The sequence below is a fragment of the Orcinus orca genome, chromosome 7 (genome assembly GCF_937001465.1).
Source record: "Orcinus orca chromosome 7, mOrcOrc1.1, whole genome shotgun sequence".
Lineage (NCBI taxonomy): Eukaryota > Metazoa > Chordata > Mammalia > Artiodactyla > Delphinidae > Orcinus > Orcinus orca.
This window is the reverse complement of record NC_064565.1, coordinates 91,106,879-91,395,236: the sequence shown is the minus strand read 5'-3', so window position 1 is coordinate 91,395,236 and position 288,358 is coordinate 91,106,879. Positions and strand designations below refer to the sequence as shown.

General features: G+C 39.4%; 4 protein-coding genes, 1 non-coding gene and 1 pseudogene across 8 annotated transcripts in view; 3 read left to right on the top strand and 3 right to left on the bottom strand.

Moving 5' to 3' along the window:
- The window catches only part of MDH1B (malate dehydrogenase 1B), a 30,357-nt gene extending 3,882 nt beyond the window's left edge, over positions 1 to 26,475 (top strand). The window contains exons 2-11 of one of the 2 annotated variants that reach the window (XM_049711924.1): positions 567 to 679; positions 4,269 to 4,403; positions 4,595 to 4,737; positions 6,864 to 7,360; positions 10,565 to 10,706; positions 12,051 to 12,214; positions 15,501 to 15,640; positions 15,945 to 15,996; positions 20,872 to 20,952; positions 25,506 to 26,475. In XM_049711924.1, coding sequence (XP_049567881.1) covers positions 567 to 679; positions 4,269 to 4,403; positions 4,595 to 4,737; positions 6,864 to 7,360; positions 10,565 to 10,706; positions 12,051 to 12,214; positions 15,501 to 15,640; positions 15,945 to 15,996; positions 20,872 to 20,952; positions 25,506 to 25,516 — 1,478 coding nt within the window. In that variant the 3' untranslated portion in view covers positions 25,517 to 26,475. Of the gene's footprint in view, positions 1 to 566; positions 680 to 4,268; positions 4,404 to 4,594; positions 4,738 to 6,863; positions 7,361 to 10,564; positions 10,707 to 12,050; positions 12,215 to 15,500; positions 15,641 to 15,944; positions 15,997 to 20,871; positions 20,953 to 23,095; positions 24,310 to 25,505 lie in introns of those variants that run through there. The other variant, XM_033429193.2, reaches the window with a different exon arrangement.
- TRNAG-UCC (transfer RNA glycine (anticodon UCC)) lies at positions 5,709 to 5,781 on the bottom strand. The gene has a single exon. It is a non-coding gene; the product is annotated as a tRNA-Gly (tRNA).
- A 10,539-nt stretch (positions 26,476 to 37,014) lies between the features above and the next one.
- On the top strand, positions 37,015 to 87,860 carry DYTN (dystrotelin). The gene is made up of 12 exons (XM_004262803.3): positions 37,015 to 37,033; positions 45,804 to 45,878; positions 48,621 to 48,822; positions 50,655 to 50,740; positions 51,251 to 51,351; positions 55,667 to 55,738; positions 56,018 to 56,181; positions 60,364 to 60,475; positions 61,928 to 62,076; positions 78,135 to 78,294; positions 80,803 to 81,310; positions 87,661 to 87,860. The coding sequence occupies exons 1-12, from the start codon at positions 37,015 to 37,017 to the stop codon at positions 87,762 to 87,764; spliced, it is 1,752 nt and encodes a 583-aa protein (XP_004262851.1). The 3' UTR covers positions 87,765 to 87,860.
- Positions 87,861 to 90,712: 2,852 nt separating this feature from the next.
- Positions 90,713 to 95,045, bottom strand: FAM237A (family with sequence similarity 237 member A). Its single transcript, XM_004262804.3, has 2 exons — positions 94,634 to 95,045; positions 90,713 to 90,852 (listed from the first exon to the last, which is right to left on the bottom strand). The coding sequence occupies exons 1-2, from the start codon at positions 95,043 to 95,045 to the stop codon at positions 90,713 to 90,715; spliced, it is 552 nt and encodes a 183-aa protein (XP_004262852.1).
- A 22,116-nt stretch (positions 95,046 to 117,161) lies between these two features.
- Positions 117,162 to 280,951, bottom strand: ADAM23 (ADAM metallopeptidase domain 23). 3 transcript variants are annotated; one of them, XM_004262805.3, is made up of 26 exons: positions 280,356 to 280,945; positions 279,015 to 279,232; positions 234,573 to 234,649; positions 194,306 to 194,369; positions 183,073 to 183,155; positions 181,973 to 182,036; positions 177,767 to 177,839; positions 176,908 to 176,984; positions 175,158 to 175,223; positions 168,099 to 168,170; positions 165,799 to 165,962; positions 164,695 to 164,779; positions 163,844 to 163,934; positions 161,465 to 161,513; positions 159,059 to 159,158; positions 155,680 to 155,751; positions 154,996 to 155,085; positions 153,612 to 153,692; positions 148,632 to 148,682; positions 147,879 to 147,942; positions 146,498 to 146,603; positions 143,702 to 143,821; positions 141,762 to 141,930; positions 139,656 to 139,767; positions 127,820 to 127,910; positions 117,162 to 120,648 (listed from the first exon to the last, which is right to left on the bottom strand). In XM_004262805.3, exons 1-26 carry the CDS (start codon positions 280,567 to 280,569, stop codon positions 120,600 to 120,602), a joined length of 2,502 nt encoding a protein of 833 aa, XP_004262853.1. In that variant the 5' UTR covers positions 280,570 to 280,945; the 3' UTR covers positions 117,162 to 120,599. The 3 variants fall into 3 exon arrangements, with proteins under 3 accessions (XP_004262853.1, XP_033285101.1, XP_049567880.1); XM_033429210.2 differs by lacking the exon at positions 127,820 to 127,910 and having other exon boundaries at positions 280,356 to 280,946; XM_049711923.1 differs by lacking the exons at positions 117,162 to 120,648; positions 127,820 to 127,910; positions 139,656 to 139,767; positions 141,762 to 141,930; positions 143,702 to 143,821 and adding an exon at positions 143,838 to 145,787 and having other exon boundaries at positions 280,356 to 280,951.
- On the top strand, positions 261,661 to 262,330 carry LOC101289998 (60S ribosomal protein L15-like; annotated as a pseudogene).
- Positions 280,952 to 288,358: the final 7,407 nt, after the last annotated feature.

The window sequence follows — 288,358 nt, the reverse complement described above, 5'->3', positions numbered from 1 at the left end:
CTTAGATATACTACAGATACTTCCAGCTGCGCTTTATAATTTAAACTTCTCACCCATGATTTCTCTCTAGTAAGGTCAGGATCACCTAGCCACGCCAGAAAAAATAAGTTAAGCCAGACTCTTCTCTCTCCCGCCACTTCTCCTTCCCCCAGTACTCTCTGCACACATAGCAAGTCCACATGTGATTCTACCACCACTCCTCACTTCACACTTTGCCTTTTAGTAGCTACTAATGAGTAGTTCATTATGAGTAGTTCATGCTTAATTAGTAGCCTGGCAGCCTCTTAGAGGAAGTGAGGTCTAATACAGCACTGGAGGAGAATAAATATTCAAGTCTTTTTTCCTTTCCACATTTTATTACTAATGATGCTGATCTCCTATGAAAGTCATTTTATTTTGCCAATATAATAAAAATCAAAAGTTTATGTTATGGCAGTTTACGCTATAGCTCTATATAAATTATATTGTAACTGTGTGATTAATTCTGTAATTATATGACAAATACTTGTAACTACATGATAATTTCCATGTGATGAAAGAAAATACTGCTAATTTGAATTTTTTAGGTAGAGCAGATTGCCCATATTATGCTAAAGCAGAACTTCTGGCAGATCTTTTACAAAAGAATCTTCCTGATTTTCGGATACATAAAATTACACAGCATCCTGATGTTTGGGAGGTAAGAGGCCTTTACAGTTTGTTAAACTCACACACACAGAAAAATGTGTTCTGATTTAATTAAATATTAGCTAGTGTATCAGATAGCTTTCCAGGAATGTTCATGTACTATTGATATTTTAATATTAGTAAAATCAGTCCTGACTTATCAGCCTCAAAACATTATTTATATTTTTTTCCTAGTACCTAATAGAACAAATGAGGCCCTAACCAGTAAGTAGAATCAATTTGGCTGGTATTTTCCCCCCAAGAATCCACATAGCTTATATTGCACTTTTTTTTTTTTTTTTTTTTTTTTTTGTGGTACGCGGGCCTCTCACTGTTGTGGCCTCTCCCGTTGTGGAGCACAGGCTCCAGACGCGCAGGCTCAGCGGCCATGGCTCACGGGCCCAGCCGCTCCGCTGCATGTGGGATCCTCCCGGACCGGGGCACGAGCCCGTGTCCCCTGCATCCGCAGGTGGACTCTCAACCACTGCACCACCAGGGAAGCCCGTATATTGCACTTTTTAACTTTCAATTCTCCTTCATATTGATTTCTAATGACATGAGGGACTTGTTTATTTGACACACCCTTCTTTGGGACTTAGATGGAAATTTGGGGGAAGGAGTTTCCTTTACTGGGGAGTGTTCTTGGGAACAACATCCTTAGAAGGAATGAGGGCAGCAGGACTGGGCAATGGGGGAAGTTGAACTGCCATACAGCTCTAACAAAGGGCTCAGCCAGCCCTGCAGGGAACTCTGAAGCTGGGATGGCCCTTCAAAGATACCCCCCCAAACAGGCAAGGAGGCCAGGCTTTTGTTCTCCTGCAGCTAACAGTCAGAGGATGTGGGCTGCCCTGGGGAAGAGACTTAACCTTAGGCAAGGGAACATCCTTTGGCTGAGGTCAGTTTCCAGAGAGAGACTCAGCACTGAGCCATCAACAGCCAATACGCCTCGTGGCAGGGGGAATGAGTGCCTTGGTCACGAAGGAGGAATAGGGACTACACGTGACAGGATCTGCTAGTTCACCAGTTGTGCCTTTTGGATCCACATGCTGCATATAATACGTTCACACCATCTGGGAACAGCTCTTCCAGATTCTGGTTGGCATCTCTCCCCGGGGAAACTTTATAAGAGGAAGTTAAGTGAATAATAGTCTCCGCTGCACATCATTTCAGCGCTACACATCGTTCAGCACCATAACTGACTCATCACCTTTCTTCTCTTCTATCCATTGTAGATTCCCCTCACCCTCTGCTGATTCAGGTGACTTATTAGGTGTGGTGGTGACTTACACCTGTATCCTTAGGGGCCTGGGCCCTTGTCTCTATTCCCTTTTCAGGATATGACTGTTGCACCTGTCCATGTGCTGTCAAAATTAAACAAGGCACTACCAAGGATGCCCCAATGGGTTACCTAGATGCCAACCATTCTTTCCTGCCAACATTGGGTAATAGCTGCCCTACGTGCTCCTGATCAACGGGGCAATTACCCCTTCCATGATGGTAACTCCTCTCCTTACTGGCTGATCTCTTGGCACAGGAGCTCTAAGTGACCATGTGGCAGCCATAGATTAAAGTTTAATGGGACTCTTCCTGATAGAAGCACCCCTCACCCTGGGTGGGTCACTGGGAGTGATGGTAAGCAGGGTCACTCTTAATTCCATCCTTGGTTCCTGGATTCATGTATTCGACCTATTGGGGCAAAACTCTATTGATTTGTGGTATATATTGCATCCTGAAAGATGGTACCCCATCCTTGCAAGGTATCAGTCTCTAAGCTGGTGCATGCATCTTCAGTGTGTTGTTCCATCCCTCTATCATGCTGCTGGATGTTGCCATATATGATAGGGCCAGTGGGTCCCTGGTTTCATGCCCAATGTCATACATCGTTTACTTTAAAATGGGTTTCTTGGTTCAAAGTGATGTTATGCAGGATCCCATGTTGGTAGGTTAAATATTTTGAAAAGTCTTGAACAGGGTGCTGGCCAAAATCCTACAAGCAATAAAGGCAATTCTTTATCTAGAATATATGTTGATTAAAATCAAGGTGAATCACTGCTCTTTCCAGGGTAGAAGGGGTCCAATGTGATCAGATTGCCACCAAGAGGCTGGTTGTTGTCTTTGAGGGATAGTGCCATTAACAGGAGGTCTGCGTTGATCTCTGTTAATGGCAGCAGCAATGGCTAGGTCAGCTTTGATGAGTGATAGCTTGTTTTCTCAGACCATTGCATAAGCTCTAACTTTTTTCATGTCCCCATTGTGCCTTCAGCTGTCTAAGTTATCTTACTGCTGGGTTGCTTAGTGCTTCTGTCATAATAGACGTTCTCTGGTGGGCACTGCCCCCCGTCCTCTTTTATTTCAGAATTCTATCATCCCAATTGCCATGGCGCCCAGCTCTATAACAGCATGTCGTTTAACAGCCATGGCCCAGAATTGACAGCCACACCAGGCTTCTCAGTGATGCTGAGACCCCTCTCATCAGTGCATTCCTTGTCACTTTGGTGAATGTAGTGTCCTCCAGGCCCTTCCAGAGAACATAGGTGACCAATAGTTTTCCAGCCTTCCGTCATAGCATATCCACTCTAGCGAGCCCATTTTTTCTAAGCTTTTTCATCCCTTCTTCCATGGTCTTCCATGACAGTTCTGGCATTTCCACTTTATTTCATCCCTTGCTCCGAGCTCTGAAGAGCCATCCTAGCAACATGTTGGACTCTCTTCTGAGGTCTTTGTCAGGGTGCATACTCTTGAATAGTAGAAGAGTGATTCATTTTGAGAAATTCTCTCTTGTCCAGCTTTATGTTCCACTCTTGCTTCAGCACCCTCAGGGTCCAGTCCTGTACATATTCTCCCAGCTCCTGCCAGGACATCACCATGCCCTGCTCGCTGCTGAAGGTCCTTTGAGGTAGAGCCTCTTTCTTCTAGATTCCCAGTATTTCACTGGTCAGGCTACGTTGTGACTAGAGAGGCCATGGGGGAAACATCAACGAGGGAAATTCATTTGTAAGGTAGCTTCATGATACATTCCTCCAAAGACAAGAATGTTGCCATGTACTTTACCCATAGAAATGTTGCATTCTGTCTCTATGCAGATATTGTCATTGGAAGGCCTGGTGTACACAGACCAGATAATGATGATTTAAACTTTTTCTAGTAAATATTATCAGAAGTCCCCAGATAATTTTTAGCTCATTAATTCAATCTAAAAAATATAAACTATACTCACATATTTGGAAAGCAATATCAAATTTATATGGCCCTAAGACCAGAGACATCTCATACAGAAGACCATTTGAGTTGGAAAACTCGGCTCCTTTTTTAAGCCAAAACCTTGCACTTCAGGTCTACTCAGGAAAGAGAGCAACATTCAGTACCTTTATTTGGTCGATGAATTCGAAGAATATTCTTTCTTACTTGATTAATTTGTTACTCAACTCATCACTATTTCTATATTTATATTTTACAGTTTAAAGATATCTAAATTTTATTATGTATACACAGAGGTAGTAAAAAAAAAAAACTAGTATTTTAACGTTTGAACTCTAAAGCATTGAATTGAATTCCAAGGCAGATTCAATGTGCGACTTCTCATGGACTCTATCATTCAATAGGAGTGGCTGAAAGAGTTGTGTAAAAAGAATAAGTGGAGTCACAAAAATTCCCCCATCATCTGGAGAGAGCTGTTGGATCGTGGAGGAAAGGGTTTGCTTTTGGGAGGATATAACGAGTTCCTAGAACATGCCCAGGTATACAAATTCAGTTGATTTATCTGTCTAAAACATTATTGTTCTCTCCTATTATTATATTTTTCCAATGTCTTGCTTTCTAAGGTATTCTCTCAGCTCTCTTTTTACTCTATTTGGGCTTTAAACAAGAACTTTCCATTATAGCCATTGTCAGCTATTCTGGTGTTGATTTTTTCTTTCCCAATATTTAGCTTTACTATGGTGTCACCTCTAGCATGACAACTGAGCTGATGAAGACAGTTGCTCAAGAGAACCTGGGGGCACACATAGAAAAAGAGCTGGAGAAAGAAGCCCTGAAAGGTCTCATCAACCCCTTGCAGGTCTGGATCACCAGGTGGGACCGTCAAATCCCAGGATTCGTGAGGTTGACGTTTTATGTTTAGAAGGACAGTGATGTAGGATTAATTACATGATGGAAGAATATCTGGGTGTCAAGTGTGAGATTTGTGTGTATGTATACAAATATTATAGATATGTAATATATGTATATGCCTATATATCCCCTAGTGAAGCCCCATGTATGAGTTTTAGACTATATATAGATTCAATGTGTATGTAATATGCATATAATACACATACATACTAAATCTAAGAGTAACTTTATAGCAAAGGTGTTTACTTTTCATAACCGTCTCCAGCTCTCCTGCCCTCATTCTGTGTGTCTCATGCTGTCTGCTGCTCATACGATCCTGCTCGTCGCCTCACTGTCCTTCCTTCCCTCTCCCTTGTTTCCTTCCTTCCCTCCCCCATCTTCCTGACTGTTGCCCTCTTCCTCTTTCCCACTTGCTAGAGTTGTCCTCATCCTTAGCTCTTCCATGTTGCACTCATTCTCTCTAACCTCACCCCCGTCACTCTTACCCCTTCTCACTTTTTCTCATCACTCTCGCTCTCAGTGGTGGGTGGACACATTCGATGTTTGTCATTGCTTTTTCTCTCTATCTCTGTGCTCTGTCTCTCTCTTTGTCCTTTTGCTGTCCATCTTGCTCTATCTCTCCCTCCCCCTTTCCTTTCCCCACCTCTCAATCTGTCTCTCACACTGCCCTTCTTACTATCTATGTGTGTATCCTAATATACAGGCTCATCTGAAAAATTATTTGTTATTATGAAAGATTTCAAGTGCAGAAAAGAACTGAGAATGATGTAATAACCGTACATGAACTTTACACTCAGATTTAATAATATTACATCTGCTTTAGAATTTCTTTAATATTTATTTATTTATTTGGCGGCGCTGGGTCTTAGCTGCAGCACACGGGATCTTTATTTGCGGCATGCGGGCTCCTCCTTGTGGCCTGCGGGACCCAGCTCCCCGACCGGGGATCGAACCCAGGCCCCCTGCATTGGAAGCACAGAGTCCTAACCGCTGGACCACCAGGGAAGCCCCTAGATATTTTTAAAGGATTAAAATGGTACAGATGCTCTTGAAAACACCACTGCGCCTCTCTCCAAACCCACTGTGAAAAAATGCCCAGATGCATTTCTAAACTCCCCCTCAGGGGTCATTAGGGCTCTCAGTTATCAGCCAAGCTATAGTGTACTCAAATAGTAGCTGAATTGTGGGTGCAGATACATGATACCTCGCCTGTGTTGATCCTAGGCTTCTTTATAAGGATTTGGAAAAATAGACCTTTCTAAAAGATGTCATTACTTTGCAGATAAGGGTACAAAATAGAAAAGAGTTATGGTTAAATGAAACTGATTTCCTTATCTTTTTTTAAAAAGAATATAAACACGTAATTACAGTAACACGTAATTACAGTAATATACAGTAATATGACACAGTTCTTTTAAATTTTGCTTTCTGCCTATTCTATTTAATTTGAAAAGCCTTATAAACAAGTACATTTCTTACTCTGGTATTGTTTTCAGATGGCCAAAGCAAGAAGTTAGCAGTGAGAATTATTTTTTTCTACTTTTGATTTCTAGCCTTAAAAATGTCTGTGCAGCTGTGTATGCCAATTTAATATTTTAAATCACCCTATTAATGCACGTGCAGAAGAATATCTATTAAGAATAAAGCCTGGGGACTTCCCTGGTGGCGCAGTGGTTAAGAATCCACTTGCCAATGCAGAGGACACAGGTTCAAGCCCTGGTCCGGGGAGATCCCACATGCCGCGGGGCAACTAAGCCCGTGGGCCACAAGTACTGAGCCTGCGCTCTAGAGCCCGTGAGCCACAACTTCTGAAGCCCGGTCGCCTAGAGCCCGTGCTCTGCAACAAGAGAAGCCACTGCAATGAGAAGCCCGCACACCACAACAAAGAGGAGCGCCCGCTCGCCGCAACTAGAGAAAGCCCATGCACAGCAATGAAGACCCAACACAGCCAAAAATAAATAAATCTATTTTTTTTTAAAAAAAAAGACTTCTATACATGGTTGGTACTTTAAAAAAAAAAAAAAGAATAAAGCCTGAAAAGGAGCAAAAGATTTAACCACTCGTAATCGGCTTTGCATTTTTATTAGTGCATCGGCTCCTGCCTGCTACAACCTAATTCCCATCTTGACAAGTGGTGAAGTGTTTGGACCGCATATGGAAATTTGCATAAACCTATTTGACAACAAGCAGGCAGAAGAGAAACTCACAAGCCTTGTGAAGGAGGCTCAGGACCTGGCGTCGCCCTTCCTGCGGAGTGTGTCCCTCTGCACCCAAGCGGAGGAGGCCTTCCGCCAGGCCCACGTGATCATCTTCCTCGACGACCACGTGGACAAGGAGGTGTACAGTTTGGAAGACTGCATCCGAAGGAGGGCTACTCTGTGCCACCTCTACGGATCCCTGATTGAGAAAAATGCTCATGATTCCGTCAGAATTATTGTGGGAGGAAAAACCTTTGTGAATCTCAAAACGTCTTTGCTTATGAGATACGCCCCAAACTTCGCCCACAATATTATCGCTGTGGCCTTGGGCGTAGAAGGCAAAGCGAAGGCGGAGCTGGCCAGAAAACTGAAAACGACTCCGTCATGTGAGTGAGCTCCCGTTTCCGTGTCTGGTTTTAAACAGCGTGATTTCATAGCAGCTAGGAAGAACACTGTCCCCTCTAAAATCAGTCGGGATATCTGGACTAGAAAGTATGGAGCAGAGGCCAAGAACTTCTGATTGTGTGATTTCGCTACTGTGCATTTTCTTTCTACTAGCTTTTATGACTAGCTGATCTTTTCCCATCATTCTAAAAATTAAGAAACAAATATTTAAATAATAAGATTTCTATTTTTCAAGTAGTAATTTGAAACTTAATATTCCTTCCCCCCCCCCTCCGGCCCCCGTCAACCAATGTAATCGGTGTTTTTTAAAAAAATACTCAGGGCTCTGTTAAAGTGACCTCACCCCACTTCCCACCTGTGTGACTTGGGGCAAATCACTTAACCTTGCTGTGCCTCGCTTCCTCACCTGTAAAATGAGGATGTAAATAGCACCTACATCCCAGAATTGATGCAAGGATTTAAAGAGATAATGTTTCTAAAGTGCTTGGAGGAGTGCCCGACACAAGGTAAACATTTGCAAGGGTAGTAAACTTGTTAAGGTGATTGTGCTATCTGATCAGTTTCTGCTTCTAATAATCCTTGTACTTATAGAGGTCAAAATTATAGGAGGATGAGGCAGAATCAGAAAATGGATTTTTGTATCTAAAAGGGGAGTGCTGTATCTAAAAATATTTGTCATGTTTGACAGACTTTAGCTATTTGTGCCCTTAGATGGAGCAGGTGCAACGAAGTCCATTTAGAATGCCAGGAAGTGCAAGACATGACATCAAGCAAAATTGGGAAGACAGTGAAATGAGAGCCTAGAATGCTCTCAGTCAGAGCTATAAGGGACTTCGGTGAGCCCCTAACACATTAGGGCAAAGCCCTAGGACCATAACTTCTGGTATTCTTGCATACAAATCATTAGTGTCTTACCCCCAGGGTCACTGCATACCTCAGCCAAATGGATACTAAAATTATTCAGTAGGAAAACATTTCCTAATCATTTTATCTCTGTTATCAACCTTATATGTATATGTGTAGATACTGATTTCTCACAAAAGATCTATGATACACTGATGAAAGGGTCAAGAAGAGGCAGTGTTACTAAATTTAAAACAGGGCAGGCACTTTCAACCAGAAAGCTGCTCTCTTGTAGGTCTGGTGGTACCATAACTTCTAAACCCTGCTGTATTCAAAGCCAATAAGCACAGGAGCAGCAGAAAAAAGAAAAGTGGAGACAAGTTGGGACAAAAAAAGGGAAATGTTAGAGGGACGGCTGTTAAAGTGGAATTGTCAGTGGAGTAGTAAGGAGGAAGTTGGCAACGACAAAGACAGAGTTAAACAAAGTAACATCAACTAGAAAAACCATCAGGGAGAAATATTCCAGGAGAATTCCAGATGCCAAGAGGGGAGCAGACCTTTTCAGGATATCCCTTGAGTTCAGTTCACACATAAACCTGTTTCTCAGACTATGTACATTGGCTTAGTTGGAACTCTTTCTGTACAAGTGACAGAAAGTCCACTCAAAGCGACCAGAGTCAGAGCTTTTTTTCCACGTAACTGAAGAGTACAGGAGTAGTTCTTATTTGGGGCATAGCCGGATGCTGGGGTTCAAGTGATGAGGTCAAGCCTGGTTTGTGCTCTCGCCTGGCTCATCACTCAGCTCTGTTTTCCTCAGCTTTGATCTGATTCTCGGATAGGCTTTCTCTAAAAAGTGGCAAAACGGCTACCGGCATCATAGCTTAACTACCCCAGTAGAAAAAGAGCGTTCTCTCTCGATTCTTTGCATAAAAGTAGCAGAATAATATCTCATTGAGTGGGCTTGGACCACATGCCCTTCTCCAAGTCAATCAGTGTGGCCAGAAATCTGGAATCTAGGTCGGATGCCTATCGATAGACCTGAGGGGTAAGGACAGCTTCACCCAAACCGAATGGACTGAAATTGGGGAAGCGTACCTATTTAAAGAAAAGCCAGTATGCTGTTAAAGAAAAAAAGGAGGAAGAGATGTTAGGACAAAAAAAAAAAAAAAAAAGCAGATGTCCGCTATAATTTTCTCTAGCTTGATTTAAGGCATTTAGAGCTATAAAGGGCCTTAAAGCTTTAAGAAAAATTCTTTTCCCTCCTGCCTGCCTTTGAACACAACTCTGTAAGGGTGTGATACTTGGAGCTGCTGCAGTCATTTTAGGACCATGAGGGGAAGGCCAAGAGAGTAACATCTTTGAGCTGCTTAACAAGCCCCAGTGTCACTGCCTACCTCGACTTGTTATCTGAGAAAAGTAAACTCCTTCTAGTTAAGCCAGGTCAGAAGGATATTCTGTTACTTGAAGACAACAGCAATCTTATCTCATACAGAACAGGAAAGAATTTAATCTCCGTAATAGAAAGTGGTATGACCTTTTAAGAGAATTAAGTTTTTAAACAAATAAATAAGTTTATAAATAAATCAATAAAATCCCCTATTTTCACTTCAGATACATTCCCAGAAAATCCACAATTATTAGAGAGAATTATTAGAGAGAATTCCATATATTAGAATCATATGAAATACCAATTCCTATTTCTCTCTACCCCCATCCTCTTCTTTTTCTTGGTAGTATGTATCACGTTGTATAGTAGTTGTTTTCTCACCCACTCCCCTCTACCCCCAGAATATTGCAAGGATTTGGGCTGATTTGTTTTCTTCTGAGCCTCCCACCTAAAAGTGCCTCACACATACAAGCTAATTCAATATCTCTTCTTTGATTAAGATGTTCCTCGGGGTCCTCTTATTCCAGCACCTCCATTCTGCAGGAAACGAAATCCACCCAGGGAGTCAAGTGACTTGCCCGAATTTCTATTCCAGTCTAAAATCAGGGACTCTCTGTCAGAATCAAAGCAGATAAAAAATCCTCTTCATGGCAAGCAGAGTGGTGAAGTTAGGACCAGAGCGGGGGTATAATTTTCAGTGGCGCTTTCTTTCAGGGAGCATTTCAGTGTTCCCTGAAGTCAGTCCTATGCTCACACCATCCACGTGCGTTATTAGGAATGTCCAGACTCTGATGATTAAGGAGATGATCCACAGTGTTTGCACATTTTTAGGCAGCATAAACTTAAGTCTGTCTTACAGCAAAAGGACCAATTGTAAAACAAACACACAAACAGAAAGTAGACTACAGTCAATTTTTTATATTACGTTATTTTTTAAAATTTCTTTTCTTCACAGGCATCAAAGATGTGATAATTTGGGGTAATATTAGTGGAAATAACTACGTCGATCTGAGAAAAGCCAAGGTTTACAGATATGAGAGTGCTGTTTGGGGACCTCCTCACTATTCACGCCCTGTTTTAAGCCTGATTTTTGATAGGTACAGTATCTTTTTAAGTGAAGTAGTCTAACAATATGGAATAAACGTGTAATGTTATTATAATCATTTAAAAATCATCTTAGAAATCAGTGTGCAGAAGTAACTGTTCACACTCATCCTCATTTATGCTTTCTATTGAAGAAATGTAGAGAATTCCACAGAATTTCAACTAGTCTGTCCCCACACCCAATTTATTTGATTTTGGAATTTTGAATTTTTATATTTCAGTTTATCCTTAAAGTGGCTCACAGATTCCATTAATGTTATCACTAAAGCAAACATATGTAAAGTGAATCTTATTTAATGTAAAGACCTCTGTCCAAGTTGAAATTAGTTGAAAAAGCTTCGAGAGTAAGGAATTATAATGGTGAGCAGGCCCAGGCCATGCTGGGTGTTGGGTTCCAGGAAAGGCAGAATTGAGACGTGGTAAGGGGCACCATCTCTGGAGCCAAGCCACCTGGGTTGGAATTCTCATTCAGCCACTCATTAGCTGTGTGACTTTAGAGAAGTTACTTAACGTCTCTGTGCCTCGGTTTTTCCATCTGCCAAGTGGAAATGGTAACGGAGTGCAGGTCTTATAGGGTCATTGGGAAGATGAAATGGGTTAAGACAGGCAAAGCACTTAGAAACTGTGCCTGTCACAGTCAACACCACCATTACGAAAAGGGCATGGAAGCAGGAAGGGGGAGGAACGCCTTTGTAACAAGTTTCGAAACTTTGCAGCACTTTCCCAGTGGTAGCATGTCCTTTCCATCACCCCTTTCTTCCCTTCCCTTCCTTTACCCACACCTAGAAATTGTGTCCCTGGACTCATTGTCTTGCATTGCTGCGTGGGTGTGGGCAGCATCTCCTGGAGCTGTATCGTGCCGGCTTAGCAAGGGCAGCTGTTTTGTGCTTTTTCTAGTCCAGCTGGACTGTCCCCCGAGTTTAAACTTCAGATTAGAAAACTTAATTATTTCCTTAGTTCTCAATGTGACTAATTCAACATTCATGATACTATTTTATTTAAAATGAAGGATACCACTGGTTCCAAGATAGCCTCTATGGAGAATAAATTCTTTGTGATGAAATTAATTGTTCTTGCAGCCTTTGGCCACTTTTCTGTGTTCCATAGTTACAGTATCAAGTTTTTAGTTTGAAACTTTAGGACTCCTTTCTGCTCTGTTTCATTACTTTTCAGTTGACTCTTTATGGGATTAAAGAAGCTTGAAGAAGGGGCACAGGAAGTCATATTTCTGTTTTGTGGAGGTGATTTCTTGTACTCAGATCCATTGACCCAGGGAACATTCTTATTCATTCCTATTCCCTCCTCCATTGTAAAATTGTTTCTTTCTCTCCTTACAGTGAGTGGGTAAACAGAGAATTTGTGGAAAGTCTTAAAAAGTTCACCGCCACAGGAAGACAATTTGGGGGCATCTTAGCTGCACACAGTATAGCCACTACGTTGAAATACTGGTACCATGGCTCACCCCCTGGGGAGATTGTGTCTTTAGGGGTACTGAGTGAAGGTAAATCATATCTTCAAATTCATATCTTACGATATTTTAAAACCTCCATGTATGCCTTGTGCTCCTACTTCTGTGTCCTTACCTTAGACAGGCTCCTACCTCTTTTTTTTTTTTTTTTAATGGTACAGTTACTTTTTAATTTTATTTATTTATTTATTTACTTTTGGCTGTGTTGGGTCTTCGTTTCTGTGCGAGGGCTTTCTCTAGTTGTGGCAAACGGGGGCCACTCTTCATCGCGGTGCGTGGGCCTCTCACCATCGCGGCCTCTCTTGTTGTGGAGCACAGGCTCCAGACGCGCAGGCTTAGTAGTTGTGGCTCACGGGCCTAGTTGCTCCGCGGCATGTGGGATCTTCCCAGACCGGGGCACGAACCCGTGTCCCCTGCATTAGCAGGCAGATTCTCAACCACTGCGCCACCAGGGAAGCCCGCTCCTACCTCTTTAAAGGCTCTGTAAGCTCTCCGGATTTTCACAATTCCATAATCATTCATTCATGCCTGCATTCCTTCAGTTATCCATTCAACAGTGCAACAGTATTTTGTGTGCATGCACTGGGAACACACATAGGGAGTAGGCCCGGCTTTTGCCTTTCAGGAAGCTCACAGCACAATAAAGGAGAGCCACATACATAAATGAAATAATTCTGTTAAGTTTTTCTCACTGTATCCCTACTGAGGAAGGGAAAGCAAGGTCAGTTTTCAGCAGGCAGCAGGAAGAATCAGGACCTGCATCATAAAGGAGGTGACACTTCAGGAAGTCTCACCTGCAAGCTTGAGTAGTTGTTTACCTGACAGACAAGTATGGGAAGAACATCTGGGCACAGGAGCTGCAGGAGCAAAGACACAGACCCACGATACAAAGGGCACAGCAAGACCCAGATCTCAGAGTACCAGGCAGCAGCCGGAATGTGGAAAGCTTGCTCTCCATCCACAAATACTGTGGATATATTTTTATATCCTTAGTATTTTAATCTGCTAAAAGCTATTCAGAGCACTTCTACTATTTATTGAAAAATAGGAAAGAGAGAATAGCTGGTGCTCTGTGCACTGAAGACCTAAAGCATGTCTTCCCTTTGTGCTTTACATTCTCCCTGAACAAGCCCATCCATTCCCATCTCAGCCTTGCTGCTGAGCCCTACCTTGTCAGACATTGCCACCTGGATGTCATGCTGTCACTTCAAACCAACACACACCAAACTGAACCTGTTGTCATCCTCCCCAGTCTGATCCACCTCTTGTATCCTTTATGTTATTAATGGAACCACGATCCTTCCCATTGTTTCAGTGACTATGGTGCAGCTCACGGAAATCTCCCTAAGCCCCCCAAGTCAGAATTAATCTCTGTCTCTCCTCTGTACTCACATAGCATTTGTTCCTCTATCAGAGAGCGTATCACAGCCTGCCTTTATGGATGGGGTGGTTAGTTGCATATGCCCTCTGCATTAGAGTTCACCCACCCTGAGGGCAGGGCTTTGGCTGGGTCTACTTGTTGCTCCTTCATGGGTAGACTCTCAGTGTGTCTCGTTCAATTAAAGTTAATGTGCACGAACATCCGCAAGTGTGAGTTCAAATCACTGTGTTACCTTTTTAATGAAATAGACACCTAAAACCTCCTCTTTATCTGTAAAAGTTTAATTAGGGAATTCCCTGGCTGTCCAGTGGTTAGTATTCCCCGCTTCTACTGTTCGATTCCTGGTCAGGGAACTAAGATCCTGCAAGCCACGCAGTGCAGCCAAAAAAAAGTTGAATTAATCTCTGTAGGAATTCATCAATAAGCAGTTCAGTGTTGGGGGCAAGTGAGGTGAAGAGCAAGTGATCATTGTGTCCCTGAAATGGTAACACATATGTAGACCCTCATCCGTTGTTCACTCGTAAGGCTGGCTCTCAAATAGAGAGTGAACAGAGGGCGTGGGACATCCTCTACGGAAAAGTCTTTTAGATCCTGGTTTCTTGACTCTCCTCAATATTTTGCCCTAGTGACAACATTTTTTTTTTAATTGAAATGTAGTTGATTGACAATGTCATGTTAGTTTCAGGTGTACAGTTCAGTGATTCAGTTATATATACATATTCTTTTTCAGATTCTTTTCCCTTATAGGTTATTAAAAAATATTAAGTATAGTTCCCTGTGTTATACAGTAGGTCCTTGTTGGTTATTTATTTTACGTATTTTAGAGTATATATGTTAATCCCGTCCTCCTAATTTAGCCCCCCCTTTCCCTTTGGTAACCGTGAGTTTTCTATGTGCGTCTATTTCTGTTTCATAAATAAGTTCATCTGTATCTTTTTTTTTCAGATTCCACATATAAGTGATATCATATGGTATTTGTCTTTGTCTTATTTCACTTAGTATGATAATCTCTAGGTCCATCTATGTTGCTGCAAGTGGCATTATTTCATTCTTTTTTATGGCTGAGTAATATTCCATTGTATAAAAGTAACACGTTCTTTATCCGTTCATCTGTCGATGGACATTTAGGTTGCTTCCACGTCTTGGTTATTGTAAATAGTGCTACAGTGAATATTGGGGTGCATATATCTTTTCAAATTAGAATTTTCTTCAGCTATATGCCCAGGAGTGGGATTGCAGGATCATATGGTAACTGTTTTTTGTCTTTTAAGGAACCTCCATACTGACAACATTTTTGATGACTAGAATGGCAAGAATAATTTTCTTATTTGATTGAGACACAAAAAACGGGAGACATTTTATCTGAAGGTTCCTCAGTTAGTAATAAGCATTATCCATTTTTTTTATTTGGAGCACATTTCAACTGGGAACTAGGAACTGTGAGATCACCGACTTTCCTTTCCCACTGCCTGCCCCTTGGCTCTGTGACTGCAGCAGTAGGCTGGAAGAGCAAAGGCAAGATTGGACACGTGCTCGGGCTCAGGGGCTACCTAGGGGGACAAGGAAAAGCCAAGGAAGCAGACAAAAGGAATCCAGACAAGGTGGAAGAGAAGGACTGCATTAGTTCCCAAGGCAGAGGCAGGGCATCTGTCCCCCAGCAGGGACAAAAGGGATAAAGACGGAACAATGGTTCTTCCTTCTGAGAGAAACACAGAAGGGCAAGTTGTCAGAACTTGGAGAGGTGCTCAATAAATACTTCTCTAGTAAGTGTTTCAATCTTCCCTGGGGAGGAATTTGCAGGAATTCCTCCATTATCATTAAATCCACCATTATCATTAAAAAGCATGTACCATGTCTGTCCTTATCTACAGTGTTACCAGGAAGGTTTATTTATCTGAGTGCTTTCGTTTTGCTTTGCTTTGTGTTTGCTCCCTGCAGGCCAGTTTGGTATTCCTGAAGGGATTGTCTTTTCTATGCCTGTGAAATTTGAGAATGGAACTTGGGTGGTTCTTACAGATCTCGAAGATACTGAAATAAGTGAAAAAATAATGACCAGAATGACAAGTGATCTAATTCAGGTAATGTCAGAATAGCTCCGAGGGAACTGACTTCAATAATAGCCTGAAACCGATTGCCCTAGATCAAGGCATACACTGATTTTCTGTGGGTTCGATTTGCCTCTTATTCCTAAGAACAATAAGGAGGCAATAAAGGTTTAAAGAAATCAGCAGAAGAACACTCCTCATTTGGTTATGTAATTTCTAGTATGTTAAAAACAGTTGTTGGTTCCTTAAACATCAAGAATCAAAGTGTTTTTCTATTAAAGAATGATCGTTAATAATTGTGGTCATTTAATTCTCTGATTACAAACTTTTTCCACAGGAGAAACTTGTTGCACTTGGAGAGTTGATAAATTTTCAGCCGTATCAATCAGGTAATCTTTTAGATACGATGTTTTACTGGGCTGCTATTAAAAGAGTATTAAAATATATGTTAAAATGGAATCACTATTTAATATAAATAAGTATAATTCATATTTCATCACTTTTAAGGTAACTTATTGACAAAATAAACTACCAGGTTTAGTGTGTCCTTTGAAATAAAGTTTCTTAAAAGAATGCTAAAGAAATCACATCCTAAAGACAGTGTTGCCTTATAAAGTTTATGTATACCCTATGTATTAGTTTCCTAGGGCTGCCATAACAAATTACCACAAACTGGGTGGGTTAAAACAACAGAAATTTATTGTCTCCTAGTCCTGGAGACCAGAAGACCTAAATCAATGTGTCAGCAAGGCCATGTTCCCTCTGAAGGCTCTAGGGAAGAATCCCTTCCGTGCCTCTTCTAGCTTCTGGTGGCAGTGATTGGCATTCTTGCCTTGTAGCTGCTTCATTCCAGTCTCAGCCACGGTCCTCACAAGTCTGTCTTCCCTCTGGGTGTGTCTATGTTGCCAAATCTCTCTCTCTTTACAAGAACACCAGTAATTGCATTGGGGGCCCACCTTAATCCAGTCTGACCCCATCCTAACTTGATTATATCTGCTAAAACTAATTTCAAGTAAGGTCACATTTACTGAGACCAGGGAGCAGGACTTCAACATTTTTGCGGGGGACACAATACAACCCACAACACTACAGTTACTTCTAGGTAACTTTAAAAAAATAAATTTCAATAAGCTTGTTTTTCCTACTGGTATTTTCTCTAATCGTAAACTTACAAGGAAGTGGTCTCATCTTTCTTTCTTTTGTCTTAAAGAAAATCTCATCTGAAATATGAAAATACAAACATAAATAAATTAATTCACTTACAGAAAGGCACTCAAGTGCCTTTTGAGAGCCCAACATCCCTTCCATGTACCGGTGTTTATGGAGTGTCAACTGTAAGCCAGTGCTAAGAGCTAGAAATATGGGGGTGGTGAAGATAGACCTGTTCTTGCCTTTTGAAACCTACAGTCCATCAGGGGATCGTAATTTACACAAATGTCTGCAGCTGTGGTGAGTCTTAGGCACGAGAAGTACAGGGTGCTGTGCTATGAGAACTTATACCTGGGGATGTGAGCAAAGACCTTGAGGCAGGAAATCATGTCACCTTGTTTGAAAAACCACCAAAAATAGTTTGTGTGGCCAAAGCCTAATGAGATGAAGCTGAGAGAGACATGAAGGGTAGATGAGAGTTTCAGAGGCTTCTGGATGGAGAATGACCCAATCGGGTTGTGATTAGTTTGGAAAATAAATTGGAACAAGGCTAGGCTGTTTGCAGGGAGACCAGTATCAGGAGGGTAGCAGAGTGACACAAGGAAGCGGTGATTACAGCTGAGGCTGGAGGCTATAGAATTTTGAGAGATATTTAGGAGGTGGAATTATCAAAGACTTGATGACGGACTGGCTCTGGGGAATGTCAGAGGACTCAGACTTCGTTTGCTTGAGCAATGGGGTGGGTTTACCAACATGGGAAATAATAGTAGAGGAAATTATCTGAGAAAGACAGAGAGAGCGAGAGAGTATGTGTGTGTTTGCCTATGCGTGTGTCTGTTGGGTGGCAGAGGACGGGTGCACTGCCATAGTAGAGGAAGGATTAGTTTAGTTTCTTACATTTTGATTCTGAAATACCTACAGGATATCTCAAATGGATACATTACATAGAGAACTGCATACTTTCTGGAGCTCAGCAAGATCCGGACTGCAGTTAATCAAATTGGGAGTTGTTGCCTATAAATAGGAATGAGGCCATGAGCATGATGGAGATTGGAGAGAGCAGGGGTACCTGGAGGAACTTAGCCTTTAATGGTTAAGTAGAACAGGAACAGCTGACAGAGGACTGTGAAAAAGGGGTGATCAGTCAGGACAGCCCCTGAAATCGGACACCATGGAAGACCTAAAGGCGGAGAGTGTTTCAGGAATGAGGGCTGGTCTACACTGTCAGATGCTACGAGGAGGTCAAATAAAATGAGGCCTGAAAAGTACCCAATGGATGTAGGACACAGAGGTCATTTGTGACTTTGATTAGAGCAATTTTGTGGAATGAGGAAGGCAGAAGTGAGACCAGAGTGGGAGGGGCGGACCCCAGCTCCCTGTGGAGCTGGGGTGCTTAGTGCTGCGGGCCTGAGGAACATGCCGGGTGCTGAGAACAGGGAGAAGGGCCCCATCAGGATTTTCACACAATAGAAGGGCTTTCTGAAGGAGGCGACATCTAAACCAAGTCATGAGAGGAAAGGAGACATTAGCTAAGGTGGGGATAAATGGGAGGGTTGGTTCATTCAGAGGGAGCAACCAGGTGTACAAAGGTAAAGACATAAGGCAGAACTTTCTGTGAACCGCCGATTCATTTTATCTGGAAAATAAAATTTGAAGTGAGAAATGTCAGGAGGTGGAGAGGTTACTTATCTTGTTAGAACCAGTGAAGGATTTTAGGCAGGGGAGGGACAGGAGCAAGTTCAAATTTTGAAATGATCATTCTGTTCTTAATGAGAAGAATGAATTGGATGGGAGAGACCAAAAGTAGTAAGACCAATCTTTTTGCAGGTAGAGAAATGATGAGGGCCCTAACCAAGAAGTGGCCATGAAGATGTAGAGAAGGGGCTAGATTTGAAGATAGAAAGTTGACAGAACTTGACCAATCTGAGACAGAGGCTAAGAGAGAGCTCCGGAGGGTCAAGTATGTCCCAATGTTTTTGGCATCTCGACATATGGTGGTGTCATGCCCTAAGACAGCAGTTCCCAAACCATCAGCCACAGATGGGTTGGGGGTGTGGAGCTAATGGTCCCCTTAGCTCCACAGACTGAGTATGGGGCAGCTGGAGTCTCCAGGCTGGTTACCTCTACTGTCCTTGACATTTGCTGTGTGTGCTAAGTCATGAAAATGATTGGGAAGCTGTGGGCAAGGTAAGGAGTATAGAAGGAGCAGATTTTCAAGAGGAATTTATGTCCAGTGGGTGAGGGACACATATCTCTGGAAGCCAGCAGAGAGATTTGGGCTGGAGATGAGGCTACGCAGTCATCAGCAACTAGGTGGTAGTTTTTTAGAAGCTGATAACCATGGTGATCCTGTGGGGAAGGGCCTGAGTGGCTGGGGAAGGAAGACTTCTTCACTGCATGGTCTCCCGTGGCTTTTGAATTTCATTCCAGGTGCATGTTTGACACATTCAAAAATATAAATAAGTGGAGAGATAGATATCTGGATGGATGGGTGTTAACGTTTAACTACCATTGGAGAGTGAGAGGGTGAAGATGGAGGGGCGGGAAGAGAAAGATCATCAAGACAGCAGTAGAAAACAAGCTTCAGAGCACAGGGTCAGCTTCACACAGGTAGCGTCTCTGCTGCTGAGACCTAAGAGAAGGGAAGAGGTGATGGATGGGATGCAGGGAATTATGTCGGATGGGGGGATTCAGAACAAAATGGGCAGCAAGGCCAGGTCCCAAAGATTAAAATCTAGGGGAAGGGCTAGGGTTATAAGGGAAGAGGTGAAGATTTGAAATAATTTGTTAAGAGGAAAGGAAAGAAGAAAAATGGAAAAAGCCAGATTTTTTTTTTTCAGAGCTGAAGGCTCAGTGGAATTTAGAGACCGTGAAATTTGTAGTAACTCCAATGTACAGTTGCGTGATTCCCTGCAACGGTGCTCGGCTGCCTGGATGCAGGAGAGGAAACCTAGATGTATGATCTGTAGTGAGCCCTGAAATATTAGAGAGTACTGCCACCCCTGCAATTAGAATAAATGCAATTAGAATAAAACTAACACTGTACAGTATTCCAACAAAATTCTGAGTATTTCCATGATGACTTCATTTGGAATATCAAATTTTTTTCCCAAAGTTTTTATTGTTCTCATATTTTTTTGTGTCCTTGTTTTACTGGTGCCCTAAATGAGTGCTGAGGTGATTTGCTCATTGGCTTTGAATATGGGAATGGAAAATGAGTACAGTTTTGTTACTTTACTTAGCATTTGGGAAGGAAGCAGGTGAGGCAGTGAAGATGAGGACAATTGCAAGGAAGCCGATGAAGTGATGGACTACAGGGGTCTCCACTGGACAAGGAAGGACGTAATAAATAGAAATAAAATTTAAAAGCCCCAGGCAGGGGTGATGTTGAAAATATTTAACAATCAGTATGGCGCGGATGACAACCAATCAGAGCAGTTGCTGCCTCTCAGAATGGATTCACTGAAAAGAAGCCGGCAGGGGACAGAGGACCGCCCTTGGTCAGACCCAAGAGGCTTTAGTGAGGTCACAGCACCAGCACTGGGAGGAAGGGCAGAGCGTGGGGTTTGGGAATTGAGAGCCGGTTGTGGCTGGTGGTCAAGTCACCAGGCGTGGGCCAAACCAAACAAAGCCCCAAGGCAGCATGGAGGTGGAGCGGGTGGGCAGAGAAGTCCAATGACCAGTTGTTTTTACCTCGAATTATTCTCAGAATTTAAGGCCCTCTCCTCCTGCCTAGCAGACTAGAGTTGCAAACTCCTCTTACGATAATGAGCTGTAAGGCAGTCACTCTAAATTTGACTCCATTGACTGGTAGGTAGTCCTAAATTTCCCATAACACTTGCACTGTAGATGGTTTTGTGAAAGAAAATGACCTGATTTTATGCTGTGTTTTATTAACAAAAGTCAAGGCATATATATATATATATATATATTCATTCATTGATCTTAACTCTGTCACCATTAAAACACTGTTCCAGAGGTTCCAAGCTCAGAGCATTGAAAATAATCAGAACTTTGTAGAGTTTGGAGATCTCTGCTTATTACCATATCAATGAGATGATTCATGTATGAGGTTTGTTTAATCTTTTCAATTAATTTAATTTCCTGACTTTCAGAAACCGACTTAGCCAAAGAAGATGAAAAGACCACCTTACCTACCACAAATGACAACCGGGAACATTGGAAAGTCTCAGATGGTAGGTATATAACTTGAAAAAAAAAAGTACCCTTTGTATCCAAGGCTTAATACTAAACTTCAAAGAAAGGAGTTTGATCATTTATTAGCCATAAAAAATGAGAGTTAAGTCTTTCATCACCTTCATCCTATATTCAAAAAAGAAAAATCATTGTTAAAAATCTATTGAAATCTTTGAAGGAAGGTACCAGACATTCACTGAGCACCTTCTAGATGCTGGTCACTGTGAGAGACACCGGGGCCCACAGTAAGGGAGTTGTGGCCACACAATCACATCTGGGGGAAAGGAGCCATGAGAATATGAGAAAGTAAATGCGAAGACACACAATAAATTAAAAAGCTTGATGAAACAGGGCAAGGTAGTACACAAGGAAAGAAAGTATATAATCTAGAAACTCACAAGGAAAGAAAAGATCCTTGTGATGTATGAAGGGAAAACTTTAATAATATCTAGAAATCTAGTTGAGACTTAAGATGGCTAAAAATAATCCAATAGCATGTATTTATTCAGAAGCTGTGCTGGTTCAGTCACACAAGATGAAAAAATTCTAGAGATCTGCTGTACAATGATGTGCGTGTGGTTAACAGTTCTGTACTGTAGATGTAAAATTTTGTGAAGAAGGTGGATTTCATGTTATATGTTTTTACCACCATTGAAAGAAGAAACTGTGAGAGGTGCTAGGGACATAAACATACATTGAACGTTGTCCTTGCCCTCAAAGTGCTCACCATCTAGCGTGGGTGACTGCAAAGCAAAGCGAAAACTACCTTATGGAGAGGTAAGTGTTATGATAGAGGGTATAGTGGGACCACATAGGGGGTCGCCTGACATAGAGAGTGTTAGGAAAGGCTTTCGGGAAGAGATGAAATGGAAGCTGAGTCTAGGAGGAGTAGGAATTACTCATGTAATTTGGTGAAGAGGAGGTGTGCAAGTAGAGGGGCAGGTAGGGAAGAGGTTGTGAAAGGTGTCCCACCAGAAGGAAAAACAGGGGCAAAGCAGGCATTTCAGGGGATCAAGCCATGGCCAGAAGTGTGAACCAGAGGCAGCGTCAAATTGTATTCAGAAGATGATAAGTAGGGCAGCTGGGCTAGAGTAGGGGATCCAAAAAGGATGAAGAAAGCCGGAAAAGGTAGGTAGAGGCCATCCGTTGTTTGGCTGAATAGTTGGTGGAGGGCTCAGCAACATAGCTGGTGGCTGGACAGAACATGAAATCGATGGGGGCACACTTAGAGAACTAACCTAGCTTCATCACTGACCCTCCGGAAGATGCTCAAGCAGCCCAAGTCACTGTCCAGAGGAGCGTGGCGAATTCAGTTCCAGCCAGAATACATATCGTTAAGAGGCCCAGTCAGACAGTGTATCTGGGTACCTGGGCGGCAGCACCACTATTCTAGTCGGCCCAGCTGGTGATAAGCAACACTCATGGGAAGGAGGGAGGGCACTATGGCCCCCGTGAGAGAACTGAGAAAAAGCTATGCGGTCTCTCATGAAGGGGATGACCACCAGCTTCCCAGGATGGAGGAAGAAAAGCCAGATTGTCGAGTACGTATTCCCAAGTCTTTGCAACAGAGCGATTTAAGTTGGTCATTCAAATTTTAAGGCTCTTAGGCTTAACTAATTCATAATCTTAAAGAACTTTAGTGGTAATTAAGTGAAGAAAATGGGGTTGATTTCAGGTTGTTGTGAGGGCTGTTTATTCAATGAGCATTGGAATCAAATATAACGAGATACAGTGCTTTCCATATTGTGGGTTTGGTGAGTTGTGAAAAAAATTTAGTGGGTCATGAAATGGATTTAATAACTGGCGTTTTTCTTTGAACGAGAATAAAATTGATGCTAAAAGGGTAAGTAAGGAGAGCAGATTTTTTTTCCAATGAATGAGAATAGGGTAGAAAGAAAAAGATAAGTATTAGAAAAGATAAGAGAAGGATAAGAATAGATTAGAAAAGGGTGAGTATTTCGTTCATTTAACTTTTTGTTTCATTATATGCACACAAGTGAAGGTACTGGACTGGAACGTAAAATGTTTTTTTTTTTTACACTGGGTTTTGGTCAACAAAGTTGGAAAAGCACTCACAAAGAACATCTCATGGGCTGTTAGTTATATTCTAAACCACCATGTTTTATCTAATATTAATTTCAGAATATAAAGATTTGTTTTCTGATCTAATGCCAGATGATGAAAAAGATCTAATTTTGTCAGATGGTAAGTCTGTCAAGTGATGAGCAATCTGCGTGGTGCTAATGGTCATGACACACATTGTCCAGTCTTAGAGAATGACCCTGTGGTCAGAGAACACAGTCCAGCAACCGAAGTAATTTTGAAATAACTCTGTTTCTTTTATTCATAAACACTTTGAAGGAGGGATAAAAGATAGAAGCAAATTTTTTTTTAATGCTGAAATTGCTTCCATGTCATACTCACCTCAAACTCTCCCCAATAAGTTCAGCTCCAGCCTCTATGTCTCATCCTTCTCACCTTTTCTTCTCATTCCTTCATTACAAAGCTCAAAATAGCTGACATGGCAAGTCAGGATCCTCCTCAGAATGTGGGTGAAAGGAAGACCCTGACAAGTCCAAGTTAGAATTCTCTTTAACAGGGAAAACCTGGGAATTTTTATACATGCATACATATATGTATCTTGTATATATTTGTATATAGGCTTATGTATTTTCTAAATCTGCCTATACGACCTGTATATCTAGAAGATAATAATAATCTAGTCTGTTTCCATCTTTACTACTTCTTTACTTAAAACTCTGTGTACAGGAGGGAGCTGGCAAACACTGAAACATTGCCAGTGATTTATCTTGTGGGGACCAAGGTTTCACAGGGAAGTTGGTAGAAAGATGCTACACTGAGCCGTTTGGCTTGACACCCGTTTGCCCCTGACAGTGGCTTATCCATGATGCCATATAGAAGTGATCTGGCATCTTGCAACTTTCAAAGAGGACAAGGCATTCAGAGAAACTTGGAGTGGAAGGAAAAAGGAAAAAATGAAAATAACTGCAAAACTCAATGTCCTTTAAATACTAAAAAAACTCAGTTCTTTTAATTCTCTATATACTGCAGTAGATTTTTTAGATCTGATTCCTCAAACCAGCTCTGAAAAGTCACAAAGTCAAGGACACACACATGGTAGCTGGTAGACAAACATTAGTGTTAAAAGGTGGTCTTTCGGGCTTCCCTGGTGGCACAGTGGTTGAGACTCCGCCTGCCGATGCAGGGGACATTGGTTCGTGCCCCGGTCCGGGAAGATCCCACATGCCATGGAGTGCCTGGGCCCGTGAGCCATGGCCACTGAGCCTGCGCATCCAGAGCCTGTGCTCCGCGACGGGAGAGGCCACAACAGTGAGAGGCCCGCGTACCCCCCCCCAAAAAAAAAAAGGTGGACTTCCCTTTTATAAATGGAACTGGGTAGAAGAGGTCAAGTGTCCCTGTGATATGATTCTTCTCAAACCCTCTGCGTTCCCACATCCCCAGAAATTCAGCCATGTTTGCTGATTGTCTAGAGCTTAGCTTCCTACTTTTATATTTGACAGTGACAACCGAATCCTCCCCTCAGAATGAGTAAGTGAGGAAATGGACACAAATATATCTGCAGGTCCAGATTTTCAAAGATCGTAATTGAGTTGTCATGATATTTTATGCAAACAAGGCAGATGTAGGTTTCTTTGTGGTTGACCAGTCATGATATTCACCCATGGCTCCACACTTTCATTTAAATATCCAATAAGATTAATAGATCCATTGCACCTTCCAGTCTGAAAATGTGCAGTGTGATGGGCTTTGGCGTGGGGCTAGCTATGGGGAATTAGAATTGGTGCATGGAGGAAAAGTAGGGCCAAAAGAGGAAACGGAACTGACAATATAGCTGCTAAAAAATTTCAAAATGAGAAGCAAAGGAGCCCAGAGAGATGGCACATAGACATAGATTAAGGTCAGGAAAGTGGCCAGAATTTTGTTTTGATACGAAACTGTCTAATGATGATCATGTGGTTTGATTCCCCTCATAGGATCCTTCTCACACATGCACTCCCTCAGCTATTGAATCAGATTGAATACAGGAATCCAGTAAACAGAAGGAAAAGGGTAGCCAAAGAAAAGCTAATAAAAACATGTTACTAACATATTTTTAAAATAGTTACATCGTTTCATTTCCTTCCTTTTACAGATTCTGGAGGCAAAACTATGGAAGAGTAGCAGATCAAATTAGATCAACTATAAAATTATTTGGTAGTGTAATAAATAGGGAAAGACCCATGAATGTCTGTATTTAGAGAAGAATAATTTGAAAGGTTTACTTCAGTCTTGGATAACATTATGTGAGACAATTAAATAACAGTGACAGCACACACACAAAAAGTCAGAGTTCAGTCATTTTCTGTTACTTGTATCCATTTATATGTTTGCTTATTATTGCACTCTCTCTAAATAGTTTGGTGTTAACTGCTGCTTTTAAAACTACACTAAAATAAAATTGAAAAAAAAAATTGTCAGTCATTGCATCCTTGCCCACACATCCTTCTGAGAGAACCTGTTTCTCCCGCAGGCCATACCTAAGACATGGGCCTAGGTGGCCATGTTTGCTCAGATGTCCTTACCACCTTGACCTCAGCTGATTGGGCCAGAATGGATACACCTGACTCAAGGAGAACCAATCAGAGTTTTCTCTTGCTCTCTCAAAAGATCTGAACTGAGAAAAAATGAGTAAGTTGGTGTCTGAGTGATGGTAATTGTAGCGAACAAGAGAAGGCCACCAAGTTCTGCCTGTGAGGTCTTCAGAGCCCGTCAGGTTTACCGCCTTCATAAGAACCGGCTGTGTATTGCTTTTCCTTGGATTTGCTTTTAGTTTAGTCTATATTGAGTAGATTTCTGTTTCTTGACACCATATGTAGCCTGAGTAAATGGAATTTTAAAAGAAAAGCATAATATTTTACCTTATAATTGCATGGTTTAAGAAGAAAATTACAGTATTTTATTAAAGTAGTAGGAGTCATACCCATCTGCTCATATATTTCGAGCTAATAAGACCGTTTACAAAGGCCAGTTAGGAACTTTTGAAAGACCAGGAGTGATGTTAAAAATTGCTGATACCTGTGTTTCTCTGTAGTTTTTTTTTTTTTTTTAATAATTCTTTATTTTATTTATTTATTTTTGGCTGTGTTGGGTCTTCGTTTCTGTGTGAGGGCTTTCTCCAGTTGCGGCAAGCGGGGGCCACACTTCATCGCGGTGTGCGGGCCTCTCACTATCGCGGCCTCTCTTGTTGCAGAGCACAGGCTCCAGACACACAGGCTCAGTAATTGTGGCTCACGGGCCTAGTTGCTCCATGGCATGTGGGATCTTCCCGGACCAGAGCTTGAACCCTTGTCCCCTGCATTGGCAGGTGGATTCTCAACCACTGCGCCATCAGGGGAGTCCCTCTCTGTAGTTTTAAATGGTGTTTCAGGTACAAGTTACTTTCTGAAAATTCAGGGAGCTTTCAGATGCTTCTGCATTGCTTCTATACCATCATAATAAAATGGATGATTTTAAAACCATGACTAACTTTGGCTTATTTCCGAAGTCATCACCTCATTTATTATGAAGAAAACTTAAGGACTTCAGGTGAGGTTTTGTGCCCTAATCCTACCACTTCCTCTGCCCCTTCTTGTGGGTTTCTCAACCAAAGGGGTGAGACCACAAAGAACAGTAACTGGAGGGGAAATCCCCTGGTGCTCTACAACACACAGTGGGGCATGTGGCAGTTGCCCGTCAGCACACAGGGCTTCTTCACGGTAAAATTGAACTCGATTAGAACGTGTGACTCAGACTAAGAAACTCGAGCAAAGCTTCCGGTTCCATTCCCCTGGAGTCAGCTATGCCCATCAGTTATCATCCAGAACCAAGAGGAAAAGTCTGAACAGAGAATACAACCATGAACACAATCACCTTTCAATCCAGTAGCCCTGCCCTTTAGTGAGACTCTTCCCAGTGGGTGTCAAGCCCTGACCAATCAGATAATCGCTGCTTCTCCAATAGCTGGACATCTAGGAAGGGGTTAGAGAGAGACGTGGGCAGAGTTTCTCCTCTCTAGGGACACTGTAGGAAATATTCAGCCCCATCCCCAGCAGGCTGTACTTCCCAGTATGAATCTGAACAATCGCTTGTTTGAACCACTATGGGATGACCAGGATGGTCCAGGATAGACTCCCATAGGAGAAGAGAACAAAGTGATTTTAACCACTATGCCTACTACCATACATTTGTCCAAAATTAATACAAGATATGGAATTATATGTGCTTGCTATTTGTTGAAAAATAATGAGGGTGCCATTTCAAAAATAATATCTTTCAGATGATTACTATTTTGTTTTTGCTTGTTTGTTCATTTTTCAGCTGATGCACTAGCTCTCACACTAGCTTATTATTTGTAATGACCCAACTTGGGAAATCTCAAGTCTGGTCTTCCCATTAGGAGTAACTTTAATGTGAGATTATTAAAAAATAATTTCTCCATGTTATTAAAACTGTCATGATAAAGGCATGAGGGAAGAATATTCAGTAGAACTTTTAGAATATGACTCAGAGAAAGGCATTATATGAATAAAGTAATTACTTTATTGGTCACTGAAATATAGGTTAAGTGTACATATCCTGTAACTGTAGCAGGCACTCTTAGTTGCCCTCCCTACAGCCCTGCTCCCATTCTCTTGACTAACAGAACTCTGATTTTGTTGGGATGGGCAATGGGCCCAACTCTAGGCCATGAATCTTGATAGATCTTAGCTAGTCCCATTTGCCAGTGATTGGTCTAGGGGCAGGCATGTGACCCAGTTTTGTGCAGTGATACATAAGGAGGAATCGTCTTCCAGTGGGGATGTGTGTATGTGTGAGAGAGAGAGGGTGTGGAAGGCAGAGAGAAAGAGGGAATGAATGAATGAATGAATGAATGAATGGTATGCAAGGAGAAATCACTTTGACTTCCACCTACTTCCTTCCTGCTTAAAATGCTGCTCTACCAGGACCTAATGCTTGCAGCTTGGGCAGCCATTTTGTGGCCATGAGGTGAGACATCACCAGCAGGGTGCCACCAGGAGAGTGGCAGTGTAGAAGGATAGAAAAAGCCTGGTGCCTGAGCCCAAGGCCTCAATGACTTCAAAGAGCCTCTGAGCCAACCCTGGACCACCTTCAGAATTCCTGTCCAATAAACAACAAATAACTTTATGGTTTAAGCCCCCGTGAGTTGTGGTTTCTGTTACTTACATCCAACAAATACATACTTATATATATGCCTATATATACTTACAGCCAAAAGCTACATAACTTGATCGAGAAATATCTTTCACTTTGTTATTGTCATTTGTTCTAGGGGAATGAATCAGAAATATATTTAGATAATTTAGACAATTCTCCCACTCAGTCAGGTTCAAAACCTGTATTGACTTTCATATTTTTTTATATTTTAATTTCTTTTTTATTTTATTTTTTTTATTGAAGTAAGTAGAGTTGATTTACAATGTGTTAGTTTCAGGTGTACAGCAAAGTGATTCAGTTATACATATATGCATATATATATATATATTCTTTTTCAGAGTCTTTTCCCTTAGCGGTTACTACAAAATATTGAGTATAGTTCCCTGTGCTACACAGTAAGTCCTTGTTGGTTATCTATTTTATGTATTATGGTGTGTATATGCTTTCATGTTTTTAATAGTCAAGTCCAGTGAGTAAATGTCATCAGCCTAGCTCAATGGACAAGTGGTTTTCAGCATTAGCATGAATCGGAATCACCTGTTAAAAACAGATTGCTGTGCCCCATCTCCAGAGTTTCTGATTCAGCAGGTCTTATGTGGGGCCTGAGAACTTGCATTCTTCACAAGTTCCCAGGGGACACTGATGCGATCTGAGGACCACACTTTCACAACCACTGCTCCAGCCAATGGGCGGTCACCTCCTCAGTCAGCTGCCTCCCCAGTTCCCTTTATCCACATCTACAGTCTTGGTACTTTAGTCTGAATTTCACTTTCTGACTGCAGGATTCCTCTCCACACTTACCAGCATGTGGTTCACCACAATCCTGTGAGCCTTAGGTTTGCTGCCCCCCCACATTTGCATAGACCATTTGCCCCGCCTAGAATCTTATCTCACTACTTTAGGTCTGACACAGTGGGGTGACCTTCCCTCTGTTGGCCAGATCATTTCTTTTTATATCAGAGAGATGAAATTTATGGGATTCCAACAGACAGAAATAGGTTAAAGAACCTTTTCCTCCCTCTACTCCTACCAGGTGGGAAATGTCGTATATAACCTTCATTTGCTCCTTTCTTGGCCTTAACATGAGCATCTTTACGCCTAAAAATGGTCCTGGCCCAGAGCTGCACGCTTACTCATTCTGCAGAGGACACAGAAAGGTTACCCAAGCTTACAGCTGAGCTGCTGGAAGCAAAACCCGTAACCCTCCCAAGCCTGAGCAGCTGCTCTGCGCCTTAGATTAATTTCTTCTGGGCAGAAATTATAAGCCCTCAGGAATCTCTAATCACAAGTTTCTCATTTGGTCCAAGGAAGCATGGTTTCTATACAAAGGGGCCGTAAGTAAGGGTTTTGCAGAGCCACGGTTTCCTCCTTCCGTGTAGGTACACTACCTACACTACCTATCTCAATCTCAGGGAAAGTGGCCCCAGGCCCGAGTGTCTCTTGCCCAGGAACAGCATGCAGTAGTCACACTCAGTAATGCCATCAAGTCAAGTTTACACCCACAGCCCCCAGAAGTTACTGCGATGACTGAAGAATCCCAGGATGTGTCTGTAGTTCTCATACAGACCTCACCTATCAGCAGTGTTTGACATGGTGGATCATTTCCTTCTCTCGGTTACACTTACCTTCCAGCGCACAGCACTCTCTTGGTTTTCTTCCTAATTCATCCCCATGAGGTGTCCCACTTTTTCTGTTTCCTTTGCTGGTTCCTCCTCTTGTCCTCTCGTAAGGTTGGAGTGCCCCAAGGGTCTATCCTTGGTTATCTCCTCTATCTACACTCATCTGTTAATAATTCCATCTAGTTGCATGGCTTTACATACCATCTGTGTGTAGGTAACTCCCAAATTTATATCTCCAAGCTGTCCTCTCTTCCAAACTTGATACTCCTCTATTCTACTTGAGATTCCTAGTTAAATTGCAAATAGGCAAATAAGTTAACAAGCCCCAAATTTCCCTTTTATTCCAACATCTCACACCTCAAACTTGTTCCTCCCTCAAAATCTCAGTGAAGGGGAACTTCATCCTCCCAACTGCTCAAACCAAAACCCTTGGAGTCGCCCTTTACTTTTCTTTCCCTCGCATTCTACACCCAATCTCTTAGGAAGTCCTGTTGGCGCTAACTTCAAAATATTCTCCTGTAAATCAGGTAGTATCTCATCTATGTTTAAAAGCCTGTAGAGGCTCTCAGTTTACTACTGAGAGTAAAGATCAAGGTCAAGGGGTAAAGGTCAAGTCCTTACATTGGCCTGTTCCCACCCCACCTTTGCATCCCTCTGATCTTTCCTGCTCCTCTCCTCCCTGCTCATTCCACTCTGCTCTGGCCACACTGGCCTCTTAGCTACAATTTACATCTGCCAGGCAGACCCCCACCCCAGAGCCTCTACCTGGAACACTCTTTCTCTAAATGGTACTTAGCGAACACCTTCACTTCCTTCACATCTTTGCTCAAATTTCACTTTCTTAATGGAGTCTACACATGCCACACTGTGAAAGACTGTAATATTCAGCAATATCTAAACCCCCTTATCCTGCTCTACTTTTCATTTTATTCCATAGCACTTACAATAATCAATATTATTGTTTGTTCATATGTTATTATCATATTGTCCATCTCCCATACTAAAATGGCAGGATCATCATCCATTCTCTGTTTTCTAAGCACCTGGAATAATGCCTGACACAGAATTGCGATCAATCAATGTATGTTTTTGTCCCCCTCTTCTACATTCTGACAGTACTCATTATTATTTTTTGAAGTATCTATAAAAAAGGAAAACCAGTAAGTCTCCAAGGAGGTGAGTAGGTCATCTCCTAGGGTGATATTGCCTTGGTAGAATCCACCACCAAAGCCTATTCTTCATCCTTGCACAATCAGAAGTATAGTGTGTGGGCACTATTGATGATCTTCACAACACCAACCAAGACTAATGATGGAACAAGAATGCCAATTTATTAGTCTTAGATTTAAAATAGAACCTATCCAGGAGAGCAGATGTCCACAGCCCTGAGAGTGACTTCACTTCCTGTGCAAGCTACTTGGAGACACAGATTATAATCAGAAGGTTTGGAGTCAGAACAAGGAGGAGTATTTAAATAATTTGGAAATCTGAGAGCCTCAGACTATAATTAACTTTCATCTCCACAGGAAAGCAATATGCAACATAGATCATAGGCGGGGCACTCGCTCCATGCGCAATGCTAACGAGTCTCTCCTGATTGATTTTATTCAACACATTTCTTGGAGGCTTACAATGATTCATACAGTATGGGAAGCAAACACTGAGGATGCAGAGTATAATTCTGCTCCCAATTCTGAAGTGTAGGGGTCTTTCCCACCACTAAACAATTGTCTGACATCAGCTGCATGTCCTGCAGTCGAACTCAATTTTAACACAGTCTACCTGGAGATAGGGTCAGATCCCACAGGCTAAGAGCTCAGTCCTATAAGACTGCCCCCCAGTACACACACACACACACACACACACACACACACACACACATACACATACTATTTCAGACACCAATCAAAAGGCCAGGTTGTCACCTGTGCTTCTGACCAATGGCTATAGATCAGATCCCCTCCTTGGGTTAGATTAATTTCCTAGGGCAACTCACAGAACTCAGGGAAGCATTTTACTTAACAAATTAACAATTTGTTTTAAAAAGGATATAACTCAAGAGCCAGATGGAAGAGAAGCACAGGGCAATATATGGGGAAATGTTGCAAAGCTTCCATGCCCTCCCCAGCATGCCACCCTTCCCAAATCTCCATGTGTTCACCAGTGTTCACCAACCTGGAAGCTCTCTGAACCCCACCCTTTTGGGGTTTTATGGAAACTTCATTGTAGGAATGATGGATTAAATCATTGGTCATTGGCAATTGCTGCAACCTCCAGCCCCTCTCCCCTCCCCAGAGGTCAAAGGGGTGAGACTTAAAGTTCTAACCCGCTAAGCAGGTGGTTGGTTCCTCTGGTAACCAGCCCCCTATCCTTAAGTGCTTCCAAAAGTCACCTCATTAACATAATAAAAGGCAATTTATCACTTTCATCCCTTAGGAAATTCCAAGGGTTTTAGGAGCTCAGTGCCAGAAAGGGGACAAAGGGACAAAATCCAAATATATATTCCTTTTTTTTTTTTTTTTTCTGCTACGCGGGCCTCTCACTGTTGTGGCCTCTCCCGTTGCAGAGCACAGGCTCCAGACGCGCAGCCTCAGCGACCATGGCTCCCGGGCCCAGCCGCTCCGTGGCATGTGGGATCTTCCCGGACCGGGGCACGAACCCGTGTCCCCTGCATTGGCAGGCAGACTCTCAACCACTGCGCCACCTGGGAAGACCCCAAATATATTTTTCTTATTACGAGTCACGGTATCACACATGAACAAACAAGACAAAAGAGCTCTTATTCCTGCCCCTGAGGAGCTTGCTTTCTAGTAGAGAAAACAATGATAAATCAGTAAACAAATAAAGAACCAAGATGACCACAGGTTGTGCTAATAGTTATGAATAAAATGGAGTTATATGTTGAAGCTACTTCAGATAGGGTGGTCCTGGAAGACCTCAGGGAAGCCCGAAGAATGAGTTTGTACCATTAGATCAATGTCTACCCGCTTCCCTGCATGTCCTTCACCCTCTTCTGCCTCTGGTAACGGGGAACGACCATGCTACTCTCTGTTGCTTTGAGGTAGACTTTTTCTTTTCTTTTTGAATTCCATGTGTAAGTGAGATCATGTGCTATCTGTCTTTCTGTGTCTGGCTTATTTCAAATTAGTATAATATCCTCCAGGCTCATCCATATTGTCCCAAATGGCAGGATTTCCTCCTTTTGTAAGGCTAAGTAATATTCCGTTATATATATACGTCACATTTTCTTTATCCATTCATCCACTGTCAGACATTTAGGTTGCTTCCATATCTTGACTACTGTGAAGAATGTTGGAATGAACATAGGAGTGCAGATATAGCTTTGAGATACTGATTTTATTTCCTTTGGCTATATAGCCAGCAGTAGGATTGCTGGATGACATGATAGTTCTATTTTTAAATTTTTGATCAATTCCATATTGTTTTCCATAATGGCAGTACAAATTGACATTCCCACCAACAGTTCACAAAGGTTCTCTTTTCTCTATTTCTTCTTGAGTCAATTTTAGTAACTTGATTTGTTAAAATTGTTCATCATGTATGTAAATATGTATATAAAATTATCCTGTAATTTATGTAAGGGACTACCTAGACATTTTAGGGTATGATGTGTCAAGGCTCTTCTTTCTCTCTTGGAAGTTAGAGTCTTCAGATGCATGTGTAAAGAGCTATCAGATATTGAAGAGAAAACGGCTGCCTCACAAAACAGTATCCATGCACGATAAGGAAGAGTCACCCAGTTTCTGGTTGGTGTGGAGTCTGTCTAAACCAGAGCAAGGTGCGATTGTATAGGGAGATTGAACCCTCTTCTTACCTGCTTCCTCAGGGTAGACCTACTCCATTTCAGAAGGTAAAGACAGTGTCAATTACAAAATTTTGATTTACAGAAATTACTGCCATACTAGTAAAAAATGTCCCCTTGTCAGTTACCTATAATATTGTAAAATTGTAATAACTTGCTTTGATTTATAACCCAAAACATACTACGAAAAAGAAAAGAAAGTCTTAATGAGATTAAGTCTATCTGAGCTTGAACCAGGAGGTGCAACAGTAATTAAAATTTTCCAGTTAAGAGAAGTAAGTGAAACCAAAACTGTCCTCGATCTTTCATCTCAGCTGTCCAAAATCAGCCAGGCTGAGAGCTCAGGACTATCAATTGCCCATTTGCTTAAATTACTTTCCAACAACCCCTAGTTCATTCTCATGTACTTAAACACTTGTCTACTTAATTATATCATTTTGCCTGGAACTTCAGACACTTTTTTTTTTTAATGTGAAGTTTTTGACCCATGTATAATCAATGCCAGAGATATGCTCAAATCTCAACATGACAGCATTCAGGAAAACATTCCAACCTCCCTCTATTGCCAATACCTCAGATATTATGTTATGTCTTGATGCAGATATAATGAAATACAAAACTTCTAAATATGTTCTCAACTTTGAGTCTGAGGCACTCAAACAGATACAGATTTCCTATGAGAAGGACTTTCTCTCTTCCTACATTGTCTTATCTCCTCCCAGAATATCAACAAAATTCATATAGAGAAAAACAAATGATACATTTTCCTCCCTCCACTTGATCCCATTTTTGCCCCGTTACTAATCAACTTTCATTTTTAAAAATGTCCCAAGTTTCTGTTTTTAAGAAACCAGTAGTGTGATACTAATACTTTTCAAAAAGAAAGGGATAAATTGGTTGTCGTTGGAGATCATACTGATTTCTCTCATGGCACATTCTGGAGCGGATTAGTGACCACTTATCATAATTGTTTTAGGAGCATCAATTGGGAGCATGGACCCAGATATTCTGGCTCTCCAGGTACTGCTCAGGGAGTAATATACCTATGCTTTGGGTTCCAGCCCTTTTGAATGACCTGTCTCCAGCCACCTGAAGGCATTGATGGTAAAGTTCTAATGGTTGATATGACTTTATTTTTTAAAAATAAAAACCTGGAAAAAAATAAAATAAAATAAAAGCCTGGGACTTCCCTGGTGATGCAGTGGTTAAGAATCTGCCTGCCAATGCAGGGGACACAGGTTCGAGCCCTGGTCCAGGAAGATCCCACATGCCGCGGAAAACTAAGCCTGTGCGCCACAACTACTGAGCCTGCGCTCTAGAGCCGGTGAGCCACAACTACTGAAGCCCGCGTGCCTAGAGCCCATGCTCTGCAACAAGAGAAGCCACTGCAATGAAAAGCCCGCGCACCGCAATGAAGAGTAGCCCCTGCTCGCCGCAACTAGAGAAAGCCTGCACGCAGCAACGAAGACCCAACACAGCCAGAAATAAATAAATTTTAAAATAAAAGATGGTAACTAGAAAAAAAAATAAAAGTTTGTTAGGATAACATCAGGTTTATTTTTAATTTGAACTTTAAAAAATACATTTTCAGATTATACTTAGAACTTAAGAGGAAATGTGCATTCATAACAAATTATTATCCTTTTGAAGACTTGTATTATATTTGGTGTCTTTAAAAAATCTGTAATCGTACCTCTGTATTTCTAAAAGAATTAATAATCAAGTGAATTAGATTCCATCCCTAGGTACTCTTACCTGGGATGGTTAGTAAGGTAGCTGTTCCCTGGGATGTGGAGTTCTTCATACTGTTTCTTAATCTCTATGGTAACCCTTGTTCTCAACAGCACCCAGAAGTTTTACTTGTCTCTCCCACACACGAAATCAATACTGAAATAGCCCTTTGAAACAGAGATGTAGGAGTAGTCTTAAATTATGCAGCATCTCTATTACTAATGAATGTACTTCTGTGAGCCCTTAAAAACAGTGCAGCTGCGATATCAGTTTTGTGTGTAGTTGCTGGACAGTCAGAACAAGACATCCACTCTCTATAGGAATGCCACATCTGGAAATCTGTTAGTACTCAACTTTTCCTTCTTCCAAACTGCTGAGTAACCTCTACAGAATGTTTGACTAAACTGCTTCCCCAAGGAAACTAAGAAAGGTAAGTACCTGGAGTGGAGGCAGATAGATTGTATCTCTGGGTGCACTGTTGACAGGATGGGAGACTGGACCCTTCTGCACCTACCTGGGGACTTCAGGAAGGGCTCGGGGAAGCGTTTCTACACCAGGAAGAATTCTAAGCTGATTGCCCTTGCTACAGCTTTTCAAAACAAATCTTACTTGAATATATTTGGAACCTTCCTGGTTTGGGGCAAGTCTGGTATTTTCACTATTGCTATCATATTTTTAAAGAACTAATATAATCAATTTTGTTTTAGTTTCTCTCTTTGTAAAATGTTGCTTATGTGCCCAACAATTTGTGCCTTAATTAATATACTCATTAGAAGATGAGGAAAAGTCCTACCTAAACTTAATTACCATGTAATTTTTAAAAGCAGTTTTCAACTATCCATATTAAGAAATGTCATTCTTAGAAATGTGTTAAGGTTTTATTATAGCATAACCCATTCTTTTTGTTGAAAGCAAACTGGATTGTATACACACACAGACACACAGAAATACACAGATGTATGTGATAAGGTGTTCAAATGGATAGTATTTTTCAGATACTTAGTATGTAGAATGATTCACTGTAGTGCTATTAGAAATTCAAGCACTGAGAGCTTCAAATTTTGTCCTTCAAAATTCAAGTAAGGGCTTCCCTGGTGGCACAGTGGTTGAGAGTCCGCCTGCCGATGCAGGGGACGCGGGTTCATGCCCCGGTCCTGGAGGATCTCGCATGTCACGGAGCGGCTGGGCCCGTGGGCCATGGCCGCTGAGCCTGCGTGTCCGGAGCCTGTGGTCCGCGTACCACACACACAAAAAAAAATTCAAGTAAATTTCCATTTTCTTGAAATGAGAGTTCAGTCCACTCTTAAAATTATAATGCCTCAAAAGTTCTAAGTATTCACCGTATTAGTTTCAGGAGTTTGTTTCCAGCTTCCCTAGAGAAGTGACCAGTATAAGAAGCTTCTCCCTGCTTTCCTTATTTTATACCCTCCCAGGAGTTTTTAGTCTCTCTGAACACCTTGTAGTCATCGTCCCACGGGTGAAATGACTTTGCTTAGTTGCCTTTTTGCTCCCCACCCAGCAGTTAGGACCACTGGCCTAAAATATCTCTGATACATCTGTCAATTCCACTGCAAAAGCTCCTGCTTAAAATATTGGTTCATTTTCAGTTACAAGGACCTTCTTGCCATCTGTTATTCCAAGAAATTCCTAAAATGGACTCAGATAAACAAGGTAAGTATTACTGTTAAGTTTTTGAGCACAGTTTGCAAACAAAAAACTCAGGCACAGACGTTGTATTTTCAGACTTCTGAGTTGCAGAGGAGTGACATTTGGCAAATGGCTGGCTGAAAAAGAAACTAATGGATGATTGAAAAGACTTTCTACGTTTTCTAAACAGAAATTCATAACATATTGACGAGTATTTGGTCTGTTGTCCCCAAAGCACCAAAAAATAATTTAACAAAAGACTTGATCTCAATATAATTGCACTTTAAATTGCTATTCAAAGACACAAAAAGTGGCTTACCTTATTTACGTATATCTTCATAGTTTACTATTAAAATGACATCACTGTAGATATTTTAATGTCAGGGGTAAGTTCACTGTACTATTTGAGGCCAAAGTTGAGAGAAAAGTCTCACAGCTGTTATTATATGACTATTTGATAAATGGATAGAGGGAAACTAATTTCCTTTTCTTCCAGCATCTCTGAATGCTAGGGTAGGCCCAGGACTGGCTTGTGATATTTTTATTGTTGGACCTAGTGGCAGCTTTATTCCCCTAGCTGAGATCTAGATTGTTAACTTGGCTTGTTTTATATAAAATTCTGTACTATCTCAAGTTATTTATCTAAAACAACATTCGGAATGATTCCAATTATCTTCGGGTTTCCCAGTATTGGGCCTTCATATTAGTAAGCTTAACACAAAGCAGTAGATAATCCATTCAAAGCCCCCTTTTTTCCCTAAGGAGTGTTTCTTAAATGTAGTGTGTGTGCATCAGAATCATTTAGAGGGTTTGTTAAAATGCTGGGCTCCACCTCCAGGGTTTGTGACTCAGTAGGTCCAGGGTGGGGACCAAGGACATGAATTTCTAACAAGTTCCCAGGCCATGCTGATGCTGCCCACTTAGGATGACTGGCCTAAAATATCTCTTTCTGGATCATCGAACTAGATGATGGGCTGTTGAAAGAAATTTTATTACGTTCTTAGTATCTGTAGAAAATGACACATATTGATTTGGCTAAGTAAAAATATGAATCGTTTAAAGCAAAACAAGGTTCCCAGTTAAATTGCTTCCATGAACAAGACCATATGTAGCTTTGAAGCTTATATTATTGTTTTTTTGAACATCTCAAATTACTTTGTTTATAGCTTTGGGTCTGATACATCCAGCAGTTGCTTCCTTTCTTGAGTCTTCTCTTACCAGCAGGAGAAAAAAAAAAAGCCTTCAGGAAGCAGGGCTGCTGGTGAATCACCTGGGATACCCATTCGTTTTCCCCAAGTACTGTATCACAGCTTGCTATGTTATGCTGCATAACTTCATCAGATGACACTGCAAAACATAACTTGACAGGAGTGTGATGGGCCAGATGGTAGAGCAGCCACAGAATCCCTCTTCCACCAACAGCAGCATCTGGGAACCTGCAGACTCCCTAGCTTGCTGATTCCGTGTTCATTTGGTGCATCTGAGCGGAACCAGGGCAACAAATTGGCCAGTTTCCAGAAGGAAAAACAATGCCGGGCATTACATTTTTGTAAATCATTTCCACACTATTGTGGCTACTCTCCACGTGTTCTCCTTCTCCAGACTTAGGGCAGAGGTATGACTTTTCCCCTACTCTAACATTGGACTCTTATCTGAAAACTAAGCATTTTTAAAACATAAGGAAATAGTAAACAACAAAAGAGAGTAAATTGTAGGTCTCTGATATGGTTATACCTGTTCAAAAAAGAATAACAAAATATAGAGGGTTTTTAAAAAAGTTTTCTTGTTTAATGACGCTTTCAGGCACAGCCCACATTCCCCTCAGGTAGGTGTCTTTGACTCATGATCATATATTGATCATTGAATCAAGGTATATTTAGGGAGAGGCCAGGGCTATGCTCTGAGGTCTCAAGGGTGGGTCTGACTTAGTTCAGCGCCGTAACGCCCTGAGTGGCTTAGCACAGTGCCTGGCACTCAATGTCCGTATGTGGAACAGCCACGACTTCACGCCACAACACTCAAGGGCAAGAAACAGCCTTTTCCAAACAAAAAGCTAGTCACTGTCACTTGGTATGAAATTTAGACTAAGTTAAGTTTGGGAAGCAGCCGTCCTGAGACAGACAGAAACCATTTCAGGTTTTTCCTGAACATCTGGTCTGAAGTGTTCAGAATATCTGGTCTGAAGTACCATCGTGGCTGCCACTCACTCTGCTCTTTGCCTTTGGCTTTGGGGTCCACTTGAAGACAGGGCACTCTTTGTCAAGACTGGACACAGAAATCCTTGCCAAGCCTAGTGTCTGGTCTCCCTAGTTACACAACGCAGCCATTCCCTCCACCCGCGGAACTGCGAGTAAGGGAAGCCCCGGAATCAGCCCTCAAACTTGAAGCCCAGTTAGGCATCTCCCACTTTCCTGTCCAGGTATCAGCGTCTCTCCCGCTCTAGGGAAAAGAGAGTCAGAGCTAGAACAACACTAAAATCAAGATTGGTTTTCAAAGGCAACTGAGAATCCAGAACGTCTGTATGTATATGAGTCAGGGAGGAGGGGCCGGGACAGAGGATGAAGTTGAGGTTCAGGCAGTGAGGGGTCCAGGTGATATTTGCCACAGCAGAGCCCCTCTCAGAGGGAACCTGCTCTTCTGGCCATCCAGCATCTGGTCACATTTCTTCTGCTGAACCAGTTCACCTGCTTTGGAAGAACAACTTCTCCCTGATTTTAGTCCATGAAATTCTAGTAGTGTTGATCCTAACTCTCCCATTTCCATGGATGGCATTGATTCTTTGATGGGCCTTTCATACTAAAGAATTCAGGGTGGCCCCTGAAACACTGACCCCTTAAAAGGTGGTAAGTCTCCCAAAGGAGTAAAAAGAGCTTAGACCTTGGAACATACACAGAAATGGACATGGAAACATTGCCTTTTCATTCTTTAAATTCTCCCACTGCTGCAAGAACAAGTTAAGAAATTAATATCACCATAAATTATCCTGCCACATATGTTTGAATCAATGAAATCCCCCCATCAATCCCTTGTTTTGTTTTGTTCAGGGCCTGCTTAGCAAAGGCTAAAGAGCCTGCTGTGTTTCTAGTCACAAGCACTTCTCCAGCACACAAACCATTTACTCCCAGTTGCCTGAGTTTTATGGTAATCAGCTGACAATAAATTTGAAAATAGCTTTATTTTCCTCAAGGCATCTTCCCTTCAGCATAATAAATACAAGTAAGTCCTGGGCTCAAAGCTTGTTTGCGTGTGAAACCTTGCTTCCAAGTGAGCATTATGGGTATAAAGTCTATTTAATTGAAATTTGTTATCACAAGAAATATTAGAGATGCAACGTTGCTTGGCAGTTCTTTCCAAAGTGTGTGACTGGTTTCCTCTCTCACTGCCTGCTGTAACAATACCATATCTTTACCATTCCTCAAGTTTTCTGCTCTACCATCTCTTCCTAATTCTGAGTGAACTTGTCCCCAACTTCATAAAGAAAACAGAAACCCTCAGACATGCCTTCTTTCCCACACCCACCATCATATCCTTTTATTCTTCCTCTCAGGGAATGAGGGGATGTCCTCTCAGGGGCTTCTTGCCAAAGCTAATTCCTTCACTTGTACATCTTCCCCCATCCATTGCCTCTACCTCAGAGATTGTATCAGTTAGCTACATTTCAGTTACTTGTAAGAGAGAACTTAGCTCAAAGAGGCTTTATTACCTTATATAATTAATTACCTTAGGGAGGACTAGCTTGCTCTGAGCCCAGACAATGTCAGTAGGACATGGTTTCTCTCCATCTCCAAGTTCATCTCTACTCTCCTCCGTGTGTTGGTTTCATGCTCAAGCTACGCATCCCAACAGGAGAGTAACTGCTGCTCCCAGCTATGATTCCAATTTCAAGTCCAACAGGAAAAAATAAGTCTTCTTCCCTGATAACTTGAACAAAGAGTCCTTGATCCAAATTTCATTGGTATATTCTTTGCCTGACTTTGGTTATGAGTCCACATCTGGGGAGGGCAATGATGCTCTCATTGATCGTGTAGGCCTGGGCCACATGTCCTCCATGGAAATAGGAGAATTCGAATGAACCCAGCTAGAATTTCACGGACTAAGTTCAGGGGAAGGTGGTTCACCAGAAGAAATGTGAATGGATGTTGGGTGGCTATGGGAACATGTTGTCCTCTGAGACAGACTTTGCTATATCAAGTACCTCCTGGAACCCTACTTCCTGGACCCTCAACCTCATCCTCTCTCCTGACCCCTCCTCCATGACCCATACATACATTTTAGAATCTCTCCTGCCTTTGAAAGTTAGTTTTGATTTTGTGTGCTTTTCTAGCGATGGCCCTCTTTTCTTCCCTTCAGATTAAGGATCTTGAAAGAGTTGTCTGCTTTTGTGTTTTTTTATTTACCTTACATTCATTGATCAATCCTGTGTAATTTGATTAGGGCCCCCATATCCCCATAAAAGTGCTCTTATGAAGGCTTTAATAGTCAAGTTAATCAAAAACAGAGACTAATTTTTAGCACATAGTTGATCTCCTTGTGGCTTCCGCATACTGAATTATTGGCTTGTCTCTACTTTCTGAAACTCACCTTCCTTGGCCTTTGTACCATTGCTGTCTCCTGGTTTCTTTGGCTTTCCCTTCTTCTTCTTCTTCTTCTTAGGTTTCTCTTTCTCCTCTGGTACTTAAATGATTATGTTTCTCAGGCGTACTGTTACTTAGCCTAATTTTCTCTTCACTTAAAGCACTCTTCTTAGGCAACCTAGTAGATGGACATGGTTTTGCCCACAGTCAACACTAATGACTCCTAAATATCTAGCCCATCCTAAATAGCAACCCTGACCCCCAGATACAGAATCAAAAATTGAGTCCTGTTCAACACCCCGACCAGCTCCCCCTCCCAGCCAGTATTCTCTAAAACTGAGCTCTCAGTCTGGTAGCCACTAGCCACATGTGGTGATGGAGCACTTGAAATATGGCTAGTCCAAATTGAGATGTGCTGCAAGTGTAAAAAGGATACTGAATTTTGAAGACAATAAGAACAGAAAATGTTTTATTAATAATTTTTATGTTGGTTACATATTAAATAATCTGATAGATTAAATGAAATAAATCATTAAAATTAATTTCACCTGTTTCTTCTTACTTTTTAAAATGTAGCTGCTAGAAATTTAAGGTGACATATTTGAATCATACTGTATTTCTCCTATTGGACAGCAATACTCTAAAAATTTCTCATGGCTACTCCCTCCATGCTGGGAAATCTCTTTAAACTTCTCCTTTTCATCACCATGTGGAACTCTCTGGCTCTAGTCCAGCATTCCCAGTTTCTGACCTGTTGCCTTTCACCTGGACTCTGCTTGATCCACAAGCCTTCTCAGAAAGATACCTTGACCAATATGTCTGCCTATTCTCTCAGGTCACCTTAGCTCCAGGATTTGCAGTCCAAGGACCATGCCCTCCAACTCCCTGTACTCCAAGCCCAAGTTTCTGGGGACAAGTCCCAGTTCCAGAATCCTGAACTCCCAAGTGTCTGGGAGGTAGTTTCAACTGCCTACTGGACATCTCCATTCAGTTGTCTTACAGAAACCTCAAACTCAGATGTTGAAAATGAATTCCCATTCCACCTCTATGCACAAACTTTATCCTCCCCCATTATTTCCTACACTTGGTCTCCCTCCCACATCCAATCAGCCACCGATCCCTGTCAATTTCCCTAGAAAATTGTGCCTCATATCTCCCCTCAATTTTCTCTCCCCAGTACCATTCAGATCACTATCATGTTATAGAAAGTAAAAAATTAAACCCCTCCCATGACGTACTCCTGTACCCAGATAAACAGAAGTTTGATATATAACCTTTCCTACTGTGTTTATTGTGTTCTTTCTTGCTATTAGTTTTTATCATTTACAAAAATAGGACCATACTAAGTTATAGACACATTGCTGTGGATTTGGGCTTATAATCATGCTTTAAAACATCTTTCAACCTCAAGATTGACAAAAATTTCTTCTTTTAATTGTCTTAGAGTTTTAAGAATTCATGTTTAACTCTGTAATACATCCTGGTGTTATTTTTGTTTATGATCTGAACTAAAGTACCTATATTATATTTTTCTAAATAGTTATTCATCCAATGGCCCCAACACTATTTATTAAATAATCTATAATTTCCTCATTGATATAAACCACCGATATAAAGGGAAGTTGTTGATTCTCACTGAGTTAAAACATCACCTTTATCATATGCTAAAACCCTACGTATACATAGGTCAGTTTCTGATTTTGTCCTGTTCCATTACTCTACCTGTTCCTGAAATAAGCACACATTGCATTTATTCTTACAGATTAATTTTATATTATTTTGTCAAGTTCAAAATGGTAGTTGGAATTTGGGTTGGAATTGCTTTAAATTTATAGGGGAGAATTCATATCCTTATGCTATTGAACATTCCTAATCCAGGAATATCCAGTAATGGAGGAAATAGATCTCTCCATTTATTCATATTATCTTTAATATAGCTTTCAATAAAGCTTTATAAGGTCTTACACATTGTTTTGTTTACTTTAGGCATTTTTTAGATGTTAAAAATTACCTGTTCTAACTGATTATTCTTGGTATAAAGCGGTGGTAGTCAAAGTATAGTTCCTGGACCAAAAGCATGAGCATCGCCTGGGATTAGAAATGAAATACCCAGGCCCCCCCACCCAGACTCTGGGGGTAAGCTCTGCAATCTGATGCAAGATAAAGCTTGAAAACCACTGATATAAAGGAAAGTTATTGATTCTCATACAATTGTCCTAAATCCAGCCAACTTGCAGATGATCCTCATGAATTATCTGGATAGAGAGGCAATCAGAACATCTGTACATCTCTTCCTTCCTAAAATTTATAACTCTTACTTTTATTTGTTTTTGTAGATTAGAATTCCAAAACAGGGACAGCAAATAAGTCCCAATTCTATTATTATATGCCAGCTCCAATGGACTCATACTGACATCCTGGAGGGCTATCCTTCAAGGTCTATCAAGGAGATTCCGCCCTATCTGGCACAGTGTGGAGGGGACAGGGGTGGTCCTGATGCCCTGTATTTTATTTCTCTGCTTCAGACTAGAGTTGGATCACAGTGGTGAAAAGGGGGATGGGGGTGATTTTTTCCTGACTTTAACAGGGATGTCTTTTGTCTATCTCACTTTTATATGAAATTTGCCTTTTATTTCTGACATTTTAAGGATGTTTCCTCTCTTCCTAGATCATGTACCAGTTTTTAAAAAATCAGAATGGCTGATGAATTTTACCAATGCATTTTGAGAATCCACTGGTTCAGTAACTTTTTTCCTTCCTTTAATATATCAATTAACTGTTGAACAAATTTTAAATTCCTGAAATAAATCTTTCCATATCATGGAACATAATTCTTTAATATGTTCTTGAAATTGTTTGTTAATATATTATGTTTTATCTTTGATTTCATCTTAAATAAGATTTGTTTATATTTATATATCTGATTTAGATGGTATTTAGATGAGACTTCAAACTTTAGACTTTTGAGTTGATGCTGAAACCGTCCCATATTGGACAATTTTCCTTGGCCAATTAGACCAATTTCCTTCAAAGTCTGAAATCAGAATTTAACTAGTTTCTCTCAACAATAACAATATTTTCAATAAAACTTTATCAAATGTTGGTATTACAGTTATGTTAGCCTCCTAAACTAAACTGGGAAGTTTTCTGAGTTTTTCCAGTTTTTAGAAGAGTTGAGTAACAGGGATTCCCCTATCCCTTGAAAGTTTAAAGGAATTTGCCTGCAAAACTATCTCTGCTTATGGTTGTTTATCTTTGATGACTGTTTTTCCTCGTCAAAAAGTCTTCTATAGTAATTAGTCTTTCAACTTTTTTTTCATATGTTTTGATCATTTCTATTTTCTATTACATATACATTTTCTATTACATATACAAATGTACAGGGCATTTGTATATTACATATACATTTTCTATTACCTAGATATGGCTCCAGAGCTTTCTCTTCTCTTCTCCTCTTCTCTTCTCCACACTGTGAAAGGGGTGAATACATACTCAGTGCCTAGTAAGTGCTCAGAAATGCTAGCCACTGATGTAGTGATGTTGGTGGTGGGTAAAAGAAGGTATATTAATAATTTTTTTCTGATTATAAAAATAACATGTGCTCTTTATAGAAAATTTAGGTAATATTGACAAGTAGGAAGAAAATAACTAAGAATTCGAGCACTCAAAGATATCCACTGTTAACAATCTGATGAATGACACTAGAAATTAAGCTCCACGTGGCAAGAATTTTTATCTGTTTTGTTAGTTGCTATATTTCAAGAGCCTGGAATCATGCCAGGGCCATATAGTAAGAGCTCAATAAAAATCTGCTGAATGAATGGATGGATAGTCATTTTCATAGACGCATAAGTATGTGTGTACATATGACTAGAATATATTAACAAACTGAATTTATATTCTACAGATAGTTTTTTGTCTTATTGTTTCATAGGCTATTTCATTTTTATATAAAAAGTGGACAGCTTCATGGAGGAGTCTTCTCACTGGGGGATTCCTTAGTCTGGTGGGCTCAGAGGAGGCTCTCTATGGTCACCTGCAGCCTAGGATAGCGTAGTCCATTATTATTTGTTCCCAGGTAGGAAAGAGAGCTCTAGAACTTGATTTCCTCACCTGCAAAATAAAGTAGGGCTACATGCTCTCTAGGATTTCCTTCTAGGATACGGGATTTATCTAATGAGACAGTCCTTTATCTATGATATTTCATGTTTTCTTTACAGATGCTCTTAATAGTATTGAGAATTCCATTTATAGAACAGCCTTCAAATTACGATCAGTGCAAACCTTGTGCCAATGTAAGTACAGGTTCTCTTGAAATACTTGAAATAATCTGACCCTGATGTGTAATGTAAAATTCATAGAAAACCAAAAACTCCGCCCATGTGAGTGACTGTTGGATCTGGAAGGTTGGACCTGTGCATCTACCCTACTTGTAACAGAGAAGATGGAGTGTGGAAGATACACCTGTGTTCCACCCACATGTAGCTTCGCTGACTGACAATAGACAATAATTCATGGATGAGGATTTTAATTCTTTAAAAAAAAGTTCCTACTTGGTTTCTGCAAATTTTTTGTTTGTTTAGTTCCTTTTCAGGATACCAATATTGATGCAAAATAAAATCACAAAATAAGTTAGTTTAATATAACTTGTAGATTCAAATATAAACATTTCTAAATTCCTTCTACTACTTAAGACTTGCATTTTTAAGTTGTAACCCCATCTCTTTCTGAACCTGCAAAAGTAAGTTCAGATGAGTAATCCTCAGGCCATAAAGTTTAAAAATCGCTTGAGAATTTCATGAGAACTACTCTTTTGCATTAAATTTTATCTGATTGAATGCCATGGTTTCTTTTCCTATACCATTATCTAGGTAAAATACAGTAAAAATTTTTATCCTGTAAAAATTCTCCAAAATGAACTTGGGTCCTGGCTGTGAAAAATGACAGGCATTCAGCATATCTGAAGTTACTGATTTCTAATAAGTTCTGTATTGCATTTTTAAAAAATCACTTTGTGTAATTTATGACATTTATTACAGCAGACCTAAAAAAATTGTGTTTTATATATATATATAAATTGTATTATACACACACACACACACACACACACACACATACATATGTCATTTTTCCTAAAGGTTGAATTTTTTTTAATATTTTGCCTCTGCCTAATAAGTTAGATAGACCAGTGGTTTTCAAACTGTGTTTCACAGAGTGGACATGGGTGTGAAGTAGGGTAAGAAAGGGCCAGCGAGGTGGGAAAAGGAAGTAGAGGCAAGTCGAGAAAACCCAAAGGGCCAGCAAGGTGGGAAAAGGAAGAATAGGCAAGTAGAAAAACCCAAAAGGCTATCTCCTCTACCAGAACAACTCTGTTTTGCTCTGTCTTCCATATTGCATTTCTGTGAAAGTATCCTTTGAAGAAGGGATTCTTGGCTTTAAAAAAATTTTTTTTAAAATCACTGATATAGACAAATTACTTATATTATTCCAGAAATCAGCAAAAGGCAGAAGATGCTCACTAAAAATTTACCCTCAATCATGTTATTTTCCTGGAGAATGTCTCCTATTAAAGAAAGTTAGTAGCCAATGCTCACATGAGCCTTCATCATTGTTCATATGAGCCTGGGTGTGTACAGTGTAATTCGAGGGTGTACCTTTCTGAATTTTTTATTACGCCTGCATCAGAAACAGTGAATATAAATAATATGCATGGGAAATAGTAACAGTACACGAAATCAGAAGTTGAAAAGTTCTACCTATAACAGATAACCAAACAAAAATTGGAAAACAAAAGTCCCTAACACCGAGATAAACATATCTTGAGCTCCAGGCAGCAGGATCTGGAGAGCCGGAAAGCGTTCCTGCACAAATCTGGTGGTGAGATTAATGGACACCACTATTATCTGTTTTGCTGTAATACAGAAGTCTCGGCAGAAGACGCAGCATCCTGTGTACAGCACGCCAGGCCGAGGTGATAGGTTTTGTGATTGAATAACGATAAAAGAGTTTGCAGTCTCTACCACATGCAGCCACGTTTTTTTCACAGTCACATCCCAAAACATACCCCTCACTTTCTTAGACTCTCCCTTTAAAAGCCGTATCAGAGAACAAATAAAAAATTTTATTATACGTGCTAGATTTGTGGATGTGAGGTTGATTTACAAAGTAGACAGAAGTGCAGGGTTTTATCACTTCACAGTCTGAAGCATTTTAAATGCCAGCAGCTCTTGGTGCCACTGACATCCCCATCTCAGATGGCACAAGTGGGTGTTTATTCATTTTGTCTGTCATCCTCCATCTGCAAGAAACCATAGGGTTTCTTCTATCTCATTCTTCCTTATATTTATTGCCTTGTAACATTTTTAGGAGAAGGTGATAAAAAATATGTAAGAAATAAACCATTATTTTTTGTAAGCAACTTTGGTTTTATTAAGTGCCTTTCTGGATAATAATACTGATGAGACCAAGATCAAAAAAATAAACATTACTAAAGCAAGGGTGAGACCTGAGGAGTCTAATTCAGCAACTGCTCTTTTATAAAGATCACTGAGTTTTTTAAGTGATTCATTTGCATTTTTATACACAATATTCCTTCTCGAGCTAGGCTGTAGACAAGAAAAAATGATATTTGAACATGAAAGATGAATTTTCTCAATCCACTTAATAAACAGTATAAAAATGTTTTTCCCAACTTTTCACCAGTGTCCTAACTTCCTCGGAAAGCTATTTTCAAGTTTCTCACTTCTTTCCCTTTTAATTTCCTTTTATAAAGCCACATCCTAGAGGTTATACGGGGAATAATGTTCTAACTATGCTTTACAAACAGATGCACTTTTCCAAAATCAAATCAACTGTTAGAATAGGAGCACTTGAATTATATACAAGAGAGATGTATCCAAATAGTGACCATATGTAATTCCCTTAAAAAAAACAGCTGCCGTAAAAAACAGTCTTCATTAAAGACTAGATGATGTTTACTTTTTTGAAGCCTTTTGTTCAGATCAGAGGTGATGCAGTGTTTCCTTTGCTTCCTGCAGTGGACTTGATTGACAGTTCTCTGATTCAGCATGTCCTACTACGTCAGAGTCTCTGGGAGGCAAGAGAAAGTGCTGTCTCTGTGCAGCAGCTTTTTCAGGCTCTGCAGGAGCTGTTTCAGAGAGTCAGGGTGGAAAAACCAGGACAGGTGCACCCCAGAGCTCCGGAACTCACTCTGAGCCTTCTCACAACAATGTATGACAGGTGAGGCTGAGGGGACCATGCTGTGACCTCACAGGGGGTGTTTAGTTGCCTCTGGTCATTGACCAGTTGGGGTTGTCTAATATTTATTCAAGGTTTGATATCTAAGAAGGCTTCTTTGTTTGTTTGTTTTCCTCATATGTATTATTCAGGAGGGGAACAAAGAAGTACATGCTTATCAACCTCACTAATATGAATGATTCATGGACAGCAAGAAGGGGGAAAATCCACATTTTCATACAGACTCATTTCCACTCTAGAGAAGCACACACACCTTTTGCTAGGGCAGTTATGCATCTATGTATATATATAAATTACACTTTTCTCTTGAGTCCCCGGTAGTATATGTCTTTGCTTATTCCTTTATAACCAGTTGTCAGTTTCTGTTTGTGAATAACGTGTGCATAAATGGCTAACCTATTGTCTTAGTCTGGGCTGCTATACCAAACTACCGTAGACTGGGTGACTTAAACATTTATTTCTCACAGTTCTGGAGGCTGGGAAGTCTAAGGTCAGGGCACCGGCAGACAGGTGGGTCTGGTGAGAACCCACTTCCTGGTACATAGAGGGCCATCTTTTGGCTGTGTCCTCACATGGTGAAAGGGGCGAGGGAGCTCTCTGGGGTCTCTTTTTTAGTAATAGCAATCCAATTCATAAGAGTTCCACCCTTGTGACCTAATCATCTTCCCAAGCCCCATCGCTAAATACCATCACATTGGGGGTTAGGATTTCAACATATGACTTGGAGAGGCACACGTAAAACAGCTTACACCCTGTCAAAGGCTTGATTATGCATGCTCTAAGTCAGTGGTGTTGGGGGTGTGTGTTTGTGAGTGTGTTTACCACTTTTTTGCCCCACTTCAGTTGTGTTTATCTTACGTGGTCTTGACCCAGTAGCCTTCATCCTGTAGAATGGAGTTTTAAAAGCTCACAGTAAATATAAAACATTTGGAAAGTGCAGAAAAGAGTGAAGAAGAAGAAATACCACCCCAAAGCCTGCCTCCCAAAGGCAAGCACAGTTTAACCACTAGGCAAATTCCTTACTAGTTTATTATTTATTTATTTTTGTTGTTGTACAAATAGTATATAAGCATGTTCTCAAGTTATTTTTTCATGATTTCAGTCTCCTTAAGCATTATGATTTTGGCTGTCCTTTCTTGTATCAATGCCTGCCTGTAACAATCCGCCGGCATTTGATACATTGTATTTTGTAGGTTTGGAAACTGCACAACCAAGGGGCACAGGGTGATGAGGCTCTAAGTGAGGGCCTGAGAACGGGTGGATTTTTTTAATATAAATGTTTGCTCCTTCTGCCTGCCTTTTGGTCCTTGTCTCTGTTGTTTGGTTTCCCAGCTTGTGAGCCCTAAAGGAAGTGAGACTGCCTGGTCCAGGAGGACCCAGGAAGACCCAGGAAGATGCCTGTGTCTCCAGTGCCTAGGACAGTGCTTAGTACAGAGAAAGCACCCAATAAACATTTGTTGAACACATGAATGAATGAATAAATGAAGGATGAAATATTTTCATTCAATTCTTAGTTCTGTCAAATTCTAGATATAGGAAAACTGACCATGAAAAGAGTGAACTTGTAACACAGTGTCAGAAATGTCCATTCAGGGACTTCCCTGGCGGTCCAGTGGTTAAGACCCTGAGCTACTGCTGCAGGGGGCGCAGGTTCCATCCCTTGTTGGGGAGCTAAGATCCCACATGCTGCACTGTGCAGCCAAAAAAAAAAAAGAAAGAAAGAAATGTCCATTCACAGTCATGGTTTTTATAAACCACTTCACCAAGAATAACCCTGCCTTCCCCATTCATATCTCTGTTTTGTTGCCATGCAGCTCGGGAACGGGTTTTCTCAAGCTTGGACCTGCAGCCGCCGCCCTGATTGCCCTCTCAGGGGATAGTCCTCTTACAAAATACAGAGGTAACATATGTAGGAGTTTTGAATGTCTGAAGTGCGGTGACCACCAAATCTCTCCAACACGTTATCTGCTTCACTCACTCCTGTGCCCCCGCCACACTGCTCTGGTTCGACAAGTACTCAGCAACACTTAGAATTTTTCAAGATGTTGATCTATGCTTTCTAACTATTCATAATTTGGTTATCCTTGATATTTATTTGTATAGGGATTATTCAGACACCAGTAGTTATTATTCCCTTAAAGACAGACTCTGCTCACATCGCCATTTACCAACCTTGTGGTCTTTGTCATTGATGTGCTAGATTATCAAAAAGTTGAAATGTGAATGTGTCTTCATTAATTATCAAATTATTTAGTTTGAGAAGCCTTCAAAACAGCAAGCAAATAACCAAGAATTATAACTTTCGCCTTTATAGCCACAAATAAACTGTTTAGAATTCAAAGCACATATTCTTCGAAGATATATAGCAAGTATTCAGTTTAAAGATTTCTTTCCCCCCTTATGTGTCTAGCTCTTTTTCAGCTCTATGCAGAAAATAACAGGGGAGGTTATAATTCTGGGGGACGCATGACTCGAAGGATTTTGAGAAACCTACTAACAGATCTACAACAGGTAAATCTCTAATACTTAAGAATTCTAAATTTGTTCCAGTTATATTAGTCACATTTATTATTAAAGGATCTGATTTTTACAGTGTCAGTTCTACCTTAATATAGCTCTCCATGCAACCTCTCCCCTCTTTACCTGGTATTATCTGAATATAGGCTGATCTATTGCAATTGCTCCCTAACTGGTTTGCCCAACTCAATCCTCTCCTCTCTGCAACTCTTCCTCCACACAGCAGCCAATGACTCTTCCAAAATGTAAATGTAAATGCCTAAAATTCTTCGTTGGCCATATTCTGTCATAGAATAAAACCTGAACTCAGCATTACAGGCAAAGCTTTCATGATTTGACTCAATCCTTCTCTTTTCAGAAAGAGGTAAATCATGATACTTATACAAATATAAAATGAACATGTATTCAAAATTTTATTTAATTTGTTAATTAGAAGAGGGCTCCAGTAAGTTACAACTAGTTGAAAGAAATAATCAAAGAACAGACAAGCTGATAGATTAAGAATGTTACAATGAATTTGCAGGTGGACCCAAGACTGACTTTGGGCTGAAGGGGAGGGTTGTCCCTCAACCAGGACAGAATTTATTTGCATGTCTATAGATCAGAATTATTTGCATTGTGATCAGTTGTCTACAAGTTAATATTAATGTCTACAAAATTATAAAATAGCTTAGTCAAAGACAGTGATGCATATCTCTATAGGTTCAGATAATCCCCATTGAAACAATATCCAGTGGTTTCTTTTGCGTATTTCACAGTGTTTAAGTTTTCCTTCCATCATTGTCACTCTTGCGTATCAAAATTGTTACTGTACCTGAATGCACCAAGTTCTCCATGCCTGACTTGTGCAGGTGCAATCTGTCTGCAACACCACTGCCTCTCCTTTCGCTTGACAAATACTGTTTGTCTTTCAAGATCATTCAAATATCAGTCACCTCCTCACTGAAAGCTCCTTTAACTCTTGTACATAATTTTGTTATAGCACTTGTCAAATGTTGTTGCAATTATGTCCTAGGTATATGCTTTTCCCACTAGGCTGCTTCTCAAGGGCAAGAATTTTATCTCATTTATCTTCATGGCTTGAAAAGTTCTTGATACTAAAGCCTTCAACGGTGCTTAATGGGAACATAGATGAAATGCAACCCCGAATACTCAAATAGTTGCTTTCCATCATTTCCTATTCTTTAAGAATGTACAAATGTAGTGTTGTTTTTATCCATACTAGGCAAGGGAATTTAACCCCCTTAAAGTAAATATGTTTCTTAAATATTAAAATGATGTAAAATCATGTAACCAAGCAAGATCTTCTGCAAATGGGTTAAGCAGGCTCTGGATTATCTTGTGTACAGTGGTCACTGTCCTTCTGTATCTTTTACCCCTATTTCAAGGATGTGTCTATTCTTCTTCAAGCCCCTGTAAAATCCCCAAACTAGGTTTTCCTCACCATGAAGCCATAGTAATTTTCTGTCATTTTCCCCCCGGGTCTGGACTGTAAGGGAGAAAAAAATTTCTTTTTCCTTGACCCATCTTAAGTTCTGTGACTGGGGCCCTATAAATTGGACTGGCAAAAGACAGAATTAACAAGAGAAAAACAAACCAAAGTTTAAATGTGTATGGTGCATACACATGGGAACACCGAGTGATGAGTAACTCAAAGAGGTGGATGGAACTCAGGCTTGTAAATTATTTTACATTAAACAAAGGGAAGGGGGCTCTGGGCTTCTGGGTGGGGGGAGGCAAGTTATGAGAAAGTGACCGGGAAATAGATGGTGAACAAGGGTTGTTTAGTAAGGTTTGTTATACAGATTTAAGTCTGTGAGTTTTCCATTAATAAGTGTTGTTAAGAGTCCTCCTCTTCCTGATAGGGAGAGGGAGACACTATTGGTAAAAAGAAATTTCCTTTATAAATGTAAATTTCCTTTACAAAAGGAAAACCTGTGCCCTGTTTTTATAGCTTTTTCTGCATCTACTGGTTCTCAGTGGCCTTTAGTTCAAAACAATACGTATGCCAAGGGCTCGTATTTGGGGGTGACCTATTCTGGTACCCTTCAGAACCGAGGATTCTGAACTGAGGATAATTATGATACAGGTGGGAGTGGGTAAGGAAAGAGATTATCAGACAGGGAATATGATTTAGAAAAACCTACCCAAAATTACCTTTGCTTTGATTTGGCCTTAATAGTAATAGTTTACATTCATATTGATTGTAATAATTAGTATTTAATGTATTCTGTAAATTCCAAAGAATATGTAAGATGTTCATATTTTTTAAGTGGAGCAATGATTTTTTTTTTTTTTAATTCCTAAGGTTCAAACATCATATGTAGTTATTTAAGAGCCGCTCTGGTGGTTGCAGCAGCACATGGGCCCTGTTTTCTGCTGACTCCAGGCATGTTAAGGAGCTACTTCCCCATCAATCCCAACATCTTAGGACTCAAGCTGCGGGGAGCCAGGGAAACTGGGAAAATCTGTCCATCCATTTGTGCAACCAGGCTTGTTACACTAAGGTGTTGAGGTGGATGTAATGAAAGAAGATGGACGGAGGGGCACTTTCCTCCTCCTGAAATCCTGTACTGCTTCTTCACTACTACAGCCGGCACCAGGCTCGCTCCCCATCCAAGAGGCCCTAAAAATCTGCCCTTGTTTCAGGCTCAACTGAGGTCAATGAGCTGCCGCATGGCAGCTCCTGCAGCGCTGTCTCCCCCCCAATGCATTAGTAGGCTTCTGAGAAAGCTGTTAGGAAGGTGGAGATTTGCACGGCAAATTATCATCCCATTTACTGCCATTAAGAACACTGAGATGGGTTCCCACAGAAAACTCCAGGCCCTACCGTGTAATCCCAACCCCTCGCGCAAGAATCGTCATTATCATTTCAAGTGGTGTTCTGCCTGTGCTGGCATGCTATCCAGCCACACTGCATCCTTCCGTAGAACACCTGCAAGAAATTAGTCAAATGGGCAATTCATCCACAAAATCTTTGTGCACACACTTAAAAGCCAAAAGTGTATGTTAGAACCCATTACAGAAGTGAATTTTCTTTTGACTGGTGTCAGAATCACAGAGCTGGCAAGTGGGTCCTATCTGATCCACATTCCTTATTTTACAAATGAGGCTAAACCCCTTTCTCAGAGCTCAAGGACGCCGTCCAAATAAGTGCTCCAGTTAGCTCATCAGCACTCTCAGGCCAAAGTATGGTTAGTGAGTTATTTTTTCAGACAAAAGCCAAATAACGCATAGTACTTATTCAGCTGGTGATGGGGTTATTATCAATTTAAAGTACAAGCCATCTTGTCAGGATTACGCAAATGTTTGTTGACTTCTGTCTGGCTAATTGTCAGCAAAGTGGCTCTAAGTGCCACTTTCCTGATTAGAAGAATGTTTATTCGAGTTGATGGACTCAGCAGGGGGGGTCTCTGAAATTACTTCTGAGCTTGGGAGCAACGCCTGCTGACAGACTGTGCTGTAGAAGACATCAGATGTGAAACTGGGACCCACAACCAAATGGGCATAAATGGAGGTGACAGGTACATGTATCTGTGCATATAGATAATGTCAGGGCCAAGTCCCTGGCCATCTCGGCAGTCACAAGGGGTTCTCAGTCCCTTCGTTAAACTCCTTAATGGGACTGATTGAAAGATGGAAACCATTGAGTGAGGTAGTATAAATCAAGCCATTGGAATACACATCAGGACTGGGTGCGACAAAGCTTTGGGAGAACCCCTCAACAGAGTAAGGAGTCTTAGAGTGAGATCTCAATTCTGCAGCTAACTTGCATTTGTTTGTTTGTTTTCTTGCTTGTTTGTTGTACCTTGGACAAAATTCCAGGTCTCAATTACTCCTTGCTTTAAACAAAGATAATGACTGCCCTACCTCAGAAATTGGGATTTGTGAAAATGAGACGACGTGAAAGTGTTTGAAAAGGTTTCCTTAAAACTGCCCTGAACTTTGATACAGTATTGTCGTTACTTGTAATTCATAGGTGCACAAGGGCAAAGAAAGATTAAATATTTGACTGGGGTCAAAAGAAGAGAAACAATGCAAGCCCTCCCTGTATTTCCCCCACTGCCAGACTTTCTTCTCACTCCTCCTCCCAGCTCCACTTCTTCCCACTTGTTCATTCATTATCTCTATTCATACACCGCACAAAACCCACACATGTCCTGTTTGCCTAGACTGAGACAGCTCATCCAGCCTCGGACACCAGATACTTGTGACGCTGTGGCCGTAAGCGCCACCGCTCAGGCATGACTGGTGGCCACCTATTTCTCCATTTCTTGATCGCTGACGTGGGGTTTCTTGCCTCTTGTAGATCCCGACTGTCATGGGGGAAAGTCGAGCTCTGTGCTCTGTGGAGAGTGCTACACGCAGCTGTTTCCAAGGGGTGAGTGCCATTCACATGTCCCTTGGATCTGGGGGGCAGACACCACTGCTGAGGGGCAGACACCACAGCTGACCCATTTAAATCACAGACCTACTACTCTACACCGCCTCCTAGACAACCTAATTTAGAGGTAGACTTGCCCCGACTTTGCATGTGATAAACTTCTTAAGCAGAGCCTACAGAAACAGAGCCAGAAGAGAAGATGAAAATACATTTTCATCTCTACAAGAGACCAAAGTTCTGCCTAGAAACACATCTGAGTGTGCCATGGTTTTTCAGGTGTTGAGCTCAGCAATTAAAGAAGAGAAATTCCTATCTTGGTTACAATCTGAACCTCCCATCCTCCTGTGGCTCCCGACCTGCTACCGACTGTCAGCCACTGAAATGGTCACTCACCCTGTTCGATGTCGAATCTGCAGGAACTTCCCCATCACAGGACTGAGGTAGAGTCATTCATCACTATTACCTGGACCATCACTCTCCAAATGGGTCTGGAGTTGGAGCTGCATCTCTCCAGATTGTTTTTTGTGGTCCTTCTCACACATCTAGAACTCAGTTGATTTTGGGGGATCAATAATTTCCTGTATGAGTGATCCTGCTTATAATACATTTTATTTTACCTTCTATAATTAATGGAATATTAAGTTCTATTGACACATACTCTGACCGCTAGATGTTTTTGTTCCTTAAGGGGAAATTTTTTTGTCTTTTGTTACCAAAAAATGCTGTTAAATACTTTGGAACCATCCATAATAATAACAATAGTTTACATTCTTTGCTTTTTTAAAAGTTTTATTGAAGTATAGTTGATTTACAATGTTGTGTTAATTTCTGCTGTGCAGCAAAGTGGTTCAGTTAAACGTATATATATTCTTTTTCATGTTCTTTTCCGTTACGGTTTATCACAGGATATTGACTATAGTTCTTTGTGCTATATAGTAGGACCTTGTTACATTTGTTAAATGTTGAACAAGTGTTAGGTTGTGTTGTTCACATGGATCATTTCATGTAAAGCCTGTTACAACTCTGTATAAATGTGGTATTATTATGCCTAATTTGCAGAGACACTAAATAACTTAAACTTAAGCTCACATGGTTAGCAAGTGGCAGAGGCTACCGACCGAATCCAGGGTGCCTGCTTTGCAACCGTGATGCTCTGCTGCCGCCTTGTGCAGACAACTGAGAACATTCCTTGAACCCAAAGGAATGATGAGGCTTTGTGGGAGCAGCTCACGCCAGAGCTTCTCTGGCCTCGAGGAAAAGGCAGATTTGAAAGCTAGGTTTGGACATTGGAGATTCAGACCTTTCCACAGCTTTGAGGATGACAGTCAAAATCCCATATTAGGGAAAGGGTGTTGTAGTTCTCTTGTCAATACACCAATAAAGGGCTTCCCTGGTGGTGCAGTGGTTGAGAGTCCACCTGCCAATGCAGGGGACACGGGTTCGTGCCCCGGTCCGGGAAGATCCCACATGCCGCGGAGCGGCTGGGCCCGTGAGCCATGGCCACTGAGCCTGCGCGTCCGGAGCCTGTGCTCCACAACGGGAGAGGCCACAACAGTAAGAGGCCCACGTACCGCAAAAAAAACCCCAAAAAACAAAAACAAAAACAAAAATGCCGCTGTGTGACTTTTCCTTTCTCCTAGAAATCTGAGGCAATGTACAGTTTTCACATATGCAGACAGCTGCGTGATCTGGGCATGGCCTTTAACCTTTCTAGACCTTGGTTTCTTCGTAAGCAAGAGGAGAGGTGGGTCAAATGATGACTTAGACTTCTTTTAGCTGTAAACTTCTGAGTCTATTAGAAATTGCTTGAATGTATTACAGTTCTAACCTTAAACCTGTGTTTTTGGCTCTCAGAAAACTCCAGCAATAGCCTCAAGGCTTTTAGTTTCAGTGAGATTCATAAAGACATTTTAGAGCAGAAGTGTTTGCAGATCTGGAAGCATAGCAGGAAGAGGCAAAGACTTGACCTCCTAAAGTAAGAGAAGCTACAAAGCCCAGAGCTTGTTCCTAAGACAAGTGTTCGATTTTAGCAGAATGTGTCACATTTATGCTCTGTAATAGCCATGTAAGTTTGAAATGAAATTAGGGGGAAAAAAGTTGGTTCTCTATGAGTAAAGCCATCAACAACAGACCAATCTCATTATCCACACTGCACCCTTTCTCACACACCTGTCGGTAGTTTCAGAGCATGGAGGAAATAAGCCAAGATTAGGGTCAGTGTATTGTCCTAACAAGTCAACTGTAACCATACAGTAATGCTAAATAAAGCAGCCAGGACAGGTGGCTCATCAAATCATCTTTATAAAAAATGCTTTATGTTATAGACTTCATGTCTCCCCAGTTACGCATGCTGAATAATTTTCAAAGCTTTGTAAAAACTTTGGAAGGCCGAGAGGGCAGGGTTTACTAGCCCCATTTTCTTCATTGAAGAAACTGTCATTCATTTAATTTCCTTCAACTAATGTTCTTTGAAAACCTGCGTTGTTCCAGGTATCTTCAAAACAATGAGCTTAAGTTTCCATTTCAAGGTCACCTAGTAACAGTGGCATGTGACTCAAACTCAAGTCTCCTGCCTTGGTGGTCTATTAACAGGGGTTAAAATAGCTGGCTCTCCATTTAGATGGTATCCCTGGGCTCAAAACCTAATGCTACCACTTACTACGTAGTTGTGTAACTTTGTGCAATTGCTTAAACTCTCTTTGAATCAGTTTCTTCAAATGAGGATAATAATAAGAATGCCTTGCCTTAAAGAACTTTCATGGGGATTAACTATGTCAATGCATGTCCACTGCCTGCTACACAGTAAGGGCTCAAAAATGTTTGCTACTGTGATAGCCCTTCAACACTCTGTATTAATATCCTACCCTGGGACTAGATGTCAGGGACGGCAGTGAACAAGGACTGTGAGAGTTGGTCTCATGGCATTAGCACCCTCCTGCTCTGCCTTCCAAAGACTTTGGTCAGAAGCCCTTCTGCCATCTGGCCTCAGGAACATTGCAAGTGGTTTTTTTTGTTTTATTTTTGGTTTTTTTGCGGTACACGGGCCTCTCCCTGTTGTGGCCTCTCCCATTGTGGAGCACAGGCTCCAGACGCGCAGGCTCAGCGGCCATGGCTCACGGGCCCAGCCGCTCCGCGGCATGTGGGATCTTCCCGGACCGGGGCACGAACCCATGTCCCCCGCATCAGCAGGCGGACTCTCAACCACTGCGCCACCAGGGAAGCCCCATTGCAAGTTTTTATTCCTCCGTTCTCCACAGTTACCTGTAGGTCTGATAGGTCTGAAAAGTGCTAACCCTTCTTCTTCACCCCAGTCTGCATTACTTTACTCCTCATCTTTCTTCCTGGGATTTCCTCTACTTTAATCTCCCACCCAGCATTCTATGCCTAGCATGAGTCTCAGCTCTTTCAGAAAAATTTATCAGACCATACCAGCTCCCAGGGATGTCCCCCATCTCTCCTACAGCATGTATTTTCCATGCCTCTTGCTCGGCACTTCATCACACAGTATCTAATTTTGCTAGTTAGTACCTCAAGCTTCCATATCATGTCTTTGCAGCCAGATATGAAATTTGAAGAGCATAGGAATCTTGACATAGTTTAATTTTTATAACTTTGAAGACCGGGGTTGAAAACTCAAATGCTGTTGGGGGCAAGGCAAGGAGTATAAATGAGGGCAGTAGTCTGGGGAGGGACTGTCTTAAAGGTGTAGCTGTCCCCTTGTCCTCGCCCATTGCTGCCGTTGATGAGGAAGACCCTACTTTATGCCGCATCCTCTGTAGATGAAGCAGGAAAAAAAGTATAGATCCCTGATATTTTGCAGACAAACAATATGATCCCACTCATCCTTAAAAGTTACTAATTCATGGCTATGAGGTCTCACCAGCCCTCCCCAATATCACAACATGTTCCCTGAGTGCCCAGAGACACGCTTCCCTACCAGAGTGTCTCAAGATTTCCGCCTGTCTTTCTGATCACAGGAGATTTAAGATTGTAACTGTCCATAACAGAAAGCCTGCAACACTGATGTGTTAAGAAACCTGGGTGTGGTGGTCACTCAGTCCTGGCTGGTGAGGAACTCCCTCTCTTCCACATTATTCTTTCCTACATACAGATTTCTGATAAATGACACATTTATTTTAGATTTTTATCTATGGTTTTATTTTCCCCAACACCACACAAGAATGCAGGTCCAATATCATCATATCTCACACATTTCCAGAGAAGCTAGAATTCAAACTTTTTGGAAATCTCCCAGTTTCCTTTAAGTTGGCAGTTAAATTCAAATTACCTGAATGAATTATGCAGCTACAGAAATGTGGCTGCAGCCTTAAGGGTCTATCCTAAAGGTTGTAGCACATAATACCCTGCATGTAAAAGACACTTGGTATTTGGGGGGCGGGGTGGAGAGGATGAATCCGGCCTCTATATGATAGTTTGTTGACAAAACTATATTAATTTAATGTCATGTTATAAAAATGCCAACAGAAGAAGACAACTTTATACTCACTCGATAGCTCAGACACCTCCTGTATATTTTAGGGTGCTTATTCTCCACCTGAATAATACTTTCTTTGCTCACCTCCTAGTAGTGATGTAAGTCACACTTCCATTTTAATTGGCAGATACCGCTGTCTGAAGTGTCTCAACTTTGACATCTGTCAGGTGTGTTTCTTATCTGGTCTTCAGAGCAAGTCCCACCAGAAGTCTCATCCTGTGATTGAGAACTGCATCCAGGTAACATCTAATGCCGTGTACCAAACTCTTCATGAATCTTATCAGTGAAAGCTACAGCAATTAAAAAACTTTTCCTCCTGGAAAACCACAGGTTCTGCTCCTTTCATACATATAATATTTAAGACTAAGGAAGTGGCAAGCTCAACCTTAACTATCTCTCAATATACATATACTTTCTTTACACTGTAGATTTTAATAAACCTTTTGGGGATAAGAAAAGGCCAGAGTATAATCTGAAACCATTGACTCCTACTGTGCACTAGAAAATATCTGAGCGGTAAGAGGGGAGAGGCATTGGAAATGGACACAGATTAAAAAGAAAAAGCCCTGGTTTGGTAAAATGACGCATCAAGGTCTCTAGTTGCTAGTACATTTCGGGAATTTTCTTTTTTAACATGTCTTTTCCTGAGCACTAAAATTCAAGTAAGTTTTTCCTTAGGAAAAACAAAAGAGAAAGATTTCTATCTCAGTTTTGACTGGAAAAGTGTAAAACTGAGACTTCATAGCTGACTTTCAAAATTTTTTAAAGAAAATGATAATACTCAGCAAGAGAATTCAGCTCTTGCTAAGAAGAAAGAGAAATAGGATAATTTTAAAGCAGAGAGCATTTCAATTTTTCCAGAAAGGACACTCTCTTTTCATCACTGAGTATGAATCCGTTTCTCCATGCAGATGGCCTCATCCCCAAATTTCACAATAGTGAAAAATATTGATTAATTACCTTTACTGAGGACAGTTCTCCCCTCATTCTCTCTTTACCATGAATGGTCCACAAAAGTCATGTGCCTCAATCTTGCCAAATAATTTTCAATGGATATTGCTTTACTAAATTTTATTAACCCAGATCCTCAGATCATTGGCCTATGAGCCTCTTGTTTCTAAAAGTCTGGGGAGAAATAGGGCTTATCGATATTAGACTGACACCATGTGGTCATTTTGTTATTACACTTTAGATTTCAAGGGTTGAATATTTTTAATTAAAGGTCTCGCTGCTTTGTTTCCTTTTGCCTTACCTGTGGGGGGGACTTCAGGTGGTCTGAGAATCCACTGATATTTTATACAAGACTAAATGTATGAGGATTTTTCTGGAAATAAAATCTCAGAGGAACCCTCCAAATTAGTAACCACAGGCTTAGTCCTCTTTCATACCTTCTTCTAGCTTTCATACCTTCTTCTAGCTTTAACCTTCCCCATTCCTGGGTTGCTCTAAGGAACAGGAGTTTTTGTAGAAGTTGCGGGGTATTTAATTCGGAAACGTATACTATATGTATGTGTATAGAGAGAGGATGTGAAGAAATTCAGGTAGTAAGGAAGTAAGATGATTTTTCTGTGGACATCACGGTAAGTGAAATAATTTCAGAAACTTCCATGGCGGCCAATCCACCCACGTAAGGAAAGAAGACCACTTTAAGACTGATCTGATGCCCCTTGTTCTGTTGGCCATTCCAGCAGGTGTCAACAAAAGACAATACAAAACTCTTCCTCAGGACCCTCAGAAACAACCTGCTCCAAGGGCGCTGTAGGAGGAAAGAAGCTGCGAGAAGGCAGTGGCTGCTGGACCAGGTGAATCCAAGGGATGTGGCTAACCAGGCACAGGCCAGGTGAGTGTCTCCGAGTGACAGTCGTGCAGGTTAGCAACCCAGAGCCTGGGTACTAGGTTATGAAGCCAGCAAGCAGGGGAGGGGTAAAGATGCTGTTCCCCTCTAGAAGCGACCTTTAATTTTAAAGTAGACCGCGAGACAAAAATACCTTTAAGTGGCCCATCCAATCATTTAGAGTTATCCCAACTAAAGACCTCAGGCAGACACAGAAGATTTTTAGTATTAGAGTATTTGAATAACTTTCTCCAACATCTTTCTTTTTTGTTGGGTTACTTTTGAAAGCCTAATTCAGAATTAATACTTATTTTTAAAAAAAGGAAAAGAAAGACACATTCCATCACTCACAGGTGAGTGCTATTCACATTTCAGCATTACCAGATCAGGAATTATGCTACAGATACAACTTTTCAACCTTTTCTCCATTTACATTAAACAGAGAGCATTTTCCCTGTCATTAGCTTCCAAAATATCATTTCAATGACCTCACTCTTATCCTTATAAGGAAGTGCCGTAATTCACAAGCAATCCCTTAACATTTTGGTTATTTTCAAATTTTGCCCCCCACCAAAATTCTGTAGTCAGCATCCCTACACACGCATTTTCTTATATTTTATTAAGATAAATTCTCTCAGGTAAAACCATTGCATCAAAAGTTGTGAATTTTGTTAATCCTCAAAATTCAGAATGCCAAACTATGCTTCAGAGGGTGATCTCAAAGGATGTCCCAGCACCACTGGTATCTGAGATCGCCCATCACATACCTGAGCACCAGCCTAAGGATGACTTTTTAAAAGTCTTCATGGGGCTTCCCTGGTGGCGCAGTGGTTGAGAGTCCGCCTGCCAATGCAGGGGACACGGGTTCGTGCCCCGGTCCGGGAAGATCCCACATGCTGCGCAGCGGCTGGGCCCGTGAGCCATGGCTGCTGAGCCTGCGTGTCTGGAGCCTGTGCTCCGCAACAGGAGAGGCCACAACAGTGAGAGGCCCGCGTACCGCAAAAAAAAAAAAAAAAAAAAATCTTCATGACCTTAACTACTGAAGTAACTCCTTCTTTATAATTTAAAATTTCAGAAGATAAAGGAAAGAGGTACTGTTTCCATGGGATTATGATCATCAGACTTTTGGGAGAAGAAAACCCAGAATAATTCATTCACTCTTATTTTATCTACCAGAAGTATAAGAATAGATCACTTTAATCAAATTGGTATTCATTTATTAATTTCTTTTGTAATTCTCTAAACTTTTCTCAGACATCTACCAGCATATTTCCTTCTCGATCCCAGACCCTATTTCTGTGGTCATTTTGTCACTTTTTACAGTTTGGTATAATTTAATGTATTTTTACAGCTCTTTAAAGGGAAAAAAAATGCATGCTGACTTCGCATTAGATGCCATGCCTTATACCTGTACCACATTTTCCTAGCAGGTGGTTATCAATGTAGTCTTTTTTTTTTTTTAATTTTTGGCTGCATCGGGTCTTTGTTGCTGCGCGTGGGCTTTTCTCTAGTTGTGGCAAGTGGGGGCTACTCTTCAGTGCGCGGGCTTCTCATCGCAGTGGCTTCTCTTGTTGCAGAGCACAGGCTCTAGGCGCGCCGGCTTCAGTAGTTGTAGCAAGTGGGCTCAGTAGTTGTGGCTCGTGGGCTCCAGAGCGCAGGCTCAGTAGTTGTGGCACACAGGCTTAGTTGCTCCGCGGCATGTGGGATCTTCCCGGACCAGGGCTCGAACCCGTATCCCCTGCACTGACAGGCAGATTCTTAACCACTGTGCCAGCAGGGAAGCCCCAATGTATTCTTAAAGTTAGAGAATTTGGATATCATCTTGATGTATAGCTTTAATAGAGTACAGATAATTTAAATTTTAAAATAGAAACAAAGATATCAGATGCCAATTCATCTGTCTTCTTCAGGCCATTTATTTCACCTTTCCCTGACAGAGTGACAGTAAATTAGGACAATTAATCAGCTGGATTTATTGAATACTTGAGATCTTGTCTAAATTCCTCCATTCTCATAGTTAGAACACAAAGATCCATGCTCTTATGTGCATTTCTTTTGGCCACAGAAGCCTGCCTGATCTTTTACAAATTCAAAATATGATGGCATTCCTCACGCACTCATTTTGCCCAAACTTCTGTGCCTTAAACCCCTCCATTAGCTTCCCATTGTTTTTAAGCTAAAACCTAAAAGTTGTAAGATGACTTAGAAAACTCCTGCATGTTTGAGCTACCCTGGGAACCTCTCCAGTGTCATCTCCCCACCAATCTCTGTGCTCCAGCCCTGATTCCTCCCTCCTCCCCATAAGACTAAGCCAGATCCCCCCACTCTTAAGACGTAAACCTTTACTTTAAAGAATTCATATTCCTAGGGCTTCTCTGGTGGCGCAGTGGTTGAGAGTTCGCCTGCCGATGCAGGGGACGCGGGTTCGTGCCCCGGTCCGGGAAGATCCCACATGCCGCGGAGCGGCTGGGCCCGTGAGCCATGGCCGCTGAGCCTGCGCATCCGGAGCCTGTGCTTCGCAACGGGAGAGGCCACAACAGTGAGAGGCCCGCGTACCGCAAAAAAAAAAAAAAAAAAAAAAAAAAAGAATTCATATTCCTAGACCACTTCTCTGTATGACTTGACGCCTACCTCCTAAATACTTGCAAAAGTTCTGCTCAAATGTCATCTCATCCTTAAGGCCTTTCCTGACCACCCATTTATCATTTTAGCCCCTGTCCCCACTCTGGCACTCGCAATCCTCCTCCCTTGCTTTATTTTTCTTCAAAGCACTTCATCAGCATCTGACGTTATACAAATTTCACTTTTAGTTAAAAATTTTTTTTCGATAATGTAAGCTCCATTGGGGGAAGAAACTTTTATTGTTTCCAGTTGTATTTCCAGAATCTGTACAAATGTCTGAATATGATAAATGCTCAATAAGTGTTTGTTGAATGACTGACAGACCGAGTAATAAAATGGATGGATGCATGATGGAGGGATTAACGGATTGATTGATAAAGTGGGTCTTTTAGAATGGGGTATGAAAGTGTCTCAAGGAGTAATTACCCAGTGTTGGAAGACATTAGTGAAGTTTGAACCTGGGACAGAGAGACACAGAAGTCTTGTTCTCAGCCAACTCTGTGTGTGGCCTTGGGGACTGTTTCTAAGACTTGGTTTCTTCACCTGAGAATAGGGACAACCTGTCCTTCCTATTCCCAGAGTAATATTTGTGGAGACAAGATGAGGAAAGGGAATTGCAAGTCCTACGCAAAGCTAAACGTTCTTTAAATGTTGGTGTGTTATATTCTGTTCACCAGAGTACAATTGAGTTGTTCACCAAAATAAAATTCTAATGGAATAATTTGCACTTTAGCCTAGATACTGATGAATTCAAAAATTCTGATTAGTGATTGGTCAAGGGGAAATTAATGTGGAATATTACTATTTTACATTGTGATAATAGGCAAAATCATATCCTTGCTATCTATTAAGTTGGCACATTGGTACTGACCATCTTCTGAGAGATTCATGGTTATTGCCAAATGGTAATATTGAATTCATTCATTGATTCAGCAAACATTCTTCATCCTAATAAGCCTCCTTCCTTTTAATGTGGATTCCATGCAATAGCTTACACTGATACTATTTTCACTTACAAAAACATAACTGAAATCCAGGTACCAAATATTACCACTATTATTATATATTTTGGGACATTCTTATAAATATACTAAAAAATGAATATAAAAACTGTGAAAAAGAACACACAAAATTACTTCCATTTACAGTTAATATGATTGTGAATCCCCAAGAAACCACAAGTAACTCTAGCTAAAACTGTAGAATTAATTGGTTTTGAGTGGTGGAAAATAAAATATGTATGCGCAAATAGCTCTTCACTATATCAGCAATAGCTAGCTAGAAATTTTATAAAAATCCCATTTACAATACCTGTAAAATTATTTTTAAAAGAAACTAGAAAAAATTTAACAAAAAAGATACAAAACCCATATAAGGAAAGCTGTAATATTTGATTGAATATACAGAAAACAAGACCTGAGCAAAAGGGAGAAACATAGCAAATTCCTAAAAGAGAAGACACTAACATAACAATATACACGATTCAAAAATTAACCTTAAAATCAGTACTCGCGATGCTTCTTTGGTCATTTGCAGCCATGCAGAGTGGGAAAAAAATGTGAGTTGCCTGATGCACAGCTGAGGTAGAACTGAGTGTCACCCTGCCTTCTGATTTCTGCCCTTAGAGTATAAACACGTGTCCTTTACACAGTCTATCTTGTGCCATGTTTTTCACATTTTTGTGCTTTTTCTTGGTGACTTCACTGTTGCAAATACCCTCCAAACATGGTGCTGAAGTGCTGGCTAGCGTTCCTAGGCGCGAAAAGGCTATGATATGTCTTAACAAAAAATACGTGTATGAAATAAGCTTCGTTCAGACACGAGTTACATGGGTTCAATGTTACTGAATCAACAGTAAACATTAAACAGTATACATATATCTTTAAATAGAAACACATGGGGGTGGGGGATGGGATGAACTAGGAGATTGGGATTGACATATATACACTAATATGTATAAAATAGATAACTAATAAAAAATAGAGAAAAGAAACACATGAAAAACAAGATTATATATTGATAGGTTGATGAAAATATTCTGACCAGAGACTTCCAAGATCCTAACCCTGTGTTTCCCCCAGGAGCCATCGTTCAGTTTCCACTGATTCATTGTTCATGTGACTGCAAAGAGCATAGCTACCATGGATAATAAGAATGAACTGCATTTAAATTAAATGCATTTCCAAATAGAATCATGATGTTTTTTAAATAAGATAAAATAAATTTGAAGACATGTTGAAAGAATAAAGGTACAAGGATATTTAAAATTGTGGAAATAAAAAATAGTGAGAGGGGCAGGACAGGAATAAAGACGCAGACGTAGAGGATGGACTTGAGAACACGGGGAGGGGGAAGGGTAAGCTGGGACGAAGTGAGAGAGTGGCATGGACATATATACACTACCAAATGTAAATTAGATAGCTAGTGGGAAGCAGCCGCATAACACAGGGAGATCAGCTTGGTGTTTTGTGACCACCTAGAGGGGTGGGATAGGGAGGGTGGGAGGGAGGGGATATGGGGATATATGTATACATATAGTTGATTCATTTTGTTATACAGCAGAAACTAACACAACATTGTAAAGCAATTATACTCCAATAAAGATGTTAAAAAAAATTGTGAGAAGAGTTGTTCTTCAACAGGCGTTAAAACTTACTCTAGAGCCACCATGACCAAATAATATAGTATAAATCATAAATGGGTATATTGATCTGAGGATAAGAATACAAAATTTGATTAATGATCCAAGCATAAATGAGAGCCTAACATATGAGAAAGGTGGTATTTCAGTTCAGTGGAAAAAGATGCCTAACTGGCTATCCATCAGGTATCCATTGTTTTGCCCCATAAATGAAAATAAATTCCAAATTGATTGAAGTTTAAATGTAAACATGGTTTAAAATAAAAATATTAGAAAAATTTAGGAAACCTGGGGTTGGAGGAAACCTTTCGAAGCAAGACAACAAAATAAGGAATCATGAAGTAATAGAAAAACACATATATATGATGACATGCGAATGTAGACATTTTCTCATGGTAAATGATATTATAAACAAAATCAAAACTAAGTCTCAGACTTGGAAAAATATTTTCACTAAGAGGATAAACTGTGCTATGGAAAGGTCCCTACAAATTGATAGGAAAAACTGAAAAAGAAGAAGGAGAAGATGAAGAAGAGGAAGAGGAAAAGAAGGAAGAGGAGAAGGAAACGGAAATAAGGAAGAAGAAAATGAGGAAGAGGAGAGCGACGGCGAGGAGGAAAAGACTCCAAGTATATAAATAGGCAAAATCACAGAAGAGGAATTCCAAATGGCCATGAAACACACAAAGATATGCTCATCTTAACTAGCGGTTAGACAAACGCCAATTAAAGGAACAATGAGCTATTGTCACTTTCTTTAACAGAATGGCAAAGAGTAAATGAATAACGTCCAGTGCTGGTGAACATGGAAGAAATTAGGTGCGCTGGACATTTGGTTGAAGTACAAATGGCTATAGACTTTTCAGAAAATAATCTGAAAAATAATTCATCCAATAAATCTTTAGTGAACACTCTTCTAGGCACTCGGGATATATCAGGGAACAAAAGAAATGAAGATCTCACGGAGTTTTCATTCTACTGGGGAAACTAGACAATTAAAAATAGGCATATACATGAATTATAATAATATATTAGGAGCTAAAAGTACTAAAGTAAAAGAAAGAAAGAAGAGCCAGGTAAGAGAGAGCAAGACTTAGAGGGAGTGTTGGTAGCAAATTTAAACTGAGTGGTCTTAGTGGTCCTCAGTGAGAGGTGACATTGGAACAAAGCCTTGAAGGAGGTGAGGGAGTGAATCTTACAGGTACCTGCAAAAGCATACCGCTAACTGAGACTGCCAACTGAAACACACACAGGAGTGTGCCCGGCAGCTCCAAAGAACAGCAAGGAGGCTAGTGTGGCTGAATGGAACGAAGGAGGAAATATTGACAATAGCCTAAAGGGGGCAGCGTAGAAGCAAGGCTATATAAATATTTTCCTAAATTTTTTCCTAATGTTTCTATTTTGAATTTTAATTTAAATGTTCAACCCATTTGAAATTTATTTTAGCAAAGGTCTAGCTTGCTTTCTTTCAGATGGATAGCCAATCTATCTTTTCCCACTTCAATGAGATACCAACTTTGTCACATATTAGGGTTCCTTATATACTTGAATCAATTCATAAAATTTATATTCTCTTCCTCAGATCTAGAGGTCACTTCTTGTGCATATACTAGATGTATGGTCATGGTGGTGCTATATTAAGTAGAAGGATAAAGTTGCTGCCATCTGAAATGGGGGAGGCTATCGGTGGAACAGGGGAAGATCAGGAGTTCAGTTTGGAACATGTTAAGATTGACGTGTCTCTCAGACATCCACATGGAGATGTTGAGTAGGCAGTTTTCCATTCGTGTCCGGAATTTGGGAGAAAGTCTATTGGAGATCAAATTTGTGAATTTTTGACATACATGTTTTCTTTTGTTTTTGTTTTTTTTGTTGCGATACGCGGGCCTCTCACTGTTGCGGTCTCTCCCGTTGCGGAGCACAGGCTCCGGATGCGCAGGCTCAGCGGCCATGACTCCCGGGCCCAGCCGCTCCGCGGCATGTAGGATCCTCCGGGACCGGGGCATGAACCCGTGTCCCCTGCATCGGCAGGCGGACTCTCAACCACTGCGCCACCAGGGAAGCCCGACGTACATGGTTTTAAAAGCCATGGGATTGTATGAGATCACCAAATAGACAGTGTAGATGGAGAAGAGAGGAAAACTGAGAACTGAACCATGGGACACTCCACATGACACAGTTGGAGAGAAGGTGAAAAACCAGCAAGGGAGGCTGAGAAAGAGTGATGGATGAGGCAAGAGGAAAACCAAGAATGAGGAATCCTGGAAGACAGGTAAAGAGAGTGTTTCAGGGAGGAGGGCATGGTCTGCAGTGTCAAATGCTGCTGCTGGGTCAAGTAAGAATTGACCTTTGGATTTAACACTGAGGAACTCATTGATGACCTCAAAAAGAGTATTGTAGGACAGTGGTTGTAGAAAAAAATCAGACCAGAGGCAGTTTAAGAGAGAATGGGAGTTGAGGAATTCAAGATACCAAACAAGAAAATTCTTTCCAGGATTTTTCTTTACTATAGAGGGAACAAAGAGCTAGTGTAGGTAGTAGAGTATCTGAAGTTAAGAGAAATGTTTGGTTATGACGGGGACAATAACGGCATGTTAGTATACTGAAGGGGATGAGTTTGTAGTGGGAAAATTTGATGATCTGGTGCAAGAGAGGGGAATTGTTGGAGCAATGTCATTCGGCAGCCAAGGTGGGATGGAATCTATGCACATGTGGAGAGATTGGCTTTAGAAGAATGGTACCTACTAAACATAAAAATGTACACAAGATTTGGCCCTTGATCCATTTTTGGAACTCTGTCCTATACGAATAAGAGCATTACTACATAGAAAATAAGATAAATGTTGTAGCATTGGGGGGGGGCACTAAACAAACAAACTGAAGATACACTGGTAGAAAAATGGTCGATTATATACGATACAACATGCAAGAGAACATAGTGAATCTACTTAAGGACAAATTTTAGTACCTATCTACTATACTAGAGGGCATTCATCATCATACATTAAGAGAAAAAGGCAAGTGGCAGAATTATGTGTATGGAATGATGCCATTTTTGTTTCAAAAACAAATTCAATATGTACTTTGCTGTTTGTAAGCATCTGTATGAATGCAGAAAATGGTGTTGAACAACCCCAAGGTGTTAAAATGATTTGAGACAGGGTAGGAATAGAGTGTGTTACTCAGAAGCTGTGTGACAAAGAAGTCATGGGTTATGCTTTTTTCTACCCCAAAGTGCCCACTCCTTAAACACATAATTAAAGTGTACCAGAGTAATCGCTTCTTTCCCTATACTCTCATTGCATTCTGTAGAAATAATCGCACTATGTCAGAAATGATTGTGTATTTGTCTGTTCATTACATGTAAAGTCTCTGTGAGCAGGGAGTTCTCTGCTTTTTTTAAAAGAAGTCTTTTTATCTGCAATAACTCAAGATGGTAAGATGCTTCAAATAGTTTTTGAATAAGGGAACGAAATTAAATGGAATTGTATAAAATGGAATATGCCTGACCTTAAACTAGTCTACTCTATTCTATGCTCTTTTAGATATGCCATAATAAACACACATCTGCACTTAGAACCCCTAGTATCTGACCTGGACAAGATGACCTGGGGGATTTTCTGTAGTCATCCCTGAACTTCTCTGCATTCTCATTTTTAGATTATCAAGAAGGAGGGAAATGGAATTTTTGTTCCTATTATTGGCTATTTAGCTCTGTATCAACTAAGTAGTTGGAAAAGAGCACAGAGGAAAAAGTTGAACTACTTTATTGCTATTTTTGGATATTAAATTGACTAGCTGATTTGACATTTTTTCTAAAAAGACTCTCCTCAATGTCATACCTGATCATTAAAAATTATTACAACCTCTCATAAAATTCTATTTTTGTAACAGGCTCTCCATTCAGTACAATAGATCTGAAACACCGAGGTATGTAAGTCCAACTAGACCAGTAGAAACAGCAGCCACAGAGGCCTTCAAACAAATACCTCAAAGAGTATCTCTGGCTCAACAAACCAACGGCAGTAGCACACATCATCAGGTGAGTCCGAAGGGGAAAAGAACAATTAAGGCACAATTAACGGATAAAGTTTAGCTTTGAGGGGACTCTTCCCAAGTCTACATCCTAAAGGGAAGCTGTATTCAACTTTGATATTTTTAAATTACTCCAGTGTCCGTAGATACTAAGTCTCTGCCCGAAACTTTTAAATATAGCTTACTTACAGACAAGGCTTTCTTCTGCCCACAATACCTTAACTTGACTCTTCACTATCTAAGATTCGATGTAATTAAAAAGTAGGGAAAAAGAGAAAATTAGTTCATCCGTACATAAAGAAAACGTTCAGGAATTTTCAAAGGGAAGAGATGAGAGAGGAAAGTGAAAGAAACATAAGAGGGAAGAAACTTTTTTTAAAAATCCCAGTGAAATTTTTTTCATCAAAGGAATTAGAAATGCTTCTTTTTTGTTGTTTTTTTAAGCATACAGTCTGCAACTCCTTTATCGTGTTTTCAATCAGTTGTTGACTTGCCCTCCCATGTGCAACTCCACTTGTAGGTGTCCCTTCATCATTGTAATCAGTACAGTCAGATCCTAAGGGAGGTCTTCAAAATATGATCATCTGTGATGTTTTTCAATCATCAAAGAGAAATTAGAGTTCTCATACTGCAATTGTTCCTGGTAGAAGTGTGAAGAGGAGAGTAAGTCTTGTGACCACCCAGGAATGAGCAGCCTATGCGCTGCCTCTGGGTGAGGTTTTTCAGGTCTGTGTGCGTTTTCATCAGCAGCTCATGCAGCTGCACCACTCAGACACCCCTCATTGCACATCCAAGAACGCCTCTGGCTGGAGTGCCGGGCAGAGAGCAGGAGTTACATGTGCGGGGACAAATGAAGAGCTGCTCCATTTCCTGCTTCGAATAAAAGAAAAAAAGCCATTTTCCCAATGCGACAGTTTGTTTCACTTTAACATTGCTTTGTTCTGAGGCAAGAAATTTAAAAGAGGTTTTGCTTTCCCTCCTTTATTTCACTTTCTTTTTACTCCCTGTCACCTCTTTCTCATTTTTAAAGTTGCTACAGCCTATCTTTTGTATGTAATACATTTCTTTCTTTGATTAAAAAGAAAAACATTTTTAATTATACAAATAAGACCTGAATCTGTTTGCCTTAAAGAAAGTTAAAATATTACAGATAAGGGTAAAGTCCTTTTTAGCCATAATTCCCAGCCCACATCTGGTCCCGAGTTTTCCAGAGGTAATCTCTTTGGGGTATATCTTTGCAGACCTTATACTATGCATCCAAATATTCAAATATTCGTACGTGTGTGTGCCCAAAGAGGGCAAATTGTTAGTATCTATTAAACTTGAAACCTGGGAACCTTGCACATGTATGCACAAGGAGGCATGTACCACTTTGTTCATTGCAACATTGCTTATAATTCTGAAAAGTTGAAAATAGCTTAGTGTCCTTCCATTGCAAATGACTAAATAAACCATGGTATCTATTCTCTGGGTATACCATGGTAGGTCCATATGTGCTAACCTGAAATGCTTCTCAGTTGCATAACGACATGTACCATATGATAACATTGATATTAATGATGTAAAGCTCACTGATTCAAAGTGATCTATGCTAGGCATGTAGACACTGTTTGAATATTTGAATGAAGAAGCAGGCAGGCACTGGTCACTCAGAAGGGCCGCAAGGAGCATGTAACAACCAGAGAATGTGACTTCAAGTCTGTAGCTCACTTTTTCTCCCTTCCCTACTCTCTTCCTCTTGTAGGCTGTCCCTATGGAAGAATGTTCTCAAGGTGGCCAGTCCCTCTTCAGATCATTTGTAGGGAGGAGAAAAGGCCACAGAGTAAAGCCACAGCTGCTTATAAATGTAGAGTAATGAAATCCAACCTCCCATTCAGATGAGTGGGTGCCACGGGCTGGTACATGGTACCCCAGGAGCCTGGGCCAGGCTGGGTCAGGTCAGGACTTGCTCTTGGGGTGCAATTCAGGAACCAGACTGTGATTTGAGAGATAAGGTTTGGTGAGAAAATCCTAAATGAGAACTGAGATGATCATTGTTAACTCAAAGAGACCTGGTGAATGCAAAGAGTAGTGATGAGTCCCAGTACACAAGCAATGGAAAGATAAGAAACTCTCAGTAGAAGGTGGAAGGTAGAAGTGAAAGATTTCTTGAACCAAGAGAAATAAAATAACCCAACTGCTTTTTGCAGATGCCTTTAGAGAAGGAGATGTTCTGAGCAGCAGCCTAACTCGGGCAAAAGACTACTGTGACTTTTTATTGTTTTTTTTGTGTGTGTGGTACGCGGGCCTCTCACCGTTGTGGCCTCTCCCGTTGTGGAGCACAGGCTCCGGATGCGCAGGCTCAGCGGCCATTGCTCACGGGCCCAGCCGCTCCGCGGCAGGTGGGATCTTCCTGGACCGGGGCACGAACCCGTGTCCCCTGCATCGGCAGGCGGACTCTCAACCACTGTGCCACCAGGGAAGCCCACCAGTCATTTTGTGAAAAAGAAATTTTTTTGAAATATCATTATCATGTTATTATGAATTTTTAGGAATATGGGTTAAATTCAACCCAAAGACTTATTTTCTCTATTTCTCGCTTCTCTAGACCATAGTCAGCATTAGGAATGAACTGTGGAGGACTCACGAATCCATTAATGCTCTCCATAGGGACAGAAGGTAGGAACCACGTGTGGACAAATACTAACAGCAGAGACACATCAATAGCATTTTGCTTCGCTTTTAGAGGAAGAAATTCTACAAAGTTTTTACAGTGCTCTTTTTTTCTCTTTAATTGGAAGACATTCCTTAAACAGAGAAATGCTATGATTCCAGTATGAAGGTAAAAGGGGGCTTTGACTCTATTTGAGTAGTTAAGTATAACTAAAACCACCCAGATAATTACATTAAATTTGGGGTTTTGATTGAGTGATTTTATTCCTTGAAATTTGGTTAAGCATTTTCAGTGAAGTATTGTGTGTGTCTTGTGTGTGTCTTATGGCTTCTAAAATAAATCAGTACATTTCTCCAACAGTATCTAACTTTCTTAAAGATTTACTAGGCTGGCTGGAAACTGTCTACCATCTTATTGTGTCTCAAAGGACTAATTATTCCTTTAAAAAATTATTTATTTATTTGGCTGTGCTGGGTCTTAGTTGCAGCAAGCGGGATCTTTAGTTGTGGTATGCAGGATCTTTTAGTTGCGACATGCAGGATCTAGTTCCCTGACCAGGGATGGAACCCAGGCCCCCTGCATTGGGAGCGCAGAGCCTTAACCACTGGACCACCAGGGAAGTCCCAGGACTGATCATCCCTTGAGTTCCTGTATCATGTTGTCATTCCTTTAGAAGACAAAATTCCTGGCTCCTCAATAAGAAGGTCCCCCTGAGGGAAGACCTTTGTTTGCAGGCACAATGCTTGGTATCTAGTAGATGCTCAATAAATTAATGAGTAAATATATACTAATAAATATGTATTAAAATAAAAATAGGTCATCAATAAATTTACCGAGCATCTAATATATATGTGTATGTATGTGTGTATATATATATATATATATATATATATATATATATATATATGATGAGATGTGCTTCATAATGCAAAGGTATGAAAGGTAACGAACATTTTAAAATTCTGTGATAACTCATGAAAAGAAGCTTAATAACACTTTTAAAGTAATTTAATAATAATGTAAATGTTAAAAACAATTTTGATCTTTTTCATGGTATAAGAAAAATAAATTAGAAATAAAATTAAGGAAAATAGTATAGGAATAAAAAGGCAATTTTGAAACTTAAAATGTAGAAATAAAAAGGAAATTTTGAAATTTAATTCTTTAAAACTTAATTCTTAAAATAATTACTTCAAACAATTATTTTAAACTAGATGATTCCCTTTTATATAATTCATACCCACTACATACACCATTGGTCTCCTAGTAAGATATTTATCAACACAAAGAATACCAGTGTGAGCCTGATTAGTGAGTAAAATCCATGTGAAGGCTTTATCCTTGTTCCTGTCTGCCCCATTATTTTTATCAATGATTTGGTTAAAATAGTAGAGAGCATGCTTCTCAAATGTATATGACATGATACCAAAAGGCATAGATAATAAGCTAAATGACAGTCTTGAATCACTAAGATATCATAGTCTGGAATAGTGGGACAATTAATAAAGACCAAATTTTAAAAGATTAAATGCAAATCCTACAATTATAGGCCCAGGTTCACAACAAATAGCGTGGAAAGACCTGAGATATATAGTCAACCGTAAGTTCAATTACAGCCCACAATTTGTCACTGATGATTTAAAAAGCAATGCAGTCTCAGACTACATTACAAGAAAGAGTATCATTCAATTATTAGTTATCTATTTATTACTCTATGCTAGGTGCTGATCAAGAAAAGTAATGTTCCACTGCTCTGTGTGCGATTAACTCGCCTGGTGAACTAACTTGCCTTTGTGTTTATTTGAAGACCTGGTACATGGGAGATTCAAGCTCCTTAGCTCCAAGAAGCAGAACTGCATATAAAGATGTAAAAGTTTGGAAAGACAGATTTCAGGTCATTTGAAAGGAATTATTTCTCAAATAATCTAAACTGTTTTGTTAACAGTGGATATTTACCTTGAAAGTATGGGGCTCCCAGTTGCTGGAAATATTGGCATTGGGTAAATCATGTTCACTGGAGACTCTCCAAGGATTTCTCCATTAAAACAAACAAACAAACAAAAAATAGAGTAGAAAAGAGCTGCACTTCTCATAGGGCTTTCCCTACTTTCACCTGGATTGTGGAAGGATGGGAACGCATGTCTTCTAGATGTTCAAACATGGTGGATGGGCCAGAAAGGAGGAAGGGGATGTGGGTGATAGACAGCATGGGAGAAAGATAAACTGATGTCACTACTGGTCATAATAAGCACAACACTCTAAGTATAGAAAATACTGTCTAGAGAGGCCTTCTGAGAATGTTTCTTTGTTGTCTGCTATATAAAATCCCTGGGCTGACTCCTTTCTGAAAAGTCCATCATAAAGAAGTGCTTGAAACTCCAATTACAATCAAGGATTTTAGAATCAGACTCCTCTTTCACCTGTGTGGTTGCCTGGAAGTTTGAGAGCCATCTTTTAGAGATGCCTGCTTTGGATAGGAGCCCCAGCTAAATTCCAAGACCTCTCCAAGATCTGTGGCAATTAAGAATTTCAAAGGCTCTAACATTGAGAAATGTTGTTGCATTTCCTACCAGGGAGCCCATTTCTACAACTTCCACAAATATGACCACAGCACTGGTCAAAGAATAAGACTGTACTTTAGAAAGCCAATTTTCACTGTATACATACACTGTAACAGGAACTAGTTTAGGCCTGGGCCTGGGGATATGGCAAGAAGCAAAACAGAAAAAAAGTTGCCAGAATAAAGAGACAATAAACAATTAGTAATAGAGTAAGTAATAGAGTAAGTAATAGAGTAAGTAAGATATAAGTAAAATAACAAGTAAAACAGGTAGCATGTCATATAAAGTGACTGTGCAGTAGTCTGAAGGCTCGAGACTAAGTCAAAATCTAAGATCGCATCATGTTCTATAGCAATTAGACATGGCAAAAATCCATGGAGACAAGGAGATGGGAAGGACTAGGGGAGGAGATGGGAGGTGATGGAGGCGAGGTTAGGAGTTCTGGTTTGCAGTTTCAAGTAGAGCAGTGAGGGAGAGGCTCACTGAGAATATGATGGTGACCAAAGACTTAAAGATGAGGGGATGAGCTGGGCGAGAACCTGAGGGAAGGAGGCATTGGGGGCCAAAAGAGCCAACTCTGAGGGCAGAACATGCCCAGTGTGTTCGAAGAGTTGCCAGAAGCTCTGTGTGGCTGAAGGACAGACAGTGAGTAAAAGAAAGCAGAGATGAGGTCAGGGAGGGAAGCGGAGGGTCTTGGCCATTTTGTTCAGCTTTGGCTGCCTCTATAAGGACTTTGGTTTAAGGCGGGGAACATTGGAGGGCTTTGAGCAGAGGAGTAACATGATCTGATTTATGGGTTTTCTTTGTGGTTCTTTTCTTTAAATTTTTAAAGATTTTTTTTTTTTTGGATGTGGACCGTTTTTAAAGTCTTTATTGAATTTTTTTTACAATATTGCTTATTTTATATTTTGAGTTTTTGGCCGCGAGGCATGTGGGATCTTAGCTCACTGACCAGGGATTGAACCCATATCCCCTGCATTGGAAGGCGAAGTCTTAACCACTGGACCTCCAGGGAAGTCCCCTGCCTTATGTTTTCAAAGAATTACCCTGACTACTTGGTTCATTCTGAAACCAGTGAACAACTAGACTTAGGAAGAGAAACCAAGACCCACAATTCACAAATTGCATCATTGTTCCCTCCCTGTGGTCTTGGTCGGGTTTTAGGTATTTAGCCATGACATGTATGCTATCATTCTAAATGGAGTGTTTCTGGACAAAAGGATAATGAATAAAGTCAATATTCACATTTAAGGAGCTGCTGAAGGTATGCTGTCAAAAGTAATCCATAACATGCATGATGAGTTTTTGAAAACACCTCTAAAACCAATGAAATTCTTGGGGGAATTGTGTATATAATAGACACGAAGGACAGCCGTACATGGTGAACAAACAGTTTAAAGCAGGATTGATCAATGTTAGGTAATAGTCGAGGCACAGGCTACTCTGGCATCTTCTCCCAGAGAGGACCCAGGGTACATCTCGCTAAGGCTCTTGCATCTTGCTGTGCTGATCTCTTGCCCTTCCAACCCACTCAGACCTGTCCTCTTTGCAGGCTCCTTAAAAAACAGTTAAACCAATACAAAGACAAGTTGCAAGCCATATATGCCTGCCAGGAAGAAAAAAGTTGCAGATTTGAAACAAAGATTCACGAACTCACAACCAACCAGGACAGTCTGTGGACGAAGCTACAGCTAATGGGACAGAATCTACAGGTATAGAATGTGGGAGACACTGGCCATCTGGGCCATCTGGAAGTCTGACCTAGAATCTTCTGGCTGAGGGTCGGCTGCAGCCTGAGGCTTTGCACCTCACTCTGATCAGCCTCTTCCCTTTCCCTCTTCTCTCCATACCCTGACCAGCTCCCCTTTTCATCAGCCAGACGATATCTTCCACTTTTGCGAAGGAAGTGCCATTGGGAGAGAACAGCATCGGTACCATTTAGAGACAATAGACCTGGGGCAAAGGGGTTCTTTATAGCATTGAGCCTTAAACCTTTAGTCTCAGCATCCCTTTTAGAGACTTACAATTTTTTGAGGATCCCAAGGAGCTTCTGTGGGTTATATCTATTGCTGTTTACCCTAATCAAAATTAAAACTGATAAGTGGTTTTAAAATAAATTTATTAACTAATTTGAAAATGCAAATAATAAATCCATTATATATGGAACATTTTTAAATAGTAATTATTTATATATATTTAATGAGAAGACTGGCATTGTTTTACGTTTTTTACAAATCTCTTTAATGGCCGGCTTCAGAAAAGACAGCTGCATTTTTCCTAACTGCTTCAGCATTTGATCTGTTGCAAGATGTTCTGGCTGAAGAATATGAAAACATATGGCCTCACACAGATTTGCAGTTGAAAAAGAGAGGAGTATTTTAACAGCCTTTTCAGATAATTGGAGACCTTCTTTGATACTACACCAAAACATGATCAATGATTGTTTTTTAAAGGATGGTTGCAATATTGAATCTGAAACCATGTCTCTTTCACACCGTGTTTCATTAAAATACAATATTCTGTTGGGCTTTTTGAATGAATCTTCTACCCAGGCATGATTTTATACCATCATACACTGGTCATTTGGAAGTTCACCAAGCTATGCCGAACTTCCTAATGCTCACCCATTTCATTATACAAGAGTTTTAAAAATCATTTAAAAATCATAAAAAATCATATTCATTAATACTACCATGAATCTCATCAGAAAAGTCTTTAAGAATTGGAAAGCAAGCAAGCTCATGGTAGTGGATGCAAGTTTTCCAAAACTCTAATTTTTACTTAAAAGCTCAACTGTTACAATTGGCAACACATATCATTGTTTTCCTTACTATCACAGTCTCACTTCATTCATTTTTGAAAAAATGTTTGCCAAGTAACCGTCTAATTCTTTTGCACAAGAGGCAACTTTTATATTTCAGTAAACATAAGAAGTGTTTTATGCATACTTCCCATTTCATCACATATAATATTAAGAAGACATGTGCTACTAAGAAAAATAAGAATTTTTGCTGCACCTTCAAGAATAGTCTTTTTTTTCTTTTTTATCGAAGTATAATTGATTTACAATGTTGTGTTAGTTTCAGGTGTACAGCAAAGTGATTCAGTTATACATAAATACATGTATTCTTTTTCAGATTCTTTTCCATATAGGTTATTATGAGATATTGAATATAGTTCCCTGTGCTATACAGTAGGCCCTTGCTGTTTCTCTATTTTATTTACACTCGTGTGTATCTCCTAATTTATCCCTCCCCGCCTTCCCCTTTGGTAACCATAAGATTGTTTTCTATGTCTGTGAGTCTGTTTCTGTTTTGTAAATAAGTTCATTTGTATCATTTTTTTTTAGATTCCACATATAAATGATGTCATATGACATTTGTCTTTCTCTGACTTCACTTAGCATAATCATCCCTAGGTCCATCCATGTTGCTGCAAATGGCATTATTTCATTCTTTCGATGGCTGAGTAATATTCCATTGTGTATATATACCACATCTTCTTTATCCATTCATCTGCATCAAGGATATTCTTAAGAGGAGCTGCCTTTTTCTTTAACTGCAAGTGCACGATGGTAAGAATACCATCACTACTAGCACTGCTTGGTGATGCTACCTTGATGTGCGGTAAACACCAACAACTTTAGCTTTACTTACTCTTGATTTTGCACCATCAGTGCAAATGTCAACACAATGAAGAGACAAATAACCTCTAAGTGTTATTGTGAAAATAATTTTGACCTCATGGACCCCTGAAAGGGTCTCGGGGACCTCCAGGAGTCTGTGGACCACACTTTGAGGGCTGTGCTTTGTAGAGAGCACACCCCCCAGATATTATTCCTATGACTTATTATGAAACCCCTCACAACATACCTACCTAAATGGATCATTATGAATGTTTTATTGTCATACTTTTTAGCTATCAATCCAAGATATCCTGACATTTCCAGATATTCCTTATGATATTTTTAGAACCTGAGCTTTCAGAACCTAGCGTTTTCCCAAATTCCTTGTGATTATTCTCTGTGATGTTTTAGAATCTGAGCTGTTCTACCTTTAGGTTGACATTGAATTAACAGCATAAAATAAAATTAATATCAATGTATTTAGAGACAAAAAAATCTTGCATTAAAATGTCCTATTGGAATATTAAAATTTAATGCATAATGAAAAAGTAAGATAAATGTTCATTTCTTCATAAATAAAGTTTTCTTTACCCAGGCAGTGTTGCAGCCCCTTCATCCTTCATCTTCCTGGCAAAATATGGTTGCCAAGCGTGACCATGGAAATGGTGAAGAAAGTTTTCAGAGGGGAGGAGAGTCTTCCCAGATCAAGGATGCCACTGAGGATGGTTCAGAAGAGGAAACACTTCCTAAGTCCACTGTGACTGATGGAAGTTACCAAGGTCCAGCACATGCAGAACATGTTCTACCAAACTCAGAATCACCAGAGGCCATTTTGCAGCCAAGGTCAACGCAAAGCACCAGGGCACGAAGCCAAGCACAAAAGACCTCGAAAGAAATCTTTAGTTCCCTACCCAGTTCCCAGGAAGGACTGCTGCAGGACGCCTCCCAAATTGCTCCTGCTGAAATGAACAGTCCTGCCCTGGCACCTGTGGAAAGGAAAGGGGCAGTTAACATCCAGGAGGGAAAGGATGAGCTGGAGGAAGAGGAACTGCAAGAATTGTTGTCAAAACTCATGGATGCCTTCACTCTAGAAATGCCTTCAGGTAAGATTTTACACAATCACTAGAGATAGTGATGGCCACGGAGTTAGGCTGCCTTTTAAAACACTTGATTCTATAGCTCTGTATTAGCCCTACAGCTACGATTCATCTAGTGGGTAACAGAGTTGTGAGTCTTTTGGACATTAGTAATCTCTCTGAACTTGATTTCTAGTGTTGCCTAATTGATGGGGTTATTGTGAGAATTAAAAGTGATAAGCCATATGAAGTTTTAGTATAGCACCTGGCACATACCAAGAATTCAATAAATACCTATTATTTTGTTATTGCAATTGTTATTATCAATAGTACAAAAACATATATAACTGGGCAGCCTGATGTTACCATTTAAAAATGGGATAAGAACGATGCTCTCTTTCTAGATAATTGATTAAGGTCTCTGTATAATAATACCATCATCATCATCACCTTCGTAAGTTATGTCTCATTGTTAAACCTAAAGGCTCTTTTTATTAATACTTCTTTATTATAGCTATCCTGTTTTACAGTGACATTGTCTTATTTATAGAGTATTTTGTCATCTTAATATAGCTATATCTGTATCCATTTCTTTTTAAGAAAGTGTAAGATCTTTTATGTTGGAGTGATCATATAGAGACTGGTGATAAAACAAGGATAACATTCTCATGCATTTCTGCATCAAAGAAGGCCTACCCAAAATATTTCTGAGTTGGTGTATTAGATTGCTAGGACTGCCATAATGAAGTATCACAGATCAGGTGGTTTAAACAATTAAAAAAATTTTTTTCTCACGCTCCTGGAGGCTGGAAGTCTGAGATCAAGGTGTCAGCAGTGTTGGTGTCTTCTGAGGCCTCTCTCCTTGGGTTGTAGATGGCTGTCTTCTCCTTGTGTTTTCATACCATTTTCCCTCTGTGCATGTCCCTATCCAAATTTCCTCTTCTTATAAGGACACTACTCATATTGGTTTAGGATCCAGCCACATAAACTCCATTTCATTTAATTAACTCTTTAAAGACTCTATCTCCAAATATAGTCACATTTGGAGTTACTGGAAGTGGGACTTCAGTATATGAATTTGGGGAGGGAGACACAATTCAGCCCATAATAGTTGGTGAGCTATAAAATGGGAACATGATAATGTCAGTTATATATTGAACTTGGTAGAGCCAAGTCAATGAAGTAATTACTTGGTGATTCTAAAAATATCTACTGTGAAGAGAGTTGGAATTATAATCCTGTATTAGAGAAAACAAGATCGCAAAGATACCAGAAGCATGCTCAGGCTGCCTGAGACAAAGACTGGATGAGAACTCCCTGTGCCTGATTCTTGGGCCAACACAAGATTCCACCCACTTATTTCCATCTAAACATCAGTGGGGTCATGATGAGTATTCAAAGCAAAGTCAATATCCACTTGACCTTTTTAGGAAAATTTCACATAAAAATTTGACTTTTATTTTAGAAACTATTTTAGGATTTCACATATTCATCTCATTTTTATTTTTTGTTTCTCCAATTGAGTTTATGAAAGCTGTTGATTTTTAAAATATTGTATTGGGTCAGCCCTCACAAATGTAGCAGGCTATATTGTACATTTCAGATTCCTAATAGATTAGGTCTACTACACATATTTGGGAGACAATATCCCAGCACTGCATGCAGTTTGATACCTAAAAGATCCATGCATATTTTAAGTAACTTTATCAAGGTCTATACATATAAATGTATCTGTATCTATATATACACCCATCATTATATCATTTAAAGGGAAATCATGAAAAGGCAAAATTTATTTTTAAATTCAGATAATGCAATAATGTATAAAGATGCAGTTAGCATTATCCAATCTTGTAGATAATATAAAAAATATATTCTCAAAAATTTACCTCTGCTTCCATTTACAATTTAAATAGAACCATTGAGATGTTTCTGTAGGTAGTATGCATTATTACACAAAAGTGCTTATGATATTAGCAGGGAAGTGCATCTTTCCCTTTTTGTTATTATACTGCATTGTATACTTTGTGATAATTCAGTGAGTACTAATTGACAAGATTTAAATTTATAGTTATTTCTTTTATATCAGTTTTATTTCTTTGAGGCTTTTAAGCATAGGATCTATGTTAATCTTCATGGCTAATATCTACATTTATTAAACATTGCCATTCTTCATTCAAATATTTCTTACTAAGTTTGTATCCTTATTCAATCAGGTATTGAATATGACTCTGTTTGTAAACTCTACTTAGCCACTGGCAATATGGATTATAAAAATACACCCCATAATTTATGCATGCTTATCAAAATCACAGCAAACGTAATCAGAGACAGAAATGTGATAACCACATATATGAAGATGTGGAAAGGCAAACAAACTAAATTAAGGTATTGGTCATTTTTGTTTTATTTCTATCTCTGTTACAGATGCATCAGATAACAGCAGGAAGTTTCTAATCGTTTTACTGCCCCTGTTTTTTATTTTTTAATTTGAGAATTGTTGGAAAAATTAGAAAGATCTAATGTTTGTAATATACTAAGATTTGCTCAGACTGTCAACCTATTCACCCAGTGTGTGATTATCCTAGTAGCTGACTAGCTTTTTGAATTGGAGCTTTGCTAAGGAGTCAACACATTTTGGAAATTAAGATGAACTTTATATGACTTAAGACTTAATAAGACGAAAACGGCAAAGCATGATGGTCAGTTTGGGGGCAGTTGCTGACATTAACTGAATAGAGTCTTTCAATATCAAGATCTAAGATAATAGGATCTCAGGAGACTCTGAGAGCTTAATGGAAAAGAGAAAGTGTGTAGAAGTGGTTCCCCAAACCTCTTTAAATTCCACATGTTGGACTGAAAATCAGTAGCAAACATTTTGTTCAAATTTGCAGTAAAGGAATTAGATTTGAAAGAACATCTAACACTACTTGCTTCTGTGGTGACACACACAAAAAAAACTTAATGCTCTAGTCTTACTTTCTCATTAAATTATTTTCTTTCCCTTTCTGAGTGAAATTTCCTACTTATATCTCTGAAATTCTTTCCCCAGCTTCTCTTCCATCCCTCTTTGCCATCCGTTTACCACAGTAGGTTTCAAGGATGAGAAGGGAAGGTGAGGGAGTGATGATGGGATTAGCAGGGCATGGTTGAGGGTGGGGATGTGGAAGAATTATTCCTGTTCCTTTCTTCCCAACCTGCAACCATCATCTAAACTATTATTTTAAATAATCAGAAGATAAAGTTTGGACTTTAGCAGGTTATAGAAAAAGAAAGAGCAGTGCTTTAGCAACCACAGGTAAGAGAAGTTCAACACTGGATCTTTATCTCACCTACTTAGAAGGTAGACTTCTCAAATGCTGCCTGGGAATCCTAAGGATATATACTGAACGCTTAGTGAATCTTTCTCTCTCTGATATATATATGTACATATATATATACACTCACATATATATATGAAAAAGTAGAAGTAATTTTTCTTGATGGGAAAAGATACACAAGAGTTTCAGCATTAAGCTCCATGAAGGTAGAAAAAAATGTCTAGTTGGTTCATCCTTCATTCACTCATTCATTCAACAAATAGTCATCAAGATTTAATTATGTGCCAAGAGCTGTGCTTGCCGCTGGGCATTCATTTTGAAAGGGGTAAATTTATGTTTTTAAAACACTTTGTCATTGTGTAGAAAGTGGCTTGGAGAAGGACAGGTGGTGGCGGCTTGGACTTGGTAGATTGTCATACACTTATTGCTATAAGGAAAGCTGGGAAAGCTGAGATGGAGGGAGGTCAGCAAATCAAGAATTCTGTTTTGAACACATTAAGTGTGAATTGCTTGGAGACATCCAGATGGAAATAGCAGAATGACAGTCAACATGTACAATCTGGAGCTCCAGGTCTTAGTCCAGAGTAGATATTCAATACATATTGGTTTGCTTCATTAATTATTATTGTAAGGAAGACATGGGCTCAGTATTTCAATTGCCAGAAGAGTAATCATAGAGCAGATAATCTAATACTTTTAAACCTCTATACCCATCATTCTGATAGCCTTCTCTCACATCCCAAATTCATTCAGAGACCAGATAGATTGTTAACTACATTCAAGTGAATTATTCTCCGATCGTGATTTCCTCTGGACTGTTGATTTCACAGGTTTGTCTATCTAACATCTCACTAGGCCTCTGACTATATGCTATATTAATTCAGTCCCTATATGTATGGAATTCCAAGTTCATGCCAAGCAACATGCTTGGTGTTAGGTGCATATCTTTGGCTAGTTTTAACATTTCAAGGGACTAGAGCTTAAAAATAAAACAACCAAACAAGAAAAAAAGAACAGATGTATGAAATGAATTATTGCTTCTCTATTTCTTTATTGTATTTAAAGTTTTTATAACTGTGGGCTGCGGAATAGAATATCCTAAAATAAGTTTGCCTCTGGACAAAGTTTTTTATTCAGGCAATAAAATATTATTTATTCAAGGTCCTTGTAGCTCTGGGGCAGTGTTAGAGAATAGACATTAAAATGACATGAACCCTCTCTTATGTTCAACAGAAAACAGCACAGATGGAGCCATAATAAATCATGTAACTAAAGTGTATAACAAGCTAAGCCTTTATATGTTTTTATTTCCTGTGATCTTATTTTTTTAATTATACAAACAATACTATACAGCATGCTCATTGTAAAATTAAAATGCCTAAGTGCACGTGTTTTTCAAAAATGAATTCATCATCATGTCCTTCACTCCTGGCCACCTGTTTCTCAGAGGTAAAAAATGTTGGCAGTTTAGTGAGTTTTTCCTTCAGACTTTTTTCTTTGCATATATGTGTCTTTACTTTCTCAACATAAGTTAGGTTGTGCTTGTTTTGCTTTTTCCACTTGACAAAATATCTTAGACATTGGGCAGTGTGATTTTTTAAGTGCTGCATAATATCCCAGGGTATAAATATACCATAATTTATTTATTGGTGTGTAATTCAGTTGCTCCCAATTTTTTATTATCATAAGAATGTTTCGGTAAGTATTCTTATAGCATATATCTTTGTACTCATATGTAAATATCTCTGTAGGATCAATTCTTAGAAATGGAACTTTTAGCTTAAAAATTATGCGTATCCAACTTTTGGTTAATAACTGCCAAATTGTAGAGCTTTCTACAACACAATTCCTATTACAATAGGTCATAGGCGACCACTCAAACCATTAATCAGTAACTATAGAGCAGAGGTCTCAGAGCATCTTCCCTAGGCCGGCAGCATCCGTATCACCTGGGAACTTATGAGAAGCACAATTTCTTGGGCCCCATCCCTGATGTATTATGGTAGTCAGAGTTCTCCAGAGCAACCGAACAAACAGGATGTATATATAGATATAGGATGAGATTCACTTTAAGGAATTGGCCCACATAATTATGGAGGCTAGCGAGTCTAAAGATCAGTAGTCAGCAAGCTGGAGGCCCAGAGGAGCCAATGTGTAGTTCCAATGCAAAAGCAGGCAGGCTCGAGCCTTAGAAAGAGCTGATATTTCCTTTTGAGTCCAAAGGCAGAAGAAAACATGTCTCGCCTGGAATACAGTAAGGCAGAAGGAATTCTCTTACTCAGACTTTTTGTTCTATTCAAGCCTTCAGTTGATTGGACAAGGTCCATCCCATTAGGGAGGGCAATCTGCTTTTACTCTGTCTACCAATTCAAAGGTTAACCTCATCCAGAAACACCTTCACAGATACACCAAGAATAATGTTTAAACAAATATCTGGACACCACAGTCTAATCAAATTGACACATCAAATTAACCATCATGTATTCTGAATCAGAACTCTGAGGGTGGGACCTAGCAATGTATTTTAACACTGTCCAGATGATTTTAACATACACCAGAGTCTGAAAACCACTGCTCTAGACTGGGCTTTCTGGCTACTCAGATTCGTGCTTGAAGTTATGGGAAAATGCTCTTTAAGAACCCACAACTTGGGCTTCCCTGTTGGCGCAGTGGTTGAGAGTCCGCCTGCCGATGCAGGGGACACAGGTTCGCACCCCGGTCCGGGAGGATCCCACGTGCTGCCCAGCGGCTGGGCCCGTGAGCCATGGCCGCTAGGCCTGCGCGTCCGGAGCCTGTGCTCCGCAGCAGGAGAGGCCACAACAGTGAGAGGCCCGCGTACCGCAAAAAAAAAAAAGAACCCACAACTTGGTTGAATTAGTAATTGATCATGATAAATGATACCCATCTCATTTGCAAGCTAGCTTAGAGAAAGGGCATTGCCATCAGGAACTGCAGAGAGATGGATTTTATTTCTTCTCTGTGCTAGAGCTTTATTAAGATCAGCTTGAGAACCTACAGGTGCTTTCTCTGAAGGACTTTCCTGTTTGTTGTTTTCAGACCTGCAATCTTCAGTAAATATGGACCTGTATTGTGGAGCTGAGCGAGTATGCAGGGCCTTCTCTGCCCTTGTTGATCAGATCACTTTGCCCAACTTGAAGTGAAAAAGAGTCCAGACTTGTGGTGATGACGAAACGTGTTTTCAAAATCTGTACTAAAAGAACTAAACCTTCTACCTCTTTCTCAATAGTCTGGCATGAAGCATGAAGAAAATTTTATTTTTTAATGTCTCTACACATGTGTCTTTGTTCTTCAGAGTAAAGCCTTGGGAATGAGGAGTGATAGAGGAAAATGGAAAGAAGGAGCCAAGTCAAATCCAGATGTGCTGCATTTCCAATAGAGGCCCTTTCTTTGAATACATTGGTAGTAATATTCAAGTGTGTGATCTACAGGAATTCATGCAACTATCTTCTTAAATATCTGAATTACCGAATTGATGACCTAATATTCTATCTAGATGCTCCTGCTGGAGAATAGGCTTGGCAAAGAACTAAATACACACACACACACACACACACACATATGTGCATATCAGACACACATTTGAGTGCATGCAGATCTGGTGAGATCTGAATGAACTCTGTGGATTGTATCAATGTCAATCTTCTGGTTGTGTTATTGTACTATAGTTATGCAAGATGTTACTATGAAGGGAAACTGGATGAAGGGTATACAGGATGTCTCTGTATTATCTCTTACAACGTATATGAATCAGCAATTATCTCAAAATAAATTTATTTTAAAAACATGAATGTTTCTCACTAAACCCCCACATTCATTGGATTTGGCCAAAGTACTTGTGTGTCTCCATCCTCTGTATGTATGACTAGGGTATAGATGCTTAATAATGTCCAAAGTAGTAGCTAACATTTTTTGACTGTGAGAGCACTTAGCTTCTAAGCACCATGTATGTATTAATACTAATTTAAACCTCACCACAAACCTGGTAGGTAGATATCTCTTTTTATGAGACAATTGAGGCACAAAGAGGGTCAGTAACTTGTCCAAAGTCGTTTGGTCACTACTTGACAAAGTTGAGATTCGAACCCAGCTCTTAAGCCTGTATTCTAACCACTGCTTACACTTTCTCTAAATAAATATTGTTATGGTTCCATTGTTTCACCTGTTTTCTTGATGTGCAGTCCATATTACATTCAGAGAGGCTCTGGGCTCTTATTTATATGATCCATAACTTCTAGTAATGTTTCCAGAGTGAAATAATGTCCAACTGGGTAGGATTAAGACTAGGTTACACCTGTTCAGTCTCATCCTAATCTTTTTGAATTTGTTTTTCAGCCTATCATGAATTTTTTATTTTGGTTTTGTTGTTCAACATATTCACTCTCCTTCTTACTTCATTCCAGCTTGTTCCTTACAAGTTTGTTAAGTATGCCCCAGAGCACTGGTCAGCAAACTACAGCCCATAGGCCAAATCTGCCCACTGCCAGTTTTGTGCAGGCTGTGAAATTATTACATTTAAAAAATAATAATTGAAAAAATCAGATGAGGAGTAATATTTTGTAACAGTTGAAAATGACATGGAGTCAAATTTCAGTGTCCGCGAGCAAAGTTTTAAAATTGGAACACCGCCGTGCTCATGTATTTACATATTATCTACAGCTGCTTTAATTCTACAAAGACAGAACTGATTAGTTGCGCCAGAGACTGGATGGCCCACAAAGCATCAGAAAAAATTGGCAGCCCCCGTTGTGTAGTACCAAGGTGTGGGAGGAGCAAGGGGCAGGCATCTCTTCAGCGATTTATAAGAGGTAATGAGTTTATATAATAGTTTTTAAGAACATGATGCAAGACATTAGAGAAAGTAGTATAGAAGCAAAACCATGAGCCTCTGTAGAAATGGTAGTCAAAGAGTGGCAGCTTTTAATGTACTTATTCTTCTAATCAAGTTAACGCTGAGGCTGGACCCCCTCCCCAGTTCCTTCCCCAGACTTGCTTCCCCTATTGTTAAGATTTGGCTAATCTTCAGATGCATCTGTGTCTTCTAATAAGAACCCTTTGGATAAGATTTTTCACTTAAGGAGGGCCATAAACCTTCAGTGAAAACACTTACTGAGGCTTCCTTTGGACCTGGGAAAAGCAAGTGAAATGCTAACATATCTGAAATTCAAACTGGTTGTCAACCATCAATTATAATAGAATGATTGGAGAGATGAGCGTAATTAGAGATAAAAATAGCATTGTGTCTGGAACTCAAATATATTTGTTAATTGGACTTCTTTGCTATGAACCTCATTCAAGCCTGGTCATTTTGAGAGCAAATATTTTTATGGGTTCTTTTCTCATAATGCTGTTCGTTTGACTTTTACTTTTCTTTTCAATGTAAAGTGTAACCAGTTATAATCTTAATATTTAATCCAATAGAAAATATGCTAACTGAGAAAAAATTTATACCGACTGCTATTTTATTAGAGTTTGGATTATCATTAATGGTCACATTAAATATTGAAATAAAAAAACTCCAATAACATTACTTGGGGTCGAGAGCTTTTATTCATTTTGTTTCTATTAGAAGAATGCTTTATTCACCAGTTTCGTGTTTTGTTTTTTGCTTCACTCAGTTCAAAATATTCAAAAATATTCTTTCAAACAAAATTCAAGTAACTACCACCAATAACTGGTAATTAATAAATATAGTCTCTTATTGGCCTGTGCATAAACAATCCAGTGGTTAATATTTCAAAGTCATGCAGTGTATTCAAGTTAAATGTGTGGCACGCTAGTTTATTAACAATGTCAAGCATCCCAAAACAATGATCAAGATGACTACAAAGAATCTGAGTAGCACGATCCCCTACTCATCTTTGGAAGCTGTTTTAACTGTTTCAGACAGTGGGATGATCTGGCAGTAATGTCGCCATTTGAAGGAACATGCTAGCAGCCTAAAAGAATGAAACTAAGTACTCAGAGAATGTGGCTTAAGCATCTCTGGATGCTCCCACCATTTCAAGTAAATAAACGATCAGTAGTCAAGAAAAAAAAAAAATATATATATATTTAAATTCCAAGATGTGCATTAGCTCTGAGGTTCGATTTATTTTCTCTTTATTTCCAGGCTACTGGTCACTTTTCCAATGAACTTAGACCCACTCCTATGTACATGCATGTTTATCAAGCCTTCAATCAACTCTTTCTTCTTTAGGGAAGGGATTCTTGGTTGCTGAGGATATACACCTGAAAGTAGAGAAAAGCAACTCGTCATTAGGTCACCAAATTATTTTCAGGCTAATTAAGTATCAATGACTTGGTTTTTAAAAGAATGTTTGCTGTTTCTGCCACTCGGCTATTAATATTCTGTATAGATTTTTTTCAGAGGTGTATTTGAAATTTTTATTTATGCAAAACTTTGTGTCCTATGAAGTTTAATTATATAATATGAATTAAGTAGATTATAATAAATACATTTCCTATTTGATTAATATGTATTAAAATATATTTTTCTGACTAAAAAAGTAAAAAATTGTCATCATATCATTTTAATATAAAAATATAAAGAAAAATGTTTAAACCACCCATAATATAATCTTCCAGAGAGAACCATAGTTTTACACATACATACTTTATACCATAATTTAGTTTACCATTACCCTATTATGGGACATTTAGATTATTTCCAATTTTCTGTTGCTATAAATAATATTGCAGTGAAGAGCCTTATACTGCAAAGTTGGTTACAGCTCTGAATGATTCTTTAGAATAGATTTCTAGATTGGTAATTTCTGAATATGTTGCTTACAAAATTTCTCAGAGTGAGTAAAGTAGAAAATCAAGCATTTGTGAATCTAACTTATATTTCTGAAGCATTGTTTTCTCTTCTGCTTAATGTTTAAAAAATAAGCATTATGAACATTTGCCGGCTAGTTATACACTGACTGCAAACATCATCAAATTATAAATCTAAATTTTAACTTTCACGTCACGGAGGAAAGCAAAGACTCACAATTTTTCTAGACCGTCCAAACTGCCAGGTTCAGGCAGGTAAGTTTTTCTGTTCCTCTCAGGGGCAGAGCAAGATTTGTTGAAGGAAGAGATCATCATTTTTGACACAAACAAGGATATACTTCAAAATCCTTTCATTTGTATTAAAGTCTTTACTAACCCTTGTGTTAACCTCAACTCTGTTATTTTCTATCTGGGAGATATTATCAGCCTACTCTTTTCCTAAATCAATTTCTCTCTCTCTCTCTCTCTCTCTCTCTCTCTCTCTCTGCCTTCACAGAATCCATCATTTAGTAGTGAAGCCTGGGTATATCCTCTTCAGCCTTCTGACCATTTTGGCACTCAGTTGTTAGCTTGTATCTTTCTAGACAAAATAACAATGCTCTTTTGAGTCTTCTCAAACGATGATATCTTTGGCCCTCAGAATTTTTGGAATTCTCATTTCTGGATCACCTCTGTTTCTGCTTATTAAAGTTATAAAACACCACAATGTCTAGGTCATCACTCAGCTCGGTAAGCTCTCCTTGGAGTAAGGCTCTTCCAGATTCTTTCTGTAGTTAAATCCACGCTTTTCATACATTTATTGTTTATAGAATCACAGAACTTCAGAACACAGAATGTGAAGAGACTTTAAGGGCCTTCTAATTCTTCCCATATCCCTCGTTTTCAGATGAAGAAACTGAGAGCTAAATAAGTCAATTAACTTGCCCAAGGTTACGTAGCTATTTGATATCTCTTGTTTACATAGTTGCTGACTCAATATTAACAAATATATTAACATACAAAGTTATATAGGAGTTTTGTGTTTTTAATAAGGCGTGATTCATTGCAACATTTCTCAGGTGAATTTAAACTATTTAACTTGAAGACATCAAAACACTTATTTTAGTGTTTCTCTTCTGCTCTGATGATGTGATTTCCCTGAGAACTATGGAGACAAACACCTGTTCACCCTCACCCCCATCCCAACCTAGTAGAATATTAATTCCCCAGGGACAAAAGAAAAAATTAGTGAAGAATCTGTGCAGGTACATCCAGAGCCCATTTGAGCCACTAGAGATTTAATCGAGCCTCTTGAGATGATATCTCGATGTTCCTGAAACTAACTTTCAGACAGGGTGTCTTCTTGACCCAAGACCCTCTTTGACTGATTATACAATACAAATGGAAAGTCTTATTTCCTGGTCTGCAACAATTATGTCAAACATTAAAATAACTTCAATAAAGTGAAATATTTACCCCTAATATTTGCAAAGCAACTCCTAGTAAAGTTTGCAGACCAGCTGGGTCAATAGCAACTCTGTAGCAAGATGAAGGAAGTGACTTCCAAAGCTGAAGACAAATCTACTTTTTTTTTTGAAAAAAGAATATAGAAATGCCATGTTGAAGTATGCTCAGAAAATTACATGTAGTCTCAGACTATTATAGTAGCCTGTTGCAAGCAAGCAAACTGAAAGCTGTTTTTGAGATTATATATATATGTAATTTTAATATACAATTAAATTATATAATTTAATTAATTATACTATGTAATTATAGATAATTATTTTCCTGTTAAGTTGAACACAAACATTATTTTCATTTATTCTATAGATACTTAAAGTGCAAAGTGAGTGCAAAATACAAAACAAGAAATAGTGGTAGTAATTTGAGTACCACTGTTAAGTAGAGTAAGAATGGAAAAAAAAAAAAAAAGAATGGAAAAAAGAGCCTACAGTGCAGATGAAGAAAATATACAGTCCTTACTGATGCTGATGCCTGGGAAGCCTCTGTTCAAAATATTTTTAAAATATTGGTAACCAACATTTAAAGATAATCATTTTGTATTTCTGCTTTAGTAGCTAAACTGCTAAAAGAATATTTCCTCTAAAAAATGAAATTGGTTTAAGTGACAATAACACTTGCCAAATTAATAACTTTATCTATAAATAATTGCAGTGGATTATCTGGCTTTATGGATCAGCTAATAATATTTTTTGTTACTGAGGTTAAAACAAACCAGATATTTAAAGGTTCTACGATATCTTGGGAAAAGATTGATCTATAACTATTACTGTTAATTGCTATTTTAATAGATGTTTTACAGGAACATATAACAGTTCTCACAATCAAATGTACAATTGCAAAAATTATTTATGCTTCAGTTTTCCACTAGTGCATAAATAGTTACTACCACCCAAACAGCCCTTGCTGCAAACTTTAGAAGCACATTGGTTGAAACAACACCATAAAAGGAACACAAACAGTATGAATAAGGCTGTTATTCTCAGCTTACAGTGATTTATTCACCCTCCTTCTAATTCTATAAAGGATATTCTAGTGCCCCTGGAGAAGACTGCATTTGAATACCATATTTACTTCAGTGAAAAATCTCTAAATTTGTAGGAAGTTCCAGATTTCTAAAAATTAATTACTCAGCTTGCTGGAAGTTAATTACTTATTTGCAATTTGTTCCAGAAAACAAGGAAGAGTGAATTTGCAAGCCAGCTGATTTTTCTACCATTTATCCATCAGCTAAGTAAGTACATCTCAAGGAGTCCTTCCCATTTACATGAAAGCAATTAGTTTTTGTTTCTGTTTTTGTTTTTCTATTTAAAAGGGGCAAGAGCCTTCCCCAGGCTTATATTCAAATCTTCCCAATTCCATAGCAAGTGAACACAGGTTATGACTACCAATGTTCAGCCTTACTGAAAAAAGTAATATTAATTTGGGGGCATCCCTTTATACCTTGATATTGTATTTTAGGGATCATGTCTTTTCCTACTTGTCTTTCTGATTCTTCTTTGCTGCTGTTGAAGTATGAAGATGAGGACAATATGTTGATAAAAACAGCTACTGCAAATTACAAAAGGAAGTGCTATCTATCTTCCTATCACTTGCGTACTCTTTGGGCTCACCCCTGAGGAGGCTATGTGTGGCAATGGATTGCCCTAAAGCCACTTCCCTCTTCCTCACAATTCAGCACATTCACACTTGATTGATCCTTTCAAAAGACATGGGACCTGGGGTTGACCACCTTTTTTTCTCCCTGCGTGCTGTGGAGGCACTGCTGAGATCTTCTCTTCCTCTCCAGCCAATTGCCTCCTTCCTAAGCCATGGTTTCTGGAGAGGACACAGTCCACATAGATGTCCCAGAAGAGTTGAGCCAGATCCCAAAACAATGCCCCATGCTGCAAGTTCTCAGATGACTTCAGGTAGATCATAAAATCCCAGAAACCTGAAACAGTGTTGGAAATTTGAGGCTTCCACATTTCTAGGAGGAGTACCGAGGATGATTCCCAGCACTGAGGATCAGCTTGGTTAAGAGCCAGCAGATCTGTCTGGCTGTGACAGAAGAAAGGAGACACACAGCATATTCCCACAATGAGCAGGGAGCAGGTGAGACTCAAGTGGCGGTAGATCCCTCCTCTGTTCCCAGGATTGGCCATGGCCTTGAAACTGTGCAAGATGGAAATATTTCATATGAGTTCCTGCTTGTGCTCCACTCAGTAAAGAAAATAATTATGCCTTTAAGAACCTTGGTGCCAGCAAAGGAAACATACCATCATCTCTGGGAAAAGTCTTAACCTACCTCCCATCTCGCAAGCCCCATTCTATCTAAAATGATGCACTGTCAAGCCAGGTAGTACAAAACAAAGATGCTTAGATTAAGAAAGATTTATTCCTAAGATGTGCTCTTTTGTAAGAAAAATAAGCAAACTTGTTTTTCCCTAGTACAGAGAAATATAGTTTAAAAGAGTATTAAGTGAAATTTTTCCATCTTGCTACATGGCTTTTATTATTCTATAATTGCATAATTTAGCCTAGCTATCCTAAACCAGGACTCCCATGCAATTAAGAATTTGAACATATTTTACCCTTGGATGCTTTCCTATTATGGTTCCTTTTATTATTAAAAAAAGGCATAAGAATTGTAAAATGTTATAAATAAAAATAAACACAAGATAGTGTGATAAAAGTATGGGAACCAAGGTATATTCAACCCATTAGAGTAGAATTAATAAACATTTTACAAACACCTGAAATGTTCTGCAATTCTGACATAATTTTCATAAAGATGATCTTTTCTCATTTTTCTCATCTTGCTATAAATCTCAAGAATTTTAACAAAAATTATTTGCCTCTCATTCAGCTTTTCTGGCTTTCACAGCCAGTTGCAATAAAACCAAGACATCCATATACACTTTGAAATTATTATGTTACACTTCAGACAAGTCCAATGAGAAATGATGTACTTAAAATAATAATAAATTGGGCTTCCCTGGTGGTGCAGTGGTTGAGAGTCTGCCTGCCAATGCAGGGGACGCGGGTTCGTGCCCCGGTCCGGGAAGATCCCACATGCCGCGGAGCTGCTGGGCCCGTGAGCCATGGCCGCTGAGCCTGCGCGTCCGGAGCCTGTGCTCCGCAACGGGAGAGACCACAGCAGTGAGAGACCCGCGTACCGCAAAAAAAAAAAAATAATAAAAACAAACCAATTTTTTTCCCAGGAAAAAAGGTTTACCTGAATCTTCACAAATGTATATGATATACAAAATGTATATTAAACTTAAACAACTCTAGTGTAAAGAAAAAGCAGGAGGGCATATACAGCTGACTTTCAGTTTTATATTTCCAAATCTTTTAGATGTTAGTCTCACGAAGGCAAGCATGGCACAGCTCATGGGAATTCTCATGAGAATATGTCTATATTGGAAACATTTCATGATAACACCATGAGATGGAATCTTTCTCTTCTGTACAGCAGCAAAACATATTGAGTCTCCCTTAAACCGGTATTTCAGGAACTGTCTTTGAACAGGCACATTCCTGAAGAGGCATGTTGAGATACAAAATTATTCAAAAATATTTCCTCTATATTTCAGATTATTTACACAGGATACCTACCTGAACAAAATCAAATTTAATATGTCCTCTTCTGAACTAAAATATCAAAGTCGAGGGGCCGCAAAAGTTTTTTCTTAGGGGACAAGTCGAAGCTGTCAGTGCTAAGTTTATTAGAAGAGCAGGGGCGGGATACTGTCCAGGGTGCTGAAGTTGGCCAGTCCGGGACTCGCTGCCCGCTCGCGCCGCAGCGCTCACATTGGCTCCGTCAGGATCCCTCCCCTTCCGAGAGTCTTCCCCAAGCCTGGAAGTTCCTCAGCCCTGGGATCCTGCGTGTGTCCTGCCACAAGCCCCGCGCTGTGCTCCGTACGTCTCGATCCCGCACCTGGTTCCACCACCTCTCCCTCCTCAGGGCGGAGCTGCCTGGGACACCCTGTGTCCTTCGTGCCCCATTAGCCTCCTTACTCCGAGGCTTGACTCCCAGGTCACAGAAGCGAGCCCCTCCGCACTTACCTGCGCAGCCCTTTCTGGATTCCTTGGAGTGCGTGGAGAGAAAATGTCCAGACTGCTCCCTGAGCAAGCGGCGGTCCCCACCTTCAGCGTCCTGAAGGTTACGGTGCCTCTTCTTAAGCAGTGGGAGTGCTCGGCGCCTCTTCAAGTCTACGTCAAAACGCCGGGAAACGGCCGCCACCTCTCGCCCCCAAGTCCATCTCCTGCACCCTCCTCTTCCCTCCCTCCCCTGAAGATTTCGTTTCAGAAAACAAGGAGGCTTAGCTGCACACACCTCATTGACACTGACCCCTACCTCCCCCTCCACCAGCGGAACTGAACCTTTTGTGTGGTTGGCTTACCAGTCCTACGTTGGGAGGCGTGACACTGCTGGCGGGAACTGGAAAGTTGGGGCCCAGTCCCTCGCCCTTCAAGGAGCAAGTGGGGCTCCCTAGATCTCTACTCTCCAGACGTTCCTTGTTTGAGAGTAAAGTGATAGCAGGGAAGACTCAGGACTCCTAGGGCCGGAGAATGCACGTGGGTGCTCTCACAGCGGTCAGTAAGGAAATTAAGGTGCATCCCAGTGACATCCTCGGTGTGAATTTCTCCTGCCTGCCTGTGGTCCAGGGCTCCGAAAAGAAACACACCCTTGAGGCAAGAACGCAGGTAGGCACAAGGCACCACTGGAAGCTCCCCTTGACTGGGGACAGGAGACCCCATTATCTCCAGGCTCTGTGGCTTGGATCACCCCAGGAGCCCGAGCTGCTGCTAGTATTGCTTGAGTCAGCCCACTGCTCAAGATTTCACAGAGGGGTTCCTGCTTTCCAAGAAGAGGAGACGTCTGGGATTCTCTTTGGTTCTCAACTCAAAGCTAGTTAATATCCTAGTCAGTCCTGTCACCTTTTAGGGGCTCTGCTGAGAATTAGGGTCCACCCTAACTGAAATACACCCAGACCAAGAGCCTGAGGCAAAAGTCTTACCTTTGCCACGGTTTCCAGGTGTTGCCCCCTCACCTCAAAACCCTCGAAGCATCCTGAAAACCACTGGTAGTCTCCACTAACCGAAGGCTTTTGTGCCAGCTCAGTAGTATCCATGGTTACCTTCCAGAGGGGCACAGGGAGGAACCCAGGCTTATAGCAAGGTTTACCAAAGACACGAGGAACATTCCCTCTACCCAAGTGGTAGGAAGAGATCTCAAGAGGATTCTGGGCTTTTTCTCTTCCTCTGAAATCAGTTTCTCAATCTGTGAACTGAACATACTAATGTCTGCTTCTATTTATCTTCTGAGGAAGTGGGAAAAGATCATAAATGAGGGCTTCAACTTGCTTCCTGAACTTCAAGGAGCTCTCAGCTTCTTGGAAAAGATAATTACAGAAGCATAGTGTGTGAGCACAAGGGATAGAGATTGGTGTGGGAGAACCCTGAGAAAGAAAAAGGGGAAGGAGGGGGCAGAGACAGTGTGTTTGAGGAGGTGACTGGTGACCTTCTTGAAGAAAAAGTTATACAGTTTTCCTGGAGCCATGGTGCGGGGGTGGGGGAGTGGGGGATGGTCTCCTTCAGGCAGGGAAGTTAGCATGATTAAAGGCAGGGAGGGAGCAGTCCTGTGCTTCTGGGGAAAAACGTCAAGTGATAGGAAGAAGGGAAGTCAAGGGAAGGAGTCCAGAGAGAGAAAGGAGAACAGAGGTAAAGATGTGGGGATTTAATTCTGGTTTTAGACATGTTGAAAGTTACACTACCCTTGAAAATATTGGTATATGAATATGCAGTGCTTACTTTATTTTCAAGTGCCTGTGTGTCAGGCACTATTCTAGATGCTGTGCACACAGAAGGAATAAAACAAATTCCCTGTACTCATGGAGCTTATACTGTAGCGGGGGTGGGAGAAGAAAATTTATATTTTAATTTAAAAATTATATATGGATAATGATTTGTGTTTCTAGTTTCTGGGTTAAATGATGAGTTTACAGCTGTGTATCAAAAACAAACACACAACTAGTTAATTAAATAAACAAATAGTGTGATGAGTCAATAATGAGTGTTTATAATTCTGAAGCCTGAGGAAAAGTATATGTGTAATGTGTCAGTTATGGTAAGAAAAAAACAAAGGATCACCAAGAAAAAGTAAAGTGGGACTAGGAAAGGATAATGGGGGGAGAGCTTTTTATATGGAATATTGAGAAGTCCTTCCTGAGGAAGAGGTATCTAAGTAAAGATTTATTAGTGTGAAAGAGTGAGTCGTGCATATGTATGTGAGAGAATGCTCCAGGTAGAGCATAGGGGAAGCATAATTGCCTTGGAACATACGTGGTGTGATAAGAGTGTTTTCTGGGTATTGTGGTAGGAGATAAGGTCAGAAAGGTGGTCAGAAATCCACTCTGGTTGCTAGTAGAACACAGACTAGAGGGGAGCAAAGGCAGAGGCAGGGAGTCCAGTTAGGAGCTCCTGTAATAATCCAGATGAGATGTAATAGTGGCTTAGATAAGGGTAGTAGCAGTACAGTTGGTGAAAGTGATCAGATTCTGAATATATTTTGATGGTAGAAAGGACAGGATTTATTGATAGACTGGATGTATTGTGCAAGAAAAAGAGAAAAATTCAAGATTACTTCAAGTTTTGGGGGCTAGGCAAATGGAGGTTTGGAACCATCAGCTGAGAGAGGAAAAATGGTTTGAGGAATAGGTTTGGGAAAGGGAACTCAAGAATATGCTTTTCTACAAGGATATATTGTACAGTGTAGAGAATGTAGCCAATATTTTATAATAACTTCAAACAGACTAAAATAAAATTTTGAATCACCGTGTTGTACACCTGAAACTAATAAAAAAAAGAATTTGCTTTTCAACACGTTAAGTTTGAGATGACTGACATCCAAATGGAGAAGCTGAATAGTCAAGGAAGAAGAGGGAACTAAAGATAAACACACACATAGCGCTCAAGAAAGAAGTCTAAATTCAGGATTTTGTCAACCTGTGGGCAATAGTACAAAACCTCATAGGAAATTATGTAAAGTGGGTACAATAGTAACCTAAGGATAGAATCTGGGAAATGTCAATATCTAAATGATTAAAAAGTAGAGTTAAGAGGAACCAGGAGAATGTGGTGCCTTGGAAACCAATGAGATAAAGATTTTCACAGAGGGAAGAAATAAACCACCGCACACAGATTCAGAAAAGGGAATCCATAAAATGAAGACAAAGAATTTTCCATTGGCTCTAAAAAATAGTACGTCACCAAATTTCTTATTAAGAACAATTTTTACTGAGTGTTGGGGGAGAAATGGTGAGCTGAGGCAGAAATGGAAAGCAAGGAAATGCAGACAGCCCCTGAGAAACACTTTCTATGAAGTTTAGAAAAGAAGAGGGAGAAGAATTGGAACAGGAGGTTAGGGGTTGGGTCTTTGTTATGTTTACAAGCTGAGGGAGAGAAACCAACAGACAGGGAGGAGTTTAAATTCAAGATAGAAGGATAATTAACAATCTCAGAAGACACAGAAGCAATAGGGATAAGGGAATAAGGAAGAGTCAGCATTACACAGAAGGGATAGCTTTGCTCTCTGAACAGGGAGAAAGAAAGGCTCCCTCTGGATATGGATACATCTGTGTATGGTATGTTGGATGGAGAGCAGGAGTTGAGAGAGATGGTGACCAATGGTCTCAATTTCTTAATGAACTAAGGTCCGTAGTCATTCACAAAAAGTGAATGAGAGGAGGTATTAACTAAGGAATTTAAGGAGAGTGAAAAGGCTTTGAATAATCTTTGAAAAGAAGAGAAAGAAGAGAGGAGATAAGAGAAGGGAGAGAAAGAGACTAAAGGAAGTACTAAATGCCCAGGCAAATTTTGAGACCATGAATTTGTAACAGACAATTTTGCATGCTTGTTTGGTTTTTATGAGGCAGAATAGCATATGCATGAAGCCTGGGTTTGCACCATATCTCCCTCATGTGTCATATTTGTTTGATCCTTAGATGCAAATTTTCACATTTAACACCACTGAAATCAGGTTTTATCTATCAACTGAAGGCACCTTACAATCAGAATTGCAATATTTTCTTTTGCTTTTTTTCAGATAATGAGATGTCTACAATTGACGGTGTCTTCTATTTGATGTAATACTTTGTACAAGTCACTTAACCCTTATGAAACAGTTTTCTTGCGTGTAAAATGGGCAAAAATCTCCCTATGGCTAGTGAGGATAAAATGAGTTCATACATGCAAAGCACTTAGAATGGTGCTGCATGTAGCAAAGTGTTTGTTGAATGCTAGTTATTATTTTTCTCCTTCAGTGCTCATCTGACTGAATGTGGGAGAAAAGAACGGTCATGATTATATTGATCCTGTGTTAGAACTTTTTTGGGCAAATGCTGATGAAGGAGAGGGAGGCAAAGGAATCAAGGTATACACAGGTTAGAAAAAAAGAAGAGACGAGAGGTAGAGAGAGGAAAGACTGGTTGGAAATGAAGAAAACTGAAGCCCTGTTGAAGGAAAAAACACATGGAAGAGGAGTAAAAAAGGGGACACTGAAAGGTACTAGTCGGGAAGAGGGATATTCAGGCTTCAGATTTCAGAGGTGGAGCAGCTCTGTATTCTGAGCACAGCCTCTGAAGTGAGTGGCTGAAGAGAAGTGAAGGTAAAGACCACTGTAGTTGGGCTCCAGCTGTACTATAAGTGATAATAAGATATAAGTATAATAAGATAATAAATTGAAATGGTCACCCCAGCTTTATAGCAGCTGAGGGTGTGTGACATTGCCATCCCAACCAGAAATCCTAGGACAACTCTTGCCAATGGGAGCTAAGACTTTAAAAATATATGTTTTTAAAGGCCTAGCTAGTGTCCGCTCATATACTCTTTTTCTTTTCTTTTCAATATAATTACTTGGGACTGGAAGTTTTGACCTGTAGTAAAACTTTTTATAGTGCCAGTCTAGAAAATACTGCTTTGATTAAACATTTCTCTTAAATACCATTTTACCAACTTGCACTTGAAATTTAAGTAGTCATCTTATGAATATTTTTATTTAGAAGATCTTAATAACTATATATTCTGTGGTAACATACATTTAGAATTCCTTGCTTAGGGCAATTTGGAGAGATTCTTGGAAAGAAATATGTATCTTTAAGCTGAACCTTACTAATAATTGCAAGAGGAAAATGGCACACTAATTCTTGCATTTCAATAAAAAGAAAGCCACCATCAAATCATTTTAATGAAACATTTAATACTCTATTAAACATATAAGTTTGCTTAGTTTGATATCTTATCCCTGTGGTTTCATTTCCACAGACTAGCCTCTCTCTAACAATGACACACATTTGATTAGCACCTACATTTTACCGAACATTATTTTCATATATAAGGTCTCACATTTATTCTCCTCTTTCCCCCCAGTTTGCTGCTAAGGGATTTTCCTTGAGTAAGTTAATTGGTAAGAATTAGAACATGGTTCTGTTTCCAAAACTTAGCTTTACACATTGTCATTTATCTGTCCTAAACAGTGTGCTTGTACAAACACATACACTGACTGTCACTCTCTATTCTCTTCACGGTAGTCTATCCTTATTCCCCTATTGGCTCCCCAATACCAACTGGGAGGGAGCATATGGCAGGTACAACTTACTGACAGAATAATTTTAACAAGTTACATCTGGAATCAATCCATTACATCATCATTCTGACTTGTTAAAAAATATTCAGGAAACCAATGGGTCATTTAAAATGACATGACGCTAAATAACTGGTTTGACTGGCATTTGTCATCCGGAGAGTTGTTTCAGTTTTGTGCGGTTGCAGCCTAGGCTGAAAGAATGACTAGTGGAGAAGTAAATCGCAATTAGCTGATGTGACCCATGCGTAGATTTTCTGATTTTTGCCACTTGAAGCAATTCTCAAAGACATTAAAAAGGACTTCCGGGGCTTCCCTGGTGGCACAGTGGTTGAGAGTCCGCCTGCTGATGCAGGGGACACGGGTTCGTGCCCCAGTCCGGGAGGATCCCACAAGCCGCGGAGCGGCTGGGCCCGTGAGCCATGGCCGCTCAGCCTGCGCGTCCAGAGCCTGTGCTCCGCGACGGGAGAGGCCATGGCGGTGAGAGGCCCGTGTACCGAAAAAGAAAAAAAAAAAAAAGGACTTCCGATTAATTTTAATGAAATTCGAGAGCAGTTATATAGATAGTTTGCATCTTCAGCAGTGCATTAATTTGCAAATGATGGGGCCAGCCTTTAAGAATAGGGTGCTTCTTTAACATTTAGGATCAGATAGTAAAAATAATTACTTTCTCTCATTTTTTTATGCTTTTCCATCATTTGAAGATGGCAATAAACAAGGACAATTTCCTGGAATGCCCATTGGGATAAATGGATTAGTCAGTCTTTAAGTGTCATCAAATTCATAAGGACAAGTTGAAGTAAGTAGTCAGATGATATTGGACATTGATTCTAAAATGTGCAGAAAAGGAAAGCTACTCGGGAATACAAGAATGGTTCATTCATATTTTTCCTACTTATACAAGTGAAAATACTATGGTTATGATAACACGTTTAGTGGTGGTTTCTTTCTAGGGTACTTCTCAAGATACATTCATCTTTCGCCCATTCTTTCCAGTAGGTTGCAAAGCCCATAGGGATTCCTGTGGCTTTGTCAAGAGATGAGTGTATGTCTTTGCAATAACCCCAGCACTTTAAGAGTGACTACTGTAAGTATTGGCTTTTCAGAATTGTCCCATCTTTTGGGCTACTCATTTCCAAAGGAGACTACAATTGATTTGTTTTCTATTTGTTTTACATACCACAGCAACAATGACAAGATCTAAGCTTTTAGCAATAGTAAGTTTTTTTCCCTAAGGCTTCAGTTATGATGGAGTATCAAAAAACAACATATAATCTCTACTTCAACATAATAGGTGGAGCAGAAGGATTTACAGCTCAGAAAGCCAGAGGTCTACTGACAATTAAGGACTTCTGCCAAGAAGAAAACATCTGTGAAAGGACAAATAAGGACATAGACCTATATGTTGAAGGCATAAAACATCTTACAGTATGAGAAGGGCTCCTGGGATGAGAAACTTTTCCTTGACTGTGTGTGTCTAGGGGAGTTAGCTGTACTCTGCTCTAGATTCCTACACAGTTTTGTGCATACTTCCATTATATGCTTACTATACTCTATTTGTTAGGTACGTGTATCTGTCTCTCCTCACCATCCCCCTCCTACCCTAACCAGCAGCAAAGCTCTTTCAGACTGGGAATCATGTCTGACTCCTCTCAGCTTTAGAGCCCAACACACATATAACTTCTTAATTCATATTGGTTGAATTTATTTATGAGAATAGTCTCATTTTGAACCCAAGGCTGGAGTAGTGAGTGTCATTAGTCAACTTTGCACCGATGAAATTTCTTTTTCATGTCTGGAAAAAGAAATCAAAATGTCCGTTTGTCAGCCGATTTAGAGTTTTTTTCTTTATTTGGTGCCCCCTTTTTTTTTAAATCATGCTTTTGCTGAATGGAAAGATTGCTTTGATGTGATTATGGACACATCCTCTGAAATGGGGTTTTTGATTGAAAGACTATAATCTAAAAGTAGAAGTTAAGAATAAAAGTATAAAATCATTTCCCCTGAGGGAAAAAACATTGCTCATCCAGTGACAGGATTTTCATGTTCAGTCGTTGGAAAAAGGGAAACATTCGAAATCTAGTTTGAGATCATTTTTGTAACACGGTGTATTAACTAGGAATTCATTAAGCTACCAGATATATACATATATATATATATATATATATATATATATATATATATATATATATTAGCTTAAATGAAAAGGGGTTTATTTTTCTTACCTAATAAGAAACCTGGAAACATGTGGCCGCTGATGTTAGTTCAGTGGCCCAAGGATATCAGGCCCATGTTTCTATGATTCCCTTAACCTTTCCTTGGACTCACAGGTTAGTTGCCACAGCTCCAGACATCACATCTACATTCAAGGCAGGAAGTAGGTGAAAGGGTTGTTTCAGCCCAGCCACATATGTTATATTTTTCTATTAATTAATTTGTTAGTTTATTCATTTATTTATTTAGGCTGTGTTGGGTCTTTGTTGCTGCGCGCGGGCTTTCTCTAGTTGCGGTGAGCGGGGGCTACTCTTCGTTGCGGTGCACGGGCTTCTCATTGCGGTGGCTTCTCTTTTTGTGGAGCACAGGCTCTAGGCATGTAGACTTCAGTAGCTGTGGCACACAGGCTCAGTAGTTGTGGCTCGCAGGCTCTAGAGCACAGGCTCCGAAGTTGTCACACACGGCCTTAGCTATTCCACAGCATGTGGGATCTTCCCGGGCCAGGCCTCGAACCCGTGTCCCCTGCATTGGCAGGCGGATTCTTAACCACTGCGCCACCAGGGAAGTCCCCACACATCTGTTATTTTTTAATCAAGAAAGTAAAAACATTTCTATGACCTTCATCAGTGGACTAAGTCTTAATTCATGGACTACAAAGATGTTACATGGTCATTTATAGATACAAGTAAGTCTGAGGGAAAGGGCTCCAGTAAGACAGTAAGGTACTTTGTCCAGGGAGCTGGGAATGGCTGTTGGGGAAGCAATCAGCAAAGTCAATCCCGTAAGGCAACATGACCTGATGGAAAACTGTGCATTGAATAAATTCAACTTTAACGCCTCATTGAAATAACTCCACTGCTGTTTATCTTTATTTTCTTAGATCTTAACTTCTTTACCTTAAAAATAGAAGTTTTAATATTATTCACCAAACATTGCATACTTGAGAAACAGAAAATGCTGGTAAGAATACAATGATAAACTACCAAACATGAAATAGCTAGTGGGAAGCAGCCGCATAGCACAGGGAGATCAGCTCGGTGCTTTGTGACCACCTAGAGGGGTGGGATAGGGAGGGTGGGAGGGAGGGAGATGCAAGAGGGAAGAGATATGGGGACATATGTATATGTATAACTGATTCACTTTGTTATAAAGCAGAAACTGACACACCATTGTAAAGCAATTATACTCTAATACAGATGTTAAAAAAAAAGAATACAATGATGGTTGCATAAACTACTTGGTGATAGATCTGAAAGCCCCTTCTTTCTAGAACTTTGAGCAAATAATTTCAACTCTCCTACATATCAATGTTCTCTGAAAATTAAATGGGTCCAAATGGATAATCTCAAAATTCTTTTCTGCTTTCCAATTTATTATTCTATGATTTGTGGTAATAATCTATTAATCGAATAAATGTCTTGAAATCCTGGAGTTTAGAAAATTATTCAAATTAAGAATTAAAAGTGGTACAATCACTGTAGAAAGGACTTAAACATTGATATACCCCATGAGTAAGCAATTACACCCCTCAGTATAAACACCAGAGAAATTCTTTCACTTGTACACTAATAAATATATATAAATATATATAAGAAACATATAGAGATACCATTCATATGGAAAATACCCAGAAACTATTCAAATGCCAAAAAAGTAGGGAATAAATAAATAAATAAGTTGTAGTATGTTCACTCAATTGGCTATCACAGGAGTTAAAATGAAGTACAGCTAGTTGGAACACCATGTATGGTGTTATAAATATAATACTGAGAAGAAAAAATTAGTCTCCAAAGATTATACATAAAATTTCAATACCCTTTTTATGAAGTTAAAATAACTAAAGGGCTTCCCTAGTGGTGCAGTGGTTGGGAGTCCGCCTGCCAATGCAGGGGACGTGGGTTCGTGCCCTGCTCTGGGAGGATCCCACATGCCGCGGAGCGGCTGGGCCCATGAGCCATGGCCGCTGAGCCTGCGCGTCCGGAGCCTGTGCTCCGCAACGGGAGAGGCCACAGCAGTGAGAGGCCATCATACCGCAAAAAAAAATAAAAATTAAAAAATAACTAAAACCAAACAACACACGTATTAGAAATATGTAAAAATATAAAACTAAGTATGTTTTCAAGTGGCAATGAAATGATTATTATAAGAGTCAAGTTAGTAATTACATTAGAAGGGAAGAGAGAAGAGTCCAATGGATAAGATGGAAAAGTTTCACAGATAATGTTAACTACTGTCAATGCTCTAATTATCACACTGATTAGTAGATTCATAGATATTTTTATAGGATTTTAAATAAATAAGTAGGTGAATAAATAAATACATACTTGCATACAAAAGGCCAACGGACTGATCGATTATATCAAGAACAAAGGATTACGCTTAATCCCATTCTGTTTACTTAAATTTCAAGTAAAAAAAAATATAAGTCCATATCATATATGGAAGTTATTTTAGAAACGACTTTAAGCTCATGTTTTCATTCCGTATAGAAAACAAATGACGCAAAAATAGTAGAATATTTTGGTTATTTATGATGTCTTCTATTAGACCACCTAGCCATTTAATCAGTGCTAATAAAACAAGGAAGAAAATCACAAGCATACCACACCCTCCCCTGAAATCCAGTCCCTCTAAGGATGACAACAGTCACTATTCTCTTTTATCGCCAGTCTCATCCCTGTGATCCTTCTCTGGAGTGAGGTCAGGACAGTGAGATATGAGGGTCCATCCACGGCATCTTCCTGCGCAGAGAGGAGGTTTTTTGTTGTTGTTGTTGTTGTTGTTGTTGCGGTACGCGGGCCTCTCACTGTTGTGGCCTCTCCCGTTGCGGAGCACAGGCTTTGGACACGCAGGCTCAGCGGCCATGGCTCACGGGCCCAGCCGCTCCGCGGCATGTGGAATCTTCCCGGACCGGCGCAGGAACCTGTGTCCCCTGCATTGGCAGGCGGACTCTCAACCACTGCGCCACCAGGGAAGCCCCTGACTTCTAACTTTTTACGATCTTCAATCCATGCAAGCTTTGAGATTGCATTAGTACTCATTAGAACGAAACTTCAGCCCCTTATGCTTATAAAATTCACTTGTATCGACCAAATTCATGTGTCATTAGTCACACATATCTGAAGCTACTGAAACCTACTAAAATATGTGGAGAGCACACATTGCTTCACCATTCAGCCACTCTGCAATCAGGCTCCTTTTTAACCCTCCCCTCACCCCTTCCTTAAAAACCTTCAGAAATTGAGGTGACCACCTCTCCTGTAATGACCAGCAGCTGCTGAAGCAGAATACATTTCTTTTAACAGGCCCCATGCTTTTGATATATCTGAGGGTGATATCCTAGGGGAATTTAAATTTATACATAATTTTTATAGGCATAGATTTAGAAGAGCATATTACGTATTCAAATATATATACACGTATCTATGTTTGTATGTACGTATATGTATATCCATCCTATCTTGGGATCCCATATTTTGACGAAGTTTCATACCTAACACACATCTTGGGGCATCCATTTACACATGGCTTTGAATGACTAATCATGCAAGAAAATATCTAGACTCCAACAAATGTGTGACATCAGCAATGTCATTGATTAAATCTTAGTGAGAAGTTTACAAATTCTCATATATAAGTTGGTGATTTTTTTCAGCTTGTAAGACTGATCCAGAGCGGCTATCAGAAAATTGACCCCCTCTGCTCTCAAACATGACATCTGCCCTTGATACCGAACATAGGTTGTCATCACCAGCAGAAAAAGAAATTTGATTTTGGAACAGATTTCTTGAGTTTCCAGTTCAATACCTCTTCCTCACTAGGTAACAGGCATAAGTGCGAGAATTGTCCAAAAGATCTATTATACAACCATTGCATCGATCCAGTTCAAGACCAGAAAGATCAAGCAACAAACCACACACCGGAAGCACTCGCATTAAACAATTTATTGAATGCCCAGCTGGTCTGGAAACGCTCTAGTGTCCTGCTGGTTATAAAGACTGTTGAACCCCTACCTTACCTTCTCCAGTTACAAATGTTTCAGGCAGAAAACCTTAGACCACGGGAGAGAATCCAAGCAAACGAAATAGAAAGTCATGCTCATCTGCTAATAGACCCAAACTGTCTCTCACCACTTTTGAAAACTCATATTTACAAATATGACCCACTTCATTTCTAAATCACCGTAGTTCAACCAGTGTCCAGAACCAGGATGTCAGTAGGTTTCTGATACCATGCTTCTCCCTTTCTCTGAAATGGTTCCCAGAACAAGGGTTAGCCCCATTTAACACATTGTATAGAACAGTCTCTCTCACATTGAATAGAAAGGTTAATGCGTTCTCAGGCCCTCAGAGAATCTATAAAAGAGGAAGGACAGTGTTATGAGGGGTTGGGATTATTCCGCTAGGGATGCTTTCAGGGTTTAATTTTTCCATGATAGAAACAAAATCTGTTTCCAAAGCAAGATGTCAACATCATTTTTAGCTGTCAACCACTTTTTGTGCAAGAAATTCAGTTTTAGATGGCAATCACTTTCTTGTGCAAGGAATTCAATACTTATCCTTCTCTTTCACTATAATAAAAGTAAATATATATAAAGCTTTTTAACCAAACTAATTGCAAAGCTATTTAGCTAACTCTCAAATTATTGCAGGAAAGTCACCCAAACAGAGAGATGATTTATGTCACAAAATATTTGTAATAGTCTGCTAACATAAGTGTTATGTGATTTGTGGACATATGAATTGTTTGCCTTTCTGGGTAACTAACTGGAAATCCTACAAACTTTGATAGTCAAAGGATTTCTTCCACAAACATTCATCTGTAGTTCATTTGTCTGTAAAAAGTCAAAGGCTTTTTATTTCATATGGGTAGCTACCTAGTCGGTATAGACCCTGAGAACAAAGCAAAAATGGACTGAATGTCTACATTTTCCTCCTTTCATCTGAGTGTTTGGTCCATATAAATATTTGAGTACAAGGCTTTCTCAGAGTTTATAACTTTAATAAAGAAAAAATTATTTCTTTGTTTCTAACCATAATTAATGAAATGTGGCTCCAGGCAACACATCACCAAGAAAGGAGAGGTTATACAACTTTCTGAGAACTCAGTGAAGTATGGAGCCATTTTGATTACCTGTAACCATGAGTTTCTACTTGGATTGGCTCCTTTTGTTTCTTAGGTTCAACTCACGTGTCTCAAAATACCAAATACCTGATAAAATGCCTTAAGCATCTTATCTCTCTGCGTGGCATTGAAAATGTAGTTTTGAGACTCAAGAACAGTTACCACCTTTCTTGTGTTCCACCTTAGGTCATGATGGCTCAGGAATAATATTTTTCTGCGGAGAGCTACCATGATGTTATTAATAAATAGCTACTCTGCTGACAAATCTATATTCGGCTCCTAATAAGTATGGGAGTGTGGTTCTCATCTCTTGTTTCTGAAATGCTGAATGCTTACAATTTCAGTTTCAGCCCACAATAGTATATCTATGGTTATAGTCATGGAAGTAAGAGGTTTTTTTTTTTTTTTTTTTTGCGGTACGCAGGCCTCTCACTGTTGTGGCCTCTCCCATCGCAGAGCACAGGCTCCGGATGCACAGGCTCAGTGGCCATGGCTCACGGGCCCAGCCGCTCCGCGGCATGTGGGATCTTCCCAGACCGGGGCACGAACCCGTGTACCCTGCATCGGCAGGCGGACTCTCAACCACTGCGCCACCAGAGAAGCCCCAAGAGGTTTTTTTTAATTCATTTTTTGCTACACAGAGATATGGTCAAAAGTTTAAGTGTAATCATCCCAATTTTCCTCAAAAAAAAATTTTAAAGGTATTTTTATTAACCTGAGGAGGAAAATTTTTTTTTAATTTTTTTTTTTTTTTTTGCCTGCGTTAGATCTTCGTTGCTGCGCGCAGGCTTTCTCTAGTTTCTGTGAGGCAGAGTCTTCTCACTGTGGTGGCTTCTCTTGCTGCGGAGCACAAGCTCTAGGCGCATAGGCTTCAGTAGTTGTGGCACGTGGGCTCAGTAGTTGTGGCGCACGGGCTTAGTTGCTCCACGGCATGTGGGATCTTCCCAGACCAGGGCTTGTACCCGTGTCCCCTGCATTGGCAGGTGGATTCTTAACCACTGTGCCACCAGTAAAGTCCCTCCTCAAAATTTTTTGAGGAAAAACGGTCCCCTAATCAACAAGTATCAAACGTGGCCTTTAGCATTTACTCTTCTCTCTTTCATACGTTCCACAACCAGCTGCCCAGTTCTGTTGATTCTACCTGTGTGATCTGTCCCACTCCTTTCTGCATTTCCACAGCCCTGTTTTAGTTCTTCATTATCCTGGATCTGTGGTGTGACCCTGGTATCCTAACTGGTTTGCCCGCCTCCTGCCTCTCTTACCCACAGTCCATCGTATATACTGCTGCCGGACAGCTTCCATTCCTCCAAGCCTCAGAAACCTGATTGCAGCAGCAAAGTCCATGCACAACAACTCAAGATCTCTACAACTTTACCTGGAGCTTCAGGTCATTCCTCTCTTCCTGCTGTCCCTTTTATACACTCTATGCTCCAAATCAAACCAGTCGCTTGGCGACTGTCCCAGATGGGGTTCCCTGGGAAGCAGACTCCGAGGCAGAGGTTAGTGGACAGAATGTTTATTAGGGAGTGCTTTTCTACAGCTGTGAAAGGGGTCATAAGGAAGTAGGACTGGACAGAGGAAGATGAGCTTCCATGAAGGCCCAACACAGGAGGAGTTTTTGGAACCTGTCTGGTCCTGAGCTGGCGTGAGAAGGCTGGGCCTTGAGGAGCCCACACTGATTCATCTTTGGATGTAGCCTACTTTGAAGGCAGTTTTCTTCATTAGGGGAAACCTCCAAAAGGGCCAACAGCTGATGTCTGCCTTCCAACAGCACTCCCAGCAGATAGAGGAATAAACCCTTTATATAATCTCTTTATTTCTCCAAGCAGATCTGAGCAGTTCATCATGCACCTGCCCAAGGGCACTTTTCTATAAGCTCAGTGGCAGGCTGAGAGCTGTCTCTCAGTGCCCATTTCTAAACTTTTTCTTTAGTAATAATATGCCTCCACCCCTGTTAAATCTCTAGTCTCCTTTGCAACTAGGTGTGACTAAGTTCCAATTTCTCATAGCATACTTTTCAACGCTCAATTTTCTGTTTTCACAGACACCTGGGAATTTATCAGGCTGATTTGTAATTACAGGTTTATATTTGGACTTTATGACCTTAAAAATAGGTTAGGAAAGCTATTCACAATTATTTGGCTAATTAGTGACTAGTTTGTCACCACGAAGCCCAGTGTTCTTTTCAGCACTTTTATTTGGTTTCCCTCATCTTGCATGGTAGACTGAAAGAAACGAATATTCCTTTTTCTGACCAGACTCTCACAAATACTGAATTTGTTACAACAAGTGAATAAAAAGGCCGCTCGGAAATGGGAACTGAAAAGTAAAAGTGATGTATGCAACTGCCAGATTGGTATCCTGAGGAACTGCTAGGCCTTCCAAGTCCCCTCCTTTCCTTTGCTTCCTGGAAGGTAGACAGGCTGATCAGAGCTGAAGCAGAGAATTTGTTCCATGAGAGGCAAGATGTGTGCTAAGGATTTCACAGCAAGAAGATGGAGGGCGCGTGGAGCCATCTACTAGCTCTGGATGGCTCATGCGAGAGACAAAAGCTTCTATCTTGTTTAAGCTACTGGCCTTTTGGTCTTTGTTATTTCAACTGAAATTGTACATCTACCTAGTTCAATTTGCAACACTTTTCTCCCCATTTCCATATGTCCATAGTTCACCAGTTATACAGATATCAGTTCAAACGCTTCCTCATCCAGAGAACCTTGTTGATCTCCCTACACCCCAAAGCAGGAAGTAGTATTTTCCTCTGCTGATCTCCCTTGGTAGTTTATCTATTTTTCCTTTACCTAGTGTGACACTTTTATCATAAATGGTCACTCTTGAAATAATGTCATTTGTAGCAACACAGATGAACCTACAGATTATCATACTAAGTTAAGTAAAACAGAGAATGATAAACACCATATGGTATCATTTATATGTGAAATCTTAAAAAAATGATACAAATGAACTTATTTACAAAACAGAAATAGACTCACAGACATAGAAAACAAACTTAATGGTTACCAAACGGGAAAGGGTGGGGAGGGATAAATTAGGAGTTTGGGATTAACATATATACACTACTATATATAAAATAGATAAACAACAGGACCTACTGTATAGTACAGGGAACTATAATTCCATTTCTTCTCTCACTTGACATCCTGCAGATTTGCAAGCTGATTAACACATTCCTTCTCAGGTGGAGTAAATTTTGTAGGAATACATTTTAAACCTTTTCCTTTGGTCTTGCTATCCCCTCTCTCTCTCTCTCTCTCTCTCTAGTTCTAACAAATGGCCAGAATGTACATTTCGAGAGTGAAGTTATTACAATACAGATCCTCTAAACTGGGCCACTGCCACTCTCTTCTAGTGGCGGCAGCAGTGGTTCCAGTAGTGGTTCCCAGCAGAATCAGCCCACAAACATAGGCAGAAACCTCAGAACCCTCTCTAACCAATGGTAGATATGGCTTAGGAGCCAGGCAGCCACCAAGCTGCTTTAGCAAGCCTTGAGACACGCCTATTTGCCAACACTGGACCAGTTCATCTCCCACAAATGAGCACATCTGAAGAAGCTTAGCACACGAAGCACCACCAAAAGGAAGTAGCTTCAGGCGGGTTGTCTTTGATCCTCTGTGGCTTTCACATCCACATGAAACAGCAGGAAGTTGACATATAAGTGGCAACTCATGAGAACGCCTCTGTGACCCTTCACACAGCCACCTGCAGCCCTGACTGGGGTCAAGGCCACGTCTGCGCACTCACTGGAACTATCAGACGATTGCAGGGGCCACACGTGAAAACGTCTCATTATTTGATGCAGAACTTGGGCCCACTAGGGGCCATAGGCTCAATCCTGTGCAAAGACAAGTTCTGTTTGCACTGCCTTTATCCACACAGTGTTTTTGAAATATGAATTGGCTGCATGATTTAAAAAATAGGAAATTTTAGATACATATCTGGACTTAGGGCTTCTCTAGAAAGATAAATGGGAGGGGCAACCAAGGGTCCAATTTTCCACACGGTGACCATTGGCTGGAGCTGAACAGAGACAGGGTGTGTACTCTCCGGCTCAGCTCAGGCTCCTTCACTCTCTCATCTCCTAGACTGAGTTGTCCTACTCGTCTGGGGAACTGGCTCCTGCAGACGTTAAACGGTTCACCCTTGCTTCACAGCCATTTCACCTATGTAGGAAAAGCAGTTTAAACCTACTGAGTACCGTCCATTCACTATCTCTATGGGAGTGACATTGGCTCGGTAGCAGTAGCGCTGTCTCTTGCTGTAGGGCAGAGGCCTCCCTGATGTCATTTACCATTTTCAGTTTTCTCCTTGACACTTGGGTCTGAAGAAGCAGGGAGCTTTGCTGTAAGCTCATTTACCTCCTGAGGCTGGAAGCTATTTAAAGCTCCTAAGAGAGCTGAAGAACTCTTGATACCCTCCTGATCATTCAGGATGAAGATTTTTCTGTTCTGTTTTGTTTTGCCTTGTTTTTGTAGGACCATTCAATTTACTGGGCCGATTTGGCTTTCAGTGATCATCACAGTCAGATAAATGTTCTCATGAGTGAACTCTATGGGGTCACAAGTGCAGCCTTTGCAGCCACACCAGGGCAAGTGTGCGTGCTCACAAAATCAGCTGGCAAAGGTGCATCAGCAGATCCCAGCAGGACAACTACTTTCAGGTAATGAGGGATCATGGCATTTCCTTTCTCTCCGGAAGTCAGGTACGTGACCAATAACTTGTTCTAGTCAAGGAGCCAGAGAGGCTAATAGGTTTTTGAAAAGATTGAGGAAGGTTAACCTTCTCTCCAAGGCATAAAAGATAGATAAACACTAACTTTGGTGGACTGGAAGTGAAGCTGAAATTGGAAAATGATTTTGACCCCTCATTAACTGAAGGACTTACTAAATGTTACTTTAAAAGCATTTATGGTTCTTATCCACCCTCTCACGCCAGACTGATATTAGCCAGGGATTTTTATGCTAAGAAAATATTAAAGGTTTACAGGTCAGGTCAAGAAGCCCTCTATGTCATTAATGACAGCCCCAAGTACTAAAGACTGATCCATGATGAGTTCATCAGTGGAAAAATATCTAAAAATATAAGGCTTTGACGGAGAACCTCATAATCATCATCATCACTCAAGCAAAAGAAATCCAGGTATCTGAAGCAGAAAACTAGATCTGAATATTACAGGTTATTCTACTCCCACGGCATTTGTAGATGGACTTCCTTCTGTCAACCAAAATGAGCCCTGGTTAAACATAACAATGAAAAAAAAAAGAAAAAAAAAGAAAGAAAAACATAACAATATGTGATCATGGTTTGAAGGTCCAACTACACGGCCTTTCGCTCAAGTGCCACCTCCTCTGTGAAACCCTCCTTGATCTCAAGGGCAGGGATAGAGTCTCCCTCCTCTCTTCTGAGGCACTTAATTACTTAACGTCTATTGGGGCACTTATCACATCGAATTTAAATGTTACATTTAAAAGATTGAGAGCTCAGAGTCATTGTGTCCTTGAGACCTGGCACAGTACTGTAGAATTTTCATAGATCAAGTTCAGGAAAGGTAGGAAGGAGAGAAGAAGGTGGGGGCTGGGATGGGAGAAGGGGGTTGGCGGGCTAGCAAAATGGAAGGAAACACAGGCCAGGTGGAAGGAAACAGACAATTTAGCACTACTTACCCTAAGTGTCTGAGCTCTTCTTCTTGGGGCTTGAAGCACGCTGCTTCCTGTGCCTTGAGTGTTTCCCACTTTATTAGACTAGCGAACTTATCTTTCAAGATAGTTCAACACTCATTTTTGGAAAGCCTTCCTGCCTCCCTCTTCCCTCATCAGTTCTCTTCTATTCATTTCCTACATGATTTAGTTTACTTATCACCTTGGGCTCAAAGGTTTTTGATTTTGTGATTTTCAACACATGTCTCTCCCTGCTAAATTGTGAACAACTTTAGGCCAAGAATTTTCTTTTGTTCCTTCAACTCCCAGGAAGAGTTCCTGGCATAGAGGCTTAATAAATGCTTGTCGAATGAATAAATTAATGAGTAGAAATCCCTAACTTTCGTACATTAACCTAAAGGGGGCCTACATTAAATTTGAAAAGTTACTTAGGATCCCATTGTGAGCATATGAATTATCTACCTATTTATTCATATCAAAGTTTTGACTCTAGGGCTGCTGTTCGATTTTCTAGGAAGTGTTTGGTTTCTGGGTCACCTTTCACAGTCAGTTGCCAAGGGAGCAAGGAGAATTCAATACAATGTCAAACTCAAAAAAAGAATGAGAAAGGAAAACATATAAAAATCAGATAATTCCTTTAAAAGTCAAATATGAATTGTACTCTAATGTTCTTTCTTATTTAAAGTACAATATTCATGTTATTTTAAGTGCTTCATATTTCTTTTATTACATGAAATGACATAGAAACAAATGAACTATGGTGAGTGGACATAAAATTTACATAAGACTGTTCAGACCTGGGCAGAAGAGGCTCTTTGAGGGGAACTGTAAGTAGAGTGACTATGGGAGGATAAGAATTGATGAAGACTAGAAAAATAAACAAGAGTGAGGCCATGAAAGGCAGCCAGCACTTTAAGTTACATTATTAAGTTTGGACTTTATCCTATAGGAAATGAAGAGCTCCTGCAAACTCTACCAGAGGAATGATGTGGTCAGATTAGGCTCTTTCCGTGTTAGTGCAGTACATACATGTGAGGTACATGTGAGGTACATGTGAGATACATGTGGCTGTTGAGCACACACCAAAGCATGGCACTGGGGAGGGAGAGGAAACACTGAGAGACCTTCATGAAGAATGAATATTATTTGATGACCAATCCCATGCAAGGTGTGAGGAAATACCTTCCTTCTTTGAATGTTTCTGATCATACAATTTAGATAACCAAATACTTCTATTTTTCTTTTTAGTTTGATTCTAATGGTACCAGGTCAAAAGTGTGGATGCTATGACTAGCCATCCCCTCTTTAAACCCAGTAGAGAGACACTAAAGAAAAAAAAATGGTAATGATATAGTCCTAAGGTGTTTTTTTCCCCCTGACTTACTAAAAGCAAAGCATTTCCAATAAATCCACTGAAACTGAATCCTAATCAGCAATATATTTATCATTAATCAGAGATTTTATTTTGCTCCATTGACTGATTAAATTTTTAGTGAGCCTTTGATTAAGAGACCAGTGCTAAAACTCTTGATCGTGTCAGGCGCACAGCCACTTAACCAACAATACAAGAGGACACAGAAAAAGGGTTTAAGAAAAATGATCAAAGTAAAAAGCTACAACACTCAATGTTAACAAAAGTTTTAATATACACTTGACTACAGATGCATACAATGACTACTGAATCTCCATCCATAGACAGCCAACAAGGTATGAATGAATTTATTAACTTCCAACAAAACTTCAGGTTGTGCACTTAAAAAACTGGAAACTATTTAAAAATAAAAATTAACAATGGAAGCAACAATGCTATAAAATATGATGGGATTACTTTAAAGAAAGGGTTCAAGTACTGTTTGGAAAGATCTTCAGACACTAGTCTTTGAGAAGTTTGTACATTTCCCATCTTTGCATAGTAAAAAAAGAAAAACAGAAAACCCACACACATTCCACTTGGTAAAACTCCACAGCTCTACGTGATTCATGTTTTATAACATGCACTTATGTGTACTGCTCATTTATCTAATAGGAGTAGCTCTAATCTGATGGGCTCATGCAGTATCCCAGGGTGAGCAATGAAGTCAGCGCACATCTCCTCATCCATGTGTTATTAATTAATGTAGCAAAAGTAAGCAGGTGAAATGGGAACTTGTCATCACTTAACACTAACTCTTGTTGGGTAACATTAAACAGTGATATGCTTGTGTTTTGAGCTCAAACGAATAAAAAGGCATATTCACACCACAAGAATCAGCAAATGAATGGCATATGCAAGAGAAAATACAACAGAGTTTGAAACTACATAACCTAATACCATCAAAAATAACTATAATCCACTGTTCACAACTGGTATGGTTGCATTATCTTTCATAGTCATACACAGGTAGCTTAAAGCTTGTGTATTTTACATATACACACAAATAATTTAACACTGGAGCATAGGTTTCATTACCTATGAAATTGCCAGTGTAACAAAAAGTTACACTGACATTTGCCATATGTACATAATATTTGGGGACCACTGTGGTCTGATTTAAAACATAACATCGCACATTTACAATGTTGTTTGTGAAATGCTCAAAAGTTAACAATAGATTTAACTTGTTTGCACTACCATGGTTTTGTATCTATTAAGTCACCGTGGTGCCTCTGGAACAGCGGTGAAATGTGTACGGTGGACTCAGCAGCAGCTGAGTATCCACTAATGACTAGGACCCAGCAACAGAGAGATGTAAACGATGTGGTGACAGGAAGAGATGCCGAGTAATCTGAGTTTCCTCCAAGCTTCCTCTAAGGGCCCGTGCCGCTTGGTAGAGGGATACACCCTGTGTCTTAGGAAGCCAAGAGTACGGCTGATAAACCTTGTAGGTAGCCCTGTGAGTACGATATAAACATACAGCTAGTTCTAGAGAAAGACTGCCTACCTGTGTAGCACCTAGGACTCAGAAAGCAGTAACAGGATTAAGATGTTAGGTTATGGTTTATTGTAGCATAGAGAAATTAAGGTTTCTGCTCTATGATTGCGACACTTCCACAATTAAAGATAACCTGGGGAAAACCCCACTGTTTAAGCAGTACATTTTTCGGACTTAATCCTTTGCAAAGTCCAAGCAAGACTGGTGAGACTAGTGTCATGAATCTCGCTGAAGAGGAGTTTAAAGCTCGATCTAGCAACTAATTTGGTTGTCATGAAGAAGTGACTAGTACAATTGGATGTCCTGCTTCTAAAAACAGGACATTAAAGAAGTGTGGGCTCTTTGCGGGCCTTCAGGAAAACTCATCTCTAGAAGGCTGCTCACTGAAAGGATCATGTACAGGTTTTTACATTCAAAACAAATCTGGGACCAAATTTCTTTACGGAAGTATATACCTAACACTTGAACAAAAGCTATCTTGACCATAAATGGAAGAAGAATTCAATGACAGTGAATTAAATTTAGAGGGACCTGGGAACCCAGATTACATCTGCAAATCTGCCAGGAGGGGAGAGAAGGATGTGAATTTGTATATAGTAGAATCCCGTTGTAATCCAGCGCAACATTCCACCGACCGGCCATACACGGTGGGCCAAACAAGGTTTGTTGAAAATACAACACACAGAAGTAAAGCCTATTTTAACAATGCTCACAAGAAGGTAATTGTTGTTTCTGTCCACATGACCAGCTTTACAGTGGGTATCTACCATATATATTTTGAGGCAGGAAGTTGAAAGCATGAATGAAATATTGACAATAATAGATATGAATAAAATGGAAAGCTTAACTTCTTCCTCAAGCTTTCAACATTTAAAAATTATTTTTTAATTTAAGGCTTTAAGTTTATCCTCCTTTCACATTAAAGACAGGGAAAGAAAACTGTCAGAACCAAAAGCTAAAACCGTGAGCTTGGCACTTTTGTGATTAATTTGAGAGGGCGTCTACTTTCTTACATTATATACATATGTTTATAATGACATCCAAAAAAATTTAGAGACTTAGTACATATATTTGCATTTACATAATTTTTATATTTTTCATATGGGTTATTTTGTTCTTTGTGTCCCCCACACTTTGTTTATTTTTGGTTTCAAGCATTTCATCTCATTCAAGCATTTCATTTTTTAATTGCACCTGTTTTGTGCCCCAAATCCCTGAATCTGTGGCCACATCTGTCTTTTTTGAAGCAAACCTAAGAATCACTGTACAACACGTTACAAGAGAGAAGGACAGAGACAGAAAGAAATAGAGAAAAGAACCCAAAAAGATGGGGAGCAAACAATAAACTCAAATTTACAGAGAACCTTTACAAGAGAAATATTTCAGTACAGACAAGTGAAAACGATGTGTCAAAATCTCTTATTTCCATATTTACATTTATAAAAGAACTATACAATAGCTTCATTGTTCAAATTCCAGCTCCCATTTCCAAAGGATGCTCGGTCCAGGAGAAAAGACAACGGGAAAGTGAATCAACAAGAGCAGGGGTGTGTGGAGCTCCTCGTGGCCTGGTCTAGACTAGGGGGCTGGGGGTCAGGCAGCTTCCATGGGCTCATCTGTCGCCTTCACCTTAGGAATTCAGTTGCAGGTTTTGCTGTGGTTGGCTTGCTAGCTGCTTGTTGTATATATGCCATGCAGATTTTACCCTTTGATCTTCATGCCACTGGAGTGTGTCATTGGTAGGAAAAGAAAAAAAAAATCATGCCAAACCATTTAGAAGATATTAAGTGCCAACACGCTGAGGAAAGAAAAAGAACATTTGCTATTTTTTAATGGTTCTTTTATTGCACTTAATTTTTGTTGTTGTTCCTTCTTCCTTTCATTGGAAAAAAAAATTCTGAAATCGTTCTTTTTATAACATTGTCTTTTGCTCCCTTTTATTGACAGGTGGTGGGAGGAGGTTCTTTGAAATTATTTCCAAAAAGGACAGTTTTCTTTTACCCCATCCCTGTCACCCCAACTTTAGTTCTGTAGTCATTACCACCCAGTGTTTTTGTTTACAGACTTAAGAGTTCCGGCAACGATGCTGCACGTATGTCATACCCAGAATCCAACAGTGCAAGATGCCGTTCATCCAGTGCCGCTGATTCAGATGGGGCCTTGCTGAGTAGGATCGAACCTCCTCTTCTTGACATTTCTTCCAGAGTGCGTCAAAAGAAGATGCAAGCAGAGGGGAAAAATCCACAATATCAATCAGATAGTGATGAGAGAAGGGTAATGATAATGACAACAATGCTAGTTCCAGAGCAAAGTGATCAACTGGCCCCAAGGCAGATTTTCCCAAATAACTTGAAATTGAAACACAGAACAGCTCACACTTTTGGCTGTTGGTACAACCTCCCTGCCAGTGTGTATTCATTTATGAATACCAAAAGAAGCTTCAAGTTGTTCATTGTAAATCACAGAAAGCCACGGGCAGCCCAATTTGTCTGTTTCAGAAGTAAATGACATGGCTAATTTTAACTAGATGTAAATTATTCCAGGGAGGCTCTCCCACTTAGGGGGCTATTAGCAAAACTAAGAAAAATTCTGCAGGTCTTATAGCTACTTCCTTCCAGAACTTGAGAGTTCTAGATCAGTGGATCAGCTTTTGTCAAAGTGGAAAAAACAAAAACAAAAACAAATACCTTTGCTCTACTCAGTTATCTTGCTGCCTTGGTGGTGTGAGCTCTTACCTTACTCTGGAACAAGCATTTTCCTTACCTAGAAAGTTGAAAACCTGAGTGCACAGTAAGACAGTACACTCAAGGGAGAATGGACACAGGCTTGGGTTAGTTAAGCAAATGCAGCAGCTTAGCTTAGTTTGAAGTAAGCAAGTTAAAATGCCTTGCTCACGGTGTCCGGTCTCCTAAAAAGAGGTTCCTATGTTTAAAAAGAGAAAAGAAAGAACCAGCAAGACACTACAAGGCAACAACAAAAGTTAGTTGCAACCTCCCCGTGGTCTGGCTTTATGTGGGGCATCGAGCAAGGGGGCTCATGCATTCAGTCTGCACACTGAGCGGGTGCAACGCAGCTGCCACCGCGGCATCATGCAAAACTGGAGACCAGCGAGTCCCCAGGATCCCTCATCCCCCTGCCCACTCACTTGGGGCCAGCTGGATACCCTTACAGCTCTAAGTACCAAAAGGATTACAGTATATTCCTCCTCGCCCAGAGGTAATTCAAAATCAGAACAATACCAAAGCTCAAAATATGTAGAAAGACATCCTGCAAAGTTCTTATTTTTTTTCCGAGATGACCACTTTTATGCTTCTCTTTGGAAATAGCAAAAATAAACATCTTTAAAGAAAATCTCCCTTCTCTTTTTTAACCTTTTCATTATGGCATCTTCATTAATGGCTTAAGCATGTGGATCACTGGCTAACATGTAGTGCAAACACTATTTCCAACAGTGCTACTTTTTTCTCTTCACCATTCCCCAACCCTTCAACCCTCTTTTGGGTCAGTATTCTTAAAAGCGGCCATTATTGAAGCTGCCCAGGAAAGAGAGGTGAGAACAAACAGGAAGTCTCCCGTGATGTATCTGCCACTGAGCTAGTTTACTTCAGAGCACAGGACCTGTGTCTCTACCTATGTTCACTGCCCTTGAAGGTAGATGGATAAGGAACCACACGCCCTGCGAGTCAGGTGGGGAAAAACAGGGACTGCTTGACCTTGTGAAATGACCCTGACGGACTAGGAGCCCCAACCTATTTAGATATGTATTGCTGGAACTCATGAGAAATGTTAAACTAATGTCAAAAGTGGATGTGGAGGAAAGATCAAGTGTGCTCATGCTACCCATGTAAATGACAATATTGCCCTCATTCAAATTCAGGGAACATCAGATAAATAGCCACGTTTACGGTCATCATGACAATGTGGTTCTTTTTTTTTTTTTTGGCTGCACCGTGCAGCTTGCGGCATCTTAGTTCCCTGACCAAGGATCGAACCCGGGCCCACGGCAGTGAAAGCACTGAGTCCTAACCAGGAATTCCCTGGTTCATTTTTAAACGGAGATATGAAATTCCATTTCAGCCTGGCATACAGGCAACCTCTAGTGTCCAGAAGCTTGTGCTCCTTTTAAAAGCCAGTTTTTGCAGCTTAGATTGCATTTTTTATACAAAAAATGTTCTACAGTATGACTGGACTCCCAGGCCAGACCAGGAAGCCAAGCCACCCTCCTGTCTACGGGAAAATGGACTCTAGAAACCAATGGGGAATTCCAGGACCATGTTTCCTCCACTGATGTCCCAGCAGGGAGAAAGTGGAGCCCCGTGATGAAGACAGAGAGGGATACTCCTGCAGCAGGCTGACTTTGAGGGTTCCTCAGGGGTAAACTGTATGTTGAGAACTGCCTGTCAAGTCTTTTTGTTCTATTTTAATGAGAAAGCACTACTCTCATGCGTAGATGTCTGCTGCTTTTCTTCCACAGTGTTTCCTCTGAATACCTCTGCTCACTAGATTCTGAAGGCAGCTCACTTTTTCATCATAACCTGCAAGGTATTTCTGGATCATTATAAAATATTAGTGTAATCCATAAACCCTGCATTGACCCAGTTTTCATCCATTTTCACTACTTTTGAAAAACCTGTACTTTTGTCTACTATATATTATACTACATATTCATCTATACAAAATTTTTAAAAAGCACTTCACGTAACAATAACCATCTTGGAATTGCAAAGTCTCAGGTCTTCTTTTAAGGGTATGTCTATCCACCACTAAGACCTTCTTTTCTTTCCATGATGAGTCATCACCTGCCCACCAAGAACCCTTTGCCCAACCCCGCCTCCTTGGTCACCTTAGACTGAGTTCCCTTCCCCAGGGGGTTGAGTCAGGGAGCTGAAGTGGGTCTTTCTGGCCAACCCAACACCACCACCACCTGTGAGGTCTGAGTGAGAAAGTGCCTAACCCAGGAGTCGCAGGTACTAGAGGAATAGGGCTCCTTATTTTGCACTGGGATATGGTCATGTAATTCAGATAAGCGGCAGTCTGGCTATCCTCCTCATGGAAAGACTACCTAAAATTGATCCCATTTCCTAACTCTATAAAAATGAAAAGAAAAAAAGAGAAAAAAGGACATTTGCTTTTTTGAGAAAATGTAATTAGCAATATTAAGTTCCTTTCAAATTTCATCCAATGTGACATTCAAACAATTCGGTTAACTTTCCTTGTGATAATCCAGATATGGCCCTTTAAATTTCTTTTATTGCAAGCATCTAAACAGTCTTTTCTTTAGCACTTCCAATGACAAGGAACAAAAGCCAAACAGAATCTCCTAGAGTTCAAGTCAGGCTCAGTAAGGACTTGTATCCCAAGTAACTTCTCATAGAGAGGAAACCACATATGTAATTCCACAGACTTATTAAATTAACACTTTTAATGTCAGGAGGAGCTCTGCCAGGCTAGGACGGCCACTCCTGCCACCAAATCCCATGCAGAGAGCAAGCAGCGGAATAATGGGACATGGCAACAGTCTTCCACAGACTGAGATTATAATATGGTTGGAAGAACTCAATATTCATCCTAAAATCTTGTGATATGAATTGCCAACAAACTCTGGCATCATCTATTACCTTCAAGTTCTTTTCCTACCATCACCTAGAATTCCTCTTTTCTACTACCATTGCCTATGATGTTGATATACTTTATGTGCATATAAATGACCATATTGTTCACATCAAAATTCCTGTCTTCAAATTTAAGGAATTCAGCTAAAAAGCCATATCTAGGTTAATAACAGCAATTCTGTTCATTTTTAGATGGAGAGATGCAATTTTCTCTTTATATATTTGTCACTTTTCCTAAGCTTTAGAGAATGATCCTAAATGCTACTAAAACGATCCTTCATTTTCTCGATTTTTTTCCAAAGTCCAGGGAAAGCAACAGCTCTAATGACCTAGTGGAGCAGCATTATTATTCAGCACTGGATAGGGGCCATGTGTCTCCAGGAGTCAACCAGGACAGAGGTTTGCAATCTTCCGCAGCACAATTCGTAGCTTTACTTAGTGTGTGTAGGGATGGAGAGAAAAAAAGAGCATGGGGTGAGTGTAAATCGATGCAGATGTGGTGGAAAGTTGGACAAATTGGTGTGCCAAGGGCCTATGTTCAGTTTTCACAGGATTTCTCAGAGAAAAATCCTGACACCCCCAAAGACTGTGAGTTCATAGACTGAATTATCCCTTAGCCATCTTCATACTTGGAATATGCAATTAACTGAAGTTACTAAGGTATGCCTACCACATTATCCAATACATCAGAATATTAAAAAAAAATAACCTACCAAATTAAGCATTTTTTTCTTTTTAAGAGTTTCACAACCTTGCTCATGCAAGTCTTACTTACGTTAACCAAAACTTTCAGACTCTACTATTCTGCTAAAAAGAAGTAATCTAAATTCATATTATTTTTTTGACCACAGCAATCTTGATAAAGCTTCATTATCACTTTACATACACAAATATGTACACATTCACACATGCATGTACACTCACATATGCTTATGCTTTTACCACCTATTTCAGGGGAAATATGGTTTAAAAAAAAGAACCATAAAGAATGGCAGACAGTGTCAGGAGTCAGAGCACAGCTGTATTTCTCATGCATACTCTAACAGATTATGTTTGGTATGATACTTCCTCCACATCTATGTTACTCAGTGTTATACCTAAAGAAATGTGACATTAGGAAAAAGCAGTACTTCCCCTGAGCAGTTAATATATTTTCCTTTAATCTAAAAGTTTATGTACCCTCAGATTCTTCAGGCTACTTTGCCAATTTCCCGTCTAGTAATAAAAACCCGTTTCAGGAGGGATTTCCAATAAAGGTATTTATTTAGAGCAATCCTTTTTAAAAACTGTTTTCAACTTCTGATTCTAAAGAAAGCTCTTTTGTATCTACACTGAACTCAATGAAAAAACTCGAAGTTTCAGTTCAACTAGCAAATAATTTTACTTCCAAATCACCTCTAGACTAATCATCTCCAAAACTGTCCAAATGGTGGGAAAACCTAAGCTTTATCATTCAGCACCCAAAGCTTTTTATTGCAAGGTGGAAGCAGTTATTTAAAGTTTAATACAAACCACATGGTTACTATTAAAATCTAAAGATCTAAACTCTGAAAATATAAAGCTCCTCATGGAGCAAACCAATAGCACAAAGAGTAGCAGCTTCTCCGAATTTAAACGGCTAAAGCGACATGTTCAAGAATTCTGCCTTCATTTTTTTCTTTGTTTCAGGGCATACAAATATTTACTTTGCACTACTGTGTGCCTGCTACAATGTCTTCCTATAAGGGTCATAGGGATGGGAAGGGGTATTGACACAGCCCAGTCGTACACGTGTCTGCACAGCATCTCCAGAAAGGCTGTTTTTCTCACCTCATTAAGTATCCATTTCTCCCCTCTTTTTGTGTGTGTGTGTGTTCTGATGATTAGACATCTCTCGCAGATATAAATAAACTGTACGGGCCTAATCCACTTATATACACAGTGATAAAGGCTTTTTTGTTTTTCCCCAAAGAAACATGCAATTCAAGCTGTGAGCTAGGCCAGGCCACTGTTTTGAGGTCCTGCTACAGAACAGTGCTCTTATCGCCAAATGCTGAAGTGATACATCTGTCACTGCAGGTGGCTGGATGGCAAAGATGCCCAGGAGACTCTTCTCCAGGCCTTTGAAACTGAGGTTTCCTAACACTAAGGAGGCATAAGCCTGGGCATGAGCCCAATTTATTTTTCTTGAGGCATATTTATGAAAAAGTTCAAAGGAGCATTCTAGAATGATAACAGATCCTGGAACTACTGCAACGTACAATGACATTTTTACAGTAATGAGACACTGAAAAGTTTTTGCTGGAATTAGGTCAGCCCAAACAAACATATATTCTTTTGTTAGGTACCATGTGAGAGACTCACCATCTGGGCAATATTTTGGTAATACCATACAAGAAATTTAAACAGGGCTTGCTTACTTTGTGTGTGTTTTTCAAAGTATTTCGATGCCAAAATTACTGTTTCGCCGAACAAGTTCAAGTTTATAAATATCCCTGTAGAAAAGACATCCCATTTGATAACACCTTTCCAACTTGAAGCCACTCAAAACCTTGTAGGCTTATGCATTAAATCTTAATATAATAGCAATATTAGCAGAAAATGTTGAATTTATTTAAATCATCTATTGGTTTGTTTTTCTTTCATAATCAGTTTCTAATAATAACATTTTACCTGGTTTAAATATATTGAATTCAGAATTCCAAACATAAAATAGAATAAAGTTCATAATTAAGGCAATTATTCAAATAATTCAAGGTCAGAAACTTTCAATTTCAATTGAAACTTTCAATTTAGGTCAAAAACTTCCTCTGTTAAATAAACAGATGGAGGCAAAGTGGGTTTTGAATTTGGGTAATGGTCTTATTTCCTGTTTAAATTTGTTTCCCTAGATCTAATTGAAACTGAATTGATCACAGGGAGTGTTTGGCACAGGAGGTCTTATCTACAAACCACAATAATCAAGTCATCACAGCACGAAAAGGTATAAAAGGCAATTATCCAATGAATCCAAGGTATGGAAACATCCAAACTGGATAAATTAGGTCCAAAAACTTGGACCACAATTAAGGTTTGTTTGTGATTATCTGGTGTGTCTATTTAAACAAACTTACTTCAGTGATCAATGTACAATCCAAACTGAAAGGTCATATGAAAACACAAAGGCCTACCAGTCATGTCAATATTAACAGTTCATTAGAAAATAGGAAGTGTCACAAAGCCACAGACTTCAAATTCCAATGAGAAACCAATTCAGTAGGTTAGGGAATTAATAAAACTATTTTTTTAAATCTGTTTTTATAAAATTAATGAAGCTTTTCGAATCACAAAGCTATACATGTTACATGTGAAAAATAAGAACCAAATGGTTACTTAGGTTGTGAAAATTTCAAAATGTCAATGGCATATACACCAGTTTTAAACAGATACAAGGAACTTATATCCACTTATTTCCAATGACATGGTTTCCTCGATTATCTGCATATAAATAAATGTTTCTCAGGATGCTTGCTCCTAAAAGTTATTTTATCAAAGAACTTCTCCTTTAAGCAGTGCACGTGAATGCCTTCTACATTTCATGTTTTCCCACTTGCCTGAAGATGATATTTGAGGTTTCATGTTTCTTCATTTCTGACCCATTTCTGAACAAAAATATTTATTTTTAGCAGTTTTATTGTTAAAACTCGAAATCTGGTAGCAGGAACTCAAAACTTAGTTATGTAAGCAGAAAAGAGAAGTACCAGAGCCACTGAGAAGAAGACATGCGGCATTGCTTACTTAAATCCCCATCCTGTGCCCCCAAGGACAATAGCTGCTACCAGGATGGCACCAGCGATGGAGCCTATTATGAGATTGGTGGCACTAGGACCTGTGACAAAGGATCATGGGAAGAAAGTCATATGAGCCGACCACTTTCATTACCACCAGGGACAGGCACATAAGCAGTTTCAGGAAGTAAGTCCCCTGCATAAAAGATCGCTAAACACTTAAATCACCTTTATTTATAGACAGCTACTGCTTGGATTCATCTACCTGGAAATCCAAAGTTTCTGCACCACTGACAGAATAATTCATTCCGTTCACCTTTTTCAGAATTTGAAGCAAATTATGGATGCCCAATAGCTGCCGTTGCCCATCTTTCTTCTCCTCCCCTTTCCCAGTATCACGAATCAAACAAGTAAAAGAGCGAATAAAGAACACGACTGCGTTAGAATTCATTCAATCTGACTGGCAAATGAGGGCATGAAAAGAAGGAAAACTATTCCACTGGAATGCTCTTTCAAGCAGCACATAAAGTTGTCTGAATGCTAAATTTTTTATCCCCCGTTGGAGACAGTTAAAATGTAGAAGTCGGAAGGAGGGTATCAAAAAATAGAAACGTTGAAGCTCTCAAAGAGCTTCACTGTACAGACCTATACAGTGTTCACACAGCAACATGGGGTTCCAAAGACAAGATATAAAGGAAGCATAAAATTCATTTGGGTAATTCTGTAGAAATGGGAAAAAGATTCCTTAGATTCTTTTGAAAATTGAATCTATCTTCAATTTTCCAGTTATTGCTAAGAGAAATCTGAGGCTTAGAGATAGTTAAAAAAAAAAAAAAAAAGAGAGAGAGAGAGTCGGAAAGACAGCAAGAAAGAAAATGCAAGGTGGAGCTTCTATCAGTTGTTTAAGAGTTGAAACATACAGTAAATCCTCTCCACCCACATGGAAAATACTTTAGCTCACTGTTTTTAAATGTAAGAAACGCTAACTTCAGCAAACGAATTATTCTAAGTATCACAACCTCCAGGATGCTAATATGCAGGTCCAGTGCTCCTAACGGCAAGCCACTTCCAGTCCTAACTATACATCTCTGTTTCAGAAGTCACAAGGCCAATTTTCATAGTTCCCCTAAGATCCTGAGTTTGTGTATACATTCATTTCTGTGTAAAAAATTCTCTTTTCTGCTCACATCAGTGCCCTCAACTGTGTACATAAATGGATGCCACTTTTAGCAGCACCAAAATTGTGTGCATTGTATGTTTTCACTCGGAGACCTCCCAGTGCTGTGGGCATGAGTGGGGAGGTGGAGGATGAGTGAGTCTGGGGGACAATGGGAGGCTGGGGGATGTGGTCTTCACAGGCTAACCACTGAGGTTCTACAGAACATAAATCTCAGTGGCCTGTAGAGACACACTGAAAATAATAAATAATAATGAGTGCAGGAAAAGCAGATTACCTACTGTATATTGAGCACTTACTACATGCCGGGTACAGTTCTAAGCTCTTGACAAATATTATTTCATTTGATCCTCACAAAAACCTTACGAGATAGGAACTATGATTATCCCTGCTTAATAGATGAAGAAACAGAGGCTTCTAGAAGTTAATAAGAGACAGGCAAAATCTGAACACAAATTTGTCTGACTCTCAAGCTTATGCTACAAATTGAGGGTCAGCGAACTACAGACCACAGGCCAAATATGCCCCCGATGCTTTTTTGGCAAAGAAATTTTATTGGAACACAGCCACGTTCATTGGTTTACATACTGTTTATGGCTGCTTTCATGCAGAGACAGCAGAGGTACGCACAGGCTATGACAGACACCCTGCGGACTGCAAAGCCAAAACAATTTACTCTCTTTAAGATTGCTAAACATTATCCCATTTAGCTGTATTTCCTCCCCACATTTTTTTCTGCTTTTGTTCTTTTTTTAAAAATTTTTATTTTATATTGGAGTATGGTTGATTAACAATGTTGTGTTAGTTTCAGGTGTACAGCAAAGTGATTCAGTTATACATATACATGTATCTATTCTTTTTCAAATTCTTTTCCCAGTTAGGTTGTTACAGAATATTAAGCAGACATCCTTGGGCTATACAGTAGGTCCTTGTTGGTTATCTATTTTAAATATAGCAGTGTGTATATGTCAATCCCAAACTCCCACATTTTAATAAGGAATCAAATTTTGAAACAAACTTTCAAAAAATTTGTATTGCCGTCTACATTCTGTATGCTTTAGAAATGATTTGTACTTTACCAGCCCAGAAAGCATAGGTTGGGATTAGAATCAACACATAATCCGTGAGAAATGATTCCTGATTTACAATTATAAACTAAGGAGTAGAAGTAAAGGCAAAAATCCCAAACAAAACCAAAAGAAAAGCTCTGTGGAATCCTCAGTGACTAAATGAACATTAATACTATCAGTTGAACCAAAAAGTGTTAAAACCATCTATATCATACTATGTGGATTTTATTTTTAAAAAGCTATATTTCTGGTTTTAGCAATTATGGCAAAATTTAGAATTTGAAGGAAAAAAACCAGTAAACTAATAGACAAAAAGAGTGCAGAAACCAAGTTAAATAAATAAATCTATTTTAAAGAAATATATATATGCTTATACGGACTTACCTGTCACAACCAGAAAAAGCCACAAACTAACAACAGTGGAAGCGTAGATGAAACAAAGGTTGGCAACAAAGACTATGCCTTACAGCAAAGGCCTTGGATTCTGCCCAGCTCTAAATTTTTAGAAGGGAAATTTATTAAAATTCATCCCTTCTGTTAGTACATTTCAGTTATGGCCAATAAATAGTATAAAATGATATAAAATGGAATTTATATACTATAAAATAATATAAAAATGGAATTGGGATGATTTTTTAGAAAACTACCTTTCTTCAGGGAGGAATTTCACATAAATGTATATAGAATTTCTCCTGGACAAGGAATGTTGCTTCTGTATATAATCCAGTTAACAGACCCAAAGTGAAATTTTACAGGACAAAGTTCTTGTTTTCTCTAAATATTTTACCTCTGTCATATACAAGTAAGTAAGGAGAAATAAAATATTTACTTTCTAACAAGTAAAGAGAAATAAAATATCTTTTCCAGTATTTTAGCTTCCCTTGAGTTAATTAGCTTCACAGTCCATACAGATGGGATGTGAGTTAGAAGATCCCAGTCTAGTCAAAGCCCTTCAGTCAGGGGAGAGAAAGCTTAGGTAATCTTCAACACAAAGTGACACCTCTGGACTCCTCCTCTCTTAATGCTATTTTGGTGCCGAGGTCTCCCAGGCCCGTACTGTTCTGTGTGCAGCAACTAATGGGACTAAGGTGGAACGTGTGTGATGCTAGCAACAAGCCCGTGGTTTGGGGAGGTTGAATGGAGTTTATCTGGTGTTTCCTTAAGATACTAGGAAATCATTCCTGGGCCACTGGGGAGGGTTACCACCACTACACTGAATAGAAAAGACAGCATGTGTGGGGTATTTCTGTCATTTGTAAATGCTTTCTCTGTAATTAGAGGGGGAAAATATTAGGATAATCTTTTAGTCTACAGATTGGCAACCTCATAAAAGCAATATCCCATGGAGAAATGACAGCTGTTGTGAGGATGTGGATCAAGTACAGAGCAACCTAAATTAAAGCACCAATGAGAAGAGCTGTATTTCTGTGTAGGGCAAGTGGCACACAATATATTTATTTATACACTCGTTATTTTTAAGACAAACGCACCAGATAATTTGCAACTGTTCACTTAAGGTTTGCACTAAATATCTTCCCTTTCTTAAGGCTCCTTGTTTCCAAATATTTATGTAAACTTCTGATTTGAATGATTAACCTGTTCTATAAGAAGAAAATAAAGGCAGTATCCTGAATATCTTCTTTTTTTAAAAAAAAATTAAGCTGAAGCCTCCTGTATCACTAAATAAATGGAGGAAATATTAGTGGCTACATTTGGATTATCTTTAAAAGGAGCTACAACTGTTGATAATTCCTAGCTGTATACGTGGATCTATTTGACTGGTGAAGATTAAACTTGTTATAAGAATCCTAACAAACTCTCATATAAAAGCATTTTTGTCAATAGTTTGTCCAAAAAATCTGTATCTTAAAATTACTTTTACAAAGGGAGGAGCAATGGAAGCTTTTGGACCATTGCCTTAACTGTGAAGACATCATAAGCACCCCAATATTATTTTATGCCCCACATTGTTCCAGACAGGAGAAGGTTCTCCACTGCACGAGAAAACCACAGGACACAAACACATCCAAATCACACCACAAGGGGCACTACCACAGGGAACACAGCAATGAGACAACACATGGGGGAGTCAGATGCCAAGGGTCAGCTCACACGCCAGGAACCAAACAGAAACACTCTGAAACGCAGAAAGATGCTTACTCTATTCCCCACCCTGTGCCTCCAAAAATCACCCCCAGGGCCAGAATGGTGCCGGCCACAGCACCTATTAGCCTGCTTGTGGCCATGCTCACTGTGTGGAGGGAAAACGGAGATTTTTTTAACAAAGGAAATTAATTACACACTGATTTCACTAACATACACATAATCCGTTCAGGAAATGCTCTGAAAGTCGGTTAAAGATTGAGATCTTTGCTTTAAGATTTGAAGTTAAGATCTACATACACATTGCAAATATTTGAGGATGATTTTGAATTTACGTTCAAATTCCACAAATGCTACTTAAAAACATAATCTTTTATAAATACTTTAAACATGTAAATAATCCAATTTGAGTTATAGGTCCTACACGGAGTGAGATAAAATTAAAATGTAATTTTAATTGCATAACAGCAAATCTGTATTTTGGTTATGAAAGTAATAAACCATTACTATGCTTTTTATAAACTTCTCAAACCATTAAATATGCCTAAGAAGCTATATCTTTTTTGAAATTCAGATCTTATTCCAATTTTGTGAAAATCCTTACAAATTTAAAACAGAATATATTTCAAATGAACCACATTTTTACCTGGAAAGTTACTTTATCTGGAAAAGTGTATCTCAAATAACCTGCAATGTTTGGGACACACATTGTAGCGGGACATTTAGTTTTTGTTTATAGTCTCCAGTGTATAAACTATGCACTGAGAGAAAGTTAGGGTCTCCGGGCAACTGTCTTAATTGCTTCAAACCATGCAGTAGCGGATGTCTGAGTGGAGACACTCCATCCCCGCACATCACGACTTCTGTGAATAGCTTTGGCAGGTTGCAAAATGGGCCTGGAATGAGCACAGGTCCCCAGCGTTCTCTGCATGGGCAAGATGAAGTTTAGCATTGAAGGAGGGAGGCAGGTTATTCAGGGTTGAACGTGTCTGTGCGGCTGTGACTATACATGCAAACCTGTGGACAAAAATGCACTTTAACTCACATTTCTATGTGAATCAAAAGCACTGGCTTCAATCACTTTACCGATGAAGACCGAAATTAGCTTCCACAAGGCTGCATTCACACAGATTGTGTGTTATGGGAAACAAAGAACTATGACTCGAAGTCACAATTTTTTAAGGCTTAATATTGGGCTTGTTAACATTTTGAGCTAAATATTCTCCCAAAGAAGAGAGGGGACCTTGGTGAGCAACAGTACAATTGCTTCATTTTATCACAGAGCAAATAATCTGAGTGAGAGATTCTAGTTTTATCATTAACTAAGCACAACCTGAGTTGTTCTTAAAATAACGAAAAAGATGGGGGACACAACAGAAAACAGAGAAAGTCTATGGAGAGCATTGAGGGGAAAAGAAAGAAGACCAACATATAAGGTGGTGGCAATGTTTTCCAAATATGACAGTACATTATAATTCAAAATAACCTAACTGATGGCTCAGATTTCCAAATTGTGGAGGTAAATATTGGGATGAAGGGTATTCTAGATCGAGTGCCTTATTTTTTCTTTTTTTGAGTCCTTAGAAAATCATTGCTTTCAGAATACTAAATTAACCAGGATACATCATGTTATCATTTTTTTTTTTTGCTTTTTTTGCTTAAGTTTTAGGCATTGGCCCTCAGACCCAAAGTACGTGAGAGTACTATTACCTCGTTAATTCTTATATAAGCTCTATGTGCTAAATTACAAGAAACACACACATATCTCTGTAAAACATAATGATAAATGAATATTTGTTATCTTTATAGTAACTGTATGAATGATGACTAAAAATAGCTATTTTAAAAGGCTTTTTGTATTTGCTATGGATGTAATTTCTCACTGCAGAACCGAGAGAATTAGGCAATCAATCATGCAGGTGTTAGAAACAACCAGAGGAATAAGACTTCTACAGATGCTTCAAATATGTATTCAAGATAAACAGATATAGTCTTTAATCTCCCCTGTGCAAGAACAGTTATCTCCAATTCTTAACTGATGAGTAGTCAACACCAAAGCAACATAAAAGTAAGTGGAAAAATAGCTTTTTCAAAGGTATCCTCTCCCGTCTTTGCTCTCCCTCCCTCCCACTACTTTTAATGGTGGTATACTAAAAATATATGTAAAATCCATTTGATTCTTTATCATGATACTTGACAGGGTTATCTCTTTCAGTAGGTAGCGACTCAACGTGTTTTCAAACTGGCATGAATTCACTGAGTGGCTCACAGGTGGGTGGATTTGTACAGGGGAAAATATTCAGAAACCAAGGTCTCAGCTGCTCTTCACAGCTACAAAGAGTTTATCTTCTCATTGAAAAAAAATTCCTTGGATCTTTAGGGGCCTATGATCTAGTTTCACTTCTGTAAGAATTTATTTATTATGTGACTGTATTTGTTCATTCACTCACTCATTTGTTATCTACCAAATGCCTTTTTTTTGGGGTTCCAGAAAATACGGTGTAAGAGTAAGGGAGCAAACAACACAGTTTGGTTACAGATTAAGTATAGTATTTATTTCTAATCTTAAATTTTAACAAGATAATAAATCTCTGCAGAAGGAACTTTGGTGCATAGAGTACAAGTGATGGCTTTGATGCCTCCTGCCTTTGAAGTATTAAAGGATGCAGGATTATAGCCCCTTTTGGTTCATTGGAATCACATAGATGAAATAATGCAGCTTTTTGTTTCAGAAAGTCTCTAAAAGCAAGAAAAGAAAAAAGCCAATCGCTCAGTTTCAAAAACACAATTTCAAAGTGTCTGAAGCATGACTAGTCTGTGGAAGAATTCTACATATAGAATAGAAATTCCTAAGAAAAGGAAAAATTTCATATCTTGATATTATATATGTCTCAAAAATTCTACCTCTTATCACATATGATAGCAGGGACCAAGATTAAAAATAATAATAATAATCCAGCCAACAACAGAAAGAGGAAAAAAAATGAAAACATACTGCTAAATGTTAATAATATAATGCTTCCTTTGACAATAATGGATCAGCTAATAAGCTGAATCATTACCTGTTTTTTTTTTTCACCCTTTCTACTTAGTACTGCTATGAAAACTAGCAGCATAACTGAACACCCAGCTTTAACTCAGGCTGTGTGCAATAACAGAAAGAAAACATTGGGCTGAAGATCAGGTGATCTACGTTTTATTGTTGGCTCTGCACCTAACTGGCTGTTAACCTTGCTAATTTAGTTTTCTCATTTTTAAAACAATGGGTCTGAACTGAATTGCCACTAAGGCCCTTCCATCTCTGATCTGATGACTATTGTCATGATGAAAGGGTCTGACCAAAGCTTCCCAGGACCGTTCTTTGCCCTTATATATATCAATAAAAATATTTGATATGTTCCAGTTTCTTCTCTTTCTTCCTACAATGGTGCTGCAAACCAACCAGTGAGAAAAGTTCCATGTATTTCATAATAAGCACTGCGCAACGATGCCTACACGTTACAAAAATTACTGGTACTTGACGTGGTTCTCCTTACAGCAGGTGGAAATTCTAGGTCTTCTAAACAGAGTTCCAACATATTTTACCCTTGTAGAACTAACCAAAATAATTTCTTTCAGGGAGTTCAGTGGAAACAGGTTGGGAGAAGAGGGACCCAGCAAAGTCTTCATATGTAAAATGAATGACAATGTAGAAAACATGAATGAAGTAATATGTGATAGAAAATCTTTTTAAAAAAATCCTCGCCCACATGGTTTTTGCATTGAGATCCTATTTCTTGTCTTGTAGTAATTTTGATTTGAGAGTTGGAGCAAAGAATCTAGCATGCTTTAAACAGTGGGTTAACAGTGGACAACTTTAGCGAGTACAGAGTGACTTCAATGGCAATACTTTCATGTGTGTTTTTCATCCCTACCTAGATGGAGAAGTTGAATTTTTATTCTTCCAGGAACCTATAGTTAAAATGAAAGGAATACCCAAAACACATTGGTTCATTTCTGACTTCCTCAAATCAATGGAAACAGAGTCACAGAATTCACCTTTATTTTTTTACTAATTTGGTCTTGATCCAACACCAGACCAATTCAATCATGAGAAAGAATGTAGAGCACAAAGTTATAGAGAAAAACTTTGGCACCTCATACAGCTGCTGAACCTACAGTCAAGGAAGTACTGATTGTTTCAATACCTTGAGTTCATTACTTGTTACTCTTCAGCAAGGCAATACAACAAATGGATTCTGAAAAACGGAAAATCAGCACTGCAGGCACCATTTCACTTCCTTTATATATTCCCAAAGAGAAGGAATGTGATATTTATTGAGTGCCTACTATGTGCAAGGATGTGCTGACTTTTAAATAGTAGAGAATCAATAAATATTTGCTATCTGGATTAAAAAATAGAAGTAAAGTACCTAGTTTCTCTTCTACCATCTTCTTTTAACCAGAATATCAAAAATCTACAGCCAAGTGTTTAAATTTTTATTTCTGTTGTTTCCCATTTTCCTAGTGTATTACTGGAGTTTCCTATAGAGGCTGAAAAGATATAAACGACCGTTATGGATAGAGCCATTATTTCTTTGTTCTAAACTTGCTTGACTTTTCTGGAAATCTGATAATTTACAATAATAACTGCTCTTTGTTTATATCAATTAATGGCTTTTTTCAAATGAATCAAGATTATTAGAGATTCATGAGGATTTTAGAGCCAATTGGTAGGTTTACTCAAATGATTCCACTGTCTTCCTTAAGAATTAAAAAAAAAAAGAAAATATGCAATAGGAAAGAAACTTACCAGAATGCTAACATTGATTACCTCTGAGTTGCCAGATTAAGAATGGTTTTTATCCTCTTTTTAATCTTTTCTGTATTTTCAAAATTTCCTACAATAAACTTGAATGATCAAAAAGGTTATCTTCAGAAGATAATGAAAACTAGCACCACATGAAATGGGAAGACAGCAAAACAAAACAAAAGGCAGCTATGGATATTCTCTTCTCTAGAATGTAGTTTACTTTATGCTTCCAAGTAAGTTTTCTAGGCACAGGTGAGTGAAGGAATGGGGAATAGAGAGAACCAGACAATTAATTATCCCCTATCCTACATAATGAAAAAGGACAAAGTCTAAGCCACTTTAGCTCTGCTCATCTGTTCAGGCATCCTTATACAACACTTGAGGAAACAGCATCCAGATCTTTCAGAGAATCACAGACATGCTATGGCGAGAAAATTTGGAAAGAATGAATCTCTCCTTCTTGTCAGAGCCTAAATCTTCTCTAAATCTAAGTTCTGAAGGTGGATCCAAGAATTTTTTGTACTAATTTTAAAGTAACGAAAGACTAAATGTAAAAGTGGAATTGGTTCCTTTTTAGAAATAGAAGGAGAACAGAAATAGACTGTGAGGGTGTGCTTGTGATTCTTATAGAATCTTAATATCACGGCATATTAAGCAAACTCATGAGAAGTGTTTTAACACACCCACTCCTACTGAACATTACACATGCACCCAAATCAGCCTAAATCTCTTCAGGAATTGAGGACTATGGAACTTCATGCGCTTTCGAAGTCATGGTTTCCTATATGGACAATACTGAAGCCCAGAGAGGTTAAAGGCACTTTCATCCAAAACTAAGCAGTTCAAAATGACACTATTTCTATATGCATTTTTCCTACCTTCAGGAAAAAAAAGCATGATAGTTATTTATAAAATACTGTTAGCAGTACCATGAAAAAGAAGAACCTGATATACAATGCCCATTGGTGTACAACATTCGTTCTAGTCATTTTTTGGTTTCTCAGGTACAATGCTATAGATGCTATAGTAAGCCTACTGTAACTGATGACTTTTCTAGATCTTTGAAAATCATAAAATGGGTTGGGAATGGGAAGAATAGTGAGAAAGTGACTATCATATTTATGATGACACAGGCTACATTATAACACGATGTAGAAAAAGAGAATAGGCCTGAGTTTGGGCACTTGGGTCCTGGTCCCAGCCCTGCCTCTGGTTACCTGAGTAACCATAGTATGTCACCTGACCTCAGGGGCTGAGAGTTCCCATCTACAAAATGTGGGTGGTTCCAGTCAGAATGGCCATCACCAAAAAATCTACAAACAATAAATGCTGGAGAGGGTATGGAGAAAAGGGAAACCTCTTGCACTGTTGGTGGGAATGTAAATTGATACAGCCACTGTGGAGAACAGTATGGAGGTTCCTTAAAAAACTAAAAATAGAATTACCATATGACCCAGCAATCCCACTACTGGGCATATACCCTGCGAAAACCATAATTCAAAAAGAGTCATGTACCACAATGTTCACTGCAGCACTATTTACAATAGCCAGGACATGGAAGCAACCTAAGTGTCCATCGACAGATGAATGGGTAAAGAAGATGTGGCACATATATACAATGGAATATTACTCAGCCATAAAAAGAAACAAAACTGAGTTATTTGTAGTGAGGTGGATGGACCTAGAGACTGTCATACGGAGTGAAGTAAGCCAGAAAGAGAAAAACAAATACCATATGCTAACACATATATATGGAATCTAAAAAAAAAAAAGGTTCTGAAGGACCTAGGGGCAGGACAGGAATAAAGACGTAGACGTAGAGAATGGACTTGAGGACACGGGGAGGGGGAAGGGTAAGCTGGGACAAAGTGAGAGAGTGGCATGGACATATATATACTACCAAATGTAAAATAGATAGCTAGTGGGAAGCAGCCGCATAGCACAGGGAGATCAGCTCAGTGCTTTGTGACCACCTAGAGGGGTGGGATAGGGAGGGTGGGAGGGAGACTCAAAAGGGAGGATATATGGGGATATATGTATATGTATAGCTGATTCACTTTGTTATAAAGCAGAAACTAACACACCATTGTAAAGCAATTATACTCCAATAAAGATGTAAAAAAAAAAAATGAGGGTGGTTCTAGATGGCCACTGAGACTCCTTCTAACTCTAAACTCCTTTTAATGGCTGGTTAAAACAAAGTTCCAGATCTTTCACGTTTTCTCTTTGAAGTATTAGAGGTCTGTGAAGTATTCCAATTTCTTCCTAATCAAAAGTGTGCTTAAACAGAGCATGGAAGACTACAACTTCCTTCTGGAAGGACTCAAGTAGTGAGGAATGACCAGAGTCTCATGTCAGTGAAAAAGAGTTTATCTATTAAAAACACTGGCATAGATTAGACAAACTATAAAATGATTAACATTTGTGATTATGGAAGAAGAATGAGGTTTAAAGGAAAGAAAGGAAATTGGTATATTTACTTCTCCCCAATCTCAGTTCTAGGCTAACGGGTAACAAACATTTTTTTTCAATGTTATATTACAAGAACCCTTAATTCTGTAGTGATATGAATCATACATTTTAACGGCAAAAAGAGATATTCTTATGTGTCTCCTGTCAAATCTATGAAGTTGTTATATGGGCGCCACTGGAAGAGTACCAATGAATTCAGTATGCAAGGAACTGAAACCGAAATCACACAAACCCTTGGGTCCTTCGTCCTTCGGGGGGTGCAGGCTCCTAACTGGATCCCGGATACTGCAGTCTGTCCCTGCCCAGGTGAAATCACAGATGCAGGTGGCTTCATTACTGCACACCTGTGAAGAACAAAGAACAGAGATGCGCCATTTTCACTGCACTTGGTGGAATAATGGTGATAAATGTAAAAGGGACATGGAACAAGGCAGAGGCTTTAAAACCCATTGGGAATTTTTAAAAATTTCCCATGGTTCTGAATACTAGACAAGGGGAAACAATGTATAGATCCAATAGTTGGATGATGGTTTTTTTCAGTTAATTACAGAAAAATCAAGAATAAAAGGAAGAAATTTTTAAATTAAATGTTAATTACTCGTGTTGATATTATTTAAGTACACAAATGTCTGACAATGTAGAAACATATATGCTTAACTCAAGAAATTAAGTGATACTGGGTTTAAGAGGCATTGCCAGAGATGAAGTACCTGGAGGCATAAATCACCAATGCACTGCATCATCTCACCACGCTCAACACAGAAGTCATTAGGGGGCACTCTGCCAGCCAAACACACACCCTCCCACCTTGCCTGCCTGCCCGCGGTATCAATCCTGTCTCAGTCAGCCAGGCTGAAGACCATCCTAGAGCGAGCTCTGTCCCTTTCTCTTCCTCTGGGGACCAAGCAGCATGCTGGAATGGATGTGTAATTTAGATGAAATAAATAACCATCCACAAACTAGAGACAGAGTAGGTTAAATCCTCATCTGCCTGTGAAATACATGCGCAGATAGATTATTTAGAGATGATAAAATCGAATTTAAGCTTATTGGAATAAGAGCTTTTTAATCTGAAAAGACACAACACCATGATTATGATTAACAGGCTGAATTTAACCCCTTTTTTAACAAGATGAAAAAGTGGGGGGGTAGTGGAGACTCATGCGCCTTTTTAAAGCAATAAATTTTATAATGCTTTCAGAACAATAACTGAATAACTGAGAGGTCTGCCCAGCGCTTTTACTTTACTGTAGCAATTATTGAATATTTACTACATTTACTATGTGCTGGGTACTTATTCTCAGTGCTTTGTGTATAGCATCTCATTTAATACTCACACTAGCACGCTGATGGCTGAGAGAGGTTGAGTGACTTGCCCAAAGTCACTGGGATAGAAAGAAGCAGAGCCAGGATTCAAACCCAGGATTCTTTCTAGCCACAAAAATCCATGTTCTTGACCACTAGGCTGTACTGCCTCCCAGTGAGCCTATGATTTCAACCAAACACGAAATCATAGTCATTGGGCGTAAGCTTCTTACGTCTTTCTACCTTGTTCTACGACGTATCACCTGTTTAGCTATCTATATTTTGGATTATTTTTACCTTCATTGCAGCATCTTCCTTTGAGATGATCACTCTGAGTTTCTTCATGTCTGTTTTTTTCCATTTCAGAAGGCTGTTTAAATTCTGAACTACTTTCCTTTTACTAAACCCAATTTAAATAATTATTAAAATGTGCTTTTAAGTATTAAACCTCGGTTTGCCAGGAAGCATCTGCCCGAACACTTTGTGCATAGAATTAAAGCTACATGCAGTTGTCATAGAAAGTACATCTTCTCTTTGGCTGCCAACGGTCCAAGCATAACCGTACAACTTTAAACACGTGAATTACAGCTGTGATCCAACCTCTAGTCTAGTGTGATCTTGCACACATAGATACTCAGTATGCATGTTGAGTAGCCGGAAGGCAGTTACTGAGAGGGTGTATATTATTGTGAATGGTACAAAGCAGTCGCGTGGGGTCTACAGTTTCTTTAGGAACCACATCCATTTTCTTCCAACTCCTTGGATGCCCAGCTATCTCTAGAGACTGCAGTGACTACAAATAGCCAGTGGTAAAAGAAACAACAAAAATAAAACCATATCAACACATATAGGAGTTATTCTTAGCAGATAAGGATACTAAGGAAATAATCATAGTCAGTGCATAGATATTAACAACAGTCACGGAAGGAGAATGGCTGAACTGGAAGTCCAACCACTGTGAAGCTGGAGGATGCCAGACAATGTTTGGTATCCTCCAACTTCAGATTTGGGCTGGACACCGATGCCTACTTACCCCGTGGCCGGAACAGACTTTACCCTTGGAATCGAGAGGGCAGCTGCTCATATTCAGGGCCTGAATCTGTAGGCACTTCCGATCTAAACACATCATAGATGGGCCACATGGCGTTCCATCTTCTACATAGCCCACATCTGTATCATCATCTAAAACCACATGAGCACCACTAAAAAGAGAAGAATAGTCATACAACCATTAGCACCAGACTTAGAAATATAACATCAGCATGAATGAGGTTTGCTCTTTAGGAAACTGAAGAGGCTGTCAGAGGACATGGATTTCTTCTAGCATTTCTCTACTTTTCTCTTCCTTTCCCCCTTTCCCCACCTCCCCTAAATAAAAGAAACTGTCTTTCACTATCATTATTACACTGCAGTTCATCAGAACAAAAAAAATGTCATTTGCACAAAGTGTGTTCTAAATCTTCCCTTGTTTTCAAGACCAACGTTAAAACTAGGGGAGAGGTGTGCATAAGAACAAGACGAGCAATCTTATCATTAGCTCTTCAAGACTTTCAGCTGTTTCACGATGCAAAAAGGCAGATGTTGAGCATAAATAGCAAATGAAAATATTTTTTAAATTATTACTTTAGAGGATTGGACTATTCATAATTGAAAAAAATAAGCCGGTTCCTCTCTATTGATACATATAATTCTAAAATCTCAAAACGAAGGACAGCTGGAATTTGAATAATAATCAATGTTATAATTGCTAATTAAGTACCTTGCTGAATATTTTAAAAATATGCTAGTTTAGAATAAAACAATATAATTTAACAAGGTTGTTGTATCTAAAGACATGCAAAAATTTACACATTCAAAGGAAGCTTCTGTGCATCAAAGTAACTAGATCTGAGGACTACAAATTTATTCCAGGAAGGATCTTATTGTCTATGACACTGTTAGAATAGTCTTTAGAGCCATTTAAAAGACAGAGGGGGCTTCCCTGGTGGCGCAGTGGTTGGGAGTCCGCCTGCCGATGCAGGGTACACGGGTTCGTGCCCCGGTCTGGGGGGATCCCACATGCCGCGGAGTGGCTGGGCCCGTGGGCCGTGGCCACTGGGCCTGCGCGTCCGGAGCCTGTGCTCCGCAACGGGAGAGGCCACAGCAGTGAGAGGCCCGCGTACAGCAAAAAAAAAAGACAGAAAATCAGCAACCATTTGACCAAGACAGCAATATCCAATTTGGTTACCCAATCAATTTACTAAATTCTATTCAAAATTACTTTGGGATGTTTCCAAATCTTTCATTCACTCATATAAGATGAAGGTTTGCTATTTGGGGAATACTAGGGATAAACACTGCAGACCCTGAAGGCAATTCTGTAGGGGGAAATCCCAAATGTCTTTTGGGCAACGACATTTATCATCTGAATGAGGGCATAGCATCTTAGAATTACGACTACTTTAATGGGAACAATATTTATTTAAAATATAATATGACTCCCAGTGTTCAAAAATAAGCCTCATATCTTCTGTGCCTTGTACTCACAGATAACCGGACATCAAATGTCTGACTACAGCTATAAATAATATTTTAGTGTATATTTTCTATATGTGATTAGGCATTAATTAAGCTATCTTCTAAACCAGACACATGCTACATAGAGTATAGCTTAAATTCTTTATTTTTTGTCACAAAAAATAAAACACACAGGTTTCAGAGAGTGACATATTTCAATGCTCAAAACTTCAATCATGTGTCAACATGAATACCATAAAATTCTACTTTTAAGATTATAATTACAAGGAATGTCTCCCTACTAATAACTGGTATAATTTTTAAGCAAATATAATTTGCAAATCAGTATATAACTTTGCTTTTTAAATGACTTTAAACATGCAAGGTGATAATAAAATCTAGGTTACCATTTCCCTTAATTTTTCTAAATTTGTAATTCTCACGATTCATTAGGTTTTCCAACATTTAATGTGTTACCTGCAGTCGATCACTCGGCCTTGGTGGTAGAAGGAAGTTGGGATGATCTCACCCTGAAGTTGACCAATACGTGGAGCTCGAGTAAGATTGGTACAGAGTAAAAATCCACAGAACACATCGCTGAACATATTAAAAAAAAATAAAAAAGAAGAACAAGACAGGAGGAATCAAACTGAAAAAATCGAAACTATTCAGTCTATAAATATTTTAAAATGGGAAATATTCCCTTTTCTTCTAAATAAAAGCATTTGCTCAGATATTGTTGGTTGGTAAGGACTCCCTCCTTCCTTGCTAACAGGATCACAGTTTCTTCGGTGTAGCAAAGTGCCCAGCCCTGAAAGATGGCTCATGACTGGTGTCTGAGTTCATCATGGCACCCCCATTTGCTACACCCACTTTCCTAGCCATCCCTCCTTCCTACCTCCTGGAGCTAAGAGCGGCCCCTGGGTGTTGAGATGTGAGGAAAAGGCAGCTAGGGATTGCTGGGGAGAATTCTGTGCTCTGGATGAAAGGTTAGAGCCTGACAGGGAGAAGACCTTTTGCTCCTACCTCTGCTTCCTGCCTTTGAGTGTGGAGCCTTTGCATTCGCCTTGCAATCGTGAATTCACAAGTGTAAAGACACAAATTGAACATGCTAAGCATTACAAAGAAGAGGGGCAGAAATCATCTGGGTCCTAGGCGACATTGTTAAACGACTCACCCACCATGAGGGCACCTACCTCCAGCGAAGTAAACAATGAACTCCTTAAAAAACGTGCAAAGAATTAAAGTGGCACATCACACAAAAGGACAACCATGTCCAAGAAATGCATGAAAATGTACTAACTTCCATTTGTAATCAGGAAAATACAAATTAAAACCACAATAATAAAGCAGTTCACACCCAGCAGAATACATAAAAGTAAAATGTCTGATAATACCAAGTATTGGTGAGAATGAAGTACAACAAAATTCTCATATACAAATTCTCGATGGTAGGGTTTACTAGTACAACCATTTTAGAAAACAGTGTCACATCGTCTGGGAGCACTGAAAATATACATCCCCTATGACTTAGCAATTTTTCTTCCAGGAAAGGCCTTAGAAAAGTATGTGCTAAGTTACATGTATCGGAATGTTCACAGCAGCATGGTTCCTAATAGCCAAAACATGGAAACAATCTAAATGTCTATCAACATAGAATGGAGAAACAAATCAAGGTATTTAAATATGAATGAAAATGAAACAAATGAACAATAAATATGAGCCAACAGCTACACATACCATGGAAAACTCTTAAAATAATGAACTTAAGCAAAATACAAAATAATACCTGAGATATGATTCCTTTTATATAAAGTTACTGAAACTTTAGGCAAAATAGACTGTTTAGGGCTGAAAACTTGGGCAGTAAATCTCTAAAGAAAAGAAAGAAAGCAATTGCCCGAAAAGTCAGGATGACAATACCTCCAGCAGAGAGACACGGGCACTGTGAGGGGGAAGAATACATTTCTGGAATGTTCTACTTATTGATCCACATAGGGGTTACATGAGAGTTCACTTCGCATTTATTTGGCAAAATGTATATTTGTATAATAATCACTTTTCTATGTTATATTTCCCAGTTTTTTAAAGTTTAAAAAAACATGCATTTATTTTCTTTAACTCATTGGTGGTTGGCTATTCTACTGCCAAATATTCAAAAGTTATCTTCTACAATGATCTGATACAATGCCTCCCAACTTTTTGAATTCACAGAGGCACAGAGAAATGATCAGATTTGTCTATGACATTGATTTAATGAACGAAGCTAATCAAATCCAGAGGTGTCCAACCCCATGGATTTTGACTATTTTAGTCCCCATTTCCTCCCTGGCACATCAAGGACTGAACAGCTCAGAACATCTATAACTCACTCATGAGACATCAGATGGGAAGTTCTGTTCTGTTATTTTGGTTTAACTTTAAATTTAAAGGTAGGCCTCATCTACCATCAAAGACTACATAGAATGGCAAAGTTTCCTAAAGTACGGTAGAGACCATTAACTAGAGAAATAAAACTTCCCTTAAATCCTTGCTCTGCTTCAAAATGGGAGAAGAATCCTCACTGTTATGGAAGGAAAACGGAGGAGCTTTGGTGTATCACTTAGTGGTCCCATAGATCCAAGTCATTGAGTTAACCTTAATAAACTATTAAATCACAATTTTAACTTTCCTCACCAAATCAAGGGAAAATACTACCAACGTGCTCTGAAAGTATCTCACTTCCTGAGTAAAGATGCCTCCAATATGCACTGACTAGCTACTTTTTAGAAGGGAAAACAAAACTCTAATACAGACATTAGATGTTTAATTAAATCAAATGGTGTTACACTCGAGAAATAATTAAGTATATATATTACTTCACTTTAAATGGTCCCTCAAATTATATATACAGGCTATATCTTTTGCTTGTAGAATTCCATGTATACTAGTACATTCATAGGCCTTTTCTGCTAGCAAAAGTAGAGAATTAAAACCCACTATTAATTTAAAATACCTTGGCAAAGTATCTCTTCAAAACAAGCTTCAAGTAAAATACAGCATGCAAGAACTTTTCTGAATTTTACAGAAATGGTGTGAGTCTGTACCACAGAAATAGTTTAGTTCATAGCCATTTGCCTCTAGCTATACTAACGTATTTTTAAAATCCATACTTTAAAATTTTAAGTAGTTGAATATTTATTAAAAAATCAGTAACATTTATTTTGTGCTCATTTTACATTTGGACCAGGGTTTCCAAGTCCACTCACTATACTCCCAGAGCTGACCACTCACTGTTTGCTGCACTGGATCCATCGGTCTCCATCCTTCCCGCAGTTGCCTTTCTCTGTGCCTTCTGTATTCAGCTTTTCATAACAGAATTTGTCAGACCCCGAAGCCTCTTTTGGAGATGAGCAAGAAAAGAGAATTAATTTTAGTTCTCTTTGCTATCCATAACTGGGAGTGTGCCAGTAAATATTTTAATAACTGGTGTTTCAGAAAAAGGAAAAAAAATTCCTAATTTGTAGCACTTGCCAATTTCCATAGTGTAAATTTCCACAGTGTAATACATGGCTAATTTCAAACTAAGACTATGATGTCAACTGGCTTCTAAAATTCCTGAAAATTTAACCAATGGCTCTTATAAGCTAAGACAGGACAGCTCCAACACACCATTCTTTTTAACTTGGGAGACAATTTTATTCCCAATTCTTGTTGGTGGGTTTGAGGGTGGGAGGTAGGATTAATCATCAGCAGGAAGTAGTGAAGTGACACAGAGAAAACTAATATCATTCCTAATCCTGCTTTCTATTAATATCAGTAGGCATTATAAAGTCTGAGCTCATTGAGATTTTACATTGGCACATGGATTTTGATATTTAAACCTTTTTAAAAGACAAAAATGCCTCTATTATCTTTCCCTTGTCAAAACTGAAGCACTGAAAGTAAATCTTTCAGTTAAATGACATTTGCCAAACACTGAAATCACTTGTGCATGGGTCCTAGTCTCCTTTTGTGTGCTTTCTTTTCCTGGTGGGTGACCCAGCCTCTGCCAGCAAGGCAGAGCCACTTCTCTCTCTTCCGGCCTGGCCCTCATGAACTGAAGTTCACTGGCGAGGCACTACAAATGTCAGGAAGAGAATATGTGTACTGACATGTAGGGAATGTACTGAGAAGCACGACCATGTACCCGAATCTCTATCTGTCTGCGTCTCACAAAGTACTTGTGTTTCTTCACTTCAAACTGAGATAATCAATTATAGAATTAAAAAAAACAACAACAAAAGTCTGGTTCTATCCTAGGGTAAAAGAACAGAAAGCTAACTTGAGGGGGTGAATGTTAAATCCAAGGTACAAAGAAAATCAGCCAGTGGCTGGATAATAAGCATGACCACTGCACTCAACCCAGTCTTTGCAGGTGGGTGTAGCATCCCTTCTGTCACAGCCACAATCACTGATTGGCACTTTTTGGTTCAGATGACAAGTCCCCAACATTAGCAGTTGTTTGCTGTGGTTTTGTGACTAAGATTCACCGTTCTCTTCAGCCTTTTCTAGTTGTTTGTTTGTTTGTTTGTTTTTTAATCACCCCAAGCTGTACATCTCTTTCAGCAAGACAGGCAGTGAAGAATATTAAGAGAAACCTGTGTGTGACCAGCAAGCAGGAAACATGACCTACTTGTTCCCCAGATGTACTGACACTGGTTATCCCGTGTCTTGCACTCCCCGTTGTAGCAGCGGCCCTGAGGACAGAACATATGTCATGAGGCACATGCAGCCAGTTCCATTTCCCCCCAAACTCTCACTGCAAGGTCTCCTTTTCATTGTTTCAGACAAAATTGTTTTCTTTTTCATTCGGTACCCTAATACTTTCACAGTGAAAATAAAAACCATAAACATCTTAAGAGAAGCATAAGAATGACAGTTAAAATTTAAAACAAAAAACATACCTCATAGTACAGCTCTTTAAATCCAACTAACTATCTAAATTTTTTAATTTTATGGAAAAAAATTGAGACATTTCTTTGGGTGATACCAATATGATTTTTAGCTTTTTTTGCATGTGAATGGTTAGGTTATAACATAGCTTCAGGAAAAAAAAAAAAAACCCACATTACAACAGATACCATATTTTCCCATCAGAGACAGGCTGAAATGATTAAAAGATAGTCACAACTCAATAAATTAGATTTCTAATTCTTCAGCCATTACATTTTTTTCCTCACCCTCAATCTGGACAGTTTGTACCCAGAGATAAATATAACATATTTGTATTTTACATGACATTAAGCAACTCTGAATTAGAAGACCACTGCAATAATTTACTGTTGTTTGAATGGCAATTCCCTATCAAAATTACATTTATCAAAAAAAACACCTTGAAATCTAATCTTTTTATAAAATCCCATTTAAAACCTAGAGCCCAGCATACCTGATTTTGATTGCACGCATATCCATCTTGCTTATGAAGATTTGGTGGGCACTGAAAAATATAACCTTTTTAGTTAACATTCAGCATGTGAAGTACCTTCGGATTATGTGTACAATATATTAAAATGCAAAAGAAGGTAAGCATGATTTTATTATTGTGAATTGTGTGCTACGGACCATTCATATCAGTAAAAGTTATAATAAGTATTTTAAAAATGCAAGCATGGTGACTCTATAATTAGGAAAACATGAGCAACTCTTTGAGTAGGTTATCCAAATTTATTCTGCAATTATTGGTAAAAATGAATCAATCAATTAGGTCCACACAGTGGGTGCTCTTTATGTTTCTCCGTTTTCCATGAGATGGGCTAAAATAATAATTTACGTTCACTTGCCCGTGGAGTTAAAAGTAGAAGGGATTAAAACGGATAATGAAGGGAACAAATCAGCCTGTTATGCAGGAGTGGACACGTTCAGGAACTCATTTACAAGACTTCGCTCAGCCCTGTGAAAATGTCAAATTTGCACGTGACACCCATGACGCTCACCTCTAGGCCACATGACTGAGAAAGAAGAAATACACGGCCCTTCAACTCAATGTAAGTGCTGTGTCTCCATTACATTTCTGACCTCTTGAACTACAGATTTGTTACTAGAGCAATCATGATGTGACAGTTCTTTCTTTTTCCAGGTCTATTTATCAAATCATTTTTTATAAGGAAAAATAAGGAAAATTTCATTTTCCCCCAACATTACCCTGAGTAAATTAAAATTTTTACTTTCTGTGCATCTCATTTACCACATTGAAGAGAGCTAAAAAAATTAAGTCAAGGCTCTGCTACAGCATTCAAAACAAATACCAAAAGGAAAAAAAAATACATGGGTGTGGCAAGTGAATAAGAAACATAGCAATGCCCACTGAGGTCCTCCCTTAGTTTTCACCTTCTCAGTAAATGACAGTCCCACTCTTCCAACTGTTCAAGGCCAAAACCATGGAGTCATCCTATGTTCCTCTCTTTTTCTCACACTCTCCTTCTATGCCATTAACAAATCTTGGTAGCTTCTACCTTTAAAATATAATTGCAATCTGACTTTTCTCCATTTCCACCGCTAATGCCGGGTCCACACCACCACCATCTCTCACCACCATCTCTCATCTCTCTGATTATGCAACAGCCTCCAACTGATTCCCCTACTTCCACTCTACTCTCCTTATAGGCTATAGAGCCACCAGAGTGTCCTTTGAAAAACCTAAACCACCTCATGTTGCTCCTCTGTTGATGGCTTCCCCATCTACTCACTGGCCTTCCAAGTTCATCATGATCTGCTCCTATGCCGGCCCCAACCTCACCTTCAGCTCTCTGACCTCATTCCTACTCTCTGCCATAAATACCTGACTCTACGTGAATGTACCAGCCATGTTGCCACCCCACGGCCTTTGTCCTTGCTCTTCCTCCAATCTTTCCCCCAGATTTCTGCCTGGCTTGCTCTCTCACCTTTTTTAGGACGTTGCTCAACTATCAGCATCTCAGAGAAGCCTTCTCTAACCATGCTCTTCAAAACCATAACCTCCTTCCCCATGCTGGCATCCTCTGTTCCCCATTCCCTATTTTTTTTCTTCTCCATAACATGTATCACCAACTGAGGATCCGTGTATTTTACGTATTTGCTTGTCTTTTGTCTGCATCCTAATGCGAGCACCATGCAGGCAGAGATTTTCTGTCCCTGCTGCCTCCCCAGCACCTAGAACAAAACTGGCTCAATTATTATTGAGATGGTGCTCAATGACTATTGGCTGACTGAGAAAATAAATAAATGACCCACACAGACACAATTAAGTTATTCTATTCTGCAACACCAAGGTGTTTATCATGGCCACTACAGAAAGGTAACAGAACTAATTTAGAAGTGCGAAGAAGCAGTAACTTATTAAGGAACACATTGAGATTAAATGCTTTGGTTCTACACCTTTCTAAAGAACAACTGACTCTCATACAAGCTTTCATTCAACCTAATGGTAACTCTTCAAAAGATGTAATTATCAGCATGAGAAGTTGGTTTACTGGACCAACTGCCCAGAAACAGAGATCCCTGGGCCTCTTTCATCCAAATCCACTCAAAACACCATCATTTTCTTATTAATCAACGAACATTAATTATTCACTTACTCCAAGATGAACAAAACCACGCTGGACAAAAATGCAAAAGAAATGTTGCTACTAGAATAGGTACATCAGGGGCTAAACAATTTTCATATTTGACTTTTGCGATGTTTCAAGAGGAAAAAACTAGTAGGAGTCACTAATTAGAAAAAAAAAGCTCTTGTTATAAACTGTCACAGCTACATGGAAGAAGATTTCTAATCAATCTATTTTTCGTTTAGCCTAATAAAAGCCACTTGCTTATCACTGAAATGTTTAACAAAGGAAATTATGGATGTCTCTCGTTGTCTGGAGATGTTTAAAGCAGAGGGACCATAAATCTGTGTACTTTATTCTGCCTGTGAGCAGAGCTCTGGATTCGGTCTCTAAATGCCATTTGAGCCCCCAGTTTTATGCTGTGCAGGAAGGTTCAGTTGAGGCCGGCTTTCACAGTGCAATAGCCTTTAAATGTACTTATTTTAAATTGTGCTATACTCCCATTTTGATGACGTATTTCATAGTACTAACAAAACACATTCCCCACATCTTTAAAAAAATATCTTTATTGTAAAGTCTATGGCAATTCAAGAGTTAAAGGTTGAAATGAAAAAACTGTACTTTTAAAAGAACTGAACACACAGAACCAAAACCATATATGATGGGTATAAAAATAGCATTATTCTACAAAACTAAAAATATAACTCAGTGAAACAGTATATCAAGAATGTCAGTACACTTGTCATAAAACACTGAATCCACAATTCTTACATTCTGCCACTATATTATTTAAAAATTGCAGAGAAACCTATTTACATATTTATATATAAGAACAGATATGCATAAAAATCACAGAAGAATAACAGCCTGAATAGAGTTCACTGTACCATTCCTTTGTACCATATCCACTTGAATTGAGCCTCAGATGATACATATCAAAACCTTTCAAAAAGGTTAATTAGGAACCTTTGTTTTCCTCTCCTCACGTTTCCTTCCGTGGAGGGGAACTCAGTGTAACTCCAGTTACTCTCTGCTCCTGTACTCGATTCTCCAGGCAGGTAGAGTGAACGGTTGGGTTGGGTGGCTGGCTGATTTGATAAACTTGAGAAGAGTAACTTGGCATTCTGGCCTGGTCCTGCCATCCTTCTCCTGCCTACTCACATCAATCATCCTCTCTCTATTGCTTCTCCGTGGCATACAAGGCAAGGGCTGGCTCTGCACCGACAGGTCATTCCAGGCCCAATTTTGTCAATAACGTGTTGCTATAGCCTGAGTCTGGGATCTATAAAGAGGCCCATTTAGCCCTCACACTAAGCTATGGCTTTCAACTTGGCTATTTGCAATAGCAAAGATGATATTTTGGCTTCTAACTGTACTCTACCAGAAGCCCTACCTGGCAATAGGTAACTCCACTCCTGAGAACTTGTCCTAAGGTGCTAACTCCAAACAAGAAACACTCTTAAAAATGCATAGAGATTCACGACCATATTAATCATAATAATGAAATACTGCCAACAATCTAAATATCTACCACCACCGGATGGAGAAGTGACTGGTAAATCCACATGGCAGACTTTCATGCAACTGTAAAGAGGATATCTATAAAAACTGTGTCACAGCATGAGAAAATGCTCTTGAAATAACGTTAGAAAGAAATGAAGGTAGAATGAAGTCAAAAATTCTTACCAAGCCCCTCCCTGCCTGATTCCTGATTTCCTCTCTGAATTGTTTCCACTATTCCCCAGCTATCCCTGCTTTCATTCCATCTCTTGAAGAAGCCATGCTTCTGTACTCACTGGGGTTTTGTTCATTTATTTGCCTTTCTCCATCCAGCAGAATCCAAGCCCCGTAAGAGCAAGGACTTTTCTATTTCAATTCCTCCCATACCCCAGCATTCACAGCAGTGCTTGTCACGGAGCAGGGGCTCCACAAATGATCATTTGAATGACAAATAAAGACATAAAACAACACAATATAAATGTTTAAAAATGTAAAAATTAAAGAAGGAATGCCGGAAGGCAACCTTAATGATAATGTGATAATTTTAATGTGAAGAAGATCATGCCAAAGTGTGTGGGCCATGAAGCCAGGGCTTCATAAGTGGAGTGAGACGGTGACAGAGCTCAGGAAGGGAGACTTCTGCTCCCAATCCCATTTCAACCACAGCAGTGCTACTCTTCCCAGATTTCTACATTGGGCTTCCATCCAAAATTTTGTTGGTAAGCTGGGATGAAGTGAGAGAGTGGCATGGACATATATACACTACCAAATGTAAAACAGATTGCTAGTGGGAAGCAGCTGCATAGCACAGGGAGATCCGCTCGGTGCTTTGTGACCACCTAGAGGGGTGGGATAGGGACGGTGGGAGGGGGACGCAAGAGGGAGAGGATATGGGCATATATGTACACGTACAGCTGATTCACTTTGTTATACAGCAGAAACTAACACACCATTGTAAAGCAAGTATACTCCAATAAAGATGTAAGAAAAAAAAGAAAGGGTTTTGTGGCTTAAAAATGCTTGAAAATAGCTTTATCAGTGTGAGGGTACTGTTTTAGATGTGGGGACCAGGAAAGAAAAATCAGTTCGTTGGATATGAGCAATATAAAGGGAACTAATTACAAAGGGGAAATTTGGAAGAAAAGAGATTTTTTAGGTCCAAAAAACCACAATAAACGTTCCTAAAATAAAGGCATGGGAGGAGCTAGAAATTACTAGAAAACAGAGCAAAACAAAACAAAAACAAAAGAACCAAATCATATTCACACACGTAATCCAAACTGAAAGCTTTACAATATGTATTTGCAAGTAAGATGCATTACCTAAAACTCAGTTTGCCATACCTGGCCAGAGTCTCCAGTGCAGTATTCAGTAATATCACACCCATTCACAGCATCCCGACATTCATACCCTCGCGGCTGAAACTGCAAATCAAAACTCAATGTTAGGAACCAGTATTAATTAATATTTCAAAGAGTTAACATTCTTATATTCACCAACAATCATGACATCCTTTCATAACCACCGCCAAACTCTTTTTATGAATCAGCAAGATAGTTCCAGGATAAAGATAATACCCAAATACCACTCTGTGTAGTAAATATGAATCATTAACCAAGGCATTACATGTTCAGATTTCAAAACCCACTATCTCAGAGTATTATTTTTGGGAAACATTGCAATGACAATTATGCAAAGAAGAAACACTGGTGTGGCTTAAGACAAAAGAACAGAACACTAAAATATAAACATTTAGGATCTCTCTGAAGACTGATATGCACACCCAACCTGCACTGATTTACCAACTAGCTTGGATATTAGTCTTGCTTTAGCTAAATATACACAGGCAGATTTCAATTAATTCATATGAATTTCCTTCAGTGATGCCAGTGAATGCCTACTGAATACAAGGCATTTTGTTTCTCTGGGTGGTGGGTGGGTAAAAGATGAAGGAAAGAGTCCATCATCTTCAAGCAATTTATAATCTGGTTGGGGACATAAGCAAGTACAAACTAAGCTAGAATCGCCTAGATTACCACATGCATAATATCCCTTTGGTGTTGGATAAAATTAAATCATATACTTTTATGGTTTTAAAGGATATTAGAGATTTTATAGATGAGAAAAAGGAAAATTTAAAAAACGTTTTTTTAAAAAATTAACCAGAGGTCTCTAAAGATGGAAGTAACTGTGTGTCCACACATACACAAGTTGTGCATATACACATATAAACATACATACATACATTACCTCCTTATCTAGCTTTCTTGCCTTTATAAGCGATTTTAAATATCAAATGTAAAAACATGAGCACTAGGTTTTCTGCTCAGGGTCTAAAATAAATTAGGATGAGTTTTAAAGAAAAAGGTTATAAGTAGGGCTTATTAGAAGAAGACCACAAGAATTGTCCCTCTTCTATTCAACTATTTAATTTGGTTTTCACTCATGATAGTAGAGCAATTCTCAATGTTTATTTTGGAAGGATTATAGATCTATTTTCTTAGGGAGGAACCAGAGAATAGAATGGTTGGTAGTGAATCATAGTAAAGATAATCGTTGTAACCCACAGAATCTGGATAGATTTATTGATTCTACAAAATCGCCAGGCTAATATGCACAGTGTCGATCAACAAGACTGTGACAAGTTGTACAAATACTCAATGTACACATTGAGATATTTGGCTAATATGTCAACGGTAAGAAAGATGAAACCGTCAGAGAACTCACAAGACATGAGGTATTATTACAGCAGGGCCCGTCGCTGCAGTGGGCCCCATTGGAGAGAGAGCATTTCTTACAGCACAGTCCATAGCATTCCTAGAGAAAACACTTCACGTGAGTAAGTGAGGAAACCTACCCACTGGTCATTCAACATGCTCTCCACATGTAACTTATGCGTAATCCGTGTGAGGAGATGTATATAATAGTAAGCAAATATTTTAGGAAAGAATGAACCACTTTAAGCAATGATAGATTCCTTCCGGCTATACTTCTCAGCAAAGTACGATCTTCTAAGAAGGGGCTTCTCTACCAAAAAGTAAGCTTATTTTTTAGCAGGCACCCAACCCTAGGTTAGCTCTGTTGTATTCTTAATACTCAATCTAGTTTTACAAAGACAAAACTAATATACAACACAGAAAGAATTTTCATGAGTTAGTAAAACTTGTCTGAGATGAATATGAGCTATGAATTTTTAAGAGATACGAATTTGATTAGAAGAATCCATTAGGTTTCTTCAGACAGAGCCAATGATTAATTCTAACGTGTCTGAGCTAGGATTAAGCATTGATGAGAGAGCTCAGAATAAAGGCACTAAGACCACAATGAATGATGGGGCAGACTTCCCACTAACGCTATTCTTCTGCACTCTGGGTAGATGTGCTGAAGGTAGAAAAGATCTCTTATACCTACCACATGGATTCCACAATCACACTCCTCCCCAGCTTCCACATATCCATTTCCACATTCTGTGGGCTCAAATAGCTGAAAGAGATTAGAAAGAAAAAGGGAAACCATTTTAATTCATCACAGAAAATCAACACTCCAATCAGGCTACACACATGGCCTTGTAATCAGCCATCATGTGGTATTCTTCTGTGATCTGTTGTTATGGCATCTTACAAATGTGTCTGTGTGAGAATCACTGTTAATTTATTAATAACACTTCTAAAAAACATATTTTAAATGGGGTATTATCTCTTGGAGGATTCTCCGGTAGTGGGTTCCAGAGATGACCTCTACCATTAGAGCTACTTTTCAGAGAAATAAGCTGTCAAGAGGAATAGATCACTTTCGTATTTGCTAATGGAGCTAAAATGCACGCTAATAAGACTCACAGATACCTAATTTGTTGACTTATAACCAGGCAGCTGAGAAGATATAAAAACTGTCAAGAAGATAAAAATGCTTCATTCACAGCTAAATCTGATATATGCCATCAAGTAAATGCAAATAAACTTAGGGGAAAAAACTGTTGCTGGAAATCCAGCCCATCATTCTCAGTGAAAAGAAATCTGCACTGGCTGAATCATATTAAGTAAATGTGCAGACATATGCACAGATGTATAGAAATTTCTCAATCATTCCTGGAGCAATGGTAGAGTCAAATTTCTAGAATAATCCACCCTACTGGCGCTATGAACTTGCTTGCCAAATAAACTGTATTACAGACCAGTTGTTGAGGCAGCTGATTATTTATAAGAAACATTCCTATTTCCCATCACCTGGGGCAAGATTTTTCTGTGTATATCTACTATACTCAGGTGAAGATTAGAACAGGACATCCCAACCCAAATGCTCAGAGCCATATATATGAGAGACAGCAGCACACACCCAAGGAACAGCTGCCCTCCACTGAGTCCACCAAAGAAAGATCTGATCCTCCTTCCACTTCCAGGAAAGGAAAATTGTTATAAGGAGCAAGGAAGTTTTCCACGATACTTGGGTGGGACTTCCCCATGGGAAAATCCAATGACTAAAATCAACAGTCCTCATCTCTGTGATATTTTGATCAAGAGGGAGGAAAAAATGGAAAAAGGAAAGGCAGACTGGAACATGAGTAGTGCTTTCTATCAGGACTCCCATGTAACCCACTGTTCGATTTCATTCTTAGGACTCTTCTTCCATCCTGAGACAGGTCACTATCACAAACCATATGGCAAACATGGCAGTTGAGAAGGTTCCCAGAGCACAGAAAAGATGCACTTAGATAATGTGAAAATAACACATAAAACCTGCAAACATACATCCACTGACTACAACACTTGGAAGAAAGTCAGTTCTTTCACACATACATATAAATTATTCCACTGTAATCCATAGCAGCTTTTAAAAAATTTTTCTATATATGTTGTTTAAAAAGAAAAAATTTCAGGGCTTCCCTGGTGGCGCAGTGGTTGAGAGTCCGCCTGCCGATGCAGGGGACACGGGTTCGTGCCCCGGTCCGGGAAGATCCCACATGCCGCGGAGCGGCTGGGCCTGTGAGCCATGGCCGCTGAGCCTGCGCGTCCAGAGCCTGTGCTCCGCAACGGGAGAGGCCACAACAGTGAGAGCCCCGCGTACCACAAAAAAAAAAAAAAGAAAGAAAGAATTCCATATTGACTAATTTTTAAAATTGAAGATGTATGTGTATTTTTATTTAGTTTCCACATTATCCGAATAATTTGCTTTCTACTCACAGGCAATTTCAGAAATCTAATGATGGATCCTTATACACACACTAGAGATCTTAGTATTTTCAAACAACTCAGTGTTGTTTCCTCAGGCATGATGCTTATAATTAGCTGGTGAGCTGCAAGGCAGGTAAAATTAGCCATGTACTTTGCAATTCAGAAATGTCAACAGCTCACATTAATTCATTATTACTCACTGCACCCATTTTAAACACTCTGAAGCTTTCAGATTTCTGTTGCATTGAGATCGATGCCATGAAAAGCAGGGAGCTGAGTTTAATGATGCAAGATCACTTTAAAATTCCTGTTTCTTTTTCTGCAGCCTTACTGAGATTTTATACAGCTGTCAGGCATCAGAGTATCATCCCTAACTTAGCAGTATCACTTAATTATGGGGATAGGAATAAATTATTCTGACAGTTATCGACATCAGACACTGATTTTTTTAAAAAAAGGCTAACATGATTTCACTGCTCTCTCAATTTGCAGAGTTATTAAACATTTTGTACAGCAATGGATTATATTTGACTTATGATGTAGTATCTTAAAAAGAAATATGAAATGTGCAATGTTAGAATGTCTATGCCATCTTCTAATTCTCATCAATCCTGTCCATTTGCCTGTTAAGCAACTTCGTTTCTAAACATGTTATTGGTCGACAGTCCCATATCCAAAAGCTCTATAGCCTGTGAGTTTAAGAATTCTGGCTTTGCTGGATTTTAGAAAAGTATGATGCATTTACCCTGTTCTATATAACAGCCCTGAGGGGTCTGGTATACACCCTATAATCAAACACATTAACATTTGTGCAGTGAGACTTAAGAATACTTACACTATGAGGGATAAATAAAGATTTTCAGTTCAGGATAAGTTGTACCGTCCACTATGTTTTCTGCAAACTCATAAAATACACTTCCAATTTTCAGAATTTGTGAATTAAGGAATTGTTGATAAGAGAATATGACATTGTGTATATAAATTTTAATGAAATGCCAATTGACAATGTTGACCTTCCCAAGTAAAGATATATATATCTCTTCATATATATATACATATATGCATATATATATATACATGCCTGTATTTATGGGGTCCATAAATACTTTGGGTCATTTTTTGGCTGGCTGATATTAGTAATGCTTTCTATCTGGGAGAATGGACCACACATACCGCCCCCTGCCAAAAAAAAAAAGAAAGTAAGAAAAGCCTAGAAATTAGTTATACCCCTAGAGAAAATGTCAAGGGGAAATAGAATTTTTGTCAGAGAAATGGGCTAAAGTAATGTATCTTAATCTAACCCACTATCTCTTAGCAGCAAATGAAGACACCAACAAGAACATTTCAAAGATATTTTAATTGAAGGACTATCTGTTTGTTTTTTGGAGGGGAGGGCCAAGAGGAGGTACAGCTGGCACTGAAACACCAGAGTTTCAGAACAGTGAAACTATGGTCTTGTAATTCATTTAAACGAGACTTAATCTTTAACATGACAAAGCCTTTTATAACTAAATATTAATCTGATTGGAAAGAAACCTGCTTTCCAAGCCAAGTATCTGATATTTGGCATAATTCCATTGTAAAAAAATTGGAGAAATAATTACACTTTCTAAATTACTAACCTTTGTTGGCCTGTTGAAAAGACAGGCTCCACCCCCTCTGTGTAAAAAGTCTCTATACTCCAAAATGCTGCACTTTGAGAACTTTCTGGAATGGGATACCCTGAGGAAATAAAGAATCAATTATGTAAAAAATTTACCAAAAGCAGTCATCAGAGAAGAAAATTAAAACCCTTGAATTAGAATAAAATCATCACTCTGGATCCAGATGATTCTACACAAACTTTGACAAGGCACTTATGTTCAAACTACTAAGTAAGTATGTGTGGTAGAGTCTGTAAAAATAGAAATTCAAAGAAAATCACAGATTTGGGGGGCTAGGTTACAATCTCCTTAGCAGTCAAGCCCCTTTGTGCTCAGGCTTGAAAGAGTTTTTGAAAAGTTCATCCCCAAACTTCATCTAGGCTGTATATTAAAATGTGGTTACTAGCACTGACATATATACACTACCAAATGTAAAATAGGTAGCTAGTGGGAAGCAGCCGCATAGCACAGGGAGATCAGCTCAGTGCTTTGTGACCACCTAGAGGGCTGGGATAGGGAGGGTGGGAGGGAGATGCAAGAGGGAGGAGATATGGGGACATAGGTATACATATAGCTGATTCACTTTGTTATACAGCAGAAACTAACACAACATTGTAAAGCAATTATACTCCAATAAAGATGTTAAAAAAAAATGTAGTCACTTTTATTCGCTCTGTCTCAGTAAAGATAAGCAGGGTTTTTGGGGGGGTTTTTTGCCTCTGTCCTGAATAAAAGGAACTTGGGAACCTACTAGATTTTACTTTGGAGAAGGAAGTTGTGAGGGTCAACTGATTAAAGATTATGTATTGCAGGCTTCAGCGACACAATTGAGGTAAACAAGGAAACCCTAAAGAGATGTGTTAGACTATATATGTTTTTATGTGTATATACACACAGTCAAAACAGAATTAGGGTAAGCGCCTTCTGAATTAGAATTAGGTAATAGCTCCTTATTCTCCAATTCAAATATTATTTGGTAATATTCATGATTTTGCAGGAATACAGTGAATCTCTTTGTGAGTTAATCAAATTACTATCACTGTGTCAGTACATAGGGGAATATTATATGTATGGTCAAGGTTAAACTGAGTCATACACATTGATTCCTTGGACATATTTGTCATAGTACTTGATTTGAGAGTACTAGGTCACTTATTCTAGGATGTGATCCAATAGATTTATATTTCCTTATGTATGAGGGTAGTGTATGGAAGGTAAAATCTACCATTGTTGACAGTGATCTCTTACAAGAACTATGTAGAAACATATACTTGAGAAAATACAAATTAAGCTTAAATAATTTTATTATATCCTATGGGTAGTCAGTCTAAAAATCTATTTAGAAACTGGAAGTTTAGAAGACAGAAGGCCTCTCCGGATAAAACCTGTATTATGAATGGTGTTACCGTCTGTAGGAAGCCTCAGGGGAGGGGGAGCACGAAAGCTAACGGTTTCAAGTTTAAATTACTTTTCTAGAAACATGTGTTCTAAAGTAGCAAGCATAAAGGCTGACTCTCTCCTCAAGCCTTCATGCTCACACACCTCCTGTTCCCTGGACTCCTGGTGCACAAATAAGGAAGGGACTCTGTAAAAGTAGGTCAGGGCTTCTGGCAACTGGGGATCACAGGGAGGGGGCAGGACCAGAAATGGTGATGTGTTGAGCAGATGTCTGGCATGGGCAAAGGAAGTGGGAGAGACACATGAGTGAGGAAACCTCTTCTATCTATTAGGAGTGGGCTCTAGCTTAGGAGGCCTTGCGGCAGTGGCTCCCAGGAGGCAGGGGTCCCTGGGAAAGAGGGCAATGTTTCTAGGCCTTGGTTCACAGATGCAACAGCAACCCTCTAGTTTCCAAATGATCTACAATAGGAGACAGGAGTTAGGTGAGCAACTATTCAAATGTCTAGCAGTAGAAGACCACCTAGACACGATAAATCTGTCTTAATTTGTTTAAAAAAGCTTTATTGATTATATAAGGAATGCAGTACAATTTTATTACAGTAAACATGTCTACTTACGAGTTCCTTAAAATATAAATTGTTGACTAAATTGGTTTTCACTGACAGTCTAGACAACCAGCTTTTATCCTAACTGTACTAAAAAATTAATGCATCCACTAAACTTAGAAGCATTTAATCATGTGCTTCCTTTAAGGGTTAATAGATGTAGAAGTGGTTACTTTATTTTACTTTTATTACCAACTTTGAATAAAAAATTAAAGTATAAAGCAAACTAGCCATTTCATTTTTTAACGTATCAGACAATGAATTATTGAATTTATTCTAAGGCTTAGCCTAAAAGACCAGTACCTGAGAGACTGTGTATCTAATTATAGGTAACAATTTCAGTAAAAGGTATATAACAAATGCGTTTACAATGAAAATTTACCCCGTCTCCTCCATGATGCAGCCGCCCCAGGATTCTGTGCAGTCACATTCTAGTCCAATGAAACAATAAAAAGCAACAAAAGAAGAGGGAAACAACAAAAGTCACATCTTTAATTTGCATCACAGCCCTTGAAATAGTTCCTTATTACCAATTCCATGTCAGACAGGTACAGAATGTGAAGTCTCACCAAACAAAACGTATTTCCTTTAAATCAATATTTCTTTTCCCTTTCCAACACTATAGCTTGCTTCCTAAGACAACAGCTGCAAGAAATAAAATTGCGCCTCTCCATTTTTGTAACTCAGAGAATTCAATTAAGTTCCTAGTGCCAATGTTTAATGAAAAGTACCTGGTCTAGAGACTGTAAAGCCTGAGTTTTAGTCCAAGTTCTGTGTGATGAGAGAGTTTCATAGGCAAGTGACTTAGCATTTCTTGGGTCTCAGTGTTTCCACCTCTAAAATGCGAATGCATCTCTCTGTCTCCCAGAGTGGTTCTGGGGCTCACATGAGATGGTAATCTGTGTGCTCTCTGGGAACTACAAAGCTCTACTGCACAAATGCAATGAGCCCTCACTGAAGTCCTGCTAACAGACCACACCGGACGTTAGAGGAGAGAATTCAATTTGCTGGAGTCAAAGCAAGAATCAGCCAGAGACTTGAAGAACACTAAGCGAAAAGGTTCAGCAAAAGAGAGAAATCTAAAATAGAAATGTAAAATCATCTAAATTAAATAACAACCATAAACTTAACATAGATACGACAGATGGACATATGGGTATTGTGACGGGCTGTCCTTTTCATTTATTTTTTCCTATTCTCTTTCCTATGATAGACAAAGATATTTTTAAAGAAAGACTTCCAAATGGATCTTTAAAAATTCAAAGTACAGAACGAATCTACCTAAACAAACAATTCACAAAGGAATAAAGAATTTGAGGAAGGAATTATGCCCGGCATTAGTAATGAAGCCTATCGCTCACCCTACTCCGTCACCTGACTCAGCAATATCTCTCAGCTGCCCCCAGCACTGGCCTCTTCCTGGCTCCAGGCTTTTCAAACAAGGACATAAACCTGGTTCTACTCCTTTCTGGTTTTCAGGTATTGATGCCAGCCAGTGAAACCTGAATCACTTCCTTTAATATGTACTATGTGTTTCCCTGGGAAAGCAAATACTCTGAGCAAGAAATTAATAGATGAAAGTTTGTGGAGAATTGCTCAATGCCACCAGACTTAATGTACCCATAAAGTGATGACTTAATATGCCCTTAAAGGGAATCAAGACACCCTGGATATATATTTTGCTTCAAGTTTCCATAACACTATGTATTAATGACAATTATTTGATAGTAGTCAAAAAGTACAAAATATAGGATAATGTTAAGGTAGAGTTTTGTCCTCTTCTTCTTTAGGGCGGCTGTGGTAGAGAGGGGGACCTTTATTCCTAGCATCTGATATTTTCACTGAGGGGAGTAGATTTCCACTTAATTCCTAGGTAACAGATTAGGAGTGAATACCTCAGGTTTTTCTTTCCACAGGATCTCGTTGTGTGTCCTAGGCACTTTTGCCTTCTGCCACAAAAGTGTGTTAGAAATTATATTTTGCTAGTGTATTGATATAAAGAGGAATCGAATCCCAGTTGGATTTTATACCGATTTTAAAGGAAGTTAAAAACGTTCAAGGGCCCCCTAAAATTATTGTGGGCCTTCAACACTTCGCCACTAGAATCTCAGCCCTGTCTTTCCATCTGCATCTCCTCTGGTCAAAGAGGAGAGTGACACCCAGCAGTCACTAGCTGTGTTTTCCTACTGGATGGGATTTGTGGCTGCTTCTCTTGGCCTGCCTGCCCAGTAGAGGAGAGCTATCCTCTATCATCTGTCCCCATGTTTACAAGTTCCAGGACGGGACTGCCTGTACAGGAAGCTTCTCCAATGTTTCTGATGGTACTAGGTGGGTAAGTTTAATTTGAGGTAAGTAGACGGGTACGTTTAATTAGAGTTTGAGCTCCTTTTAACTCTAGGCCTAAGCTATTTTCTGATCCAACTGTACTTGTGGTGGAGCTTCACTGACATCTTGTGGCTACACTCAACTGGTTAGAATCCAGAGGGCGAGTATTCACCACCACCCACCCCAACATTCTGCAGTGTCAGAAAGAACTGATCACGCCCTGAGAAATATGATTTTATGGACTTTGAAAGGGACATTTCTCCAACCCACACAGATTAAGAATTACCTTAAATTGCTCATCTTATCATTGTTTAGAGGAAGGAACACACTACAGTTAAGGTATTATGACTTAGAAATGAAAAATATTTCTTTATTGACCGGACATGCATTATACAGACAGAATGGCACATGAAAGTAAGAAGGTCAATGTACATACTTGGCTTTCTGCTAGAAGGTTCCCATTGGATTCCAAGGTTTTGAGCCAGGCTCTGCGATAATACTTGTGCCACTGCCATTGGAAGACCATACTGTTTTTCAGAGTTGAAAGTGTGTGGGAAACATTTGAGAGAGGGCACAAAGCTAGTTATTATTTCTTAATCATCACCACATTTCATCTCAGTCCCCTAAGTAGAGCCTCACAGCATCAAAAGACAGCTTATGCTCCTTATCGCTTCTTCCTTGCAACTGGGCCCAAGAAGGAGAAAGCCTCTCTCACTATGTGGCATCTCTCAGAACTTGATGTTCTCACATGGAAACATAAAATCATAAAAGGCTGTGCCCCATTTCAGTTCATACCAAACCAAGAATAAATTCAACTTACTACAAATCTGTCAAGAGAGGTCTCCACTGAATGATGGCTACTGGGATAACCTGGTATAATAGATTCAGGTATTGACCAAGGTTTAGATTTGGTTGGTTCGACTTTTGGGATGTGTTAAACCTAACATAGGCAGAAGAGCAAATAACTTTTTTAAAAAGTCATAAAAGAAGGATAAACAAGCTTATAAAAACGTATCTATAGAGGCCAAGAAATTTCTGGGCCAATCTTTGGCTTGCATCTGCCTGATAAATATGAAAAACTATCATTATGATATGACACAATTACCTCTTTTCTAAACCCAAAGACCACTTTGGGTTCTATTTACTAATACGAACCACTCATACTATAGTCTCAATGTCATTATCATTCTAAAACAGGCCTGAAAAGGGAAGTAAACTAGGCCATGGGGAAGAAAGAGACTAGATGCACAGATAAAGCTCTACTTTAGGAAAATTGGTAACATTTACCTCATTCACACCAACTCCCCTTGTGCGAGAACAGACACCTCCAAAGTAACTCAGGCTGCTTCTCTTATAGTGGAATGTCACACGCCTTAGGAAAAATAAGTGCTATTAGGAAACCAATGTAGTGACCATTGTATTTCAACTCTCCGCAAATATGTCTATTGTCCTACACTGAATACCCCAAACCAACCCTCCTTTAGAAAATCAAAAACTGTATTTTAAATACCTTTAAATGTATGTTATTATAAATACCTTTAGATTAATGTTATGTTAAATAATCTCAGTTGAGCAAACATCAATTGACCACCTAACTAAGCATCATATACTGGCACAGGAACTGAGGACACGAAGATAAACAGACCACAGCCCTTGACTTTTTTCTAGTAGAGACTATATAGTAGTTATACAAAATATTGATGATTGTAAATTGGTGATTAAACACTGAGAGAAAAGCAAAGAGTAACAGGTGAGAAGAAAGGAAGGAGGACTTTGGTTGGTTTGATCCCAGGACAGAACCTTAGAGGACTGTCTGAAAACAGCTTAGCCACCAAGGGGGGAAGGGAGCAATTTATGATATCAAAAGTGAGCAAAGCACCCCTTTTCCTTAGAGATGAAACGTCAATTTCAGTCAATAGTTCATTTTCACTTTGCTGTACACCTGAAACTAACACAGCATTGTAAACCGACTATACCCCAATAAAAATTTTTTTAAAAAAGATCTAGCAAATGATTTGTTGGTGAAAGTGATGTGTGCAGGCTTTCAGGAAATCTGCTTTAAAGGAGCTAACTCAGCTGGAAGGAGGGCCCTTTCGCAATCCTCCCTCCCTGGCATGCCTGCTGCCTGTGGTGAAGGCTGGAGTGTCAGCAGCTGTCTTGAATCATGAGTTGACCCTGAGGATGGAGGGTCTGAAGGTACAGATGTGCTCTGAAAGTAAATCTCATGACTGTGGAACCACCATTCCAGCACTGGGCAGCCTACTTCTGTGCTTCTTATGTAACAGAGGAATCAACCTCAAACTGGTTCAGGATTGATTTATTGATATATAACCTAACTGATACAATAAAGGGATAAAGATCAACGTCAAGCCAAGGGCTGGGGATACGTACGAGATGAGATGCACAGCGTCAGCATGCTGCCTGATACGCTGCCGGTATTTGGAGAATTCGTGGAGCATCTGCACAGGGTTGGTGGTGATGTCAATATGATCCTTCTCAGTCCAGGTCTCTACAGCCACCAGGACAACCCTGGTATTAAGCTGCTCCTTGTAAATCTGAGGGTATACAACAGGACAGGTGCAGGAGGAAAACACTGGGTCAAACATGCACAATCAGTGTTTCAGAGTCAGCGGAAGGACAGGAAGGGGAGGTGAGAGGAGAACACGACGTCAGAATCAGCTCATCAGAGAGAATCTTCTTTCCTTTCTCTTTTCCAAGAGCAAAAAGAAAGAACAATCATACAACTCAGCCTCTCCTACAAAGTTACTTCAATCCCAAATCAGCATCTTTAGCAGCCAGGCATCTCACTGGGGGATCTATACTAGGAGTATCACGATTCTAAAGTCTGGACGTAAGTTCAAAACAGGGTTTAGTAAAATCACCCTTCCAAACCTCATAGGAGATAACAGGTTGGAGCCTGATATACTGGTTCTGAGTAAATGTGATATGACCAGTTACTCCTGCAGGATTGGAACAGATCACTGAATCCTTGGACAAGCACTAACACCATGGCTGGCTTTTGCCCTTGGAAGCCTTGTGGTATGAAAAGTAAAATAACAGTGGAAGAGAATCACGATCTGAGGCCAAAGGAGGGAAAAGCAGTCTTACATGACCTATGTCACCCTCACCATAGGGTGACATCACTCACAATATTTAAATTGTAATTTTCTGCTCTCTTTTTCTGCTTTTGGCCCAGTAGCTAAATAATTCACACATGTAAGCAATTTTGATGAATGTTGTCATTTTGTCCTATTTTCAAGCTAATTAAGAAAAGAATGGATGATCTTAGAACACACTGAGGAAAGGAAAGATTTATCATGCCTAAATTACCGTGAAGCTATAATGATTTTACAACAGGGAGTGAGTTAAGTGTAATGTCTTTAAAAAACAAATTAGTTGGTCAGCTTCAGAACCTTGTATGGTAAATCAAAATAAAAAAGACACTTTGCAAGATGTGATTCTGTTCAATCATGGTGAAATGACAAACATGGTGAAATGACAAACATGGTGAAATGACAAAAACAGCTGGGGCAGAGGGAAAGGTGTGTTTAATATTCTCTTTTTCATATCCATTTATAGTTTTCCTCTGAGAAGACTGACAAGGGCTGAAATTAAAGAAAATTAATAAAGCAGGTGATAACTGGCTTTCAGAATTTCAATCCTAACGCTACAAGCTACTCTATTACCCTGCACCCATTTTATACTGCTCAGCTGTGCCTACCACGTATTATATGTTATGAATGCTTACATGATTGGAGACTTTTGGACTGTCTAAAAGGCAAAAATGAAGGCAGTTCTTTAGAGAAAATAAGTATCATTTAGATATTAAGCAATTTATAAAGGTTTTTTTTCCCAGTTAAGAGGGAACATACAATAAATACCAGATAAACATACATTTAGCTGAGCAAAACAGCACTTTACATTAGAATACACAAAATACTATGCTATATTTATGACTAGTCAAATTGAATTATTTATTGGAACGTAATGAATAATATTCACATTTACGGATTTCCTATCTAAAGGAAAAAGGAAGAAAATCTTAACCATCATTCTCTGTAACTGACAGAAGGAGAGGAGGGAAAAAACTCAATAAGAAAGATTTATAGAAGTCTTTTTAAGAAGATATACATTTTACTGTTTTAAATTAGCTTTATTTTGGGACTGCACTTAATTCTGTCATCTAAAAATAAAGTCTGAAGCATTCTTATGGGGACACGAAGAAAGTAAATTTGGGTTCTTTTACAAAAAATTTTTTTGTATTGCCTATATCCTCCAAACATAATCCACCTCAATCTATTCGTTCTTCTACCTTATATTTAAGAAGATAAGCTCAACTGATTATTATTAACGAAATCTCATTTGCCAAGTTTAATTTACACTCTTTTCGGTAGCTAATTTTCTCCAGTATTTTTGTCCTAACTAAACTCTTGTGACAATAATATCTAGACATCACTTAGAAGCAATATCAATGCATCTTTGGGATCCCAAGAATAACTCAACAGTCCCCTGAAACTCTGATAACACTGCCCTTTATGAAGCAGACCACTCTATAATTTCTTATTAGCCAGATGAGATAAGGATAGCATTTTTACTTTTGTCTCAGAAAGAACTAAAGCAGCGAGTAAGCAAATAGAGATATAAACCATTCCACTTTGGAAAAAGAGGTTCAAGAAAACCAGGATACTTACAGAATCCACAAGGTTGACCACAGACTTCGCAAAGTTGTTTGTATGCGCATGAGAAGAGCGACACTTCTTATACTGGGAGGGGGAAAGATATACCAGTCACTGTCAAACCATAATTTAATGATAAATTTCAAAATTCTGTAAAAACAGAAATCTGACAGCAACAGTAGAAATAGGGATTAAAAATACAGAATTTAGTTTGTGCTGTGTTAGGATATAGTGATGTTCTTACTTATTTCTCTGTTAGGCAGGAAAACTATAGCTGTCTAAAATACCCATGATGTTCCAGGTAATGGAGACGGCCTAGTGATTCTGAGTGGGAAACTTTACACTTGAGGAGTAAGCTGTTAATTCAGTCTCAATGTCTAACAAATGCAATCCTTTTTTTTTATTATTTGTTTGTTTCACGGAAATGACCTTTACCAGTTTATAAAGAGCTTAGATCAAGAAAGTTAATCCCAACTGGACACCCGCCTCACTTGAATTCAAGCCCATACAAAGATCAAGAAAATTTCTTAGGCAACACTTCAGATTCAGTCCATGATGTGGAACGCGTCTGTCGTACATTTTAGTGTATTCTTTCAGAAGAATGCCTTCTCCAAATGAAGCCTTTTGCTTGTGACGGCTCAGAAGTCAAAACAAAGAAGAGACAAAGAGTAAAACTGAAGTGTGCCGATAGTGTATAGTTGCTTATGGTTATTTATGATCACTTAGGAAAATAAAGTAAATTAATAGAATAATTACATAACATCTGAAGGGCTACAGTTTTAGCAAGGAGTACTGCAATTAATATGGCTTTGAGAGGACATTTAAAAACTAAAGTTTACCACAGGGGGATAATGCCCTCTGCTGAGGAGAAAGAAAAACATCCTCAGAACTACTGAATCAGGTTTGCACCATGTCTTTAAAACTTGACTTCATTTATAATTATAAAAATAATGCCTCTTCATAAAGATTAAAACTACTTCCACGTTAGAATATCATGATATTCTTTTCTTCTCCTTTGCCCATTTTCACGTTATAAATTTGTCAGACCCCCTTCATTTCATTCTCTCTTTAACCCTGTTACTCTGTTTTTTAAATGAAGAATATGTCTTAATGTTTATAGATCTGATATATATTTTTTAATAATGCTGAGCCTACTGACAACCTATGATAAATGTGCAATAACTTAGTATTGTGTTATTAGTAGCATTCATTAATTTATGACTATTTATAATATTTGCAATGGTGTGCCCCCAAAATTCATACTGAAATCCCAACCCTCAAAATGATGGTATTAGGACGTGGGACCTTTGAGCGGTACTTAGGTTATGAGGGTGGAGCCATCATGAATGGGATTAGTGCCTTATAAAAGAGGTTCCAGAGAGATCCCTAGTCCCTTCCACCATGTGAGGACACAGTGAGACCTTTTAACAGCTTTTTGTAAATGTAGCATAAAGAAGTTGTTGTAAAGAGCTCAGCATTTTAAGTTGCCTAGCAAACTCCACAAGCTGAAAAACTTCAAAGCTATCCTTTAAAATAGTGGGTTGGCCAAAAAGTTCGTTCGGGTCTTTCTGTAACATCTTACTTTTTGGCCAACACAGTAAATGCGAAAGTCTCAACATTAAGTCTCTTTGGGGTGATGAAATGTTTTGAAACTAGACAGAGGTAATGATTGCACCACATAGTGAAGGTACTAAATGTCACTGAATTGTATACTTTAAAAAAAAAAAAAAAGTCCTGACATGAAGAAGCACTTATCACAAAAAGAAAGGGAAAATACTAGCTGACACCTATTCTAATGCAGTGGTGTTACATATCTATTCAAATGAATTTTATTTTGCTTCTGAACATTTATTTGTCCTTTTGGGATATGTCTTTCTGTAGTATAAGGGTCATGGGAAACATGACATGTAAGTTAAAAACAATGAGGACTTTAAAAGTCTATTAAAATGTGATGTCTTCCATTCATTTCATATTTATAACTTCCAATTCTCTGATTTTCTTTATTTTTGGCCACGTGGCTTGCAGGATTTTTTAGTTCCCTGACCAGGGATCGAACCCGTGCCCACTGCAGTGGAAGCGCAGAGTCCTAACCACTGGACCGCCAGAGAATTCCCTCTGGTTTTCCTTTTAGAAAGATCACTCTGCCTGCTGTGAGGTGAGTGAATTAGAAAGGGTCAAGAATGCATGCAGAGAGACCTGTTGGGAAACTGCTGCAAGAGTCCAGGTTAAAAAATAATGAAGGCTGGACATCATTATAGGATGTTGGAAGGTAAGGAAAGAGAAGAAAAAAACATGACTCCTAGGTTTTGAACTTGAATAGCTGGGGGTGGGGGAGGTGTCATTTAAAATAATGAGAAAGACTGGGGGAGGGCAGTTTAGAACTAGAGAACCAAGAGTTCTGATTTAGAAATGTTAAATGTGGGATGCCTATTCAATACTGAAGTAAAGATGTCAAGTAGGCAGTTGAATATAGAACTGTGGAACACAGAAGGCTAGAGTATAAAGTTGAGAGTGATGAATTTAAGTCATGATATACTTTAAAGACTTAAGACTGGAAGTGATCACTTGAGGAAGAGTTATAGAAAGAAAAGAGAGCCCCAAATCAAACTATGGGGCACTCCCGTAACTCTAGAGGCCAGACATAAAAGACTAAGAAGAAATGGCCAGTGAGGTGAGAAAACTATTGTGTCACAGAAGCTAAAAGATTAAGAAAATGTTTCAAACAGGAAAGAGTAATCAGCTGTGTCCCATGCTACTGAGAAGGCAAGTACGATAAGGACAAAGAATAACCACTAGATTTATTCACTAGAAATTCCATATAATTGAGTACCTAGGATTTACTAGGGTCTGTCATTAGTGTTTCTCCTACAACAAATATTTGCTCCTCACAACTCAGTGAGGTAGGTTTTACTATCCCCATTTTTATAAATGTGGAAAGTGAGGCTCAGAGAGGACAAATAACTTATCCAAGATCACAAAGCTGAAATTCAACGCTTACCCTGGGTTGACACAGGAGATAAACTTGTTCAGTTAACAAGTCATATAAAATAGTTTATGTATGCTCCTAGTAAATCATGATTATTGATGAGAAATCATAATATGTTGAGTTCCTATAAAATATAGTGGCTTTCAAATAAGGAAAACCAAATGAGGTTTAAATTAAAAAATATATGAGCTATCCTTTCCTATTTGCACCTATATACATAAGGATATAGCAACAATGTAAGAAAAACATTTGTTTTTCATGCACTTTAAAATATTTCAACTAATTTTCTAATAGAATAAGGTTTTTAATATTTATATTGAGGCGAAATGGCTCAAAGAAATGTTTGGCAGACCGCTATAAGGCTTTAATTGGCTCACAAATTGGACTCTGCCAGCCTGCTACTAAAATGCTTTATACAAAATTGAGGGATTTTTCTTTTCTAATTGAAAGCTACTGATAATATATGATGCTTGTTCAAAATAAGATATCTGCATTTTTTCAGAAAGGTTACTCTGAATTAAAGAGGTAAGTGTGAATGTAAACGTAGGCAAAATGTTTCTACTTTCTTCATGAATGAGAATTAATTTTACAAAGAAAAACGTGAAATCTCCATTTATGATAGAATTTATTTCCACATTTTCCAATCACTGAAAGTAATTTACATTTAAAGTGCCAAATTTGCTTTTCCTATCTGAATAAACACAATCCTTAAGGTATTTGCTTTTTGAAAAAAATTAAAATTAGAGCTTGACTTTCAACCTGAGGGTGATAGTTATCAAAATAAGTGTGCTGCCTCATCTAGCACAAAGATTATAAAATGAGTACTGTCAGTGGGATGACATTTTAAAATCCAATAGCAAATCTCCAGTTATTAAAGAATAGATGTCAATTATTCTAGTTTAGTTTTACTTTCAACACATGAATTTAAGTACTCTGATCCATCCCTTCTTTGAAGCATTCAAATTCAGAAACAATCTTCATCTCATATAAAGCACACCTTTGAAAATGAACTTTTCTCAACTCTCAAAAGAAAAAAAAATTCTTATAAAATGACACACTTATTTGGGACTATTATGGACTAGAGTATAACTGGGTCTTAAAGGAAAAGGAATCTATTTAGTTCTATTGCATCGATGCAATATGTATTAAAATAGTAGAACTCTAACAAGGGCTTACTGTATAGCACAGGGAACTATATTTAATACCTTGTAATAACCTATAATGGAAAAGAATCTGTGTAACTGTATCAATTTGCTGTACACCTGAAATACTGTAAATCAACTACACTTCAATTAAAAAAAAACAATAGAAGTCTTCTTAGGTAATTTCCTTCTACTTTAGGCATTATTATCACTCAATAATAAAGGCTTTCATTTTTTTTTCATTTCCTAACATGTATTCCCTCCAGATTTATCAGTACAAATTACAGGGGTTTTTTCTGGTTTCAAAGATAAATGTATACATTCCTAGTTCTCACTCATTTTAATAATAATAATAAAACAAATTACCAAAATTTACCATTAAAAGATCTGGTAGCCTAAATAATGTAACTTTATCACAGACTGTACGGTATAATATTAGAAATTTTCTATTTACAAAAACAATATTTTAAAGGAGGGCATTATTTTACTATTCATAAGATAAAGACAAGATTATTTAAATGCTTCCCATTTTAAAAGATTTACAAATAAATTCAAAATATATATAATGTTGAAAAAATTATCGTTTCCTATTTGTATAGTTACTGAAATCTGCTCTCTGATTAATGGCTTCATGTATTTTCCTAATAGAGATTTGGTAGAACAAGAGATTTGGAATTACAAGTCATGGGTTGGAGAATTCTTCTAACAATTACCAGCTGTATGTGAATGCACTTTGTGAATTTAAAGGCACTGTATATATCTTAATTATTTTCACTACTTTAAAAGTATATATTGGATGTTGGAAAAAGTTTAACCTTCTAAAGCCATAATTTCACAACATGCCACAATGTTAAGGATTGAGAAGTAGCTGGACAAAATCTCAATGTCCCAATCACCAAAAATAATTCAGATGAAAAAGTTATCTTGGGGTTTCGAGGAAATTAATGTCCATCAGAAACTCATAGTTTAGCCTTCATTATCTAAAATGGCTACCTACCCATTTGGTTTTCCTTCCTATCAGGGAAGATCTGTCCTAAATTGTATGTAATTCTTTTTTTTTTTAATTGTATGTAATTCCAATAATTCTGGTTCTTACTGACATATCTCAAGCAATGTACTTAAAAGCTACTGGTACAGAAAATAAATCTGCATACCATACTAAGAGGTATGCTATTGCATAACTTCATGTTCAGCATAATTGAGCCAGTGCTTGGTAATTAAGAGAAAACACCTGCTAAAGTAGAGACAAAAGTTTAAATATAAATTAAATCATCATTTTAAAAAATGTATGGTTTCAAGGTCTTTTCTACTGATTAGAATTTCACTTTTTCATTTTTGTATGAAACACAAACTTATTCTATAGTCTACTAATCTAATTTTGATTTCCTTAAAGAAAAACAAGAACTTCAAGATATTTGCAAAGCAATCAGAATTTTTGCTGCAATCTTTCACAAGTTTTTCACCTATACCTGACTCTTGGGTATGTCTTAAGAGTCTCACCTTTATAAAGTCTCTCCAGAAATGTAACTTAGTCTTCATAAAGCAAATTATTCTTTGTCTTAGTTTATACAATTTAAAAAATTAAATTATGTAATTACAACAAAAATTACAAGTGGCCTAAACAGTTTGGAAAGTGGGGCAGTGGGTTGCTGGAGCCAGCTCCCACCAGTTCAGGATTCAACTGGATGCATCTTTTCCCAGGTCCTCATTTAACGACCTCACTTTGGTAGCTTGAAATCAGCCATGGTGGGAGTATTTACACCATGGATATAAACAAACATTATACATCAAGGGGTTTTTTTCAGAGAGCCAGGTATTAAACATTTACCAGCACAGCACAAGTACTGAGTATACAGCTGTCCCTCAGTGTCCGAGGGGGATTGGTTTCAGGAGCCCCAAAGATGCCAAAATCCACTGACGCTCAAGAGCCTTATATAATCTGGTGCAGTACATTACAATGGATTCAGTCGGCCATCTGCCTCTGTGGATACAACTATATTAGCAAATAGCGTACTGACCAAGACCCTTCAGAATGCTCTAGGCTTCAACCAAGATATTTTTTTTAACTCTATTATTTTTAAATTAATTTTTATTGGAGTATGATTGCTTTAGAATGTTGTGTTCGCCTCCACTGCACAACAAAATGTATCAGCCATACACATACAGATATCCCCTCCCTTTAGGACTTCCCTCCAATTTAGGTTACCACAGTGCTCTAGGTGAGTTCCCTGTGCTATACAGCATGTTCCCATCAGTTGTCCATTTTATACATGGTATCAATAATGTATATGTGTCAATCCCAGTCTCCCAATTCCTCCCACCCCACCCCTTTCCCCCTTGGTATCCATACATTTGTTCTCTAAGTCTGTGTCTCTATTTCTGCTTTGCAACTAAGATCATCTATACCATTTTTCTAGATTCCACATATATGCGTTATTATACGATATTTGCTTTTCTCTTTCTGACTTACTTCACTCTTTATGACACTCTCTAGGTCCATCCACATCTCTACAAATGACCCAATTTCATTCCTTTTTATGGCTGATTAATATTCCATTGTATATATGTACCACATCTTCTTTATCCATTCCTCTATCAATGGACATTTAGGTTGCTTCCATGTCCTGGCTATTGTAAATAGTGCTGCTATGAACATTGGGGTGCAGTGTTTTTTTGAATTATGGTTTCTCTGGGTATATGCTCAATAGTGGGATTGCTGGGTCATATGGTATCAACCAAGATATTTTATGAGGGAAATGGTTAAGCAGAATATGGTTAAGAAAGTTCCTACTTTATCTTCAAGAAGGGCCAATGGAGGACAATAATTGTTTTCATATGTCTTTTAAGCACTGAATCACATTTTATTTTGACCAAAGTTAACAAAAGATTATTATTCTTTCTTAAGTAAGCTGTCAGATCTAAAATTCATTGATTCTATATTCTTACCGTTTTGTGATCATTAACAATCATAAGTTCCAAATATTTCATTTCTTCAAACACACCACGAGATGGCTGTGGAAAATAAAAATATGTGGTCAGAATGGTGGTTGATAGAAAATATCTCTGATGCTGACTGTTAAGTGGTAGACTGACTTTGAATTTCAGAAGAACTCTTTGCTGCTCACTTTATGAACATCCTCAAAGAAACTTGGTCAGGGAAATGAAAAAAATAGTGACTGTAAAGTGTGGGTAAACATACAAGTATTCAGAAAAGAACTGTATTTAATTATCATTAAAGTATTCATCCAGATAGAGAGAGCTCATGTTTTTATTCGATTTTTATATGTAAAAATATTCTAGAGAAAAATTTTCAGTGTAATTCTGTTAAAATAAATAAATCTCAATTTCTTTGGCATTAGGATACGATAAAAATATTCACATCTACTCAAAACTTCAAAGAAAAACTGCACAAAACTTTAATTAGAATAGCACAGTACATCTGGAACAGGTACCAATGTAATCATATAGAAATCTTAATTCAGTGGAGTGAAGTTCTATAATAATGTACTAATTCTTAACCACACAACTTCTCAAAGGAACAAATGTTGACAGTTACAATATTCTGAATTCTTCTAAATTTTGATTACTACTAGATAATCCTTTAAGAGCAAGGGCTAAGGATTTTAGCTGTCATTTGGACTTTTATTTCTTTTTCATAGTTGGAAGAGTACATGAGCATTGATCAGTTGTATTTGATAGGGGCGGGCTGTAGTGAAACATCAATAGCCTATATAAAACTTATTACCAACTGCATCTTCAAGAGTAAGCAAAAAGAGATCTCTAAGTTAAAAAAAGTTGTTTCCATAATCACCATAATACAAAGACAGGCTCATAAAAGAGGATGATTTGACCTACAACCAAGTTTTTGATGGCTGGTGGTCTAATTTCTTCACAAAAGTACATTCAGCAAAACATTATCTAAAGTGTGCAATTTTCAGAATAATTACTCATTAAGTTATCTAGCAAATTACCATGTAATCTATATGCCATGGAATTAATTTTCGGTTACATAGCATTCACCATGTAATTACTAAACAGTCCCCATCATTACAGCTTTCTAATCTATTATGAAATAGACTAGGAAGATAATTTCAGTTACAAAGCCCCTATACATTTATCAATACATGGGAGCTCTATGACAGTTGTTGATTATATAATTACATGATTCTTATTTAGTAACTATCATGATACTAATGGTCAAAGAGATTTATTCTGTTCAGAAAAACACATCCAGCTTCAAAGTGTGGTATAACTGTTTTTAACTTGAAAAGAAATACAAATAAGCATGATTAGTCAACATTTCAAAACCTAACTCTTCCCCTACTTTTTTGTTAGTAGTTTATTTTATATGATAAGTCATACCAGAAAAAAATAAACAAATAAAAAGCCTGCTCTACTTTCAACAGAAAAAATGCACTGCAGTTTTCATAAGAAAAGTGCTTTGAAAACAATACATTCTTCAGATGCCTTCAGGGTTCATAGAACATCAAAATCAGTTTGTATCACTTACAGGGAAAGCTGAATAAAAAGCACCATGCCCATAAGACTCAAGTCATAGGGTATTTTTGTTTTGGGTTTTGTTTGTAAGAGGAAATTGCCCAAATCTAAACTGTTTTAGGTACACTTAGCCACAGTGTGATGACAGGCACACAATTTGAGTGAAAGAGCCCGGCCTACGACTCAACGCCACACTCACATTCACTGCTCTCTTCCTTCTCCTTTTCAACCACTGTAATTCAGATAGGAAGGGCCACCGGTCACTGCTTTCCATACCTGTGCAAAAGAAAAAAAATACCCAAATTTATGTTTGACTGCATTTCAATGGGAGAATGTTTTTAAAATATATGAAGGAAAAGTAGCACTGATAGCATTTGTCATCTAAAATCAAAATAAACTAAGGTGAAAAAAACATGCCAATCATTAAATATTTCACATTTTTAGTCACAAATATTAATATAATTCAAAGGTATAATTTTCTTCCGAACCTCATGAAAAACTTTACGAGCTATTCAAGACTCCTTGGAGTATGCGTATTTCATCTACAACCACCTGACCCTGGATATCTGAAAATTTAGAAGAATTCTACTATGCTTAATTCATCTTAGAATTAAAAATAATGTCTGGCATAAGCTTTTGCATAAATTACTAAAGATTTTGGGTATTAATATACAGAAGTAACCTCACATACTCCAATAATCCAGCATGCTTGAGATGCTACAGGACAAGAGCATAAGACACTCCAAGCTGGTTAAAGAGCAGCAAACTTCCAGGAAAATCTAAGGATGGACCTCCCTGTAAATCACTCTGTTAAATCTGGCCACACTCTCCAGTTCCTAACACAGCTTTACTTCTGTGCTTCATATTTCAGTCTTTCCATCAGAAATGACTCTCCATGCTTCATTACATTAAAGCCACAGTTCACGCCACTGCCCACCCACACTGCTCACTCCAGATCTCAAACCTACTCCATTTCCCAACAAGCCTGCATGTGCAACTGAGCTCCAAGTCAAGCCTCTAGTACATAAAATAGAGTGGCTTCTTTAATTAAAACTTACTGAGATTCTTCATTTGCTTAGAATATTGTCCTGCCAAGGTTTTCTCAATTATGTGTGGTCGACCTGTGCTTTTCTGAAACAAAAACAATTGTAGTCAATTAAAAAGCAAGATGTGATCACACCTCTATGGAACAGTGTTAGCACTTTCTATAATATCTTTCCTAAAATGGAAACACTTTCCTAAAATGGAAACACTTATAATATCTTTCCTAAAATGGAAACACTTATATGCTGATGTGTTAGTTATCAAAAATGAAAAGTAGATGGTTTATTGAAACTTGAATTTTAAATAAAATAGAGCATCATCCAGTTGCCCCAGTTTAGATAAAAGCATAGTTTCATTAGCTACTCTTAAACTTTGGCTTTCTTCAAAGCCATGAATAGGAAATTCACAAGAAAAAAATACAAATGGGCAATGAATATATTTTTTAAAAGGTAAATACTACTTGAACACTCCTTCAAAATGCAAATAAAAAGATACACCAATTACTGACATCAAGTTGGCAAAGGTTTAAAAATTATGATAACGCTAGTCAATTATAGTTGCAAGGCAAAACACTTTCACGCTGCTGGTAGGAGTAAATTGGTAGCATAGTTCAGAGAGAAATTTAGCAATTCTATCAACAATCTTGAAAATATTCATATCCTTTGCCCTAGATACTATACTTTTAGAAAAGTCTTATTTCCATCACTACTATTAGCTTCCATTACTGAGTGCATAGTGTGTCAGCCAATTTAATCCTCACGAGAACTCCATACAGTGCATATTTTAACCCCATTTTACAAATTAAAATATTGAGGCTCAGAGAGATACATTGTTGAGTTAAAATTATATTACAAAATAATGATCTAATTTATTTTTGAAAGTATGGGAACATAACATTGAAAAACTGGAAGAATGTACACTGAAAGGTGAGGAGAAGTTATCTCTGGGGGATGGGATAATGGATAATTACTATTTGGTTAAGTATTTGCTTAATTTGCTTTTCCAAATTCCTTACAGTGTTTTATAATCAGAAAAGTTATTTTTAAAAGTGTTCTTAATAGATTACATGAAAGACTTACAATAATGAAAAGTTTTCCTCTTTATCACTTGAGAAATAACATGAATTCTTACTATAAATACTTGATCCATATTACTGGACTTATTATAAAGCATACTAAAATTAATAATAATAATAAACTAAACATCAAACATCTAAATTCAGACTTCCCTGGTGACACAGTGGTTAAGAATCCGTCTGCCAATGCAGGAGACACAGGTTCGAGCCCTGGACCGGGAAGATTCCACATGCCGTAGAGCAACTAACCCCGTGTGCCACAACTACTGAAGCCCATGCACCTGGAGCCCGTGCTCCGCAACAAGAGAAGCCACCACAAGGAGAAGCCCGCGCACCAAAACGAAGAGTAGCCCCCGCTCGCCGCAACTAGAGAAAACCCACGTGCGGCAACGAAGACCCAACACGGTCTAAATAAATAAATAAAAGTTTTGTTTTTTAATGGACTGTATTTTTAAAAAAAATCTAAATTCAAGTAGACTAAACTCTTAATTCTGGTATCAGTGAAAAGAAAGATACATAGAGTGATGAAACTCACAACTAGCAACATAATTTTAAAAACTGACTAATTTAAAGTTTCAAGCAGTGCTCCTTTCCCTCTACCCATCATGAAAATGAGGATAAATCATTACATGATTATGTAATCATTACATCATGAATGAAAGGCAGGCAGTAAAAAAGGAAGGCAAAAAAGAAAAGTCATGAAGTATATAACAATCAGCTCCTAAAGAATATGATTATGGGTTTAACAATGCAAAAGCAATGCTTTAAACATTATGAGAGTAACAGTTTATAAATCTCTTGAAGAGTTTAATAGACATAGTCACATATATTTATTAATTCATCAAATGTGTAAAATTGCCCTACTAGGGATGTAATGAAAAAGTATCTCATTTTACCTATTTAAAAACTCAAGGCTTAGGGAGTTGCTATTTTGGGTTTTTTGTTTTGTTCTTTGTTTTTGTTTTTGTTTTGCTTTGTTTTGTTTTAGAGTCACAGGGTCATTAATCAATGCCAGAAATCAAAGTCAATTTTTTGCTTGATGAGTCAAATAATTTTGCTGTGTACAGGTTATCTACCTACAATTGGAGTAGGGGAAAAATATTTTACTTAATCAAAATGTCTTTATCTAGGTGGGATGGCCTTCATTATCTGGTAATTTTTATAATTACTAGTTGAAAAATAATACTGGTTTATTCAAACATAAAACATTTAAAACTTAATGACTTTCCTGCCTCAAATTTGAAATTACCCCATATTCACACATGCACAGCAACATAAAGAAAATAAACGTTTGTCAACTGTTCTTGTCAATAGCCTGAATGACTATTTCCTGTCTCAAAATTATTTTGTCCACATTTGAAATCTCTAAAGATTAAAAAAAAAAACAAGGGCTTCCCTGGTGGCGCAGTGGTTGAGAGTCCGCCTGCCGATGCAGGGGACACGGGTTCGTGCCCCGGTCCAGGAAGATCCCACATGCCGCGGAGCGGCTGGGCCCATGAGCCATGGCCGCTGAGCCTGCACGTCTGGAGCCTGTGCTCCGGGCCACAACGGTGAGAGGCCCGCGTACCACAAAAAAAAAAAACAAACATTTTCTGCTCCCCATCAATGATTGCAATATCCTGACTCTATCACTTTCAAAATATTCTTTTCCCATTAGCAGTTCTTTTCACTGATGTGACTCCCCTACTGTTACATCTTAGTGCCTTCACCTCCTACCATTCTCCCGTCTGCTCCTCTCCAACCTAGTTGGGTTCCTCACAGTTCCTAGAACACACTGGGAATACTCCTGCCTCAGGGCCTTGGCATTTGTTCTTCTCCTGCAATGTTTTTCCAGCCCCCTAATTTTTTGAGGGTCTTCATTCAAAACTCACCACCTTACTGTGTGTTAAAATATAAATTTTAACTCTCCTCTCCACTTTCCTGGCTTCATTTTTTCTCCTTAGCATGCACTATATAACATACCATCTGCAATTACTTATTCACCTATTTATTCCTGTCTCTGCCCCTGTAGATAACAAGCCCTACTAGGCTCAGGCTCTGGGTCTATTTTGTTCACCACTGTATCCCCAGCACCTAAAACACTACCCAGTATGTAGAAAGCCTTCATTACAATATTTTTTTAATATATGTATTAAATATTAAATTTGGTTGCCTTCTATTAGTGAGCAACATGGTTAGAGTACATGATTTACTTTTTTCCAGTTTTATTGAGATCTTATTGAAATATAGCATTGGATACGTTTCACGTGTACAACATAATGATTTGATATATGTATATATTACACAATAATCACCACAATAAGTTAACAATAAGCTAACATCCATCACCTCACATAGTTACACATTTTTTACTTGTGATGAGAACTTTTAAAATCTATTCTCTTAGCAGCTTTCAAATATACAATACTGTATTGTTAACGATAGTTACATGTTGTACATTACATCCCCAGAATTTATCTCATAACTGGAAGTTTGTACCTTTTGACCACCTTCAGTCATTTCCCCCACTGGCCTCTGGTAACCAGTAATCTATTCTCTGTTTACATGAGTTCAGTTTTTTTAGATTCTACACGTGAGTGAAATTATACAATATTTGTTTTTCCCTGGCTGATTTATTTCACTCAGCATAATGCCTTCTTGATTTCTTATCTACGTTGCTGGCCTATACATGACTCCTAACATTATTTTCTCCCCTATCTCAAAAGAAAACTAAATATTGTATAATATAATCATAGTTCACCCCACAGATTTCCCCACTGAAGATTCTTAGACTCACAAAAGTTATGTACTTGCTTACAGTCATACAATTATCTAAAGACCGTGAGAATAAAAGCTAGCTTAAAGGAAAACAAGGTGGTCAGTACAAAATAGAGCATCCTCTCTGCTTTCAGTAGACTGGAAAGAACTGGTCTTAGCTTTAGAAAACCTAGGTTTGATGCCTCTTACCATGCCTTACTGGTATGTGACCTGGGATGTGTAACTTAAGCTTCAAAACTCATGGTATCAGTCCAAGTGTGAAATAAGGTGCTATAGATAAATGCACTTTGAAATCTACCAGATTGTCTCTTTATTGCTCAAAAACAAAGATGCTGGAAAAGTAAGGAAAAGGAAACCATAAGGAAACTGATGTCACAGTCAGACTCACCTCATCATGAACCAGCTCCAGTGGTTCTATCATATACACAGAGGTATCATCTTCAAACATACCACTGTGAAAAGAAACCACAGGAGAAGAGAGTTAACAAATATAGCAAACATAGTATGTCTTTAAAGATAAAGAGTGTTTCTGAATAAATACCTTTATACTGTCCCAAATCAAATTCACATACCTGCATGGAATCACACTGTGGTCCCACCACTGCACTAGACAGCGTATAGGCTACAGAGAGTGTAAAAAGTGTACACCAAGAGCATACACGTTATACCTGGCATAATTAGTTTTGAAATTAAATGGACAGATAAGAAGATTAAACTGGGATAGAACTATTCATGCTGTTCCAGTATCTCAAGTTATTATTACAGAACCATGTACAACTAGCACAAATTTGTTATGCAAATCCAATATCATCTGTGAGAAAACAGACAGGTTCTTCCTGTATAAGAAAAAGCTAAAACCACCTGATTCTGAAGAGGCAAACAGAAGTATCTTTACGCTTGCAAGTTGCGAATTTCCATTAAGACTCTGTGTTGAAAATCGCATTTAAGAGACAGGATTTTTTATAAAGTGTGGAGATAGGATTTTCAAGATCCCTTTCATCACATGGCCACAAAAGACCTTTACATGAAGTGTTACTGTATTCAAGTCTAAAAGGCATCTACAGATGTTTTTTAAGAGCCTTCCTGAAAGCCGAAGCATGGGCTCCTCTCTTTCGAACCCCACCCTTGCCTGCCCACCTCCTGCTTATCCTTAGGTTATGTTGAGTGATAGTTCCTCTGGGGGATACCTCTGGGAAACCTTTCTGGACTAGGGTCGGTCATCCCAAAAGTCCCTGTCCTTCCCCTTCACAGTACCCACCAAAATGGCAATTAAATAATAATCTGTACAATCATTTGTTTAATCTCTAAATCACCGGCAAACTCTATGTGTTAAGAGAGCAGGGACTTTGCCCTCCTTGTTCATGACTCCACATCCACTCTCTAACCCAGGACTGGTACAGAAGAGTCACTAAAATAACTATGAAAGACAAGATGGAAAGGGTGAATGGGTGAAACCAAGTTCATTCTCCCAATGACAGTCCCACATACTGAAGTCCATTGCAGGTCGACAGAGCCACCCTGGAGTCCTTGATACCTCTGATGTTTCCATGGTAATAACAGTGCTCTCCACCCTGCAATGCAGAAGAAGATTTCATTGACAAATTATGCTTTCTCCATCACGATTCACTCTTTGGGATGATTCTGTAAAGCAAAAAGAAAGGCAAGGATGATCCTAGAAACTCCTCCTGTTTGATAGGAAATCTCAAAGAGCACTAGGCAATTTTTCAACTTTTCTATAAGAAGCAGGTGTATATTCAATGTAACGAAGGAGAAAAGCCTTTAACAGAGGAATAGGACACCAATGCAACTGGAACAACTTATATACCTTTCCTAAGCATGTGAGGGAGTAGACACTTACCAGATATTGTTAGGGAATAAGGTCTTCTACATCACTGAGGAGAGGCCCCCAAAGGTGCTGTTTAGAATCATTTTTTTATGGAAAACTACACAAAGCTTGGGGATTTGCTTTCTTACCCTTTAAAATCAGTTTTTTTAATTTTTTTAGAAATAATATACGAACTTAGTTTTCAAAGGCAAATAGTAACTGCGAGGACTGTTTTAAAAAACACAGCAGTTTCCTGTCGCTTTCCCTCACCACCGACACATTTTTAACACTTTTAGCTGTTTCTTCTGTTGTTTACCAATGTATTTCTTTTTTTTTTTTTTTTTTTTTTTTTTTTTTTTTTTGTGGTACGCGGGCCTCTCACTGTTGTGGCCTCTCCCGTTGTGAACACAGGCTCCGGATGCACAGGCTCAGCGGCCATGGCTCACGGGCCCAGCCGCTCCGCGGCATGTGGGATCCTCCCAGACCGAGACACGAACCCGTGTCCCCTGCATCGGCAGGCGGACTCTCAACCACTGCGCCACCAGGGAAGCCCACCGATGTATTTCTGAATGGAATATTTATACTGTTATGTCCTGATTTATTTCACTTTAGAAATTACCTTCCTAATATAGAATCTTGAAATCCCCTCTCGCCCCCCATACATTCCAACACACATCACAGACTTTTGGTCAAATTGATATTTAGTGTTTGTGTTATGACTATGCACATATTGTTCATAGCTGTGCCACAACTGCCACTCTACATTGTCTTTTCTGCTCCATTTTAAATTTTTTCGAGAACTTTTATTTTCTTCTTTGGTTTTCCATGTATTTAGCACGTACATAGACCCTATTATCTAAAACATTATCTGTAACTCTTCTAGTATGGTCAAGCACATCAGGTAATTTATCACATCGTTTTGTTCCTGGAGACACCCCTCTTGCTTCACGCTCCTGCTGGGCCTGACGCACAGCTGCTTTACAGGACTTGTCTGTAGCATCATCCTGGGAACTCCTTTGTCCCCTTTCTGTATTGAATCCTAGATCCCATGTCTTCTCCATTCATGGTCCCCTTTCCTGGAGGTATACATCCCCTGGTAATTTGTTGAAAAAGTGTTTGTAGAAGATAAATTTGATGAGAATTTGCATGTTTGAAAACCCCTTTTTCTATCTTCACCCTAGATTGATCTTGTGGGTGGGTAGAGAATTCTAGATAGACAATTATTTTCTCTCAGCATTTCAAAGGAATTGTGCACAGTCTTCAAGCTTCTAATGTTGCTGTTGAGAACTGGAAATTATTCTAATTGTTGACGCTGTCTATACAATCTATTTTTCCCCTTTCAAGAAGACTGTAGGAAATTCTATTCACACCCATTTTCACAAAATCTCAGGATGTGCCTCAGTGGGGACTTTGCTTACTGATTGCACTGGGCACTCTGTGGCACCTTTGAATCAAGAAAATGCACTCTACCCAATATTCTGTAATCATCTATATGGGAAAAGAATCTGAAAAAGAACGGATATATGTATAATATATGTAACTGAATCACTTTGCTGTACACCGGAAAGTAACACAACATTGTAAATCAACTATAGTCCAATATAAAATAAAAATTTTAAAAAAACCAACTCAGACTCCTCATGAAACATATTTGAGCCTGTGGCAGTGCAAGTAATAAATAATATATCCATTAAAATATTTAAAAAAGGAAAATGCATGCACTTCAGTTCTGGGAAACTTCTATTATTTCTCTGATCACCCCCCTCCTTTCCATTTTTCTCTACAAGCTGAGCTCTTCTACCAGAGTAGAGAAGGAATGGCTGCCTGTCTATCCGGGGTAAGGAGAAGATCAGGAATTTAGTACCTTCTCTATGTAGACTTTCAACCAATCTTTCTGTTTTCTGGCACCTTCAATTCCTGGGGCTTTCTGGGTGCAGAGACACAAGCTGGCTTTGTTCTGCTTGGTTTTGTCCCAGTGGAACTTAGCAAAGCAAGAAAAAACCCTCATCCATCTGCTTTCTATCACCTACAATTTTACGGACACCTCTGATCAGATGTCATCTCTTCTCTTGTCTTTATCCTTGTTTACACCCTTTTTAAAATTCCTTAACTGTTATTTGAGTGGCTTATTATCAGGAAATTGAGATAAATATAAGCACTGAATCCACATTGCCTAACCAGAAGCTTCCTATTTGTTTTATTTATTTATTTATTTTATATTGAAGTATAGTTGATTTACAATGTTGTGTTAGTTTCAGGTGTATCGCAAAGGGATTCAGTTATACATACATATATATCTCATTTTTTTCAGATTCTTTTCCCATATAGGTAATTACAAAATATTGAATATAGTTCCCTGTGCTATACAGCAGGTCCTTGTTGGTTACCTATTTTATATACAGTAGTGTGTATATGTTAATCACAAATTCCTTAAAGAGAATACTGACTTTGACTTTTTATTAATGATTTACATTTATCTTGATCACTACTTATTAAAGTGTATTACAATAGCCTCAGAGGCTACTTAAGTGCCTAAAGGGGTTCACCCACACATCAAATCACCACTCCCCAACCAACTCAGTTTGTTTCCTTTTAGTAACTATAATACACACTTTCAATGTTGGTTTCTAAAATTGGTATGCTAATATTTTTACTATTTTGTAAAGGATTGCTTTTCCGTTCTCAAAGACCAACTCCGTATATAAGTAATGACTTCTATATAATATGCCAAGTTCTATCTGCATTTTCAACTCTGGAACTTATAAGCACAAATGGTATCACACATTTCAGTAATTTGAGAATCCAGGTCAATACTTGGCAATTAAATTTCAGACTCTTCCCATGATTCTAAAAACAACCATAGGTAACTGTAAATTCCATCAAACCAGTTATTTAGCACTTTGTGTCACACCAAAAGGCTATCTTAGGTCAGGAGATTGTTAGAAGTACACAGCAAACACTGTCATATTTATTTGACCTTTCTAAGAAGAGCTCTGTTTTTTAGATTTTCCTACAAACAATCTTTTTCCCCCCAGAAAATATTTCCAAGTCCTTTCCTACATTTCAGTTTCATTCACTTGCTGAAGGTTGATGCTCTCTCAGTATAAAGGTCATTGGTACCTGTTTGAGTTAAGGCAGAATATTATCTGAAGGGAACTGTTTGGTTCACTGTATATCTGGTTGTGGATCACCATATTTTCTCGACTTTAAATGATATTTGTGGTAACATCCAATCCCTGATGTTTATCATAAGAAAGCTTTAGTATCTAAATTGTGGGATTATATTAAGCACTATAAGCAATTTGGCAGTTCTAATTTAGTGTTAGTATTAGTAGCATTAGAGGATTTTCTGAGTTTCTTATTGCTAAATTTATACCAAGTGTTTGAGAAAGCATTACCAGAAAAATACTGTTTGGCAACTCTCCGGATTATGCAGCATTTTGTTAACACCACTACAAAGTAACATCTTCGGGTATTTCATATTAAATAAATCCCCGTTAAGAAGACGTATTCCCTCTTGGATATCAGGATGACAGGAGCGGGTCACTGCAGAAGGGCCCCTTGCAGAGGGCCTCGTTAACGAAGACACTGAGTAGTCATCTCTGGGGGTGTCTCCACCCAAGGAGCTAGCTATCTGGAACACTCACTGTCTCACTGTAACTGCTATCTCTATGCACAAATAGGAAGACACTCACAAAGTGCTAAAAGGCTCTGCCAAAGACAGCAAAAAGCCAAACTACATCCCACAACTTCAGGCTCCAGTGTTTCTTTCTCCAATCAGGAAGGCCTCAGACAGTTCAAGAGTGCTGGCCAGACCCTTCGAGATCACCACTTATGAGCGGATCACAGATCTGTGACTAGGCAAACGGCAGACAGGAGAACCACAAAGGGCTCACTCAGCACATGACACAAGTCTATGTGTGCCTCCATGGGCATCAGCGTTTTCAGATTAAAAACTGTCAGTCAGTTACTTATAGTCAACAAAAATGGAACATCTAATAAATGAAGATTACTGGGTAGTCAAAGGAACTTAAAAATCCTAGCAAGTGTTCTCCCCAACTTTCTCAGCCCACCACTTCCACATAAGATCCCACAAGCCAGGTAATGCTCAAACAACCCCATTGGAAACCATCAGGCAACTCCCGCAAGTAATGAAACACCGAAGTCGTGTGCACCCTTTAACACATTTCCTAATCAGATGAGTAACAGCTCTGTGAGTCTAGTGATAACTTCGTGAGGGAAAAAAAGATTTGGCTCCCTGGTATTATTGACTGAATGACAGAAATGATTTGATTCTACTCACTTTATTTTTTTCACTTTTTTTTGTTCTTCTTTTAAAATTGGAATATAGTTGACTTACAATGTTGTGTTAGTTTCAGGTATACAGCAAAGTGATTCAGTTTATCTATCTATATTCTTTTTTAGATTCTTTTACATTATAGGTTATTACAAGATATTGAGTATAGTTCCTTGTGCTATAATACAGTAGGTCCTTGTTGGTTATGTATTTTATATATAGTACTGTGTATATTTTAACCCCATACTCCTCCACCTTCCCCTTTGATTTTACTCATTTTAAATAGAACCTATTGGAAACAGAATCTATCGTTTCAATATAATTTATTTTAAAATTGTCCCACCTTTGTGTCTGTTTAATTATCTCATCTGCTTCAGTAAAGTTCAATCAGCCAATTCTTATTATCTTCATTGCTTAAGAAACCCTCATAAACCTGGGCATTCATGGTGACCAGGCACTGATGTTTTCAATCAACTCCTGTACACCTGGATAAACATTTGAAAAGAAACTCCACAGGCCACATCTCACAAATGTGTATATTATGATATTCCAGGTTCTGAATATGGTAATTAAAAACTCTGACACTATACTCAAGTGATTATTCTATATGCATATTTTTAAATACTTCAAACTTGTCAACCAGCATGATATATCAATCTATTTAATAAATCATTGGGCTGGTTGCAAAAAAAGAAATGTTTTTAAAAATCTATGGGCTTCCTTGGTGGCACAGTGGTTAAGAATCCACCTGCCAATGCAGGGGACACGGGTTCAAGCCCTGGTCCAGGAAGAGCCCACATGCCGCGGAGCAACTAAGCCCGTGCACCACAACTACTGAGCCTGTGCTCGAGAGCCCGCGAGCCACAACTACTGAGCCCATGTGCCACAACTACTGAAGCCCACGTGCCTAGAGCCCGCGCTCCACAATAAGAGAAGCCACTGTAATGAGAAGTCTGTGCACTGCAACGAAGAGTAGCCCCCGCTCAGCACAACTAGAGAAAGCCCACGTGCATCAACAAAGACCCAGCACAGCTAAAAATAAATTTTTTAAAAAACTATAATGGGGTGCTTCCCTGGTGGCACAGTGGTTGAGAGTCCGCCTGCCGATGCAGGGGACACGGGTTCGAGCCCCGGTCTGGGAAGATCCCACATGCCGCGGAGCGGCTGGGCCCGTGAGCCATGGCCGCTGAGCCTGCGCGTTCGGAGCCTGTGCTCCGCAACGGGAGAGGCCACAGCAGTGAGAGGCCCGCGTACCGCAAAAAAAAAAAAAAAAAAAAATCGATAATGGGACACATGTACCTGAATTTGAATACTACAGAAAAAGGATACAAAAAACATTTCAGAGAATTGGACAACTTGAGAACTCAATACCTGTTTAATTATTTACCTTCATTAAACTCAAGGGGAAAAACATGTTCAGGTATGAGAAGTTTGTCTGTACTATATATATTTTAATGCTACATACATTTTTAATAGTTCACACAAATCACACTATTCAAATTTAAAATAGCTTTGTGAGGAGCCAGTGTGGTCTGCTCTCTTGATTTCCTGGGGAATTTTTTTAGCCTCCCAGTCAGGAGCCTTGCCCACAGAAGCCCATTCCCTCTGACAACAGTCCCTGCCAAGAAGCCTTCATGGACGAAGTGAGCTTGAGCTGAACCATGGCAATGATTTGATAAGGAAAGCATAAAAAACATTCTAGGAGGGCGACGTGATTAAAATGACAAAAGAACAAAGGCGAGAATAGAATATAGAACCCACAAGGACAGGGATTTTTGTCTGCTTGGTTCACTAATGCACATCCAGCTCCTAGATCAGCGACTAGATCAGAGTGAGTGAAATCAATATCTGTTTAATAGATAAATAAAAATGGCTTCTTCATGAGCCTAAGTGACAAGACCAATCTGAAAGGACCAGAGGATTTATGTTTGTTGAGACAATGGGTAAATAAACTCCCATTACCTACTTGAGAAGTTTTTTATTTTGAGATGCTCTTTTATAGAGTATAATTCAGTGGTTTTTAGTATATTAAAACAGGGTAGTGTAACAATCACCACTTTCTAATTCCAGGATATTTTCATTACCTCAGAAGGAAATCCTTTGCCCATTAGCAGTCATTCCCCATTCCTCCTTATACCTCCCTAACCTCCCCCAGCCCCTGGCAACCACTAATGTACTTTCAGTCTCTATGAATTTCCCTACTCTGGACATTTCAAATAAATGGAACCACATAATATGTGGTCCTTTGGAACTAATTTCTTTCATTTAGCGTAATATTTATAAGATTCATCCATGTTGTAGCATGTATCAATCAGTACTTCATTCCTTTTTATAGCTGAATAATATACCACGTTCTGTTTATTTATTCACCAACTGATGGACATTCGGTTTGTTTCCATTTTTTGGCTATTACGAATAACACTGCTATAAACATCCATGTACAAATTTTTTCTTGGACATAACATTTTCAATTCACTTGGATATATACCGAGATGTAGAATTGCTGGGTCACAAGATAATTCTATGCTTAAATTCTTGAGGACCTGCCGAACTATTTTCCAGAGCAGATCCACCATTTTCCATTTCCATCAACAGTATATGAGGGCTCCAGTTCTCCAGATCCTTGTCTGCACTTGCTATTGTCCATGGTTTTGGTTGTAGCCATACTAGAGGGTGTGAAGTGGTACCCATCCAAGTTTAAAATCAAATGAGAGAGTGACACAGGTGAAATAGGGATCAAAATATCACCTTCAATTTTAGTGTTGCTACATTGGAGGAGAGGATCAGCTGAGAATCCAGTGGGCCTACTAATGCTGCCGCCTAAGTTAGCCAGACTTACCCACCAAGGCACAGACAACATGGGATCACCAACACCCTCCCCCAACCCACCCACACCCACAAGGGCTGCCACTGCACAACTGAGAACAAGTAGAGAAAATGTGCCCTTCCTGTAGGGAGGTGGATCTCACCCAAAAAAAGGGAGGAAAGGACTATGTAGCCATGCCCAGCTCCTTCCCACCAGTTAAGTCGCTCTTCTTTCCCTGGGCAAGAGGGAGCAAGGGGACAGGAAGAAGCCAGGGTGAGAAAATAGAGCTAGGAAAGGACGATTTCCTCACCCCTTAATAAGGATGAAGAGTAATAAAGGGAAGTAGGGACAGAAGTACTGTATCTATCTATTCAGTCTTACACTGTTGGCCAGGTGGCAGTTCTTTTCATAAGAAGAGAAACCAAAGTATTAGTAGGCATTTAAAGTTAATGGTTCACCTAAAAGGGATTTAATAGAAATATATTAAATTTGAAAATAACTATTATACCATCATACTGATGCCTAACTCCTTTAGAAGAACTGACACACTAAAAATTAACTTATTTTTAATAGTTTCATCAACAAGTTGACCAACAAATCAACAAAGTTGTTTTGTCACATACTGTGTGCAAAGCACTGTGTTAGGAACTCTAACAAAAGCTATCGCTCGGGCTTCCCTGGTGGCGCAGTGGTTGGGAGTCCGCCTGCCGATGTGGGGGACGCGGGTTCGTGCCCTGGTCCGGGAGGATCCCGCGTGCCGCGGAGCGGCTGGGCCCGTGGGCCATGGCCGCTGGGCCTGTGCGTCCAGAGCCTGTGCTCCGCGGCGGGAGAGGCCACGGTAGTCGTGGGGGGGGGGGGGGGCGGCGTACCGCAAAAAAAAAAAGCTATCGCTCTGTTGGTGCACAAGGAAAGTTCTTCCATGTGCATTTACTAATACCTGGCACCTATTCTATACTGCCTACCTAATCTGCTGATCTCTCCAGTTCCTATATTTGCTTCACAAGGAAAGAAGCCCATTTAGCCCACTTTCATCCAATAAAAGTAAAAGCCTAAGACTTTAGCCTCTTCTTAACTAGAAGTGGGAACTAGGTAGGGGCTTCATAGCTGTGATATGGGAAGACCTAGACAGGTTCCTCCTAAGTGTGGTTCATCATTTTGTTCGACTCTAATTCCCAGAATATTTTAAACGTCCACATTCAGATTTCACTTCAAAGCCAAGTAGCCTATTAGTGACTCTGTTCCTCCCTAGTCATGTGAAAAATGGTGTGTGTGTGTGTGTGTGTGTGTGTGCATGTGCACGCACATGTACTTTTGTCTAAATAGTTTGAGATCTTCGGAAGAAAGGTTGCACGGGTGTAAAAACAGGTTTATTTAATCTAGCCATTCTTACATACTGATTTTCTTTTCTGGTACTTGATACAAAGATTTTCTTAAACAACATGGAAGGCAATGTGAAGTTTAAAAACATGTTTTTAAAAATGTGTATGTAATGGTAGTAGAAGCATGAATTTATACAAACTTTCAGAAAAAAAAAACTCTCAATATGTAACAAAAGCCTTAAAAATATACCAACTCTTTTTTTTGTTTGTTTGTTTGTTTGTTTTTCGGTACGCGGGCCTCTCACTGTTGTGGCCTCTCCCATTGCGGCACGCAGGCTCTGCGGTCATGGCTCACGGGCCCAGCTGTTCCGCGGCATGCGGGATCCTCCTGGACCGGTGCACGAACCCACATCTCTTGCATCGGCAGGCGGACTCTCAACCACTGAGCCACCAGGGAAGCCCTATACCAACTCTTTAACCCAGAAAATTCCATTCTCAAAATTAATCCTTAATCAATTATTAAAGAAGTGTTCAAAATGTATCTGGAAGGCCTTTCCTTAAAGTTATTTGTACAGTGAAAGAGTAGAAGCAATCTAAATGTCTATCATTATGGGATTAAACAAATTATAGCAAATGAATTGGAAACAATATGATACACTTTTTAAAAATAAAAGTTTAGAAGAATTTTTAATGAATGCTAAAATGTTTATAATATTGTTAGGTTAAAAAATTCTCCCACAAGATAATGTGTACCATATCATCTCAGGTTTTAGAGTGTTTATATAGTACATACACATAAAAAACAGACTGTTACCATTCATTCATTACATATAAAGCAAGTAAGTTTGGGTATATAAACTGTTTGGAGAAAATGGGTCATAAATAAGAAAAAAGCAATGAATACAAAAACAAACTGCAATGAACACCTCTTTTGTCAGAGTTAAAATACCCTTTGTTTTAAGTTTTAGTTACAACTGATGCAAGATTTGACGTGTCTTATTCATGATAAGGCCTCCATTTGGGACCTCAAATGACCTCTGAAGGCCAATTACCTATTTCATTTATTTAAAAAAAAAAAAAAACCTTCTTGTGAGAAGTTTGGATCAGGTTACCGCAGCCTGCAAAGGTGGTTCATTTGCTGAGTCTGTAAAGGTCTCAGGCAATCTTCTCTTCTCCAGACTCATGATTCAGCATCTGCAGTGCTCACAGCACTGGCACAGCTGACAGAAGCTTTGTTTCGTACAAATGCCAGGCAGCACTGTTCCCGTGCTTGATTTAGCATTTCTGTTCACTTTCCACAGCATTAACTTTTAAGGAGATTCAACAACCCCCCAGATGCAGCCTAAGGCGAGAACCGACAGACTAGTAAGAATAATAGATGGAAGTTCTTAATCTAGGGCATAAAATTCAAAGGTTTGGAACGCACATCAAACTACAAACGTCCCAACTGTTAGTTGGACAGTTATAAATCCGGAGAAATGCCATGACCTCTCATGGCAGTAATCTCAGTTCATACCACCTATAAATACTTGTTAAGAGGTTATCAGACTGACAAGCCCAGGTTACCAGACTGTACAACCCAACAAACCCACACATGAAAGGTCCACTTTTGTGCCAGTGCTCATTAGCAATCAATGCAACAACCCAGTAATGTTTCCCCCCTTGTTTGTTTCCCTGTTTGTGTCCCATTCCCATGGCACCCATGGACGCTGCTTAGGCTCAACGGCACTCTGTGGCCTTCTTACAAATCAGAGTCTCTGGATGCAGCCATTCCAGGGATTTTCACCCTGACTGGTGGAGAGCAACTGTGTTCCTTACATACAGGTAATCTCTCTCTCTTGTTTTCATCTAAACCCACTTTTCCTTATTGATCTTCCAGGAAGAGAACAGTGAACCTCCAAATGAAAGAAATCAAGCACCCCACTGCATTTATATTACAATGCTTGGTGGCCCTGAGAAGGCTTATGTGTCCTCTTTCCACTTCAATTTCTTCCTTTGAGCAACAGGAATAATAATACCCACCTCAGAGAATTGTTTTGAAGATTGAGAGGGAGAATGTTCCCGACATCTTCCTTTCCCCATCTGTCCTCTGCCCTTCATGGGTACCAAGGTCCCTTGGACTAAACAGTCACTCTAATAGCCCACCCAGTCTGATCATTCAATTTCTCTGCCCATGAGCCTAGTGCTGCCATGGAACTGGAGAGCTCTTGATACCGTTCACTTACATAAGATACTGTATGTATAACCAAAACAATGATCGTTTCTTTATTGGCTGGAGTCTCTAACGTTATCTCAAACATTTGTAAATTTTAATCAATTTCTCCTAAACTTATTTTAAATTTTAAAATAATAGCCTTGTATAAGAGGCCAGAGGATTTTAGTGAGATAGACAACAAAACAATGAAGTGTGCAATGAACACTTCTATGATTAAGTATATTTATACTGCAGGATGTCCATGTGCTATTGACCATACCTTAGAGTACTGTGGTTTCCCATTTTCATAGTGAATCTCCACATAATCAGAAGACAGCAAACCACTACAAAGGAAAGAAAATAGAGTGATTTCCACATCTAAGACACTTGGAGGTTTAAAAATAACCAGCTCAATAAATGGATGTGAGAGCTTATACACCGCAAAGCACTCCAGTCCACAGTAAGGACAGAACAGGTTATCATCAAGAGTCTCAAATGTTATCCAGCAACAAATCATTCCTCCGTCTGTTAAAAAAGATAAAATACAAATAATTTAAAGATGAACTCCTTTTATACACACATTCGTCATTTGATTGATATGTTAATATGGAACAAACAAAAAGGCAGGTAACGGGAGAAGACAGGCTCTCTATAAATCCCACAGTTACGCTCTAAACAATTGGAATCTCAAAACAATCGTTGAGGAAGAGTACAGAGAAAAGACCAGATAGAAAATATTTTAGGCTTTTCAAGCCACAGGGTCTCTATAACAACTACTCAACTCTGCTGTATTATCACCTAAGTAGCCACAGGCAGTATGGTTGTGTTCCAACAACACCTCATTTAGGGACACTGAATCTGAATTTCACATAATTTTCACCAGTCAGGAAATTTTTCTTCTTTAATTTTTTTCAACCATCTGAAAGTGTAAAAACCTTTCTTAGCTTGAGGTCTGTACAAAAACAGGAATGCTGGATTTGGCCCACGGGCCATAGTTTGCTAACTCCTGGAATAAAGAATAACAGTTAAGAATATAGACTGTGAAGTCGGAGTGGGGTTTAAAACCTAGCCCAGTTCCTTGTTAGTAGTGTGACCGTGGGCAAGTTACCCAACTCAGCCTTTACGTGAGTCACATGGAGACAACAAAGAGTGTGAATCTCATACACACCAAGAGGATTAAATGAAAGCATCCACATGAGAACTCAGCGCTGAGGATGTGCCCAGTAACGGGCACTGTGGCCGTCACTATTTTTAACTCAGCTTCTCCCAACACATTTCTCCCTATACAACGTGGGAAATAAGAATATGTGCCTCTGAGGCAGCTCTGGATTGTTAGGGCATCCGGGTTCCTGTTTGGGCTCTGCCACTAGAAATAATGATTATAAGAGATCACTCACATGGACTGAACACTTACTACATCCCAGCCACTGTTCTAAGGACTATAAAGGTAGAACCCATTTAACCCTAATGGTAACTGAAGAACAACAGTAGGTTCTACGATGAGCTGGATGTGATGTGTGCCCTGCATTTAGGCCTAGATTTCCTCTTCTGCAAAAAGGTTGGAGCAGACGATGCCTCAGGTCCCTCTTGCTCTGACATTCTATTTTGTATAATTCTGCCGAGTAGTAGGTTTTCTTATTAGGAAAACTTGACACTGCTTCTTTAACAGAAGGATGGAGGACCCAATGATTTCACATCATTTTGAGAACTGCACCTGATGTGGTTCTAAAATGACCCAGTGCGGAGGGCTGGAGGAGGCTTGGACCCAGTCAACAGAATAACTGGGAGCCACGTGTGTGCCTGGTCCAGCCTGGTTTCCTGTGTGAGCAGAAGGACACCCTTTACAACATGGAAATAAAGCAGGTGCTTGTACCTTGGACAGGTTTTCCTACTGAAATGACTAATCAAACGTGTGTCTACTGATGAGTCTACATTTGAAACTAATTATGGTACGTCTACTCATTCCCTTTTCAAAATCTCAATAATCGTAAAAATAATGAGAGTTCTTAGCTCTCTATACTTGAGAACACCTGAGAAGATACAGAAAATTCTTTCAGCTCTAGTTAATGAAGTCAGCACTGCGAATGTACATAAACAGGGTTGTTGTTGGCAGCGTTTCTCTGAGGAATCTTTCCACAACACCAAGAGGCACAGAGGTGGCACTAACTGCATTTTAATTACCTCTCTCTACAGGTCATTCATTATTTTCAAAATTCTCAACCACACCATCACTGGAGCATGTCTAACAGTTGAAAACAAGGTATTTTAGACCCCTACTTTTGTCTGTAATTACAAAAGCAGATAAAAATATTCTAACCATTAACTACCAAACGGATAAAGGTCACTTAAATTATCGTATTTCTATCTTTTCAAGGGCCTTTTCCCCACCATGGACGTACCTATTTCTAATATCTCCCGCATTTGAGAAGCTTTTTTTTTTAACTTATTTATTTTATTTTATTTATTTTTGGCTGTGTTGGGTCTTCATTGCTGCACGCGGGCTTTCTCTAGTTGCGGTGAGCGGGGCCTAATCTTCATTGCGGTGCGCAGGCTTCTCATTGCAGTGGTTTCTCTTGTTGCGGAGCACGGGCTCTAGGCACCTGGGCTTCAGTAGTTGTGGTGTGCGGGCTTCAGTAGTTGTGGCTCGCGGGCTCTAGAGCACAGGCTCAGTAGTTGTGGCGCACGGGCTTAGTTGCTCCGCGGTATGTGGGATCTTCCCGGACCAGGGCTCGAACCCGTGTTCCCTGCATTGGCAGGCGGATTCTTAACCACTGCGCCACCAGGGAAGCCCTGAGAATCTTAAAGAAGAAAAATAGCTACTTTTCTAGGACAGAGATATGACAGAGATAGACATAAGACCATATCCTCCCTTTCACAGAGACACTCTACTCTCCCACCTCCTATAAATAGCACCGCATCCCCATTTGCACAATCCTTCCCTCCTGTCTGACCATTCTTCCCTTAAAACTGTTTCTTTCACTTATCACAGTGTCCCCAGCACCTGGCATAACGCCTAGTGCATAGCAGATGCTTAATCAACATTTGCTGAGTGAGCAAACATCTACCAACATCCACTATACGCCAGGCCCATACCATGTGCTGGGAAGTGGGGATGAAGAATGCAACTCTCTGAAACTGAAACTAAGCAAATCAGTACAAATGTATGAGATTCACCATCTCATTCTAGAATATTATTTGTAATCTTCCTGAAAGTGAATTAATGTCAACTGAAATGTAATCTAATTACAAAAGTCTTAATGTAATTTTGAAATGAGACTTTTCAGTGAGGGGCACGTAACACTAGAAAGGAAGAACTGAATAGCTAATCGTGTGGTGGTGTGTCTCCAGCTCCCCCCTGCAGAAAAGGAACAGGTCATCTGTATCTCTGTAGGCCTGAAGATGAGTTGTCTGGCAATCTCCGCCTGCAGATGTTCTCCAAGGCCCTTCCTCCATGTCTGCTCTCTGTAGTTTCCCTAGTAGAACTTCCTGTTGAAAATACAATGTTCTAACATGCCAATACTGATCTATTTAGCAATTATGGTCCTGAGTATAAATAGTGATTGTACTTTCTTGATCGGCCAGTTGGGTGTTTGGTTCTGAGTTGTCTGATAACTTGGGAGGACTGATGAAAAGGAATTTCTGAACACTCTAAGTTCTGAAATAAACATCCTTTTTCTAGTCATTTAAGTTACAGAAAAGCTATACACGCCAGCTACTACAGTCCGTGTCATGCAGGTTATCTGGTGAAAGAGAGGTGGCCTTGGGAGGTAAGGAGATAAATGTAGGATGGAAGTTCAAAGCAAGGTGAAAGAGAGTGGAAGAATTGGAATAAGAAAATTCTCTTTTGATTATTGTTACGGAACCTTCTTGCTCACCGCCTTCCTGGTGAATCTGCATCCCAAAGGTAGTGAAAAGAACTTGAACTAGACAATGTGATTTTACTCAGCAAACGAAGAACAAGTATAAGCACCTTAATGATGTTGAACTCCAAGAGCAGGAGAATGGCAAGACTATTAAGACATGGCAAATGAGCCAAGAGTCAGATCAATGAAGGGGACTGTGGCAGAAATAATGCTGAGTGTCCACCAAATCCCATTTCATCTTCCCCTTCCTAGAACAGTAAGACTATATTTCACAGCTTTCAGAGCAGTTAGGTTGGGGTCAAGAGATTGAATTTTGGCTCATGAGATATGGGGGGAAGTAATATCTATTCTTCCGGTTTGACCATTAAAATCCATGCTTGATTATCCAAGCTCTCTCTTCCCTGGAACCCTGGCAGTCACATGCCCTGGAAGCCACATGCCCTAGATGGCATAGCTACAAGGTGAATGCAGCCTAGGTTCCTACATCTTGACTGGAGAAGAGCTTCCTAGGAAAGCCACTCAAATTGCATTAGACCATAATGTGGGTAAGAGACAAAATATTACAGTGTTAATTCTCAGATTTCATCTTTACTATTAAAACATGGTCTAAATGTTTCTAATTCCAGCATCTATCACAAAAAAAGTTTTAGAAATTTATGTTCAAAGAATTTCAGAATCATCAGCAAATATACAAAGAGGACTTCTATAAGATCTAGGCATTGGAAAATCACACAAAGAGAGAAGTTTTGCCTATACAAATATTTGTTGTAGTCCTTGAGTTTGAGATTTATGTGTCTAATGGAAGAAGGTACATGAATAGTCAGGTGGTCAAAACTCCAAAAGTTTATAGCTTACATTCCACCAAGGAGGCTCATTATGGAAAAGCCAAGGATCTGAGTAATTGGAAAAGTAACTTATCAAGAATCCCACGTGCCTGGAAAAGTCATTAACCAAGAAGAGTGAATGACTTCTAGTTTTTTGGACGATAACTTGAATCCCTTACTTTAAAGAAAGAACTATATTCCTTCTTTTGGACAATCCCGGTCATGGCAGTCTGTGAGTGGGTTAATCAAGCAAATTAAATTGTTCAGAATGAGACGACATAGAGAACAGGGCCTTGGGCTCTAAGGAAGACTACTAGGAATGGCAAACATTGGACCACAAGATGTGGTCATCTGCCCTCTTACCAATTTCTGTTGATTAAAGAGTCCAAGGATCTGGCTTGGTAACACATTCATTCATTTAGTGACAGAAAATGCTGAGCACTATGGAGATTCTCAACTTCATGGGAAAGCAAGGATGACAGCGTTGGACCACGCCTGCCCCCTCTTCCCACTAGAAGCTTCACATTTTTCCTTTTATACACATAACTATTTTAATTCATTAAATAATTACTCTAAGTTGTAATGAGGAGAGACACAGAATTTAAACCAGTACATTCATACAAGCAGAAGCTTGTAACTTTACTATTATCCTACTGTCCTTACATTGCTTTCCTCTTTTTTTTTTTTTTTTTCCTTTGCGGCACACGGGCCCCCCACTGCCACGGCCTCTCCTGCCGTGGAGCACAGGCTCCGGACGCGCAGGCTCAGCGGCCATGGCCCACAGGCCCAGCCGCTCCGCGGCATGTGGGATCTTCCCGGACCGGGGCACGAACCCATGTCTCCTGCATCGGCAGGTGGACTCTCAACCACTGCGCCACCAGGGAAGCCCCAGAAATAATTTTTAATAATCGATAAGACTATATAAGTTTTTTTTAATTTCCATAAGTTAAATTTTAAAATACCATAAACAATTGCAAGGCAAACTGAGAAAAAACAAGTATATGAAAAACAAAGGGCTGCTATTTTTTGACATAAGACAAAAACAAATAAAAACAAACAACCCAACAGAACGTAGGCAAAGAACATGGGCAGATGATTCGCAAAATATTATGTACGAAATGCAATTCACAGAAAAAAGAAAACAGAAATACTAACGGTGATCAATCATACACAAATCTACAATTGTATTAGTAATAAAACACCTGTAAATTAAAATAGCCGTACGAGACCATTTTCCCCCATCAGTTCAGAAAATAAAAAATGAGTAATAGTAGCTAGATCTGGCAAGAGTGTAGAAAAATTGGCACTTTACACATTACTGTGGGAAAAATGAATTAATATGTCTTTCTACGGGACAATTTACCAATAGCCATCAATCCCTGAAAGCATGTTCACCTTAAATCCATAAGTTTTTATAATCTTATAAGAGCTACTTATAAAGGTTTCCTGAGGAAATAGCTAGACAAGAGCAAATAAACACACACACACACACACACACACACACACACACACACACACACACACAGCTATCTCGGCAGGTGATGTAGATGCGAGTAGGTTTAAATGTGCTTTTACATTACAGATGCTTGAAAACATGGGAAAGATGTTCACATCATTCATTGAAAAAAGCTAATGAGAGAATGTTATGATGTTGTCTGGTAACTTTTTAAAAGTATGTTTATACGTGTATATTCACATATAGAAAAAAAATCTGCAGAGATATACACACAAATATAACAGTAGGATATCGTTTCCTGTAGAACTTTCAAAGGTTTTTATTTTCTTTCTTTGTTTACCCATAATTCCTAAAGTTTTTACAATGAACATACTTTTGCCTTTGAAAATGAGGAACCACAATACAAGCTATATTTTTTTCAAGGAAGAGAAACATAGCTCTTTAGGAAGGGGATGAATTAATTAACTAATTAATTAATGACTAATTTCAGGCCCAGGAAAAGAGTCACAGGCATTGACAACCACCACTAACCTCGCTGGGTGCAGTGGTCAGGCCCGGCTGCCTCCGTCCCCTTACATGGAGGCTGGGGTGAGGACAGAAAAAGAAACAAAATGCAATCCCCACCCTCAAGGTGACTATAATCTCACAGCTAAAATAAGACAGGACAGCATGTACCCTAATAACATAAATAGTAAACCATCAAGCTGCCCCAAAGGGAAAATTAATTTCAACTAAGATGATCAGGAAAGCAGGGCCAGGGCAGGTTCAGGACAGAGTATAGACAGGGAAATACAGGCAGGAAAGAGCAGGTCACATAGACAGGAACCAGGATGTGCAGTCAGGGAGGATATTCAGGGTATGGATAGAAGTCCAGTGGCCAGGGCATAAGTCACGGGTGGATGGTGTTTAAAAGGCAGGATTGGGACCAGGCAGTACACAGATTTAAGCAGAGGAGTTGGAACTTCTGAAGGAAAGGGCACTCTAGGACCAGGAACTCACACTTGGAAGAGCTCAGAGTAAGCACTGCGTTTGTGTCTTCAGAAGCTGCAAAGTCTTTAGGGCCTGAGAAGGACTTAACACAGATACTGGCTCTTTTACTGGGTCAATTAGAGCCATCTGCAAAGTAATTAATGTTAGCAGCAGGAGAGAACGGCATGAGACCAGCAAAGACACTAAGAAAAGGCCTTTCCACATGTGAAAACCTGTAGATTTAACTTTCCTTCACTCATTCAATTAATGGCTGAAGACTGGATGAGAAGCAAAAAAAAAACAAAAAACAAAAAAATAGATGAAGGTTAGATAAAGAAATGATTTTTAACAAAAAGTAAAGATTATTTCATTTTTATTTAAAATTTCCATTTCTTTTTTATTTGTATTAATGCAGTTAGTTTTATTTTTTTAATTTCTATACAATTTTTAAAGGTTACTTTCCACTTACAGTTATTAAAAATATGGGCTATATTCCCCAGGTTGTACAACACATCCTTGAGACTATCTTACACCCAACAATGTGTACCTCCCACTCCCCCGCCCCTATGTTGACCTCCCTTCCCACTGGTAACTACTAGTTTGTTCTCTGTATCTGTGAGCCTGCCTCTTTTGGGCTGTAGTTTGTTGTATTTTTTAGCTTCCACATATAAGTGATACCATGCAGTATTTGTCTTTGTCTGACTTACTTCGTTAGCATAATGCCCTCCAAGTCCGTCCATGTTGCTGCAAATGGCAAAATTTCTTTAAATGTTTTTACTGTGAATTATAGATATTTGTCCTAAAATTTAGTTATGCAAATACTAGCGTGAACAGCGATTTTATGCTGTTTTAGTAAAGAGTAAGATTTTTGTAGAACAATTACAGCTGTCTTTTGTGTGCTCTCCTCCTCCTTTTTACCCTACCAAGGAGGAGCCTAACCATTTCTTTCTCTTGTGTTGACACAGTCTGAGCATGTACGGTATCTGCTGGCTGACCTGAGACCCAAGGCCTCCACAGAACCCGCACGGCCCTATAAAGGAAAAGGCATTTGACGTTGTCATTTCTCTGTACTGATCAGAAAACAACATTCTGTGCAATCATGGGATCCTTCATACATAGAACACAGGGACCTTTAGAGATGATAACCGTGGTCCTTCTAAATACTAGATATGTTTATGAAATTATCAGAATATAGCAATTAGAAACACAGTTCTGCAGTAATATCAAACCAGTAAGCAGCTAAGACCACCACATAGCAAGAAGAAGAGGAGGAAGGAAAAGGAGAACTTCTTTGCGGTTTCTTCAAGACACTACAAAATTACTCTTATACAAAGTGACACCTATTTTTTAAATTAGCACTTTAGAAAAATGATCTTCAAACTTCTGAGCATATTTCATGGCACTGAGAAATTATTCACTGGGTCTTTAATCGTTTAAAAAATAAAAGTCATGATGTCCCTAATTTCTCTAACCAAAGAGATTTTTTCATTCTTCCAAGTTATGTACCATTTCAAAATAATGACAACAGACCTCTGAAAGTTATAGAATTTATTGGAAAAGGTACCATTAATTTGTTGCTTCTTTGGAAAGGGGATTTCTTCCAACTAGCATGGACTTTCCGATTCAGTATAGGTCATTCGAGTGTTAACTAGGCCTTTTTCACTCTGCTCACTGTTATACCCTCAGTCAAGGAAGAATGCCTGAACTAAACAGGCACCCAGGAGCGATTTGTTGGTTGAATTAATGAACAAATAATTAATGAATGAACAGGTAACAGAAATTAGGAGATCCACCTCCTAACCTGACTCTTACTGTCTCTGAGTCCTTCGAGAAGTCCCTAACATTGTGGAACAAGTTTTCTCCCTTACAAAAACCAAGATTGTTGGATTATAGGATCTCTAAGGAAACTTCCAAGTCTAAAATAGTGAATGCATGACTGCCATCATCTCCTACCCTAAAAGTATAGCTGTGCTAAACTGGGACTTGGGATTGTTAACACACACATCTCGTCCATAATATTTGGTACCTGCTTTATCAAATAATCAACTGTCTGTATATTGGGATGACTTCAGGCCAACATTTCCAGAATGGTGCTAAAAAAATGGTTGCATTCATGTTCCATTTATACTGCAAAGAGCTGCTTTATAATTTTTTTTTCTAATTCTACATATTTCTATGTACCTCAACCAAAAACGAACACCTCAATTTCCAAGAAGGAAAGTGATAAACTCTTCCTACAGATTAGATTAATAAAGAACAAAAAACTTTTACATAGAAATTAAACTGAGCCATGATCAAGATCTGCTAAAGCTACATTGTATAAACATCAACCTATTTAAGGGGTGTGTTGAAAATCAGACCACACAATTACAGTACTGTTACTTGATTGAAACTAAAAATAAGTCAAAAACGTAAAATCAACTATCATGCTTTATCATAAAGATATTGCAAACCAAAGAAAACAGGGAAAAATAAGAACTTATCCTGTGTAAGTTGCTTATGATAAGCAAATCTGATGACACCTGATGTCATTTTGAAAGACATGTATACAACAGTGACTACAGCTGTGTAATTTACTCTATTCCAGTTTTATTATATCGTCTGGACATTTTGCATAATACTAAAACTGAATTTTTATCTTTCAAAAGCTACCCAGATCATTAGTTATTTGCACTTGATTCTCTCTTAAAATTCATTTTAAATAATGTATAGACAGACACCTTCCTTCTATTTTAAGAAATATAATGTGCCAGTAATAAAATCAAGTCAGTGGTGGTAGAAAAAAGCAGAACAACAAACCTATAAATCAGAGTTTTAAGACAATTTCTGTAAATGGGCCTTTCCTCCAGCCAGACAACTTTCATTAAATTGTCTTAAAATTTTAATTCCAAGTAGATAATCTTACCCACCGTCACCATTAAAGTGCCTCTCAATGTTTGGAGGAAAAGCAAAACCTTTATAAGATTCTAGAAGCAGCCAAATCTCAGAGAGACTGACACAGAAAAAAGGAGAAACTATTCTATTTAGGTTCTTTCAGAGAAACTATTTTTAGTTTAATCCTAAAACCAGACATTTTTAGAACCCTGGTGGAAAGTCTAACAATTAACTATGTGATCCATAGTGGTAAATTCACTGCGTATCAATAGTATATTCAAGGATCATGAGTACGTAGGGTTGGGGATGATGATGGGGAAGAAGAAAGATCCTAAGTGAACTGATTCACATCCAAGAAAGCCGTACCAAGGTTGGTAATTCACGACAGGGATAGAAAATGGAGTGGACTACCTTCAGAGAAAAATCCAGAAGCTAATAGTCTGGTTGAGTTAAAACTCTGGGCCAAGAGCATATTCAGGAGTTGAAATGCATATAGAGTCTAGAGATCACACCAGCATGTAAACAACAGATAAGCAAATGAGATTCTCCAAACTACCATCCCACAGAAATGGCAGGTACCATGCTGTATCCATAGCTCTTGGTATTGCCACCTACTCAGAGGAAGCATCTAATCAAGTTCTGTGGCTGATGAGTCCAGGAAACTCAGAAGAAATAAAAGACAAGATGGCACGTCACACTTGAGTCAGAGGAATCCTCAGGAACTCGAGGGTCCTACAAGCAGAGCTCAGCCCCCCAGGTAGGCAAGGTGAGGCCAGAGACAGTCCGTGGCAGAAGCAACAAGAAAACTGAGACTCAGACTACTTTCTGTCTCTCTCTTTTTTTTGTTTTAATTAATTAATTAATTTATTATTTATTTATTTATTTGGCTGCATTGGGTCTTCGTTGCTGTGCACCGGCTTTCTCTAGTCTCAGAGAGCAGGGGCTACTCTTCGTTGCGGTGTGCGGATTTATTGCAGTGGCTTCTCTTGTTGTGGAGCGCAGGCTACAGTAGTTGTGGCACACGGGCTCAGTAGTTGTGGCACACGGGCTCAGTAGTTGTGGCTCACAGGCTCTAGAGCGCAGACTCAGTAATTGTGGCACACGGGCTTAGTTGCTCCACAGCATGTGGGACCTTGCCGGACCAGGGCTCGAACCTGTGTCCCCTGCATTGGCAGGCAGATTCTTAACAACTGCGCCACCAGGGAAGTCCGTGTCTCTATTTTTTATAGCTAAGTATCCATGAAGTCAAAAGCCAATCCCAGGGATGGGATGGAGGAAATGTTTTGGTGAAGGGACACACAGAGAGCTTCTAAGATACTAGCCATGTTCTATTTCAACCCGGATGGTGGGCATTATACAAATATTCGCTTTATTATTCTTCTTTAAACTGTAAAAATATATTTCCACTCCTTTATGTGTACATTTTATAATTTTAGTAAAATAAAGAAAAAGGAATCCAAAATATCTGTAAGTAATAAAAACAGAAGAGCCTAGTCCAATTCTGACATTGACAAATTTGAGTACGAGACAACTTGAGCCAGAAATGGACCAAGGAAAAGGCACCTGGAATTAGAAAGTTATCACTACTAAGACCAGAGGGGAAAAAGACTTTAAAGAACAAGTGGGAGGTGAAAAGCACAGAGAGAACAAAAGGCAACTTTCTTCTTCTCTAAAAATAGCAGGCTTATTAGGCCACTTTTAGAGCCAGTGCTCACATGGGAGTCCATTTCTATTAAAAGAATAAAACTTAGAAAGGGAAAAGAAGTTCCTGGAGGATACCAAAGTATGGAAAAGAAAAGTTCAGAAATGTAACAAAATGTCATAGACCAGACAGAATTTGAACTATATATGACTTTATTATCAAAATATTTAACTCTCAGACTAAAGAGGTAAAGGAACAGAAAATGAGAGGGTGAGGCAAAGAAAATCCTTCCACGCACTGACTTTCTGCTGAACTACACTTAAAAAGTAAAGAGTGTGTGTGGTATGAGGTTAAGTAAACCTCATAGAGAGCACTGCCATGGCACACGACTGCTTTCCAAATAAAGTGGCAAAAGATACCATCCTATACCCTTCACTGAAATACTCAAACTTAAATTTAACTTTAAAAAAATCCTCATTTTCAATCACCAAGACTAACATCGCTGGAAAACATCAATCTCAGTTGTTTTGATAATCATTTACAATCACATTTATGAATTCGGAATGCCAACAAGTACCTTCCTTTTCTCACTCCCACATTCTTCCATTGTTTAAAAGACTCATCTGTACACAGGAAGGTGGAACTTATGGATGACAACACCAACAGTGGGTCCGAGAACAAGCAAGACCTGTGTCACAGCTATAGGAAGGTCTACTCATGTTACACAATACAAGCCACTTCTAGACGTTTTCTGCTCAACAAGACAAAATCTTCTCCAGAGTTCCTATTTTTCATCAAAGACAATGTATTACAGTGTTAGACATTTAAAACATCCAATAATTCTAAAAAAGGTTATTCGAGGAGTGTTTTCACATGCATGCTCTGAGGGTCAAATCAGTATCTCTATTTTTATACACAATTTTTTAAATCCTAGGGCCATGTAATGGCACTTAACAGCCTTTTTGGATGACTAAGAATATCTAAAACCAGAGAACAGTTTTGAGATGACTAATAACTTAAATACCCACACTAAACTTCAACCCCAAATCAGAAAGGATGAGTGAAGTAATAACATAATGAGGCTTTTTCCCTTTTTTCCATGCCTCAGGCGCAATCATTCCTATAATTCTTAACTAGAAAAGAATTTTAGTTTGCTTATCCTTTAAGAGGATATTAAACAGCTTGTACAAAAAACTGAAAGATAATTCTCATTTTTTATCCCATAAGCTCAGATAACAAGCATGTGGATATCAGTTCTCTTTAGCTCTTTTTTTTTTTGGCGGTACGCGGGCCTCTCACTGTTGTGGCCTCTCCTGTTGTGGAGCACAGGCTCCGGACGCACAGGCTCAGTGGCCATGGCTCACGGGCCCAGCTGCTCCGCGGCATGTGGGATCTTCCCGGACCGGGGCACGAACCCGTGTCCCCTGCATCGGCAGGCGGACTCTCAACCACTGCGCCACCAGGGAAGCCCTCTTTAGCTCTTTTATCTGGATTCTAGGCATTGCATCATTTTCTAAAGTTGCCTAAATTCTAACACAGGTGTCACTGAAACAAACCCCAAACCCCAGTCATCTCCACCTAGTGTTGGATAACTCAGTGAAAGTTCCTAGTTAATAGACCCTCATTGTTACTAAGTCATCCATTCTACAAATTCACTATAAATCCGTTCTACAAATTCACTATAAATACCTAAGAGAAATACATGATGGTCAAAATACTTCCAAAGACTGAAAATTTTCCCCTCCCTCCCACTTTCCATCTTAGACTATCATTGATTTTTTTTCCATGTTCATATTCCTACAAGGATTACAAACTCCTCATAAATTACAACAGAAGAATAAAAATTAGAGGAACAAAAAACTACTGCATTTCCCTATAAAGAGAAATGGTCCTAATTTCAAGCTACTAAAAACTATGAAGCTAAATACTGGGAAATTTGAGCCAACATACCTCTTCCCAGAATTTGAATAGGTCAGAGCAAAAATTTCATATCCAACCCAGTTATTCTTCAAGTATAAGATTAATAAATATTTTTAAGCATTCAAGAACTCATGAAATCTATCTTGCACCTATACTCTTCAGTTAATTCTGGTCAAGCAAAATACAAATAATCTGGGAAGAATGGAGAAACCATGGTAAGAGGACTCAGAGTGGGTGCTGAATCCCTTAAGTAAAGAACGAATGCTTATTATGGAAATTGTGGTTACTGAGCAAAATGCAAATGTTATACACCTTGACGATGTAAAAAGTATTATAACTAACAGGTGAGGAAGGAAAGTGGAAAAAGTATAAATGTGTTCATTTTAGCTTCATTCAAATATACAATTTAGTTGAAATAAGTCTTTTCTTTTTTTTTTTTTTGATGACTCCAAACAATGTTCTTCACAACTTTGGTAGGACATTTTTAGCAAGTAACATTTCTTGTTATGAAGAAATATTCATCTCACCTTCATACATCTCTTTAATTTCACTTGTTTTCTTTTCTTTTGTTAAATTTAGTATTCATTATATTTGCATTTTGTTAAGTATAATCATTTATATTTAAAATATTATTATAATATAACCCCATTTTTGCAAGCTATCTACCACACCTTCTATCTGTATGCATAGAGAGTTCACGAAATAGAGTGTACAAATAATAGTAATGGTTACTTCTGAATGGTAATTTTTAACTTTTCCTTTGCATTTATTTTGTACCGACTTTAAGTTTTATAATGAGCAGTATCATTTTATGAAAACAACAAAAAATTTTCATCAGAAAACTGCTTTTGATATAACAGCTACTCTTCTATGTCTCAGAAGTACAAAGATTTCTGACAGTGAAGTGGAAACTAACAAACATTCACCATTAGCTGCTTCTCATATGGTAGTTGGGTAACAGCACACCTGTAGCTTCAGTGTGGAGGATTAAGAGGTAACAGGGGAGATCCATTACTTGGGATAGCCATTACTTCATCATGGCAAGCTGCCATTTTAATGAACTCCTGCTTCAGGATGGAAGTCAATTAAGACAGCTTTGCCAGCAATCTCAGAGAGAAAAGGTGAGAAGATTATCTGCAGAGCTACTAAGGTGTTGTGTTTTGTTTTTTGGGTTTTATTTATTTTTTTTTTTTTTGCGGTACGCGGGCCTCTCACTGTTGTGGCCTCTCCCGTTGCGGAGCACAGGCTCCGGACACGCAGGGTCAGCGGCCATGGCTCACGGGCCCAGCCGCTCCGCGGCATGTGGGATCTTCCCGGACCGGGGCACGAACCCGCGTCCCCTGCATCGGCAGGCGGACTCTCAACCACTGCGCCACCAGGGAAGCCCCTGGTTTGTTTTTTTTTTGTAGATAACTAATGCATGTTTATTGAAGCAAAGGAGGAAGTACAGGAGGCCCAGGCTATAGGGAACTTTGCTCCTTAGAGGGAGAGTTACACTTCTCTAGTTAATTTTCTCTTTTTAACATCTTTATTGGAGTATAATTGCTTTACAATGTTGTGTTAGGTTCTGCGGTGTAACAAAGTGAATGAGCTATATGTATACATATATCCCCATATCCCCTCCCTCTTTAGTCTCCCTCCCACCCTCCCTATCCCAGCGCTCTAGGTGGTCACAAAGCACTGAGCTGATCTCCCTGTGCTATGCAGCTGCTTCCCACTAGCTAGCTATTTTACACTTGGTAGTGTATATATGTCCATGCCACTCTCTCACTTCGTCCCAGCTTACCCTTCCCCCTCCCCGTGTCCTCAAGTCCATTCTCTGCGTCTGTGTCTTTATTCCTGTTCTGCCCCTAGGTTCATCAGAACCCTTTCTTTTTCTTTTTTTAGATTCCATATATGTGTGTTAGCATATGGTATTTGTTCTTCCATATGTGTGTTAGCATATGGTTTTATTTGAACCTCCATACTTTTCTCCACAGTGGCTGTATCAATTTACATTCCCACCAACAGTGCAAGAGGGTTCCCTTTTCACCACACCCTCTCCAGCATTTATTGTTTGTAGATTTTTTGATGATGGCCATTCTGACCGGTGTGAGGTGATATACTCAACAAAAGGTGCTTTTGTTACAAGTCTATGTTGTCACTGACTTCTCAGAAATAAGACACAATCTTTATTACCAAATACAAAATGCTTACGACAGCACCTGGAACTTGCCAGTGCCTGCTAACGTCTACCTTAACTAAGTGACATCTAAAAAGCAGAAGGCTTTACTGAGCCCTTTTCTAAGTACTATTGAGGAAGTAATTTAAAAATGAACTAGGCAATTAAAAAAAAAGAAAAAAGTTATCTTTTTATCTCTTCTTTCCCCTTCCCTCCCTACCCTTACCTCCCCTGGAAAACAGACCTAGTAATGAAGGAAGCCCAAGCAGGCTGCACAGTGATCACTGCCCTGCAGATCTGTGCTCTATAATCACTGTCTGTTCCCAGCTTATAAAAATAAAGGCTGGAGTAAAGTCTACCTGGAAAAAAGGGCACTCCTGAAAAGTTTAAAGACACCCACAAATGTAAAAACATGTTTGCGTTTTTTATATCAGCGAGACCAAACACAAGCATGAGACTATGACTTTAAAATATACAGCATTGGACATTCAGACAAAATATCATTAAGTGCATTTTCGAATGAAGCCCTTGGGAAAACTTCATACAGTAAATCCTATCAGGCAAGGATCTGACGGCAACTTGTCATCCAGAATGCCATGACTTTGTCAACTGTCAAAACTTTAAATACACTTTCTTCTTGTTAAAAAAAAAAATAGCCCTGCCTTTATTTCTAACTATGGCAATGCTGAAAAGCAAGAGTCCTTAAATAGATGTGAATTTCCTTTTATTGCAAGATAATGTATAATTCCAGAATATTTTTCAGATCCCCTGAATACCTTTTTACTTTTTTTAAAATGATTTCAGCCATCCTGTCCTCTTTAATTTATACTTCTAGGTTTAGACAATCATTCATTTTGACAAATGTCTATCTTTCTGTGTCAAAATACAAGTATGGTTGACTGGAAAACAAAATTTTTCTCATTCTACTTAGACAAAACTAAGGAACATAACGACACATCTGTTAAAGACAAAAAGGTGGTTTTGTCAGTAACAGAGAAGTTCAATTTTTTTCCAGTTGATAATAAAACATAGGAGGCTTTATCCTGCCAACAGCAAACATCTGTAAAAATAAAAAGAGTGTGGGCTTCCCTGGTGGGGCAGTGGTTGAGAGTCCGCCTGCCGATGCAGGGGACACGGATTCGTGCCCTGGTCCTGAAGGATCCCACATGCCGCGAAGCAGCTGGGCCCGTGAGCCATGGCCGCTGAGCCTGCGCGTCCGGAGCCTGTGCTCCGCAACAGGAGAGGCCACAACAGTGAGAGGCCCGCATACCACAAAAAAAATAATAAAATAAAAATAGAAAGGGTGGATCTCAACACTAAGACAAAATTCAAATGCAGGTAGCCTGTTTACCTGGAAATGCAAATATAGATTAAAGCTGTAACTGAGGAAAAGTTAGAAAGAGCAAAGGCTGGAAAGTGGAAACATAGGAATATTAAGCTGTATGATAGCTTGTGTTGTGAGTAGGTGAGGTAGCCCTGGAGAAAGAGTCCTAATTGAGGTTCTCTTCTACCTAGCAAAAACACCAACCACTTGGTGAACCTCAGGAACAGAGGCTTCATTTAAGACCATCACATTTCACTTTTCAGCTGAAATTACTACTGTTTGTATCCTCCCTCTCCCTCTCCCTCTTTATTCCCCCCACCATCCTGCCTTCTCTGGGCTCAGCATGTGGTAACGAATCTATTCCTATAAGCCCTTTCCTCTGAAAAACTTACTCAAATATAACAAAGAATCACCATGTAGATAAAGACCACTATCTGAAGAGACTGTAGTGGTGAAAAAGAATGCATGGTTTGTCTAGAGTCTTAGTAAGAAATTCAAAAAACCCTGGTGACCCCCCTGAGAGTCAGATGTTAATTCAGGGGAAAGAAATGATGCTGTCTTGTAAAAGAACTCTAAACTTTAAATCTAACCCTTCTTAATGTGATGATCCATTTTATAAAATGTCAACACACAAGTAAATTGAAGCCAGACGTTCCCAGGAGTCAGTGTAAATCTGAGTTGCCCCACAAGATACCCAAACTCTCTCTCTCAAGGAAAGTAAAAAGCTGGGTGAAAATCTAGATTTCCTTACAGCTAAATGGGGTTACCTCTCTAGAGAGAAAATGGAGCTCTAGAGCTAAAATGGGGATTAAATCCCAGGGTTACCACTAACTAGATGTGTGATTTTTAACATGCAACACCCCTCTAAAATATGATACAAACAAACTTATCTACAAAACAGAAATAAACTCACAGATATAGAGAACAGACTTGTGGTTGCCAAGGGGGAAGGGGATGGGGGAGGGAAGGATTGGGAGTTTGGGATTAGCAGAAGCAAACTATTATATATATAGGATGGATAAACAACAAGGTCCTACTGTATAGCACAAGAAACTATATTCAATATCTTGTGATAAACCATAATGGAAAATAATATGAAAAAGAGTATACATATATGTATAAATGAGTCATAAAAGAAATTAACACAACATTGTAAATCAACTATAGTAAAATTGTTTTAAATGTGTAACACCTAACTTCTCTGTGCCTCAGTTTCACCATCTATAGAGGGTGGGTAATAATGTACCCATCACTTGGGTTATCGTGAAGATTAAATGAGTCAGTTCACATATGACACTCTGAACTGCAGCACACCCTGGAAGTGATCAATAAGTCATTTATTATTGTCATTTTTGCCTGAATTCCAAGTCCTGCTAACTTAGTCTGTCTGGTTGCTGATAATTCTGGAGGTGAAAACCAGATCTAAACCATTGTTGTTAGAAGCCTTAGTTTGCAAATATATACCCATTTGCAAATTCAGTCACTGGGAGGCTTGGTAGTCCCTTCTTTGTTCTGCAAGCCACCTGGCTCTACCAAGGTCAGGAGAGGAAACTATGGGAATCAAGTCTGGTATTTAATACCTCAAAACCTACCTTCTCAGTCCCAGAATCCTCATCAAATTTCTGATATACTCATTCTTTCTTCTACTTTCCCTGTGCTATTTAAATAATTTGAAATATTTAGGTACAGAGTGTACGGTTGAATAATAATAATTTGAAATATTTAGGTACAGAGTGTACTATGAATCCATAGTCATATACATAAGAGCCCTATAGGCAATGCCCTCCATATTGGGAGAGGAGAATGACAAGAGCCAGAAGTTATGGGTCCTGGGACTCAATGTATACCAGGGTCACCTTGGGCAAAACAGCCTATTTTTGAATTTCAGGGTCTTCATCTGTAAACGGTGAAATTTGGTGCAAACTCTGTGACTCTACAAAGTATGTATCAAATTGATACATACGTTTCTACAGTTATTCTGTTATAATAAAATAATACCCCTTATTTTCCTCAGATTCATGATACTCTTAACCACCTGGAATGTGGCCAGCATGCAGGACGCAAAGCAAAAAGGCTTACTGAGTCTTTGAAATCACTATTTTAAAGGCAGGGTATCTCTTACACATGGCTAAAGGAGACCTCAAGTCTTGATTCAAGGTTACTAACTCTCACATAAAATGCTAATAATTTTTGTTATTTCTTATTCTGGAGGTGAAAACATATGAAAAACAATAAATTAGGTGAAAACATATGAAAAACAATAAATTAGTAAGACCTGGGCTAAAATAACAGGTTCACTGAGAGAAAAAGCTACAGCCTACAGCAGGAAACCAGACAGAATACCTATTATATTGCTGGTCAGGCAAGCAAAACAATAACCTTGCATATTGTTCTAAAGTTAAATTACATCTAAAATATAGTCTATCAAAGAAACAGGAAGATATGTTACCCATTTTAGAAGAATTTTTTTCAAAAATAACTCTTTTTTTAAAGTTTAGCTTGCCAAGGAAAAAACTTTAGTTATCTGGAAAACCCACTTCGTGTGGAACAATCCATTCCCTAGCAACCTTGTGTAAATGAAGTTTCACAATCTAAGACCTTTAAAAATAATCTTTTATAGGTTTTAGGTGATGGGAAAAAAATAGGTCAAAATTTACATCGTTTCAGCATACACAATTGTGTAAGTGAAGTGGTCATCATTTTGAATGTTTTTAAATAGACCCTTACTATAGTTTTCAGTCAAGTACTTCCAGGAATAGCAAAATAGAAAATAAGGGACTGTTTAGAAACCCTTACACCAGCCATCAAAAAAGCCAAGACTAAAGTCAACTTATGACAGAATATTTGCAAAAGATTCTTAATGGTCAGGAAATAGAAATATGTACTTTACGGAAGGAACTGAGCACCTGTTAAGTGTCTATTATATACACTGGTCTCTTTCACAGAGGGCAACTTGCTTAGTCCTCCTATCAATTTCAGTTCAGTTTAATAAACTGAGGCTCAGAATAGTTCTAGGATTTCCCCAAGTTGCAGAATCAGAATGCAAATCAAAACGTTTAGCTATAAATCTAAAGCATACTTTCCACCGTACCACACTACTAATTCACTCATCACACAAATATTAACTGCATCTCTACTGCATGCCAGGCAAGGTTCTAGGTGTTAATGGACCATGTATTCCTTCATCCCTCTGCCTTTTCTCACCTCTTATCTCCTCTCGTCCAACTTTTAGACAGGTGCCTTTTTATCTCATCTACTGTAAGAAGTCATATACATAAACTTTTCTTCTTATGCCACAGGTACAGGCGCTCTCTTGGCATATGGTATGACACTTGACTTTAAGTAAATATGAATCCAGTTCTACAAAGTGAATCTACTTCTCCTTTTTAATTATGCTAGTTTTTCAAATTAACACCATGACAACATCAGACAACACTGTGCACTGCAAGAGTAAAAGTCCGTTTCCCGAAGGATCACAGTGGCCTGACCAAATTCATGAATCCCAAGGGAACTAATTTATACAGGAGATACTGCTTCACCTCATAAGGTTTAATCTTATACTTCTGAAATCATTAACCAATAAAAACAAGCAATCAGTTTCCCAACATACATAAAATAACTATGCCTGGAGGGAAAAAAATCACTTGATCCATCCCACAAATGAATGGGATGCTCTACGGAGCATCATGGCTTTCTTCAGGGTAACTCTGCAGTACTTCATCAAATTATGTATAAATCTGTCCAGAATGTACGATCCAGCATCCTCCTCCTGGGTACATGCACCAGAGAAATTCTTACACAGTTCCATGGGCAATGGGTCCACAGGTCCATTACAACCTGGCTTGTGGTTGTAGAGAGCCGAAGGGAATCTAGACTTCTCCCTTGGGAGAATGGAAGAGTGTTGGACATACTCCATAGGGTACTCTCCAACAGTTAGGTAAAATGGACTAGATATACACAGTCACAGGCATAAATCTTTAAACATTGTGTTGAGTAGCATAACACCATTTATATGAAATAAAATTACACTCCCACAAAACTGAAATATATATATATATATTGATAAGAACACATACAGATAAAAGATCACATAAGATACCTTAAAATGGCTGCCTTATTTGGATAGGGGTGGGGAGAATAAGAAGGGGACTGGAGATAGACCAAAATGAAAACAACGAACAATACTGGGGCTTTGCCCAGATCCATGACACAGTATATTATGCCACTGTCGTATGTATTTCCAATACATGAATGAGAAAGATGATTAATGGTCTGGTGTTTGTGTCACACTAACCCTCTGCACCTGAAGTTCATGTGGAAATTAACAAGATATCAGTCATAATCACCAAAACATGCTATTTATAGGTGCTTGACTTCTTTTCTACTGTTCTTCAAAGTCAATGGAAAATACTGATTTTCACCATTAATATTTGTTTTACATGGTAAAGATTCAATTAACAGCATGCTATTGAAAAAGAACATGCTTTAAAAAAACAAACTTTATATCCCTTAACCCAGAGGAAATGTTTTTGCTGGTTCACAGACAACACAGGAGAAAATAACTACAGTTATTTATGAAATCTTTTAACATAAACTCATCAGAAGGTGATCTGTTTTGAATAAAGAGGATGGTCAAACACTTAGCCAATTTAAAGGGCACACCCTTACATACAGGTGCCTGCTATGTGTATATAAAAAGAGAATCTTCAATCAGATTTGAATGGTAGATACGTTAAGAATAATAAACATTATAAATAATAAATTTAAAAGTATGGTATTTCACACTGACAGTTTTTAGATTATTTTTCTATGCACCACCCTCACTCTCCAAACTAGGGCAAAGGAAGTTAGTGTGTTTTTTATATTATCCTTCCCAGTACAATCAGATCAGATACAGATTAATTTTGGACATCAAATTTGATTTTTGAAATAGCCTAATACTTTCTCCAAAGAAGACACTAAAAACATATTTAGGTTACTGCATTTCGATTCTAACCAGAATGCAAAAAGGTTTTATCATATTTCAATGCAATTTTAGAAACAAAACTAAATTATATTTAATACATTGGGTTGTATATCAATTAATGGGTACTTATTAACTGCTCTCTTAATAGACTGTATGAAGTTCAGCTCATCTGTAAAACATGCTGAGATAGCAAAAATCTGGCAGAATTCAACCTGAATTGCTTTCGCCTTGCAGAAGGTTCTTACAGATTTCAAAATATCATTTTTTAGACTGTAAAAAGCTCCTGCTGTTTAATAATACTGAACACTGGCAGGGAGAAACCATAAATGACTTCTTACATGCTTAAAAAATAGTACTTTTCAAGTATGTGAAAAATGATCTGCATTCTTACTTTGCATTCTAGGTGAACACCTTATGAACATTGTCTTGGCTATTGTGGGGGGACAATGGGAACCAATTTCTAGAAAGTGCTGATAATTGAATGAAGTAGACTAATATCTAGTCTCCATGAATGAGTGGATTTTAAATACAAAATCTGAGACTCGGAGGTAAACAGTTCCAGACAGATATTTTTAAAAGGACTTGATAAATCAGCACAGTCTAAGAATCAGCTACCTGAGGCCTGAAGGTGTTCTGGAACACTCTAGAAGACTACTCAGTGGGGATAAGAAAGGATTTGAGAATCAGCTAGGGAGCTGGACTGCTTGACTTTTAAGAATTTATCTGATCTCAATTTCTCATGATTCAAAGGAAGCTCATAAAAGAAGCTGTAACTTGTTCTTGGAAACAGGAACCAAATACACAAATATACCTGTAATAGTTTTCATTCAGGGATCACAAATAAAGGTGAAAAAAATTTCACCTTCATTGAGGTATAACTGACAAAAGTGTAAGATATTTCAAGTATACAATGTGATGATTTGATATACATATACATCGTGAAAACCCTTTTAATCAGTTCAGCAGCCTTTGTAAATCCCTCCAACTTCAATGTGGAGATTCAAAAATCATACACTTTAGCCAAATCAAAAGAGGAAGCAAGGTCTCCTAGCTCTTAGCCTCTTCTAATACAAGAAACAAGACCTTTAAAAAGGACGTTTATATGTTGACTTTTAACTCTCAAAAGCACCAGAGTAGGAAATAATGCAATTAAGTCCAACTCTCAAAAGATAATTTGGATCATGCTTTCTTTACGTAGTAAGAAAACATTTTCTATTTTTAAAAAATAATAAAATAAATATGGGATTGCTACATTCAAAGCCCTAAATCAGAAGTGGAAAATGGCAGAGGGATTAATGGCGGCAGGAAAGCATCCCCCAGCTAACCACGGACTCCTCTCACGGGTGAAGACAGATCAGAGTAGACCTAAGCACATCTAGCTCAAAGATGCACACTCTCACGTTCTTGGACTTACCCTGATGCCAAGAGCAAAGCAAGGATAGGACTGACTCTCTGGATTTTGCACAAAGGAGATGAGAGAGGCACCTAAGCTGCTCTACAAAAAGCATTGCTACGGAGCTGCTAGGGAAATTCTACTAAGAAAAACATTTGGATTCCAGAGTCCTGTATCATCCTCTGCTGTGACAGAGATAAGTCTTAGTAACATAAAAGGTTTTGTGTCCTTCTTAAAGGCCAATTTTCAAGAATGTAGGAGTATCATCCATTATCATGGTTACCCACCCACACACCTGTGCTACACACATGCTGAGTAACACCTAAGGATTTGTGAGGCTTGTATTTTGGGGCCATGTAATTTAATTATTACTTACCGGGAAGTGGCCTTCAAAGAAACAGCCAAAAATACTGGTTTTCTGTTGGCTTTTTACGTAGCTTTACTATAGGACAATGGGGACGATGCTATAAGATACTCTACATCAACATCAGTATCTGATCAACACCACCAGATATTAAGCAAGCCTTATCTACTGAGCCTTGCAGGAAGAAAGAAAAGCATCCTGCATATAAAACAGAAAAAAATTATTTTCAAATAAGTCATGCAATATTTGAATTATAAAAAGCACTTCCAAACAGCATATCTTGAGGAGAACTATACAGTCAAAACAAAGAACACGCAATATGGGCGTCTTGCTGATGGTGCCGGGTGTAGAAACAGTTTGACGCCTTTAATCCTCAGACCTGGAAACCTTGCCTCAAACTGCTCTTATGAAAAAAGAATAATTAATAGTGTCTTGCAGTTTGCTCATTTTCTATAGTTCACCAAATCAAATGCGCACAAAGGACCCAGGTATTCAAAGCTGGATGAAAAAAGGTAGATGGATTATTTACTTCTGAAAGCACTGCTGTCACTAAATGTTTGCATTCCATCATGAGTACATTAATGATTTCATGGGAACAAACTTAACTAAACCTCCCCCAAAGAAAAGGGCACAGATGAATTTTTAACCTCAGTAAAATAACAATACTTCATTTTCACAGCCCATAAGACTGCTCCTGACTATTAAAGCTGTATCAGGTAGAGATACTAGTGGGGGAAAAAATGCAAAATAACTACCCTGTATCAACAGCCCATCACTTGTGTACATTCCATATCAAATACTGACTCGCCAGCAAAAATAAATGGGTGACCAAAAGAGTTACTGCCCCCACTGCCCATCCAAAAATATTAAACCACTCATCTTTGAATTACTCATCCTTCAAAATTCGGCTCAACCATCCCCTCCTCTGTGTAGCTTTCCCTGATTCCACCCTAGTTTGTGGGCTCCATAAGGAGACTGTATCTTATTCTTCTTTATTTTCCCTTAACTTAGGACAGTGTAGAGGGATGGAAGGGGGGAGGATGGTCAAGTGCCAGGAGTCACATAAAGAAACCCTTTACCAGCTTTAAAGAGCAAAGCATCTCCTTAGGGTCAAGTACCAGGTCGGTCAGCATTCAATGAATAGATACTAACAGCAATGAGGAAGAGCCTCAGACGCAATTAAGTCTCTAAGAAATTCTACCGATTTATAAGAGACATAGTCTTGTCCTTATGCTGTGAGATCCTTCTTGTCACATAGTTTAGTCTAACTTATTACACGTATGAAGTGTTGGGCAAAAAAATAAAGGAAGAAGAAATGAAATGTGCATTCTACAATGTATTAGAGATTTTCAGCCTCTTGTTTGAAAAATATTCCTGTAAGAAAGATAGATGATTCGTTTTTAATTTTAAAATTATTTTTATTGAATTAAAGACTTGAAACTTTTTTGCAGAAATGGTCACCTGAAAAAGCCTATATAGATTTTGTCTTTAAACACAATCAAAATACTAAAGCACATGGTTATCATCATGGAAGATGAGTTAGAACTGACCACTTAGAACACTTTTATAAACAAATCATAATAAACCATAGTTTGGGTTCTAATGTTGGAGATTCTACTCTTACAATAATTTTAAAAGATTAGGGGAAATGATCCTACATGATGATTCTAGTCTATGAATCACCAAAAAATTGGTTCTAGAAAACAACATAATTCTTACTGGCAGCAGATGATGACCAAGAATCTTAATGAGCTCTTTTATCTGATGTCAAACCCTTACTTCATATAGATTTTACAGTACTTAAAGGAAATTTAATAAATTACTGTTTGGGACTAATTTATGCAAAATATAGGAGTAGTGAAAGCAAAGCAAGATGAAAAAGTCAAGTGATATAAAATTTATGTCTCTATTTATGTATAGCTAAGTTTCACCTTTGTAGAGCTTTTGAAACATAACTTCAATGGGATTACTTTATTGCTGAAAAACATCTCAACTCTCAAAGGCTTTGACAGTGGGTGACCGTGAATTCTGATGCCAGTTCTGTCACTTACTGTGTGATTCTTTTTTTTTTTTGAGAGTAGGAAAAAAGACTATTTAATGAATTAAAAGTCAGAACATGGCATAAAATAAACTGCCAGGACAGAGTACATGAAATAATATTCCATTAATTATGAACTATACAGAGAATAGCCATTATATCAGAAGCAGGCTGTAAGAAATCTAACCTGTCGGCAGGTCAGCCATGCTTCCCTTGTCTATCATTTCCTCTGTGGAGGTTACATGGGGAGGAACGTGGACCATCTTTGTTGAGACAAAATTCTGCTGGATGTACTAAAATGGCAGTTACTGTCTATTCAGAGCAAAAAGCAAAGTAGATGATGAGAAGAATGTAAAATTCATTAACCTTCCTGCCCACAGCTCCTATAGGAGAAAAAAATCCTATTGCTTAAAAGATACAATTTAAAAAATAGCAAGTGGTGGTACTTTCAGGTGTGTATTTACAAAGCTGCCCCAGACGTACCACCCTGCCATGGCAAAGTTTCTATTTTTTCTCCAACTTGCTGTGTGATTTTATCAATTTCTCCAAGCCTGCAGAGTCAATGTTTGATATGGAATGCTCACGGGCTGTATACAAGTGATGGGCTGTTGATATAGGGTAGTTATTGCCTCATCTCTCTTGCCTACCTTTCAGGCCCTTACACTCTGACCCTCAAACCTTTGGCCAACTCTTACACTTTAGGTCTGGGCTTAGACATTTAGTTCCATAAACGTTAGCTTCCTATTCAATCCCACCCCTCCTAAGGAGATAAAAGCATCCTCAATTTTCCCCACCACGACACATCTCAGACTGTATGTAATTGAGATGCCTGTAGGATTGTCTTTCTCCTCCATTGTTCTGTAAGCTTCATGAGGGAAGAGTTTCTCTCTGGCAGCTTCAACACTGTCTGGGACTTAGCAGGTACTCAATAAACATTTCTGGAAAAAAGTGCTTGAAATGGTTCATAAAAGGCTTCAATCAATAGAAATCTATCCATCAATCCACTGAGGTTAGAAAGTAGCGGGGGCTTCCCTGCTGGCGCAGTGGTTGAGAATCTGCCTGCTAATGCAGGGGACACGGGTTCGAGCACCGGTCCGGGAAGATCCCACATGCCGCGGAGCAACTGGGCCCGTGAGCCACAACTACTGAGCCTGCGCGTCTGGAGCCTGTGCTCCGCAACAAGAGAGGCCGCGATAGTGAGAGGTCCGCGCACCGCGATGAAGAGTGGCCCCCACTTGCCACAACTAGAGAAAGCCCTCGCACAGAAACGAAGACCCAACACAGCAAAAATAAATAAATTAATTAATTAACTCCTACCCCCAACATCTTCTTTAAAAAAAAAGAAAGTATGTTATGCTTGGCTACTACGTGAGAAGTCCATTTATGTAACTTTTCTGGTCATTCACAAAATCATGGCTGCAGACATTAACCATTATGCTACCAAATGTTCTGCTACATCAGCACCAAAGGGATAAATTTCTCCCTGATAGGAAAACATTTATATCTCTAGACAGACAGATAAACTTCATTTATCAGATAATGGAAATTATACACCCCAGCACCTGGCCTTTCCCACTTAACTGTCAGAAAAGTAAGATCTAAAATCAGTAGCTTATGCAATTAACTCATCTCAGATGCCTTATAACAGCTAATCCTCTGTGCTTTTCAATTTTTTTGTCAAAATTAACTTCTGCTGTAATTCTTCATTAACATTAATCTGTCTTGAATTCTTTTCCTATTTAGGTTATTACAGAATATTGAGCAGAGTTCTCTGTGCTATACAGTAGATGTTTGTTGGTTATCTGTTTTAAGTATAGCAGTGTGTACATGTCAACCTCAAACTCCCAGTCTATCCCTCCCCCACCCCATCCTTCCCCCCCGCCCCCGCCCCTGGTAACCATAAAAACCAAGAAGTAGTCTGAAGAATGAACTAAGTTCTAGTTTAATTTGGCCACATTCTGCATGGGGGTGGACACCTGCAAAGGGTTTTCTTTAATCCATCAGTCAAGAAGTAGTCTCTTGGGCTTCCCTGGTGGCACAGTGGTTAAGAGTCCACTTGCCAATGCAGGGGACAAGGGTTTGAGCCCTGGTCCGGAAAGATCCCACATGCTGCGGAGCAACTAAGCCTGTGAGCCACAACTGCTGAGCGTGCGTGCCTAGAGCCCGTGCTCCACAAGACAAGCCACCGCAATGAGAAGCCCGTGCACCGCAACAAAGAGTAGCCCCTGCTTACCGCAACTAGAGAAAGCCAGCATGCAGCAACGAAGACCCAACGCAACCAAAAATAAATAAATAATTTTTTTAAAGTAATGGTCTCTTAATTCAATACATCCCAGATTAAAAAAACAATGCCATGTGATCCCACTGACAATTAGATCCCTTTGATTCTGCTAGAAATTCTTAGATGCCTATTTTTTTTTCTTTTCTGTGTGAGAGGCTATCACCACAGCTCCTCATTTCTGGGCAATCACAGTCTTCTCATTTCTTAGAACTTAAGAGAATTTAAATCTAGCTCCTATAGCCCTCATGATTTCCTCAGCCTGGTGTTTAATTTCTCTGGATCCCATTCACCCATAATAATTATTGTCAACAGGCAAGAAGGGGAGAGGGTAATGAAGTCTCTTACTGCAGGTAGAGGGCAAACATCCACAGTCCTTCACCACTTACACTAGATCTCATCCACCTACGGAAACCAAAAATCAGTACAATATACCAATGGTTTAATTGTGATTTTGCTTTTAATGCTTCTGCTATCATGTTTAATTGTGGAAGTCATTCTCAACCCATTTTGAAAGTAGGTCAGATACACATCCTATAAAATAGAACTAGAACCTACTAACATTTAGGCAATACTTATTTTAAATCTTTTCAAGAGTTTCAGGACCTGATCTAGCAGCTTAAAGATGGGTCATCAAAGGCAAATGATAATGATATTATCCAAAGCATTCAATATAGGTTTAACTCTTCAAACAGAAATGCCCAAGGGAGACCTGATAGGTACTCACCTGATCAGAGAAAGTAAGGCAAAAAGAACTACCCTGTACTATGGAATCAAAATGCTTAAAAATATACAGGAAAGGATGACTTAAGGAGAGAAACCCCACAGCAACTCATTCCTGCCAGCACTGGAAATCTTAGAACACTACTGGGCCTCTAGGACATAGGAAAAGCAATATTTATCTTCATTGTATTGCACATGGCACAGTGGCAATCAATACTCACAGCAACTTTGGGGGTCTGTGCCTCTTAAGGTTCCTTATTATCACAGAAACTTTTTCAAAATTGCCTAAATAGTTCTACTCTCCCTGAAGTACATAAATGCAAAAGAGACCATAATCTCTCAGAACAACACTTTGAAATTATAGCAGCAGAATTAGCTACCAGAAACAAACAGGCTTGCCCATTAACAAGCAGCAGCTTAATGCTGACTATCCCACTGCAATAAGCAATAAATGGATGAGGCTGGTGTATTTGTTTGCTAGGGCTGCCATAACAAAGAACAACAGAAATTTATTTCCTCCTAGTTCTGCAGGCTAGAGTCTAAGAGCAAGGCCTAAGCAGCACTGGTTTCATTTTGAGGCCTCTCTCCTCAACTTGCAGATGGCTTCCTTCTCACCATGTCCTCACATGGTCTTTCTTCTGTGCACACACAAGTCTGTGTCCAAATTTCCTCTTCTTAAAGGATACCAGTCATATGGGATTAGGGCCCACCATAAAGATTTCATTGTAACTTAATTACCTCTTTAAAGTCCTTATCTCCAAATACAGTTACATTCTGAGTTACTAGGAAGTTAAGTCTTCAACATGTAAGTTTGGTGGGGGGACAAAATTCGGCCCATAACAGATGGTCTGGTCTGCTCAACAAACAGGATTATTTTTACTAAGAGGGAAGTTTATAGCAATACACGCCTTTTTCCAGAAACAAGAAAAATATCAAATAAACAATCTAACCTTACACCTAAAGGAACTAGACAAAGAAGGGAAAATGAAGTCTAAAGTCAACAGAAGGAAGGAAATAATAAAGATCAAAGTGGATTAAATAAAATAAGAGACTAAAAAGAGAACAGAAAATATCATTGAAACTAAGAGCTGGATCTTTGAAAAGGTAAACAAAATGGACAAACCTTTAACTAGACTCACTAAGAAAAAAAGAGAGAAGGCTCTGATAAATAAAATCAGAAATGAGAAAGGAGAAATAACAATGGATGCCAGAGAAATACAAAGGATTATATGAGAATATTACAAATACCTACATACACCAACACATTGGACAACCTGGAAGAAATGGACAAATTCTTAAAATCATATAACCTTCCAAGACTGAATCATGAAGAAATAGAAAATCTGAATAGACCAATCACTAGTAAAGAGATTAAGAGAGTAAACAGTAAACAAAAGTTCAGGACCAGGTGGCTTCACAGTTAAATTCTCCCAAATATTTGAAGAAGATTTAATATCTAGCCTTCCCAAACTCTTCTCAAAAATTGAAGAGGAAAGAATGTTTACTAACTCATTTTATGAGGTCAACATTACCCTAATAACAAAGCCAAACAAGAACAACACACAAGAAATTTACAGGCCAATAAGTATATGACAAGATTCAACACCAAAACTCTCAATAAAGTGGGCATAGAGGGAGTGTACCTCAGCATAATAAAGCCCATACACGACAAACCCACAGCTAACATCATACTCAATGATGAAAAACTGAAAGCTATCCCTCTAAAATTAGGAACAAGACAAGGATGCCCACTCTCACCACTCTTATTCAACATAGTATTGGAAGTCCTAGCAAGAGTTCTTAGGCAAGAAAAAGAAATAAGAGGCATTCAAACTGGAAATGAAGAAGTAAAACTGTCACTATTTGCAGATGACATGATTGTATACATATAAAACCCTAAAGACACCACAAAAAAAACTGTTAGAAATAATAAATGAATACAGTAAAGTTGCAGGATACAAAGTCAATGCACAAAAATCTCTTGCATTTCTAATGCTAACAATGAACTAGAAGAAAGAGAAATTTAAGAAAACAAGCCCATTTACAATCACAACAAAAAGAATAAAACATGTAGTAATAAATTTAAACAAGGAAGTGAAAGACCTGCACTCTGGAAACCATTAAGACACTGTTGAAAGAAATTGAAGAAAACACAAATAAATGGAAAGATATTTCATGCTCATGGACTGGAAGGATGAACAGTGTTAAAATGTTCATCTTACCCAAAACAATCTATTTCAAACTATATTACAAAGCTATAGTAATCAAAACAGTATGGCATTGGCAGAAAACAGATACATAGGTCAATGGAACAGAACTGATGGCCCACACATACATGGTCAATTTACAACAAAGGAGCAAAGAACATACAATGGAGAAAGGATCATCTCTTCAATAAATGGTGTAGGGAAAACTCGACAGCCACATGCAAAAAAATGAAACTAGACCACTATCTCACACCACGTATAAAAATCAACTCAAAATGGACTAAAGACCTGCACGTAATTTCTGAAACCATGAAACTCCTAGAAGAAAACATAAGCAATACACTCTTTGACATCAGTCTTAGTTATATCTTTCTGGATATGTCTGCTCAGGCAAGGGAAACAAAAGGAAAAATAAACAAATGGGATTTCATCACACTAAAAAGCTTCTGCACAGCAAAAGAAACTATTAACCAGACAAAAAGACACCTATCAAATGGGAAAAGATATTTTCAAATCATGTATTTGATAAGGGGTTAATAGCCCTTATACTTAAACAACTCATACAACTCAACAACAAAAAAACTAACAACCCAATTTAAAAATAGGCAGAGGAGCTAAATAGACATTTTTCCAAAGAAGACATACAGATGGCCAACAAGCACATGAAAAGATGTTCAACGTCACTAATTAACACAAATAAAAACCACAAAGAGATATCACTTCATGCCTGTTAGAAGGGCTATTATCAAAAAAGCAAGAAATAACAAGTGTTGACAAGGATGTGGAGAAAAGGGAACCCTCATATACTGTTGGTGGGAGTGTAAATTGGTGCAAACACTGTGGAAAACAGTATGGATAGCCCTAAAAAAATTAAGAAGAGAGCTACCATATGATCCAGCTATTCTACTTCTGGGTATTTATCCAAAGAATAAGAAAACACTACTTTGAAAAGATATATGCACCTCTATGTTCACTACAGCATTATTTATAGTAATCAAGATATTGGAACAACCTAAGTGCCCATCAACAGATGAATGGATAAAGAACATATGGTATATATACATACAAAGAAATACTACTTAGTCATAAAAAAAGATGAAATCTTGGGACTTCCCTGGTGGTCCAGTGGTTAAGAATCCTCCTTCCAAAGCAGGGGACGTGGATTCGATCCCTGGTCGGGAAACTAAGATCCCACATGCTGCAGGGCAACTAAGCCCACGTGCTCTGGAGCCCGCGCACCACAATTAGAGAGCTCGCATGCCACAACTAGAGAGAAGCCTGAGCTCCACAACGAAGATCCCGCGCACCGCAACAAAGATCCCGCATGCCGCAACTAAGACACGGTGCAGCCAAATAAATAAACATTTTTTAAAGAAAGATGAAATCTTGCCATTTGTGACAACATGGATGGACCTTGAGGGTATTATGCTAAGTGAAATAAGTCAGATGGAAAAAGACAAATACCGTATGATTTCATTCATATGTAGAATATTGAAAACAAACTTAACTAAGTAAATAAACCAAACCAAACAAAAAACAAACACATAGATACAGAGAACAGAGTAGGGGTTACCAGAGAGGAAGGAGCAGGAATGAGGGGGGGAGGCGTGAAACGGGTAAGGGGGATCAATTGACTGATGAATGATAACTAAATTTTGGGTGGTAAGCACGCTGTAGTGTATACATGAGTAGAAATCTAATGTACACGTGTAACTTACATAATGCTATAAACAAATGTTACCTAATAAATTTTTTTAAGAAAAAACAGGACTATTTTAAATCCTATCTGAACCTTCTGCATTTTCTTTATACTGTTAAAAATTGACTGAAATAGTTACATTCTTTTTTCTCACCTAATATGAACAGATGAGCCATCATTAGAATTATGCCCAGCTCCCTTGTAAATATATAGTCCAGGGCTGTGATCAAAGCAGCCACAGAAGACTCCAGACAGACTGCCCAGGCTGCACATCAACATGTGACTGAATGTCACCAGGTCTCAGGTTGCTGGAAATGATCACATCTTCCTTGCAGGGTTGGTAACAGCATTTAAATTGGAGCATATGAGTAAAGGGCTTAGCACAGATCTATTACCATCATTACTATTGCAGTAGATAGCCTTCCTTCTACAGACCCCTGATATTAGGAAATAAAGCATTTAGCCTATGAATTGGCAGCATCTTAAAGACATAGAATTCTGAAATGGAAAGCAAGGTTACTCGTCATTTCTAACTCCTCTGGACTCAAACCCAGAAAACATGCCTCAGCGGGCAGCCTCAGCAGCGAGTTTGAGACCAAAAGCCTGAATTCCCAAAAGCCAGTGCCTTCCCTCGTCCGGATGTGTGAGAGGAGTTCCAGCAGTGAGACTGATAGGCAGATAACAGGAGAGAAGCAGGGGGTCAGCACTGACATGTATGGCCAGCCAACCTTAGGTCAGGAGTCAAGCCAACTCACAAGTCCGCCCCGGACTGCACTGCAGGTGGACCTGCCTCACTCTTCTCCAGCCACAGCTTCTGCTCCTATTCATTCACAAAAGGAAAATGGGGCAGGAGACCTGTCTCTCCTCCCATGCTTCTCCTTATAAACCAAATTTTAAGTTCAAATCTCCAAATTTGCAGAGCTGGAAAAACAGTCAACAGAACAAGACTGAAATTCCCCCTCTGAATCCAGTGACTCCAAGCAGGCAGCTTGCCTTCCATCTGCTGATCGGTGGTTCAGGCTTCTTTGAGAGAAGGGGTTCACTAGTCTTCACTCATACCAGGGGTTCGATGCTTTCCTGCTCTCAAACCTTGGCTCTGCCACTTCCCCACGTAAAATGCACCTTTCTCCCTACCACATCTTTCCAAATCGAAGCATCTGTAGCAGACTCCAACATGCCCTGCCCACATGGCCTCAGCATAACACGCTGAAGGCGGGTGACTGGAAATACCTAAGATTTCTGGCTTTTTTCTACCTGAGAGGAGGCACGAGGGACATACTGAAAAGTTATTGCCCCCAGAAACAGCTCTCAACCAACAACAGACTGGCACTTGGTGAACAGAACTCCAGCTTCCTCACCCCTCAGTTCAATAATATTCTGGCATGTTCTACAGGATGAATCCATGGACTCCCAGGGTTTCCTCAGTGGGAATGAGCCCCAGTTGGGCACGTGGGAAATTACGCTTTTTTAGCTCCCTTCCCTTCCACTTGTCACTCCTCAACTCCCTAAATGTATTTCCTTGCTTCAGGATCTGCTACCAGGGGAAGCAAAACCAAGACAGCATCCTTTAAGAAAAACATTAAATCTCATCCTCCCCATAAAACCTTCCAACACCAAGGCTTCCCAAGTCACTTCCTATCATGTTTACTATAATTTGTATATATTTTAATCTCTTTTCTCTGCTATGGGCTCTTGGAGAGGAGGGATTCTTTTACACAGCTCTGAATTCCCTGGGTTGCTCAGCACAGTACCTTACACAAACTAGATGCTCAATAAATGTTTGTTGGCTGAATAAAGAATGAATTAACCATGCTAATCAACACAGAAGCCAGGGTCTTTATTAAACCTAGCTGAAACTACATCAATGTGGCTGTTTTCTTCTTTCAAAAGCATTGCATGAACTACATTTCATGAGAAAACTACTGTGGGCATATATTTCTTTAAAAATCAACATTTTCTAGATATTCATCTTAAATCAAATACCCCCCAAAATCAGAACAAAGATACCATAAACTGGGTGGTTAAACAACAGAAATCTATCTCTCATACTTCTGGAGACTAGAAATCCAAGAACAAGATGCTGGCTGATTCAGTTCCTGGTGAGGTCTCTTTTCCTGGCTTGCAGATGGCTGCCTTCTTGCTGTGTCCTCACATGGCAGAGAGAGAGGGAGCAAACTCTCTGGTGTCTATCTTATAATAACACTAATCCTATCAGATCAAGGCTCCACCATATGACCTCATTTAACCTTAATTACCTCCTTGGAGGCTCTATCTCCAAATACAGTCATATTGCAGGTTAAGGCTTAAACATAGGAATTTTAGGGGGAATTCAGTCCACAGCATGGAGCATGCCTTTCCAATTAGCAGACATGTATAAGTACCACACATTACCTTAGTTAGTCCTTACAACAACCTATAGCTTAAGAAGCTAAGAATATATCCATACAATGGCATATTATTCAGCTACAACATAAATGAACCTTGAAAATATTACACTACGTAAAGAAGCCAATCACAAAAGGTCACAAGTTGTATAAATCCATTTATATAAAATGTCCAGAATAAGAAAATTCATAGCAACAGAAAGTAGATGAGTGGTTACCAGAAGCTTGGGGGGAGGGGGTGTGACTGCTTTAGATACAGGGTTTCTTTCCGGGGCAACAAAAATGCTCTGGAATTAGATGGTGGTAATAACTGCACAACTCTGTGAACATAATAAAAACCATTGAAGGGAACACTTTAAAGGAGTGAATTTCACGGTGTGTGAATTGTATCTCAAACTATTACTAAAAAAGAAGTTAAGAAATTTGCCCAAGGTCACACAGCTAGTAAATGACAGCCTCCAGATTCAAACCCAGGTCTGTTTGACTCCAGAACCTATGCTCTCAACCATTATGTAACTCTGATCACAATTATTCCCAATTAACATTTGCTGAAGACACCAGCAAATTTAACTATAGGAAATATGGCATAATTCCAATCACACATATCAGAGAGAGAATCCTCAGACTCCCTGAGGACTTCCAAGGATCAACAACACACATTAAGAATTGCTGGGGACTTCCCTGACGGTCCAGTGGTTAAGAATCTGTGCTTCCATGCAGAGGGCACGGGTTGGATCCCTGGAGATCCCACATGCCACGGGGTACAGCCAAAAAAGAAACAGAATTGTTAATCTAGTAATCCTTTTTAAACCTTATGTAACTTGGAACAATGGTCATTCTAGAGAAAAAAACAAAACAAAATTGAAAAGGGGAGTATCCTGAAAGGACTATGACAAAAGATCCTCTGAAGCCACAACTAGGACTTTTGGGGCTAAAAAAATGTAAACAGAACGGTGTGATGCCCATGCTTCCTGCCCTTCTGTGGCGTCTTACCCAAATGCCTCCCCGTGGACAACGGCCCTTCACGGTCTGGCTACACGGCTTCCTCTCTGACCTCATCTCCTCAGTCTCCCACCATCCCCTGCCCCCCGCTGCACTCCAGTCACATCAGCCTTGGTCCTTCTTGAACATCCCACATTCTCCTCAGCACCTGCTGTCTCACAGTCCCAGCTGAGTGGAACCTTCTCACCTTCCAGCCTCATGTGGTGTCTCATCTTGGATGATCAGGTCTCAGCTCAATGTCCCTCCTCAGAGAGACCTTCTGGCTTCTGTGACATCTAAACCACACTGGCCACTCCCAGCTGAAGTCTCTTTCCATCACGTAGCCCAGCTATATGTTTTTCAATGCACTAGTCTTTATTTAGTGGTTCACTGTCTGTCTTCCCCTGGAACAAAGCTCCATGAGGGGAGACAGCGAACTTGTCTATTTCACTCCCAGCAGCATCAGCACCTAGAGCAATTGCAGGCATAGAGCAGACGCTCACTCAATATTTGTTGGCTAAATTAAAACACGCACCTCTGCCATGAGATGCCTGAGCAAGCCGAGGCCTCACTTGTTCAATCCATGAAAGCGCAGACTCAGAAAGTTCTCCTGCCAGGAACTCACAAGAGGGTAGTCTTCACAAGCTGGCAGTCCAGCCCAGGTGAGGTCATTAACCATTTAGATTCTGCAGATACCACTTTGATTAGTTTATGTTAACACCTTAATGCTTTCTTTCCTTCACTGAGCTCATAGACCTATCATACACCTTTTGCCCTTCCCCACCTTAACAATTTAAAATTGTTGTAAATAGTGTGGCAACGACCACCCTTTGGTGGAAATGAGATTCCTCTTTGCTCAGAAGCTCTTTCTCCATGACTGATTTTAAAAATTCTCTTGACTCTTTACGTTCATTCTAATGGAGCAGCCATTGAAATTTAGTGAATCACAGCCATCGAAAGTTATTTAAAGTAGAGACACACCCTGGCCAACACTTGTCACACTCTCACCCAATTCCCTTGTCTCCGGAGATCATGTGAGCACTGCACACACATGTTGCGCTCAGAAGGCTCGGGACTCTGAACAGGGGAGACACCATGTGATTATGGGTCTCATGGTCTCCCTCTCACTGCATTTACTTGTCCCTATAGAGACCTCCATTTTTTCCTGGTCCTCTTGACCTCATCTCCATTCTTACCCAAACTGGATCCTGATAGCAAACTACCCTAGTTATTCACCAGTATTCAAAGAGCTCTGTCTCCACTGCTCTTCCTCTGAGTCACCACCAGAAAACATGAACCAGAAAACATCCACACTACAATCTACCTTCCTCCCCCACACAGTGCAGTGATGGAGTTACTGAGCACTCCAGGTTAAAAAAATAAAATAAAACACCATGAGGTACAATGACACAAAGACCAACACATAACATATGACTTCTAATGAAGATTGCTCATAAATTCTTTAACATGACCTTGGTGAGCTTCCTCACCCATTTCTCTCCGTGTTAGCCTGAACTTTCATCATTTTCCTCAAGCCCAACCCACCCTCCTTCTCCATCCCAATGGTAGATAATGCTGTCTCCAAGAAGAAAGAAATCTTCAGAGATGCACTGAACTCCATCCCTTCTCCTGCAAGCTTATCTCTACCTGCATATGCCCTAATACCTTCATACAAGTTAGGAATGAACCCTCTCCTGGTTCAAAACTAAGTTGCCCTTGTGTTCTTGCTCTCACTCCCTTCTATCTTCACCCAGATCTTGCTCCATAAATTATCTCCTCTCTTCTGTATCTTCATTCCTCACTCTTAACATCTCCATTTGTCAGCCTAACACTTGCTCTGTTATCCCTGAAAACCCCTTCCTAGACCCCAATGTCTTCTTCTGGCTACTATGCTAGCTCTCTTTCCTTCTCACCCAAACTTACCCAATGAGCAATGCTGTTTCCAAACCATCTCCTCTCAGTCACTCCCAGCCCACTGTAACCTGGTTTCTGCCCCAAACTTTATGGAAACTGCTGCCTTCAGACCATCAGTGATTACTTAATAGGTAAGTACAAAGGCAATCTTTGCCCATTATCTCACTAGATCATTCTGCTGCATGTGAGGCTATACATCACAACTTTCTGTTTTGAAACTCTCTATTCAATCGTGCTCCTGATTCTCCTCCCACTACTCTGATCACTCATTCTCTGTCCCTTCATTGGCTCCTCTTCCTCTCCTCAACCCTTAACAATCTTCCCAACTTATGCTCTCCTTATTTTACCCACCCTTCCTGAATGAACATGGTCTCATTCACAACCACGTTTATCATTAACATTCATATGGAAACTACTTTCAACTCTACTATCTCTAGCCCCCACGTCTTCCCTGAGCTTTAGACTGTTATATCCACCTACTGCCTAGACATGGCTTCATGTATGTCCCAAAGCCCCTCAAATCAATTATGTCTACTCTGATTTCACATTCTTTTCTCTTCACCATTTAACCTGTTTTTTCCCTGTGCTGCCCATTTCACCTGGATACCACCTTCCACCCAGCTATGCAATCAAGGTACCTCTTAACTTGAACCCTTCTTTCTGCCTTGCCACCCACATCAAAGCAATCCTAATGATGTTTATCAAACGAAGACTCCTCAAAAGCATTCCCTCTCCATGCCTTTTAGCACTTCCTGAGAACAGAACTTCTGTTTATCTGCTTACTTCATTTTTCACAGTCTAGGGGATAATAGACCAGCACTGAGCATGACATACAAGATCTTGCATGAGTTGAGCTGTCCCTGTGCCTACCTCTTCTGACTCACCTCCCTCAACCTTGTAGTTTACCAAGAAATTCAACAAAAGACTCATGCTCCCTTTAACATGCCCCACTGCTACATGGCCCTTCTCCTTAGCACACACTCTCTCCTCTGCCTAGAACACAATTCTCCATTCTCTCTCTCTCTCTCTCTCCCTCTCCCTCTCCCTCTCCCTCTCCCTCTCCCTCTCCCTCTCCCTCTCCCTCTCTCTCTCTCTCTCCCTCTCTCGCCCATCCATCCCCAACACTTCCCTTCCTCACTAGCACTTGCCCTCCAAGATTTAGCTCAAGCATCACCTTTCCTAAGATGCCTTTTCACACTCCTCCAGCCTGGAGAGCTTCCTCTCTCTAGTGCTACCATAGCATTCCATGTTTATCTCCAGCACAACCAATTTCACACTGCTCTAAAATTATACGTTTATCTATTAACCTCTCCCAAGTAGACTATAAGCTCCTTAAGGCAAGGACTGCTCATAGTAGGTGCTCAATTTGATTCCTCTGCATGTTAAATATTCGTGGTAAATAATTTTCTGATGTGTCTCCAGACCTCTAAGTACCCTGGATGTCCCCATATGACCCTTTCGCAGGCACAGTGCTGACCCAGCATGGTGAAAAGGAACTCAACCAATGCTCAGCAGACTCAAAGAGGAAAACCTGCAGTATCTTCAACACAGGAAATTCTGAGTTCTGCTGATTCATTCTGACTTAAAGCTGCAATTACACTTGAGTAAGGAGCACCCAAGCTGACCCTGCATCTTTTTTTCTGCAGAGCTCACAGAATTTGGCACACAAGAAATTTAATAGTTGTTCTTTATAGTCTTCTGCAATCTCTCAGATATTGACTGTGGTCACCCACATTATAGTGTCTGATAGCATTACGTGGTATTTTTCTGGCAAAAATGCAGTCTTGGTCAAAATACTGATGAGAGTTTAAAATATTGACTGGAGCTTCTTAAACTAAAGAAAACCATGCAGGAAAGTTCTTTCACCAAAGAAAGGCTCACTGCTGGCTCAATTCGAGGCTGAAGAGCCCTGCTTAAGGCAACAGCTCTTGTTCGTGCTTTGTACAAAGACATCTGTGCAATTGGTTCCAACTTGGGAAATAGCATTTAAATATCAACATAAACACATGCTCAAAGAAAAATCGGGTAAATCTTCATCAGGACCAAAATTTCTAACCAACTGTATTAGAGCAAATTACGAAGCAAAGAACCTTCTCAAAATAGGTATTTGCAAGTCATCATTTTCTTCTGTTCTTCTGTTCTTCATACAGAAGTCGTGTGAATTGCATACTGAAAGGTAAAGTGGAATTTCTAGACTGAAGTCTAACTATACTTGAGTCAGTAATTTATCATGCTTGCTATATATTGTAATGATTATAGTTAGCACTTAATTAACTAGCATTACTTTAAATATTTGTTCCATTTAAAATCACAATATCTAAGAACTGTATTTGAGATTTTTAACAAATTAAATGTTAAATGCCTCTTCTTTCAGGAATAAAAAGACATTATTATTATTAAAAGAATTAACTTCAGACTTTTATATTTTTCTTTAAGTGCTATATGACATATAATCAGCTAGAAAATATCAGTTGCTTCAACAACAGACATTACTTTGACTAAAATATTATCATGAAGTAGAGTTTTACTGCACTTACTTCTTAACAGGATCATAACTAAATACTTACTTGTTCAGTGTGAGGTCAAGAATGAATTTGGAGCCGAAGGCTTCAATCTGGAAGCTTGCCTGGGCCAGATGGACAGCCTATGGATTCAAAAAGACAGAAAGAACCTTAGCTTACTTTCCTATCTTTAAAGCTGATTATATTGATATCAAGAATGATATTTAATAAGAAGAAAATTTTATGGACTGATTCATTTCTTTATGGATCCTTATGTAACAATTCATTTCTTTAAGAAATCAGGTGCATTGTCATGGCCTTACTTGGAAGACCTAAATATCTGTGCAGGAAGGAACTAATAAAAGTCCTTTAAAAGGGACCCATCGTGACAAAGATTAAGAGCAGATTCAACTGGACTTTCAAAGGGACCGGGATGAATTATGCAAAAGTCTGACTAATTAAAGCTTGATTTCATCCTATTCTGTGCACAAAGCTAACCGATTCTTTCTGCACACCTAAGTGAAAACTCATGTCAGCGCTCTGCTCTTCATCAGGAATTGGAACTTTCTCTAAATGATGTATCAGCAGAATGTGCCGGTAAAATGGGATAGCACAACCTATTAACTTCAGCAAGCACTTCAAACCAGGCCCGTCGTGGATAACGAGAGTTTATATCCCCCTTTGAAAGTCACACATTTACAAATACTGTCCTCATTGTGATTTAATCCAAATACAAAGATAATCTCATCTAAACATGAATCATATATTCTAGGTATTAAAGATTGGTATAGCTCACAGAAGCGTCTTGCATAATGTAAATTAACAAATCAATGAAGTTTTGTTAAAGTATTATCCAAGATAAAACTCTCTTTTGTCACCCAATCAGGAAAGAAAAAAAAAAGGACAAGGATACATGCCACACCTACCCCCTACACACACACAAACCTCCTTCCTCCAGACCTCATTCCTAAGGTACAGTGGGTGTCGTGTGTGAAGTGCTACATGCATGGCAACCAGACACTTTCCAGTCCCCCTTCCCTCAATGCCACCCCATGCTCCTCTTTTCCCTTCTCCTCCACTTCGCATTATAGACATCCTTCAAGGACAGCCCAACGCCATTACTTTCCAGGAAGCTTCCTTCACACGCCTGCTGGGAACGAACTCAGGACTTCAGGAGCACTGCATTTGTCCCTCCCTCCACAGTGATGTATGATCGCTTCCCACCCTGGACGGTTTGCTCCACAACTCATACCATGAGGGTCTTGTGAACAGTTGTACATTAACAACCCTTCCCCCAAATACATGAACTTTCAATTAATTAACCAAGTATTTATTGTCAAGACTCTTTTACCATGCCAAACCTATAAAACACTATAAATAAACCATGACTTCTGCTTCTTGTCAAGCATAACTGCTGATCAGATAGTCACTCTGTAATAAATAAATAAAATTAAAAGGAAATTAACATATTAAATTTTAAATACAGAGCAATGAGAGAGAAGGCACCTCAATCCCTAATACCACGGGACGCCATGTCTACCCCAAACAACCATGTATCAGTAGAACAGGGTCATCATCCTTGATCTGAGCTTCCTGTATTCAGACAACTCCTTGAGAGAGAAAGAAATTTCTGTCTTGTCAGGTATGGTCTCTGTCATCTGTAGCAGAACCTCTATTTATCTACTATAAATATCACAGAGTTGTTAATCTAAATTCATTCTGTGTCTTAAAGCATTAATTTTTGCATGAAAATTTTTATTTGATGAATAATTTGTACAAGGAGAAATTTTTCATCTCTGGGTCCCAAAAGTTTAAAAAAAAAAAAGAAAAAAGAAAAACCTTACTTCCTGAGAATAAGATAGATCCTTAGGCATATTTCTCTTAAGAATATTAAATAGTAGAGAAGAGTTCATTAATGGCACCCTGACCTAAAAGAGGTGATAAATGTACTTCTTTGAGCATCTTTGTAAACAAGAATATATTGTGGTAAAAAGAGTAACTACACATAAAACAAAAAACTACACATAAATTATGACTTAGCAAAACAAATGAAGCAAAACTTCCAAATGAATATTCCAAAGAAAAGTGTTTTGATTTCAAATTTAGGCAAATCTCTGTATGTCTGTTATTGATGTAAAGAACCTCCCAGCAAAAGGCTCATTTTACAGCAAATAAGCAATGAGACAAGTACAAACCCCAAGAAAACCCTGTTGCAAAATAACGTAGCCCGGTAGTAACTGCTTACTCCATTTGAAAGAAATTGCTCAGAGTCAGACAATTTGATCATTGTTAAATAAGTTTATACGGAGTCAATGTGACAAGCTTCAGTTTAACAGAATTCAATGAAAGGGCTGGCAAATAATAGTAATACTGGGATTTTCCTTTGCTTATTTTATTTACTCCTTCCACACACACGTGTTGAGTCCCACCCTGTGTAGAAAGATGGCTGGGACACAGCCCCACGCTCAAGGAAGCGGCAGCCTCCAGAGAAGCAGGCAGGGCTGCCATCCTTCGTGTGCCTAAGGGGCCACAGGGACCAAGGCTTCAGTGACAAGGTGCGGTTTGAACAAAATTTTTTTTTTTTTTTTTGGTACGCGGGCCTCTCACTGTTGTGGCCTCTCCCGTTGCGGAGCACAGGCTCCGCACGCGCAGGCTCAGCGTCCATGGCTCACGGGCGCCGCCGCTCCGCGGCATGTGGGATCCTCCCGGACCGGGGCACGAACCCGTGTCCCCTGCATCGGCAGGCAGACTCTCAACCACTGCGCCACCAAGGAAGCCCTGAACAAAATTTTTTAAAATGAGTAAGAATCTTCCTGCCAAGAGAAGAAAAGACATTCCGGACCTGGGAGGAAACATCTGTAAAAAATAGAGTGAAAAGGGGCCTTCCCTGGTGGCGCAGTGGTTGAGAGTCCGCCTGCCGATGCAGGGCACACGGGTTCGTGCCCCGGTCCGGGAAGATCCCACATGCCGCGGAGCAGCTGGGCCCGTGAGCCATGGCCGCTGAGCCTGTGCGTCCGGAACCTGTGCTCTGCAACGGGAGAGGCCACAAGAGTGAGAGGCCCGCATACCGCAAAAAAAAAAAAAAAAAAAGAGTAAAAAATGAATATGGAAAACAAACTTAAAAAAATTTTTTAATGCATATGGCCTGTAGATAAATGACTTTTGCAGGAAATGTCAAACAATGAATCTGAAAAGGTGGGCAGGAGACTGTGGGGCTTTGTGTGACGTGATCAATGACGTGTCTGCTCACATATACACACATGTAGCCAAGACACAGAGCTTTCCTTTAAATGTCCCCCACTTACTCAGCACAGTGTCTGGCATATGTCGTCATCATCATCATCATCATCATCAATACCAACACTATGATTCAAACATATTGACAGATTACTTTCCACAACAGCTGAAACAATTAGTGCAATGTCATCAACAGCATTCTTGTTTCTCCATAGGAAAACAAAATCTGATTTTGTTACCTTTATCAGGAAGACTGTTTTAACATTTGAATTCACTTTAATGCTGAGAGGCAGCACATTTTCCTATAAAATGATTTAAGATTTCCTTAAACATTCATCTTCCTTGCATAGTTAGCAAATGGAATTAGTATATTCATCTAAAATATCTGTATCCATTTTAAGTAATTTCAATCCAGTGATGTATGTTATTTTTCTTACATTCCGTTTCTCTTTCCTTTGCTATACATTCTGCATTTGTACACAGAGTACAGATTCTTCTCTAGACCAAAATAAATACCTGACAAATGCTACTTTTCCCTATCATTCTGTTATTTCTGCTCTGCCCTAGAAATGATTAAAGTAAGTTTTAACTTCTGGTATCTCTATGTTATTCTATATCAACTGATCCATTTTTCTTTAACAAAATACCATGCATATAGTTTTGATAATTGTCAATTTTAAATATGTTTTCAAATCAGGTAAAATGAGTCCTCATCATTATTGTTTTACAAATCACATTTTTTGAAATTGTTTGTTTTTATTTCATATTAACCCACTTCTTCCAAATGGTAGAAAAATTAGAAGAATGGTTAGGATGGGTAGAAAGTTTTTATAATATACAGCCATAACACTTACGGTTTATTAAATATTTTAGAGTTGACTAACTGACCAACACCACTGAAACCCACTGAAAACACAAAGACTACCTCAAAGAGTATTGCTCTTCTTTTACAAAGAAGGACCTGCACGGCGAGATTTAGGAATGTGTTCAATGATACAAAATCACAGGAATACTTCACAGAAGAGTTCATGAACCACACGTAAGGTCATAATGGGCTATTTTCTCCACTGGGATATCTGCTAAACAGACTTAAAGATTAACACATGTTTTTACAAGACCTGTCACTGTAATAGCACTGTGGAAGAATGCAGGGTTTTAAAGTCAAAGAGCGTCATTTCATGACAAGAATAAGCACAACCCTGGGCTCAGAATTACCATCCTGAAAGACTGAGAACAGCTGTTGCCTAAGCACTTCGAGATTTTTCTTTTGACTCAGGATCTGGCACAGGGAAATTACAGGAGCTCTATAAACAGAAGCAACTAAACTCAATTACATACACAAACCTCCTTCACTGAAGAACAATTTATACATCCTAACAGTGTGCTTTTGTTTTCCTGTTTTTTTACCTCATGGTATCATATTAAATAACTTCAGAAGGCTTTTAGGGTCCTCACCTAAGATTGGCCTTGCATCTTATCCAGCAATGTTATGCCACTAAGCAATCATAAATGCTCAGCTTTGGGTAAGGTACATTCTATAAGCTGAAAGACACAGTCATGTTTTCTTGGGACTTATAGTCTAGAATAGTTAACATTAATATGGACATGGAAACAAGAGAAAAAGATGACTATCTACTTATGGAAATAAAAAGCATGTATTTCCAGGATATATATGTTTTCATGCAAAAATGAATACATAAGAAGTATTCAATTAGTATTCTTTACTACTTGTAAGGAGTTGTAAATTCTACAGAGTGTGTGCATAACTGAATATGGGAAATGAACAGTTTACACTTTCTCAGAATTCAGAAAATATTACAAGACTGAATTTCAGTAGAAAATGAGCAACTTGAATTGAGATGTCTACTATCAATCACAACATCCACTGAGCATGTATTTTACTTTACTATGCTCTATAAGGTACATGGTTTGGGTAACAGAGGAAAATTTAGAAGAAGTTTCCCTGCTCTTAAGATATACTCAGTTTAGTTAGGGAGACACTCATTTAAGTAACAAAGGAAACATATCCAGAGTGGCATAGCAATAAGACAAGAAAATGCTTTACAAATGGAGAGCAGAAGACCTGGAAGGTATGAAGCAAGCCTGAGCAGAAACCAGGAGGCTGATATAAGCTCTGCTTCCTAAAGAGGAGAGCTATGGGCTTCTAGGAAAGAAGGTGCTTGAGAGAGAAAAATGCTATAATTAGAGTTAGAAGCCAGATTAATAAAACTGTCTTCTCTGCCAGAAGGGATCATGGAAAACGTAAAACAGGTAAACAGTTGATTACTAATGAGACTGTAGGTAAATTTTTTCTTTTTCTTTTTTTTTTTTTGGCTGCATTGGGTCTTTGTTGCTGCACGCAGGCTTTCTCTAGTTGCAGCTAGCGGGGGCTACTCTTTGTCGCAGTGCACAGGCTTCTCATTGCGGGGGCTACTCTTCATTGAGGAGCACGGGCTCTAGGCACATGGGCTTCAGTAGTTGTGGCATGTGGGCTAAGTAGTTGTGGCTTGCAGGCTCTAGAGCGTAGGCTCAGCAGTTGTGGCGCACTGGCTTAGTTGCTCTGCGGCATGTGGGATCTTCCCAGACCAGGGATCTAAGCCCTGTCCCCCGCATTGGCAGGTGGATTCTTAACCATTGTGCCACCAGGGAAGTCCCTTTTTTTTTTTTTTGGCAATCACTTTGGGAAATAATGTTCCCTAATATATTTATCACAGAAAGATATGCAAAATATTAATATGTCCATCAAGTAATTATTATATTCATCACATTATAAAGTACATCTTAATGCAGAAAAAATTTTCTTTCTTCTTATTTTTGTCAGAAAAATCAGAGAATTTTCCCCACTTAACCAAATTTGGCCCACATAATTAGAAGGAAATCACAGAACTATGGAGTCACAGATGTTAAAATTTCAAGGTGCCATTCTGCCATGGAGGATGCATTTTAATCTTTTTACGTCATCAGAGTTAATTGGAGGAAATGCAGAACAATATTGGCTCACAGACAGGGAGCTGGAAGCGGGTTGCACCTGGGCAGAATATATTTCTAAATTTTGCCTGAATTTTCCACGTGAAGAAGCTGAGACAAAAGAGGGGAAATGATCAGGACAGTCTCATGGCTGGTGAGTAGAAGAATGAGCTGGAGCCTGGGGAAAGGTCTCTTGGTTTAGTTTTCTTTCCAGCATTGCCTCCTTAGAAAGTGCACAATGACAGTGAGGGTCCTCTATATAAGAAGTCAGGAGGGTGTATTGTACACTTTAAAAGATTCTCATTAAAATGATGAAATACACAATGTTTTTACTTAAAGAAAGAAAAATATGTCCATATATATGGGAAGTCCCTTTTCTTGTTTTTATTTCCCTCATTGCTATGATAATATTGTTTATTCTATGTTCATTAAAATATCAAACATATATGGTGTGTGTGTCTGTGTGTGCACACGTGTATAAACTATAACATTTTCAGGAAAATTTTTTCCCTCCCTTTATCTTTTTGCTCATGGTTTTTTCCCCTACTCTCAATGATTTTTCAATAGATCTAGATCCTTCAAGAGTTTCCACCCTTTTTTCTTCAAATACAGTGGGAAAAGTTCATAGAATTTCAAAGACCTTCTTCTTTTGAGTTCCAGGACATTTTATGGTATTTCAGAGAAGACAGCTTTGGAAATTCCCCAATGAAGAAGGAAGGAAGAGAACCAGCTAATCAGATACTAGAAGCATGCTTTGTTGTAACGGGTTGAGTTGCTGAAGAAAGAACGGATTGAGTTCCTTCACCAGGGAGTCTTGCATCAATCTTGGTTGCACAGTATGTTTTTCTCTACATAGAAAAACAGGAGACACAGAATCCTGCCAAGTTTAAAATGAAATCAGTTTGAGGAAAATACATCACTTTCTTAAGAATAGATATATGTATATGCATAACTGAATCACTTTGTTGTACACCTGAAGCTAACACAACATTGTAAATCAACTATATGCCAACATTAAAGAAAAAGAAGTGAGAAAGGAGCAAAATGTAAAAGAAAATGTCAAGCAATCTCACTATCAACAGATTTTCTCATAAGTCTTATAAAATCACAACTTGAGAACTGAACTGATCTAATATTCTATTGAATAAAGCCGTGTAACTGAGATTTATAAGCATAAATAAATAAATAAATAAATGAGAAAACATGTTACTTTCTTTGCTCATACAGGCTTTTCTGTACATGAGCAATCTGGGTCTATCCCACAGCTAGAGAAACATAAAAGTCCAGCTTGTGGATCTTTTTTCTGTGTAATGCAAAAACTCAAATATGGGAATATGTTTTAGGAGTCTTAAAGAGCAAAAGAAAATATCAATAGGACATTTAAAATTATAATCTAGTTCTAATCCCTTATTCTAAGTTTGCACATTGGTGATCACCAATGTGATCAAGACTCATATATAATAAATATAATGCCCTATATTTCTTGTGTTTTATCTCAATTATCTAGAATAACATAAAGCTAGTAGGGCAGACTTTTTTATTATCCTCTTATAGAAGAAAAACATTTTTAAAAGGCACAGAGGGGTTAAATGATATTTTTATACAAGGTCACACATCAAAGAAAGAAAGATGAGGTTCAGTGAGAAAAAGGGCCAAGTTCATGCCAGAAGTCCTTAAACCTCCAAACCTCAATGTTTCCTGGTCATTAAAATATAAATAATAATAGCTTACCAACAGGATGTATGTGATGATTAAATTATATAACAACGTAACAAAAAGTTCCTAGAAAAAGTTGGCCACATAGAAAGAGATCAATAATTTAGAAAGGAGGGGGTAAAGTAAAAGGAGGAAGAGAAAAACAGAAGAAGAAAACTATATTAACGTTTTGGAAAGGTTATCAGTCAAGCTCTACCTTAAAAACTCCCTCCCAATATAGCTGGGCACCTCCTAGAAAATCCAATGCGCATTTAGACTCTGCAAAATTTGCAAATTTTATATTTGCATTGCTAAATACCATTAGGTATTATGCTTTGACCTTGTTCAAGTTGCCATGTCTTTAAAATAATATGAATCATTTTCCTGAGAAGTGGAACAGCTGCAAATGTTACATGAAGGCAATTTTGCAAATTAATTTGTTCAATGTTCTTCCCAAGATGCATTTAAATAGGTAGCTCATGGGAGAGAATATCATCATGTTTACTTCTAGCATGTTCCATTTCACAGGATTAACAAACTTGCATTGGTTTGGTTAACCCATTAACAAACTTGTATTGAATCCCTACCTTGGGTGAGATACGGTGGCAGATATACAGATATAGAAGAATTAGTATTTAGATCAAAAAGTTTATAATCTGGTTAGGGAAATGAAATGAGAAACCAAAAAGAAATATAATACTTCAATTAAATGATAATAGTAAATATTATTTGTAAAGATGTCACATATTATTTAACCATGACTGACTACTCAATTTAATAGGAACGAGTGTACAGTATGGGTAGCAAGTACATTTAAATATGAAGAATGAGAATGTTGAGGGCTAGAGAGAGCTAAGAAAAGCTTGCAGGAGAGGTCTTTCTCAGCATTTAAAGAAAGAATTCAGATAGCTCTAGGACTGAATTAATAGGATGAAATTTCAAAGTGTTTCCAAGTGTTTGCTAACAAATAGACACTTAAGAAACATGCCTTTAAAGTAAAAGACAGGAAGTCTTCCACTCTGGAGAGTTAAACTATAGTTTGGATTGTAGAATTTAATTGTGAGAATTAACACATGGTAATTTATTACAAAATAAGCATTGCACGAGGTCAGTAAGTCATGTGAACACATACAAGTCCAACAAATACTAAGGTATTTTGTTAATTAATCTATCTTTTAACCTGAAACTAGGAAGCTGAAGTCCTAGCCTAGATAGATATTACAGAAACAACACCAAAACATCAGCAAAGCAGAGTCTTCTCACAGGTCACAGCAGATCAGCATCTCCCAGTGAAGGAAGCAGGTCACCGTATGACCTTGTTCTCTGTGCCAGCCTAGCCAAGAAAGATAGAACGTCTGCTCTGAAAGAAATCAAGCCAACATTCAATTATCCCATCTGATCATACAGAAAAAAAGGATAGCAGGTTGAATTCTGATTTCTGACCAAATCTTTTACGAGAGCTCTTTTCTAAATAAACCAGTTTTAAAGAGAATCCAATTTCATCTTCCTCCCTTTTCTTACCTACCCCTCAGTATGAAGTGCTCTCAAAGTCTGATACAGACAAAAGATAGACACTGAAGAGAAAGAGAGAAAATAGGCATTGATAATCCAAGCAGATAGTCCAGTGAATAAATCATGAGTTCTCTCTACTGAAAATGTATTTGTAAAATTCCTCATGACCAGCCAAAGAAGAGAAGCTACATCTAATATTATTGAGGGTGGGGGAGGGAGTCACACTAAGATCTTCCTTAGCGATCACTCGGCAACCCAGGAGAACTTTGTAACAATACACTTTCGCTGATAAACCATCTTTGGACATTTATACAAACTGTCTTCTATACATTCACCCTCAGCGATTAACGTTGGCTGGATATTAAACTGACAATGCCAACTCAAGAGAGAGATGAAATCAAGCCTTCAGAGCTCTTGCTATTTGAAAATGAGTAAATCATTACAAGTATCACTAGAGCTATATTATTTGGCTTTCATATATTTTCTGAAAGATGAGTAAAAATACAATTCTGACAACAGTTACCATGGAAGCGGTTTCTTTCTGCTGTCTTTCCTGAATAGTAACATTTAATTTGATGGATTAATCTAGTAGCTGAGGTGTGATTCACCTTGTTCTTTTTCCTCATCAGTTTCTACATCACCAAACTGTGCATCTCCAAGGAGTGCATCTCTCACTGCTGACACTTTCATCAGAAGCAAGAACAAATTCTGTCTTTCTAGCCAGAATTATTGAACACCCACTAAATAATTTAAATAAAAGAACAGAAGTAGGGTATAAGGTTTGGAAAACAAAAAACATCAAGCTCCATGCTTAATGGCTTTGACTCATTACCCGACAGGTTTTTTAAATTTGCTTATATAACCTTAATACATTTCTGAAAGGAAAAAGCCTTTGAGAGGCAGCTGTCCATGATGAGCCCTACTTTCTTGGCCTGTCCACTCTGGTCCTTGGAATGCTACGTACAGCAGCCCAGTGGACTCAAGTCAACTCAAATATCTATGTAGAGCAAAAGAAGGTTCTTTCACTTGGATCTTTACGATGACCACATACAGATTAGTTAAGAATGAATGAGTCGGGCTTCCTTGGTGGCGCAGTGGTTGAGAGTCCGCCTGCCGATGCAGGGGACACGGGTTTGTGCCCCGGTCCGGGAAGATCCCACATGCCGCGGAGCAGCTGGGCCCGTGAGCCATAGCCGCTGAGCCTGCGCGTCCGGAGCCTGTGCTCCACAATGGGAGAGGCCACAACAGGGAGAGGCCCGCGTATCACAAAAAAAAAAAAAAAAAGAATGAATGAGTCTAAAATACAGAATGAGAACTATGATACAGTAATTACACAGTCCACTTAAGCATTGTTACATACAGCAAACCATAAATGACATAGAGTAAATTCAAATATAAATTTCCAGATCTCCCTCATTAAAAAACAACTGGAAATGTATAACCAAGGGAGGTTAAGCAGACCTGTCCAGGCCAGATCTCTCTTCTCTTGAGTTACCTTGATTCTATTGACCTTCACTGGTGGAACCAACACTGTTCTTGCCCAAAACTGATTTGTATTGGGATCTCTAGACCAGCTCTGTTATTTCTATTTGAAGAAATGTTTCAGGCTCTGCTTATGAATTCATGGTAAATACATAGCTATTTGACAACAGTATTCCTAAGAGGTCTCTGCTTCTCTTAACTACCCTCTGCAAGATGTGGGTCACAAGTTCTGTGTCACTGGAGTGGAAACTCCTTTTGTCCACAGGAACCCAGCTCTGTCTACATCTATGGATTAGAAAGAGTTCTGCGTTTTCTGGTTCTCAGCTGTGTCTGGCTCTGTCCTTTGCTCTGATCTTAGTTATGACCATGGATCGGTTGCATTCTGCCCTTTTGGATGCAAAGAGTAACTTTCAAACTGGGGGCCATGCCAAAAATGGATTTTCCCATTTTACAAAATTTTACAAAATGTTCCCATTTTACAAAATGCAGGTGCCATTAGGCTTCCTAAGTCACACCATTAAAGTGTGTTCCCGGATATAGAGGCTCACAACTGTCATGTAACACAATTTTACTCAAAACAAATATCATGTGCACTACACATACCTTACTCAAAGTTAGATGTGGAAAAGCTAATATTGATGTGATCTCATTTTTTCTAACATGTTAGAAAAATGTTAGAAAAATTCTTCCATAGAATTCTTCAAAATGACAACTGCACAGCCTGTAGTCACATAATTTTTAAAACTAGCATTTAGAATACTGACTGCTATGCAGAATATCCTGACTATTTTAGTAAGCAAACGATAGATCTCACTATGTCTACAGAATGTTTTAGGTTCATGAAAGCTCATTTTTATTTCCAAATGAGAACCTATAAGATGGAACCTTGAAGACATACAAAAATAAAAATAGTACTTCGAAATACATCTACTTCCTCAGATTATATGCGACCTCATTGGCTTCTACATCACATATGAAATCATTTACTCATTCAACAAATAATTATTGTGTCTACCATGTTTCAAGCTGAAGCTTTGGTTTTCTGGAGTTTGCATTTTAGTATGTATTGAGGGGCAGTGGGGAGAAATAGAATCAACAAATAAATTTAAAGCAAGTTGGATGGTGATAAATGCTATAGGTAAAAGGAATAAAGTAAGTAAGAGGCAAAGGGAGTGTATAGTATAAAGAGGTGATAATATTAAATAGAGTGGACAGAGAAGAACTCTTTGAAAAGGTGACATTTGAGCAAAGATTGGGAGGTGAAGGAACAAGCCACATGGATATCTGGGGAAAGAGAATTCCTGGCAGAGGGAACAGTGGTTGCAAAAGTTGTGAGGCAGGAGCATACTTGGTATGTTAAAGAATTGCAAGAAGGCCAGTTTGGGTCAAGTGGAGTTAGTCAAGGGGAGTGTCATAGGCACTGAAGTTAGGGAAGCAACAGGGTGTCAAATGTATAGGACCTTGTAGGCCACTGTAAGAACTCTGCCTTTTACTCTTCATGAAATAGGAAGTCACTGAGGTTTTTGAGCTGAAGAGTGACATATCTGCCTTCCATTTTTCAAAGTTCACTCAGGCTGTTGCGTTGACAATAGACTAAAGATGAGGGACCAAGGGAGAAAGCAGAAAGTCCAGTTAAGAGGCTGTTGCAATAATCCAGGCAGGAGTTGATGGTGGGTTGGACTTCGGTAGTAACAGTGGAATTGATGAGAAGTGGTCAGATTCTGGGTAGACAGTGAAAGCAGAGTCAACAGAGTTGCTTACAGGTCAGTTATTGGTTATGAATGAAATAAGGGGACCAAGGAAATCGCCAGAATTTTTAGCCTAAATAACCAGAAGGAGTGAGCAATGTATTTGGATGGGGAACACTGCAGGAGGAAAAAGTGGCAGTGGGAAACCAGAACTTCTGTTTTAAACCTATTAAGTTTGATATGCACATTATATATCCAAGTAGATATGTGGATTTTGCAGTTAGATATAAGCATATAGATATATCTTTTCATTAGCATTTACTGAGTGACGATTAAATAAATGATTGAGCATATGAATGAATGAATGAATGCTGGGGATACAAAAAAATTCCAGTAAAAGAACTAACGAGGAAAGTATCATTCAGCAGATAACTTATTGTCTGAAATAACTTGGGCTTAAATGAGAAAGCTAAGATAACTGGGGAGAAAGGGGGCGGGAGAGAAGGGGACTATAGACGTCAGTACAAAGCAACCCACTCACTGGGTTTTACAATAACATTTTCTACTAAAACAATATCAATTTGCAACACAAGAGGTATAATATGCACTACAAATTTCTCCAAAAGAATTCAAGTCTGGGGGGCGCCTTCAAGATGACGGAGGAGTAAAACGTGGAGATCACCTTCCTCCCCACAAATACATCAGAAATACATCTACATGTGGAACAGCTCCTACAAAACACCTACTGAACTCTGGCAGAAGACCTCAGACATCCCAAAGGCAAGAAACTCCCCCACGTACCTGGGTAGGGCAAAAGAAAAAAGGAAAAACAGAGACAAAAGAAGAGGGATGGGACCTGCGCCTCTGGGAGGGAGCTGTGAAGGAGGAAAAGTTTCTACACACTAGGAAGGCCCTTCGAGGGTGGAGACTGTGGGTGGCAGAGGGGGAAAGCTTCGGAGCCATGGAGGAGAGTGCAGCAACATGGGTGCAGAGCGCAAAGTGGAGAGATTCCCACACAGAGGATCGGTGCCGACCAGCACTCACCAGCCCGAGAGGCTTGTCTGCTCACCCGCCGGGGCAGGTGGGGGCTGGGAGCTGAGGCTCGGGCTTCGGTAGGATTCCAGGGAGAGGACAGGGGTTGGCGGCATGAACACAGCCTGAAGGGGCTAGTGCACGACAGCTAGCCGGGAAGGAGTCCAGAAAAAAGTCTGGAACTGCCTAAGAGTCAAGAGACCATTTTTTCGGGGTGCACAAGGAGAGGGGATTCAGAGCACCGTCTAAACGAGCTCCAGAGACACGCACGAGCCGCGGCTATCAGCGCGGACCCCAGAGACGGGCATGAGACGCTGCTGCTACCGCCATCAAGAAGCCTGTGTGCAAGCACAGGTCACTATCCACACCTCCCCTCCCGGGAGCCTGTGCAGCCCACACTGCCAGGGTCCCGTGATCCAGGGACAACTTCCCCAGGAGAACCCACGGCACACCTCAGGCTGGTGCAACGTCACATCAGCCTCTGCCACCGCAGGCTCGCCCTGCATTCCGTACCCCTCCCTCCCCCACAGCCTGAGTGAGCCAGAGCCCCCTAATCAGCTTCTCCTTTAACCCCGTCCTGTCTGGGCAGGGAACAGACACCCTCAGGTGACCTACACGCAGAAGCAGGGCCAAATCCAAAGCTGAACCCCAGGAGCTGTGCGAAGAAAGAAGAGAAAGGGAAATCTCTCCCACCAGCATTAGGAGCAGTGGATTAAATCTCCACAATCCACTTGATGTACCTGCATCTGTGGAATAAATGAATAGACAAAGAATCATCCCAAAATTGAGGCGGTGGACTTTGGGATCAACTGTAGACTGGGGATTTGCTTTCTGCATCTAATTTGTTTCTGGTTTTATGTTTATCTTAGTTTAGTATTTAGAGCTTATTATCATTGGTAGATTTGTTTATTGATTTGGTTGCTCTCCTCCTTTTTAAATTTGTTATATACATTTTTTTTTACTTTTTTTCCTTTTGCTCTTTTTGTGAGTGTGTATCTGTATCCTTCTTTGTATGATTTTTCTGTATAGCTTTGCTTTTGCCATTTGTCCTAGGGTTCTGACTGTCTGTTTTTGGTTTCTGTTTTTGGGTTTTTTAAGTATAGTTTTTAGTGCTTGTTATCATTGGAGGATTTATTTTTTGGTTTGGTTGCTCTCTTGTTTCTTTCTCTTTTTTTATTACCCTTTTATTTTTTATTTTTAATATTTTTTTATTTTAATAACTTTATTTTATATTCTTTATTTCTTTCTTTTTTTTCTCACTTTTCTCCTGAGCCATGTGGCTGACAGGGTCTTGGTGCTCTGGCCAGTGTCAGGCCTGAGATTCTGAGGTGGGACAGCCAAGTTCAGGACATTGGTCCACCAGAGACCTCCTGGCCTCATGTAACATCAAATGGCAAAAGCTCTCCCAGAGATGTCCATCTCCATGCTAAGACCCAGCTCCACTCAATGACCAGCAAGCTACAGTGCTAGACACCCTATGGCAAACAACTAGCAAGACAGGAACACAACCCCACCCATTAGCAGAGAGGCTGCCTAAAATCATAATAAGGTCACAGACATCCCAAAACACACCACCGGACACGGTCCTGCCCACCAGAAAGACAAGATCCAGCCTCATCCACCAGAACACAGGCACCAGTCCCCTCCATCAGGAAGCCTACAAACCCACTGAACCAAACTTACCCACTGGGAGCAGACACCAAAAACACTGGGAACTACGAACTTGCAGCTTGCAAAACGGAGACCCCAAAACACGGTAAGTTAGGCAAAATAAGAAGACAGAAATACACAGCAGATGAAGGAGCAAGGTAAAAACCCACCAGACCAAACAAATGGAGAGGAAATAGTCAGTCAACCTGAAAAACAATTCAGAGTAATGATAGTAAAGATGATCCAAAATCTTGGATATAGAATGGAGAAAATACAAGAAACGTTTAACAAGGACCTAGAAGAACTAAAGAGCAAACAAACAATGATGAACAACACAGTAAATGAAATTAAAAATTCTCTAGAAGGAATCAATAGCAGAATAACTGAGGCAGAAGAATGCATAAGTGACCTGGAAGATAAAATAGTGGAAATAACTACCGCAGAGAAGAATAAAGAAAAAAAAATAGAATAAAAAGAATTGAGGACAATCTCAGAGACCTCTGGGACAATATTGAACGCACCAACATTTGAATTATAGGGGTCCCAGGAGAAGAAGAGAAACAAAAGGGACTGAGAAAATGTTTGAAGAGATTATAGTGGAAAACTTCCCTAATATGGGTAAGGAAATAGTCAATCAAGTCCAGGAAGCGCAGATAGTCCCATACAGGATAAGTCCAAAGAGAAACACGCCAAGACACATATTAATCAAACTATCAAAAATTAAATACAAAGAAAACATATTAAAAGCAGCAAGGGAAAAGCAACAATTGACATACAAGGGAATCCCCATAAGGTTAACAGCTGATCTTTCAGCAGAAACTCTGCAAGCCAGACGGGAGTGGCAGGACATATTTAAAGTGATGAAAGGGAAAAACCTACAACAAAGATTACTCTAGCCAGCAAGGATCTCATTCAGATTTGATGGAGAAATTAAAACATTTACAGATAAGCAAAAGCTAAGAGAATTCAGCACAACCAAACAAGCTCCACAACAAATGCTAAAGGAACTTCTCTAGGCAGGAAACACAAGAGAAGAAAAAAACTTACAATAACAAACTCAAAACAATTAAGAAAATGGTAATAGGAACATACATATCGATAACTACCTTAAATGTAAAAGGATTAAAGGCTCCCACCAAAAGACACAGACTGGCTGAATGGATACAAAGAGACCCACTTCAGACCTAGGGACACACACAGACTGAAAGTGAGGGGATGGAAAAAGATATTCCACACAAATGGAAATCAAAAGAAAGCTGGAGTAGCCATTCTCATATCAGAGAAAATAGACTTTAAAATAAAGACTATTACAAGAGACAAAGAAGGACACTACATGATGATCAAGGGATCAATCCAAGAAGAAGAGATAACAATTGTAAATATTTATGCACCCAACATAGGAGCACCTCAATACGTAAAGCAAATGCTAACACTCATAAAAGGGAAAATCGACAGTAATAAAATCATAGTAAGGGACTTTCACACCCACTTTCACCAATGGACAGACCATCCAAAATGAAAATAAATAAGGAAACACAAGCTTTAAATGATACATTAAACAAGATGGACTTAATTGATATTTATAGGACATTCCATCTGAAAACAGCAGATTACACTTTCTTCTCAAGTGCTCATGGAACATTCTGCAAGATAGATCATATCTCAGAGTCACAAAGCAAGCCTTGGTAAATTTAAGAAAATTGAAATCATATCAAGTATCTTTTCCGACCACAATGCTATAAGACTAGACATCAATTACAGGAAAAAAATCTGCAAAAAATACAAACACATGGAGGCTAAACAATACACTACTAAATAACCAAGAGATCACTGAAGAAACCAAAGAGGAAATCAAAAAATACCTAGAAACAAATGACAATGAAAATACGATGGCCCAAAACCTATGGAATGCAGCAACAACAGTTCTAAGAGGGAAGTTTATAGCAACACAGTCCTACCTCAAGAAACAAGAAACATCTCAAATAAACAACCTAACCTTACACCTAAAGCAATTAGAGAAAGAAGAACAAAAGACCCCCAAAGTTAGCAGAAGGAAAGAAATCATAAAGATCAGATCAGAAATAAATGAAAAAGAAATGAGGGAAACAATAGCAAAGATCAATAAAACTAAAAGCTCGTTCTTTGAGAAGATAAACAAAATTGATAAACCATTAGCCAGACTCATCAAGAAAATAAGGGAGAAGACTCACATCAATAGAATTAGAAATGAAAAAGGAGAATTAACAGCTTACACTGCAGAAATACAAAGGATCATGAGAGATTACTACAAGCAACTGTATGCCAATAAAATGGACAACCTGGAAGAAATGGACAAATTCTTAGAAAAGCACAACCTTCCGAGACTGAACCAGGAAGAAATAGAAAATATAAACAGACCAATTACAAGCACTGAAATTGAGACTGTGATTAAAAATCTTCCAACAAACAGAAGTCCAGGACCAGATGGCTTCACAGGTGAATTCTATCAAACATTTAGAGAAGCGCTAACACCTATCCTTCTCAAACTCTTCCAAAATGTAGCAGAGGCAGGAACACTCCCAAACGCATTCTACAAGGCCACCATCACCCTGATACCAAAACCAGATAAAGATGTCACAAAGAAAGAAAACTACAGGCCAATATCACTGATGAACATAGATGCAAAAATCCTCAACCAAATACTAGCAAACAGAATCCAACAGCACATTAAAAGTATCATACACCATGATCAAGTGGGGTTTATCCCAGGAATGCAAGGATTCTTCAATATATGCAAATCAATCAATGTGATACACCATATTAACAAACTGAAGGAGAAAAACCATATGATCATCTCAATAGATGCAGAAAAAGCTTTCAACAAATTCAACACCCATTTATGATAAAAACTCTCCAGAAAATAGGCATAGAGGGAACTTACCTCAACATAATAAAGGCTATATATGACAAACCCACAGCCAACATTGTTCTCAAAGGTGAAAAACTGAAAGCATTTCCACTAAGATCAGGAACAAGACAAGGTTGCCCACTCTCACCACTATTATTTAACATAGTTTTGGAAGTTTTAGCCACAGCAATCAGATAAGAAAAAGAAATAAAAGGAATCCAAATTGGAAAAGAAGAAGTAAAACTGTCACTGTTTGCAGATGACATGATACTATACATAGAGAATCCTAAAGATGCTACCAGAAAACTACTAGAGCTAATCAATGAATTTGGTAAAGTAGCAGGATACAAAATTAATGCACAGAAATCTCTTGCATTCCTGTACACTAGTGATGAAAAATCTGAAAGAGAAATTAAGGAAACACTCCCATTTACCACTGCAACAAAAAGAATAAAATAACTAGGAATAAACCTACCTAAGGAGACAAAAGACCTGTATGCATAAAACTATAGGACACTGATGAAAGAAATTAAAGATGATACAAACAGATGGAGAGATAGACCATGTTCTTGGATTGGAAGAATCAACATTGTGAAAATGACTACACTACCCAAAGCAATCTACACATTCAATGCAATCCCTATCATACTACCAATGGCGTTTTTCACAGAACTAGAACAAAAGAATTTCACAATTTGTATGGAAATACAAAAGACCCCAAATAGCCAAAGCAATCTTGAGAAAGAAAAACAGAACTGGAGGAATCAGGCTCCCTGACTTCAGACTATACTACAAAGCTACAGTAATCAAGACAATATGGCACAAAAACAGAAATATAGATCAGTGGAACAGGATAGAAAGCCCAGAGATAAACCCACGCACATATGGTCACCTTATCTTTGATAAAGGAGGTAAGAATATACAATGGAGAAAAGACAGCCTCTTCAATAAGTGGTTCTGGGAAAACTGGACAGCTACATGTAAAAGAATGAAATTAGAACACTCCCTAACACCATTCACAAAAATAAACTCAAAATGGATTAAAGATCTAAATGTAAGTACAAACACTATAATACTCTTAGAGGAAAACACAGGTAGAATGCTCTATGACATAAATCACAGCAAGATCCTTTTGGACCCACCTCCTAGGGAAATGGAAATAAAAACAAAAATAAACGAATGGGACCTAATGAAACTAAATGCTTTTGCACAGCAAAGGAAACCATAAACAAGACGAAAAGACAACCCTTAGAATGGGAGAAAATATTTGCAGACGAAGCAACTGACAGAGGATTAATCTCCAAAGTATACAAGCAACTCATGCAGCTCAATATCAAAAAAACAAACAACCAAATCCAAAAATGGGCTGAAGAGCTAAATAGACATTTCTCCAAAGAAGATATACAGGTTGCCAACAAACACATGAAAGGATGCTCAACATCACTAATCATTAGAGAAATTCAAATCAAAACCATAATGAGGTATCACCTCACACCGGCCAGAATGGCCATCATCAAAAAATCTACAAACAATAAATGCTGGAGAGGGTGTGGAGAAAAGGGAACCCTCTTGCACTGTTGGTGGGAATGTAAATTGATACAGCCACTATGGAGAACAGTACGGAGGTTCCTCAAAAATCTAAACATAGAACTACCATACGACCCAGCAATCCCACTGCTGGGCATATACCCTGAGAAAACCATAATTCAAAAAGAGTCATGTACAACAATGTTTATTGTAGCTCTATTTACAATAGCCAGGACATGAAAGCAACCTAAGTGTCCACTGACAGATGAATGGATAAAGAAGATGTGGCACATATATACAATGGAATATTACTCAGCCATAAAAGGAAACGAAATTGAGTTATTTGTAGTGAGGTGGATGGGCCTAGAGTCTGTCATACAGAGTGAAGCAAGTCAGAAGGAGAAAAATAAATACCGTATGCTAACACATATATATGGAATGTAAAAAAAATAATAATAATAATGGTTCTGAAGAACCTAGGGGCAGGACAGGAATAAAGATGCAGACATAGAGAATGGACTTGAGGACACGGGGAGGGGGAAGGGCAAGCTGGTACGAAGTGAGAGCGTGGCATGGACATATATACACTACCAAATGTAAAATAGATAGCTAGTGAAAGCAGCCGCATAGCACAAAGAGATCATCTCAGTGCTTTGTGTCCACTTAGAGGGGTGGGATAGGGAGGGTGGGAGGGAGACGCAAGAGAGAGGGTATATGGGGATGTATGTATATGTATAGCTGATTCACTTTGTTATACAGCAGAAACTAACACACCATTGTAAAGCAATAATACTCCAATAAAGATGTTAAAAAAAAAAAAAGAATTAAAGTCCAAGAACATCATTTTCATATGTCTTGTATATATGTGTTAAAATTACAAAAGAATGATTAGCAAATGAGGATGTTAGTTCTTTAACAAACCACACGGGTTAAAAGCATTAATGTATCTATATTAAGTATTCCTAAGAAACAATACAATGCTTATCATTGATTTCCCAAAAGTCATCTTCATATTCAGAAAGTCATGCTATCTTAACTACTTTTAATATTTCAAACTGGTCACTGCTTTTAGGTATACATTGTCATATATCTCATTTTAGAAATTTTTAAAGGTATACACCTCGTGATTTTAATTTTCTAACTGTATCTACCATCTTAGGGGCCTAATCTTTTTTTATTGTATTTTTCTTCTCTTTATTAACAGGAAACATTTAGCCCATTTTCTCAATTTCTTAATTCCCCTGGAGAATTAAAACATACAACTTCTAAATATTTCTCTTTTTTATTTTTAACCATTTTTTAAATCGAATTATAGCTAATTTACAAAGTTGCGTTAGCTTCAGCTGTACAGCGAAGTGATTCAGTTATTTATACGTATCTTATATATATGTGTGTGTGTGTGTATATATATATTCTTTTTCAGATTCTTTTTCTATTATAGGTTATTACAAGACATTGAATATAGTTCCCTGTGCTATACAGTAGGTCCTTGTTGTTTATCTATTTTATACATAGTAGTGTGTATATGTTAATCCCAAACTCATACTTTATTTCCCCCTCACCAACCCCCACTATCCCCTCTGCTAACCATAAGTTTGTTTTCTATGTCCGTGAGTCTATTTCTGTTTTGTAAGTTCATTTATATCATTTTTTTTAGATTTCACATATAAGTGACATTATATTATATTTGTCTTTGTCTGACTTACTTCACTTAATATAATAATCTCTAGGTCCATCCATGTTGCTGCAAATGGCATTATTTCATTCTTTACTATGGCTAATATTCCATTGTATATACGTACCACATCTTCTTTATCCATTCATCTGTCAATGGACACTTAGGTTGTTTCCATGTCTTGGCTATTGTAAATTGTGCTGCTATGAACATTGGGGTGCATGTATCTTTGTGAATTACAGTTTTCTTTGGATACGTATTCAGGAGTGGGATTGCAGGATCATATGGTAACTATTTTTAGTTTTTAAAAGAACCTCCATACTGTTCCGTAGTGGCTGCACCAATTTACACTTAGGGGTTTAACCTTAAATTGCAGAAATTAAGGTATATCCCCCATCCTACTAAATAATGTAGGTTTCTCAACGTCTCTAACCAATTTAGTAATTAAAGTTCATATTGCAAAATCTAGGAATGAAAAGACTCAAGATCATTGTACAAATCTCTTCATTCCTACATCTTTTCCTTGGGCTGCTACTTAAGTTAGTAAATGACAGAAAGTAGACTTTTCCTCAACATACTTTTTTTTAAATCACAACGCTTCTACTCCAATACTGCCAAACAATAAGAAGTAAAGCAATTTTTACAATTTTATTTTATTTCAATTATAGTTATATCAAGTGACTTTTGTTTTACCTGAAATAAGCAAATAACTACATCAGGGCAGTATTTCATTAGTCATGACTAGCAAGGGCACAATGTTAGTACTATTTGATAAGTAGTCCAAAATAAAAACTGCTTACAGAATATGAAATTTTTTCCTAAAATATGACTATAATGAATTTAACACTTTCATTTTAGCCCCCCAAAAAGCCATTTAAATTGATTTCAAATCCTTCTTTGTGCCTTTCATTCCAGTTAACACTAAATTAGCCAGTTTCTCGCAAAATAAAAGTTATAGAATCTGCAAGAATGTTGTAGTACTTACATCAGGGCAGCAAAACGAAGTTTGCCAGCTCAGTGTGCAACCAGATTTATGTAGGAAGAGCATATATGTTAAGGGACAGAAAGATAATAGTTCCCATTTTCCTAAGCTGTAGGTTTACAAGTTCTATTACAGGGTCTGCCAAACTCTGCACTATTGACATTTTAGGCTGAGTACATCTTTGATGTGGGTTGGGGTTGGGGGCTGTCCTGTACACAGTGGTATGTTTGGCAGCATCCCTGGCCTCTACCCACGAGATGCCAGTAGCATCCCATCCCCAACTCGACATCCAAAAATATCTCCCGACATTGTTAAATGTCCCCTGGGGAATGTAAAACTGTCCATGGTTGAGAACCCTTGATCTATATGTTCAGTAGATATAAGAATATACATAGATTCCTCTAGATGTGTTGCCTTTACACAAAATTTAACCTTAATTTCAAAGCTCACTGTCAATTGGCACCAAAGCCCTTGAAACAAAACAACAGGAAGCAACCAGTACCATCAGAAAAGGGGAGTATGGTTCTCTCAAAAGTTAAAGGTTATCCACCTGATAAGAAGCAAATTCTTAAAAATTTGTACCCATAAAAATCCCCCCAAATTAAACTATAGGCTTAAATCTGTTAAATGAGCTCATATGTATTCTTCAAAAAAAAAAAAATGAAGAAAGAAATACTGCAACTATCTGCACACTCCAGAAATTTGATCTTTTAAAAGGTTGCCTAATGTTGGGGTTTTTTTTCCTTCCAAAGTGGCAGCTTCTTATTATCTTTTGAAATGTCATTCGGTGACTCAAAAGAAAACAACTGTAATTTAAACAGCAAGAAATGAGGGGGAATAAGTCTGTATGTGGCCCCTGTTTGGAAGTTACTAAGCTGTCTTTCCATGATTTTAATGTAATCTGCTTTCTCCAGGGGTGTAAACCCCAGGTCTCTAAATATCATTTATATGTTGGTGGCTCCCACATTTCCATCGTAACCTGACCTGCCCCTGAGGCCAGGGCCAACTCGCCCATCGACTTATCTGTATGATGACCAACTGTCCACTTGAAGGGGACAGGTTCAGTTTTCTCTTAGCCTCCTTTCCTCCCCAGCCTTTCCCATATTGGGAAATAGTAGCACTATTCCCCAGGAAAAAGCCTTATTGTCATTCTTGACTCCTATATTAATTTCCTATTACTGCTGTAACAAATATCTATGATTTTGTGACTTAAGACAATACAAATAATTTTCTTACACTTCTGGAGGTCAAAAGTCCAAAATCAAAGTCTAGAGCCTAAACTGAAGGTGTCAGCAGGGCAGTTTCTCTGGGGGGGCTCTAGGAGAAAATCTGTTTCCTTACCTTTTCCCGCTCCTAGAGGCTGCCTGTATTCCGTGGCTTGTGGATTGTACACAAATATTGAAGAAGTCTATTCTAGCAGACCCAACCTGACTGAAAATCCAGATATAGAAATGTTTACAGACAGGAGAAGCTTCGTAGACCAGGGACTCTGAAAGGCTGAGTATGTAGTAGTAATTCATCAGGAAGCCTAGAAGTGGAAGCCCTCCTTCTGGGTACATCTGTCCAAGAGGCAGAGCTCATAGCCCTCAAGAGGGCCCTGCGCCTTGCGGCTAAATAAAAGGTCACCATTTATACTGATTCTAAGTATGCCTTCTCTGTCGTGCATGCACATGGGGCCATATGGGAAGAGAGGGGTCTAACTAACATCAAGAAGAAAAGAAGTTAAACACGCGGAGGAGACACTGGCCTGATTAGGCTCTGTTATAATGATGGAAGAAGTAGCCATAGTACATTGCCTGGGCCCCCAAAAGACTGATAGTTATATAGCTAAAGGAAATAATCTGGCTGATCAGGGCACAAAACAGGCAGCCAGACCAAAAATCCCCATCCTAAGGCCCTAGCACTCATTCCACGTGTGGACCTATCCCTGTTTAAACCTCAGTGTTGGGAAATGGATCTAGAGAAAGCAGACGAAGGGGAATTTCACGCTGACTTGAGACTTAGATGATCAGTACCAAACAACCAAAGAAGGCTGGATTTATAATGAACAGGGACTAGTGCTTATACCTGAGCATTTAATGGAAAGAGTTATTACCCATCTACATCAAGGAAACCATTAGGGGCGTGACCTAACCAATCACTGGCTACAGAAGTTTATTTTTTGGTCCACAAATGCAAAGGACCAACGAAAGGGTAATACAAAATTGCCTGATCCGGCCAGAAACAATCCAAAAAGCAGTCCGCCCCCAGTAATAAAAGGGGTGCAAAACCAAGGGACAGAACCAGGAGATGGTTGGCAAATAGACTTGACTGTTATGCCCAAAGCCATGAGAAATTACAGATGTTTGCTGGTATTTGTAGACACCTTCACAGGACTCATTAAATTTTGTAATTGTTGTCTGTCTCATATATTTAAAAGGCCTCCCCACACGCATGATGATTGCCTAAGACTTAAGAGTTCAAGGTGGGACTTGTGAATATTTACAATTAAGTGCAAAACACTTTCATTCCTCTTATGAAAATCCATGCTCCTAATCAGCAGGAAGCGCCTAGAGTGATATCACCCTATTTCCTTCAAGATTGAGGAATGTGTAAAGAAATAGGGAGAAATTGAAACAGCACATAAAACACTGACCAGCTTAAAATGGCTTTGCTTCCTTAAAACAGGTTGTTGATTGTTTAAACCTGTAGTTATTTTACAGAGACAGCACTGTGCATGTGCAAGACGGGAACCCACGGCTCCAGGATGACCCCGGAACGAAGAATCTTGAGTTTGCAAAACTCAAAGAATAGAAATGTTGCCACTGGAGTCCTTTACAAAGTGAGAAGTCCTTCAAGAAGGAAAATCGGCTTCCGGATGGACTGATTTGAGACTAGCCAATCAGCTTTTGCCAAGTTCGCCCTTAAATTTTGCCCTGAACCCTGGATGGGAGACACAGATTTGAGTCCTGCTTTCTGTCCCCTTGCTGGTCAACCTCGCAATAAAGCTCTTTCTTTCCTCCAAAGCCAGCGCCATAGTACTGGCTTCTGTACACGTCGGGCAGCCGGCTTGGTAACAATCCTTCCTCGCATCTCTCCAACCTCTGTTTCCGTCATGACATCTCCTTCTCTGACTCTGACTGCTGTAAGGACCCTGTGATGACACTGCCCACTCAAATATTCCAGGATAAACTCCCCATCTCAAGATCTTTAACTTAATCACATCTACAAAGTCTATTCTGCCATGTGAAATATTGTGATTTATAAGAAATATGTATATTTGGTCAGATGACCAAAATATATTTTCATATATATTTGATCTTCATCCACAGTTCCTGGCTCACAGCTCCCTGGGAATTTCCTGGGCAATAAGAGCAATAGGAGAACATTTTGTCATAATATTTGGTCTCTGTCCTTAGTTCCTGAAAGTACTTCAGAGCCATAAAGGTGTCCTGTTATTCATAACAAGCCCTTTTTCACCACAACTAAGTTTTTGTTAATGAGATGACTTTTGGAAAGCACCTAAGGTTGGGGGCTGGCTGCTGGGGAACCAACCTTGAAGGGAGAGTTGGAACTTTCAGTTCCCCCCTTTGACCTCTGGGGAAGGGAGAGAGGCTGGAGGTTCAATGGCCAATGATTTGATCAACAAGTCCTATGCAATGAAGCCTCCATAAAAACAACAGGAAAAGGAGGTTCAGAGAGCTTCTGGGTTGGTGAACACATGGAGATTCGGGGAGAGTGGTGTGCTCGGAGAGGGCATAAAGGCTCTACACCCTTTCCCCATACCTTGCCCTCTGTATCTCTTCTGTGTAGCTGTTCCTGAGTTGTATGCTTTTATAATAAACCAGTGATCTAGTAAGCAAAATGTCTCTCTGAGTTCTGTGAGTTGCTCTAAGCAAATTAATAGAACCCAAGGAGGAGGTCATGGGAACCTCTTTTTTTTTTTTTTTTTTTTTTTGCGGTACACGGGCCTCTCACTGTTGTGGCCTCTCCCGTTGTGGAGCACAGGCTCCGGACACGCAGGCTCAGCAGCCATGGCTCACGGGCCCAGTCACTCCACGGCATGTGGGATCCTCCCGGACTGGGGCACGAACCCGTGTCCCCTGCATCGGCAGGCGGACTCTCAACCACTGCACCACCAGGGAAGCCCTGGGAACCTCTTATTTATAGCCAGTCAGTCAGAAGCACAGGTGATAACCTGGGTTTGCAACTGGCATCTGAAGTGGGGGGGAGAGGGGCAGTCCTTTAGGACCGAGCCCTTAGCTTGTGGGATCTGACACTAACTCCAGGTAAATAATGTCAGAACTGAGTTGCAGTCTCAGATACCCTGCTGGTGTCCTGAGAATTGCTTGCTGCTTTGGGAAACCTCCTCCACACATTAGAATCTGGTGATCAGAACCACCTTTTACCACCACGTAAGGTAACATATTCACAGTTTCTGGGATTAGGATGTGGACATCTTTGGGAGGCCATCATTCTGTCTGCCATGATTCCTCTCCTTTTCTAACTCACCCATCCCACCACATCATCAACAATCTGGAGGCTCCACCCCTAAAACATACCCCAAACCAACTACTTCCCTGTAATTCCTCTGCTACCATCAGTGCAGGGCCACACAGACTCTGCCCTGGACAACTGTGAGCATCTCTTAACTGGTCCCCTTGCTGCCACTCTTGCCCCTCTGCAGTCCGTCTATAAAGCTGCCAGAATGATCTTCTTAAAATATAAATCATGTAATGTGATTGCCTTGTTTAAAACTCATCAGTGGTTTCCCACTACAACCGGAACAAAATTCTAATAGATACTTCATCCTCTGGTCCCTTCTCACCTTTAAAATATAATAGAGCCTTTCCGTTTGGCGGCAGCCATCAGGTGAGCCGAGATGGGCGCTTACAAGTACATCCAGGAGCTATGGAGGAAGAAGCAGTCGGACGTGATGCGCTTTCTGCTCAGGGTGCGCTGCTGGCAGTACCGCCAGCTCTCGGCGCTGCACCGGGCCCTGCGCCCCACCCGGCCCGACAAGGTGCGCAGGCTGGGCTACAAGGCCAAGCAAGGTTATGTGATATATCGCGTTCGCGTGCGCCGCGGAGGCCGCAAACGCCCGGTCCCGAAGGGCGCCACCTACGGCAAGCCCATCCACCATGGCGTCAACCAGCTCAAGTTTGCCCGGAGCCTTCAGTCTGTTGCCGAGGAGCGAGCGGGACGCCACTGTGGGGCCCTGAGGGTCCTGAATTCTTACTGGGTGGGTGAAGAGTCTACGTACAAACTTTTTGAGGTTATCCTCATTGATCCCTTCCATAAAGCTATCAGAAGAAACCCTGACACCCAGTGGACCACCAAACCAGTCCACAAGCACAGGGAGATGCGGGGGCTGACGTCTGCAGGCAGGAAGAGCCGCGGCCTCGGCAAGGGCCACAAGTTCCACCACACGATCGGTGGTTCTCGCCGCGCAGCCTGGAGAAGGCGCCATATCTCCAGCTCCACCGCTACTGCTAATATAAGTAATGTTTGTAAAATTCTTACCTAATAAACAGTTTAGGACATCCACGTCTGCTTAAAAGTGGTTTTTAATCTGTCTGTTAAAACTAGTTGTCTGCAGATTGCTTCATTGAATGCATTGTCAAATTCTGAAAGGTAAAGTGCAATAATGTTTGAAGATTTTAAGTGATGGTGTGTCTTGTTTCTAATAAGGGAAAAATGCCTTTGTTTTTTGCTTTATTAGGCAGTTGATATGTCCGTGTTTAAAATGCTGTCTGGCAACAATAGATGTAAAATTCTGTAAAAGAGGAGTGCAGAAACTAGCCATGTAGATTTGTTGGTGCATGTGATGAAACCTACAGCTTTATTGGGGTGAAGCAATGCTCTGCTGGTTTACTCTAAAGTGGCTGTTTTATGGAGTTTGGCAAGGACAAACTTTAAATTGGGTTTTCCTTGGAAATGTAAAGGATGTCGTGATCCCTTATCATGATCATAATGCCGAAAAATAAAGTTGACTAGGGCCCACGTTTTTAGACTTAATGTGCTATTCCATATATGTAACTGCTGCTGCCAAAAGGCGGAAAGTAAAGGAATACCACCATCTTTTAAGAGAATTGAATAAACCTGTTGCAAGATGCTTCTCTTACAAATTGAAACAAATCCTGGTTAACCTAAATTAAATTGCCTTGGCCTCGATGGTACCACTGAAGTTCCCATAAAAGGTGGGAGCTCCTGGTTCAGTCCCGTGACTGACCTGTAGAATACTTAACTTCATGCAAAATAGTCATGGTATTTACACTAGTGTATATTGAAACTGATGGAAATTGAACATTGGGTATATGAGGAGGGAGTTTTTAACCCTGAGGTTTGTAAGCTAGTGATGCTAGGATTGGGAAATTGGTGTTCATAAGGTCCCTTTCAAGTGTGGGAGGATAGAAGGGGCTTGGATCAAATTTTTAAATGTTTTATTTTTAGTATTAGTTTGTGACCCATTATGAAATGTAAGCCACCTCGGGGGAAATTGGGTTGGTTTTATTTAAACGTAACATTGCTAAGTCTAATCAGTGTTATCTTGGGTCAAGCCACTTTATCCATTCCCATAAGGCTACTAAGAAGAGTCGTGTAGTTGGTGTCAATACAAGTTCAGTTGGTTTCCGAAAAAAAAAATAATAATAATAATAATAATAATAGAGAAGAAATAATGCAATTTTTTTCCTTCACAAAATTTCTCTCCATCCCTCACTTCCATGGCCTTATATGCTGACAGCAGCTCTTAGCAGCTCATCAAAGGGAGGTACATGTGTTTGAGCTGTCCTTCTGGGTCTCCCCAGACGTAGAAGACAGCAAATTACCATATAATTCTAAACCTATGCCCTCCCTCTCCAAGTCTGTTTTAACTGTACATTCCTGCTAAAACTACCAGAAAAGTTAAAATATATAAGAAATGAAAATCAAGAGATAGAGGGAAGAAAGGAAGGAACACAACACAGTATAATATATTCTTCACATTTCGTAACAGGCAGACAAAAGATGTCTTAGATTGATGGATCTAAAAATAGTGCAGATAAATTATTTAACATTAAGAGAGCTAAAAATAAAAGCTTTTTTATTCCTTCGGGGAATGATGAGAGAGAGACTTACACTTTTCATTTTATTTTTTGTGAACTCTGAATTCTTTGACCATGTAAATAAATATAGTAAAGCAGCTACTAATTTTGCACAAATATTTACACTAATTTTACCCATGAGGCTGTGCATGTTTATATATGCACATTGGTCATCCGTTTTTCACCTACTGTAACATTTCTTCCCTCTGATTCCCAACACTGTTCTTTGGAATTCCCCCACCGGAAACCGTCCCACCAAGGACTTCTTGCTAATAAATCAAAGGGCACTATGACCCCACTAGCAACCTCTCTGTGGAAAATTGTTCCCTAGGCCCTCTTCTGCCTCTATTTCCCAAAAGCTCTTTCCTCCCTGAATCACCTCACACCAACTACTTCTGGAGCCAGCTATTCTTCTCACACTTTCAAATAATGAGTCTACACTTTATAATTCCTAGTCTTTTTCCAACGTGCCAGACTCTCAGGAAGCTGCTACTCCAAAAATGCAGGCATTGCTTGGAATAATAAACAATCCCTAATTCAACCACCAGTGTACGTATTTCATTGCCTCTTATGAACGCCCAGTCACCTCTCACTGGAGGATATTTCACAGAATTTTAGGATCAATAAAGGGTTGGAGAGAACAAACTCACCCACATCAAAATAGCCTGAGATATAAAAATGCAAACCACTGGACCCCATACAGACCTACTAACTCAAAATGTTTTCAACAACCTCCCCAGGTAGTTCCCATGCACACAAAAGTTTGAGATTCCCCAAATCAACCCAATCTAATTATTTCTGAAATGAAGAAAGTTAAATCCAGAGAGTAAATGACTTGTCCAAAATTGCCCACTTAATATGCAACCAATTCATTATTCTAGTCATACATATTCTGGTACCCTTTTAAAGGAACCTGTGAGATAAAACATGCACTAGAAAGAAACTACCTCAACATAATAAAAGCCACATAAGAAAAACCCACAGCTAACATCATACTCAATTAAGAAAAACTGAAAGCTTTTCCTCTAAGACCAGGAACAAGACAAACATGCCCACTTTTGCCACTTCTACTCAACATAGTACTGGAAGTCCTAGCCGGAACAATTAGGCAAGAAAAAGAAATAAAAGGCATGAAAACTGGGGGGGTGGGGGGGAAGAAAGACATAAAATTATCACGGTTTATAGATGACAGGATCTTATATAAAGAAACCCTAAAGATTCCACTAAAAAAAAATCCTATTAGAACTAATAAATGAATTCAGCAAAGTTGAAGGATATAAAAAGCAACACGGAAAACTTAGTTTCATTTTTATACACTAACAATGCAAAATCGTAAAAGGAAATAAAGACAGCAATTCTATTTACAATAGCATCAAAAAGAAAAAGTACTTAGGAATAAACTTAACCAAGAAGGTGAAAGACTTGAACTCTGAAACTCTAAAACATTGATAAAAGAAATTAAATAAAACACAAATAAATGGAAAGACACCCCATATTCATGGACTGGAAGATGTCAGTACTACCCAAAGTAGTATTGTTAAGATGTCAGTACTACCCAAAGCAATCTACAGATTCAGTGCAATCCCTGAATTAAAATCCCAATGATATTTTTGCATGAATTGAAAAATCCATCCTAAAATTCATATGGAATCTCAAGGGACCCTGAATAGTCAAAACAATCTTGGAAAAGAACAAAGGTGGAGGTCTCACACTTCCTGATTTCAAATTTTACTACCAAGATACAGTAATCAAAACAGTATGATAGTGATATAAAGATAGACATAAAGACCAATGGACTAAAGAGACCGGAAATAAACCCTCACATATATGGTCAAATGATTTTCAGTGAGGGTGCCAAGACCATTCAACAGGAAATGGACAGTCTTTTCAACAAATGGTGATGGAAGAAAAACTGGATAGCCACATGAAAAAAAAAAAATGAAGCTGGACCCTTACACCATATACAAAAATTAATTAAAAGTGAATCAAGCCCTTAAACATAAGCCTTAAAACTATAGAACTCTTAGAAGAAAATATAGGGGAAAAGCTTAATGACACTGGATTTTGCAATGATTTCTTGGCTATGACACCAAAAGCACAGGCAACAGAAGAAAAAAATAGATAAGTTGAACTTCATCAAAATTCAGAACTGGGCTTCCCTGGTGGCACAGTGGTTGAGAGTCCGCCTGCCGATGCAGGGGACACGGGTTCGTGCCCTGGTCCGGGAAGATCCCACATGCCGCGGAGCGGCTGGGCCCATGAGCCATGGCCACTGAGCCTGCGCGTCCGGAGCCTGTGCCCAGCAACGGGAGAGGCCACAACAGTGAGAGGCCCGCATACCGCGAAAAAAAAAAAAAAATTCAGAACTAAATTTTAAGAGTAAAATATCAACTCACAGAATAAGAGAAAAACATATCTGATAGGGACTGATATTCAGAATATATAAAGAACTCCTAAAACTCAACTAGAAAATAAACAACCCGATTTTCAAATAGGGAAAGAATTGAATGGACATGTCTCCAAGAAAGATATACGAATGGCCATAAAGCAAATGAAAAGGAGTTCAATGTCACTAACCATCAGAAAAATGCAAATCAAAACCATAATAAGATACTATTTCACATCCACTAGGATGGCTGTTATTAAAAAAAAAAAAGTGTTGATATGAATGTGGAGAAATTGGAACTCTTGTGCATTGCTGGTGGGAATGTAAAATAATGCAGCTACTATGGAAAATGTTATGGTCATTCCTCAAAATATTAAGAATAGAATTACCATATAATCCAGCAATTCCACTTCTGGGTATATACCCAAAAGAACTGAATGCAGAGACTCAAACAGATTTTATATATCCATGTTCATAGCAGCATTATTCATAATAGCCAAAGGTGGAACAGCCCAAGTATCCGTCAACAAATGAATGGGTAAACAAAATGTGGCATGTACATAAAATGGAATATTATTCAGCCTTAAAAAGGAAAGAAATTTTGATACATGCTACAACATGGATGAATCCTGAAGCCATTATGCTAAGTGAAATAAGCCAGTTAAGAAAAGACAAATACTTTCTGATTCTAGTTATATTAGGTATCTAAGATAGTCAAATTCACAGAGACAACAAATAAAATGTTGGTTGCCAGAAGCCAGGGAGAGGGAGGAATGGGGAATAAATATTTAATAGGTACAGTTTCAGTTGGAGAAGATGAAAAGCATTCTGGAGATGGACGGTGGTGATAGCTGCACAATAATGTGAATATACTTAATACCCAGAAATGTACACTTAAATGGTTGAAATGGTAAATTTTATGTTATATCTATTTTACCACAATAAAAATGAATTAACATGCAAAAACTGGACTACTCATCTTTCTCTTAAACATTATTTAAAACAAATAAGATTTGTTTTATTCATCTAACAAATAGCAAATCTCAGCTTCCAGCAAAACATCTCCAAATACTCCTTTTGAGCAATTTTCTTCTCAGAGCTCCAGCTTATACCCACCTTTCTGTGATCATCCACTCCCCGTGAAATCCAATGGTTACAGTACAATGTTTCCTTTAGCTCTGATATTAAGAGCTCCCTCTGAAAATTCTGTGAAGACTCCTGTCCACACTATGAAGCTTGTCTTCTTTGGCCTCAAGCAATTTCCCCAGCTAGCAAAGAAAGCACTGCTCTTCATGCAAGTAAAAACTGTGGCACTGCTACAACAGCTATAACCCTTCTCTTATTCAGCCACTGTCTGCTGACCTCAGAAGCATCATCTATCTTTTCTCAAATAAATAATAAAGTATAATCATTTGACAAGCTATTGACACATCAATAACATTTTTGCACAGTACAAGGTAATCCTGAACTTGTCACAAGGTCAACAAATATGTTTGGGTGTTATTCTTGTTTTGTGTTTTATTGTTACAATAAAAAAATACTCCATTTTAATTGTATGGTCTATGGTTTGAAAATAGGAAAAATCAAAAAATTTTAATTAAAATGTGAATGGGACAAAGTAGGTAAACCTATTTTTTATAATATTTTTAAGCCATGAGTGAAAGTGATGTTTAAATCTTATTAGTTTTCCTACGTTGTGTGTTTAAACACACAAACATAAAGAGCACTTCCTGCTATCAAGTTAACAACTAGCAGTAGTTTAGTTTTCGTCAGTGACTACATTATGATTAGGAGAGAAAAAAAGTCACTCTGGGGCTTCCCTGGTGGCGCAGTGGTTGAGAGTCCGCCTGCCGATGCAGGGGACACGGGTTCGTGCCCCGGTCCGGGAGGATCCCACATGCCGCGGAGCGGCTGGGCCCGTGAGCCATGGCTGCTGAGCCTGTGCGTCCGGAGCCTGTGCTCCGCGACAGGAGAGGCCACAACAGAGAGAGGCCCGCGTACCGCAAAAAAAAAAAAAAAAAAGAAAAAGAAAAGTCACTCTGACTGAGATGGGAAGGAAGCTCTTGCAGGTTATTGAGCTGAAGAGTGGCATGATCACAGTTAGTATTTAAAAGAATCACTTTGCCTGAAATGTGTAAAACAAACTAGAGCCAGACTGACAGGAATAGGACAAAAGCAGGGATAAGAGGTAGGAAGATATTTTAATAATACAAGCGAGAGGTAATGGTAGATTAGACCAGGTTGGCAGCAATGGAGACAGTGAGAAATGGTCAGATTCTGAACAGCTCTGAAGGGAGAACCAACAAGATTTCATGGCTTGGGGTGATGCTTAAAAGAAATAGAAGGGTTGAGTCTCTTGAGCTTAGCTGGAAGAAGGATCTTCTATTTACTCAAATGGGAAGAACGTGGAAGGAGCAGGTTGGGGTAGGAGATATTATAATCAAAAGTTCTGTTTGGGGGCTTCCCTGGTGGCGCAGTGGTTGAGAGTCCGCCTGCCAATGCAGGGGACACGGGTTCTTGCCCCGGTCTGGGAGGATCCCACATGCCGCGGAGCGGCTGCGCCCGTGAGCCATGGCCGCTGAGCCTGCGCGTCCGGAGCCTGTGCTCCGCAACGGGAGAGGCCACAGCAGTGAGAGGGCCGTTTACCGCAAAAAAAAAAAAAAAAAAAAAAAAGTTCTGTTTTGGATGTATTAAGTGTGAGTTGCCTATTAGATATCCAAGTGGAGATACAAGATAAATAGCTGGATATGTAGTCTGGGTATCAAGGGAGAGATTATGCTCTCTGTCAAAGAACCAAGATTTTTAAATGTTACACAACAAAGAAGTGTTTCACACAAATTAATCAAGTAAGTTCCCAAACTTTTAACACATTAGGGTGTTAAAAACATGTCAGGGGAAAGCCAGAAATTCTAGAAAACTAAAATGGAAAAACAATGTAAGATCTGATAAACAGACAGGATAGTTTATAAATATACTATTCAGGTAATAATCCTAAAGTGCATCACCAGATCTTAAAAGGATTAATGTCCCAAATAAAAGAATAAAAAAAATACAGATATATTTCTTTAGAAAGGGAAACAAAAATAGTTAACTATTTCCAAAAAAATGTTTCATGCACTGTTGCAAAGCCAAAAAATAACAAGACAGCATCATCCCAATGTCCCACTGGTTCTGAAGGGAACAAGTGATTGCTTTTATGCTGCCCAGGAGTGATAAATGCCTCTAACTATGGTCTGAACATTCTACAGAGATGAAAGTCCACTACATTGTACAGGACAGACCATAGTAATTAACAAGAGTTCACTAACTATTTTTAGCCATGATTTATAAGAGAAGGCGAGTCAGTGTATGAACTCCTCTTGGTTAAGGCAGTTAAGAGGCAAAGCCCAAAATTTCACTTAAATGGTTAAAATGGTAAATTTTATGTTATATCTATTTTACCACAATAAAAAGAATAAAAAAAACTTGTTTTATTGCTGTGAGGACCATGTGAGATTATAGATATGAAAATGCCTCAACAAAACCGTTTAGGTTCACTGCAAAGTGAATATTGTATTTGTTACTGCCAGTGTATTGTTGAGTGAGTACAGGTTGGTTTAATGCATTCTATCTTCTTAGCTGAAAAAGCAAAGGGCAAGGAGGCACATGCAGGATGGAAGACTCCTCTAAGTGTTGATTGATTTATATCATTAGTGGAGGCCATCTGCAACACAACTATTAACTATTATGGTATATGGTATTCACAAGCCTGTTTGCAATTAAAAGACAGCACAAAGCACCCAATTAAGTGATCCAGACTACAACTTGATATAGCAAATTTTTGAACATCCACAATAAGGGAAAGGAAGCACTGGAACAGATATTAGAATTCAGTAGATACTCAAAAATGAATGGCTCTGAAATGTTTTGTATGATATGCCTCTAGGTGTGCCTAGATTTGACTTCTAAAATTAATCTTTAGCCCCACTGAGGGCAGAAGGAGGTGGTCCAAGGGCATGTGATTATCTTGTTCCCCCTCCCACCTAGGATTTAAAATGTGCTAGAATGACTGCCTCATGTGGACACTGCCATGCAAATAAGAAAGAGATGAATGTCCCCAACTCTATAATAATAGATCAAAGTTAAAGGGCAATACAGTCACTGGTTATAGGCTCCCAGTTACACTTCTCTGTTCATTGGTTTGTTTGAACTTAACTCTCTGTAATTAGTGTCTATCAGTAGAGGAGACTTATTTGAATTTCTATCCATTCCATGTCTAAATAGAAAGCTTTGAGAACATTTAGCATTAAGGTAGTTCTTGCTGACAAATAAACAGCTTTTACAACAGACTTGAACATAGATTTCGAATTCACTAATTTGTAATGTTCCAGATGAGGAAAAGTAGCCTCTGTCTACTCTTTAACCAGAGAAGACAACAATATAACAAAACCTTATTTGGAGCATGGAGCTAACTCACAGGTCTGGCTCTGTCCAGACTGGGTACCCAGTGATGGAGGATGCACCACTCACATACTCTGTGAAATGCAAAAACTATCTTGATTTGCTGTGAATGAACGTAATTGTTTTTAACTTCTCATTATTCTAACTAAAATAACTGGATCTACCCTTTTATAATAGAATTCCTAGCATTGGATTTGATTAAAATTGTACTGAATTTATATAAATTCTAAACACAAAAACTCCTTTGTAAAATTGCAAAATTCAGATGCTAGGTGGATTATGAATGAATGAATTATGTGAATGAATGAGTCTTTCATAAGACCATGGATACCCACATCATTTGTGAATTTAATACTCTGTGTGAATAAAGCTTTATGATTACATACATATTTGAGAGGAATAAAATATTTTCATTCAGAAAACTTATTCTCTAGGAGAATTAATTACTCAGATCCTAAAGATGGAGAGGAAGGACCTTCTGAAGCAGGAATTTAACCATATTTGAACCTAAAACAAAAGCCTGAGAACACATTACTGACAGTTTGGGTTACTGCTACTGATCACAAGGTTTTTCCATAACTAGCCCCAGAATTTGGACAGATATCAATGGAACTGTCCAGATAAAATTACCTCCTGCCATGCACTGACCTCGGTAAACAGGCCTGGAAAAAATGCTGAAAGGAGAATGGACCAGCAAATGTGTAGTATTCAGAAGGGGGGCAGGGGCAACAGCTCTCCTCCAGAGCATTTCACTTTCTCCCCTTTACTCCACAAGGAAAATTCATCTGCTGAAATCATGCTTGTTGCATGTGGATAAAAGGAGTCACGTGATGCACTAAGTGTTCCAGGAAGATTAATCTGTCAGCAGTAGGACTGATGGATTGACAGAGAAAGAGAGAGAGAGACAAGAGGCTATGACAAGAACACAATACAGAGGAGGAGGGAAGGACAGATTTGGGAGAAACGTCAGGACTTAATATGTGACTATTTATAGACAGAAGATGAAGGAGAGAAAAGAGTCAACGATGATTCCCAAGATTCACTCTTAGGTGGCTGGGAAAATAGCACCACCACTGAGAAAAGTGAGCAAGGCGGCCAGGACAGCTCTCTTCCTGCCTGTCTTTACCCTCAGCCTGCATGATGCCACCAACCCTAGCCAAAGCCACTGAGCAAATAATGCACTTGTTATTTTTTGACTGGCTATAGAGAGAAGGATAGTGGCCCAATCTGTTCACAAAACCTGAGAATAAGTGAAGACAGAATGACACAAGCAGTTATATAGTTAGCAGGAAGGAGCCAACCCAGGAGTAGAAAGAGCAGAAAATGTTATGTAGGGACACATGCATGCGAAAGCAAGACCTTGGACAGCACGACGTACTGCTGGAAAGCATGGCGGCCATCAGATCAATCCAGCTGGGTGAAATGATCAAAAATAGTCCAGACTTCGTGAGAGAGAAGAATCAAAGACTAGGGTCCAAACTGAAATGCCTACAGGAGCTGGGCGAGTAACAGAAATGAGGACGGGTGGCGTTCGGCAACAAGGAGTGCAGGTGGGGGCCACTGACACAGCACGCGCCCACCCCATCTAAAGAGGAACCACAGTAGGTAGGTTACTCTCACCCAAGACCGTAGGCCCAATCTTCCAATTCTTCAAGAGCAACTCTCCCACCCACCATTCTCCACCACGTACGCTACCTTATCTTCTTCAAGCACTCGTCAATACCTGAAATCTCTGTGCTGCTGTTGCTATTGCGGTTATGGCCTGTCTCCTCCCACTAGAAGGTAAGCTCCCTTAGGAGCCACAGAATTGGCACTCAATCAATGCTCAACCAACCATTTGCTCACCTCCGGACGCATCAGGAGGTGAGCCATTTGATACAAAATAAATCCAAACCCTTGATCTCTTCACAGCCTTCCCCTTCACAGCCTTTCCCCTTTGCTGCCTGCCGTACCCAACACACCCTGGTCTCTCTCCAGCCTGGACTTTTGCAAAGGATAAGACCTGGGTTCGAATCCTGACTCTGTCTGCCCCTTACTAGCTGTTTGTCCTTTGTGAAGACACTAACAATAACTCTCAACTGCTACATCTGACAAACACGTATTGGATTTCTAGAGGAATCAAGTGAACTTTTTAAAAATTGACCATGAATGTAACAATGATGTCCAATTCTTTTAAATTTCCCACACTTGGGTTTCCCCTTCTCACACTCACCACACTGTCTCCAGCAGGGCAGAGCCTTTGCCTGCTGACTGTGGGCCCCTCTCTACCTCCTCCACCCTCCACCCTCTTTCCACCTCCCGAAAACTTGTCTCCTAATTGCTCTTTAGGGCCAGCTCCATTGTTTCTTCCTCTCCGAGGTTTTCTTTGACTTTCCTGAGTCCCCACAGCCCTTTGTTCCTACAACTAGCAACGCACTGACAGGAAGCACACACACACCGCCAGCTGCCTTCTGATGCCCAGCAAGTCACGAGCAAAGGTAGGGACTGAGTGTTACTCTTCCTCGCTCTTCCCAGGGTCTAACACAGTGCCTGCTTCAAAACAGGTATTTGCCAAACATAACTGAACACCTCACAGATGTAAATCTGATTGACTGGAAACTATATGAGTGGACACCTTGGGCTCCACCATTGAGAATTAACCAGTAGCAATGACAAAATCTCCCACATGGTCAGCTTGTGATTACCCATGTTAATGGTAGGTGACACTGAGAGGGATAATCTAAGAATTGTTAATACAGGTATTCTCATGATTTTAGGTCGCGTAAGTGTGATTTATGCAGTGCGAATAACTTGAGATCAAACTTCTCTCTCCTGCCGCTCTGTCACAGTGCCAAAAATGCTTAACAGTAACTTAAGGTGCTTTTGAATGTCAATTTGATTACAACATGAAATTTCACAGAAAGCACTGCACTCTTTCTAACATAGATAGGAGTGTTCAACCATCAATTCATTCAACAGATATTTACTGACAGCCTACAATATGCCCGGCATTACAAGGAAAACCGTTACAAGCCTGAATTCTACTTACTACAATTCTGTAATGACTGCTTAGGAAGACCTAGAAAACTTGGGAAGGCCGCTGAGGCCAATACCAATGTTCGTATTACCAAATAAACTAATAGCTGCCACACGACCAGTTCTAAGGACCCAGTATTTCTTTCTGCTGATCCACACCGGGAGCAGTGGAGCAGCTGGCTTCTGGATGGCCAAGTAACGTGGAACCAGCTTTGTCCTGAAGCAGAGTAGGAAGTAATGATAATCATCGTGATCTAAATTTACTTAAATGTCTCTCTTCTCTCTCTTAAGCCTGGGGTGGTGGGAATAGGTGTGATGAAAAAAACAACTTTTGTTTTTCTGAGTTGCTGCCTAGGCATTTTACAGACTGGAAACCCTGCTCACACCCACCTAGAGTCTGGACATGTAGATAAGGACTGCACTTTGGGATTCCTACCATAAGTCCCTCTTTGCTTTCCCCAGATGCCTTTTAAAATAATCACTTAGAGTTAAGCCTGTGAAAAGTTAGCGACCTCTGACCCAACCACCTTATAAGTGATAGATGCTTGCTACCCTCTCTATCTTCTGCTTACTGGTGACCTGGGACAAAGGACTGTCCTTCCCCCCCCCCTCGTTCATTGTCCCCCAACCTTTTCTGGGATCTGTGAATAATAAATCTCGTGACTGTACTTCTTTTGTGTGGGTGTATTGAAACCGTGTCTTCAGTCAAAACGACCCAGTGGTTTTCACGTCCCAAAAGTGGAAGCTTGGATGCTGAGGGAGATACTTGCTGACCCGTGTGGGTGGTTTGTGCCCCCTCATTCAGCAGGTCATAATCTGTATGTTCTTAATTCAATACACCAGGTCTGACTCCCCAACACAGTAGGGAAGGTAACGAAAGACTGGGCCATATCTCAAGTCCAAGGAGATGACTTTCATCTTTCCCCAGACCCTGTGCTGTACATAATGTACCTCTTCCATCCCTTCCCAACTGCAAGAGAAGAGAATCTAAATAAGTAGGATTCAAGGCAAGTAGTTTTTGACTAAAGGCAAGTAATTTTTGACTAAAGGCAAGTTTCAGGAAAAGTTTTGAAGGGGAGCAGAATATACTCTCCCAAAATATGCCTCTTTGGCATAAACATTATTTTCGGCTGGTTATTTTTAAGAAACAGTGGACACAGGAGCAGCTCTGTAAACCAAGCAGAAGTTACTCTTCTGTAAGAGACATTTATATTTATAAGAAATCTCCATTTGTAAGGGTGTTCCCCTCTCTGTACCAGAAAGAGGAGGATACTCGATATCTCCAGAAACACATTATCAGCATAAAAGGCAACGATTTAAATCTGTGTAACAACCTTACCCTCATTTACTGTGCTTTTCCTGATAGCCTCCCATCATCTTGTCTTTAGCTGGACAGTTATTTAAGCTGATGGCTGGGCCATCTCAAAGTTACTCAGTTTTCCTGTGTCTCTCCCATGTACACAGGAGGCATACGTGTCATTAAACTTCTAATTTTCTCCTGTTAACCTGTCTTTTATTACAGGGTGTGTCTCAGCCCAGAACCTGGAAGGGTAGAAGAAAAATTATTTTTCTTCCTCCACAGGTTCATTAACATTCTCAGGAATAGATCTCATAGGATTATCTATGAATGAATTAATTAATCTAAATTGTTTCTGCCTCTTTTTAAATGTATATTTTATCCAAATATTGAATTAACGGTTGATAAAATGCTTATGTTTAGTCATCATAAAATTCCATTTATGCTTGTAAAAGTTCTACAGGTGAAGAAGATAAGTCTTGATAACAAAGCGAAACAAAATGTTTCCATTTCAGACCCTATTACTTCTACATCGTGGTAAATTAACCTCCTAGTTAGTAAGAAAAAAATTACAATAAATCATCAGAAAATAAAGCTGTCTATAAAGAAACCTGAATTGGGTTAAGTGCCAAAAATCAAAGAACATAACTGTTTAGATCTGAGATAACCATGTTCCCAGTCTGCCCTGGACCATCTAGGCTTATGCCAATCATCCTGGAATAATTATTAAGCGTGCCTACTTTCACTCTCAAAAAATGTCACAGTTTGGACAATAAGTTATATATAACCCTATCTGGAGATAAAAAGATTCCTAAACAATCTTTGACAAAGAAAACTTTAAGATTTTCAGAAACACTAGTATGACAGCCTGCTTTGCACAGTCTGCTTTTAAACTTACCAATTTTGAAAGAGTTAACAAACATCTTAACTCTCACAACTGTAAAGTAGTAAGCCCTGCTCAACTTTAAATACTTACGAAATAAATATGGAGCTCTGCCCTATAACCTATATCTGGGAATTTCCCTCTCCACCTCTACCCACCAATCTAGGATTCCAGGAGAATGGCACAGTGATTCAGCATTTCTAAGGCATTGATTAAAATGTGCTTGGGTGCAATGAAATCAGGGAGAAAGAAAGGTACCTAATACACAGATATTAAAATCAAAACTTCTTTTATAAAGGCAAAAATAACGAACTTCCATACTTTTTCTCTTACTGAAACATTTGGAAAGCAGCTGAATTGACAAGTATCTCCCATCACTATGATGAGGCAAGTCATCCAAAGATACAGCAGAAAGCACATGCAACACTTTTTGTCAACTAGTTCAAGAGATGCTTCAAAACAGAAGTGCAAGGGAAATCATAGAAACACAGAGGGAAGTTTCAGGGAACCCATACAGGAAGAACACTGTTTATCCCTGTATAAGAGCGCTTTTTAGAATCTTGCTTATCTCATTTTTGTGTCTCCTGGAGGACAGACCTTGTCTTGTTCATCCTTGTACCCCTTATCTCTTATCTCTGAATCTTCACCATACTACTTTGCACATGAGAAATGTGCAACAAATACTTGTTGAGTCAAACTAATAAGAAAAGAAGAAAAATGCTTTCAAATATAATTTCTACATAAACATTTTTTTTTGAAGATAAAAGAAACCTAACCACTATGGAGGGTGGAAGTGGAGAGGTAAAATCATTCCAACAGCAAGTGTGTGCTCCCTACTAAGAAATCTATTCCTCTACATGAGTGGTGGGTAAAGTTTTAACAATCTCACTATCATAAAAATTCAGATATACTGTAGTCAAACCAAGCCCCACCAAACAAAGCAATCAAATACGGTTAGACTAGAAGACAGGAGTTAGCCATAGCCACCGACAGCTCAGTTATTAGAGAAGTTTCACTAAATTCCCTTCAAGTCCGGACTCGAGAGGGCTTGAGCATTCTTTAAAATAGGCTTTCAGGCCATGTTTTTTCTTCCTCCAGCATCTTATGCAAAGGCACTGGAATTTGAGAACTTGTCACTTAACCATAGAGGATCTTATTAATTAGTAGAAAAACCATAAAATGGGCCTCAATGCCTTTATCAAGAGGAACTTGGATTCTTCTTCCTTAAAGACACTACCCACTCCTCCTATCAACAAGACAAACGGGTAGACAGGATCCAGGAGTCAAGCCGTCAAGTTACATATGAGCAGATCAGAAAAGGGCCATGAGCAAGGAGATCGCTTCATCTCAGCCAAGGCGGGTAGCAGCCTCTTCACAGCACCGTGAAGCAAAGTTAAATTCTCCAATAACATCCGATATGAAGGAAGCATTTTCTCAGAAGCCTGACTTGTAAATATTAAATATTCAGGCCTCTTGAATTTTACATCAGCTGTTTTACAATCCTGGGAAAGGCACCTGAAGGCCTTAAATTTCTAACTCCCCATTTGTAAAATAGGAATAAATACTGTTACCACTTACCCATATTTTAGAAAACTAATAAAAACAATGATGCAAACCATAGATACTTTCCTTAAATTCTAGATGTTTAGACAATGACTGTTCTTCTCAACTCAACAGGTATAATCTGTAAGGGCTCAGAACGAGCTTCCCCCCAAATGTGTCACTTTTGCATGAGGATTATTTTGAACTAAGGGCACAATCAAGACCCTGCAGGTTCAAGAGAAACTACTGCCCCTCCCTTAACTACCCAGCAGAACTTAAATTGAGGATTTTTCCCAGAAAAGAGTTATTACGAGAGATAAATTTTATCTAAGTGGCCCCATCTATATGGCAGGGCAAACATCTAATTACCAAACACCTGCTCTTTTTATTGTCCTATGAATGACCCTCCTGTCCGTGGAAGCCCGAGGCCCCTATGCCATTCCTTAGCTCAGGATGGCATATACGTCTCATTTTACCTTTCTGTCTCTGAACCTCTCAGGTATGTGGGGCCTCTGGCCCTCACATGCATACATACGAGATTAAATTTGATTTTCTCCTGTTAATTCGTCTCGTGTCAATTTAATTCTTGGACCAGCCAGAAGAACCTAAAAGGGTAGAGGAAAGTTTTCTTCCTATCCTACAAGTCCAAAGTAAAATATTTAACAAACGGACTCTATTTTCTGCTCCTAATAAAGAAAAGAGGCACTGATAACCCATTGTGGACATCTGCTTGGGGTCCAAAATTTTATTAACTCAAATAATGACTAGTAAGCAGGAAAAAAAAGATCCCTTGAACTCTTTGGATATTAAGCACCTTCATCTTCCACTGAATGCCTTTTTAAAACTCAGTGACACTTTCTGAACCAATCTGCAAGTAAAGTTACTGCTCACAGTGAATGCAGATAAACTCTTGAAGGGTTGTGCTGACCAAAACTGGTCTCTATATTATATAAATTGTTTGTTTACATTCACCATAATCTTTTAAAATGTCATACTGTTTACCTACTGAAAATATAACAACAAAAAGTATTTTTTTCCTACTGACCAACTAAAGAAAGAAAGAGGTTGTTCAAACTTAACCACTCAATTTCTAAGTGAAAGACTGATGGGGAATCGGCAGCCCAACAGCTTTTTATGGCAATTTTCTGGGTGCAGATTGAAAGCAGTTTTCGTCATGGGAGGTAGAATACTGCACCCTTACATAAAGCCTCACAGATAAAAGTCAGGACCATCAACGTATTCGCTTAACTACTGTTCAGTGTTCAATGCACCTACAAGAAAAATGGACAACATTTCAGCTGTTAAACTTATAAGGCGATAAGAAAATTCCAATTCCAGTTTAGTGTCAGAGAGGAAAGACAGACAGCAGCCCTATCCCAGTAGATCCCAGGTTAATTCCCTCCAGTTTCTCCCCTATCGTAATATTAATTGGTTTCCTAATAAAATGCTGCAGTAACATTTGTGAAATCAGATTCTGGCAGAAAATCAAATCAAAGGACAACTAACTCTTCATGGCAGCCACTTTTGCATACCCAGACCCTGCCTACCTTGTTATGTTTTTGCTGGTGTCTTGCCTTCGTGTCAAGAACGTGGTAAGGGCTTTCCGAGTCTTGGTTGATGTAATATACGAGTCTTGAAGGCAGTGTGATTTCCTTCTGCATTGCATTGCTGTAACTGCTATTACCGCTGCTATTCTGTTGCAATGTGTTGTCTTCATCTGCCAGGACTCCCAAATTGTTTTCTGCAGTTTCATTCCAATGCGGAGCTGGGGGGGGGAGGGGGGGGACACAAACATACACAAACACACACATACCCTATAAATACATAAGTACTAAAATGCATTTTTCCATTAATTGCAAAAACAAAGTTTTCTACTTTTAAGCAGGTAAGGCGTAGAGACACAGGAAAGAAAGTTATTGCAACAATGAAATGGCCTGGATAGGTTATCAGCCAATAAGGCTTATACAACAATGTACTGTTTATAGTCTTAAATCTATACTTCTAAGTCTGGTGGTGGGGCTGAGGGGGAACGGACTTGAAGGAAGGGTCATTAAACGAACATGCTTAGGGTTTCTGCCCCTCACCTCCACCCCCTTGGGAGTCTACAGAAGCTCAATGGGACTAGGACTAAGAGTATCCCACCTGAGAGCTAAGAACGCTCCACAGATAACTTGAGTGCAGAACTCATGAACACGGAATGTTAACCGATTCACTTAACAAAATGGACAATTCCCTTTTCTTTTAACTTTGAGATGAGCAAAAATCTTTTGCCATAGAGGGATGCAGATGCTGGCAGCTTTCCAATTTCTTTTTATTTTCCTGCCTATTACCAGCTATCTGCAGTCACTGATGTCCAATCATCAATGTATTGAACATCATATTATCTTCATTTTTCATTATAATGACAAGCATTTTGAGAAATTACAAGCCAAAGGTTTATATCCCCGAAGTTTCCCTCCCCCACCTTAATTCCAACAGCAGTGAATAAACCCACTAGGCAATTTGAGGAAACACGTTACCACTATTCTCATCACATCCTCCCGCACTCACGTTCAGGCTCCACCACCCAAGAAAAAACTTGCTCCCTCGCTGCATTTCCCATCCACCGGTTTCCCTAAGTTGCACAGAGATCAGTTAGGGACCCCGCATCCACTGAATACCTTCCAGTGGAACCGGCAGTAATTTAGTGAATGCAACAGAAAAATGGACTTCAAAAAGTGAACTGGAATGAACGCCGGTTTGGGAATGAGAGAGGTGGGCAGGCAGAGAGAGGCTCGCAAAGGCCGAGCCCTGGACGTGTCCGGAGCGCACGGACCCGCGTGCCCTTCGCTCTCCTCTGCAGGGCCCCGTGGGCAAGGCAATGCAAAGGGCACCTGGGCCATACCCACCGCTGGGTGCAGCAGCCCGCCAGGCGCGGGGCCGGGATGAGGCGGCGAGTGGAGGCAGCAGGAGAAGTGCGAGGAGCAGGCGGCAGGGCGGCGCGCGGGCCGGGGCGCGGATGGGCGCCGGGCCGGCGGGGCCGCCGCGGGAGCAGCTGGAGGCTCGGGGGAGGCTGCAGCCCTCCACGGGCGGCCGCCCGGAGCTGTTGCCGGGTGGCTTCATGGCTCATAGCTCCCGGACGCCGCTCGGTGTGGCCAGCGAGAGCGCCGGGCTAGGCTGCGGGTAAGGTTGCGGGCGGAGCCGGTCACGCCGGCTCGGCGCGCATGGTGCGGCCGCGGACAGGGAGGTCGGAGCTCGGGGCTAGGGGCTGGGCGGCGCCCCCTGCCGTGCTCGCCTCTCAGCCCCTCCCGGGGTGGCTGCTGAAGAGTCCGGGGGTCCCAGTCGCTCCGCCAACTTGGAGCCTCCCCAGATGCTCCTCCCTCCCTGCGGCGGGCGCGGCAGCTCCAGTGACTGCGGGGGCTGCCGCTGGGGCTGAGGATGCTGAGGCGGCGAGCGAGAGCGAGCGGCGCGGGCGTGCGCCCCGCCCTCGAGAGCGCGCCCGAGCGCGGCTTCGCGTCCTGATGCTGATGCTGTTGCCTGGCACGGGACGCACTGCGCATGCTTCATTGTGGAAGAGAAAGGAGAGAGGGAAAAAACGGGAGCAGAGTGATGCAGCATCAGAGGTGACGGTGGCACCTCAAGAGTTGGGGGCGGGGAGAGAGGAAGCTGGCAGCCAGGGATTAGCTAGAGGGGAAGAAAGAAGAGTGTGGGGATTTCCAGGACAGAATGATCTGGAGGAAACAGCCAGCCAGAGAAATCGGCCTGCCTTTTCCACCACCCCAGACCTTACATACCCCCTCCTGTTCCAACCGCCACCTTCTCGGGTAAAACTTAGGCCAAGCATTTCCCTGTTAATCCTTTATGTTTCCTTCCTGCAAATATATTGATATATAAAGGATTGCAGCCGGGGAGGTAAAAATAGCCCTGCTCCTCATTCAGTTCGCTGGCAGCGCGGGGAACGAGGGCTGGGAAGCACTTTGGCGCGTGGCGGGCTCGCTGGCCAGATGACGCCCTGCGGCCTTGCAGAGCTCAAGGCGCAGGGATCCCCCGAGCTGGGCCCTCCGCCCTGGACTCTGTCGCCCGGGGCCTCTGTCGCCCGGGCTTGTGCCCAGGGCCTTTGCGGAAAGCAGATGGAGCTCAAAAGTTCAGAAAGGATGACTGGACGTGTTCCGGAAGGATTTAGAAATTCTGGCGGGGAAGAAATAGGGAGATGAGAAACCGAGTGTGTGGCAGCTATCATGGGAAATCCAGCATTTGTCAAGCCGGTGGGTGGGCGTGCATCGGAGAGGGCACATTGCAGATTTTGAGATCTGGTCCTGACTTGTGCAGAGAAAGAAAGATTTTTCTCTCACTGCTGTAAAAAAGAAATAAAATCCCTGAATTGGGTGGATCAGCAGAAACTAAATACGATGGTTTCAAATTAGGGCCTGTGGCATATTTCTGCCCCCAAACTCCCATAATGCAAGCATTCATTTGTTCGCCGTCCCAATGACAGACTGAGTAATAGCAATGTTGTCTTTCTCCGTTATGTGTATTTAAAATGGAGATAATACCATCTACTTTGGGGGATCAAGAATCTCACAATAAAGAGAAAGAATGTGGGTATAATGCACCACAGCAATGACAGGACTCGGTGTTGTTAGCTGTCTTCTCCACCCCCAGTTAACAGAGGGAAGGGGGAGAGAGAGAGACGAGACAGACACACACACAGAGAGACCAGAGATCTCAGAATTGTTAGAGAATTAAACACTAATATTAGTTCTTCCTCTTTGTATCAGAGCTAGGATATCAATTTGTTATCACACATTTATTAATGTGAACTTGTCATTGATGCTACCTCCCCCAAATGTGGGCAGCAACAGTTTTCCCTTTGGCTCAGTTTGTGTCCCTAGCAGCTAGCGTGGTGTTTGTGGCACAGAGAAGCCTCTCAAAATATGTCATGAATGAAGAGACCAGCGGAGGTACCAGTAGCAGGAGGCACATGGGGCAAACTGGTGAACATGCCCACCTCCCCATAGTTCCTACTTGCAGCTCAGTGCTCTTGGGGGTGTCTCCCTCAAGACAAGCATGTCCTGGCTAGGTTTTCCCAATTTATGTTTGATATAATGATATAATCCTGGAAAAGGGCTTGGGGGCAAAGGAGGTGGACAGGGAATGAGAAGGGAAAAGGAAATGAAAGGCAAAAGATGCCCAGATGCAAAGCTCTTTAAAAGGCATCTCTTACAATTGAGTAACAACCTCTCAAAGCCTCTTCCAATAAATAAAGCCATGAGCTACCCAGTCCACCTGCATACCAACCAGTCAGCAGCCACAATCCCATGCACTTGGGAAACAGAATAAGGACTGAATTCCATTTCTAGTAAGGAGCAGAAGTATTTGCAAAAAAAAAAAAAGATGTTCTCTTTTGCACTGTAATCCAAAAACTGCATTTATTTACAGAACTTTAATGTTTACAGACTCGACCGGAGCCTGGATAATGTATTAGTAAATGAGACAGTGAGTCAGAGAAGGAGTAAATCACTCAGAAAAGAATGTATTAGAAGTTTGGCCCTTAAACCATATATTTAAGGGGAGGTTAAGAACAGAATCAAATATTCTTTAAGCAGTTAACTTGTTTGATTTAGTAATAGTCGCATTAGGTAGCTTGGAATGTTTATTGTTAGAGAGTCTAGTTCTAAATAGTCCCCTCTGTGCTTATAATATTTAGAAATTTTGTCCATCATCATCTACTGCTTTGCTCTATATTCATGTCTGTGCATATCATCTTTCCCCTGTCAAAAAACACTGAGACTTAAGCTGCGTCTCATTCATCCCTAATCTGTAGAGCCTAGCATAGTATCCAGAATGGAGTCAGCATTTGACAAATGTGTATTGGGTAGAGGGGCACTCACAGGTAGGAGGGAGGGATTCAGCAAGCTGGAGTGGAATGAAGGAAGGAAAGTACCAGAAGTTTGGGTGCTGTAATAGCTCTGGTTAGACATGTGTGCTGGATCCCAAGAGCATCAGGGACCATTGGAGTGGCCTGGTGAACTTAGCAGATGAGAAAAACTGCTGGAGTCGTAGGTGAAAACAAGCGGCCAGGAGGCCCATGGGAAGAAAATTACAGCAAGCTATGTGGATACTAACTGAACACAAGGAAGGGTGTGTGCAAGCAGCGTCCACAAAGGGTAGCTGTGCTGCTCCCAAAGTGGTTCAGCTGGGCCGGTGAGGGAAGACACCAGAAGTCCTCTCTTTGCTCTCGTTTGTTGCAGGGGGCAGACCGGACCTGCCTTGAAACCAGTGAGGAAACTGGGCCTGCACAAGAGCAAGTAAAAGGGTAGAAATATAAGATTTGGAAGGCATCTGCCTCAACAGGGCTGAAATTCTGGGAGAGAAGGTAGAAAAAGGGATCACAGAAGAGGGGCCTTGGAAGATGAAAGCAGGTGAAAAAGTAGGGCAATGTAGCAAAGCAGATTCACAACAGCAATTAGAATGGAAAAATCATTTGACCAAAAAGCCAAGGTCAAAGAAGGTGTTCAGCAAATTGGTGGATGGCGATGATGCTGAGGAGTGGTCTGGGGGAGTGAGAGCAACTGCACAAACAAGGGTCAAAGGGCGGCAGCTCTGATTCCAGGGCAGCTCCATCCAGAGAGCTGGCTGGGAGCAGAGAATTCCGTTACAGACTCTGCTAGAGGAGGTTCTTCATTCTCTTTTTAGACTGGCTGTGAAGACTGATTTTACAAGTGAAAATTAATGCCTCCAAGGGAAAAAGTGTGATGAGAAAAACAACTTTTGTTTCTCTGACTTGCTGCGTAGGCATTTTACAGTATGATAACCCTGCTCACACTCAAGAGTCTGAACAATTTGGATAAGGGCTTGACTTTAGGATTCCTGCCTTAAGAGCACATTGTGCTTTTCCTGGGCACCTCTTCACATAGCTACTTGGAGTTAAGCCCGTGAAAAGTCAGTGACCTCCGTCCCAACCTTCTTTCTTTTTTTTTTATTTTAATTAATCAGTTTTTAATCTTTTTACTTACAATGTTTCCGGTGTAAAGCGATTCACTTATACATATATACGTATATACATACATATTCCTTTTCAGATTTTTTTCTATTATAGGTTATTACAAGACATTGAATATAGTCCCCTGTGCTATACAGTTATACGTGATAGTTGCTTCCTTTGTGTGGGTGTATTGAAACTGTGCCTTCAATCCAAATGACCCTACGGATTACACTTCTCCAAAGTGGGATCTCGGATGCTGAGAGGGCTACCTGCCTGCCCATGAGGGTGACTTGTGCGACCCCACCCCCACCCCCCCGACCTTTCAGCAGGTCATAATCTGCATGTTCTTAGTTCAGTCCCCCAGCTCCGGCTTCTCAACACAAGACAGCGTACTATTTGGTAAAAGCCAAAAATAAGTGAGCTCTATTATTTGTACTTTCCACATTGTTCTGGGGTCAGCAAACATTTTCTCTAAAGAGTCATATAGTAAATATTTTAGACCTTGCGTGCCATATGGTTTCTGACGCATATTCTTGGTAATTTTTTGACAACACTTTAAAAAATGTAAAAATCATGCAGCCTGCAGGCCCTAGTTTGTCAACCTACCATTTTTAACTATATATATATATATATATATATATATATATTTATATTGACTTAAGGTTAAACTTTTTTATCAACTGCATTAATATGCTTGTGAGCAGAAAAGCACGTGCAACAGTGTACATAGCTCTAACTCCAAAAGAGCTAGCTCTTCACTGAACTTTACCATTTGTTTAATCAGTAATTGCTTATTTCTTAATAACATTCAGCACTTGAAGGGATTCCTAAAGAAAGAAGTATTCCTCCATTTCGAGATCATTTCCAGATTTAGACAACGGAGGGAAACGTCAGAAATCATTCGCCAAAAAATACAGATACAGAAAAGATTCCAGACTTTTTTTTTTCTTTTTTTTTTTTTTTTTTTGCCAAGATGTATTTTCTGGTGAGCAGAGAGATGCTGAATGAAAGCTACATGGTCAGAGGATGGAGTAACACACCCAGTGACAGCCCTTCCTGGAGCCCATCACTATAAGTACCCTGCGTTTGTGTTCCTCAAACTCAATCCTGAAGAGTGGCTGCAAGGCAGCCAGTATACAGAGCCGAACAGGCAGCCTTGAAGTTCATGAAAACTAAGTCTGCAAGTCTATGTTAAATACACCTGCTCATTCTGAGGGACAGACCACAGTGGGCCAATTTCAGAAGTCAAGGTGTGACTTTACTCAACACTACTGGGCAAAGCAGAAGTATTTATTACCAAAACTGCAATGGTCACAGACATATTTCTTTTTTTTTTTTTTTTTTTTTTGGTCACGTTGGGTCTTCGTTGCTGCACGCGGGTTTTCTCTAGTTGTGGCGAGCGGCGGCTACTCTTCACTGCAGTGCGCAGGCTTCTCATTGCAGTGGCTTCTCTTGTTGCAGAGCACGGGCTCTAGGTGCACAGGCTTCAGTAGTTGTGGCTCACGGGCTCAGTAGTTGTGGCTCGCGGGCTCTAGAGCGCAGGCTCATAGTTGTGGTGCATGGGCTTTGTTGCTCCACGGAATGTGGGATCTTCCCGGACCAGGGCTCGAACCCATGTCCCCTGCATTGGCAGGAGGATTCTTAACCACTGCACCACCAGGGAAGTCTGACATATTTCTAAAGGAATAGTTGAACAGACAAAAATGTGTCATAGTGTCAAAGCGTGAAAATATCTGAAGAAAGATAACCACTGGAGACACGTAAAATTTAGTTCTTAAGGGATATTACGTTAAACGAAGGTTAAGTAGGAACAGGATACATTTTTAAAACAGCTGACTTTTCTCCCCACTATGCAAACATTCGGCTAGTTTATCCCAGTTTGGTGTACTTACAAGCTGTAGTACAAAGGGATAAACAAGCATGTCGTGATGACTTGTGGCGATGATCTATGCTATGCAAAACTTGGAAGAATTGTGTTTATTGAGAATAATCACTGAGGCAACACGTCATTATTAAACCCTCTCTGGGTCACAGAGCAGCCCTTGGAGTTTCTGCAGAAGGAAATTGCCATGTACTAATTGGGGAAGGAAGTCCTCAACTACTTTTAGAGACCGCAAGTAAATTTTATATAAAAGGTTAGAATTCCCTCAGCAGAATTAATATACTAGTGCTAATCCCTAGCATTTGCATAACAATAGTTAAACCCTTTCATAAAGCCTGCTTTAATCATTACTATGCGTTTACACATCGCAAAATGCTTTTATCTGTTTTATTTTATTAGATCCTCAATTCTGTCACACAGAGAAGACAGTTATTGCTATTCTTTTTAGGAGCTCCATCTTGGATGCAAGGACACTAAGGCCCCCTGGTTTTTGCAGTGATCCTCAATCCTGGCTGCACATTCTAACCACCTGGAAAGCTTTAACAATCTATTGATGGCTGAGTATTTAGAATCTTCAAGGCTGGAACCCAACATCAGTGTTTTACAATTCCTCCCAATTTAATTGAATGTGAAGCAGAGTTAAGATACACTAGGTAGAGGGATTTCTCAAGATCACACACCAGAACAAGACATCAAGAACTCAAATTGGAACCCTGAATTCAAGTCCTGCGCTGTTCCCAAGGTCTTCTTCCCTATTTCTGCTTTTATAACAAGTTAACCCTGAACGAGGAAAGCTTAAAAAATTAGCTTAGTACAATTGCTGCAAAATCTAAGAAAATACAGAATTAGAAAACATTTGAGACAGAAGTTACCTGTGAAGTCATCTAGGAGTTCAAACCCATTGTTGTAGAAACAAAGATGCGGACCTTATTGCCCAAGGTCACACCAATCTGTGGTGACTTGGGACCAGATTCAGAGTCCCCTCTTCCAGGCTTTCCAGTACTTTCCATTGTACTTTGTAAATAGTTTGTTTTTAAAAAATTGACTTACAAAAATCCTGGTCAGTCTGCAATGTAATTCATTTCCGGTCTTCCACTTGACATTGCTATGTAAAGATAAAGAAGGACATAACTACGAGGTCTAGGTCCCAACAGCATCAGTTCCTCTAAGCCCAGTTCCATAGCTTGGCAGCATAACTATGGGGAGAGGTGCCACAGATCTTTGGAGGTAATTCATTCAAATAAAATACCTATTGTTCTCCTACTTCTCTTGTCTTTTGTGTGTCAAATATTTCCAAGGGACAATTTTCTCATCCAATGAGTTTCTTGTAATACCCTCAGTATATCCTAAGAATTCAACAACTGCAGCATCTTAAATCATGTTTTAGGAAGTGCCAAATTTGGTGAGAAACAAAAAAGAATACAGGAAATAATAACAAAAGAATAATAAAAATAATAACAAAGAGAAGGAGGAAGAAAAGATTATTTATGCAGCACCTGCAAGATGTGCTAGATACCATGTTAAGCACTTTACCTGAATGATCTCATTTAATCCTCATGCAGTTGTATGAAGGAGCCACTATCCCATTTTGACTGATGAGGGAACTGAGGCTTGTAGAAGTCAGATAATTTATCCAGGGTCATGTGAAGCAGGACTGGGTCAGGGAGCATGTTTGCCTAACTCCAAAGAATAAACTCCCAACCACAACATAATGACTCACAAACCCTATCAATTGATCAAGTGTAGTAATAAAATTCACCAAAAAATTACTAAAATTCAATCCTCTACCCATTCCACATTTAATTAGAAATTTATTTTGTTTGAAACTGGAGCTGAAAAACACTGATGCTGTATAATTTATTTGGCCACAGCCCCAAAAGAAAACACTTAAAACGATCTGAAATTTTCTTCAAAAGCATTTTGAAATCATGGCACTTGGCTATAAATAGAATTTTAAATTTTATTTTTGTCTGTTTAAAACCACAGACACATTGACTCATGCACAAAATGTTCTGAATTATGTTCCTTACTTCACATTAGAGACT

Coding starts and splice junctions, on each gene's coding strand:
- DYTN (XM_004262803.3), top strand. Junction 45,879..48,620: donor AGTGCAAACCTTGTGCCAAT/GTAAGTACAGGT, acceptor TGCTTCCTGCAG/TGGACTTGATTGACAGTTCT. Junction 51,352..55,666: donor TACTAACAGATCTACAACAG/GTAAATCTCTAA, acceptor TGCCTCTTGTAG/ATCCCGACTGTCATGGGGGA.
- FAM237A (XM_004262804.3), bottom strand. CDS start 95,045: ATGGCCAATCCTGGGAACAGAGGAGGGATCTACCGCCACTTGAGTCTC. Junction 90,853..94,633: donor GCACGCAGGGAGAAAAAAAG/GTGGTCAACCCC, acceptor CTCTACTTTCAG/GTGTATATCCTCAGCAACCA.
- ADAM23 (XM_033429210.2), bottom strand. CDS start 280,569: ATGAAGCCACCCGGCAACAGCTCCGGGCGGCCGCCCGTGGAGGGCTGC. Junction 163,935..164,694: donor GGGGAGTTGGTGTGAATGAG/GTAAATGTTACC, acceptor TCTGAAAAACAG/TATGGTCTTCCAATGGCAGT. Junction 155,086..155,679: donor GTGATTGTGGAATCCATGTG/GTAGGTATAAGA, acceptor TGTTTTCTCTAG/GAATGCTATGGACTGTGCTG.